Source organism: Lynx canadensis, chromosome C1 (assembly GCF_007474595.2).
Source record: "Lynx canadensis isolate LIC74 chromosome C1, mLynCan4.pri.v2, whole genome shotgun sequence".
NCBI lineage: Eukaryota > Metazoa > Chordata > Mammalia > Carnivora > Felidae > Lynx > Lynx canadensis.
Genome location: NC_044310.1, coordinates 12,053,917 through 12,316,926, shown reverse-complemented (window position 1 = coordinate 12,316,926; position 263,010 = coordinate 12,053,917). Strand labels below are relative to the sequence as shown.

Below are 263,010 nucleotides of genomic sequence, written 5' to 3'. Positions count from 1 at the left end.
CCTGGTCCCACGCCGGCCCCGGGGTCAGGCCCACCGTCACCATCAGGGGAGGGGAGACGGGGGCCGAGGCCCACGGGACACCTGCTCCTAGGACTGTGCCTCCCTCTCTGAAGTCAGCGCGTGGCCGGGACAGCTCCTCCCAGGAGAGCTTCCCAATCGAACCCGCTGCCAAGCTGTGCAAGAGGCGGTTCCCCAAAACCAGTGTGGAAAGAGGTCTGGGGCCAACGCCAGGGTGTGATCACAAGAGGGGTAGGGCAGGGCAGGAGGGAGGACTTGGACTATTTTTAAAAACTCGCTCCCAAAAAGACCACGTTCTTGTTCTGATGAGTCAGAGGCATGTGACCAGGAGAGGGGACAGGACCCCAGGGCGCCAAGGGCCGCCCCCCCCCCCCCCAGCCACTCCGGCAGGCAGGTGGGAGACCCTGGGACGCGTGCGGCTTTCCAAGGAAGGGGCAGGCAGCTTCCAGCGCGGCTGCAGGGGCACAGCCCAGCGCTGCGGCATAGGCTGGCGGGCCGTGGACAGTGGGGGAGGCCTCCCTTTCAAAGCCCACTGGAGTCCGCTCTGGCTCCAGCCCTTTCCCTTCAGGCCCAAGCTCTGCCTCTCTCGGGGAGCGGGCTGTCTGTTTTGTCCCACAAGAGAAGTCTGGGCAGGAAAAAAAAAAAAAAAAAAAAAAAAAACCTTTGCAAACTCAGAGCTAAAAATACTCAGTCCACCCAACCAAGGCAGGGCGAGCTGGCCGGCAGCATCTGAAGCCTCCTGAAACACAAGCCCTACACGAGTCCCAAGGGATCCAGGGGCCTCGGTGACATGGCCCAGGATAGCTCTGGCTGAGCTCTCAAAGCGGCCAGCGCTTAGATCCAAACCACCCCCCCCCACCCCACCCCCGTGACAACATGCCACCTTCCCCAAGCAAGATGCGCATTTCCCAGCGGCTCTCTGTTCTCCCCACCTGGGAGGGCGGGACAGAAATTCAGGTCTTCCTACCAGCCCCACAAGGGGGCAGACCATCCCATGAGTGGGTGGGATCGGCCCCATTTTCCAGACGAGGAAACTGAGGCTGAAGAGAGGAAGAGAGATTTGTCCAAGGTCCAGAAGCTCCAGGATTAGACTGAGGTGTGTCCAGATTTTTCCCCTGGGGCAGGCTGCCTCTCCCTCATCAGGCCAGGGGGTCCATCCCACCCCCTCGCAATTAACTTCACATCCCGAAGAAGGCACTGCCTGGACCTGGGGGAAGGGGAACAGAGAGGCTGGGCTGGAAGGGGGGGGGGGGTGGTGGCAGGGAGACTGGGGGGTGATGTCAACCACAAAACGGCTTTGCCCTGAACCCCGGACCCAGGACACTGACCCACACAGGGAGCTGCTTCCAATCACCCGTCCTCCTTCATGGCCAACTTTAACAAGGTCCTAACTGGTGCTCACCAACCCAGTAATGGGGCTGTCAGGAACAGGTAACTGATGCGGCCCACACCCAGGCCCTACAGAGAAGTCCCCAACTCCCTCCCCTCACTGCTTCTGCCCTTGGCACTGAAAACACACGGGGCGCCCTGAGCGGAGAGCTCACCCCTGCCCCCATCCCGCTCCCAGAGTGGTGGCCACTTGGACCGTGGAAAATGGGGGGCCTGCTGCGCTCAGGGCTGCACCTGTTCTAAAGCGGTCTCTGGCCCCGTGGTGGTGGCCGGGGGTCCTCAGGTGCCCCTTTTTGCCACCATCATACCCCAGGTGTTGTTCTGAGGAGAGTAACCTCTGTGGCCAAACCTGGCTGGGTTTACCCTCTGTGACAGTAACATTTATTCTACTGCTCTGTCCCTGGGCTCCTCTTCCGGAGGAGAACCACAAGAATCCCTACCCCGTAGGTTATTTTAAGGATTAAATGAGAGGGGCGCCTGGGTGGCGCAGTCGGTTAAGCGTCCGACTTCAGCCAGGTCACGATCTCGCGGTGCGTGAGTTCGAGCCCCGCGTCGGGCTCTGGGCTGATGGCTCAGAGCCTGGAGCCTGTTTCTGATTCTGTGTCTCCCTCTCTCTCTGCCCCTCCCCCGTTCATGCTCTGTCTCTCTCTGTCGCAAAAATAAATAAACGTTGAAAAAAAAAAAAATTTAAAAAAAAAAAAAAAGGATTAAATGAGATAATAGCACATAGAGTGCCTCACTGAGAGCCTGGAACACAATAGGAGCTCAAGAAATGTTTGCTGGGTGCCCGGGTGGCTCGGTCGGTCGAGCGTCCGACTCCTGATTTCGGCTCAGGTCGTGATCTCTGTGAGATCGAGCCCCGCGTCGGGCTCTGCGCGGACAGCACGGGGCCTGCTTAGGATCCTCTCTCTCCCACCCTCTCTCTCTGTTCCTCCCCTGCGCGCTATTTCTCTCTCAAAATAAATGAATACAACGATTTTTAAAACGTGTTTGTTGAATGAATTAATGAACAACTAAGTGCCTCCTTCAACGTGGACCGGCGGTGTCCCAGGTCCCGCGGCTACAGGGGTGGGGGGCGGCCTCTCCTAGGGTATCTGACCATGCCACACCCCCCACTGGGTGCCCAGTGCCGTGCTCCGGGGACCGCCGGCAGCTTGCCTGACGCTGAGGCTCACCCTCGGCTATACAAGCTCCCCAAAGCCTCCATCCATCTCGTGCCACTTTCAAAGTGAAGGTTCCAGGAAAGGGGGTCACGGTCAGGAAAGGGGAGGATCCCAAAGCCAGACAGCAATGCTAAGTTCCCTTAGTTGGTGCGAAACACGGAAACGACCGAAGCTCAGCCCGTGGCGTCAGGGAGACATTGCGATTCCCTGAATTCGCGCAGTCAGGCAGAGGCAGGGCTGGGGAGCCGGCTGCGGATGTGGACCCCTCTCCGTAAAGCACCCAGGCTGGAGAATCGGCTCCGGGAAGAGCTGCGAGTATGGGGACGCTCCCATTCGTTTGCTCGATCTCAAATATACTCTGCTGAACTCGGGGACGGAAGTCCCCCCTCCAGGCCACAAAGTTACGGCGACCCCCGGCGTGCCCAGGGCTCTCACTGGACACAGCACCAGGAGTATCCTCAAGTGACCTACAGACTGGAAGGATGGAGTCCGGGGATGGAGTCGCAGTCGGAACTCCAAGCAGGTGCTCCCTGCTGACCAGAGGACGCACGCCCAGACACCTGGCCACTCCTTGCCAAGACCGAGCCTTTGGCCAGGCTCATCCAAGGTCTGTGCTGCGGCCAGGGTGTTGGGCAGAGGACAAGGACCCCACCTCCTTCCAGATCCGGCTGCAAACCAAGAAGCGAGTGATGGAGTTCACACACCTACGCGTATCCCATCTGTGTGAGAACCGAGCTCTCCAGGGCCTATTCCCTCCCTCCGGGAGACCAGACAGATCAAGACAGAAAAGCCAGGCTTCATCTCTCTGGATCCCCCGGCCATCCAAACACACCCCTGAATCATCCTACAGACATTTACTACGCACTCTGTATACCAGGGAAAGTTCCGGAGACTTGCCGATGAGCAAGGCAGCCTTGATGCCTGCCCTCCCGAAGGCCGCGGTCCCGCAGGGAGACGTGTACTTACGGCACACAAATGCGTACATCCCTACGAACCACGGTACGCGCTCTGAGGGCAGGGAGAAGGATCAGTGGACGGCCGCCCACTCTGGCTCTCCCAGGACCGACGCCCGTCCCGTGTACCCCATGGGGTCATTCGATGGCCTGCCCTACGTCATGACCACACAGAGCAGGGCACACAAAAACCTGGCAACGGCCGGGTCACCTCTGCCAGGGGCTCCGCCTCCGGGTGGCCTGGGCCAAGGCACACAGCTGTCCGGCCACCGAGAGCCTTCCCACCTCCCAATGGATGTTTGCGCTTTGTGCCAAACCGGATGGCTTAGGCATCCAAGGAATACAGGATGTTGTGGGCTCTTTTTTCCCTTTGCTTTTTTTTTTTTCTTTTAACGTGTGGGGGATCCAATGATCTCAAAATTCCCATCCCACCTTGAATTAGGCAATTAGTTGGACCGATCCATCTAAGGCAATGGCTCCCAACTGGGGGTGGTTTTGTCCCCCCGCCCCCCACCCAGGGAGTTTGGGCAATGTCCGGAGACATTTTGGCTGTCACAACTTGGCGGGGGAGGGGGGCTGCTACTGACATCTACTGGGTAGAGGCCAGGACCCTGCTGAACACACCCAAGGACGGCCCAGGACGGCCCTTATGAGAGAATGACCCGGCCCGGTGTCAACAGTGCTAAGGTGGAAGTCCCAGGGCATCTGGTCGAGTCCTCTGAGGATCTAGAACAGATACTGGCCTGTCAACGTGCCAGTCATTACTCACGGGGACACAAAGACCAGAGTTGTTGCCACCGGTCTCCATGGTAGATAATGCCAGGCTACGAGCCTAAAAGAAATCGCATTTCGCTGTGTTCACCCGCCTCTGTGGCTCTCCCACACCAGACTGTGCTTCTCTGTGCGTCCCCACCACCTGGTCCGGCCTCTGGAACACAGAAGGCGGGAGGCAGGGAGGGGGCAGACTGTGACCTCTTGGGGCAGAGGCCACACCTCGTGCCTCTCTCAGCACCATTCCGGCCCCGAGCAGCCGTCTTAGGTTAAGGAATAAACAAGCAGACTGTGAGCTCTCTGAGGCCAGGGGTTATGCCCCACTCCCCCGATGTGTCCCCAAGCCTAGCCTAGCGCATGGCTCAACACTAGGACCCATCCAGTCATCGGTCCCTGCTCCTTGGAGCTCACAGTGTGGCAGGAGGAGAACGGAACAGGTACCACGAATAAACACCGACAGGGTTTCTGTGGGGGAGGTCTGGGGGGCTGTAGGAGCTCCTGAAGAGGGGCCTGAACCTAGATGGGGGTGGGGGGGGGCCCTATCCATCAGCTGATGCCCTTTAAACAATGAGCACAAGCACGGGACACACAGCAATGGGCCCAGGAGAGCAAGAGAGAGGGAGGGAAGAAGGTAGGAAGGGGGCGTCCAATGGGAGTCAAGGGCATCGCTTCTCTCTCCCCGACGACCAGGCCCAGGCACTCATTCACTCAGGACAAGCAGGACTGCGCCCCGGCACCGGGCACAGACAAGAGGCAACGGCTCCTTGGGTTGCCCCCCGCCACCGAGGAGTGCCCACATCAGGGTCGTAACACCTCACACTTATTAATTGGCTGCTAAGCGCCCAGGCTGATTCTAGGCCCTTTACTCATGTAATTACTTAATCTTCACAGCAACCCTCCGAGAGAGGAACTATTATCATCCTCGTTTACAGATAAGGAAACAGAGGCACCGAAATGGCAAGAAAACTGCTCGAGGTTACGCACTAGATGGGAGGGGTGGGATTCGAACCCAGACCATCTGGCAATGGGGCTGGGACAGCCAGCCACCGGCCAGCAGGGGGCCCTCCCGAGCTGCTTGGTTAGACACCCTGGTGAGCAGATGGGGCCACAAGGACCCTGGGGAGTGGGTGGCAGAGGGCTCCTGTAGGGCAGCATATCCGGAGGTGCTGGGGGACTAGCACACCGTGCTCTGACCCAGGGCCCCTGGAGACGGTTCTAGCTGCCCTGCGCCCCCTCTCTCCGGGTGCCAGCCCCGGGTCCCCGGAGCAGCTGGATGTGAAGGCATTAAGTCTCACTGGGCATTCTGGTCTGGAACCAGCTGGAGGCTGAGGGCAGGGACATGTTCCGGTGAACAGCCGGGATTCGCCCAAAGACACCCAGACGGGGACAGCCTGTGCCGACCGGTGTGGGCACGGCTACGTGCCCCCCGACCCTGCACTGTGGCTGAGGACGCCCGTGACGTCAGACCACACCTAGAAGGACCCTGAGAACTGGCGGCATCGACTGCCCTCCTAATCTGGGTCCTTAAAAGAGCGCCCACTGGTCCAAGCAGGGGTTACCCTCAGGGACCGACGGCACGAACCCACTATTGTTCCTCCATCGAGATTCTGTATTTTCCCACCCTCCGCACTGTCAGAAGAGGGGTCTTTGGGAGGGTGAAATGCACAAGAATTCCCTCCTGAGGACCCTGCTCTAAAGACTCAGCACGAGCTCTGCAATCAGGCAGCCCAGGGGCACATGGGTGGCTCGGCCGGTTGAGCCTCCGACTCTCGGTTTCAGCTCAGGTCCTGATGTCACATTCATGAGATGCAGCCCCAAGGAGGGCTCTGCGCTGACAGCATGAAAACTGCTTGGGATTCTCTCTCTTTGCCCCACCCCTGCTCATGCGCTCGCGCTCTCTCTCTCTCTCTCTCTCTCTCTGAAAATAAACATTTAAATAAAAAAGAAAAGTAATCAGGCAGTCCAGACTCCAAATCCCGACCCAATGTGAGCAGTTACAGCAGCTGTATGACTTGACCTCTCTACACCTCAGTTTATTCATCTGCAAACTGGGTCTAATGACACTGCTGCTGGGACCCAGCTAAATAATACATGCGTTCATTCATTCAACCCGTATTTCTAGGGCACCTCCGTGAGCCAAGTATTGTTCCAGGTGTTTGGGATACATCAGTGGACAAAAAAGGAAAAGCCCCCCCTCCCCCGGGTCTCGCCCTGATGGGGCTCACAGAGCCTAGTCCTGTGCCTGGCACGGAGCGGGTATTCCATAAGCACCTGTGCCTACCCTCAGCCTGAGTCACTGTCCCACATCACACTCCCCTATTTGGGTCCTCCCTCGCCCCACCCTGGAAGGGTCTAAAACCTGCACTCGGTCTGCCCTCTGGAGTGGTTCAGAAAAAGGCTCCTCCCTCCTACCTAGGACACCCTCCTGTGCCAGCTGTCCCTCCTTCCCCACATCAACCACACCCCCCACTAGGATGTGCTCCCGATGCCACCGCCCCACTTGTTAGTTGAACCAACACCTCTCGGGTGCCTGCCACGTGTCGGGGGCGGGGGGGGGGGGGGGGATGTCGACCGCCCTCGGACACCACCCGGGTTGCGTTTCCTCCTTGCAAAGGTCGGGGCACACATGGGAACGCGGCAGCCTGGGCTGACAGCCGGGCACACTGGCTCACGTCAGCAGCGGACGTAGAAAATCAAATCAACGCTGTGTCTCTAGAAGCAGCCTCCCCGCCTGGCGGCTAGGAAGCGTGAAATCCCACGGCAGTCATTCACCTGAAGTCCCAGCCGGGCCGCTCTCACCATCCTGGCGTAGTTTCCATTCAAAAAAACGGAGCCCTGCGTGGTGGTTCACATGTGACTTGAGGAGACCACCCAAGCGTCCAGGTACAGAGCCAGGCCCCCAGGCAAGTCTCCCACTCAATCCGGAGGCCTCAAGCCCCAGAGTCTGTTCACGGCTCTGCCTGAAACGTCCAGCGTCATACCTGGCATCTAACAGGCCTGAACGAATGCTGGTTGGATTGAATGAAAGAAACACGCTCAGAGAGGCAAAGGGACTTGCTCAAGATCACACAGCTGGAGAGCAGGCCAGCCAGGTCTGCGCGGCTCCAAAGCCTCTATCTGGCCTCCCCTTGAACTTTCCCACATTTGGGCCTTTGCAGCCCGGCAGCTGTGGCCGGAGCTGTGCTGGGACAGCCTTCCCCAGGCAAAGCCACAGCCTCTCCAGGCCTCAAGAGAGCTGAGACAGCCACATGAGACCTTATTAGGGAAAAGTAAAAGAAAGGAAAGCAAAAAGTCTCTTGGCAGAGGAAAGGCCAGTCTTGTGAATTGTGGGACACAGAATATTCTGTTCATAACTGGCCCAGGGGCAGGCCAGGGAGGTCAGGGAGCCCCGCAGCCCCCAGGGACCTACCCCAGCCCGCTGAAAACACAGCATCAGGATCGGGTGGGCCTCGGGCTGAGGGTCAGCCCGGCTCTGTCACCAGCTCCCGCCAACGCTGGGCACGTCACTTCCCCTCCCGGGGTTCGGATTCTCCCTGACTGTGAAAACAGCCAAAGGCCGCGCTAGGGCTGCCTCTGCCTACAGGGCTGGGGGCAGGGAGGGGGAGGTAGGACGTGAAAGCCAACGCGTCCCTCTCTCCCCAGCCGAGCTCAGCCCCACATCCCGCCCACCCCGTGGCGGAGCTGATGCCCCGTTCTGCCCTGTCACCAGCTGCCCACAGAACCACCCATGCTGTTCCCGGCTGCTGGCGTCGTGGGGCAGGCAGCCTCCACTCACCCTGAAGACCTGCTGGTCACTGCCAGCTTAGACGACTAGCACGTGAGGACCTTCCTGAGCACCTACTATGTGCCAGGGGCTCTGCAAATACCATACCGCTTCATCCTCACGATGGCCCGAGGAAGCAGGAGCTGGAATTCCCATCTTCCCGAGGGAGCCACTGACGGAGGCCCTGCCCTGATCCAGGTCCTGAAGTCTCCGATCTGTGTCCTCACTCTTACTGGTGTGACAACTGCAGAAGGGCAGAAACGGTGGCTGGGTCCTGGCTGTCCCCGCAGTGCCTCGTGCATCGTCTTCAAGAGAAGGCTTATTTGGTTGGTAGTGGGGTTACGACTCCCACGCCCCAGCCCAGGCCCCAGGAGAGCTTCGCATGCCGCGAGCGGAGAGAGCGCCCTGTGCTCCTGCCCGCAGCACCACGGCCCTCGGCTGTCCTGGGCTTGGTCCTGCCTGCCGGGGACCCCAAACAGCCTGTCCCCACTTTGCAAAGGGGGAGTCTGAGGCCTGGGTTCAGAGAAGCCAGAGAGCAAACCTACGGGCATGCGTGGTCCTAACGGCAGCAAGGAGGGGAAAACCGGGGGCCGGGGGGGAAGCACGGGCTTTGCAGGCAGACCCCTCCCCAGCTCCCACACCAGGCCCACCCCATTGGCTGTGTAAAGTAGCCTCAGTTTCCCCCTCACTATAAACCAGACATGGCAGCCCCTGACCACTGGACGGTAATGGCAATTGAATGCAGCTACCTCGCTTAGGTCAGGTGCCTTTTCTTCCCCCAGGGGTGCCCACTTATCCCGGCCATCAGCTGGGGCGGGGGACTCAGACCCTGGTAGCCCCCCAGGCAGCCAGCCCAAACGGGTTCACATTCAGATCTAGATTTACCTGCTTGAGACCCAGATCTTCCGGGGCCCCAGCATGACCGACCGAGTCGCTGGGCCCTGGGAATTCAAATCCAGCTAGATCGGGAGGTGGGAGAGCAGGGGTGCTGAGCCCCTGACAGGGATCAGAAACCCCGGTCTCCAGGGTGCCGGGGGCGGGGGGGGGTGGGGGGCCCGGTCGATTAAGCATCCGACTTTGGCTCGCAAAGTTCGAGGTTAGTCGGTTCAAGCCCCGCATCTGGCTCTCTGCTGTCAGCATGGAGCCTACTTGGAATCCTCTGTCTCCCTCTCTCTCTGCCTCTCCCCTGCTCGTGCACTCCCCCAGCCCTCTCTCTCTCTCTCTCTCTCAAAAAGAAATAAAACGTTGAAAAGAAAAAAAGAAAAGAAACCACCCTGGTCTCTCCAGGGCACCCAGATCTAGCCTGGCTGGGGGAAGACAGTCCCTGCCCCCAGCGCCCCTGCGGACCACGTCCAACCCGCTGCCCCGTGTCACCCTCCTCTGAACGCCCAGAGCCCCAGTCACGGAATGATCCATTTCCACAGGATCCCGGAAACCACGGAGGGCATACCAAGAGGAAGGCCACGGCCGAGAGGTGGCACAATAGAGCCAAGACTGACCCCCCAGAGCCTGTGGGCTGGGGAGGCCACTTGTCCACACCACCCTCATCAGGTGGAGCCTTCTCTTCTATCTGCCTAGACCCAGGTTTTCTGACCACAGCAATAGGCCCCATGCAGGAAACGGGCCGTCGGACTCCAGGCTCCTGCCAGCAGCCCCACGGGGCATCAATCCCTAGTTCACAGATGAGAAAAATCCGAGCTCGGAGCCTGAGTCAACTTGGCCAGGATCTCTGCACGTAGTCGGGAGGTAGAGGTGGGATTCGAACCAGATCTTCCGGCTCCTAGAAGAATCCATACGCAGCCACCCAAGCCACCCAGCACAACTGTCTGCAAAGCTCCACCTTTCAGCTAACATTCATTAGCGTGCCAGGCACTGTCCTGAGCGCTTGACATGGGACAATTCTCTGAATGGGCCCAAGGACCAGGTTGGGAAACAACTGAACCGCAGGAAGACACAGGACACACAGAGAATAAGAGGCAGCAGTGGGGATCAAAACCAAAAGCCAAGGCTCCTAGCTGCCATCGCATCTACTTACGTCCCCACCCACCCCAACATTTTGCTGTCTTCTCACCACTACCCCCAACAGAAGCAGAGCCCTTGACCTACGGCAGAGACCCCACTGTTGGAAAGCACTCATGGGCTCGCCAAGATTTCAGGAGCACCACGGCTCTGACTTGCACGAGGAGACAGATGAAGGCTGAGGCCAAGGAAGGGTGGGAGCTGGGGAGGCCCCTCCATCCCCCCTCCCCATTCTCCCCTGCCCAGCAGAGGGAGCCCGCGTGAGGGTGTCACTCCCCTGCCTGCACTCTGTCCAGAGCCCCAGAGCCACAAGCTCCTCAGCGCGCCGCATTCACCAAAGACCAATGTTTGCTGAGCACCTACTATGGACCCAGCCTCATGGGGAAACAAACAGGGAAAACAAAAGACAGCCTGAGCTCCAGGAGCAGAGGCTCCCCCCCAGCTGCCCCAGCCACAGTAACCTGCCTTCCCAAGGGTAAGACCCTTCCTTGGCCCGGAAGCCATGCCCCACCTCATCTGCCTGGGACACTCTCACCTGCATTTTGAGCCTTAACACAAACCGACTTCAGGGAAATCTTCCATGGCGTCCACTGGGAGAGCTGGACACCTAACGCTGGGCTAGAACCATGTGCTTTGTTTTCTGACTCCCCCACCAGACTGTGAGTTCCTTGAGGGCAGAAACAATGCTTTTCATTTGTGTCCCTCCAGTACCCAGCATAGCATTCAGCATATGGTAAGAGATTCAAGAGATGTTGGTTGGATGGATGGGTGGGTGGGTAGGTAAGTGAATGAGTGAATGGATGGGTGGATGAGTGGGTAGATGGGCGGGTTAATGGGTAGATGGGTTAATGGGTGAGTTAATGAGTGGACAGTGGATGATGGATGGATGGGTGGATTATGGATAAATGGGTGGTGGATGGGTTGTGGATGGTGGATGAATGGGTGGGTGGATGGGTGGGTGAATGATAATAAATGGGTGAGTGGATGGATGGGTGAGTGGGTGGATGGGTAGAAGATGGATTGATGGGTGAGTGGATGCATGGGTGGACAAATGATGGATAAACGGGTTGGTGGATGGATGGATAGATGAAAGGATGGATGGGCAGATGGGTAAATAAATAAAATGAGTAAGTGATGAGCAAACGACAGGAGTCCATAGGTAGTGACCAGAGGCCACTGGGCTTAGGGCTTCTACTTCAATCTGGAATTTACTGGAGTTCAGCTACCCAGGGATCCCAGCTTTGCCCCAGGTATTTAGACCAACCCAACCATTTTCTAGACACATGTTTCCCTATCCTGGCCGAACACTCCTACATCATCGCAGTCTAGCTCCTTCACCAGGCTGCAGCATAAGTAACATAACGTCCAAGACCGTGTCTGGCTTAACAATCACGTCCTCGATGCCCTCCCTTGGGCCAGGCCACTGCAAGCCTTGACAGATATTTGTTAAATGAATGACAAACAAATGAACAAAAGACCTAGGGAGCTTTCTAAACATAGAGATCTCTGGGTCTCAGCTGAGATCTAACTTGTGTAGAATCTCCAAGGGTGAGACTCAAGAATTCGTATTTTGTTCAAAGGCTTCCTGGCAACTCCAGTAAGCAGCCAGGCTTGGGGTACACTAGCTGATGGGGAAGAGAGGTCTCACCGGCGACTGAAGGCTGTGACCACGGATGAGGGCATCTCTGAACAGAGCCAGACAGAGGCACCACCAATCCCAGCAGATCATTCTCTGAAGCATGTTTTCATTCAAAGAGAGTCTAACAGCCTTTTTCAAAGTGTGGCCCTTGAGCTACTGACTTCAGAACCACTTGCGAGAGGAGGGTTTTTTTTTTTTATTTTTTAAGTAGGCTTCACATCCAGCGAGGAGCCCAACACGGGGCTCAGACTCACAACCGTGAGATCAAGACCTGAGCCGAGATCAAGAGTCAGACACTTAACCGACAGCCACCCAGGTGCCCTGAGTGAGGAGGCTTTTTAAAAAAGGTCGATTCTAAGGTCCAACCCCAATCCACAAACTTAAGAGCCTCCTGGGGTGAGGCCCAAGAATCTGCATTCTTAGTCTGGGCGAGCCTACAATACACAGATGTACGAGAATTCCTGGCTCGTGGGGTCCCCGGGGCACTGAGACCACCTGATGTGCACCTGCACACACACCTCGCCTCCGGGGAGGGTGACAACTTCAGTGACACCAAGAAACCCCACAAGTGACAGGAAGAGGTCAGAGGTACCGAATGTGCCCATTCCTCAGAACGTCAGCCTTGAAAGGAACCAACAGATCACTGAGCCAGGCCTCTCATCTTACAGATGAGGAAACTGAGGCCCAGAGAGGGCTGCGACTTGCCCCAGGCCAGACAAGAGTGAGGGCCAGAGCCAGGATAGAAGGCAGGTGGCGGGGTCCCAGGCTCACTCCATGGTCCCAGGCTGCCCTGGCTCTGCTCCTCCCTGACATCCGCTCTCAGGTGAGCCAGGCATCCTGGGAAGCACCTTCAGCCGAGCACCCGGGCGGCCAGCCCCGGGCATCTCGGCCCGTCTCGCTGCCCCAGGAAGACATGCCAGCTTCTTGAGTTTAAACGTTTAAAACGGTCCCGAGTAGGGGCACCTGGGTAGTTCAGTCGGTTCAGCGTCAGACTCTCGATTTCGGCTCAGGTCATGATCCCCCAGTTCGCGAGTTTGAGCCCTGTGTTGGGCTTCGCGCTGACAGTGTGGAGCCTGCTTGGGGATTCTCTCTCCCCACCTCTCCCTCTCTGCCCCTCCACCGCTCGCTCACTCGTGCACTCTCTCTCTCTAAATAAATAAACTTTAAAAAAAAAAAAAAAACAGTCCTGAGGAACCACCAACATCAGGGTTTCTCAGGCTGCATATTCAAGGGAACACTGATATTGTCTGGATTTATGCTAATAGGGACTCACGGAAGAAAAGAGGTGTTCAGTGGCCCAAAACTACGGAAGAACCAGAGTAGGACTCTCCCCCCTGGACATCAACAATACTCAACATGTTAAAGGCACTGAAAAGTCCTGCGATTTCAGAATCTGCTTAAATCATGGCACACACGAAGCAAGTTGTCAGTGATGAGGAGGAACGTGCCTTGCCCAAAGTCACAGGGCCCGGAGATGGGGGCAGTGGGACTTGAGCAAGACAGCCAGCCCCGAGTCCTTTCCGGCGACCATTCGCTGAGCATTCAGCGACATGATCCCCTTTGTTGATTACTATAGTGTCTGTGTTTATTCCAATGGGAAGGAGAGGGGGTGGGCAGGACCTGGCAGGAAGTCACGCCCACGAAAAGCAGCCAGGAGTTGAGGCTGGTGATCTAGCTTCCCGAATCTCCTTCTGTTCCGGGGTCTGCCCTCACTGGCTGTGCAACCTGAGGCAAGTCACAGCCTGCCTCCAGACTAAGACGTCTCCGTGCATAAAGTCAGGAGCCCGGACTACGTGATCCCAGAAGGGCCTTCCAGTTCTAAACGAGTCTCTGACTCCATCATCCCACCTTCGCTCCTGTTTCCCATTCCTCTCCCTGGTCCCAAGTCCCCTTCTCTGTAAACAGCCAAGACCACTCTCCGGCCGGGCTGCCAGGCGGGGCTGAGCTCTGCCCAGTGGTGGACGCAGCCCTGTCTTTGCTCTCCCTGCCGCTGTCGTTTCGCTGGGCTTCATGGTGACTCACAGAAGTTTCCCCACGGGCCCCTCATGGCCGTTTCTCAAGCGTGGATGGACGCTTGGGGTGGATTTTCCCACCTGGGGCCCCAAAGAGATGGTTTTGTAGAGAGCTCCGTGGGAGGGGACGTGGCAGAGGAAGCGTCTCGCACACAGGGAACTGTCACTGGACCCTCGGGAAAGTTCACCAGTCTCTGCACCTCACTCCGCACATCCAACGACACCCGGCTCTCTGCTGGGCGCACGGTGGCGCACAACCCACGCTCTATCATCGGCTGCTCTCCGTCGGGCTCGCACAGTTGTTTCTTCACTTTAGTCTCCCCTGGCTCCCCAGGCGACGGAGGCCGGGAAGCAGGGAAAGTGGCAAATGTCTGACTCATGGATTCCTAGGAACCTGGATCTTAGATTCGTGGGTTACCACGACTGGTAGAGACTCCAGATTCTCAACCTGCCCATTTTGCAGAAGAGGACATCAAGGCTCCGAGCAGAGTCGGGGACGGGATGAGTTGGACTAGATCGGGAGCCCCAAAGTGGGGTGGACAGAACGCTGGGGTCCCCACAAGATTCCATCAGGTGATGTGCCAGGGAAGGGCCCGGCTGAACAGTCTGACGGGGACCGGAGGGGTTGCAAAGGAGGGCTCCAGAGTCAGGCGGATCAGGGGTCCAGTTCTGCCATTCGCCAGCTGTGTGGTTTGGGGCAAACTGCTTACCCTCTCTGTTCCTCAGCTGCTCCGTCTAGAACATGGAGATAATCACTACGTACGCCTCGCAAAACTGCCACCAAGAACAGAAAGATGAATACATAGTGCCTGGCGCCCTCTGGGCCCTCAGCAAACACTGGTTATTTTTTCAGTCCTTTGCAATCACATTTCATACTATCCCTGCTTCACAGATGAGGTCACCAAGACTCCAGGGAGGCAAGACACCTACCCGCCCAGAGTGTTAGGGCCCACAAGGGGCAGGGCTCTGCTCCCCATCTCTCCCAACCCTCCCCCCGACCCGAGGATGAGGCCTCTACCCCGCGCATGTGAAATACAGAGGCCCTCCCCAGCGGGGACGCCCTCCCTCGCCGGCCACGCGTGACCTAGCCTAGCCCCAGAGGGTTTTCCACTCACTCACTGGGGAGGAAGCCAGTGCCCAGGAAACTGCTAATACAGCCCATGGGGCTCTGGCTCCGAAGGCCAACTCCCAGTTCCCGGCAAGAGCCCAGCTCCTCCCTCCCACAGGCACCGCCCATTCTCTGCAAGAGAGCCCCGGGTGAGGGGTGAGGGGATGTGGCAAAAGGACAACATCCAGAGGCACTAGGGACGCTAGGGGATGACAACATTCAACTAAAGCCTCCAGTGGGCTCCTCCCAGGGGTTACTCACCACCGGCTTCTACCCTTGAGGCTCTGATTGTTTCCCTCAAGGCACCAGTCCCCCAGCCTGGATGCCCTGTTATGCTGGGTGACCTCAGGCAAGCTGCTCAAACTCTCTGAGCCTCGGGAACCTTTTTAGGAAAGGGAGATGAGCTGAGTTTGGGAAGCACTAAAGAAGCAGCAGGGTCGGGGCACCCGGCTGGCTCAGTCGGCCGTGCGTGTGACACTCGATCTTGGGGTCGTGAGTTCGAGCCCCACGTAGGGCGAAGTTACTTACAAACAAAATCTTTGGGAAAAGAAAAAAAGGCAGCAGCAGGGTTCACAGAATGATCTAGGAATCAGAGAGCCTGTAATCTCTTCCAAAGGTCTCCCTGGTGTCTCCTGTCCCTTCCAACGCAGTCTCCACCCAGAACAAAACGTTCCGGTCATGGCCCTCCCTCGCCCCAAACACTTGAATGGCTCCCTCCAGTGCTCAAGATAAAGGGAGAGCGCCTAGTGAGACATAGAGAGCAACTTAGGGGCATCGGCCAGAGCTCCGTCCCTGGCGGGACAGGCCCTACTATGTGCTCATCCCCAGCCTTGGCACACACCCGGAAGCCTTTTCCCCTCCCTGAACCGCCTCTTGGCTGCTTGGCTCAGACTCTGCCCTGGGAAACCCCTGGGAGCCCCCACGCCTGGGTTGGGCGCTCTCCCATCATTCCATCGGCTACCTGTCCGCCTTCCCCACCAGAAAGAGGGTGAACCATACTTCATCCCACGAGCCCAGTGCCCGGCTCCCGGCAGGTGCTCCATAAACGTGGGACAGGAAGTCAGAAACGCCAAGGACAGACAGACCAGTGAAAACACATTCGCTGATCCGCTTTGGCGGCCTCCTCTGCGGAACGGGAATGTTGTAGGGGGAGCCGCGGGTGGCCTGGGTGTGGACCCGGGCTTGCGGGCAGGCGGCAGGCGTCTCTCTCTCTCCTTCTGTGACGGGAGGGCAACGCGGGAACCTGTGTCGCCCTCGCTGGGGGACTCAATGAGCTCCTCCTCCCGGGTCCCCTCTTCCCTTCAACCGAGACGCCTTTCCCGGCCCCCCCTCACCTACCGAGCATCTCAAAAGCCAGCCACACGTGCTAGCGTCTCGTCTGCCAATGTCACTTGGGACCCCAGCCCCATCACTCCCCCAAAGCTGCTCTTACAGAAGGTCCCAGCTGCCTTCGTGTTGCCAAAGCCAGCGGCCCCTTTCGGTGCCATCTCACGTGGACTGTCGGTGGCCTGCAGCCCCGTTGACCACGAGCTCTTTTCCGAAACGGTCCCCCGCGCTGGCTTTCCAGCCGCCCCGCTCTCCCTTCTCCTCCCAGCTACCCTTCTCAGCCCCTCTCCTGGCTCCCCGCCATCCACAAGGTCCCACCTGCCCCCGATGACACGCTAATGGCACCCCAGTCCGAACCTCAGCCCGGGGGCTCCCCACTAGGACTTCTGAGCAGCCTCTTCACAGAAACGTGACCTGGACCGGACTCTTGATTCTCGAAAATCCATGCTTCCCGCCCTCCCTTCACCACCTTGCTTCATGACACCGCCCACATACTCATAAGAAGATTCCAGGACACATCGGATTCCTCTTCTTTCCCTCACCCGCTGTGAACCATCCACCAGCGAGTCCAGCCGCTGTCTCTCTGACAGATAACCCGAATCCAGCTGTCCAACTGCGCTGCCACAATTCAAATGCGTTCCCTCAGTCGGTGAAGCGTCCGACTTCGGCTCAGGTCGTGATCTCACGGTCCGTGAGTTCGAGCCCCGCGTCAGGCTCTGTGCTGACAGCTCAGAGCCTGGAGCCTGCTTCGGATCCTAGGTCTCCCTCTCTCTCTGCCCCTCCCCCCATTCATGCTCTGTCTCTCTCTGTCTCAAAAATAAACGTGAAAAAAAAAACAAAACAATTCAAACGCGTACCACCCACACCCTTTCTCCGGGCCCGGCCTGCCCCGGCCGGTGCGTCACCGCCACCCTCGCGCGGCCAGCGGAGCCTACAAGGCTCCCGTGGGATGCGGTGGGTCGGAGAGCTGGAACGCAGGCCCCGTGGGCCACCGACAGGCGAGGCCTCACCTTCCGGGTCTTTGTGACTGTCCCTCAGCCCACAGCGCCTACTCGAGTACCACCAGGTAACAGGCACTCAGTAAATCATTTTTGAATAAATTCTCTGGGGGAAGGTAGATTTCCTAACAGAGCTACTGACAGCTGGAATCTTGGGGTTGTATTTCACTAATGAAGGTATGTATGCGAAATGAACTGAACAAACTTCCAAGGGCTTCCAGCTGCATCTAGATTAACCGTCCTAACTGCCCGCCTCGATCTGTTTTGTTGTCCACAGCCACTTCCTGTACTGCCCTCTTCCCCTTGCCCGCTGCAGGCTCTAGACCGTCTGCTGCTTAAACAGGCCAAGATCATTCTGGCCTCAGGGCCTTTGCATTTGCTATACCCCTGCCTAGAATACTTTCCCCTCAGTTTTTTTTTTTTTTTTTGGGGGGGGGGGGCGGAGTGTGGCACTCTTTCTTGTCATTTAGGTCTCCATTTAAATGTCTCTCTTCAGGGGCGCCTGGGTGGCACAGTCGGTTAAGCGTCAGACTTCAGCCAGGTCACGATCTCGCGGTCCGTGAGTTCGAGCCCCGCGTCAGGCTCTGGGCTGATGGCTCAGAGCCTGGAGCCTGTTTCCGATTCTTTGTCTCCCTCTCTCTCTGCCCCTCCCCTGTTCATGCTCTGTCTCTCTCTGTCCCAAAAATAAATAAACGTTGAAAAAAAAAATTAAAAAAAAAAAATAAATGTCTCTCTTCAGAGAGGCCCCCCCTGGACCACCTCCAGCTAACAAACTCTGCACCACCCCCCCCCCCCGGGACATACACCGCCCCCCCCAACTACCAACCTGACCCCCCACTCACCCACATCACATCAGATCTGGTGGTTCCTTTCACAGGACCTATCACATGACACGCAGTTACTTCATCAATTTGTTTGATTTGTTTGGGATTCGTCTCTTCCCCATCACGAAAGGCCCTCAAGGGCAAAGCTACTGCCCGGTCTCGAGCGTGACAGCCACCAGCACGGCTAAGCTCCTCAGGGACCGGGCGCTGTCCCCAGCAGCCCACCTGCACTTTCCCACACCCGGGGACACAGCTGCCAGGTTATCCCCATTTTACAGATGAGGAAGTTGAAATAAAAAGGGACCCAGCGAGTCGCCCAACGTCTGGCATAGAAAGAGGGGCGGCAGGAGGAGCAAATCCGTCTACTCCCCCCCCCCCACACACCCCTGCCGCGCCCAACACTGGCCTGACCCTTCAGAAACAGGGGCCCGCGGAACAAGCAAACCAGTCCCTGGATAAATGCCCCATGTGCCCCACGATGTGGAGAGAGGCCGTCTTCGGGTGATGGAATAAAGGGTGATTTTCATTTCCTTCCCTCTGTGTTTTCCAAGTTTTCTTCAATGGTCATGCAACATGGGCATAATTTAAAGTAAAATAAACCCGTGCTTCAAGAGAAACTCAAAGGTTCTGGGCCATGTCTGGGCTCAGGACTATTTTTCTTCAATATCCAGAGACTTTCAGTCTTCCATTTCATTTAGACCATTGTTTTTCTAGGGAAATTGAATAAAAAGGCCGCATTTTTAAAGCTCCTTCCAAGTCTGCCCACTTCAAACAATGAAGACAGGGAAGGAATGGGAGCTGGTTCCCGCCTTGTGTGCTAATGGCCGGAGTTCAGGGACGCATACCAATCAGGCAGCCGCTGGAAGGGGGGTTCTGCCCAGAGGCCAGGCTCTCCAGGAGGAGGAGGGGGCCAGAGCCAGAAATGTCGCCTCGCCTAGGGTCCCACACACAGTCACCGGTAGGGGCCACCCCCACCACCCGCCCTGCCCTGGACTGGGGGTTGCACCTGCAAACAAGTGCGGGGAGGGGTCTAGGTCAAGACCACCCTCTCGACAGAAAGATCGGTGGGGAGATAAATCCCCTGGTGGCGGGAGCTCAGCACCAGGCTCTAACGAAGAGGCGGGCACAACCTGCGCTTCCGGCCAAGTGGTCAGCTCCGCTCCCGTTTCCCGCAGCGTGTGGGTACCACTTCCAGGGGCCATCAAAGGCACAGCCAGGCCAGGCCCGGACGCTGGGGTGGAGAGCTGGGGCTCCGGGACAAGCAGAATGAGGTTAACTAGTGCTGACCCTCAGGGAGGCGGGGCCCTGGGCCTCCACATCACTGGGAGCAAAAGGGACAGGACGACACAAGCTACCTCGCGGGATGGCCGGGGGCTGAACGAGCTCCGGTGAGCCACATCCTGCCACTCCATAGATACGAGAGCTATCGGTACCAGCTCTCTCCATAAACATAAGCCATTATCATTAGCCCCTTCCCGAGACCAGGCCCAGGGGGCCCATCGGGGCATGTGGTTCTGTTCTCAGCCTTGACCCCAAGCCACAAAGTGAGGAACCCAGCTACGTGGGTTAAAAAAACACACAAGTAACTTCAAACAAAGACTAGTAGAGTGTGTTGAGATTGCCGACCCGTGGGGAGTTCTCTCCCTCCCCTCCTCAAAGGGAAGCAGAAAACAGAAGAGAGGAGGAAATCGAGTGGAGAAGGATCTCAGGGCCTCCCTGGCTTGAATGCTGCCGCTTATAGACACTGTGTCCTTGGGAAAGCCGCACAACCTCTCTAAGACTCCGTTTCCTCATCTGTAAGGTGGGATGGTAATACCTACCTGCAGGGTCAGTATGGGAATTGAACAAACATGCATGAAAAGTGTCGGGCAGGTTTCGACGTAAAGTAAACACGGCTTGTCTTTAAACACATAAGCTCTCAACCGGCTGCCTATCTAAAGGGTAGGTGTAGCAGAGGCAACCAAAAATACTGGGTCACTTAAATACCAGTTACTTTTATCTTTGGCTTTTCTGGTATTAGCGATGGGTGGGGAGAGCCCCGCAGGCTCACCTTCTCCATTCTGTTTTGTTTGGCCTGATATTAAAATGAAAATCTTTCTTTTCCTTTTAATTTTTTTTTTTTTAATGTTTATTTAGCCTTGAGAGAGACACAGTGCGAGCAAGGGAGGAGCAGAGAGAGAGGGAGTCACAGAAACTGAAGCAGGCTCCAGGCTTCCAGCGTCAGCACGGAGTCTGACGCGGGGCTCGAACTCACGGACTGCGAGATCATGACCTGGGCCGAAGTCGGACGCTCAACCGACGGAGCCACCCAGGTGCCCCTGAAAATCTTTCTAAAGACTCCACCGGCCACACAGATAACCGGGTGAGGGGACGACAAGAAGGCGCCAGAAACCTTAAAGCTCTGCAGGGGAGGGGGTGACCCACAGAGCACAGCGCCCGTCATCCGAGCTGGTTCCCAGATGACGCAGAGCCTTCCGCCTTGAGACCTCGGCACTTGCCGCGCTCTGCCTCAAGCCCTGCAGACTTCTGGTTCACCTGACACCTCATCCCCCAACAGCCCGCGCCTCTGAGCCTTTGCAGCTGCTATTCCTTCTATCCGGACCCTTTTCCTCTCCCCACCCCATTCTGCTGCACTCCCCTGCAGGTTAAGTGTGAGCGTGTCCATTTCCCGCCCGGGGCTCTCAGATTATCCAGGGGCCACGCGCAGCCCGTCCACTCAATAGTCTGACTCTGTCTCTCACGCTGTCCCCGAACCCCTAGGGATGGGTCACGCCCGCCGTTGTCTAAGCCAGACCCAGACAGCTCTAGCCACCCGTGTCCTGGATGTCACATCTTCACCAGCCCCGAGCTGTCTGACTTGTCCACAGTCCTCAGGCCCCACCGCCACTTTGCCTCCCAAATGCCTGGGCCACCGTGAGTGGTTATTCAATCAACGGCAAAGCGGGCCCTCGATTAATTGCACCTTCTCATCCCATTTCCCCCTCCCTCAACCCACTGGGATAGAACAACTCCTTTCTGGACCGGAGAGCTCGTGTGAGGGCGACTTATGACCCCTAACGCGGCCGTGGGCCCAGCCCGGCGCCTGCCCCTCTCACTTTGAACCCATGAGGACTCTAAGCCAGGCCTAGGGAAGTGTCACACGAGAGTGCAAGCCTCAGGGAGGGGCAGAGCCCGAGGTGTTCACTGCCAGATCCCCGTGGTGTGCTGGTAAATGTCTAACAACCAGCTCTTGGGGCGGGGGGACCTCTGATCCACAGTACGCTGATTTCTCCCTGTGGCCAATTTCAAGCTAGGGTGGCATCGCCGAACAGAGCGCTGGGAAGGGGAGTGCTGGAGCCCACCCGTGTGCTGGGAAGCAGGACCCCAAAGGAAGGTGGCTTTGTGGGGCCCAGGAGGCACAGCGGGGTGGAAAGAGAACACGGGCCCACCCCGCTCCCCCGTTTATAACTCTGAATCTTGTGTCTGGACTTCAGACCCCTTGAGGGTAAGGACAGTGGCTCCTTCACCACTGTCAAGCCAGGTGACAAGAATTCAAAGGCACCAACGACAAGCTCACAGAAGAAAGCAAGGACTGGGCGGTCAAGGAGACTGAGGCTTGAGTCCTTCACTGACTGTGACCTTAGGCAGTCGCTTAAATGCTACGCTTCACCTGTTCATCTGTAAAATGGGCGTGAACCCGTCCTCCCTGCCTAATTATCAGGGCTGTCTAGAAACAAAGAGATAGTGGATGCGAAAGAACAATACACTATTATCACAATTATATGCAATATGCATATATATTTATATACGAGACACTTATATTATACATTTACGTAAACTCACCTACTTTATTGTTTCAAAGTTGGTCCAAGAAGATTATATTCTTTCCACCCTGCTCTTTTCCGCGGTTTAAGAGATCACATTGGCGAAGAACTAGCCCAACATCTATCTGGCACTTACCAGATACAAATATGTTAACTAATCTATAGTTTATCTAATTAACAATAGGCGTCCCCCTTACACTAACCTGGTACCCGGGCCCTGAGGAGTTCACTGGCTTTCCCTCCTCCCCAGACTCCTCCAAAGTGAAAACTTGAAACAGCAGAACTTCCGAACCATCAGTTACGGGACCCACTCAAGTGACAACTATTTATAGACTACCTACTGTGTGTCAGGCACCGTTCTAGGCTGGCTGATCAAGGACGGACATGGTCCCTGCTCTCAAAGGCTTGCCGTCCTCGGGGGGGAGTAGAAACAAGCCGTCCCCCCCAGAATGAGGGCCCTAAGAGCATCATGGACCAGAATTCTCTCTTTTATTTTTAAAGCAGGCTCCACGCCCAACATAGGGCTTGAACTCATGACCCGGAGATCATGCCCCACCCCATGAATGAGAATTCTTCAGCCGACCTGGCTGACCAAAGAAGAGACTCCTGAACGAGGAATAAAGAAGTGAAGGATGGGGGCCAACTTAGCAGGGAGAGAGAGAAGAGTGAGTGGAAGGCTCTCTGGCAGAAAAGGAGGGGGACAGGGGATGTCAGGAGGGTAAGTGTGATGGGGCAGAGTGAGCACCAAGCCACGAGGAGGGCTCTGAGCTTCACCCTGAGACCTCGACGAAGGAGGAGAGCCCCCAACCCACAGTGACAGGGAGCCCCGAGATCTCCAGACTGTGCCCTCCTTTCTAGACCACGTGCCTGAGGCCTGGACACCGTGGGGGGGCCGCGCCGGGCGGAAGGACGGATGGAGGCTGCACCTGATGGCCATTCGGGCAGGGCCGCAGGGAAAGGGCTGAACATTTTAATGAGGGAGCACAGCCTGTCTTCTCCCCCCCCCTGCCCCCAGCATCTGTGGGGGAACAGATGGGGCTCCAGGCAGGCAGGGCATGTCTTTCCCCGGCTGAATCCCTCGGGAAGGCCAAGGACTTTGAGGTGATGTCTCAGCTCCAGAGCCAGTGGAAGAGTACAGCCCACCCCCCACCCCCTCCCTGCTGTGGCTGGAGACAGGGTCGTCAGGCTACTGAAGCTAAAAGAAGATTCCTGACCCCCGCCCCAGGACCACTCCCCCCCTCCCCCAGGCACCCTAGTAGAGAGAGGAAGAACTGACCCCATACTCTCCCACATCAGGCCTGGGCTCCCCCTAGGAGACCACCCCTGGCTAGCCTTCACCCTCAGCAGGGCGCACCCCGGCCACACTCCCCGGCCTCCAGGAGCGTCCAGGCCTGAGCAGGTTCCCCCTCGGCCATGGCCTTCCGGCCGACCAGGGCATCCTCTCCTCCCACACACACTCCCTCCTTTGTGAGGCTGCCCCTGTTCTGCCTCTGGGCAGGGGTCCAGGGTGGGAGAGGCCAGCCCGCCCTGACTCCCGGCCACCCCAGGACCCCCCAAGGGCAGCACAGGGAGAAGTGGAACCCAGCAGCAGCAGGAGCTGAAGGCCCTGGGAATCCCCCGGAAAATGAGGCACAGGCGCTCGCTCTCGCTCTCGCTCTCTCTCTCTCTCTCTCTCTCTCTCTCACTGATGCACAAAGAGCAGTCAGGAGTCATGCAGAGGGATGGGACACCCAAGGGACACAGAGGCTGGGAAGGTGAGGGGGGGGGTAGGGAGTACACACAGTCACACGCAAGACGTACACACACACACACACTCAAATGACACAAGGAGAGACCCACACACGGAGAGAAGACCCAGGCTCCGGGGCCTCTCACACACCCAGGGACACGGCCGCGCCACGCAGGCTCCCGGACGAACGGACAGAGAAGACGCCGCTCCTGGAGCAGGGGACACCCACTCCCACCAGGGCCACGGGGAAGGCCCAGGCTCCGGGCTCGCACACCCCGAGGCACAGCGGGACGCACTCGCAGCCACGCCCGGTACCCCGGAGCCGCCGGAGCCCCCAGAGACCCCCGCCGGCCAGCGGGGACGCGCGGACGGGCCCGGCCATCGCGGGCGGCGGGGACCGACCCCCCTCCCCCCCCCACTCGGCCCCGCGGCGACGCCCGCTCGGGGCCACACGGCCGGCCCGCCTCGCGCAGTGCGCGGCCCGCGACCCCCGCCCGGTCCCCCGTCCGCCCGACCACCCCCGCCCCGCGGGCCGCACTCACCGGCTCCGGCCGCCCGGCCGCGCCTTTGTTGTCCGCGCCGCTCACAAAGCGCCGGCGGCCTCTCCGCGCGTCAGCTGCCCCGGGGGCCGCGGGCGCCCAGGGCCGGGCGGCCCCAGCCCCGCGCCCCAGCCGCCGCCCGGCCGCCGCCGCCGCCGCCGCCGCGCGCGCCGCCCGCGAGGTCGCGGCCCGGCCGGGAGTGCGCCCCGCCGCCTCCGAGCGGGCCTGGTCCACGCCGCCGCGCACGGCGCGACGCGGCGCCGCCCCCGCCGCCCGGTCCCCGCTCGGCCGCGGCTGAAGTCACCGCTTAACCCCTGGCGGCCGGGCCCGGCGCGGGGCGGCCCCGCCCGCCCGGGCCGCCCGCGGCGCAGGTGGGGAAACCGAGGCCCGCGGGGGGCGGGGCCTCGCCGCGCGCCCCTTCCGCCCGCGGCGGCCGCTCCCGCCTCGCCGGGTCCCGCCCGAGGCCGCCCCTCGCCGTCCCGCTTCCCCGGGGTCTCCCTCCGAAAGGTCGCGCGCGCACGCTGGCCGCTGGCTTCTCCTCTCTCGCTTCCAGGAGTTTTCCAGGGCTTCCCTGGGGAGCGGGGGGCCTGGGGAGGGGGGGGGGTAGGTCCCCGCCCAGTCCCAGCCGGCGCCCGTCGGTGACCTGGCCCCCTGGGCTCTGGTGACCCCAGCAGCTTGGGGCGGGGATAGGAGACGGGGGAGGGGGGAATTTGAGACCATCCCCCCCGAACTGGCTACTAGCCGCCGCCCGCCCTGGAGCCCCACCTTCCTGATGAGACCACTGAGGCTCAGACCCGCAACCCGCCAAAGCTCGCCGAGCAAGGAAGTGGCCCAACGGAGATCCCAGCCCTCCCCTCCCTTCCAGCCCCCCAAGCTGCCAAACACTAGTTGCTCCCTCCCAGAATCCCAGAGAGGGCCTCCGGATGTGATGCAATTAATTATAGTTATCAGGTCATTAATTAAGATTATCCCTGTTGTCATTAAACAGTGCCCTGCAACCTCTCTATTTGCAACGCAACTCACACTCCGGCTTATCAGCAATTACTCCTGGGTTGATAATAATGAGTTCTGCAGCCTCCAAAGGGCACAGGTGTATGTATACGGGCATCTTTGTCAGCCTGTGTTGGTTCATGCAACACAGCCAGAGAAAATGTTTTTCTGAACTACTCTCTCTCTGCCAGGCACCAGCCTTAGGGGCTGGGAATGAAACGAGAGACCCCAGCCCTGCCCCCTTGGCTCTCGCAGGCTAGGAGGAGACACAAATAGACAGGCCTCTACAGTGCCGTGAGACAAACCACACTCAGGCCCCGCTCTCTGAAATCATCTTATTCGTTGATTTGTTTGCTTGTTTATTGTCTGTCTCCACACAAGGACGTACGCTCCATAGAGCCTGTCCTAAGAGTCGTTCATAGAGTCCCACTTAGGCACATTGGTCTTTTTTTAAATTTTTTTTAACATGTATTTATTTTTGAGAGAGAGAGAGAGCATGAGCAGGGGAGGGGCAGAGAGAGAGGGAGACACAGAATCTGAAACAGGCTCCAGGCTCCGAGCTGTCAGCACAGAGCCCGATGCGGGGCTCGAACTCATGAACCCTGAGATCATGACCTGAGCCGAAGTCGGACGCTTAACCCACTGAGCCACCCAGGCGCCCCACCACCAAATTAACTTTTCTCTGTCCTGCCAATTCCTCACAGTCTTTGTTTTTGTTTTGTTTGTCTCTTTACCTGAGAAGTGTAAAAAGTGCCTGCATTAGACATTTTTTAGGTCTCAATTTCATTATTGAGCCTCTGTGTGCACGTAAGAAAACTTAAGGTTTGGGGCACCTGGCTGGTGACCCTTGATGTCGGGGCCAGAAGTTCAAGCCCCGTGTTGAGCAGAAAGACCACTTAAAAAAAAATTTTTTTTTAAACTTTGGGTTTTTTCCTCCTGTTAATCTGTCTCATGTAAATTTAATTCTTAGTCCAGGAGGAAACACAGCAGAAGAATGTTTCCTTCCCTGCACCAGCAAAGCAGCTAGAACGTCTTCAGATGTCCGGTGAGTGACATAACATTAAGCCTTGGGCCAGAATGTAGATGCTTGGGTCCTGCTGGCATATGCAGAGGCAAGTACAACTTCCTGGACCTGCATTCGTAGCTTTTCAGATCCGCTCCAACCTCGCTCCTTGGCTATTTTATTTCCTTCCTGGGCCTCAGCCCCCTGAGTCCTCCAGTCTGGAATGCCTGCCCCGTCTTTGGCTGCACTAAGGTTTACCTTCCCTCCCAGAACCATCAGAAGGCCCAGAATGCCTGGGAAACCTCCCCACGTGGCCCCTGTTCCCTGACCACCCCTCCTCTGAGCTCTACGGCACTTTGGGCTTTGGCTGGTTCCTCTTGTTAGAGCCTTTGCTGGTTTTGTTAGCTCTGGACATGTATACTAATTAGCACTGTCTTCAGCTTGATGGACGCTGTGATCCAGGCTTGAGGGCAGGGGCCATACCCCAGGACCCTTATCAGACCCCCAGAGCCCAGCACAGGGTAGGGGCGCACTCAACATCAGACGATCGTAACAGATTCTGAGTGGACACCCTCAAACGTTCATCACATAGACCCTCTGGGTCCCAGGCGACAAGCCACCAGCTCATAGAACCAGTGGAGTCTACAGAACCATTGTGTTTGGCCCCCAGTGGTGGCTCATGGGTCACCAACATTTAACACTCGGGAGATTTTGCAGTAAAAAAACAGACTGTTGGCTTCTCAGCAAACCCGAAGATCTGGTAATGCCGGGCCCTCCTCTCCCCCTCACCCCCACCCCAGGGCCACATCCTCCTACATTCTTGCTCTCTCCACCATCTTGCATCCCGACGACACACACACACCCCTCGTCTCTCGCCTCCCCGGGGTCACATTCTAAGCTCCACAGCACAATTCAATGTCAAAGGCGCTTTATTGGCCTTTGCCCATTCATTACTGCTCCTTCTGCCTGGAACGCCATTACCACTCCATCCTCCTGCCCAGGCACGTTGGCTAATGCCTCCTGAGGCTCTCAACAGAGAACACCTTCTCAAGGTCAAGGATCCCTTCTCCAGGGCCCCCACACTGGACGCCGGGCCTCCCACAGTGTCCTATGGTCCCCTCAGGCCATCCATCCTACCGAGTTGCGTGGTGTACATTGACCCTTAAAAAACACAGGTTTGGGGGCGCCCAGGTGGCTCAGTCAGTTGAGCGTCCGACTTCGGCTCAGGTCATGACCTCGAGGTTCGTGGGTTCGAGCCCCGCGTCGGGCTCTGTGCTGACAGCTCGGAGCCTGGAGCCTGCTTTGAATTCTGTGTGTGTGTCTTTCTCTCTGCCCCTCCCCTGTCTGCACTCTGTCTCTCTCTCTCCCTTTCTCTCAAAAATAAATAAACATTAAAAAATTTAAAAAAAAAACAGGTTTGAATTGGGCAGGTTTCTACGTGGATTGTTTTCAATAAAAATGTATTTTCTCTTCCTTATGATTTTCTTTTTCTTTTTTTTCAACGTTTTTATTTATTTTTGGGACAGAGAGAGACAGAGCATGAACGGGGGAGGGGCAGAGAGAGAGGGAGACACAGAATCGGAAACAGGCTCCAGGCTCTGAGCCATCAGCCCAGAGCCCGACGCGGGGCTCAAACTCACGGACCGCGAGATCGTGACCTGGCTGCAGTTGGACGCTTAACCAACTGCACCACCCAGACGCCCCACTTCCTTATGATTTTCTTAATAATATCGTCTTTTCTCGAGCTTATGCTATTATAAGAATACATTATATAATACGTATGATATACAGAAGACATTAATTGACTGCTTATGTTATTGGTAAAGGCTTCTTCGTGGTCGACAGTAGACTATCAGCAATTACATTTTGGGGGTGTCAAAAGCTGTACTGCGTAAGGGGTTGGTGCCCCTAGCCCCTGCGGTGTTCAAGGGCCCCCTGCGTTTGCTCACGTCTCCTCCTGGGCTGTGAGCCCTTGCGGGCTGGGCCTCCGCTGTCTCATTCACAGCGCCTCCCCGCCACCTGGGACAGAGCCCGGTAGAGCACAGGCACGAGACAAATATTTGCTAAATAGATGAATGAATGGTTTTCAATGACCACAAAAGGAACACAAAGGATTTCTGGGGATGTTTCCATGTCCCAGAACATTCAATTAACCAGAATTTTCCACCCACTGAACACGCTGGTGAGTGCAGGGTTTACTGTGGATGCATAACCATCAAGGGTACATCTGGATGGGAAAAGGGTTCTGTTCTCCCTGGTCTCCACCGCTGACCTGGAGAAGAGGGAGGCAGGGAGGACAGGGGTGGCATTTTCCCACTGGCCAGTGAGGCGAAGTGACTTGCGCATGTTGCCTAGCAAGCTGGCGGCAAAGTCAGGATGGGAACCCAGGGCTCCTGCCTCTGCCTTCCAGCCCAGTCTCCCTTCCGCCGGCCGAACCACATAGTGGGTCAAAAAGGGAGTGGACTCTGTGGCCCAGATACCACGCTCACACGGGCAGTGTGAACAGAGGGCAAGCAGGAAGCAGTCAGGCCCTGAAATTTACTATACCATTAAACCAACCGTGACCAGGCTATTTATTACCTAAGAGAGGCTGGATCGCATTTTGATTACGAAAGAAGACGATATGACACTCTCTTCCCATAACACTCCTGCCTCTGTTTCGTAGGACAGGCATTTTGAGGGGGGCTGGGATACTTTGAGCAACCACCCCTGCTTCAAGACTTCCAGATGTCCCCCCCCCCGACCCAAGACCTGCATTTGTTGTGGGGAAGCAAGCTGAGCTCAAGGGCACAGCCACAGGCAGAGGGGGTCCTGGGAGCTCAGGTGAAGAAGGAAACTTGACTTCTCTGAGCTATCACTTTATGGGCCTGGGTGTCAGGGACAGACCAGTCTGAGCAGCTCCTTCCTTGTCTTGGGGATGTGGTCTCAAAGTTCACCCAAAACACCCACAAGGGGGGGGGGGGTGGACACTCATGTCCAGTGGGACAAGGACACGACACAGGGCTCTGCTACCCCACGATCTCTGTAGCACCCTGAAAACAGCCCTCAACCTCTTTTACTCTGTCTCACTGCCTGTCAGGTGGGAACAATAATCCTATTGCCCTCTTCTCTCTTCACAGAAGGTCGCAGGATCAAGTTAATGTAGCCTAACAGAGATTTCTCCACTTCCCACTGACAAAATTAGATCAATATGCTACTTGATGCTGTATTATTATAAATATTCTAACTGTTATTAGTGAGAGGCAACCTAGTAAAAGGCGCAAGATTTATACGATCTGAAGAGAAACCAGAGTATTGTGAGAGGCAACCTAGTATAGCAATGGTCAACAGCTTGAACTCTTGGGATTCTCCCTGTTGGAGAAGCGAATTACAGATACGGAAAGGAAGAAAAGTAGAACGATCTCCCAGGGTGTTGGGCTGGAATCAGAAGCGATGGTGTGAGCTCCTAGCTCTGTCCATCGCGAGGGCCTGGGAACAGGGACACCCAATAGCAGTGAGCACACTTAGCAGCCGGATCGTGGTTCCCCAATACCCTTCTCTACTCAAGGGATCCAGAGGTCCCTGGAGAAACGGCTGATTCCAGAGGAAGGACAATTTGAGCCTATAATATAGTGCTGGGCCACAAACTGATAAACTGCTCAAGAAGTGATAAAATTGCCCTGTGTCATAGCAAAAGGACATAGAAACCAGCTCACAGAGGCTCCCACTAATCAAACTGAGGGCAATCTGAGATCAGAATAAATCATGATTGGATTTATATCCCATTGAATACAGTAAGAAACCAGAGTCCGTTCTGATAAGTAAATAAGCAAATGAGTACATTGAAGGCCAGGAAATGACTGTTTACACAGTCTCAAAGCACCGCCCCACAAAATACTTCTTAACCAGAAAGGGGGAGAGAGCAACTTCACAGACAGCTCTCCACCCAAGTGGTCAAACCGGGGACGTGACCAGCAGGGGGACATTTGGACACCCCAAGTATCTCTATGGGATGCTCGGAGAAGGTCCCGGCCATACCTCACCATGTTCCCGCCAAAGATGCACAGCTCCCATGATCCTGAGCAAACATCACACAAACCTGAACTGAGAGTCTTCCAAAACGCCAAGGTCACAAAAGTCAAAGAGAGACCGGGGAACTTTTTCAGATTGAAGGAAACCAGAGACTGGACAACTAAATGCCACGTGTGATCCTCACTTGATCCTTTCCATACAAAGGCCACTACTGGGACATCTGGTAAGACTGAAGGGGGCGGCGACTGAGATGGTGGGAATGCATCACGTGCATTTCCGGCTTTTGATGGTTGTACTATGATTGTGAAGGAACGGGTCCGTGTTTCTCGCAAACACATACTAAACATCCAGAGAAAAGGATCAAGTCAACGGTTTCCTCTCGAAATGCCGCAGAGGGAAATGCTGTGGACTCGCAGCTTTGCTGTCAGTTTAAAGACGTTTCTAGGGGCGCCTGGGTGGCTCCGTCGGTTGAGCATCCGACTCTTGATTTCAGCTCGGGTCACCATGCCAGGGTCATGGAGTTGAGACCCGTGTCAGGCTCTGCACGGAGCATGGAGCCTGCTTGGGATTCTCTCTCTCTCTCTCTCTCTCTCTCTCTCTCTCTGCCTCTGCCCCTCTCTCTCTCAAAAAAAAAAAAAAAAAAAAAATTAATTAAAAAAATAAAGTTGTGTCTAAAGTCAGGTGGCCTGTGCTAATCTCTAGCACATCATGTAATTCGAGCTGTCTGTGTAGTAATTCTTCACCGTCTGTGTAGTAGGGGTGGAAGTGATGATTCCTACCTCACGGTTGTTTAGAGAAATAAATGAGATCATAGTTGTGGATATTTGGCACAAAACTGGGTTCATACACATATTCCAAAATGTTGAATAGCTAGCCAATTCTTCTTTGCGCAATTCCCATTTCCAGGCTGTAGAGTGAGGTGGCGAGGTAGGGGGTGACAGTGGAAGAAGCAGGCTGGATGCGCCCGGACAACGATGACCAAGTTCCAAGACTAGGGACACCACGGGGAAAGGTTGGGGGGTCCCTCAGGGCCTGGAAAGCACACGCCCCCCCCACCCCGTTGGAGCAGATGCTATGCGTCTACGCTCGATATCCCCAGCGCTTTCTTTCTTTTCCCCCAAGAGAAGCCAGAAGTCCAGAGTTCTCTATGAAATCCCCCGATTTTTAAAACTGACAACGATTTCAAATTGCAAATGGGCCAAGTTACTCGTGAGCCAGACAGGCTCCAAGCGTCGGCAGGCAGCCGCAGTTCTGAAAGCTTGTCCTGATCACTTGGAAGCACCCCTGGGAACGCCCCCTGGGGGTTGGCAGAAAAAAAAGCACCAAGCCACTGTGGGCAGTACTTTCCCCATCTGATAGAGCCTCTGAACAGGCTGGGGTTGACATGCCAGGATGTGCCTCCCTACACCCTCCCGCCCGTGGGCGGGGCAGCCCGCTCCTCGCCAGCACAGCTGATTGGGGGAGAGGGTGAACATCTGACGGCAAGCTGGCCAATCAGCTCGTTTCTCCCAGGAATTTGGACCCGGGGAGGTGAGAGACCGAGTCAAGTGACCGTGGACGCCAAGCCAGCCTTCACGCCGCCACACACCCGGCCACGTTCCAGCCGATCCTTCCAGCAACCTTACAAAGCAGGTACTTTCCCTCCCGTTTTCGGGAGGAGGAAACTGAGGCACGAAGACGTTCTGTGCTAGCCTGGAATGTCCGTCGGAGCGGCCTGTTGGGTTCCTCCAGATCCCCCTCACGTGCACGTGCCCGAACAGATTTTTTTATTCCTTGAAAGCCCAGAAGCCTCGGAGGGATTGCTAACCAGGCAGTGCCCGCTGCCCATGGCTGCTGTCTCGCCGCAGGGTGAAGGGATTCTGGGGCCAGTTAGGGCGCAAGGGATCCCCGACATGCTGCTCTGGCCTTCTTGTACCTCCCAAAGTAGAAAAGGTGAGCGGGGAGGGGGAGTCACAGTCTGGGCTGAACGGCCAGGGGCATCCACAGCAGGTGTGACCGCACCCAGGTCTCCTCCCCACGGGCCCTGCCTACGGTAGGACGCCAGCCTCACCCACTCCTGCAGCCCCTACCCGGGATAAACAGACAGAAAGCTTGGGCCTGTCTGCCGAGCCAAGGGGAGGTTGGATTTCTCCGTCTGGGGCCTGGCCAAGGAGTCAGAAAGGACAAGGAGACAAGGTCTCAGCTTCCTGGCATCAGGTTACTGCCCTTACCCAAGGCTCGAGTGCCAGGCAAGGCCTCCAGGCCTGAAGTTGCTAGTCAGCTGACAGTGAACGCAGGGCCCAAGGCCTGTTCTGGAAGGATCTTCATCCATAAGGGTGAAAAAGATACAGCACTGGCTGCCGAGGAAGGGGGAGCAGGGAGGGAACCCCGGGGGACACAGTGAGCCTCCAGCCTTTTGCCAAGCAGACCTGGCCGGGCTGGACAGAGGATCTCCAGGAGGGAAGGTCCCAGGCCTGGGGAAAGGGAGGCCCTGCTGTGCAGCCCCCGCCAGCTACCCTGGCTGTAGCGAGAGGGCCTGGCCGTGGCCGCCGCCTGGCACCAGCCCCAGAAACCTCCAGCGTCCTCCAGTTCCCCCGCCCAGGGCTGGGAGGTCCCATCAGTTCCCTGGTCTCCCAGATGAAAGACGCTTTCTAAGAGTCATAAAACCGTCCCCGCTCAGAACAATGGGCCCTTATCCCACTGTGTCCTTCACATAAACTCCCATTAGCAACGCACCAGAAGCTGCAGGCAGGAGTTTTATAGACTGGATTTTTGGACCAGTCCCAGCGTTCATTAACATCTACTGGGATTTAAATCTGAAGTCCGTGTTCCTTCCCCCTACTGAATAGCCCCCAGTTACGATCACTCAAGCCCCGCCCCCATGGAACTTAAGAGGTTAAGCCAAATGGTTTCTCTGGGTTTTCTCCTGGAAACAAGCACCTTCTGAGACCCACCAACGTGTCAGCAGAGACACAGTGCAGTGGGTCACTTCCAAGGGAAGCCCCGGCGTCTCAGAAGGGGGGACCCCTTCCCTTGGTGAGGATAGCTCCCCTTTCCTGAACATGTATAACATGCCAGGCCCCAAGCTCTTCATGCACAATCCCATTTACTCTCGCAAGAACTCTATAGAACAGCTGCTTTCAAGATCCCCTTTTGGACAGGTGGAACAGAGGAGGCGCAGGGAGGGAGTAGCTTACCTAAGGTCACACAGCAAGTAAGCAATAGATTCCGGGTCTATCTGACTCTATCCCGTCACCCCTCCCCCAAACTTCAAATGTGGGGGTTCAGCAGATACTCTGTCCGCACCAGCCCAATCCCCCAGTCCTGGCTCGAAACTCTGGGTGTCACCCCAGAAACATGGATGATGACAGCAGAGTCGCTTTTTACTGGGTACCTTCGAAGCCCTTCACCATCTCCCATCTACACAACAGCCCTCAGTATCGACCGCAATTCCTATTTTGCAGATGAGGAAACCGAGGCTCAGAAAGGGCAAGTGTCTTATCCACGGTCCCCCAGAGCTGGTAGGTGGTGGGGTCAGGCTATGAACGCTTCTCCCTCTGGTTCCAGAACCACTGTTTCTCCCAGGTGAGCCAGCCTGATAGTTACATCAGACCATCCCAGTGGAGCCTCAGCACCCGTTCAACAAACACTCCCAGATACTCCCCGGAGAAGTGTCTGAGATGTGCCTGGCACTGTTCTAGGAGCTGGAGGCACGGTGGCAAGGGACACGGACATGCCCCCGCCCTGATCAGCCCCAGGGACCAGGGACCCCCTAGCCACTTTTGGCTGCTCCCCAGAGCTCCAGCTCCAGCCGTCTCCCCCGAGCCCCCAGCACAGAGGCTCGTCCCCACCTCTGCTGCCTTCCTTCACTTCTGGCGGCTTCCAGACAGCCTACCCCAGCCCCTGCGAAGGCGGTCTACAGCTCCAGGTGTCATGGCTTATCCTGCCCTGAGAAGATTCACAACCAAATCCTAACTGGCTAAACCAGCCAGGCAGCTGTGTTGGCTCCGGCTCCCCCAAGAAGCCCTCAGACCCTGCCTCCAGATGGCACATCCAGCACACATGCCCCATCCTGAGAAGCTGGCACGGGGCCTGCCCTCACCGTTCCCCTATTACCTTCTGCTGCTGTTGAGAAAGCCTGTCTGCCCACTACAGCTCAGGGACACGTATGGTTGCTTGGTTAGTGCCAGGCGCTGATTTAGATGACCGTAAACTTCATCATCATCTTCATCATGATCATGGTCCTCATTCTCATCATAGCTCAAATTCATTGAGCACTTACTACATGCCAGGGACGGGGCCAACACTTTGCCTGTACTGTCTCATCAAATCTTCACCATAATCCCGTGTAATAGGTACTGCCATCATCCCATGCAACACATAAGAAAACTGATAAACAGAGACGATAAGTCTGGAGCACAAAGTACTGTTTTTCTTACTAAGTTTTCTGTTGCTCCTGCTGTCCTCTAATCTGCCTGAGGGCAGGCTCATGTCTGTTTTGCACAGAGCAAAGGATACAGTGCCTGGCATATAGTGGACACTCAATAAACAGTGTATAGGTAGATGGATAGATATATGGGTGGAAGACTAGATGGACAGACAAATGGATGGATGGATGGATGGACACACGAATAAATGGACAGACACATGGATAGATGAAGGATGGATGGATGGATGGATGGATCACTGGATGATGGATGGATGGATGGATGGACACACGAATAAATGGACAGACACATGGATAGATGAAGGATGGATGGATGGATCATTGGATGATGAGTGGATGGATGATGGATAGATGGATGGATGGATAGACACATGGACAGATGATTGATGGATGGATGGATGAATACAATTGAAAACCAAGCGAAAGGGGACTAGAGGACAATACTTCTCCCACCCAGTGAAGCAGAAGGAAGCTGGATGCAGATTCTCTGCTAAGTGCAAACTCCCCTGGTCAGGATTCCAGGGAAAGCAGGGAACAGTATCTTGATTTTTAGGGGAGGGAATAAAGAAGCACCATGTGGCTGATGAGCTTTGAGGTAACTGAATAAAAGCAACAGCGTGTAGGCTGATCAAGTCTGTTCTCTCTTCCCAGAAATCACCAGTTTGCAGGGAATTTCATGTGCTCTATCCCAAACCACAGGTCTCTGAATTGGGGCCAACCACAGAATATACCCAGGGTGGTAAACTCCCTGACCAGTGGCTCCAGGACTGGGCCTAGGGACACAGCTGTGCCTGAGCCTGGTGTCTGGTCAGAGTCGACCCCAACCTATTCCCTGGGTGCTGTCTCAGAGTTCTGGAGTGCCTGCCAGGAGCCTTGAGCTTTAGGGGTCTTACTCGGCAGTTAACTTGAGAGATCTCATGCTGACCCGCCAAATCCCGTACTTTGTGAATTCTGATCAGCGGCTAGAGCCAGCCAGCTGGATTCTAGGGAAAGATCTGTGGGAAGCAGGCTCCTCTCCTCCCCACTACTCTTCGGCCAGAGCATAGGGTTTCCCATTTCCTGTGAGCTAAGCAAGACTCGGGGATGAAGAACCCAGAAGTCTCAAGAGAGCGGCCACTGAGGCATGTGGCCCAGTTTTGTAATTTCCAGAGAAATTGTGAGAAAGAGGAAAAGGCACTAAAGCATGGTATCATCCCTAGCACACTTGGACACATCTGCTCATCTGCGTTAAGGTTCTGGGCAGCACAATGAGGTGTCCTGCCATCCTGGACCCTTATTTGTTTGCTGGGAATGGGAGGTTGGGATGGCACTGGGGCCAGGGACATGCCCTTCTTTTTACTGAGCACTTACTATGCACCAGGTCAAGCACTCTGCCTGGGATAACACATAACCTGCACAGCACTTCAGCAAGTTCAGTATGATCGTCTGCCATTTCAGATACAGAACCTACAAGTTCACACACGAGAAGGGACAGAGCTGAGCTTTGAACTCAGTGCGACCCTGAAGTCCGTACTTCTTCCCCCCAACAACAAGGTGGAGGGCTCTCCCTGCAGCTGGGCAAACGTGGGCGTCCTGGATATATTCCAGAATTGGCCAGACTGAACAGGAACAGGTTTTTGTGGTGGTCACTCCAGTCCTTGCCAGTCCGCCATGCATCAGAAGCAAACTCAAGCCTCCCCGCATTCCTGTGCTCCCGGGGCCTGGTGGTCACGTGGGAGGAGGGATGGCTGGCGAAGAGCCCAGAGGGCACCTTGGGGCTTTCCCTTTGAGCATTTCAGAGATTTTCAGAGCTTGAAAGGGCCCTTAGGAATGATCCGAGCCAACCCCCTCCATCCACAGAGGGGATAACTGAGGCCCTCAGAGGACAAGGGCTTTGCTTAAGGTCACACAGGGCATGAAGAATGGAACGAGAGCAGAGGCAGCCTCCTGGCTCCGGCCCAAGGTCCCCTCCTCACCCTCTGCCTGTCTGGAACCATGACATTGGAGGCCTTTATATCAGATAGAATGAATGGTCGTCAGATTTAATCACTACAGTGCTCGGAAGAACCAGGGGATAGGGTACGATGGGGAAGAAGGAAGGGGGCAGGGCTGCTCCCCAGCCCCGTTGCCTCCCCTCCCTCTGCTGGGGCATCAGAAGTCTCTGTGCAGTGGCTGAGCTGGGTCTGGCTGGTCTAGCAGGCAGGGTCAGGGGTCAAGGTTACCTACAGAACAGGTCCCAACACCCAGGAGAGCTCCCTATTTTCCTGGTCTCCTTGGAACAAGAGGTGCCTCTGTCCTTGAGACAAGCAATGATGGGGGAGGAGGCTCGCTCTCATTCTGCTGGAAGGCAAAGTGGGAGGAGGCTTGGACAGGGAAGCTACCTACCTCGGACCCACCTGCTAAGCTCCTGGGGACCTGCTCCCATGAGTATCCCCACCGGGAACTCTCTTGCTGCTCTGGGGCTGGAAACCCTGAACCCCCTGCCCCCATCCCCAGGGAGCTGTCTCCCATGAGGGCTGGTGGGGGGGGGGGGGCGCTCACTTCTGGACACACACACAGGCTGGGTTCGAATCCCCGCCTCCCCACCTCCTAGCCCTGTGACCTTGAGCGAGTTGCGAGTTGTGAGTTGCTCCTCTGCTGAGCCCCAGCTTTCTCTGGCTGTGGAGCTCGGCACCAATTCCTTCATCCCCAGTAATTGTGGGGATTAAACGTCAAGGCTGTCCCAGGCACAGAGGGGACCGGAGACGCTGCTTGGGTAATTACTCTCTTCATGCCGGTTCCCTCCCTGCGCACCGTGTCAAGGTTTTACAGGCATCCCCAGCCGTGACTGTAATTCACAGCCCCTGGTTAGATCACAGGGAAGAAATTATCAGCCCCTCCACCCAGATGGGGTGACCCAGGCCCCAGGAGGGTGAGGGGCATGTCCAGAGTCCCATAGTATTTTAGAAGCAGAGCAACCAGAACCCACGGTTCTCGAGTCCCAGGGCCGCCCAGCCCGGCCCAGCGGCGCAGAGAGGGAAGAGCTTAAAAGCCGGAAGCAACCAAGCCAGTCGCCGCTCTTGGCTGCACCAGGAACTCAGCACATGACTTTGGATGGTGACTTTGGGTGATGTGAGCTTTCGACTTTCTGAGTGATGGTTTCAGTGCCACGGGCCAGCCGTGTGACTCTGGGCCAATGACTTCACCCCTCGGTGCCTCAGCTTTCTCATCTGTGACATCTGGACTGGCAGGAGGGTTAGATGAGCTACGGCGTCAGGACACCTGACCTAGAGCTGAGCACGGGGTGAGTGCCCGATAAATGGCACAGTAGTCATGGTGGCAATGCCAGTAGTCAACCTCGCTGTTATTATTATTGTTGTTGTTGTTGTTGTTGTTGATCACTAGGAAGAGAAGGAGGAGGGGACAGAACGGAATCAGCCTGGGGACTTCTCACCCATGAGACTGTTTTTGAGAGGAAGCCCTGGATGAACATATCAGGGATCCTTCTCGCCTTCTAGGTGGTAGGGATGTGAAGGGGCCGGACCAGTCACCCCCCCTGAAGACCCCAAAGTCCCGCTAACGGAGGACGCCCAGCGGGAAAGTCTGCGGCCATTGCTCCCAGAGGAGCTCAGCCCTCAAAGGGACAGAGGAGAGTTGGTGGCCAGTCCCCAGCCAAGCCTCAGGAGACCCGGATTCGTTGGCCAAAAGCCGGGGAGGCAGCCTCGCCTTTAGAAACTTCTGGATCCTCCAGAGGAAAAACTGAGAGGAGAGGCCCGCTTAATGGCAGCACACCCTGTTAGGAGCCAGGAGAGAGAACCTAATGCTCTGCCATCTCTTAGCTGTGTGACCTCAGGCAGGTCACCTCACCTCTCTGAGCCTCTGTCCCTCAATTACAGGGATCTTCATTCCTGCCCTGCCCAGCACCCCAGGCTGGCGTGAGACCCATCGGGGACAACAGACGTGGCCCAGCTTTGTAAACGGTCGAGCACCTTAGGGTGAGGCGCTGCCCTTGTTAACCAGCAAAGGACCCTTCGTGGACAGACCAAGGCAGGTGTAGCATCGTGGAGGCCACTCTGGAAGGTCATTACCATTTGTGCTGGACTCTGCAGCTCGGGCGCCACGTGAGACAGAGCGTGAGCTGCCACGAAGCCCAAGTGGGGGAGGGAGAAAAGCTTCAGCAGTAACACTTGTTTTCCTCGGACGCGGGGAGGCCAGAGAAACGCGCGATCCATCTAAACGCCCCTAACAAGCCCAGCCTGGCCATGCCCCGCCAGCCCCCCACCCTGCTACGCCTCATCGACTCGTGGCAGCAGAAAGGGAGGGGGCGGAGGGCTCCGTCAGGCCCCAGAACCAGACCTGTCTGGCCTCCCATCTCAGCTCCCCTTTTCCAAGCTGCGAAACCTTAAGTAAGTTACTCAACCTCTCTGGGTTCGTTTCCTCGGCTGTGAACGAGAACGGCGACGACACCACTGGCCTCACAGGGGTGTTGGGAGGACTGAAAGAGCTAACGCGCGGGGCGTGCTTCGTTAGCAAGGTGCCGGGCACGAAGTAAGCGCCCCGCAGGCCCTGTGTCCTCACCGCCGGCCACCGGCCACGCAGACGCAAGAGGCTGCCTCCAAAAGCAGCGAGCTCACCGCCACCGGAGAGATTCAAGCTGTGGCTAAACAGCCACCTGTCGGGGACTCACAGCCAGGACCCAGGGTGACCGCAGGGAGGCGGCAGCCGGATCCGGCTTCCAGGCCCGGCTCTGCCGCTAAGTCACCGCGTGACCTTGAGATACTCCCTGTCCTCCCGAGCCTCCGTTTTCCCAGCTCTGAAATGATGCCGTTGACCTAGGTGTCCCGTAAGGGCCATATCAGGCTCCAACCATCAAACTCTGTGACCCCGAGAAGGGAATCAGGGAAAGTTCCCGAGGCACCCACGCCTCTGCCGGGCTCCCTCTGCATTCCTCGCCCCCACGTTGCCCTGACCTGCCCCCACAGGTGGCCACCAGGGTCAGGGCCACGTCCCCCGAGGCTCCCAGCAGAGTCCTCCTTGTAGAGCCTGGCACAAGGCGTCCCCAAGCCCCATCACCGACTGGGAGGGAGCAGGGTGTCCCTGGGCCCGGTGCCCAAGGGTGTCAACGACGGCAGAAAGCCCACACACGCCCCGTGACCTCCAAGGGACCCTCCTCCAACTCGGCGAGGGACAGAGATGTTTACAAGCCCCAAAGCTGACCTGGATTCCGTGCAGTCCAATTCTGGCCCTCAGGGAAACGGGTGCGGGTGGCACAGGGTCAGGCGCCACCGGCGGGGAAGGGTCCTGTCCGTCACAGTCGCTGGCGGGGCAGGCAGGAGCCCAGGGGTCAGGCGCGCTGGCTCCCCACGCTTCGTGTGCAGAGGACCAGGAATGTGAGTCATTCACCCGCCAGACCTGCCAGGCGGGCAGGCAGGAGCGCAGGAGGCGGCCCCTAGCAGCCCACAAGGAAGGGCTAGACCGGGTCAGGCCCATGGGCAGGGCCGGGCCGGGCCGGGCCAGGCAATCTGTCATCAGTCGGCCTGGGAGGACCAGGAAGCAGCCGGAGTGGGGGAAGGGAGGAGCAGCGTGAACGAAGGTGGGGGCCTCTAAGGGGGGGGGGGTGAAGGCAGAAGGTTTAAGCACTGACAGCTGCCCCCCGGCCCAGAAAGAAGCCCAGGACATGGGCACAAGGGAGGGCTCAAGGTTCATCCACAGACCGGGAGTCTTTTAACCAGAGGAGGTGGAAAAGCACAAGCTCTGAAGTTGGAATTTCAAGTTTGAATGCCTGCCCTTTCCGGCTGCGTGACCTCATCTCCCGGAGCCTCGGTTTCCCCCTTGTCCCGCCAGGATAACAACAACCGTCCTGATACGACAGGGTTCTCATGAAGATTAAATGAGACCATAGGGAAAGGGCTCTGGAGTCCAACTCCCGGGGGATAGACAATAATGATGGCTCTGATTACAAGGACACCTTTTTTTCTTTTTTTTTTATTTGGAGAACGACAGAGAGAGAGTGCAAGCTCCAGAATGAAGGAGGGGCAGACAGAGAGAGAGAATCCCAGGCAGTGTCCATGCCCACCGAGGATCCCGACGTGGGGCTCGATCTCATGGCCATGAGATCATGACCTGAGCCGAAATGGTCGCCAGAAAGTCATTTACCCACGAATACTCGCTCTGCCCTCACCATGTGCCCCTGAGAACCCAGGATGGGGTCTCAAAGGTAGATCCTCCCCTGCCCTCAAAACACTCAGATGGTTGTTTGCACGTGGACACTTGCATTTCACATCAAACCTGGCCCAGGCCCTGTTCCGCTTTTTGCTACCGGGCAATGGGAGTCAAGCCTCAGGCCTTAGATCCGGGCCTCAGCAAACCATAGCCCTCAGGCCAAATCGGGCCCATCACCTGTGTTTGTAAATAAAGTTTTATTGAAACACAGCCACACCCATTTGCTTACTGTCCGTGGCCGCTTTGAAGAGACGATAGAATTTAATACCGACAGACTGTAGGGGCTACAAAGCCTAAAAGATTTGCCGTCTGGTCTCATAGCGAAAGTTTGCCGACCCCTGATGATGATGATGATGATGATGATGGAGACGATCCCGGGTTTGGGCTCGCACGTGTTTTATCCACTAAAATCTCTCCCCTTCATCTGAGCGTCACAACAAGGTTTCCCCCCATTTTGCAAAGAGAGAAACAGGTTTCTGAGAAAGAAGTAAGTTGCCCGAGGTCACGCCAAGGGCGTACAAAATTGTGGCTATTTTGAGTTCGGGGCTGAAGGAAACCAAAGCCTCTGGTTCCACTAGTTACCCAAGCGAGCCCAGGGCGCAAAGGGTTCAGCAAGCCCTGGTGGGACCGAAGGTTCTGCACCACCGGAGAGAATCAACATACGCCTGACTCACTGGATTCCCTCCTGGGAGGCTGGCGGCCAAGAGCCAGCTGGGAGGTGCACGGCAGTGCGAGAGAATTAAATGAGATGGAAAGCACCAGAACAGCACCACTGACGCTGGCAGGAAGCCCTTGTCATCGTTAGAGCTTCGTTGGCTTTATTATTTGGGGCTTAAGGTATGAGTGAAGAGGCAGGTGGAGACGTGGCCCCTCCACCTGTGGACGTAGCGACGGGGAGAGCTCTTCCTTTAAGAGGCCCTGGCCAGAGTCAGGAAGGCGGGTTCCTGGTTCTGGGGGCCCTGCGAGGAGAAAAGCTGTCCACTACGGCTGCCCTTGCCTTCCTTCCAGCACCTTCCCTCAGTCCTGGTCAGGGGACAGGCTGCAGTCTCGTTCCCTTTGCCCGACGGCAGAGGGCCACCGTCTTTCCCACCTCACCCACCCAGAAGGCCTGGCCCGGGCTCTCTGCTCCCAGAGAAAGCTGCCCCCCAAGGTCAGGGAAGGAGCACACGAGAGGCCAGAATCTTCCTCCATGTTTCTCTTTGGCAACCTGAACCTGCCCCCACCCCCACCCCCGGCCCCCATCCTCTGAAGGGTATAAAGGCCTCTGGAATTTCCTCTCCTGCTCTCTAGAGTCTTGTCTTTCCTGCCCCCCCTTCCCCCATCCACCCCCAAAGCCCAGGTGGCAGAGGGGGCAAACACTCCCTGAGCAGAATCCACGAGTTCAGAAAAACCTCAATAAACCCGCCTCCACTCCTTTCTCCCCAAACCACCGGTCACTCTGGGAGGCCAGGGTAGCCTGTTTCTCCCCCATCCACTCGATAACCGGCAGCCTGAGCCACACTCTGTTGGGTGAGTTTCTGCCAGCATTCTGGAAGCACCTGTCGGCCAACAGAGGCTGTTGGCCGCATCACACTTTGCCAGCGGAGTCTGCTCGGCCACAAGTAGGGCATGACCACGGCCACGTGCTGGGCTTTCCGCCAGCTGAAGCTACGCTTTGATGTAGAAACGGTATGGAAGTGTCCACCATATGCCAGACCCTCTGCCGTAGGACTGGGTCCTTTCCGCCTTGTGTCCCTACCAACCCCCTGCCGTTCCCCGCAGGTAGCGCTGAACGATGCCCAGGAAAGACACGCAGAAGGAATGATTCTCCCAGGCTGCCCCGGACCAGCCTGTCTCCCCTCGGTGCTACCGACACCCTGGACCAGACCACCCTGGTGGTGGGGGCGTCCTAGGCCCTGCAGCCCATGTGGCGGCATCCCTGGCCCGTGCCCTCTAATGTCAGCAGCACCGACCCTTCCCAGCTGGGTGAACCAAAAATGGCTCCAGACATTGCCACTTGTCCCTCTTTGGTGGGGGGGGCGGGGGGGGCAAGTGGCCCCGGTTGAGAATCCCTGCTCTGCGGTCATCAGCTTCACATGGCCTCCTCGCCAACGTACCAAAGAAAGCACGGTGCGTGTTAGCAGCCATTTTGTCAGTAAGAAACTGAGCCTGGGTAACATCAAGAGACAGAAGTTGGAGAAGAACGAGTGAGGGCGCCGGGGCAGAGGCGGGGCTGGACCGGGCCCCCCGGGTCCCGAGGGCCTGAGGCAGCCTCTGGCTGACTGGCCCCCAGAGCAAACAGGCCCCCTGCACCAGGGCAAGATGGCGGCCTAACCAGGGCCCGACTCGTAGAGGCCCCCCACTTCTACCCGCCACCCTGTAAGCCAGAAGGCACAAAGCACGCAGGTATGTTGAAATTAAAATAGCATCTTTCCGGGGGAAGGGGGTGGGGGGGAAATGGGCCAACTGGGCGAAGGAGGTAGAGGTTTCCAGTCACGGAATGAGTAAGTCACAAGAATAAAGGCACAGCACAGGGGACACAGTCAACGGCACCGTGATAGCGTCGTATGGTGACAGATGGCAGCTACACGCGGTGGGCACAGCACAATGCACAGAGAAGCCAAATCACTGTGTTGTACGCACAAAACTCACATACGAAAACATTTTTTTAAATTTTTTTTAACGTTTTTTATTTATTTTTGAGACAGAGAGAGACAGAGCATGAACGGGGGAGGGGCAGAGAGAGAGGGAGACACAGAATCGGAAACAGGCTCCAGGCTCCGAGCCGTCAGCCCAGAGCCCGACGCGGGGCTCGAACTCACGAACCGCGAGATCGTGACCTGGGCTGAAGTCAGACGCTTGACCGACTGCGCCACCCAGGCGCCCCCTAAAAAAAAAATTAAAAAAAAAAAAAAAAACGAAAATCAGAGAAAGAACGTTCGTGGGTCCTACTTTGTTTTGCAGGCTCTTTCCATCAGTTGGGGGAGGTGCAGACACCCCGAGTTCCTGGAAGAATAGGGTTTGGCTTTATGCTCATCGACCCTCACTATATGATCATCCGGGAACTGGGGGAAACACTGTAATGTATCATCTTATTTATCCTCCAGGATCGGAGAAGCAGATTTGATCACGCCCGTCTGGAACGTGAGGCCACTGAGGCTCAGAGAAGTAAGCAACTTGCCAAAAGTCACACCGCTCGAAGGTGGGAAAGCTGGAATTTGTGTCCAGGTCTTTTAATTTCTAGAGCCCGGGCTCTCACCCACGAGGACACTAGGACTGTGGTACCGGGGCAGGAAGTCCAGATTCTGAGCGCGAGGCTCCCGACCTCCTAGGCCACCTGCCTGCAGCCCTGAAAGTGGGAACAGTCAAGGCCATGAGACATGCTGGCCCTCAGGTGCTACGTGGAGACAGAGGTGGGGACCCCATCCACACCCCATCGCCTTCTTTTAGCTTTGGCATTAGCTCCTCCAGCCCCGGGTCTCCTGGACCCCACCCTCCACCCCCTCTTCCAGCTCAGATGGGGGGGGCCTCATTCCCAGGGGGTCCCCCCCAGCCCTCCAGCCACCGGCTTTAGGAACTCCCTGCCCAGCAGGAGCCCGGCCACGAGGCTCGGACAAGGTCTGTAATTACAGCAGGCAGGGATCAAACAAACCCAAGCTCAAATCTGGCTTCATTAGCGAGCTACGTGACCTCGGGCAAGTCACTTGACCCCCTGACCTCTGTGTGCTCCTCTGTAAGATGGAGATAATGACGCTCAGCCACGCCACGAGGACTTCTGTAAAGAGCGAAAGAGCTCATTTCCATGAGGCGCTCATTGACATATTACAGTCTTAGCAGACCCTTGCCAGTGTCCGGTTATTTTCATTATGGGATCCTAGAAAAACCTCACATTCCACGGGCGTGGCTGAAACTTACCTTTGTATCTCTGAAGCTTTAATAAGCAAATGAGTTTGTTTCCTCCAAAGCATTTAGGCAATTTGTAATTGTGTAATCTCTCCGCGTGTTTACTTGGATTTCGTCTGTGCCCGCAAGTGTGCCTAAACTCCAGCAACGGAGCAACCTGCCTGCCTGATTCACCCGCCTCCTCCGGACCTAACCCAGTGCCCGGCACATAGTACGCTTTTCACTAACGTTTACTGAACAAATAAATAAACGTAAAAAAATTTAAGAAAACAAAAGCGGGGCCCCTGGGTGGCTCAGTAGGTTGAACGTCCGATGCTTGATTTCAGCTCAGGGCATGATCCCAGGGTCGTGGGATCGAGTCCCACATCAGGCTCGGCGCTGAGCACGGCATCTGCCTAGGATTCCCCCTCCCTCTGCCCTTCTCCCCTACTCGTAGGCACGCACTCTCTCTCTCTCTCTCTCTCTCTCTCTCTCTCTCAAATAAAAAATAGGGGCCCCTGGGTGGCTCAGTTGGTTAAGCCTCTGACTTTCGCTCAGGTCATGATCTCATGGCTTCGAGCCCCGCGTCAGGCTCTGTGCTGACAGCTCGGAGCCCGGAGCCTGCTTCCGATTCTGTGTCTCCCTCTCTCTGCCCCTCCCCAGCTCACGCTCTGTCTGTCTCTCAAAAATAAATAAACATTAAAAAAAGAAGAAGAAGAAGGATTTGAGAGGCATGCCTGTGACCACACAGAGGCAGAGCTGGGATTTGGAGCTTCTGTCTTGTTCTAGTGTGGGGCCCATTTGGGCAAATGTCAGCCCATCAGAGGTCCATCCCAGGCTGGGGTGCCAACAGCCGTATCCGGGTGGAGGCGTTAGTCAGTGTTAGGGGCTGGTGGCACTGAGACTTGGGGCCATCTGTCAGCTGCCTGGACCCAGGAAGGAGGATCCAGCCCCTCTCTGCTACAAGAGACGACCAGGGAATCGAGGCCTAGCCCAGAGAAGCTAAGGCAGGCACTCAGGTACACTGAACAGTTAAGGCAAGGGGGGCCTGGAGGTTCCTTCCTCCGGGTCATTGGAAGACAGAGGCTGCCAACCCCTGCACGGGTCAGACCAGCACTGACAGGTCACCAGCTGCGGCTGCCACAGGGCACAACTTAAGGGCCACCCCCCACCTGTAACCTGTCTGCATGGTGCCCCTGGGGTCATGCAGCGCCTGGCCCACGTGCCCAAACGTGGTGGCCCTGACATCAGGCACCCTGGCTGCACCAAAGGCAAGGCTCGCCGGCATCCTGGAAAGCCTAGAGGCTGATTCACCGAAACAGAAGTCCTGCTCCCCGAGGCCCCCACTCTCCCCTCACCCCTGCCCTCTGAACCCTGTGTGTCCCGATGGCCGCGGCAAGCTGTGCCTTCAACAGGTAATGTTGCTTCTCCAAAGACTTCCAATCAGGCCCCAGGATCACAGATCAAGCCTGAGAGGAAAGAATGTTCAAGAAGGAGAAGTGATTTCTATTGCCAAGAAAGTTCCTTGGTCGGGGCCCCGGGACATTCTACCCACCCCCCACCACCCTCTAGACAAATCTCAGCCGGTCATTGAGGCCACCTCCATGTTCCTGGGGGCTGCGCCCACCGTGATGTGGCAGTCAGGAGGCTGAGGCAGGGTGGAAGGAGAGAGGAGGGTGAGAAAGGCTGGCCTGGCGGGGTCCCCGCTGGGGCATGGGGAGGGAAGTGAGGGGGCAAGGCAGGCGTTGTCACAGCTCCTGTGTGGCCAAGCAGTGAGGAGCAGAGAGAGGACAATGGGAAAGGCGGTGTAACCCCAATTTTCCTCCTCGAGACCAGATGGCAGTGCCCCTCCCACATGGACACAATTACGATCCAACATGGCGCCCACACAGCAAACAGGGAGCCTCGGGCAGAGGCCTCAGTCGAGTGGGGCATCTCGTAACGACAAGGGGGGTTTTCAGAAACCTCACGTCGTAGCCACAGGAGGACAGTCCCGGGAGGCCTGTTCTGGGGACTGCATCCAGTAGCTGTGATGGGTTGCCCTCAACCACCCACACTCTCCCCAAGCCCCCAGGAGACCCCAGGGGACAAGCTCCCCGGGCTCAGGGAGCACCCGCAGCAAAGCAAGCGGCTGTGGCTGACCACCTACTAAGGTGCCAGGTGCTTGGCAACGCCCAAAGACGCCCCGGCACAGACACTGTCGGCGTCCCCACTTTCCGGATGAGAGACTGAGGCCCCACGTGGCAAAGTGCCTCGCCCGGAGTCAGGAAGGCACAGCCTGCCCTCAAGGAGCTTGCAGTCAGCCTTGGGAGATGGGGTTTCCACCTGAGAGGAAATTCAGTGGCGTTCTGGAAACTTGGGGATCCTGTGGCCCAGCCCCCTTGCTCTGGTGTCTGGAAAACCCCAAGTCCAGGCGGGGGATTTGCTCGGTCTCACAATCCAGCCGGCCGCAAAACCAGCGCCGGACCCCCTGCCCACAGTGCTCCCCGAGGGGGTGCTGAAGGGCTGGCACAGCTGGTGGAGAGCCGGAAAGCCATCAACAGGGTGTCGCGGAGACTGCGGGGCGGGACCGACGCGGTATGGACACAGCTGGGGCCCCCTCCAGGGCTCCTTGCTGGGCGACTGTGTCCAGAGAGGCTATCGGGGTCGTCCTCCCTAGTCCCCTCCTAACCCACCAAGGACAAGGGCATTGGGCGCCCCCTGCTGGCCACCAGGGGCGTGTTCTCCAGAACGAGGACAGGAAGCTCGCAGGACCACAGGCACCCAGAGTTTGGCCACGAGGTGGTGATGGGACGCTGGGGGCCAGGGCTCATCAGAGCCTCCAGCCCAAGCCCATTGGAGCTCCACGTTCTCTGTCCCAGCTTTTCATGGCCCTCGGGCCGGCCTTGATGGTTTGTAACCACGTCCACAAATTCTGGCTCTCTGGTCATGGAGGGACAGGGTCCAGGCCTGAATCTGGGCAGGCTGGTGGCTGGTTCGAAGCCGACAGGATGCCGTGGCACCAGCGATGCCAGGTCAGAACAGGCCGCCTGACCTCCACCTTGTCGGCTGGGACACTCCCCTGTGGAGCCACGACGTGAGGCACCGCCGACCCCGAGGCCACCAGGGCCACGAGAAGGGGTCGTGTGCCAACGCTCTGGTCGACAGCCCGACCGAGTCTGGCACCCACTGCCAGACAGGGAAGAAGGGAACGGCTGTTGAGTCACCCCCAGCTTTTACTCTTTCAGCCTCTGGGGCCCCGGATATGACAGAGCAGAGACGAGCCGCCCCGTTGTACCCCGTCCGATTCCAGAGTCTATTCTTAGCCCCACAAAATGGTTGTCTCCTGCCATGAAGTTTCGGGGCTGTTCGTTACACAGCAACAGCTGATCGGAACACCACCGTCCACACCGCGTTCTCCCCGAGCCCCCAGGTGTGGAAAGGGCACTGTTCTCGAAACCAGGCGATCAGTCCTACAACCCTGAACGTGTCCCTAGGCTTCAGATCCCACACTTGGAGAGTTGGAGTAGGAAGCCCAAACTGCCCATCTCTCAGGGGGTGGTGTTGGGGTGTGTGTGTGTGTGTGTGTGTGTGCGTGTGTGCACGCACGTGTGTGTTTCGGGGAAGCTCAGACAAGCCCCAGGATGTGAAAGCCCTTTATAGCACAGAGGTTAACAGTGAACACCCGGGCCAGGCTGCCCGGGCTCCAGTCCCAGTTCTTTCACCAGCCGCGTGACCTTGGACGGGACACTGAGCTTCTCTGTGCACCTGTTTCCACTTGTGTAAAAAGGGGATGATGACAGAGGGCTGCGGAGAGGTTTCCATAAGAAATGCTCACACAGCTCTAGGGTAGGTGGGTGCATTCACTCTACTGAGAGTGCAGGCGATGGTGGTGAGGGTTGCAAATGGCTTTGCAGGGGCACCTGGGTGGCTCAGTCGGTTGAGCGACCGACTTCGGCTCAGGCCGTGATCTCACGCTTTATGAGTTCGAGCCCCGCGTCGAAGGCTGGGGCCTCAATGACACATAGTAGGTGCTCAATAAACAGAGCTGCGATTATCCCGTCTATGAGCATGGCTTTCACTCCCCTTTCGGTTTTCCCGGACTTGAAAAGCAGAGAACAACAGCTAAACGCGTACAAATGCTGTTCAGCAATTATTTCCGGCTCTCTCTCCGGGTAGGAAGGCTGGTACCTCCTGACACCCCGGGCGGGTGCGGGCAGTCAGCTGGGAATGGAGGGGCCCTGTTTGTCACCTCCGAGCGGAGCATTCAACTGCCAGAGCGAGACCCTGCCCGGTCCCTCTGGCACACCAGCCCACCGCTCAGGACGGGGAACTTCGCCAGCCTAGGACTCTACCTGACCGCAATGAGCGGAGTCCCCAACCCGAAGCAGTCCTTTGTTGTTTCCGTCATTTAGATTTGGGAGAGGAGCGCCTGGTGGCTCAGTTGGTGGAGCGCGTGACTCTTGATCTTGGGGTTCTGAGTTCGAGCCCCGCATCAGGCTCCCTGCTGACGGCTCAGAGCCCGGAGCCCGCTTCGGGTTCTGTGTCTCCCTCTCTCTCTGCCCCTCGCCCGCTCACACTCTGTCTCTCCCTCAAGAACAAACATTAAAAAAATCTTAATTAAAAAGAAAGGAAATCGAGGCTCAGCGAGGGTGAGCAATTTGACCATGATCATTGAACTATAAATGGCTGTCTCAACAAATGCTTGCCGCATAATAAAAGAAAAAATTTAATGGCTGAAGATGATAAGCCTCTACCGTAGCTCACGGTCAGCCGTGCAGTTCCTCTGGCCGGGACTACACAGAGTTGATCTCAGCTGGACTTGGCTTGCTCACAAGGCTGCCGTCTGCTGGTCTCGGAAGCGCGTGCTCGGGATCCTGTCCTCCACACGGTCCTCATGGGCCACAGGCTCGTGTCACGTGATGGTCACAAGGGTCCGAGAAGGAACGTGCGAGCGGGCAGAACCTCCTGACCCCCTGACTTAGAAGTCACTTGTCCTTCTGTCTACCATGTTCTTTCGGTCGAGGCAAGGAGTAGAAAAACTGACTCCACGACGCCGGGAGAAACGGAGCGTGGTGGGTGTTTTGGTCACTTATACGGTGGTTGGGCCAGGATTTGAATGCAGGCCTGTCGCTTCACTATTACTGCCTCCTACTCTCTCTCCCGCCCCCCCCGCCCCCGAATCATCCACACTTGCTCAGTATTCAACTTGAGCCTCTGTCCTTTCCAGCTCAGGCCTCTAAGATGGAGGCGCCTCACCGAGAACCCTAGAGGCACAGCTTATTTCCGTCGAGTTTCCCGGCCACCCACGGATGTGTTAGATTCCTACTGGCCCTGCCTTCTGCCAAGCTCAGGGTCATCCTGAGAATTAAATTCACAGCCCAAACAGCTGGGGCGCACCCAAGACATGGCAGAAACAGAAAGCAAGTTGGAGGGGGTGCTGAAGCCAACGGCTTGGAGGGGGGCCCGCTTCCCAAGAGGCCAGTGATGAGCATAATTGGTCATTACCAGCCGCAGTGCTGTCCCCACAGAACTGTCCTCACAGAGATCGGTAGTCAGACGCAGCTGCGGCTCCGCTGGGGGCCAGGGAGCAGCGGGAGTGTTCTGCAATGTGCACGGCGCCCCCTGGCATTGTGCACTGAGCAGTACGCCAGGATGGCGGTCAGGGTCAAGGGTGAGACTTGGTTCCTATTCTTGTGCCCCCTCCTCCACCCCAGAGGCAGCTGCCGAACCCCCTGGTCTTACAGATGTGGCTCTTGTGCAAGTCATTCCACCTCCTGGGGCCTCAGTTTTCTTCCCTACAAATGGGCATGATGATGCTACCTCTCAGTGTTGCTATGTGGCATTGCCAAAGTCACAACCGTAAAGGGCCAGTGTTCTGAGCGGCTTCCCCTTCGTCCCGAGGGCAGTAGCCCCACCTCTCGACTCAGAGACAGGAGCACGTGAAGCTTGGGGTCAGGCCCGCAGCTCGTGGCAAGAATCTACACGGGATCCTTGAACAACATGGGTTTGAACTGCACGGATTTGGAACGTCCATGTGGATTTCTTTTCTCAATAGATACAGTACAGCACTATAAATGTATCCTTTCCTCTGTCGAGGAGCAAGAACTCCCGTCCCCCTTCCGGAGTCCTTCCGGCTGGACCAAGAATCAAATTGACTTGAGACAGATTAATGGGAGAAGATAAAATTTAATAGAGTGCGTACGGGGAATCCACACAGACACGGAGATTGCAGAGACAGTCGGGCACGATGAGATACGCACATCGTTCTGAGCTAAAGAGAAGGGGGCAGGGGGCAGGGACTTCGGAGGAAAGAAATGCACCTCACAGGGTGATAAGAGGAGATGTTTGGTAATTAGATGTCTCTCCTGCCATATAGATGGGTCACTCAGATAAAATGTGTCTCTGATAATAGCCCTGCTTCTGGGAAAGACCCCAATTTACATGCTTCTATGTAGTTAAGGGAGGGGCAAAGATTTCTCTCGAGGCCTCAGGGTCTCAATTGCCATCGGCTCAAAATAACCTTCGTGCCAGGGGCGCCTGGGTGGCTCAGTCCGTTAAGTGTCCGACTCTTGATTTCGGCTCAGGTCATGATCTCAACGGTTTGTAGGTTCAAGCCCTGCATCGGGCTCTACAGCACAGAGCCTGCTTAGGATTCTCTCTCTCCCTCTCTGCCCCTCCCCTGCTCGCTCTGTCTCTCAAAATAAATAAACTTAAAAAAATTAAAAAAAGAATCTTCATGCCAAAGTGGACCATCCTGGGGCGGTCTGCCCTCGGCCCTCCACACTCCCATTTGATTTAACGTTTTCTTTCCTCTGGCTTGCTTTATTGTAAGAATACAGCGTATAATACATACAACACACAAAATATGTGTTAATTGATGGCTTGTATTATCAGTAAGGCTTCTGGTTAACAGGAGGCTAGAAAGAGTTAAAGTTTGGGGGCATCAAAAGTTGTACGTAGATTTTCCACCGTGCGGGGTGTCTGCGCCCCTAACCCCCACGTTGTTCAAGGGTCAACTCTAATCTTGTGTTGTTTAGCTGAAGACAACACAGAATCTCGAAAGCAACGGCAAAACACACACCTACAACATGTGTTTCACGTTTTTTACCCTCCCTGCATCACTATGAGGAAACTGAGGTTCAGAGAGGTTCGTTCGCGTGCCCGATATCACACAGCTGGTAGGAAGTAAAGTCAGGGTTCAAAGCCAGACCTTCAGGCTCCAAAATGTGGACTTTTGTCCTTGATGGAGATGTTTCTCTACCAACCTGCCCGGAGAGGGAAAGAGAAGACAAGGATTTTTTATTTATTTATTTATTTTGGTCTCCTTTAGGTAAATGGAGGCAGCATACAGTTCAGCCCGCCCCCATCCCCCAGTTTGGCTGGAAGGCTGACCTCGCCCCCAGCCTCCCTGCTGCCCGCTGCCTCCCCCTCCCAACCCCGGGAGCAGGGTTCATCCGGGGATCAGGGCAGTCTCGTTTCAGGGTGGGGTAGGCATGGGGGCATCCCGGGGGCCCCCCAGTCTCCCGCTCCTGCCGTGAGCTGCAGCCTGACTCAGGGGAGTCGAGTTTCCAGACGCACTGGCACCCCAGCTCAGGCCAAAAGCCTCGACCGACCCTTCCCAGGAGAAGCTGGGACCCAGACCGTGACCCCACCAGGAGCATTGGGTCTGGGGGAGCAGGGAGAGCGTAGGAAGGCAGGGAGGAGCTGCCTTTCCTCTGGAGCCACAATCAGCTGGAATGTGAACCCGGACCTTGAGTATGATCATCGTCACCAGGTAATAATAACAATAAAGGGAAATTATAATATAGCACAACCACATGCCCCACACTGTTCTTGGGTGTTTTACATGTATCGTCTCAATTTTCACAACTGCCCTATGGAAGGGGTGGTTAAAATTATCCCCATACCACAGATGAGAAAACTGAGGCACAGAGAGGTGACGTCACGAGTTCGTGGTCACCAAGCTAGTCGGTGGCGGACTCACGAATCCTGACCCAGGCGGGGCTAAGGGTTTCGCATGATCATTTTGTTAAATACAAAATCCTTAGGGGCGTTATTATAGCCAGTTTGTAGAAGAGAAAAATTGAGGGTCTGAGGGGCAAATCGCCAGACCCAAGATCACACAGTTAGGAATGTATGGGCCGAGTCCTGGGCTCTTAACCACAGGTGACCTGGTTTCCAAACAGCAAGGGAAGCCCCTCACCTTTGTCCAGATGCCTCCTGAGGGCAGGGGCGGAATCGTGGAGCTGAGGCGCCCTCTGCTGGCCTCGGCGAAAAGGACACCAAGAGGACTAGGGATGCTGAGCCCATTAAGGGCATGATCCCTTCCCTGATGGGCACGCAGTCCCCTGACGGGAAATGGATCGTTTAAGAGAGGGGTAAGCACAGGACTCGGGAGCAATACCCGACCAAGACCGGGTGGTCTGGAAAGGCTTCCTGGAGGAGGTGTCCTACATCGAGAGATGGGTAGCCTGATTCAGAAATGCAATTCACTGAGGCCAAAACCGTTTAGGTTCGAGCGGCCAGAGCCACCGGCAAGGGCCACCCTGAAAAGCTGGACTCCTGGTTTCAGCTCAGGTCATGGTCTCAAGGTTCGTGAGTTCCAGCCCTTCATCAGGCTCCTCGAGCCTGAGGACAGAAGAGGAAATCCCGGTCGGGTGGGGGAGGTGGAGGAAGGCGCTGCAGGGGCGGAGCAGGCAGAAAGGGGAACAAGTTGGAGGGAGCCTCAGTCAGCAAAGGCAGAGAGAAGTAGGTGCTGGGCCGCGATCTGGCCGCCTGGGAACCTGTTGGAAATGCAGATGATCGACCCCCAGATGCAGCTCAGAGGACCACCGCTCTGAGCCAGCCCTGAGAGTCCTGCTCCGATCCGGACTCCCCCAAACCAACTCCCTGCTAGTTCCCTTCACAAACCGGGTGAGGGGCGCCTGGGTGACTCAGTCGGTTAAGCGTCCGACTTGATTTCGGCTCGGGCCACGGTCTCACAGTTTGTGAGTTCGAGCCCCGCGTTGGGCTCTGCGCTGACAGTGCAGAGCCTGCTGGGGATTCTCCCTCTCCCTGTGCCCCCTCCCCCCCCCCCACCAAAATAAATAAACTTAAAAAAAAAAAGCAGGTGAGCTTACAAGCACACAGGCTGGCCTGCATTCTGAGAACCGTGTGGCCCTATATCACGATTTTGTGGGTTCCTAGTAACATGCTGACACTCGCTGCAGGGTCACCCCACTGGACCATTCTCCATCCTCCCACAGAGCACCAGCGGGGCGCACCTGCGTTCCAGACCCGGAGACAGGAGGAACTTGGCCCAGGCTCCCAGAGCAAGGACTCAGTCTGGCAGCAGCAGGTTCTGGAACACAGGTGTCCCCACTCCTTCCCACTGCCTGGCCCTGAGCTGGACCCACTGCATGGGGGTGACGAGCTCTTCTCCCCCCCCCACTTGGTTTCCTCGTCCTTGCAACGATGGAGTGCCAAAAAGATCGTAAGCTCCTTTCCCGTTCTAAAGCTAGCGGAATTCCTACTGCCGGGGACCCAGCAGTCACGCCTTCCTTCTGGCCACAACCGTGCAGAGCGGGAGACAGGCTCCTGCGGGTTAGGAGGAAGTACAGAATGTGCCAGTAAGTGCTGGGGAGAGAGAGACAGCAGAGAAGGGGACAGGCGTGGGTGGCACTTTTGTTTCGGCTGCCTGGAGGAGGTGACATCTGAGCGGAGACCGAGGGCGATGAGGGCTTGGAGGAACTCGGATATGTGGGAGCAGCACATTCTAGCCAGATGGGACAGCAAGGGCAACATCTCTGAGGCAGGAGCTTAGCCTGTCCTAGGGGCAGGAGGAGGCCGGGCGGCTGGACCAGAGAGAGCAGGGGTAAAGCGAAGCGGGAAGACGATAAAGAGTGCAGGGAAAAATCATGAAAGACCGAAATGTCATGAGAGTCTCGACTAGCTGCCTGCCTACCCGTTTCTGGCCTCTAAGGTAACTTGGGACTCTACCCGATAGTGACGCACATCTCGTGCATTAAAATGTAAATTGTGTCCCGGGCATGCGATTGATTTAAAGGTTCACCTGCGTGGAGATTGGGTAGGTTGCACTGAACTAGTTGGGGGCAGGAAGGGTTTGCCTGGATAATACCATTGGATGGACGGACAGAAGGAAAGAAGGGAGATGAGAGGGAAGGAGGGAGAGGAGGAAGGAGGGAGGGAGGGAGGGAGGGAGGAGGGAGGGAAGAAAGGAAGGGAAGGAAGGAAGAAGGGAGGGGAGGAAGAAAGGGAGGGAGGGAGGGAAGGAAGGAAGGAAGGAGGAAGGGAGGGAGGGAGGGAGGGAGGGAGGGAGGGAGGGAGGGAAGGAAGGGAGGGAAGGAAGGAAAGAAGGAGGGAGGGAAGGAAGGAAGGAAGGAAGGAGGGAAGGAAGGAAGGAAGGAAGGTGGGAGGGGAGGAAGGAAGGAAGAAGGGAGGGGAGGAAGAAAGGGAGGGAGGGAGGGAAGGAAGGGAGGGAAGGAAGAAAAGAAGGAGGGAGGGAAGGAAGGAAGGAAGGAAAGAAGGAAGGAAGGAGGGAAGGAAGGAAGGAAGGAAGGTGAGAGGGGAGGAAGGAAGGAAGAAGGGAGGGGAGGAAGAAAGGGAGGGAGGGAGGGAAGGAAGGAAGGAGGAAGGGAGGGAGGGAGGGAGGGAAGGAAGGAAAGAAGGAGGGAGGGAAGGAAGGAAGGAAGGAGGGAGGGAAGGAAGGAAGGAAGAAGGGAGGGGAGGAAGAAAGGGAGGGAGGGAAGGAAGGAAGGAAGGAAGGAGGAAGGGAGGGAGGGAGGGAGGGAGGGAAGGGAGGGAAGGAAGGAAAGGAGGGAGGGAAGGAAGGAAGGAAGGAAGGAGGGAGGGGAGGAAGAAAGGGAGGGAGGGAGGGAAGGAAGGAAGGAAGGAGGGAGGGGAGGAAGGAAGGAAGAAGGGAGGGGAGGAAGAAAGGGAGGGAGGGAGGGAAGGAAGGAAGGAAGGAAGGAAGGAAGGAAGGAAGGAAGAGGGGAGGGAGGAGGGAAGGAAGGGTTTGGCTTTTCAGCTCTTCAAATCCAGGAGCTTTCAGAACAAACTAGAACCTTGGGCCCTTTATCAGAACGCAAAGGAGAAGAGGCCTCACACAGACCAGTCCTGGGGGCTAATTATTTGATGTGTCTGGCTCACGTCTCTCAATCCATGCGAGTCAAGTTGCGGTCTAACCTGTTCTCTCTCCGCTGCTTGTTCAAAGCAACGTGCGCTCTTCCTACGGCCACGCCACGGTGCCACCTGCAGACGCCCCCACCCCACCCCCACCCCCGAGAGAGGTGTTTTAGGGGTTTGCGGGGGCCCCGGGGGCACAACGCACTGTAAGTAACGAAGGCAGAATTGAGCAGACGAGCCTCTTCCTTCGCAGCTACCGCGCGTGCGTTCATGCTCGCTCGGGCGCGTGCTTCTTTAATCTTCCCCAGACATTTGCAAGAAAACGTCAAACTTCGGAGGAACACTGGAGCGGGTCCGGCACCAAGCAAGAAGTCAACAGAGGACGTCTCCGGATCCCAGCCCTTTGCTCCTTCCTCCTTCCTGGCTCCCAGTGCTGCCCGCACAGCATAACCACCCGACGTGAATTCGCCCTCACACCTGCGTGGGAGGAACGACCTTGACGTTTGGTTTTGTCTCTGCAGAGTTCAACATCATGAGGCCATTAGGCGGCCAGGCTCGGCATCGCCGTTCGGAGCTAAAACGGAGAGTTAGCCTCTACGGGGCCAGCCGACGACGGGCCACACGCGCGCTGCCTTCTGGGCACCTCCCATCCCTGGGTGCCTCGGAACCTCAGGGCTCAGAGAGGCTAACGGCGAGCTGGAGGTCACACGGCCATCTTCTGCCGGGCCAGGATCAGATGCCAGACTCGCCCTCCTTCCCCTTCCCTGGGGAGATTTGGATCCGTCTTCATCAACCGCGACATCGCTCTCTGGTCGGCCCCTTCAACGGTATAGGGGGAGCCAGGTAAGTCGGGGCCCCCCGTACCCCACTGAGAGTTTATAACAGTGGGGGAAAAAAAAGCTCTCTCTGGAAAAAAAAAAACCCTCTAGATAGGAAACACGTGCCCATAAAGTGGGTTTCAGGGTAGCGATCAAAGCTACACATCTGGTTCTGGTCACCTCCCCCATCGGGGCCTCACTCCAGCCCCCCCTTCCTGCTGCCACAGATGAAAATAATCCCGAACAGTAACTCCGTGGTGCTCAGCTGGGGGGGGGGGGAGGCGATCGTGCTCCCAGGGAACATCTGGCAGGTGTCTGGAGACGTTTGGTGGTCAGGTGGGAGAGGCAGATGTTACCGGCACCTAGCGGGTGGGGGCCAGGGAGGCTGTGCCACGTAGCACGATGGCCCCCACGAAGAAGACCCACCCGGCCCCCAATGTCAGGAGGGCCTGAACACTCTGCACTGCGAAGGCTATTTGCACACCCAGGGGCCATTTTCAGGAGCTAAGTGGGGAGGAAGGATCCTTGGCGAAGAGAACGGTTCCGAGAGAAGACAAGTTTCTCCGGGTTTATCCACAACGAGAGGCAAAGATCCCCACCCTCGCACCCATTTCTTGGCCCTCAGCTCGGAGAAAACCACTGGACGTCTCCTCCTTTACCTCCGGCCTTAGATGTGTCATCCCAAAGTCAAGACTGTGGGGCATGAGATCCGACCGGTCAGGGCCACCCGCCCGCCGCCTTCCAAACCCTCCCGCGTCACTTACGCGTCCCCAGTGCCGGGCTCGGCCTGGCACCGTTGACAGAAATGGCAAAGCATGTGGGTCCCACCCCCAAAGAGGTTACTTCTTCCCTCAAGGAGACGGTCACGGAGAGACATTACCCCCTACAAGGCGGTTTCTCCTGTAAAAGAAAAAAAATTAGTCATGGCACTTGTCAAAGGGCAGCAAGGCAGGCTTGACTCGGGGGCACTACGGCCGTGAACGGAGGGTTCCATTGCAGGGGACTCTGCAGGAGGGGACAGAGACTGGGCTCAAGCAAGGGACCCAGCGAGGGAAGGTGGGCAGGCAAAGACAAGGAGCACGGTGGGTGTGGATGGATGGAGAGTTTCCAAGAGGAAACAATGGGGGGTGGGGGGGGTGGGGCCGGCGGGGGTGGGGGCGGGATTCTGGCTTAAGCAACAATGAAGGAAGAGGGCACACTTGTCTTCCTTCCGAACACTTCTGGGCTCGGGGCACCAAATGTGTGGGAGACACCAGCCACGCGTCCTGCGATGTACCTCGTTCCGACGCTATCTACCTGGATGGCATCAGATCCCAGCTGGGCAGGGCTCCATCCTAAAAGACTGCCCCCGCTTCAGAAGCCAACCGCGGGCCAGGTTGTCACCTGCACCCCCGGCCCGGCTGGCTGCAGGTTGGAGGTTCCCCACCCCCTCCTCGGGTTGGGTTAATTCGCTCACAGAACTCACAGAACGTGACGTACTCGATCGCTGAGTGATCACAGGATGTGGCTTGAGAAGAGCAGGATAGGAGGGAGGGGGCGCGGGGCAGGGTGTACGGGAAGGGGAGGAGCTTCTGAGCCCCCCCCCCCCCCCCCAGGGGCCATCCCCCCCCCCAGCACCTCCACACCCACCAACCCAGAAGCTCTCTGAATCTCGGGACCCTGAGCCCTGTCCTTTGGGGGTTTAATGGAGGCTTCATTACATTGGGATGGATGAAAACATTGGCCATAGGTGATTGAACGCCTTCTCCAGCCCCTCTCCCCACCCCGAGGTCCTGCGGGCAGGGCTGAACGTCGGAAGCTTCCAAGCTTGTTAGTTTCTCCCAGCACCCAGCCCCCATCTCAGGGCCTTTCCAAAACTCACATCAGTAACATAAACTCAGGGGTGGCTGAAAGGCACCTGTCACAGGTAACAGAAGACCAAGCCATTTCAGGAACTGAGGACAGAAGTAAATATCACAACAAAAGATGCCCCTGCCGATGGCTCTTCTATAGGAAATTGCGAGGGTTTCAGGGTCTCTGGGCCAGAACCGGAGGAAGACCAAATGCATTTCTTATTCTAAATCGCCCTATCACACACCCACCTAGTTGGAGTCCCACTGAAGGCAGGCCAGGGTGACCAGACGTCCCCAGGGCGGTGGCGGGGCGTGAGGAACCCCATCAGACATGGGGGGTGATCAGACGTGGCGAATGAGGGCTTCTGGCTGAGCCGGTTCAGCGGGGTTCTTGCAGAGGACGCAGGACAGTGCAGAGACGCTGGAACGTGGAAACCCAGAGGTCAGCACCTCACGGGGAAGGATTCAGAGGAAGCTGAGCAGGATCTGGGCAAGGAGAGGCTCGCCGTCACCGCCAGCTGCTGACCCCTGGGCGATGGGACACAAAGTGGCAAAGACCCAGAGCCCGGAGTCTGGTGACATGGGCAGAAGACAAATGAAGGTCCAGGTGACGCGGGCTTGAGAGAATGGCTTCCTGGAGGAGGCGGCATAGATGGGACTGGGGAGCAAGGAGCAGAAGTCCTAATGCCCTCGACGGCCACGTGGCGGGGGGAGGCCATCCCCGCTCTCTGGCGACCTCATGGTCAGATGGCAAAGGGTTAGAGCCCCGTGAGCCTCACTCATGACAAAAAGGCACTAAGAGGGGCCCCTGAGTGGCTCAGTCGGTTAAGCGTCCTACTCTTGATTTCAGCTCAGGTCACGATCTTGCGGTTCATGGGATCGAGCCCCACCTCGGGGTCCATGCTGACAGTGTGGAGCCTGCTTGGGATTCTCTCTCTCCCGCTCTCTCTGCCCCTCCCCTGCTCTCTCTTTCAAAAATAAGGAAATAGAGGGGCGCCTGGGTGGCACAGTCGGTTAAGCGTCCGACTTCAGCCAGGTCACGATCTCGCGGTCCGTGAGTTCGAGCCCCGCGTCGGGCTCTGGGCTGATGGCTCAGAGCCTGGAGCCTGTTTCCGATTCTGTGTCTCCCTCTCTCTCTGCCCCTCCCCCGTTCATGCTCTGTCTCTCTCTGTCCCAAAAATAAATAAACGTGGAGAAAAAAAAAAAAAATTTAAAAAAAAAAAAATAAGGAAATAGACATTTAAAGGGAAAAAAAAAAGGCACTCAGAAGCTGGATGCAGGAAAGGACGCCGACCTTGGCAACCGGGGAATCAAAGTCTTATTCCTAATTTTGCCATCAGCTGGCTGTGCAACCTCGGACCAGAAACCTCCCCTCTCTGGACCTCACTTTTTCTCCTGTGAAATGTGAGCCCTGAGCTGGCGAAGCTGCGAGCAGCTGTCTAGATACCATCTGAGCCGCTGTTCCCTCGGAGATCCTATGTGGTTTCGAGGCTCTAATGATGCGCCTGCGCTGAAGCGAACGACTCACGTGACTCCGCGTCCAGGCCAGACCTCTTCCCAACTCTGCGCTCGGGGCCAGCGGCCTGCTCCCGTCTCCACGTGGACGTCCCGTGGCATCGCAGGTCAACGTGTCCCAAACTGAGCTCCCCAGGGGTCCCCTCTTCTCATCCGCTGCCCTCCCCCACCACTCCAACCTGCTTCTACCCCGTGGGTCTCCCCTCTCCTCTGATGACAGTGACTCCGTGCTTAGGCTGAAAATTATAGTCACCTTTGTGTTTTGCTCCCGCACCCCGCAATCAATGAATCCAGCGGCCCCACCTTCAGAACACATCTGAAAACAACCATTTCTTGCCATGCTCGTGGCTCACTTGGATTGTCACACGGGAATCCTGATTTCCCTGCTGTGTCTCTTGGCTCCTTCTCGACACAGAGAGAGCAAAGTAGTCCATTTTTAAAAAGAATTGTGTCCCCCATCTACTCAGTGCCCTCAGGTCTCCAGCTGAGACCCTGTATGACCTCCCCTAAACCCCTGACCCCTCCCACCTCATTTCCTCACCTCTCTCCCTCCACTCTGGCCACACCAGCCTCCTTGCCCACAGATCCTGGATACAGTCGGCATTTACCTACCTCAGGGCCTTTGCACCTGCTTTTCTCTCTGCCCAGTGTTTCCCCCGCCCCCTGTCCCCCCGGTAGCCTCCTGTCTCCCAGCTAGCTCCCTCGCCAGAATGCCTCCTTCCCAGTGAAAGCTCCCCTGCCCACCCCATCTGTAAGTGTAAATTTTCCAACTGGCACACTCTCTCCCCTTCCCTGCTCTATGGGACCCTCCTCCTTTAACAGACATCACAATTCACCTCCTTGCCTTGCTGGATGTCTGTCTCCCTTCGATCGAATAGAAGCCCCAGAAGGGCAGGGTCTTTGTCTGCAACCGGTCCCTGCTCTATCCCCAGTGGCAGGAATGGTGACGGTTCAGCCAGTGCTCAGAAAATATTGGGAAAAGGAAAACTTCAAAGGGTAGCTCTTTGGAAGGATGGAATGCTAGGGCAAGCGTCTAAAGGAAAGCAAGATCAAATTAATGCAGAGACAGTCACCTTCACCCTGAATAACAACCTTTGGATTTTGCCCTTCTCCTTGCCCCTCCCCCCCATCGTTGCCTCCCAGCCTTCCCCCCCCAAACTAATTTGCAAATGGGGTCACCCTGTTCCCTAAAAACGTGCTAGGTCTGTCTCCCCGATCTGGGTCTCGGGCAAATACATGCCCTGAGTAAATCAGGGAAGCCTCCCCCTCCTGGCAGGGGCGCTGATAAAGAAACGCTCTTCAGGGGGCACCTGGGTGGCTCAGCCGGTTGAGCATCTGACTTCGGCTCAGGCCATGATCTCATGGTTTGTGAGCTCCAGCCCTGTGTCAGGCTCTATGCTAACAGTTTGGAGCCTACCTGGGATTCTCTCTCCCTCTCTGCCCCTCCTCCACTCACTCTCTCTCTCACAAAAATAAACATTAAAAAAAATGTAAGAGGGGCACCTGAGTGGCTCAGTCAGTTGAGCGTCCGACTTTGGCTCAGGTCATGATCTCACGGTTCGTGAGTTCGAGCCCCGCGTCGGGCTCTGTGCTGACAGCTCGGAGCCTGGAGCCCGCTTCGGATTCTGTGTCTCCCTCTCCCTCTGCCCTCCCCTGCTCATGCTCTGTCTCTCTCTGTCTTAAAAATGAATAAACCGTTAAAAAAATGTTTTTAAACACTGTTCGGGCCCCTCGATCTGCGCAGCTGCCTGTGGGGTATTCAGAGCTCGCTCGCATGTCTCTGTATTATTGTAAGAGTCCCCGACCGCCGTCATCTCAGATCACAAGTGTCCGGTGTTATTTTTGCTTCTTCAGCAGCGCACATTGTCGCAGTTGGGCTTTGCAAACACAGACACACACGGACACACACACTCCTGAAGAGCTAGGCTCGGGTCCTCCTCGACCGCATCTCCCATCGCTGGAAAGGCCCCCCCACTGGCCACTCCCATCTCTCACGGGGTCCCCACCCTGAGAAACGACCTATTCTCTCACTGCTCCGCTCTTACCCAGCTGAGGCTATGGAGGCCAAGAGGGGGTGTCCCTCTTCCCCAGGGTCCCTGGAGACACAGGTGCCTAACTAACCCAAGGGCCAGGCACTGAGCTGCGGGGCTGCTGCGATTTAGCTCAGACTTTCATTGTATGCAAATTATACCTCAATGAAAAGAGGAGTCTTAAGGAAAAACAGATGGGGGGGGGCTCGGGGACAAAGGAAAGATTCCATTTTATTATTATGGTTTTAATGTTTATTTTTGAGAGAGAGAGAGAGCGAGAAGAGGAGGGGCAGAGAGAGAGAGACACACACACACACACACACACACACACACACAGCATCCGAAGCAGGCTCCAGGCTGCGAGCTGTCAGCACAGAGCCCGAGGCGGGGGCTCAGACTCACCAACTGTGAGATCACGCCCTGAGCCGAAGTCGGAGGCTTAACTGACTGAGCCACCCAGGCGCCCCGAAAAGATCCCATTTTAAAAAGAGGGATGCGTAGAGCAAAGGGTTAACTTCACAGCCAGCCTGGAAGGTACAAAAAGCTGTTTCCAAAAAAAAAGGAGCTAAAACTTCTCTTAATGAGAAAGCAGACATAAAATTCGCATATGGGGGCCTGTGTTTTCACCAGTCCCGAGCAGAGATTGTGGCCAAACTTGCAAATGCCTGTGAACTAAACGCACACAGTCTCTCAGATTCTGCCAAAGATAACGTGTCACCCGGGAAGGGGGGGGGAGGGGGGAGGGGCGGGGGCCGGTGCCACTCTCATTTCTCGGGAGAGGTGGCGTGGTCTGCGGGGATAGCAGACAAACCCCACAGGCCCTCTGTCCCAGCCCCTGCCTGCGACCTGATGGGATCATTTCAAACCCCGGCTCCCAAGTCTGCCCGTAAAGCAATTGCTAACGTCGTCCACGGACGCGGTGGCTGCAACTCAGTAAGCCAGTCAGAGGTCAGGGGGCAGGGTGGGCTGAAGGTTAACGATGGGTGGTGTGGAAGACCCCGGTTCGAGTCCTGGCTCCCCCACGGTCTAGGTAGCCTGCTGTGAGAGACTGTTCCTCAGTTTGGTCACCTGAAAGATGGACAGATGATGATAAAAATAGCCACCTCATAGCGCTCTAAGGAGGATTTCATAAAATTATAGACAGAGTACATGAGTCTTTGCCCGCACCTAGTAAGTGCTCAATGCATGCTAGCTATAATAATAGTAACAATAATAGTTATAAATTGGCATTATCTAGGCTCTCCCGCAGATCAACTGTGTGAGCTGAAGCTAATCCACTCACCTCTGAGCTTCCCTCGGCGGGAAGGAACAAGGCCTGCTCCCAAGAAGGAATAAAATAACGTGTGTGAGGGGCGCCTGGGTGACTCAGTCGGTTAAGTGTCCGACCTTGGCTCAGGTCACGATCTCGCGGTCTGTGAGTTCGAGCCCCGAGTCGGGCTCTGTGCTGACCGCTCGGAGCCTGGAACCGGCTTCGAGTTCTGTGTCTCCTTCTCTCTCTGCCCCTCCCCTGCTCAGGCTCTGTCTCTCCTTCTCTCTTGAAAACAAATAAACATTAAAAAAAGTCTTAAAAAAATGAATGTGTGTTAAGTACCCAATTGTCCCTAGAAAAGAACCATGAGCAATGGTAGCTCTAATTATGATGACTTCTCAAAGCTGGTCTTTGTTTGCCAGTTCTCTTTTGGGGCCAAAAAAAAAAAAACAAAAACAAAAAAACCGGCCTGTGATTAGCATTTAGATTCCTTGGGGGCAGGAATTCAATTGTTTCCCAGACCCAGCGCTCTGGTCCCTTAGGTATAGCAGCTGCTCCTTGATCCCTGAAGATATAACCCCCCCTCCCCCCCAAAAAAACCCCCAGAATCCACCAAAATGGTAGCTGGTTGTGTTAAAAATAAATAAATAAAGGCCATCAGAGGAAAAACAAAACTACCTGGCTGATTGCTAGCTGACGAGGCCAGGGAAGGCAGGGCAGAGGAGAAACACGCCCATGGGTTCCTAAGGGCAGAGTCAGAGGCCTTCTGTGCTGGAAAGGGATTTGCCAAGTTGCGCCCACGGCACCTGGAAACCAGGCTCTGGGAGCCGCGCGGGGAGGCCCCAGGTCTGTATTCGGCTGGTTAACACAAGGCCCACTGTTCACTGGTCAGGAAAATGCCTTCACTTAGGTCTAGTTAGCGTCAGGGTCCTGGCCGGCCAGGTTCCTGATGACCTTTTATCAGCTTCTCTCGCTGGAGCCCCTGGGGGTGAAACACAGCAGCTGGCTTGGATGGTTCCCAAAAGCTCTGCTATAAATGGGGAAAAAAAGAAATTTTATTTTATTTTATCTATTTACTTATTTATTTATTTTACAAAGTCGTGGGTCATCGGCTGGCCTTTCCCCTCCTTTCCTGTACTTTCCTACTTTTCCTTCGCCGATGCTCCGTATTGTTTTCATATCTAAAAAAAGACTTTCAAGAAACATCACCACGGGGCGTCTGGGTGGCTCAGTCGGTTGAGCGTCGGACTTCGGCTCAGGTCATGATCTCGTGGTTCGAGAGTTCGAGCGCCGCGTCGGGCTCTGTACTGACAGCTCGGAGCCTGGAGCCTGCTTCAGATTCTGTGTGTGTGTCTCTGTCTCTGCCCCTCCCCTGCTCATGCTCTCTCTCTGTCTTAAAAATAAATAAACATTTAAAAAAAAAACTGGTTTAAGCGGTATATTTTATGTTAGGTGTATTTTCCCACAATTCAAAAATTTTACTTTTTTTTTGTTGTTGTTTATTTAAGCAATCTCTACACCCAACGTGGAGCTCGAACTCGGGGCCCTGAGATCAAGAGGCACATGCTCCTCTGAGCCAGCCAGGTGGCCCTAAGACTTTTCTTAAAGAGTTTATTTACATATTTATTTTTAAAGTTTCATTTGTATTTATTTTGTGAGAAAGAGAGAGAGAGAGAGACATTGAGCAGGGGGGGGGGGCGGAGGAGGGGAAGGGCAGAGAGAGAGGTCGAGAGAGAATGCCAAGCAGGTTCCCAGTATGGGCACAGAGCCCGACACGGGGCTCGAACCCACGAACCATGAGATCGTGACCTGAGCTGAAATCAAGAGTCGGGTGCTTAACAGACAGAGACACCCAGGCACCCTGGCCCTAAAACTTTTAATAAAAAAAAGAAAAGAAAAGAAAAGAAAAGAAAAGAAAAGAAAAGAAAAGAAAAGAAAAGAGAAAAGGGTGTGCCCGGGTGCCTCAGTCGGTTAAGCATCCGACTTCAGCTCAGATCATGATCCCACTGCTCGTGGGTTCGAGCCCCGCATCGGGCTCTGGGCTGACAGTTCACAGCTCAGAGCCCAGAGCCTGCTTCAGATTTTGTCTCCATCCCTCTGGCCCTCCCCCACTCAAGAGTGCGCTCTCTCTCTCTCTGTCTCTCTAAATATAAATTAACATGAAAAACAATTAAAGAAGAAGAAGAAGGAGAAGAAGCATCGGCCAGCAAGGTGGTATAGCTGAGTACCTAGTACGACTGTATAAGCCCCCATCGTGAACAACCTTAAAATTGGACAGAATACCCTAAGCCATGGTTTTCAGACATTGAACCACAAGCAGCAGAAGCCTGTGGTCCCCAAGACCCAGGGAGAGACCGGGACAGGGTGAGTCCGCCCTTTGCCACCCCCCACCTTTTTCCTGGGGACGGCCCCCCAAATGCCAGCAAAGCCCTGAGGTCCTGCTGAGCGGAGGTCAGCCTTCGGGGGCGGCAGAAACGGCTGGAGGCGGTGTGGCAGGGTGTCACAGAGGCACTCCCCCCCCCCCACCCAGCCTCTCCTCGCCCGGGCCTCAGTTTCCTCATCTGTAGAGGGGGATAACCACACTACCCACCTCATAGCATCATTACGGGAGTTCAAGAGGTTAAAACATGCAAAGCATCAAAACCTTTATATGGCGCATGCTGAGAGCCACGTATCTTCCGTTCGGGTCAGTAAAGACGTGCCGAGCGTAGTTAGACGCTGGGTGTTTGGTGTTAGGGGCCCGGAATGCATCTGCCAAAGCCAGGACCTGGGTAGGGTCGTGCTGTGCATGCTCCCGGCAGGGTCCTCGGCGCCTTCACTCTTCCAGTGCGGTGTGCACCCACAGCCTTAAAGCGGTCCTGCCCTTTGCCTCGGTAATTCTGCTAATGGCAAGGTAGCCTGAACAAAATACTCCTAAATGCAAAAAGTTCCTTGATTGGTTTAGTCATTGGTTCAGAAATTTGGGGTTTTTTAAAAATATTTTTAAAATGTTTTATTTATTTTTGAGAGAGAGAGGGAGACAGAGCGTGAACGGGGGAAGGGCAGAGACAGGGGGAGACACAGAATCCGAAGCAGACCCCAGGCTCTGAGCCGTCAGCACAGAGCCCGACGCGGGGCTCGAACTCACGAGCTCCAAGACCACGACCTGAGCCGAAGTCGGAGGCTTAACCGACTGAGCCACCCAGGCGCCCCGGAAACTGTTCTTAACACATGAGTGAAATGGTTTGGAAAGGAGCCATTCTCTTATGCAAAGTGTAGCAAGGATTCAGGGCCAGACTGAAGGAGGTGGGTGCTTCACGTTGTGGTTCGTGTTGCAAGATGAACGCCGGGACAGAGAGATTTTCCAGCCTCTCTGAGCAGAGCGGCTGGCCGGAAGAAGAGCTCTCGTGTCCCCACCCCCTGGTGCACGCCTGTCACTTGCCACGTGAAGGAGCCTGGGAAGCCCGGCTCTCTCGTGCGGGGGTTCTGCCTGAAGCACCCTGCTCGGTCCTTGGCATGGCCAGGCTGGCAGCTGGAAAGCTGGGGCCGCCCACTGAGGGTCACGCCAGGCAAAGCAGGTTTGAACTTGGTGCCTCTCCAAAGGCCCTTCCCTTTGACTCTCAAGCCGTGGCCCACGGCCCGCACAACTCTCAGGGGCCGGCACCCACAGGTCCTGGGCCGAGCTGGGCGGGAGGGAGGGAGGTGGGGCTCCCGGAAAGCTGACCGGCTGCAGAGGACGCGGTAACCCCAGAAGCCACCTTGCGGATGGTGGGGGACTCCAGGAAGCACGTTACACTGGAGGACTCTCCCGGGGAGGTCTGCGGGGTCCCCAGAAGAAGCTGCGACATGAAGCGGCGAGGACACGGGCCTCTGGGATCTTGCAAGTCTGGGTTGACCCGGCTCTGCCGTCTACGTGATGTGTGTGGCATCGGAGAATTTCGCTCCCCTCTCTGAGCACCAAAGACGTTGCGATGGCGACAGTGAAAACACCTGCCCCTCGGATTGCTGTGAGGATTGCGTGACATGTAATTTGTGAAGCGTCTGATAGGGATTTGAAACTTTCAACCACAAGGGCAGGAAAGGACCCATTCTTACTCTGGACGCAGCAGAGTGTGGGGCTGAGATTGCAGACTGTGAAGTCAGGGGCAACCGAGCTCCAATATGGCCTCACTAGCTGTTCAACCTCGGGCTGCTTACCTCGCCTCTCTGGGCTTTAGCTTCCTCATCTGTCAGCTGAGGTCGGTAACAAGAGCCCCTGCTCAAAAGGGCTGTCGTGCGGATTAAATGCAAAGATACATGGCAGAGGGGCGCCCGGGGGGCTCAGTCGTAAGCGTCTGACTCCTGATCTCAGCTTAGGTCTTGATCTCGGGGTCACCCATTTAAGCCCTGCGTCGGGCTCTGTGCTGGGCGGAAAGCCTACTTTAAAAAGAAAAAAAAAAGGGCGCCTGGGTGGCGCAGTCGGTTAAGCGTCCGACTTCAGCCAGGTCACGATCTCGCGGTCCGTGAGTTCGAGCCCCGCGTCGGGCTCTGGGCTGATGGCTCGGAGCCTGGAGCCTGTTTCCGATTCTGTGTCTCCCTCTCTCTCTGCCCCTCCCCCGTTCATGCTCTGTCTCTCTCTGTCCCAAAAAAATAAATAAAAAACCGTTGAAAAAAAAAAAATTAAAAAAAAATAAATAAATAAAAAGAAAAAAAAAGACGTGGAAAACACAGGGTCTGCTTCATCACAGCCTCCACCACCGTCATCATCGGTATACCAGAGAATGCTTTGGGGAAGAGGTGACCTTGGAAAGGGCCTTGAAGGCTGAAGAGGAGTTTGAAGGACTCAGCGTGACGCTGGGCCCAGGGCAGGCACCTAAGGAGTATTTGCGGTTGCAAAACAGAGCAGAGCAAGTTCTGCAGGACGGGGGGGGGGGGGGGGGTGCCTTCTAGAGACCCCTGGGTGTCGGGGAGAGAGGCTGGGCTTGGGTGGTGGTCAGCCCTGGGTGAGAGTCTGTACGAGGTTCTCCGGGGAGACAGGAGCCCGAGGCTATACTGAGATATATGTACCGAGGTACGTCTGTTCATATGAGCAGATACAGAAAGAGATCTATTATGAAGGGCTGGCTCACAGGATCACGGAGGCTGAGAAGCACCATGAGGCACCGTCTGCGTGCTAGAAACGCTGACGGCACGGTGCCAGTCCAAACCTAAAGGCCGAGAACTCCGGGACCAGCCGTGTGAGTCCCGGTCCGGGTCCGAAGCCCGAGAACCAGGAGCGCTGATGCCCCAGGATGCGGGATGCGTGCCCCGGCTCAGACAGAGAACAATCCGCCCTTCCTCTGCCTTTCGCTCCGTGCAGACCCTCTGGGGTCTGGACGATGCCCGCCGAACTGGGGAGGGTCCATCTGGCTCACTCAGCCGCCCTATTCAGATGCTGATCTCGCCCAGAACTCTCTCACTGCACGGCCAGCATTAGCATTAACGTCTTACCGGCTCTCTGGGCATCCCTCGCCCAGGTCACGCTGACGCGTGAAATTAACCATCACAGAGTCCCAGCTCTGCCCCCTACTGGCTGAGAGAACCTCCCCGGCCTCGGGTTTCTTCATAGGAAAGCAGGATGGGAAGGACGCTTGCATTGCCTGTCTGGTGTCCCTGCTAAGCCCCGCCCTCCCGGCGCGTGATGGGTGCTTTGTAAATGGCAGTCACCGTTTTGGGTCTCTGGGAACGTAGCAGCCTCCTCTCGGCCACACCAGCCTCCTCTGCCCGGGGACACAGAGATCTGTCACCCACATCCTTACCGTTTCATCTGGGTGCCCTGTCATCACCCCCAACCCTTGCAGTAGAGCTCAAATTTCCCTCCCTCTAGCAATGGGGTCGGCCAAGCTTCCTCTGTAAAGGCCCAGGCAGCAAATATCTCAGGCCCTGGGAGCCAAGAGGCACCCTAGCAGGTGACCTGGGGCTACTTACATAACAAGGATAAAATGAACATTCCCAAATGCCTCCTTACTTGTGATCAAATCCCAAAATTATAATCCGGGAGAATTTTTTTGTAACACGGGTCGACCAGCGAGCAGAATGAAATTCTTTCGGGGAGAGGAAGACAGTTTGCTTAACTGAGGTTCACGTGGAAAAACTGTTCTTTTTTTTTTTTTTTAAAGTTTATTTATTTTGAGAGAGAGAGAGAGAGAGGGTGTGGAGGAGGGGCAGAGAGAGAGGGAGAGAGAGAGAATCTCGAGCCGGCTCCGTACTGTCAGCACAGAGCCCAGTGCGGGGCTCGAACCCACGAACCGTGAGAACTTGACCTGATTCGAAGTCAAGAGTCGGGGGCTTAACCGACTGAGCCACCCACGCGGCCCCCGTAAGAGCCATTCTTCACTCACGGGCTGGATGTGACCTCTCGGTGCCTCTCACTTTTCGGAAGGTCTCGGACCATTCACCTGTCGTTTGTTGTTATTTGCTGGATCTCGTTGCGAGAACTGACCCACCGGGCCTGTTCGCCTAAGCCCCCCTACAAGTTGCTGCGCTCACGTGCAGAGTATTTACTGGGTCAGGAAGCTATTCGTAGAGCTGGGAGTGAGGCAGTAAACAAGCAAGCCATCCCTCTAAGCTTCCAGCCTAGTGGAGGGAGACGGAAAAGTGAAAAGACAAGCCCCTTGACCTTCCTGAGCCCCAGGCTTCCCTGCTATAATGTGGGCACAATCATCTGTGACCGTGGCTTCAGCAGGTGGTCGGGAGGCCCGAGGAGGCAGACAGCACGCTTCGCTAACCTAAAGCACCCTACTGACGTGAGCCCGGCACCTGAGGCACGCTGCTATTTTTAGCTGGTCTTGTCTCAAACCAGAGATTTTGACAAGCGACCTTCAGGTCTCATTGCAGTTGGGAGGGATGGCAGAGAGAAGAGAGAGACATCGGTTCATCGAGGAGACGGGGCCGTTGCCAGCGCGAGATGAATCCTGGTGCAGGTACGTGTTGGGGGTGGGGGGTGGGAGGCGCGTTCCTCGTGCCCTTGAGCCCTCTGCGGCTCCTCCCAGGGCATCTGGGGGGATTCTCTCCCGGCATCCCATGACGGTGGGTAGAAGCGAGCATCTCAATTTGCATCGTGAAGCAAGTCCTCAGAGCGGGTCTCGCCTGGTGCATTCTTCCCCCCCCCCCTCACCCCCGGCACGTCCACCCCCTCGTCCACATGGCCAGCTCATCATTGCTCCTCACAAGGGGGCTGCCTGCACCTGCCCAGGGGTGTCCTCTGTCCCACTAATGAGCCTCCCATCAAAGGAAGGCTCCTTTCTATGCCGAGAGGCCCCATCTGGGGAGGAGGGCCCAGATGGTAAGAGGGGGCCCAGGAGGGGCCCGCTGCTGAGGCGGGAACCCAGGAGTCCCTTGTCTGGGGGACTTTGAAGCCAGCCGCTGAGCTCCATGCGTCACCCCAGGGCTTGGAGCTAATAAGGTATGAGAGCCAGGAGAACGTCCGCATCATCTCGTTCAACAGTTTTCAAACTATTTTAGCGGCGACATTTTCTTCTTCAAACAAAATCCTGCAGGGAACACGAACTCACAAAGTGTTGAGGTGGCCAGGTGTCCTGGTTACAAGTCCGGGTTTGAAAGAGGAAAAGGATGGGCCTTTTGAACAAATGACGGGGAGCGACTGGATTTCCACAGGCTACAACATGAACTTGACTTCAGCCTCCCGTCTCATATAAAAATGAACTCCAAACGGATCATGGACTTAAAAGTAAAACACACAACTATAAAACATTCCGAAGAAAACATAGAAGAATGTCTTTAGGACCTAGGGCTAGGGTTGATTTCCTCCCCTCCTCCTCCTCCTCCTCTTCCTCTTTTTCCCAGATCATTGGCTGGTGGTAAAAAGATATAACTCAGGAGCAGACAGACGGAAGAGACCCACAAGGCAAGGGTTGGGGGAAGGGCGAGGACCTTCCCTGCCCTCTCTCAGAGCTCCCTTTCCCCCCACATCTCCACTTTTTCACCCACCCAGAAGCTCCAGGCTAGGAACACGATGCCAAAGCACAGTCCATAAGAGAAAAAAAAATTCATAAACTGGACTTCATCAAAATCAGGAAATTTTGCTCTATGGGAAACCCTGTTAAGAGGACGGAAAGCCCAGCTACAAACCGGGAGAAAATACTTTGAACCCACATGTCTGACAAAGGACTCATATTGAAAATATATACGGTCGCCTGGGTGAGGCTGGGTCGCTGAGCAGCCGACTTCAGCTCAGGTTATGATCTCACGGTTTGTGGGTTTGAGACCCTCGTCGGGCTCTGTGCTGACGGCTCGGGGCCTGGAGCCTGTTTCGGATTCTGTGTCTCCCTCTCTCTCTGCTCCTCCCCTGCTCACGCTCTGTCTCTCTCTCTCTCAAAAATGAATAAACATTAAAAACAATTTTTTAAAAAGATACTTAAAAAAAGAAAATATAGAAAGAACCCTCAAAACTCAACAGTAAAAAAAAAAAAAATGCAATTAGAAAAACCAGGAGACATGTCACTGAAGAGGGTTTACAAATACCGATTAGGGGCGTGAAAAGATGTTCAGCGTCACCAGCCAGAAGGGAAATGCAAATCAAGACCCCAGCGAGACATCGCATGTGGAGAAGCCGGCTCTCTCGCACGCGGCCAGTGGGGACGTAAAATGCGACAGCCGCTCTCGAAAATGCTTTGGTGGTTTCTTTAACGAAACGAAATACACACTTAGCCTCTGACCCAGCGATTACACACCCGGGGCGCCGATCCCGGAGAAACAAAAACCCAGGTCGACACCAAAACCGATCTACAAGTGTTCCCAGCAACTTTGTTTGCAACAGCCAAACTCTGGAAACAAACAAGATGTCCTCTCATTGGACAAATGGTTAAGCAGGCCGCGATAGGTCATACCGAGGAACACAACGCGATAAGAGAGAGGAACAAACCGCTGATACACAACAGTTTGCACAGACCTCAAGGGATTGGGCTGAGTGTGAACACTCAGCCTTAGAAGGGTCTGATTCCAGGGGCGCCCGGGTGGCTCAGTGGGTGAAGCATCCGGCTGCCCATCTCGGCTCAGGTCATGATCTCATAGCTCATGAGTTCGAGTCCCACCCTGGGCTCTTTGCTGATGGAGCAGAGCCTGCTTGGGATCGTCTCTCCTTTTCTCTCTCCCCCTCCCCCACTTGTGCATGCACGCACTCTCTCTCTCTCTCTCTCTCAAAATAAGTAAATAAGCTTCAAAAGAAGTGGATGATTCCATTTACAAAACATTCTCGAAAGAACAAAATCACAGAGATGGAGAACAGACTGGTGGTTGCCAAGGTTTAGGGACTCCAGGTGGGAGGGAGGGGGCTGTGACTACGAAGGACAGCCCCAGGGAGATCTCTGCCGTCAAAGAGCAGCTCTGTGTCTTCACTGGGGTGGTGGCCACACAACCCTACACAGGCGACACAAGGTGGCAGAGGAGGATACCTCGCACCAATGTCAATTTCCCGATTTGGGAATTGTACCACAGTTGTGCGAACGCAACTGTTACGGGAAACGGGCAAAGGGTACGTGTAAGGACCTCTCTGTACTATGTATGCGGCTGCCTGTGAATCCATTATTTCAAAATTAAAGGAGAAACAAGTGAATAAATAAAAAAGTTCAGGCTTTGAAGTCACTCAGAATCGGGTTCAAATCCCAGGTCCCCACGGTTGGCTTGCCGTGTGACTTTAGGCAGATTGCATCACCTCTCTGTGCTTCCTGTCCCCTTCTGTTACCCGTGACCACCTCGGGAGTTTGTAAGGGTTGACTGACAGAGTGCACACGTGCCTATAAAGTATCTGGTGGGTGGTAAGGGCCCAACAGATGTGTGTTATCATTTTGAAAATCTGATAGAACTGGGCTGGGGGACCTTGGGCACGGGTACCTCGGAGGAAGCTTCGCCGGAAGGCCACTGATGAGGTTGTGCCTCTTTGTGTGGCCCTGGAAGCTGGAGGGACCCGGCCCAGGGGTCCCATCCAGCACCTGTCGCACGGGGAGACTGAGACCCTGTGCTCCTGGCTCCTCACCCTGGGTCTCTTGCTCCTCAGCTGCCCCCTCCCCACCCACGTGGTCACGGGCATTCATTCCCGTGGGTCGATCCTGGGCGCTCCTTGTACGAGCCCCACAAGATCCCAGTGATACATGGACAGGGGTCTTAGCTAATGCAAGTTCCTCTTTCTCGAGGGCTCCTTCCGGCCCAGGCTCGGGGTTCGTGCCCTTGACTCTTTTTTAACAATCCCAGCAGGTAAGGTCCATCCCCACGCTGACTTTACACATCAGATGACGAAGTCCAGAGGAACGCAGGAAGCGACCCAAGGCTCTGGCGTGAGTCCAGCAGTGGCTGTGGTCTGACCTGGGTCTGTGGGTCCAGGGGCTCCCCTCCCAAGGTCTAGGAGAAGGGCACCCAACTCATACCCCAACTCAACACGCTGAGTACCATTCCGAGACTAGCTCACTTGGGCCACAGAATGAGGCTCTGAAGTAGATTTTATTGTTAAAATTTCCACTTGCAGAGGAGGGAAGCGAGGCACAGAGAGGCTCTTGAACTTGTCCAAGATCACACAGCAAGCGACAGAGCCGGAGGGAGTCTCCATCTCCCTCCCTCACTGTCTCTCACACGGGTCCACCCTTTCCTGCCTTTCCAGAAGGGCCCTGCCTGCATTCCTGGGGCCACCTGTACTCTCCTCGGCCCCGTGAGTCATCTGGAGACCCCCCTCCTTGTCAGACTGGTTGCCCAGAGATCCCCGGCACCCTGTATTGGACACAGAGCATTAGGTCGTGGTGTGGGCGGAGAAGGCTTCACAGTCCAGCCAGATTCCTTCCTTCCCTCCAAGGCAGGGAAGGGGAACCAGCCCAAGACACAAGCGATTTAATGAGGTTTGGTAATAAACAAACTCTTTGGGCGGGAGGGGGGGGGAGGTGTGTATAATGATAGTTATTTAAACCATCCAGAAGATAAAAAGTAATGAGTAGTTTACTTGTCAAGGTGGCTTCTGGCCCAGTGGAAGGGAGTCAACACGTGGCCCTCCTCCTTTTGGCTCAGGGCGGGAGACAGCTGCCCTTCTCTGGCCTTTAGTTTTCGCATCCCTCAAAGGAGGGGACTGGGTTCCGGCTAGAAAATAAGCCTTTCCGGAGCAGCCTAATAGACCCAGAAATGACTATATTTCACACATACACGCTAGATACTTCGGGCCAAGGTCAGGTTCCCACCTGCAAGGCTCAGGTTCTCGGCTGCCAGCTTCCGGCTGCCTGAGCCCCATAATCAGGCCGGTGTTTGATGACGGGTTGCACACACCTGGTCACACAGGCAAAGCCAAGAAGTCTTCCGTGGATCAGGTCCATGTGTACCTTTCAACAGGCTTGCTTTCTCGTTCGCTACCCGACTTCCGTTCGCGGTGGATTTTTTTTTTTTTTTAAGTTTTTATTTCTTTATTTTTGAGGGGGGGCGGCAGAGAGAGAGGGAAAGAGAGACAGAGAATCCCAAGCAGGCTCAAGATGCAGAGCCCGATGCAGGGCTCGAAGCCACGAACCACGAGATCATGACCTGAGCCCCAATCCAGAGTCAGACACTCGATCGACAGCGCCACCTAGGCGCCCCGTGGTGGATTTTTCTAGATCATCAGAGTCCGTGGCTCATCACAGACCAAAGAACATCAGAGCTGGGAGAGCTGTCCGAGAGCCGTGAATCCTGATATCTCAAAACGAAGTCGTTTCTGAACCACTTTCTTTATTTTTGTAAGATCTATGTAACACCTGATGAGTATCTTGCTTTAAATAAACACCTACTTTGGGGAGCCTGGGTGGCTCAGTCGGTGAAGCGTCCGACTTCGGCTCAGGTCATGATCTCGCGGTTCGTGAGTTCAAGCCCCGCGTCAGGCTCCGTGCGGACAGCTTGGAGCCTGGAGCCTGCTTCGGATTCTGTGTCTCCCTCTCTCTCTCTGACCCTCCCCCGTTCATGCTCTGTCTCTCTCTGTCTCAAAAATAAAGAAACGTTAAAAAAAAAATTAAATAAACACCTACTTTAAGTTGAAGTGAATAATTTTTATTTTTTCCTTTTTTAAAGCTTATTTATTTTGAGAGAGAGAGAGAGAGAGTGTGTGTGTGCAAGTGAGGAAGCGGCAGAGACAGAGAGAAAGAGAGACAGAGAACCCCAAGCAGGCTCAGCTCTGTCAGTGTATAGCCAGATCTGGGGCTCGAACTCTACAAACCTCGAGATCATGACCTGGCCCGAAATCGAGAGTCAGTTGCTTAACCGACTGAGCCACCCGGGCACCCCTGAAATGAACAATTTTTAAAAAGACACTCTATATCGTACATTATTGAAAACACGGATTTGGTTGCTAATGACACACACACACACACACACACGTATTTCTAATATGCTCTGAAATGAATTTGCAGCAATTGGAATTAAAAACAATTTTTTTAATGTTTATTCATTTTTGAGAGAGAGAGAGAGAGAGAGAGAGAAACAGAGTGCGAGCCAGGGAGGGGCAGAGAGAGAGGGAGACACAGAATCCGAAGCAGGCTCCAGGCTCCGAGCTGTCAGCACAGAGCCCGCTGTGGGGCTCGAACCCGCGAATCGTGAGATCATGACCTGAGCCGAAGTCGGACGCTTCACCGACTGAGCCCCCCCAGGCGCCCCTCAATTGGAATCTTCTAAATATTCATCCGTGTGCCAGCCTCAACCTCCAGGGGCATAGCTGTGCTGCATTTCCATGGCGCGTGCCCACGAAGCGTGTCTATAACGTATTTCCACCGAGCACACCCACGAAGCGTGCCACTGGTGCGTGTCCACAGTGCCCATCCGTGGTCCCTGTCTAGGGTGCGCGTCCCTGGAGCACGTGCACAGAGCACATCCCTGGAGCATGTCCATGGGGCATGCCCCAGGGGCACATCCGCGGAGCACTGACCTATCCCTTTCATGTTGCAGTGAGGATGCCTGGGGCCCAGGCGGGGTTGCCCACAGCCTACACCTAATATTGCCGAGGCGTATTCTGAGAAGGGGCCCAGGTCTCAGGGTTGAGCAGCAGGGAGGGGTGGCAAAAAGACTGTGAGTTTCCCAATCACAGAGCCCGAATCACCACCTTGGAACGCACCAGTTGAACAACCTCTCTGAGCCTCAGTTTCCCCATTAGAAAATGCACCGCTGTACCCACACAGAACCCACCTCACAGGGCTGGCACCTTACTAGCACTCGGCCTGTAGTCATCGCCTTCCTCCTTCTCCACTTCGCCCAAAACAACAGAACGCATTCTCACCTCGGGGCCTTTGCACATGCTGTTCCTACTGCCTGAACGCCTGAACGAAGAGAGGCAGCTTGTGAACCGCAGGGCTCCGTGCCGACGGTGGTCTAGGAGCCCAACCTAAGGCCGTGATGTGGCCGCTGTGACATGCCTGGCTTTGGGAGGGTTCTGCCCCCGGCAGGGGACTTGCCAGCCCGCGTGGTCCGCTCCCAGAAGAGCACAGACCTGGAGCATCCGGCTCCCAGCCCAGCGTTCCTGTCGCCCACAGCGGACATCGTATTTGAAGATGGTGCCTCTTCTGGGGACACAGCCAGAAGAACCATTTGCACGAATGCTGTAATCCACCCGCTGCTTCCAGCCTCAGAGCGGAGCCGGGACTCCGATAGGCATAGCGAGGTAAGGAATGAAAAGAAGGGGCCCTAGGAAGAGGGGGGATTTCAGAAGGGGAAGGGGGGCACGGGTGGGGGGCGTAGCAAGGAGAGGGCTGACGGGTGACAGTGGAGAAAGTATCGGAACGGCTGGTTGAAATCAGGAACTATACGTTTTAGTCTCTGCCACTAGGCAAGAGTTAGGCAAAGAGCGTATCATTATTCCTTATATTTTATCATCCCGTTGTTATGTCCCATGTTCAACCCTCGTGAGCAGGAAACACTAAAGCCGTCGTCCACTCGCTAACAGGCACTGAGTTGCGGTGTTCTCGCGATCGCACGACAGGGAAACTGAGGCGCGACCAGGAGGGCTCTGCCGGGCTCAGTGGCCCCTGTTGCGTGGACGTCTTTCTGGCCAAGTTTCCCCAGAGGGGGTGGAGGAGGCGACTCAGACAGTGCTACGTTGACCTGAGGCCACGCTGTCCCCTGTCTCCAAGGCTCTCTCTCCGGAACAGCGCTTTCCAGTTTAGGGAGCGCTTTAAGGTGCCAGCCCTGGGAGCAGGCAGGGCAGGAGGTGCTGGCCCCCCGAGAGGTGAGGAGCCCACGCCCTGGAGAGGGCAGCGCAGAGGGGGACAGCATGGACCCCCCTGCACACGTTCCAAATGCCAGGGAGCGTGCTGCCTGGTGGGCCACAGCCTGTCCCCTTCTGCAGGGCGGCTGTCCCTGCCTCCATTTTACCTTTGTGGGGCCTGAGGGGCGCCTGGGGGGCTCAGCCGGTTAAGCGACTGACTTCGGCTCAGGTCATGATCTCACGGTTCGTGGGTTCGAGCCCCGCGTCGGGCTCTGTGCTGATGGGCCTGCTTCCGATTCTGTGTCTCCTCCTCTCTCTGCCCCTCCCATGCTCATGCTCTGTCTCTCTCTTTCTCTAAAATAAATAAACATTTTTTAAAAAAGGGTTTTTTTATTTAAAAAGTAGGAACCGTGGGACCAGTAGGGGGGAAATTGTGAAGGGGCTGCTTGTTTTGTTTTGTTTTATTGATTTATTTTTTAATTTACATCCAAGTCAGTTAGCATATAGTGCAACAACGATTTCAGGACTAGATTACAGTGATTCATCCCCTCTGTATAACACCCAGTGCCCATCCCAACAAGTGTCTTCCTTAATGCCCCCTGCCCGTTTAGCCCATCCCCCCTCCCACAACCCCTCCAGCAACCCTCTGTTTGTTCTCTATATTTGAGAGTCTCTTCTGTTTTGTCCCTCTCCCTGTTTTTATGTTATTTTTGCTTCCCTTCCCTTATGTTCACCTGTTCTGTGTCTTAAAGTCCTCAAATGAGTGAAGTCATAGGATGTTTGTCTTTCTCTGACTCATTTCACTTAGCATAATACCCTCCAGTTCCATCCACGTAGTTGCAAATGGCAAGATTTCATTCTTTTTGACTGCCGAGTAATACTCCATTGTATGTATATCCCACATCTTCTTTATCCATTCATCCATCGATGGACATTTGGGCTCTTTCCATACTTTGGCTATTGTTGATAGTGCTGCTATAAACATTGGGGTGCATGCGAGGGGCTGCTTGTTCTTGAGGTGCAGGTGATGGGGCTACAAACGTAAGCCCCTCAAACCCTCAGGAAGAGAAGCAGGGGCATCGGCTCCAGGGACGTGGCAAAGCAGAGGTTGAGTAAGTGTTTGTTGAATTTCCTTAAATCTTGGTCTTCACTGTCCAGCACGTGAGGCTGGGTGTCCAGCATCTCATAGCTTCTCTCACTGGACTTAGGCAGAGACTAAGTCCCACAGGGCATAGAGAGTAAGGCTTCCCTTGAGAAATGGGGTATGACTTTCCACACTTTGAGTTACATAGAAATCTGTGGGATCTTGATAAAAATGCAGATTCAGATTCAACAGATCTGGGGCCGAGCCTGAGATTCTGCTTTTTTTTTTTTAATGTTTATTTATTTTTGAGAGAGAGAGAGAGAGAGAGACTGAGCATCAGTGGGGGAGGGGCAGAGAGCGAGGGGGACACAGAATCTCAAGCAGGCACCAGGCTCCGAGCTGTCAGCACAGAGCCTGACACGGGGCTCGAACCCACGAACCCGGAGATCACGACCTAAACCAAAGTCGGACACTTAACCGACTGAGCCACCCAGGCGCCCCTGAAATTCCGTGTTTCTAACAAACACCAAAATGATGCAGCTGCGGCTGGTCCGGGGACCACGCCAAGGGTTTCCTGAAGTGGCTTGCTTACCGGCCACTGTGTGGCCGATTCTGTGGCCTCAGGTGGTTTCAGAGCTTCTCTGGGCTTCCCTTCTTCCTCTGGGAAGCACACAGGTCAACAAAGCTACACTGAAAGCATGCTCCTGTCAGGCTGCCCTGGGTGCTTGCTGGAAAAACAAAGGTGAATAAAACCACAGGCCTGGGAGGGTCTTGCAGACAGGGCGGCTTAAAAGTCCAATGATAATATTTAAAGATCCTTTCGGATTCTAAAATGTCATGGCAGAAATAGAGCTGGAGGGGTTTCCTCTCCCAGAAAAACACCTTTCCAAACATTAGGACAAGGATCCCCATCACCTACTGTTCTCAGGACCAGGGAATATTCCTCCACAAGTAACCCTAAAAGACATTTAGTGCAAGCTCCAGCTTGCCATTTAACAGATGGGAAAACTCGGGAGAGTGTTGGGTCCAGAGCAAGTTACTGGCTTTCCAGCTGTGCTTTCAAAGGTAGTGTCGTCCAATAGAAATAAAGCGTGAACCACACAGCATTTTAACTAAGCAATTTTAAATTTTGTGGTCGCCACATCGGAAAGAGTAAAACAGAACAGGTGATGTTAATTTTAATACTCCATTAACCTAATGCCAAAAAGATGATCATTTCAGCGTGTGATCAAGAGAATAAAATTAGTAATGGGGTATTTTACATTCTTTGTTTTTATTGGACGAAGACTGAAGTTCAGTGTCGGTTCGCCTACAGCATGGCTTAATTTGCATTAGCCACATTTCCAGGGCTCAGTAGCCCGTGTGTAGCCAATGGCTACCATGTTGGACGGTGAATATCCAAATGATGGCACCCTCCCCTAACCCAACTGTACAAACACAGCCCATCGGGACCAATTTTCCATTGGTCACTAGCATCTTTCTCACGATCAGTGGTCATTTTTTGTAGACACTGGCATTGTAGCTTTCCGGGGTCAAGTCGAATAGCATTCCATTTCTGGGAGGGACCTTCAGCGCAGCCTAATCTTTTTTTTTTTTTTTTTTTTAATGTTTATTTTTGAGAGACTGGGAGAGCTCTAGCGGCGGGGTGGGGCGGAGAGAGAGGGAGACACGGAATCTGTCAGCACAGAGACCTATACGGGGCTCGAACTCACGAACCGTGAGATCATGACCTGAGCCGAAGTCGGACACTTAACCGACTGAGCCACCCAGGCGCCCCCAGCACAGCCCAATCTAACTTGACATACGCCTTTATCGAACACCAGAAGGGGCCAAACAGCCTGCTGTGGGGCCCCGCGATGGCAGGCTGGCAGTCGGAACCCACGCCTCCACAGCTCCTTGAGTGTCCTGCTTGTAACCCGGTGCCGGCCACCTAGGAGGCGCCCGGAGAACCTTCTTCGTTCCTCCTCTTCGAGTTTTGCACCAAACCGGCCTGTCCCCAGAGCACCGGCTCCATTAAAGTGAGATACGATGCAGAGCACGTCTGGGAGGAGGAAGTGTCACTTCCAGCTCGCCTGGCGGGTGCAACCTCCCCGGGTCACAATCATTACATAAGCGGTGGGTCCAGCCCCGAAAGCCACGCCGGCTTTCCCCAGGAGAGTGGTGTGGAACCGAGGCATGCGCGTGCAGAAATGGCTTTTGCCATCCGACGAGTCGGGCCAGTTCTCGGGTGTTATCCCCAAAGTGCTTTTCTAGCGCAGCTCGACCTCAAGAAAAACCAGTTTCACCCACACCACACCTAGGATCACATGATGCAACCCGATCTCCGCGTCTGGTTGCATCAGTGTTTTCTGACGCCTCTGTCTTCTGCGCTGGCAGAAAGCTTTATAATGGGGAAGGAGAAAAAAAAGAAAAAAAGAAAAAAGAAAAAGGCTCGCGGGCTGAAATCTAAAAGTACTATGAGTATTTCTCCTAATTGGCCACACAGGGTGCTTGGAGAATAAACACCCAACCGACCACGGAGGCCTGGCAAGCATCAGCACGCCATTTCCTGAAGGGGACTTGATGGCATATTTAGGCAAAATGCTTTTCTGGTTCGTTCTACTCCTGTTTTATATGAAAGCATCAAGGTGGAATCTCCGAAATCTTTTCTTAATGCGGGTCTATTAAGAAGAGGCTTTCAAAGGGTGTTTGTGTTCCCTGTCTTGACCTATCTGAAAAATCTCTGGAAAGTACCAGTTGGTTTCTCATTCCTAAAGTCGCTCCTGGCTCCCCGGACATGGAGACTTTTGACGGATCAAACCCCTTAGATTTGGGCCCCTTGGTTTCTCTGCTTTGCTTTAGACATTTGTTGCCTCCTGACTCCTGCTTCTTGCTCTGAGGATTAAAGAAGGAATTAATTGCAAAAATCCTAGAACTCTTATCCATCTTTGGGAAGTTGTCTAAAGATGAAACTTCCCGGTAACAGTCTCTGCCTAAGACAAAAGGAAGCACAGTTGAAAATCCTCGGTAGGAGACCCTGTGCTATTCAGATCATATCATAGGAGGGGAGACTAGGACATCATCCCCCTCCCAGGATGAGCAAACAGAGCTTCTAAGAAAAATCAACCCTTAGTATGGCTCACCAGGTGCTACAGGATCTAGCTCTTGCCTACTTCCTCCACTCTGGCCACACTGCTTTTCTCGTCCAGCCCCACTCTCCCTCCACATGGTCTCTCAAGGTCCCCGGACTTTTGTCTACACTGTTCCTCCTCGTGCCCTGGTCTTCGCATCACTGTTCGTCTGGCGAATCTTACCCACCCTCAAAGTCACTCGGCTTAACCTTCTAAAGGAGGCTTTCCCTGAACTCAGAAGAGGATGAATTTCCTTGCCATAAAGTTCCCACACGGGTGTTACTCTGCAATGCTTACGTTGGAGAGGAGAGAGCTTTCCTCGACCTTCTTTAGGGTTCTAGGCTGGGTCCGAAAATCATGCCGACAAAGGCAGCTTCACGGGAGAAAAGCATACGAGTTTATTTTTGCTTTGAGTTTATTGAAGTCATCTCTACACCTAATGTGGGGCTCGAACCCACCATCCCAAGATGAAGAGTCGCACGCTCTACCGACTGAGCCAGTCGGGTGCCCCGTGAGTTTAAGTTTTATGTGACATGAGAGCCTTCATGAGGATATGAAGACCGAGAGAAACAGACCCGTGCATTTCCCGTCATGTTTGATGGCGAGTGGACAGTGTTGGAGGACCAGCGGAGGTCAAAGAGTATGACGCACGTGTAGGTGACTGGGGACACTAAGCAAAGGTCACTTATTGGGACTCTCCCTGGCGTTCTTTTGTCTTCAGAGAGGCTGTTCCTTTCCTTCTGGGATGTGGAGGGCACTTCTCACCTGAGGGCTTTCTGACCTGTTTTAGGCAAGAGGGGTTTGGGAGGGAGGGGGTTGGTGGGGGGTAGGGGGGTTCTCAGTGACTTTCTGGCTTCTGCAGGTTTTCTTAAAACTCCTTTAGCTGACAATATTCAACACACCGAGGTACCATGTTTCAGGGTAGCGTGTCCTGAACGCCATCACTTATCACACATGTGATTACTTGTTTAATGGTCTATGTGTCCCGTTAGACACCGTGTTTCGCTAGGACAGGACTCTTGTCTTCTAGCTTTATATCCCCAGCACCTAGCACCGTGTGCCTTACGTGTCCCGGGGACTTAGCAAATATTTATGAAAAATTTCCATCAACACTAGCGTCCTTGGCCTGCATACCAATCACTGGCTAATTCACTCATAGGGCAAGTCTTCACGTAACTCTACCAGGTAACGGCAGCTTGCTACATACTGGGGACGCATCCGTAGGCAACCAAAGCGCAGCTTCTCTCTGCACAAGAGATTATTCAAATTGTATTCATCCTTCATTCCAATCACTCAATTAGGGCACGTCCCTTGTTGGCTGATGCGTGAGCAAAGTAACTATTTTCCAGCGAGTGTCCTCAGGTGACCCGTCTAGACGTGCTCGGGGAAAAACAATCCAACATGTTCCTAAACCCCAAGGAAACCTCTGGCGCGCAGAGGACGCGCCGCGGAGAGGGCCCGGGGCCCGCGGCGCGGCCTGCGGAAGGCGCAGGACCCGAGCGGGTGAAGGGTGGCCGCGTGGCGCCCGGCGCAGGCTCGGGTGGGCCGGCAGTCCCCCGGGCGCGGGCGCGGGCGCGGGCGGGGGCGGAACCGGGCCGCCGCGGGGTCCGCCGGCCGGCAGGGGGCGCGCGCGCCCCGGGCCCCGCGCCGCCCGCTCGGTCGCGCGCTCGCTTGCCGCCCGGCAGCACATGTGTTTCTGTTTTGTGTTGTAGCATTTGTTCTGGAAGCTCGTATTTACATTTTAAGTGTATCTGGTGAGTGGGCTGGAGCCCTGATCTGGGCCGGGGGGGAAAAAAAAGCCCTCCGGTACGTCTTTTAGTTGCTCCTCTTCCGTTTTCTCTCCGGTTTCTCATCACTCCAACCAGGTAGGGACTGAAAATCAAAATCGACAACGTTCAGTTTGCGGGATCTGGGAAAGTTTTCCCCCCTCCCTCCCCCCCCCTCTTTTTTTTTAAAGGAGAAAAGGTAAAAAAAAAAAAAAAAAACCTGAGAAGGGGGGTTGGGGGATTGAATGAATAAAAAGGGGAAGGAAGGCGGATCCACGTGGTTTAATCGGAGACAGACAGAGATCCCATTGTTCAAAATCAATAAAAAAAAAAAAAAAAAAAGCAGACAGGGCGAAAGCGCAGGGACGCTGGGGGAAAGTAGCGGCGGAGCGGGGCACTTTGCAGCCGGGATCGGAGGGACCGGCTGGGCCGCACGGCCGGGGAGGGGCCGGGAGAGTTGAGCACCATTAAAGTTTTTATTTTTCGTGTCTGTGCGAGCAGGTGTTTGGGGCTGGGGCCGGCTTTATTCGCCCCCCTCTCGCCGGGGGCAGCCCACCCCGAGGGATTAGGCTAATTAGAGCCAGAGGTCGGAACCCCCGGGCTGGCGCGGAATTGGGGGCTCGGGCGGGGGAGGGGGACGGCAGAGAGAATTGCATTTAATTGAGTGGGCTTGGGGAGGGGGGCGCGGAGACAAAAGCAGCAGGTGGGGCGGCCAGGGAGGGGGGGGAGCGCTTTCAAAGGAGGATCTTTGAAGTATCCCGGAGCCTTCTCTAATTAGAACGTAGAGGATCGGAGGCTGCTTTTTCTTTCCCTTTACTTTTTCGGGGACCAGGCTGCAATTGTGATGCGTTGTAGGCAAACCTAACTTGAGGATGGGCCGGGGCGGGGGGGGTCTCCATTTTTTTCCTTTCCCTACGCGGATTGCAGTCGGAGACCTGGGCTCCCGTGCGGGATTCCCCGGAGGAGGCGCGCCGGGGCCCGGGAGGGGCGCGATTTCCTCCCGGCTCGCCCCCTCTCCGCCCACCCCGCGGCCGCCACTTTGGGGAGGGCAGGGGAGGAAGTGGAGGCCGGTGGCTCGGCTGCGCTCCCCTCCCCCCGCGCAGTTTATAACCCGTCCATTGTGCGCCGCTGCCCCGTGTCTCCTCCAGCGCGACCATGCCCAGGAAGAAGGCGGCGGCGGCGGCGGCCTGGGAGGAGCCGAGCTCGGGCAACGGCACGGCCCGCGCCGGGCCCAGGAAGCGCGGCGGCCCGGCCGGCAGGAAGCGCGAGCGGCCCGAGCGCTGCAGCAGCAGCAGCGGCGGCGGCAGCAGCGGCGACGAGGACGGCCTGGAGCTCGACGGGGCCCCCGGCGGGGGCAAGCGCGCGGCGCGGCCGGCGGCGGCCAAGGCGGGCGGCGCGGCCGTGATCATCACCGAGCCCGAGCACACCAAGGAGCGCGTCGTGAGTGTGGGGCCGGGGGGTCCGGGGGGCCGCGGCGCGTCACTGCGCGTCCTGGCCGGGGGCGGCGGGGCCGGCGCAGGCCGCGGGCTGAATCATCGCCGCCGCCGCCGCCGCACAACAAAAGGGCGCGGGCCGGGGGCGGGCGCGGGCCGCGGCCTAGCCGACCCCGCCGCCCCCGCCCGCGCGGCAGTTGGCCGTTGGGGCGCGCGCCCCCGGGCCCCCGCCGGGGGAGGGGCGGCCGGAGCCCGCGCCCGCCCGCCCGCCCGCGCGAGGGGGTCATGGCCCCGCCCCCGGCGCCGCGCGAGCCGACTCCCTCCGCCTCCCCTCCCCCTCCCGCCCCGGGAAGGGAGACTTTTGCAAGTTGTCTCGGGCCGGAGGAGGGGACGCGCGCGCGCGCCGGGTGCGGCCCGCGACGCCGCGGGCCCTCGCCGCTCCCAGCCCCCTCTCCCCCCACCGCGGCTGCCGCTCGGCCGGGGCGCCGCCGCGGGAGGGGGCCGCCGGGGCGCTGCGGGGAGCGGCGGTTTGCGCCGGGGCTTTGAGGTTCCCGCCGCCTCGGCTCCGGCGCTCCGGGGGGGCGGGGCCTGGCGGCCGCCGCGCATGCCTCATGCGGCCCTGCGCCGTCTCGCGCCGCCGGGGAGGCGGGGGCGGTCGGCGCCGGGGCGGGGTGCGAGGGCGCATGCTCGGGAGAGCCCCCCCCAACCCCCGCCGTTGGGGTCGGGAAGCCCCCGGGGCTGAGAGGTGTTTGGGCTTTGTTCGCCGCTTGCAGTCCGAGGGCGCGGGGGCTCCGGGTGGCGCTCCCCCTTACCCCGGGAAGAAGCATCTCCAGTGCCCTGAGCGGGGCTGAATTCGCTGGTTAGCGTGGGGCCTGTAAGATCTTAGTTGAGGTCGTGACCAACTCAACTCCTGCGCCTGCAAGACCCTGCGGAGCCGGAGATCTCAGCCCGGGGCCTGCGATCCTCGAAACCCACAGGCTTCTTGTGGGACGTGTGTTTGGGAGAGTATCAGAGCTGACACCGGATTTCGGATAACCTCCAAAGAGTCAGAACTTCCGCTTAGGGTGTAGACGCTCTGGAGAGGCCTTTCGATGTCCCCAAAGGGCGTGTAAGGGTTAACAGTACCGGAGTGCTTTCCCCCAAAGGCGCTCAGTGTTTAAACGGCTAAAAATGATGCATTTCTTCATCCACTTAACTGATGAGGAAACTGGGGCGCAGAGTTTCAAAGAGCCTCTCCCAGCATCACACGGAGGTGGATTTCCACATGGGCTCAGGTGTTTTCTGATGGCATCCTTAACCCCTGTGCAAAGGGGTCCCGTGAAAATGTTTTATGACTGCCCTCTCGTTGAAAGGGTCAGCCCATCAGATGGTAGGGGAGAGCCCATGTCAGTGGAATGTCTCACCTGGCGTCTGGGACCGGGACCGGGACCGGGACCGGGACGGTGCCAGGAACTAGCCACAGCATTGAGAAACTGGGGCGCAGGAACGGCTTTCCCTTGACAGATCTCATTCTCTGTGTGGGACTGTAGCCATTGGCCGCTCCAGTCCTGGTGTATTAGGAAGAGACTGAACAAAAAGGCCAGCTGAGCTCTGCCTCTGCTGCGTTCTCTGTGCGTGAGTTCCTTCAGCTGCAGGGCTCCACTCCGCCTGACTGAGCGTGAGCTTTCTGGTCCTGAAGGAAGAGATTCTGACCCCAACACCAAGGTTCACCCAAGAGTGTGGTCCCAGAGGCTCAGTCCTCAGAGGACCTGGCTCAGTCGGTCAAGGGTCTGACTTCCCCTCAGGTTGTGATCTCTCAGTTCATGAGTTTGAGCCCCGTGTGGGGCTCCGGCTGGGCTGACAGCTCGGAGCCTGGAGCCTGCTTCGTATTCTGTGTCTCCCTCTCTGTCTCTCTTTTTCTCAAAAATCAATAAACATTAAACAAACAGAAAAAGAGTGTAGTTCCAGGCAGAGTGTGTGCAAGGCACACATGACTCTCCACCAGCACTGTGCGTGGCTGGCTTGTCTGGTGGGAACGGCACTTTCTCAGTCTCATTGAGCGACTCCTTTGATCCTTGGGGGTAGACAGACCGGGCAGTCCCCCGCAGCTTGCATTTGCTTTGTATTTACATCTCTAGGATCTTTCAAATTCTTGGTTCTTCTGTACAGATCTACGCGTACCTTCCCCCATCCCCTTAAAAAACAAGGGGCCTGTTAAGCATTAGAGCAGTTTCCTTTGGGCCAGTCCGCACCCTCCTAGGCTCAGCGCATCTAGGATACTGAGGGTTCAGATGCCTCATGGAAAGTGAGTACGCCGAGGTTTAAGTTCTTGTTAGCATCTTTTGGGTTGGGTCCGGAGTCCAGGCCAGGCCCTGGTGGGTCTCCTGCTTGGCCCCAGGTTCCTGGGTTCCAGGGGAAGCATAAGGTCGCCTTCTGCTAAGCTGTCCCGCCCCAGGCTGCCAGCAGCCCCTAGCTTGTTTCAGAGAAGGTTTTCAACCGCTGTTGAGGGCTTCCTGAAGGAGGTGTGTGTGAGAGCGGCTGCCAGGAGTGGTCTGGAACCGTAAGCTGCATAAGTTGGACTCCTGAAAGGTGAACCCAGATGCTTGTGTGGTCGAGGGGCAAGGTTGCCGTGAGTAAGTAAAGGTGTTGTGTTTTTGTAAAACATCTCATAGGATTTCAGTGTCAGGAAATGCTCTCTTCGGGGTTTATGTGCAGTGCTGTGAGGTGAGCGTTTTATGATGGTCTAGGGTCGATGGCTTGTGAGCTCCATAAGCCCATAGGTGACTCAAACAGCCTTGGCAGAATCCTGGAAGACAAGTGAGTGTCCCAAGCCGTCCGGGTCTTTGTAGTTCCTTCAGTGTTGGTTTGCTAAGGTTTTGTAGACCCTGAGATAGGTCTGCTCCGTCTGAAAGGGCCTGATAAATACGACTGAAAAGCGAGCTTGAAGTCTGTTTCAGTTGATAGCCCGTTAGGAAATTTGTCATTGCTGCCATTTCTCTGAACCATCTTCTCTCTGCCAAGGGTAGCGCTTTTTTAGAAGGATGTATGTGAAAAGGTTGACTCTCAGCCTCATGAACATGCTCCTTGCACTTGGGCAGTAATTCAAAAATCGCTTTGAACCGGAAACCCCATTTTGTTGATCGGAGAAACTCTGTGCGTTTTGCTGCCATGGCCATTCATCTCGGCCCAGCTTACGGGAGGCAGCAAGGTGAAGTGAAATTCACTCATCCTGTTGGGGAGACTGTTTGACCGGCTTCATAGCCACCCGGCCTTTAGACGCAAAAGCAATCTCTTGGCCCATCAGGGAAGGTTGGATCATACCTTGCAGGGTCACCTAGCCTCCGGCTCGCAGCCCTGACAGCCATGGGGGGTCCTCTGGCTGGGAGCCAGCAGGCTTTGGGGTCTTTCCTACCTGATGGCCTGGCTCAGGTCTGTGACCAGGAGGGACATGGGCTGTGATCTAAAGGGCGTTAGGAGTTGTCATTTTAATTTTTTATTTCATAGAAGGTAAAGGGGAGAATTAAATTATGGACAAAGTCGGCGACGGATGGCAAACAACTGTGTGGATAATAGCAGTGAAATCAAGTCTGTTACTTTGACCTCACGTGTGAGGACGTAAGGCCCGTGATGTAAAAACCTGAGTAAGATGACAGTCTCTCTGTAGGAATCAGACCACAGAGACTGGAGTAGACTCCACTGACCGAGGCTTTGCACACACCCCATATCGGGAAGGGTGGGAGTTTTGTGTGAGCACGTAGCTGGCTCGGTGAGTCAGAATCCATGGGCACCTGCTCATCCGTGCAGTTGCTGGCAGGTGCGGGTCACAGAGGAAACCCGTCCCTTCCCCGGGCCAGGGCAGAAGGTCCGGCCATCTGATGGAGTGGCAGAGGTCCGCAGGGGCCACCTGCGAGCTATTGCTCTAGCAAATGCCTCTCGATGCCACGGGTTGATGGTCACATTGCCTCCCCCCCCCCCCCCCGGGGCTCCTCTGCCCGCCTGGCCCAGCAGCTCGTCCCACCGAGCTTTAGTGCCCTCCTTGGTCTCTGTTCCCCTCTCCACGCACACCTGAGAAGTGGTGGGGAGCTGGCCGGTGACCTGGGCAGAGACCCAGGACCTCCCCTTCCTTGGGGAGCCTGGCTGCTGCTCATCCTCTGCTGTTGTAGAATGTTCCAGCCAGGCCCGCCAGCTAAACAAAGAAGGGGAGATAACCAAGGGAAACTAGGCTCCCGTTCAAGTAATCCGAGTCTGTGGGTGCCGTGGGGTGGGACTGCCCTGCGATTAAGGTCGTTCTCTAAATAATTTAAGCCTGGTGAAGCCCTTCTCCATTCATGGCTGTTTGGCTCCCCTGCGCGTGCTGCTCTCTCTGCCCGCAGGACATGTCCTGTAGGCGGACTGGCTTTCTCCAGCCCCATAAACGTGGGTGAGCATGGCGGGGTCTGTTCTGTGGCGTGTCCGAGAACACTCGGGTTTGGGTCACGCTGAGTCCCCGCAAAGGTGCGTTCCTCTTAAAAACGCATGCATCGTGTGGCCAAATGTCCCGCCAGGGCCACCACCGCCTAGACGTTATGATGACTGGAACCGGGTGGCTTTTTTTCATCAGGCCTTCCAAGAACAGCTCTGTAAATAGGAAGAAACTGTTCTCTTCAGTGTTCTGGGCTTGGTGCGGTAGGGGATGAGAGGGACGTCCCCTTCCCCGGCCCGTAAGGAACCGACCGGCGCGTGGTTCAGAAGTGAGTCTTTACCTGACTGCTGTTTGAAAACGTGCAGCAGACTGCTGAGGATATTCTAACGAGGGCCACCCCAAACTGGATAGTGGCCTTTTAAAGCAGTGCGTATTCCCATCGACGGCCCAAGGGCCGCACACGCTCTGTGTTGGGCAGCTGAGGGTCTGGACCGGAGTACCAGGGTCTGGAACCCTCCCTGTCCCACTCGCTGCCGCTCCCCAGGCTCCCAGGCCAGCAGTGGGGACAAACCCAGCCCCATCGAAGCCAGGTTCTCCCATGTCACACGGTGCTCTGATGATTTCCCCACAGAAAGGCGCCTGGCACCGCGGGGCAGCACCCGGAGGGAGGGTCCGACATCACCGGTGACTCGGGGCTCCCAAGGCTTGGAGTCACGTGCAACAACACCGTGTTGGCCGTGGGCAAAGCAGACCTAGCCCCAAGGTCATCCGTTGTAATTCTCCCTGTGTGCCACCGTAGGCCTCCCGCGAATACCCATATAGGCAGTTGGCAGGGTGGAGGGGAATGCCATTTGGTTGTTTTTTTTTTTTTAATGTTTTTTTTATGTTTTTTTGCGAAAGATCGTTCTCAAGAGAAATCAAAGGGTAACAGTGAGCCTGGGCATAAGGAACGAGCTGCCGTGGGCAGGTTTGGGGTTATGCACACTGATGAGGCAGTGACCACCTCAAGCCTCCGTTCGCTGTGCGAGCTGCGGGGGTGGGGGGCGGCGGGGGGGGGGCATGCGAATAACGAATTCCTATTTTTTTCTTTTGTTTCTGGCTGTCGTTGGACAGACTTAGAAAGCTAGAAGCCACGTTGCAAGCTAATACTTTTTCTCTCTCCCTGTCTCTGTAGAAACTCGAAGGGTCTAAGTGCAAAGGGCAGCTTTTGATTTTTGGGGCAACCAACTGGGACTTGATTGGTCGAAAAGAAGTGCCTAAGCAACAAGGTAGGAGGCGTGGTTTCCGAGTTCTCGCGCGTGATTCTGTGATTCTGGGTGATTCTGGCGGGCGTCCGCCAGGTGGGTCTCCTCTTCATGTACAGAAGCGATCAGAGAGGCCAAGCAACCTGCCCGAGGCCACAGAACCCCCCTGGGGGCTCCCAGAGAACCCTGGTCTCCCGCTTCGCAATTCTGTGCTAACAAACCCGATTGCATTTAGGATTAAACGGGAAGATTATAAATAGCCACCAATAACATCGACCCCTTCTTTCCATTCTCCTTCTCGCGTCAGTTATTTTCATGAAAACAGAGAGGCTGGTCAGACATCCAAGACATTTGTCACGTACCGCATGTCAGACTCCTTAGATGTTACAGAACTGAGTTCAGTTCTTTGTTAGCCGTCAAATTATTGCAGGAACTGGTCGGACAGAGCAAGTGACAGTGTGTGGAGTGGAGGGAGCAGAGGAGTCCCAAGAAAGCAGCTTTTGGTCCCCAGTGGCTTTTAGTGAGTTGGTATCTTTCCTCAGGCAGCTACTGGCCCGTCGTGAAGCTGGCACATCGCCACATTTTATGGCTTCTTGATTTCATTTGGAAAGATTCCCAAAGTGCTTCCCAGCATCGCCCAGTGAACAAATATTTGCACACTGACACTCCCTGGTGCCTCAGGACGGGCAGAGAAGGTCGTCTTATTCCGTGAAAACGTCAGGGGTTCCCGACGGGCAGGGCCCGCTTCCACCCCGCGGCTGGGGGGCCAGGAAGCCCCTCCTGAGGGGTAGCTGATGCCTCTGCAGCCCTGCCAGTGGGCCACGTCCCTTCGCAGTGCTCTTCCGGCCGGTGGCCCGCTCACGGTTCCACATCAGGCCCAGGGAGGGGAAGTAGCCGCCGGAGGAGAGCAGAGCTTGGGCTGTCGTGTGGGGCGGGATTGCCGGGCCCGGCTCGACTCCCCGCACCCCTGTGAGGCAGAGAAGGTAGGGAAACCAGCCTGTGGTTGGAGATCCACTTTCACGGCCTGGTTCAAGGCACTCTGGGCCTGTTTTTAGGCGTGCCTTTGTGTCTTTTCCCTTTCCGGCTTTTGCTTCCCTGGTCGGTCTCCCTTTAAATGGAGTTTTATGTAATTAGATTGACCAGTGTCAGACCTTTGTAAGTATCTTAAAATACCTCTTGGCCCTCCGTGACCTTGCCGGGGCACTAAATGCAAGGGCAGGGGGTTTGTTTTACCACTGGTGCAAAAGCCGGAGGAAGGAGGGCCTCCCTTCTGTGTCTCCTGGCCTCCTCGGAAGGCGAGCTTGCCAACCCCCGTGTGCAGGCTGCCCCAGATCCCGTTGGATCGGCACGACGCCCACTTCATTTACAGATTGACACAGCGACTTGTGCTCCCTCTCCTGACCGCCAGCCTGGCCGAAGAGCCGGGACTGCCGCGGGGCACTGACTGTGGCTTGGATCGCCCTCCCAGGCTTCCCCGGAGGCTGGGCCCCCGGCGTCTTGGGCACGGGTTGCCCCACAGCTGCCGTAGGGAAGATGCTTTGGCGAACCCGAGCCATCTGGCCGCCTGTGAGGCAGGTCCACTCAGCGACACCGGGGCAGCTGCTGCACCGCTCACCTCCGCGGTGTCCCCGCGCGCTGTGTCTTGTTCCCAGAGGTGACACACGTCAGTCGTGCCCCCAATTCATTTTGCCTTCACGATAGACAGACTTGAACATAACCCGCGAAGGCTGTCATTTTCGGTCTGCTCTGTCGCAGGGAATTGTTGGGTTTTCTTCCCCCTTTGAGTAGCAGGAGTGTCTCAAGGCGGAGAAGCTCAGGGACTTTGCTGTGTGCCTTTATGACCCCAGGGCCCGCTGCCTGGTGGGGGAGGGACTTCAGAGTCCCTTTGCCTGGGCGGCCTTTGCAACTCATGAGGATATGCTTGGCGCCCTCTGCTGGTGGGGCACGGGCAGCATAGGTTCGCAGATGCTTTTCCTCTGGTGCCTGATAACCGATCAGCCTCCTAATCAGCTCGGACATCGAGAGGAGTGTGACGGTTGACGTGGCAGCGGCTAGCATTTCATAATGGCCCCCACGGGCCTAGAAACGTGTTCATGTCTCTGTCCTTGAGAACCCCAAATTAAAAATACTAAGCACAAAATTGGCCACACCCTGTCTGTCAAAAGGGAAAAGAGAGGGTTTTGAAGGAGGCAGCTGTTTTCTCCTGCCCACACACCCTCCAGTGTTCCTGGGTGCTCCCTGGGTGCCAGGCACTGGTGAGGCCCTCAGGTTGCTAGGACCGTGGAAGGCACGTGAGTTCAGGAGGCTGAGTGCTGCGATCAGCCTCACGGTTCTCGGGGAACCACAAACTGTAGGGGGATGTGGTCAGGGAGGGCTTCCCAGAGGAGAGGGTGCTTGATACGAGGTTTTAAAGAACAAGTGGGGCGGGGAGGGCGCCTGGGTGGCTCAGTTGGTGAACGTCCGACTTTGGCTCAAGTCATGATCTCGTGATTTGTGAGTTCGAGCCCCGCATCGGGCTCTGTGCTGGCAGCTTGGAGCCCGCTTCAGATTCTGTGTCTCCCTCTCTCTGCCCCTCCCCCACTCACACTCTGTCTCTCTCAAAAATAAATAAGCATTAAAAAAATTTTTTATTTTATTTTTTTTTTTTAATTTTTTTTTCAACGTTTTTTTATTTATTTTTTTTGGGACAGAGAGAGACAGAGCATGAACGGGGGAGGGGCAGAGAGAGAGGGAGACACAGAATCGGAAACAGGCTCCAGGCTCTGAGCCATCAGCCCAGAGCCCGACGCGGGGCTCGAACTCACGGACCGCGAGATCGTGACCTGGCTGAAGTCGGACGCTTAACCGACTGCGCCACCCAGGCGCCCCGAAAAAAATTTTTTATTTTAAATAAAAAAAAATAATAAAGAACAAGCAGGGGACAGGGAAGGGCATTCTGTGGGAGGGAGTACACGGCAAAGGCAGGGGGCCGTGACCTGGCCGCTGCGGTGGGACCCCTGAGGCAGGAAGCCGCGTAGGGGGAGGGGTGTCAGCCGTTCCCCCTGCACAGAGCCTGGTAGGTGTGCGAGGAGGGCAGGTTGTTCTGGGGAGGATGCGGACACTCAGACCCCAAAAGGAGCCTCTGGCTGCAGGGGGGGAGGCCGAGGTGGAGAGCAGACGAGGGAGGGTGACGTTGGGCATAGGGGGGAGGAGACCGGGGGTCCACCGCCAGCTTTCCTGGGTTGGGCTCCCAACAGGAGGGAGAGCACCGGGCCTTTCTGGCCAGCTGCACGTGGACGTGCTCGGTAGCCGGTGCGCGAGGGTCTGAGGTCCCTGTGGTTTGGGGGCCCAGACGCAGGCGGAGCAGCACCAGTTCTGGCGCCGGTTGGAGTTGCAAACTTTCTCCTTGAGCGGCCTCCCGGCGCCGGGGGGATGCCGCGCCCCCAGGGTTCTGTGTCCCGGGAGACCGAGCCCTCGGTGGCTGGCGACGTGTCTCGGGGTGCTTTCCGCCAGCCAGTCCCCGCGGGCGTCTGATTTGCCTTCCTCCCTTTGCAGCTGCCTACCGCAATCTCGGTCAGAATTTGTGGGGGCCCCATAGATACGGCTGCCTGTCGGGGGTCCGGGTGCGGACTGTGGTGTCGGGTTCGTGTGCTGCCCATAGTCTCCTCATCACCACGGAAGGGACGCTGTGGAGCTGGGGTAAGTCCGGGCGGGGGCGGGTCGGGGTGGCTCATGGAGGCGGCCCCCCACGGGGCTGACTTCCTCCCCCTCCGTCTGGTCTGCCTGGAAGGGTGGCCTTCTTGCAGCCGCATTTGCTCCGTCTGATTTCCAGCCGGTCCCTCCTGTTTCCCGCCAGTGCAGCCCCTTCCTCCACTGCCCTGTCATGCGCTTGTACACGGCCACCTAATTCTCTGAATCCTCTTCCCTAAGCAACCTTTTCCTGAACGTTCTGGCTGAATCTGGATCTTTCTGATGTTGAGGCACCTAGAATTGAATTCCTATTTTAGGCACGTCGTCCCCTGGGCAGACAGCCCCCCCCTCCCCCCCCTTGCTTTGTGGCTCAGTGTTGACGTAAGACCTGTGTTCTTGCCACTTGAAATGCCATGGGCCGCGTCACGGCATCGGCCACTGTGTCCCTGCAGTCCTGTGCCTCTGATTCCGGGGATCACAGGCCCACAGGCTGGGTTGCTCGGTGCCTGATTCTTACTGGATTTCCCGACAGCTGAGAGCGCTTTCTCTCAGCCGGGCCGATTTCCGGCTGCTGGACCCCCTCGTGTGCGCCCCTCGGCGGTGGTGTCCTTGCCGTCCTCCGGTGTCCCCTCGGGAAGGCTTCCACGCGCTGCCGCCCCTTTCCTCTTCCAGATTGTTGATCCAGGTACTGACTAAGGCTCAGTTTAGCCCCACGCCCTGTGGTAGTTCCTGGAGTCTTCTTCCAGCTGGGTGTGTTGGCAGTGGTCCCCACCCTTTGTTTCTGGTCCTTTGGCTAGCTTTTAGTCCATATGACTCCTTTTTTATTTCGGTCTGTTTGAACGATTTTTTGCAATTTCATGAGCTGCTGTACCAAAGTCCAAATATATTAACATCTGTTGTCTTCGCTGCACTCTGCTAATTTTGTGATTCTGTTGGGGAAAAAAAAAAAAAAAACCAGCTAACAAGGGTGTCTGGCCCAAATTTAAACTTTAGTCTCTGGATGCCGTGCTGACACGGCCGAGGTTTTCATTTTCTCCGACTGGCACAGCGGCGTGTCCTCCCCCCCCCCCCCCCCCCCCCCGAGGACCCTTCCTGCCTGGTGTTCTGACACCGAAACACAGCAGTCTGTCAGAGTTCCGAACTTGAAATAGCGGATTTCTGATCTCTTCACCGAATTTCACTTACGTGGTGCTTCTAAAACTGTCGCCTGTGCTGACCCTGCGGGCAGGGCATGATGCTGGAGGCTGGCCACTTAACTTGGCCCCAGAGCAAAGACCCGTGTCCTGGTGAGCGGACTTGGTTGCCGCCGAGGGTGGGGGCGGGGGGGGGGGCACCCGGTTCCGCAGTCAGCCACAGCCAAAGGCACGGGGCGTTGTCCGGTGTCTGTAAGCATCAGGGCTCAGCCCGTCGCGCTCGAGGGGTCCACGCCTGTCAGCCCCCCAAGCGTCTCGGGTGGCCGAGAAGCCGCACCCAGCACCCGTGCTAGGTAGAGTGCCCTTCCCGGTGAACTTGGACCGCTCCCGGTAGAAGCGGGGTTCTGCCGCTCCTGCTGGGGGGGGGGGGTGGGGGTGCTGGGATCTGTGCGGGTTTGAGGGTGGAGTTTCTCATAGCCGGCCATTAACTTCCTTCTCAGGCCCTTAGGAGGCTTGGGCCTCACCTTCGTGGCTCTGCTCTCCGTGTTTCCTGTGACAGAGGTCACGGTCATCGTCAGGGAGGGTGTGAACTGCTCCTCCCTCCCAGTGCCCTGACTCTGGCCCCGTAAAATCTCCCCGATATGTGGCTCCCACCGTATGGCTCTCTTGGCCAGGGGGACGACCCGTGAGGGGCCCGCAGAGTTGTTTGATTTGGAAGCTGTCGTAGCCCCTGTTGGAAACGAGGGCAGGTGTAGGGGCCGGAGCCGAAGAGCTTTGGAGCCGAAGAGCCTTGCCAGGGGCTGGTGTCTCGTGGAAGGTTCTGGCAGGGTCCGGCCCCCTCGGCCCTGCCTCCCCGCTGGTTCATAGCCTGCGGGGCTCCAGAGGCAGAGGCAGCCCCGTTGGCAGGAGGGGCTTGTGGTCCGCACAGTCCTGTCCTTTGTCCGAAACCGAGTTCCCGCGGCTCCGCGGCTAAGGGCCCTGTGGAGGGCGGTCCGTAGGAGGTGGGCTTGGCGCTGTTCGGTGGCCCTCATTTCCAGGGCAGATAAAAGGAAAGAAACTACGGGCAGAAATGCTCCAAATGGCCCATGGAAGATGCCCAGGGCACTGAGGTAATTAAACTCTTGTGAGGCAGGTGTCGAAAATGGTTCCTCTTAAAATCCATCTCGGAGAGCAGGGGACGAGGGAATTGTTGTCTGGCAGGTGGAGCGAGGACTGAGTTTCCGTGAGCTCATCTGCTTGTGTTGGACGCCCAGGGCGAACCGAGCAGCAGAGCCTCAGAAAGTGCTTGGGGGGGCGGGGGCAGCTGCCGTCACAGAAAAGGGGGTCAGAGAAGGTGAAGTAGATGGCAGCGGCCCGAGGAGAGGTCCCTGGGGAAGGCACCGTGGCTCTTCCCCTGGTCACCCGACCCCATCCGAGCGGGTCTCGAAAGGCTGGCCGTTGACGGAGGAGCCGGACCCGGACCTTTCCTCCGCTTCGATTTCCGCCACTGAGTGGAGGGCACCTTCTGGGGGACCCACACGTGCCTGCCCCTTCCGTGACGCTGCTCTGGCCACCCTCTCTTCCCTCTGCGTCTCGCTCTTGATCTGCAGGTCGAAACGAGAAGGGGCAGCTGGGCCACGGTGACACCAAGAGGGTTGAGGCCCCCAAACTCATTGAGGGTCTCAGCCACGAAGTGATTGTGTCTGCGGCATGTGGGCGGAACCACACCCTGGCGTTGACGGGTAAGGAGCGGCGGGTTCCTTCTACATTTGGCACGAGGCCACAGGATCCACCTTGGGCACGGGGACAGAGCTGCCTCTGTGGCTCTCGGTCGGGATCAGAAAAGCGCCCAGAGTGCCCCAGGGGTGGGCCTCTTGAAGCCGCTGGCAGCCTCAGCTGCCTGCCTGCCTGCCGGTGTAGGAAGCCCGTCCGGGAGGCGGAGGCCGGGGCCGTGCCCTGTGTGCCTCTGCACTCTCATCCCCGGCTGTGCAGGGGTTTTGCTCCGAGCTCGTCCGCTCCACCCGCTCAGGACACCGTCTCAGTTGTGCGTTCTTCCTGGCAAAGGAGCTCTTTTTATTGTTTTGGAGCCCTTGATTCCAAATCCAGTTCAAAACCTTCAGTGTTCTTTGTCCCTTTTGTGATACTGTTCTCTCCTTCCAGAAACAGGCTCCGTGTTTGCATTTGGAGAGAATAAGATGGGGCAGCTAGGCCTCGGCAACCAGACAGATGCTGTTCCAAGCCCGGCACAGGTACCCGCTCCGGTCTTGCGGCCTTTCTCTTTGCTGTTGTGCAGAAATTTCTGGGGTGGGACCAAATACCTCTCCCTGCAGTGTAACTGATGTCTCGTAGAAACCGAGCCTAGAGTCTTTGAGTGGAATGCACACGTTACAGGCTTTAAAGCAGATTTACTATATGCTCACGGTTGAAACACACACCGAGAACGATTTTTCTCTCTCACGGAGAGAATTTGTTACAGAGGCCTTGTTCTTCAGCCTGTACTATTCCAAAGAAGGTGAGAGATGTTCTAGGGATGGGATTTGTCAGTATCTGCAAAGACTTGTTGAGTTTTGACCTTGTGTGAAGTCCCCTGCCAGGTGACTAGAACACAGACCGGAGTCCGTCTTTTCTTCCTCAGGAACGGAGGGTTAAGTTGGGGAGGGAGGAATCGCACCTAAAACGTGACTATGAACATAAAACAGCCAAGTGCTAGTGAGTGTCTGGTTTAATGATGAAGGCAGGGACTCAGATCGCTCGTCTCTTAAAAAGAGACCGTGGGCAAACTTAACCTGTGGTTTGAACGATTTGTGGAACGTCTCCGTTTCATCTGCCACCCGCTCCGAGGAGGAACAGTTTCTAAAGGAAGCCAGGACCGACGGGCAGGGCCCAGGGCTCACGCTTCTTGGCGAGGGCTCTCCCTGACTGATGAGTGCAGTAACACAGTTTCCAAGTACTGTCTTAGATGTGTTTCCCGAGCCCACGCTAAGTTCCTCGGGCCTTGGCTGTCTTCGTATTGGCTGTCTTTGAGCCATTTTATGTCTCCTCCACACGGTGGAGACCAGTCAGGCCATTATCTCTGCGGAGGGTGAGGGAAGTGTGAGAAAGTTCCTCTCGAAAGTTGAGGCTGAGCTGCTAGTGAGTAGGTGAGGTCTGGGGGTCACGTGTGGGTAAGTTTCTGTCGCTTTCACCCTCCTGCCCGTGCTGGCCGGCTGAGGAGTGAGTGCGTTGACTGGGCACAGTGTTGGGCATCTGGAGGGATACAGGGATCGGGGCACCATCAACCCTGTCTTGGGATTCAACTCTGCTGGGAAGGTGGGGGTCACAAGGGTGTTTCTTAACCTGCATCCTAAGCTTTCGCCTTCAGAATTGCTGAGTCCATTAAATTTCCTTTGTAATCTAGTAATTGTTTCACACTGACCTACGAGAGGTGGAGGCTTTTTATCAGTCTTTTAAAAAATGTCTGAGAGTCTCCTGTCTTGTCTTTTCAGATAATGTACAACGGCCAGCCAATTACCAAAATGGCCTGTGGGGCTGAATTCAGTATGATAATGGACTGCAAAGGGAACCTCTATTCCTTTGGGTGCCCTGAATATGGCCAGCTGGGTATGGAGACATTTTTTTAAAAGCTCTGTAATCTAACTGCGTATCTGGAGCCAGAAGTCGGTGTGGGCCTGCACACACATGTTGGAAATGTGGGTAATTGATCGCAGATAATAGCCTTGATCCATTAAGTGGATCTCCCATTTACTGGGACAGCATGTCCTACCTAACTCAGGGTTGTGGAGCATCACAGTGGCTTGGCCTTAATGAGTAAGTCAGGCTCAGTCTGACAAAGGATTCTTTTTTCTGATAATGGGAATTCATTTATATGTAAAAGGATTTCAGAGTTGTAAAAAAAAAAAAAAAAAGCGCCTTCATTCGGTTTCATATTTTAAAGATTTGCCTTTATTGAAAGTGAGAAAATTACACAAGATTAAGTCTGCTCTGCAAACCCTGGTCTGGGCGATTCTTTCAGGTACACACATGAGCCCCATTCCGTGTAAAGTGCCTGGGATCCCTCCTGTTTTCGTCCCTAAACAGAACGTACTCCTCCAGAAACACATTCACTTCTATCTCATTGAGTAGAAAGGGAGAACTCAGAAAGCGGTTCTCAGTAAGTGGAAAATGTCTCTCGATCCTGATTTTACAAGGTCTCCATTTTCTTTTCCCATCTGACACCAAAGTGTTTTTTTCCTTCTGGCGCCTTCCCACACCCCAGCCCTTTGCGAGTAGGAGGTGAGGAGTGGGCGCCCTCTGCTGGCTCCCTAGCTGCATGCCACCCCGGATCCGCCGCGGCCCCCGGATCTGGGTTGCTGGGTCCCCACGTCATTAAAAGCAGGCAGATGGAAGAAGGTATAAATAGAACAAGGAGCATCTCGCTGGCCTTAGACTTTAGGGAACAGTGACTTTGTGAAACTAAATATACCTCAAGTCAGAAGTGAATAAGAAAGAACAGCCCCTTACGCACATTCAGTGTTGGTTGCCAGGGAGTTGCCAGAGGCTGTTGGAGAAACCGTTTCCATGGCCACGGGCCCCGGTGCCATCCCCAACCCCGGGCAAAACACCGGAAGTGTGGTTCCGTTCGGCTTCCGGAAATGTGTCTGCTCCCCTGCTGCCTCTGACTGCCCCAGATCTGCAAGCAAGCAAGCAGGTGGATTTTCCTTCAGGGAGAGCCACACGATCTCGGTGACCATGATAATGGCTGATCGCTGAGCAGTTGCTGTGGGCAGGCCGCTCTTGGAGCACTTTGTACGGACTCCCCTTTCCCTGGGACATCCTTCTTCAAAAGTAGTTTGAGATACTGGCTTTATGTGTATCTGTGGAATCCGCTATACCTCTCTCAGCTTTCTTTGAAGCCCGCTTTGAATCTCCTTGTCCAAATCCAGAGAGATCCCTTTTAGAATTAGAACATACGAATGTAACCTTGGAGAAGTGCATCCCGGCACATCCGCTCCCCCCCCCCCCCACCCCCCCTCATGACGCGTTTACTGGGTCAGGCAAGGCGAAGACGAGAACGTGCCATTAACTACGTTGTAACATCGTAGTGCTGGATCTAGGTTACTAGTAAGTCATTGAACCTCAAGTCTCAGGTTGTGTGTTGAACTTTTTCTGTCCGTCCCCCCCGTCCCCCCTCCCCCCACCCACCCCGGGGCCAAGTGGGGCACAGACCATACTCAGTAGACCATTCCTTCGAATCGGGAGCTTCTGACTTTGACCACAGCTGACATTAAGGTCTGTGTTACAGCCCTTTCACGTTAGAGCACGAACAAAGAACTTTTACAAAACAACGTCCTTGTGTGGACAGTGTCCTTGGGTGTTCCCTATTCTGTCCTACTCTTTTTTTTTTTCATTTTTTTTTTTAACATTTATTTTTGACACAGAGAGCATGAACGGGGGAGGGCCAGAGAGAGAGGGAGACACAGAATCCGAAACAGGCTCCAGGCTCTGAGCTGTCAGCACAGAGCCTGATGTGTGGCTTGAACCCACGGACTGGGAGATCATGACCTGGGCTGAAATCGGATGCTTAACCGACTGAGCCACCCAGGCGCCCCTCTGTCCTATTCATTTTTAAAAAATAATTGGTTTCAACCCCTTAGAATCGATTTCATGATACTGAGTGGGTTGTGCCCCAGATGGAAAAGCATTACCTTGGTGGGCAGACTTGTCCGGTGAGGCCCCAGTGCCGGGTTGGCGCGGGGTGCCGTCAACTGCTGCTTGACCCCTGGCTCTGGTCGCCCCAGGACACAACTCGGACGGGAAGTTCATCGCCAGGGCGCAGCGGATAGAGTATGACTGCGAGCTGGTGCCCCGGCGGGTGGCCATCTTCATCGAGAAGACGAAAGATGGGCAGATTCTGCCAGTCCCAAACGTGGTTGTACGAGATGTGGCCTGTGGCGCTAACCACACGGTAAGACTTGGGGGTTTCTGGCTTTTCCTCTGCTCCCCGAGCCTCACCTCCGTGGGGAGGCTGTGTGTGTGCTGCGGTGTCCCAGCGCTTGGCTTCGGCTGGGACTTCCTTCACCCTGGGAGTCCGAGACCTCCCGCCCTTCTCCCCGGGCTTTGTACCACTCAGGTGGCTCTGGGGTGGATTTTCCTTTTTTCTCTTTTCTCTTTTTTAAATTTGTTTTGAGAGAGAGAGCATGAGCAGGGAAGGGTCTGAGACGGGGAGGGAGGGAGGGAGTGAGGGGGAGAGAGAGAGAGAGAGAGAGAGAGAGAGAGAATCCCAAGCAGACTCCGCACTGTCAGCACAGTGGGGCTCGAAGTCAACGAACCCTGAGATCACGACCTGAGCCGAAATTGATTCAGACGCCCAGCCGACTGAGCCACCCAGGCTCCCCCCCCCCCCCCCCCCACGCCACGGGGTGTAGCTCTTCTGTTCATAGTCTCTCCGTAACTTCTGTAGACGTAAAGGACAGACTTTTTGGTTGGACTCATGGTGTCTTTCTGGTTTTGGCCTTTGTCCGACAGCTTCACAGACTTCTTTTTCTGATCCCCCGTATGGAGGGTGTTGAATGGTTTTTAACTGTGAGGGTTGTGTCCTTGCAGATCACTTGGGATAGACGGCGATACAGTTTTTGGATATGCGTCTTTCTGTCTGTATTGCCTTCTCGCGGTGGTTTTGCCCAAGGATGCCTGCGAGTCAAAAGTTGGCTCTCTCCTCTGTTGAGAGAGCACTGGGCTGGGAGTCCAGAGACCAAGCTGGTCTCCTGCTGTGTGCGGCTGACTGGCGAGTGACCCTCGGGCACGGCCTCTGGGATGCTTTGTCTGCTGCTCAGTGATGTGGACCGGGAGATTTCGGTCCCCTGGAGTCGGAAATCCGTGGTTCTCTTCTGCCCAGTGTCATCTGGGGAAGCAAAGGTGGATCCCGTGTTGGCCTCTTCCGTCAAATGGTTTTGATGGGCTGTCCGTTTTGAACGTTGAAGGTGCCGCGAAGGAAAGAAGTTCAGCCTTAAGTCGTTTCAATGAAATTAAGTCCATGTGGTCCCGGCACCAGTGACCAGATGGAGACCACCTGCGAACGGGGCGTCCGAACCAGAGTCCCTGCAGGCAGGCAGGCCTTGCCTCTCAGTTTTGTGCGGTTCTGTCTCCACCGTGGAAGGAAACAAGCCTGCTCTCTGGAGACCCACCCACCCTTTTGCTTTTGATGAGGCGTGAAGGGGACTTGAGACTTAAAGTAGTAATAATTACGGACGAGAAAAAGAGCAAATGCCCTGTTGCCTCCGCCCCTCTCCGCCCCCACCGTGGGGGCAGCTTCAGATTATCCTGCCTTTTATACCACCAGCCGCGGCAACAGGCTCTCTGGAACGGAGTGATGGCCCCCTCGTCCCCTCGGGTGGTTAGGAGGCCCGCTCCAAGCCTGCGTTTTCTCTCCGCCTGCAGCTGGTCCTGGACTCTCAGAAGCGCGTCTTCTCCTGGGGCTTCGGTGGCTACGGCCGGCTGGGCCACGCGGAACAGAAGGACGAGATGGTGCCGCGCCTGGTGAAGCTGTTCGACTTCCCCGGGCGCGGGGCGGCCCAGATCTACGCCGGCTACACCTGCTCCTTTGCCGTCAGCGAAGTGGGTGAGTGACTCTCCCCCCCCCCCCCAACCCCCCTTCCCTGTTCCCCCATCGGGGCCTCGGGAGGAGAGTGTGGAACCAAGTCACGGCTTTCCGTGGCATGGCGGGTGGGCAGCCCCCGTAGTCCTTGGCACGTTCCCGGGCCGAAACCCCCGCGTTCTTCCGGCCAGAACGCCCCTCTGTTGCCAGCGGCGTGCAATGTTCTTGCCTTGCTGATGTTGCTGGAGAGGGGAGTTCAGTTCTTGGTATGTGTGCCTCTCCCCAGGCGGTCTGTTCTTCTGGGGGGCCACCAACACGTCCCGTGAATCCACCATGTACCCGAAGGCCGTGCAGGACCTGTGCGGCTGGAGAATCCGGAGCCTGGCTTGTGGGTACGTGGCAGTGTCTCCTGGTGAGCGGGACGTGTGTCCCCTTCCTGTCCCCTTCCTGGGCCCGGAGGACACAGTGGGGAGGGCGCCTCTTCCTTTGAGCCCCCCCGTCCCCCAATCAGGGCATCAGACGCACCAGGGTTCGGGGCGGGAGGGGCTGTTTCAGGCTCCGGGGGTTGGTAGGTCCTAGAACAGAGGCTTTGTCTTGCTGCACCCACAGAAAGTTCCCTTGTAGGGTTTTACTCCTCAGAGGCTTGGTGTGCTTCGCTCGTCTGTGCAGGTTAATGGGATTTTAGCCGGACATAGTGGTAGGATTTTGGTTACCCCGACGCACGGAGAAGAAACCATCTTTTAAGCCCGTGCTTTTCGGTTTATTTTGAGGACCCCTCAGACGCCGTTGAGTGAGGCAGCGCTTCTCGGTGAGGAGTCCGATTATGTTAATCAGCTGCCGTGTCGTTGGAGGGGAGCCGTGTCTCTCGGGGCAGGGGCTATAGCTTTAATCTGCCCGGATGTCTAGCCCCGCCCACGTCAGTTTTTGTGGCGTTCTACCCGCTTTAGAGTCAGCTCTCTGCCCTGATCTGATGACCTCTTTTCCCGGTGTGTTTTCCCCACCCCAGCCCTCGAACCAGGCCGAGGTGAGGGTGGGGGGAAGGCCTGGGGCCCCGGTTCCTGGCACCCTCTCGGGGCTCTGCTCTGGGGCCCGCACGGGACGCTGTGGAGGGCCTAGAAGCCCGTTGGCCCGGCGCGTGTTGCCGGGAAATGAGTACCTCTCGGTGTTTAATGGGGGGACTGGACTCTGACGCTCACGAGCCACACCCTGCCGTTGAGCGGGCAGCCTGCAGGGAGGGTCGTGGCGGCTGGGGCTGCCGGCCGCGCTGGCGACATCCTCTGCCTTTTCGCAGGAAGAGCAGCATCATCGTGGCCGCCGACGAGAGCACCATCAGCTGGGGCCCATCGCCGACCTTCGGGGAGCTGGTAAGTGGGGGGATCCGGTCTGGGCTCTCTGGGGCTGCCTCCCGCAAACACGCAAGAGGAAAACGGGCATCTGCGTGAAAGGCCGAGACGCTCCCTAGTCTTTGGTCACCTCGGCTTTCAGAGACCCTTCGGTGCCTCTCAGATAATTGTGACAGTCTCTCACATCCCCGTCGTAAATCTGGAAATAGGGAAGTTTCGGGTCCCATTTCCCCCTCGGTTTTGCAAGCCGTGGTTGCCTATGCCGGTGATGGGGGAGAGGGGTGGTTTCTCTCGTTCCCTCCGAGAGGGTTTAAGTCAGCAGGCTCAGCGGGTCGTTGGGCCCCACGCGGGCGGTGGTGAGCAGGCGTCCTGTCTTCCTGGTTTTCTCCTGCAGCCACGGGGCCAGCCTCGCAGGTCATTTGGGGACGTTCTTCTCTCGTTTTTCCTAAAAAAGTCAAAGTCTGTGTTGCCTGCTTTTAATCTCCGTTGCCTGCCTGATGAGAACTGATAGCCCTCGGTTTCTCACACGTACTTGGCCTTCCCCAACCAACTGTCTGATTCTTAGGTTCTGGTGCCTGATGAGTCTTTAACTTTTAATTTCTTCATCAGGAACAGCTTGGCTGTGGAGCTCGGCTGGCGGTCTGCCCGTTCTAGCTGCGATTTGATCCTCAGCCTGACTCTTTGTTATTTCCTGCGGGGAAGGCGGTCTGTTTCCCTTCCCGCCTCGCTGGTGGGAGGGAGAGGAGGGAAGGCAGGGCTCCTTGGTCCCTAAAGCCGTCTCCGGGGCTCGGTGGCCTGGTCCTCGGTGTTCTGCACCTACTTTGGGTCTGGGGCTCCCTGGGGGCCCATGTGCAGCTGCCCCTCAGAGTCAGCCCCGGGCGGAGCCTCGAAATCAGGACACTGAACCTGGCCCAGGTTTCACGGCTCATTCTTAGAACAGGACAGATGTCTCCAGGGTCTGTCAGAGATGGAACCCGTATACCGATTCAGCCACCAGAGGGGACTGAGGGGGACTTTGGGGCAGCTTCTCGGGGTTGAGGAGGTGGCCTGGCATCTCGGAGGCAAGCCTTCACTGTACGGGAAGGTGTGAGAGGGAGTCTGGTGGCAGAGATGCCGCCGGGAAGGGAGGCCCCTTAAAGGCCCCCGTGTCCACGCTCTCTGCGTGACGCCCTCTGCGTGGTCCTCAGGCAGAGCCTTCTGTCTCTGGTGTCCTGGAGTCTGGCGGCGAGTGGGGGTGATTCAGTCTCCAGTCTGCGGGGCGAGGGTGGGGACGGCCAGTGTTGTTGTGACCTCATAGCCTGAGGGCCACAGCAGCCGACTCTTGCTGTGCTCGTGACGGTGCTGTCTCCTCAGCGACAACCCCCCAGAAGGTGCTCACGATAGCATAAACCCCCAGAGGTTGTCAGGGTCCTCAAGTGGGGAATCAGCCCCCTGTGCGCAGCACTCTTGCGGGTAGCTGTCCTCCCCTCGTGTCACGCGTGGCGGGGCTCTGGTGCGGGGTCCCCAGCAAGGTCGCCGTCGTCCCCTTTGTGGACCGTGCCGCAGCGAGCCCAGTCCTGTGTCTCTGTCCGCTTTGCCAGGGCTACGGGGACCACAAGCCTAAGTCCTCCACCGCGGCTCAGGAGGTGAAGACGCTGGACGGCATTTTCACAGAGCAGGTGAGCACGCACTCCCGGGCCAGGGGGACGCGAAAGGCGCCCGTGGAGAAAGTGCCGCCAGCTGGCACCCGACTTTCCTGCTCCCGGTCTCGTTAGCCTGGCCGAGGCTTGTCTGATGGCTCCTCGAGCGGCTTTTCTGCTGCTTTGTGCTAGAGGCCAGCAGTAGGAGGCAGGGGGGCGTGCCAGCCAGGCTCAGTGGCTGTTCTCGCCCTGAATGACTCTGGCCACAGGCCAGCCCCGGCAGACTTGTTCTGGGGACGAGGGCATCGCTCACGTCTGCTTTGTACCTTCGGCGGAGCCTGCGCCCCATCGGGCCTTAGGGCAGATGGCGGGGCAAGACCCCTGCTGTTCCGTCCACCGGCCTGCCCGCCCTTGTCCGCCGATACACAGATGGGGCGGGTGCCCTCACACAAGGCGGGATTGTGGTCCAGAGAGGCCCGGGAGCAGGATCCCCGTGTCCCCGCCAGTCTCTGCTGACCGCGTTGAATCCCTGCCTGGTGGCAGGCTGGAAGGCTTTGGTTTTGGCCAGGGCTCTTCAGCAAAGGGCTTTTGTGTGGCCCAGGGTGGCCGGCCCAGCTTACGGACGGCCTGTCGTCCGCTCCCCCCTCCACGAGCCGGCGGGCTCCGCTTACACCCCAGCCCCGATCTCTTCCCCCAGGTGGCCATGGGCTACGCCCACTCCCTGGTGATAGCACGAGACGAAAGCGAGGCCGAGAAAGAGAAGATCAAGAAGCTGCCAGAGTACAACCCCCGGACCCTCTGATCGTCCCGGAGCCTTCTGCAGCCCCACACCTCTCGCGGCAGCTGTCGGTTCCACGTGCGCTGGGACGGACGTCGAACAAGGAATTTTCAGAAAGCAAAAGTTGACCGAAGGTGCATTTTTGTTAGACTCCCTGCGGTTCCGTTTTATAAGCGATTCAACGTCAACTACCTTTTCTGTATGCTTTCCAAAGTGGTTTTTTTTTTTTTTTTTTCCTTTTCATGTTGAATTAAAATATCTGCTCATAGTTGACTTACCATTCCTACAAAAGAGGCAGAAACTTTGAGCAATCTAGGGGTTTTGTTTTTGTTTTTGTTTGTCTTCCTCCCCTGAATCCACTTCTCAGAACACCCCTTTCCAGCTGTAACTAGCGTTGCGATCCGGGCGGGTGTTCCCTGAGAGGAGTCCCCGTGGACTCAAAGAAACGTCCCTTCTGGGAACCGGCGGCCGCAGCTGGGCATAGACAGTCCTGGTGGCGGATCTCCATCCGGAATCACGGCCGCCCGCTTCGGGAGCATCGGGTCACTATTCCTGCTTCTTGTAGACCGGCTGAGGCTGGCGTTCTGTTTCTGTCCTTGGCTGCTTGTAAGCCCCATCGCCTTTTGGCTGCGACATTAGTAGAATCTGCCGTTTCCCCCCTGGAGGGGGCTTTGGGGTCTGTGTTTAGCCATTTTTATCTACTTTAGCTGTAAAAGAAGTCCAAATGAAAATCAGGTGATTGTGGACCCAGTGGGGACTTGGGGGTGGGAGGGGGGGTGTGGGTGGGCAGACGCGGGGACAACGTATCTGGTTCAAGGGCGGCTTCCAGGCTCCTTAGACGAGCCGGGGCCGCCTCGCCAGCACTCGCCATTAGAGATTGATCAGCCAGCAGTGAAAAGTGCATTCTGGAGTCCTTGCAAGGAAGGCTCAGCCCTTTATGTGCCAGCCTTTACCACCTTCGTGCTTCTGTCTTTCTCCCCTGCCGGATCCTGCCGGAACGGGCCCCGTTTCTGAGACTCGGGCACCTGTTCCACTAACCCAGCTCTCTGGTCGCATTGCTTGGCCGTGGTACCAAATAGTTGGGATTCCTGAAGAAGTCCCCCTTCCCCGCGTGTCTGCGCAGATCTGTGACTGCCACCCCCGTTCCCGCCAAGTGCCCTCTGCCCGAGCTCGTCACCGGTGTTGCGCTGCTCTGCGTGAGTTACGAGGTGCCTTTCCCGGAACCCCTCCTCTCTCACTTGGACCCAGGAGAGGCGACAGCTCTGGCTGGGGCTCTTGTTTTCGAGAGGGTCTGGACTGGTTTGGGTGCTTTAAAATAGATTTTTTAGTTCCGTGGTGCTTCTGGGGGGAGATGGGGGTAGAACTTCAGTGTGAGACTTGGGTGGATGGGGAAAGTTACATATTGGTCTTTTTTTATTCTTTGCTTTGCCGTTGTTACCACTTGTCGGTGTCTCGATGTTAAAATGCCAAAAATGATCTAGTCGTCGTTGCTTTTTTTCCCCTGCCCGTCCCCCGTCACGCCTTACGGCGGCCTCTGCCTTTTCCAGGGCGTGTGACAGGCTCTGTCCCGGCCGGTCCCACCGCCTCGCGCGAAGAGACCAGCCTGCATCCTCCTTAGTCTGACTTCACGCTCATCTCTGACGTCCCGTGTCCGTAGTCCAGGGGAGAAGCTTCTGCACCCTTAGAGCTTTTGCCACACTGACCTGATTTGTCCAAATCACCCCAAAAGTACCATCTCTCTCGCTTCCGTGCGTAGAACCCGTCCGTTTTCCTAAACACCAGTCTCCTTCCTGGAGTGGGGCTTAGGCGCCTCGCCCCTGGTACCCGCATACCTGCCCCCCCCCCCCCCCCGGGTCGGGTCGTGTGGTCCCTTTGCAGGAGCTGCCCTTGGCAAGGCAGGGCTCCGATCTTCCAGGGGACTAGTCTGAAACCTGCCACCAGCCTGTTTAGGGCCCCCGGCCAGGGACAGAGCAGCCTACACATACCTTCAAGTGGAGACGGCCCCATTCTCTGCCACAATCACTCCTTTGGGCTTAGAATTTTAAAATGAACTTCCTACTGGCGGAAAAAATCATGACAAGTGCAAGGGGGTGGTCCTGCACCCCAAGAGAAAGAGGGGCCCGGTCTGGGCACGGACTCTGCACCAACCCCTCGGGCATCTGACCTGTCTTCCAGCTCAGGAAGGAGCCTTTGGGAGAAGGGGTTTAGGGCGAAGGGGGAGAACCTGAGAAGAGGTTGTGATTTGGTCGAAGGTGCCTGGTTTAGTGCTGTAATTGTCTTATTTTTTTTTTATATATATTTCTTGGAGTAAACATTTTAAATAAACGACATCATTGTTTACTCTGTTTTGGCTTTCGTGCTTCTTTTTCGGACACAGCAGCTCCGTTTTTCTCTGCTCCCTGCAGGTGCAGCCCCAAGGCTGAGGCGTGCACGAGAAAGATGGGCTTCAGGGGAGGTCGGGGTCGAAGGGGAGCAGAGCTCCCCACTCTCCCTGGAAACCCGTGCCCTTCAGGGAGGGGTCCGCCCTGCACTTGCCCGACTCAACAATGGCATTTGTATCGGCCCCGCTCGAGCGTTGGGGAGGAGAGACCGGGCATGGAAAGCACCGGAACAGTGGTAGGTTTCATAGACCAAGAAACACGTGTTCTCCTTTCCCACCACCCGTGGGAGCCTGAGCCCTAGTGTCCCACAAGCCCTGGTTGAAAACGTGCCCCTCCGGGCCCCACGTGGGCCCCTGGCTGGCAGCCAAGTGTCCACCAGGGGGCACTGAGGAGCCAGGCAGGTCTGCAGAAGCCCCAGGCACCTCCTGGTGTGCCCAGGCTGATCCCCTGTGTCCTGAGAGCAGCACCCCCAACACGCACACACACACGCACACACATACAGGCATTGCCCCCTTTCCAGGGGAGCTTCCCCTCAGCACGAGGAGGGGCAGAGTGGGAGCAGCAGTGGTTGGTAAAGTAAACGCTCCTCTGAGGCTTAATAGCCTCTTTGTGCCATCAACCCAGGGGGCTTTGGAGGCCAGCGTAGGCATTTTCTGTCTCCCGGACACTTCAGGCGTCATGAGAGGTCCCCCAGGCCTGCTCCTGCTGTAGCCTGTCCCTCAGGCCCCAGCGATCCCCGCTGAAGCCAGCTGCCCACAAGGCCCAATCCCTCCCCACACCCCACAGCTCCCCCTGCCAGACCTCCCCGAGCCAAGAGACGCTCACGGCTCAAGCAGGTAGATGAGCTGGTCTGAGAAAACTCCCAATAGTTTGCGTCCGGCCCTGGCCCACTGCAAAGACAGGGATGGGGGAGAAGAGGCGGGGAGGAGGGAGAGGGCAGCCTTGTCCCTGCCCCCCCCCCCCCCGCCCCCCAGGTGGGAGAGCCTGCCCCAGGAGTCCCTTCGCTGTTACCCCTTCCTCAAAACAAGGCAGCTGCTGCCAAAATGCATTCAGAACAGCTCGAACTTTAATGGGTTCTCAGCTAAAGACCGTTTTCTGAGGGCTTCAGGCTAGCAGTGTTGGCCATCGCTCTGGATACTGAGGGACAGGGTGAACAGGTAAGGAAGGGGTGCAGTACCTCCCAAAGAGGCAGGTGATCCTAACGCTGGTGAACGGTAATGGCCTGTTCCTGCTGGGGCAGGGCTGGCACGCTAGGCCTGGGGCTCCGGTACCATCCTCCACCATTTGAAGGCAAAGGGCACCCGGCGGATGTTGGCACAGGCACAGAAGTCCCCGACTTCCGTCAGGTAGCAGTCAAAGTCATCAATGAAGGTGCACTTGAAGCCCAGGGGCTCTAGCAACTGGCAGATCTTTTTTTCCAGGCAGCAGGTACCCTTGATCTGGGGCCCAAAAGGCTTGGGGATGCCCAGATTTTTGCCCATCACCATCATCTGCAGCTGTCAGGATGGACAAGGCCTGGGTAGGGTGTCAGAGCCATGGAAGAAAGCCCCCCCCCCCCCCCATGCAGGGGGACACGCAGCTGCCTCTGTGGTCAGGGCTAGACCTCCAGCAGCCCACACAGGGCACCTTGCTGTAGGCGCTGCCCCCTGCAGACATCACCAATCACCCTCCGCAAAATCCAACTCCCCTTTGCCTAACCCTCCTACGGCCCAGCCATGTTTCGGCGAAACCGAAATCCTGGCTAGCCAAGGCCTGCCTCTGCAGACCTCCCCGGTTCCCTCCTCTGCTGTATTTCTCTTACACCGGGCGTGAGGTCTCCTTCACACCGTAGTCTTGGTGCCTCTCCTGGAATGCCCTCCCCGACCAGCTCTGGCGGTTGACTTCTGTCCACTTCTCATTTCCTCAATCGCAGCCTCTTTTCCCCAAAGGCACTCCCCCCACCTTCACCCCTGCCTGCTCCCAGGAGCCTGTGTCATGCCCAGAGGGCCACACTGGTGTGAAATTAAAAGCTACCCGTGTGTGGCTGATGAATGCAGGGCCCGTGTCCCTGAGACTTGAGGGGGGGGGGGTGGGACACAACTCCCTTCTTCCAAGTTTGGGGATGAGCCCAGGGCCTGGCCTATAGTCACTGCTTAGCCAGTCGCCCGGTCTGGGACCTGCGCACGTCAGGGGCGTTCCCTACCTGAGGAGGGAGAGAGAGGAGCTCCCACCTCCCTTCCTCTCAGGCGCCACTGTCTGCCGTGCCCGTGCCTCTGGTCCAGCACCACATACGTCAGGAGACCAGCCAGAGCGAGCGGAACGGTCCCCCCTCCCCAGCCCACCCCTGACGCTCCTCACCAGGTCAGGGAAGTACGGCCTCGCGAAGAACTTCCCCGTCTGCTGGTCGGAGGGGACGTTCGTCAGCTGTTCCAGGCAGAAGAGCTGTGGGATGTCGATGATGTCCCTCTCGGCCAGGCCCAGCTCCTTCTTCACGATGTCACGGTTCAGGTTAATGCACTTCTGCGGGTCGGCAGAGGGCAGTTCGTGGGGAATTGAGGAGCCCGGGGTATTGGCCTGACTGCCGCCATCTTGTCTTCATCGCTCACCCTGTGCTGGGAGCCTTTCGTGGCCTGCCCGCCCTCTGATAACCGTGCACACGGTTCCCTTTCTGAGGGGTGGTGGGGCTCAGAGGAAAGGCCAGGATCCCACAGCTGGGCTGGGCTGGGCTGGGCTGGGCTGGGCGGGACAGCCACTGGTCCTAATTCTGTACCATGAAGGCCAAAGGGCCCACGGTCCTGGCCAGAGCGGAGGCTCCGGGCAAGGTCAGGCGAAGAGGAAGCCCTGCCTTGGCAGGAACCCTGCTTCTTCCTTAAGGGATGTGAGCAGTTGCGCTGCCCCTGTCCTTGGGGGCACTTCCTCTCTCTGACCACCTGTTTCCCAGGTCTAGGCATAGGGTTCGTGACCTCCACCCCCAGGATAGGAGTCCCCAGGGCTGAGATGCGGTTCCCACCCTGCTGTACCAAGAGGCCTACCCTGTTTAGCAAAGGTCGGCCCCCGTCGCACGGAGGCTCAGAACCCCCCCCCCCCCCCACTAGGAGCCGTGAGGAGCCAGTGGGCAACGCTGTTTGGGCTGATCCTGTGACCTTGGGCAAGCCCGTGGCCTCCCCCAGGCCTCTGCTTCCCCCCCAGACAGTTGGATGATCTCTTCTGGGAAACTCTTCTCCCCACAGCCAAGGGTTCACACCTTGAGACCCGAGGTGCTGAGTGACCCAGAACAGCGCTCACGGGCCACTTGAAGCATGGAGATGGCCCTCAGTCCAAATCTCTTGAATGTGGAGCTAAGTTCTTAGGGGATTCGGGGATGGGGTCTCCTTCATTTTCTGGTCAGACACGGGGCAACTTGAGCGGCAGAGAGGACAGGCCGTGGGATCAAATCCAGTCCCCCAACTCATGGCTTAGGTTTGCACCTGGCCTCTTACGCCTCGCTCTCCTCAGTTGCTCGGTGATCTCTAGGATCATAGTGTCTTTCTTGATGCTTGGGCTATAGTAGCTGCTCAGTTAGGACCTGGTCTACCTCCCCCCGCTTTTTGGAGAGGGGCCTTCACACCCTTGGCCCGTACCTCCACATATTCGTTCTGCTTTCTCATGTTTTCATCAGCTAGAAGTTGATGGATGGTATTGGCCTCCCTCCCTGTAGGAAAAAGGAGCGGGTGGGCAGGCTGCAGGCCAGGGAACGATGCCTTCAGGGACAGGCCGACCCCCCAGGCCCAGCTAACTGGGTATATCGTTGCCCCGGGGACCATGACAGATGGCCTGGCCAGTCTCCGAAGACCAATCTAAGGCCACATGTCCCATCTGGGGACTGACATCAGGTCCGCGGAAGCCCAGGGAGGGCTTTCACTGCCACCAGCCCCTCGGGCCCTGGGGAGGCAGCCGGAGCAGGTGAGCAGGTGACTTGAGCCCCCACTCACCCCTTACCCGGGCAGCTCCATGCATCACTTGGCCTGAACAACCCATGACCTTGACCAGATTATTTACTCTGCTCCCCCACGGCTTTGTCTTTAGGAAAGGGATGCCCAGTTCCAGTCCCCAGCTGAGGGAACACAAAGTCATTGCATGTGGTGTGTGATTCGTGGTTCACACTTCCTGGATGTCACCTTCTAGAAGTGCTTCTAGGACCGTGTGATTCCTGGGCCCCACCCCAAAGGTTGATTCACCAGATCTGGGCAGGGGAGGGCGGAGCTGAAATTCTGCATTTCTAGAACGAGTTCCCCCCGTGACACTGAAGCTGCACTTAGGGTAGCAAAGGTCTAGAGAACCTCCCAGCAACCCCCTCTCTGGGTTCCTTCAGCATTTAGAACAGAAATGCTGTGCACCAGTGACGCCATCTCTGTCCACTGAGGTTTTCCACGGGGGTGACCAGGGGACCCCCGAACTCCCAACGCCCAGGCACCTAACTCCACATTCCCTGAGTGGATCCAGACAGGAGCGTTGGTAGCGCCTGGTTTTGCCTCCCCCCCGTCCCCCAGAGCCCTCTTTGCATATACTCCAGCCACCCCTCAGCCACCTTAGGACTTCTGCCTGCCTGGTCTGTATGCCCCGAGACAGAACCAGATGTCCCGTGGTACAGGTTAGGCTTTGACGCTTTCCTGAGGCTCTTTCAAGCAGGAGGAACAGAGGAAAACCGGCCCTCTGGGAAGGACCCCTGGGAGAGAAGGAGCAAGGGGCTCTCCTTACCGTTGGAGAGGAGCTGATCCTCTCTGACCTCCTCAAACAGAGTCACGTCTCCATAGCCCTCTCTCTGTTTCTCCTCAAACAGCCTATAGCAGGAGCTGGGGCTGGCCAGGAGCAGCCGGAAGCCCTGGAAAGAGAACTAGGGCCAGATGCGAGCGAGCTTCCTCTCCAGAAGCTTCCAAGGGGCTTTAAAAGGTGGGAGGCCCCCCTGTCCACCCCTGCCCCCACCCCCTCCAGACCTTTTCGCCCTCACTCTTGTCCTGTGTGGGGATAAAGCACATGAACTCGTCTATGTGGCCGACCATCAGCCAATCCGAGAAGAGCTCCACCGGGGCCTGGACTCGTTGGGCGTAGAGGAAGTCCCGGAGGGCCTTACTCATGTCTCGGCCCTCCTTGCTGAGGGGAAGACGGAAGGAACGGCCCCTGAGCCAACCTGGTGTGGTTTAGGCCACCACCTACTCCCCTTGGGCTATGGTAGTTGCTCAGTTAGGACCTACATCCCCCCCACCCCACTTTTGGGGGAGGGGCCTTCACACCCTTGGCCCATGCCTCTACGTGGTCATTCTGCTTTCTCAGGTTCTCATCAGCCATCAGGCTCCCCTTCTGCTAACTGGCTGCTCTAACCATTGGGCTCAAGTGACCGGTCCATAAACAATGGGCTAAGAATCTCTTACTCCGGCCCAACTCAGGACCGACACCAGAGGATTCAAGCTCGAGAAATTCTGACCCCTGGGACACAAGCATCTCCTGGATGTCAATTAACGGCCACCAAGAAGTCCATACATCTTGTGGGAGGAAGCTCCTAGAGCTCACTAGGCCAACCAAATTCAGCATCCTGCTAATTTAAACCCTGAAATCAAAAGGATGAAGTTTGTCTGCTTTTTCTACCCGGGGTCTCCTAGGACAACCAAAGGCTCAAAAATCCTTTCTGGGCAGTGTTAAGAATGTCCCCGAGCAGACGATCTGCCGAGTCGTGTGGAAGTTCCCTTCCAAGAGGCCACCACCTGGCCTCGTGCCTCACCTGGGGTAAAAGCAGCCGCCAATGAGGATCCTGCCTAGGGGGTATTCTTTCCCTCCCACCTTGACCGGTGGGGACACCATCAGGTTCCCAATGGAATCCATGCTGGCCACCCTGTGGTCCTGGGTGCACTGGATCACGTAACCGACCCCTGGGCTCTGGAAGGAGACCCAGTGGGGCAGGGGTGTTAGGAAGGACGGGCTTTCGGGTAGATTCCCACCTCCCCGCCCCTTCCCCAGGAGGCCACTTGGGACCTCCCCCTCGGCACCCCATCACTTCCCGGCAGCCGCCAGGTCCGACATGTTGGACCGAGTTCAGATCAGCCAAACCGAGCCCCACACCAGTGAGTATTTCATGGGGAAATCTTCCAGCGTGAGGGCCCGAGGGGTGTCGAGGACAAAGGAGAGCGTCTTGTGGGGAGCCTGGGTGTAACAGAAGGCCATCTCGTCCTGGAGGAGACGGGAAAAGGAGTTGAGTTCTCCCTGCTCCCTCGGCCAGTTTTCCTGCCTGTGTTATTGGCCCGCCAGTCACAATGCTTCCCGCACCCAGGCCACCTCTAAGAAGGGGCACAACGGGAATCCCTTCCACCCACTCCCGCTTGGCCCTCGACACCCAGCTCAGGCATCCCCTTCTCTGGGGCTGGCCCAGACCCGTTCTCCTACTCGTCACGTTTAAAGCCAGAGTCACCTCAGATCCCTCCTCCCACCTTCCGCACCCCGTCCACGAACAAGCCTCATTTCATGTCGTGGGGACGGGGCGGGCGGGGGTAGGGGGAGCTCCTATCTGGCACCGGTCAGGGGAAACCGCCACGTTCTCATCCCCAAGTTACTGCAGTTGCCCTACAGCCAGTTCTCTTTGATTCTTGCCCCTTCCTAAGACCAGTTCTGTATTTCTCAGCCAGAAGGGACTTTTCAAAACCTAAATCAGAACACTTCACTCTCGATGCCCTCCCATCTCATTGTGAACTTGTTTCTACCCCTTAACCTTGGCTTTAAAAAAAGGTCCCTAATATAGGATCTGGCTCTTCCCTACCTCGGACCTTGTCGCTTTGATCCAGCCCCCACCCCCGCCACCCCAGCCCTTCTGTTCTCCAAACCCTCCAAGTACGTGTCCACGTTCGGACCTTCACATCAGCTGTGCCTCTGCCCAAAGAGCCCTGATGTCTAATCTAGCACCTACCCCCAATCTTTGTCTGGCCAGCTCAGTTTCCTGAATTTGAAGATTTTCCCGACTGTCTAGAGACTCCCTATGGCATCATCTTCACAAGACTCAGAGAGTCCTGTGTCCTTGCTAGAGCCGGGCACGATCTGGCCCATTCCGCTTTATCTCCAGCACTCGGATCGATGCCCAGCCTAGGGTCATCACTCAGCTGCTCGTGGGGAGCAGAGCGCCGGACCTCGGGGTCCTGCCAGGTCGAGCTGGACACTGAAACGGGGAGCCCCGCTCTAACCGCCAACATGTGAACGTGCCAGACCCGTTAGCACCTGGGTGTTCTGTGGTCTCGAACGGGAAGAGAGTGGGTTGTCCCGGGGGGGCGGGGTTTACCTGGAGCCACCTGCCCAGGCGATTGGGGTCCTCGTAGACAGATGCCACTTGGCTGTTACTCTTCTCGCTCAGCTCCATCACTGTGTTCACAAAACCTTGGACCTGCAGCTCTCTGCCACGGGAGAGAAGCCAACCCTGCGGGAAGCCTTCAAGACTCCGGTCACGTCACGGCCTCGCTGCCCCAGGGCTGGGGGTGGGGCACCTCTTTCTGGTCAGGAGAGAGGACGCCTCCGGCCACAAGGTGAGCAGAGCGGCCCTCTCCTGCCTCCTGGAGCACCAGCCAGTGCTTACAGCGCGTCTCGCTTAGCAGCACTCGGCGCATGGCGGAGTCGGGTCAGGAACTGCCAGTGTTGGTCCCTGCTCTGGTTCCCTAGGACCCTGCTTTGTCCCTGCCCTGCAGTCACACCCCGCGCGTGCCTTCGACCCCTGCCCCAGGCTCTCTCACCTCAGTCTACCCAGAGGAGGCTGGATTTTTCTCCCGAGAAGCCAAGCAGCTCAGCGCCCCCTTGGGAGGGCCAACGAGGTGGTCACATTTGTATGGCGGGTGGGGGTGGGGGTGGGGGTTGACCCTGGGGTCTTAGCGCTGTCGTGCACAGCAGCAGGCTTACGGGACCATGATGTTCCTCGTTGGAGATGCCCAGTGACGTCTGAGGCACGCATTAAGACCGTGCATTTTACAGACAGATCCTCAGGAGTTGAACGCCAGCAAGGTCATACTGTTGGAACTGGACCAGAGTCTCAATTCTGACACTTCCCAAGCCCAAGACTTGCTTTGTTCTTCCATGCTCCCCAAGAACCGATTTCTTAGGTCAACACAGACAAGGCTGCAGGGAGCTCAGAAACCCGACGGGCGCCCCTGGCAAGGCCCGGAACAGTCTGCGGATGCGTGCTGGGGGAAGGAGGGGTAATCGCAGGCCGGCGGCTAAGCTGGATCAAGCTGTGCCTGCATACCTCCTCTGTGGGAGAGTCCTAGGAGACCAGGCTTTCAGCAGATGCCTCTTATGTAGTGAACGTCAATCTCCAAAGACAAAGTAGAAGGATCTGGGGTCTGGAGTCTGGGGATCTGTCGTCAGCAAAATCCCTTAAGCTCTTCCTTTTTTATTCTGAAGGGCATTCCTCTGGAGAGCCCCACTCCGTGGAAGCACCCCCACCCCCACAGAAGGGCTATCTGCTGTCCCCCCCTGGGCGCAGAGGAGGTAGAGATCCCCCTCGCCATGAGGTATCGCACTGGGGCACGTGTACCACCTCCAAGATCTCACTCCGGCATCCGCCAGGTTTTGCCGCCTCCATTTCCGGCTCACCCTCGCCGGGACCTCTGGTCCTCAGCTGCTGTCTGAGGTTCTTGACCTTTCTCCTCGGTTGGCTTGGAGTCTAGGATCGTCGTCATTAAACCCTCGCCCCTGTGCTTGGGGCTGACTCATGCAGCCGAACCCCCCCCCACCCCCAGGTAGCCCAGTTCTGTATTTCTTCTTCCCTAGAACTCCAGTCACTGAAGACAGCTGGAGCAAAGCCCCTGGCGACAACCTAACCTGGTCCTTAGCACCGGACGGCCGTCCTAGGACATCCCCAGTCCCTTTGCTCTGTTCTCCCTCCTGGAGCTGCGGGCGAGCGGTCCTTGTACCAGACCTGTGGACACGTCCTGCCGGCTTGGTTCCTGGAGCTGCTCCTGGTAGATTCTTCTCTGTTGGATCGTTCCATCCGTATTGTTCTTGCTTTCCCACCTTAAAAGAAATGGCCTTCCCTTGCCCCTCCCCCCACCCCCCTTCTTGCTTTCCCCGTTCAGACCATTTCCTTCGAGTTTTGCTAAGTCCTCCCTTCCCGGTGTCCTTCAGTCCTTCCGCACCCATCGTTCAGGGTTTCTTGCTGCACAGCAGGTGCCCTGCCTCTTGCCAAACCCGATGGCGTCTCCTCTCTTCCTCTTGGGGTTTCACCCGGTATCCCCGCCTCCCTTAACGCCTGGGTCTCCACCCTCCTGGTTTTTAATCGAGCTTCTCTTCCTTCACGGTTGCCTTTGCTAGATTCTTGTCCAGAGCGAAGTGTTCGATCCCTCCAGAGCTCACTGCTCAGCCAGCTCTCCTGTGCGCACTTGCTCCTCAGCTGGGCGTGGCCAGGCCCGTGGCCTTGAACATCCTCCACCTGCCAGGCCCGCCCGGACTGGTCTCGAGCTTCCAAGACGGTCCCTTGAGCTCCAGAAGCTTAGAAACCCAACAGGTGCCTCCAGGTTCAAGTCACCAGAACCAAAGCACCCATTCCACCCCATGTCACAGCAAGGACGCCACCATTCACCTTACTGCAGACCCCAAACTCAGGGCACAGTCTCCTTTCTCTGTAGCCTGTGCATCAGCTAACCTGGTCGGGGCAGGGATGCGGTGGGGTGGGGTGGTCTACCTTCAGTACACCCCTGAGTCAACTGCTGTGATCCCACCCGCTGGCCTGAGCCACTGCTGTGTCCTATGTCCGGCCTGTGCCATTGCAGTGGCTGTACTCGTCCCTGCCTTCTGCTGGGACCCCTGGTTTTCCATATGGCCGGAGCGATTGTACACACAGGACCGTTGATGGTTTCCCATCCGTTTTACCAGCCGGGGTCCTTGGCCCCCTTCTCCCTGTCCCGGCTTCCCCGTGGTCAGGCGCGGCCTTCTGCAGGCCAATGAGCACACGAGAAGCGGGTCAGGAGACTTCCAGGCCTCAGCAGCGACAAGTGACAGCTTTGCCTGGGCTTTGTCTCTTCTGCTTTCCTAGAGGATGGAGCTCGGAAGTGCCCGGCAGGCAGGGGAAGGTGTCACCGCAAGACTGAATGGAGCTGGCGCCCCTGAGAAACCGCGAGAACGATGTTGCCCTCCTACCCGTGGGCATCCAGGTGGGAGAAAGTGGACTTTAAACCACCGCATTTGGGGTCTGTCACAGCCCATGAGTTCCTGCTGCCGTGGCCGGGTCCTCTCCTACCTGCTCTCTCCCGGCCCTCCAGGTCCCCTGGCTGTCCCCGGAGCACACGCCTGTCCTTACCTCTCTACGTCCTTCACCCTGCTTGCCAACCCAGGACACCACCTGAAGTCGTGCCGCTGTCTCCCCAGGACGGGGGAGGGACTGTCACATCCACTGCTCTAGCATCATGCGCATTTAAACGGGACTTTTGGTAGGACCGTCCTGGGGAGAGGACTGGACAGTTCAGGCAGAAGGATCTCACTTGGCCGGGGAGAAGTCTCTAGTCCGTTTTACCCCCGTCACCACGCAGACACAGATTATGGAAAGGACAGGACACAGGCACCCAAGGGCCTCTTACCTGCACAGGTAGACCTCTAGAGGCATCTGCGTGCTGGGAATGAAGACGCAAGGGGCCACCCGGAATACCACGGTGTCTTTGTATACCAGGGTCTCTGGAATGGACTGAAACATCAGACACGGTCCCGTCAGTGACCTTGTTCGGAATTCACCCTCCCCCAGCACCCCTGCAGGCCGCCCGCCCCCCAGCTCAACCCGCCTCCGGCCCTCGCCCGTCCCCCGCTGCTTTCTCCCGAAGGCGGCAGGAAACCCGCGCTCTCCCTTGCCGAGCCTGGCCTTCCCCTGTCCCTGCCCACCTTGAGGGAGGTCTACCTTCCCCCATAGTCCCCGGTGTGGGGGCTGCTGGTCTACACCAGGGGGACGTACCGGGTCTGGAGATTCTTGCACCAGGGAGACGGAGTAGGAAATCAGGCCCGAGAAGTCGGCAGACGGGAATTCCGCAGCTTCGACGTAGAAGGTTTCCTTCAGGTGGTTCTCGAGGGGGGCAAAGGTGTAGGTGTGCTGGCCAGGCCCCAGCAGTACCTCAAAGGTGCTCGAGCTGTCTTCTGAGGAGGAGAGAAGGGACAGGCCAGCTGCTGACGTGGCCTAGTGCCGGTCTCCACATCCGACGGTCAGGGTACCGGCTCGTTCCTCTGGTCGGAGGGACAAGGCGCTCCCAGCCCCAGGAGAACGGGAGGCGAGCCGGCTTTTCTGTGCCTGCAGTTCAGGAGGTCGCAAACGAGCATTTGTTCGCGAACAAGGGCCCCCCAGACGCTGCTCTCAAAGCCCTGTCACACCTCGAGGGCTGGGGCTCAGAGGAGGACGGCTGTCTTCAAGGTGCTCAGTCCAGGGTAAAGGCTCACGGGAGGTGGTTCTCCCCTTTGACCCCCTTCGGGGAAGATATCCTAAAAAAGCCTTAAAGGGGCAAAGGTGAGCCTGGCAGCCTCGTCTGCAAAGTCGGACGCTGCTTAAGTGAGCGCTAGGAAGGTGTCCGTGAGGACGGCCTGTTGGCTGGCCTCCGAGGGTTTCCTGAGAAGCCAAGGAAAGTTCCCATCAGCTGTGTGGAGCCCACCTCCTCCCGGCTTCTCAGGTTGTGAAACAAAAAGCCACGCACGGAAGAGAGAGAGAGAGAAGTTGACCGCACCCTGTGGTTGTCTCTGGTTAATTCGATCCCCGATCTGTACGGCAGGTGCCGGCTGCCTTGGCCTCCGGTTCCAACGTGCCAGCAGAGGGCCGCTGTGGCCACTGCCATCCCCCGGGGCACAGGCACGGCTCCGGCTCACTGGCCTCTCGCTCTGGGTCACGGCACTGCCGTGGCCTGCGTAGGGGCCGTGCTCCTCCAGACGCGGCCCAGCTACTGGTAGGTCTGCAAGAAAACCTTACGGGCACTGACCGCAGCCGCCGGCCCCGGGTGCTCTGGCTTCTCCTGCCGCCGGCCACTTACGGGCTGTGCCGGCCGGACAGCTCGGCTGGGAACGCTCCCGGGGACCCCTGCCTCTCTGGTCCGCCCGAAGGCTCCTTCGCTGGCCCGGACCCAGGCCTGGAGGCGGCCAGCCTAGACAGGGTGGGAGGGAGCCCCGAAGCTGCCCAGCACAGCCCTTTTGACTGGATGCAGAGGTTCACAGCTGGTGCGCTCGAGCCCCACGGGGTTCCCAACCGCACACACCGGATTGTTCCGGCCACCACGTGGCACCCGACAGCCGCCTCTGCGGGCCCGGCACCTCCCGCTGCACCAGGGCCCTGGGCTCCCCATGGCCGCTGCACCCAAAGGGGACTCCCCACGGAGTGCTGGAGCGAGAGGGTCCACCCTAGGTGCCCGTGGACGCCCACGCACCCTCCTACCCTTTGAGGCAGGTGCTGTGACCGCCACCCTCGTGAGCCGGGTGAGGAGGGAGAAAAAGGTGCCTCACGACCCAGACAGGTGCCTTCCTGCCCTGTTCCCACTCCGTTCTCCGCTCCACTACCCTTGACCTCAAGCCACCCCCCCCAGCCCCTGCTTGGCCTCTGGCTGTCTACCCCCAGCAGGCTTCGAGAGCAGGGAGCGAACGCGTCCTTCCAGAGCAAGCGCCCCAGCACGCAGAGTCAACGCTGATCTGAGCTGTGCTTGCTCCGTCTTCCATGTACCACGGGGTCTGTTCTTCGAACCTTCCAGCCCATTTCTTCATCCCGCAAGAATCCTCATCCCGTGGAAGGACACGCTCGCAGATGAGGCCACCGGCTCCTTCCTTTCCACGCCCGACTGCCCCCCTCAGCCTCCTCCATGGACTATTTTAAGCACAGACTTGTCGCCACCACTATAGTGGCCATTGCTGGTCACACCCTAGACCAGCCCATCCAGCCAGTCTGCTCTCTCCTTTGACCTCACTGGCAAGGAGCCAAGGCTCTGTGCCGCCCCAGATGCCAATCTCCACGCTCACGGCCCGGACATCACCTCCACACAGCTCGTTGGCACCTTCCTGTCTTTTTAGCTCACCTAGACCCCGACCTCTGCAATCCTTCAACCCAGCCCCCACCCTGCCTACTGCCGATTCCTCTTTTCATCCCCCCACACACACATTCCGGGAACCATGGCTAAACCCACTCCCTTGCACACGCCATCCACTCCCACACCAAGACCTCAACTCTGGTTAAGCCAGATCCATCAAGCTCTCTTGGGGGCGCCTGGGTGACTCTGTCGGTTAAGCATCTGACTCTTGATTCCTGTGTCTCCCTCTCTCTCTGCCCCTCCCTCTGCTTGCACTCTTCTCGTGCTCAAAAATAAAGAGAAAAATAAAGCTCTCTTGCATCCACGTAGCCAGAGGAGCCACCATGCTGAAAAGACCCCCCCACTGGGAGAGGACCAAACCTCCGAGTCACCCTGGACACTACCCACTAGACACTGGTGTCACCCTCCCGTCCAGGAGGGCTCCCGATTCTCATAGTCTCATCCTTAGACGCGCTCCCTCCCCTCCGCTGGGTCAGTGCTACCCGCACGGCTGTGCCGCGTTCTACTGTCTTCAGACATCCCCCAACCCCAGCCTCCCAGTCACTACCTCCACAAGGTCCCCTTTATGGCAGAGTCCTCGGCCATAGACCCACGGCCTGCCCACTTTGCTGTGGCTCCTGGCCCCACGGCTCTTAGCAGATCGCGAATGACGGCCGTTTTAAATACAGATTTTTTTGTACCATTGATTTGATCAGCGACACCATCAGCCATGATGGATCATGGCCCCCACGCGAGGCTTCCTTCCTTGGTTTCTAGAACTTCAGCTCTGGCTGTTGATTTACTCCAGAAGTTCCTCCTCCGACTCCTTTGCTCTAGCGTATAGAGAGAGAGCCGTGGTTCTCCCATTGGAGCCTGCTGCAGAATCCCCTAAGGGTTTGTGAAAACGCCGCATGCTGGGTACCCCTGCCCGGTAGGTTTTAAATGCATTTTTTAAAAACTGAGCTCCGCTCCCAGGGTGGGGCTCAGACTCGCAACCCCGCAGTCACGAGTCACACACTCCACTGACTGAGGCAGCCTTGCGCCCGGTTCCCCTGGATTCGTGAATGCTTTAAAAACAAAACAAAACGCCTTCATCTCTCCCCCCGACCTGGGGCTCCAACGCCTGACCACAAGATCGAGGGTCCTATGCTCTACCAACCTGGCCAGCCAGGCGTCCTTCGACAACCAAACAGAAACTTCAGTAAGACCCTGACGGCCTGACACAGGGGATGGAGTCCATCTCCTCGGGCTAGACAGATCACTGCCTCCGTCATCCACACGCGGCGGGCAGCCCCGGGCAGAGCAGTCCTCACGGCCCAAACCAGGCTTACACCCACGGGTCTACGGCTCACTCCCAGCCCACGTGGGGAAGGACCGCGTACAACCGACGGGGGCGGCCTTTCCTGGCCAGTCCCACGCCACTTCCAAGTTCAGCTGCGGTCTACAGAAGAGACGGAGCAGAAGACCGAGCCAGGGCCCCTGCGTGCAGGGGAGGAAGCAGCCGAGACCTGCTCTCCAGAGCCGGACGCCGAGGGATGGACGTGGTACAGAGAGCAGAGCCCTGCCCGGTCGCCCAGCCGAGCGAAACTTGGCTTTAAGAGAAGGAAACACACCAGTACAGGCCTCCAGAAGCAGCGTTAAACCTCAGCTTGAGGAAGCTGGAGGCATGGAATGCCAAACCGGTGTAGGTAGACCAGAAGACTGGTTTGTTCTAGGAGGTCCTGCTGGAGGTGGACGCGTCCCCTTTCTAAGCGACAGCCTGTGTGCCTTTACCTATAGGACAGGGATGTGCCACCCGCCTTCCAGGCTGCAAGGGCTCCCGCTGGGCGGGGTGGGGCGTGGTGCCTGGGGCGAACATGCTAGCACATGCTACTCTGCTCCTTGGGCTCTGAGTTCTGGAAACTTCATACGGTGGGCTCTTGGAAGAGGAGGGAAGACAGACTCTTCTGGAAGAGGCAGCTGGCAGAAGAGCTTATCTGATCTGAGGACGTGGGGCCAGTATGCATTGCTCCCCTGTGGAAACCCCATGGGGTGGGCACTATCGTCACCCCTACTGGGGGAAGGTGGCTTGGGGGCCATGTGGGTGACTCACCCACGTGTACAGACTTAGTCTTCGGAAGTGGCAGCCAGAGAGTCCCCGGGACACACGTGTGGCCACACCAGGCCCCGACCAGCAGCCCTAGGTCCCAGCAGCCCTAGGTCCCAGCAGGCCTGCTGGGAGCGACGTGGCTGCGGCTGCCCCTGGCACGATGGAAACATGGGCGAAGCCAGAGCTGGTACCAGAACACTCACTTTGGGGCCGGTAGACTCTTGCCTTCTCTGCCTCTTCCTTGGAGGTGTGGAGAACCAGCCGGTATTTCTTTAAAGTGCAGCTGGGCCCTTGAACATTCAGGGTCATCTGGGACAGACTCTTGATCTCTGGGCAAAAGACAAGGTAAAAGGTGGAGGGGCCTCTGCAGGCCAGCGCTCCAGAGGTGGAGGGAGGCGTGGTAAGGCCCACGGTTGGGGCTTGTGGATCGGAGCGCTGGGGACCTCGGGGCTCCCGCTCCGGCCCGGCCCGGCCCTGCCGTAGGTCTCGGCTACTTGCTCCCCGCGTGGCCACAGGCAACCGGCCAGCCTTGGGGTCCGCTTTGAGTTAGGACAGCACGCGCCCCACGCGGTTGGGGGGAGTGCACGGCCCCCGCAAACACCAAGAATAGGGCCTGGCACGGCCAGTTCCGTGTGGGTTCCCCTCCAGCCTTGGTGAGAACCAGGGCACCCCTTTATACCGCCAAGACCTAGAACGTTGGCCCCGACCTCAGGGGAGGACCAGATCCAAGACTGCTTTTGCCTAAGGCAGAAGGGATCCTGCCCCAGGTCACGAGAGGGTTTTTAGGGAGATGCTCGCATACCCCTCGTGTGTGTTCACTTAGACTCAACTACTTCGTGAAGCCAGCTGTATCATCCCCATTTTACAGATAGGGAGAATGAGACCAGGGAAGCTAACACACTCAAGTCTGTGGCCAGGAAATGGCAGTTTGTTATCCAGTATCAGGACCCACGGGGCCAGGTGGCCTCTTTCTTCCTCGCTACAAACTTCAAGCCTCTGATAAGAGACTTTAGGCGCAGGGCGTCTGGGTGGCTCAGTTAAGCATCCTGATGGGCTCAGGTCACGATCTCCTGGTTCGTGAGTTCAAGCCCCGTGTCGGGCTCTACGTGGATATCTCAGGGCCTGGAGCCTGTTACAGATTCTGTGTCTCTCTCTCTCTCTCTCCACCCCTTCCCTGATTGTGCCCTCGCTCTCAAGAATAAACATTAAAAGAGACAGACAGACACGGTTTAGGCTCAGAGGGGGACCTCAACCTAGAATCTGCGTTTGCTGAGGGCTGTGGCAATGAAACCCCAGGGAAAGCTGGGTGCCACGAAGCAAAGGTGGCAGGGGTCCCAGGACAGCGAGAGGCCCGTTCTTACCCTCGGGAAAGAACACCTTCGTGGTCTTCTTGTCCATGCTCTGGCCCTTGTCGGTAGGGCTGCAGTTCACAAGCAGGATGGCGCCCCAGCCACTGGGTCCCCAGACCCAGTTTTTCTGCAAATGTGACAGGAATGCTGATTCAGGAGGAAGCCGGGTAAATCCTGCTTCCCAGACACGCCCCCACACATCAGAAGCAGAGCCAAGACTTTCTCCAGGGGGACAGGGACCTCTTTGCCAATGCAAGTGCCTAATAGGAGAGGGTGAGGTCAGGGGAGCGAGTCAAGAGGGAGGGAGGAAGCTGGATGTGGGTCACAGCTCCCTGCCTGGTCTCAGTGCCGGGGGAGCAGGGATACAGGCAAACGAGAGGAGACCCGTCCCGTGCAGAGGGGCCGGTCCCAGGTAACCGCACAACCAGGCTAGGGTGGGGGGCCAGCGTCCCCAGACGTTTTCGTTTTGGGGGCAGAGCTAGAAATGGACGGGATCAGCTCTGACTGTATTGCAGGAACGGGACTTCAGAGGCGTTAGGAAATCCAGAGCGACTCTGTGGGCCCACGCCCTTCCCCGGGCAGCCTCACCTTAGCCTGCTTGTCACTGGCCACCTCGACTTGCCCGCTGCGGTAGATGTCCACGTCTAGGGAGACCACTGAAACGAGAGGGAAATTCACCACCACCCCCCAGACCTGCCGGACGGAGCCTCGAGGCGGTAGGTGATCCCAGCGCTGCCCGAAGCTGGGGCTAGGGGTCAGGGATGCCCCACCTCCCGGGCATGCCACCAGCTTCGAAGAAGAAAGCTCCTCAGAGGCCGGCCGCCTCCCGTGAGCAAGCCTGGAGGGGACCGGTACCTGGGCGTCTCCCCCAACCTCCCGGCAACCCCCAGAACGATTCCACCGTGGTCCTGATGCGATCTCGCACCACTTGGCCCCTACCCAGGTGACACCTACCTAGAGGGCCCGCTCTCCAGCCTTCTGGAAAGCTCTTGGCACTCTCAGACTTAGGAAAGGCTCCATAGGTGGCGATTCCAAGCCTCTCAGAACTTCAAGATCCAGGCTCTGCCCAAAGATCACCACCGAGGCTCCTCGTACAGTTTCTACGTTCTCCACCTTCTACGCCTCCCACCACACGCTGGCCACCGTGTGCCTTTACCCTGGCTGTTTTTATTCATAGCTCCCATCTGATGTGCTAGGTCCCGACCGGAACGTCAGGGCCACGAAAACAGACCACGATGGCCGCATACATTTAGCGATGCTCAGGGACCAGACACTATGAACCTTGTCATCTTCAGTCTTAGGGAAGAGCGTGTGAGCGTGTGCATACACAACTCCCCCCCCCCCCCCGGCAAGGGGTGAAGACGGAAGTAAAATGCACATCCTGCCCCATGGTAGAAATGCCATAGGAAACAGGGGAGCAGGTGGAGGGATAGGTTTTAGTTTTAGGTCATCCGAGGAGTCTCCCAAATTGAAACGTGAACAGAGGCCTGAAGGAGGCATAAAAGTGATCAGTGTCCATATTTAGGGGAAAGCAGTTAGAAGAGGAAGTGCCAAGCGGCAAGGTCAAAAGTCAAGCGGCCAGGGTGCTCTGGGCACCCACAAGACCTGGGTGGCAGGGAGGCCAGCTCTGACCCGGGTACACAGAAGCAACAGAAGGCTTTGATCCACGGAGACCTTATCAGATAGCCTTCTGGAGACGCACCGCTCTGGGGGCCAGGTCAGGAGTGGACCTGTAGAATGGCAAGGATGAGGCAGGGAACCCACGCAGGGACCCAAGCAAGAAGAGGGTGGCTTGGACCAGCCAACAACATCCAAGTGGCCTGTGGCCGCATTCCAGCCAGCTTTGAGGAAACGGCAGCAAGGTACGGGGATTGACGTGGGCAGAGGGGAGAAGGAAGGGGGACATCCAGGGTTGGGGCCTGACCAGCTAGAAGCACGGACCATGGTCCACAGTGATGGGAAGACCGTCAGCAAGGTAGGCACTGGAGGGAGAGAGAACGAGTTCAGTTGGGGTCCTCCTACTCCGCCATCTTCCCCGGAAGTAGAACCAGTTCCATTTGGGATAGATTAAGTTGGAGACCTTGGTTAGACACTCAGGAAGGAACACTGGGTCAGCAGATACAGGGGTCAAGTTGGCGGGAGATGCCTGGCCGGAAGAGTTTGGGGGGGGGCGGGTCCTGACTGCAGAGCCACGTGACCCGCTGCCTGAGTCACTCCCACCAGGCTGGGGTGGGCGGCTGGGTGATAAAGGATCCAGCAAACGGGACCCGAGAAGGAACAGCCGGCTGGGTAGGAAGGAAACAGAGGGCAGGGTCCCCGAAAAGGTTTCAAGTAGAAAGTGTCAAAGGGTAACCGGTTGTATTAAGGCTGCTGTCAGGTCAAGGCAGGGGAAGACAGAGCAGACTATTGGGCTTAGTGAGCAGAGGTCGTTCAGGTCCTTCCTAAGGGCAGTGGGGGGTCGGACTTGACAAAGACAGACAGGGGGTGCAGAGTTAGGGGAGTGGAGCTCGAAGAGGACACAGAATCAGATCTCAGAGAGCACAGGTTAGTTACATCTTGTTCCTTAAGGAGAATAGGCATCACAGCCTGCTCCCATTAAATGAATGGATGGGATGGGCGGGGCGCCTGGGTGGCTCAGTCGGTTAAGCATCCGACTTCAGCTCAGGTCATGACCTTGAGGTTCAGGAGTTCGAGCCCCACGTCAGGCTCTGTGCCGACAGCTCAGAGCCTGGAGCCTGCTTTGGATTCTGGGTCTCCCTCTTTCTTTGCCCCTCCCCTGCTGGTGCTCAGTCTCTCCCTCTCTCTCAAAAATAGATATTTAAAAAAAAGGGGGGGGTAGCATAGCTTGTTCTGGAATGATCCAGAAGAGTGGAGAAAGGGGAGTGGCTTCCTATGGCAGCAAGTTGCTGAAGGAGGGTTCTGAATGAGAGGGGGAAGGATTGAATGTGAGCATTAACCAATCACCAGACCTACCACCAGTGGTACTCGGGGAGGCGGGAGGCGGGAGGCGGGAGGCGGGAGGCGGGAGGCGGGAGGCGGGAGGCGGGAGGCGGGAGGCGGGAGGCGGGAGGCGGGAGGCGGGAGGCGGGAGGCGGGAGGCGGGAGGCGGGAGGCGGGAGGCGGGAGGCGGGAGGCGGCCACAAGTAGGTATGGAAAACGAGGAAGCCCAGGGAAACTCCCAGGTCTGCTCTCCAAGAACGAGGTCAGCAGTGACTGAGCTCTGAGGGACCGTGCGAACAGGCATGTCGAGTGAACCCCTCCAGGACCCACGGGAGACACCTTGTTGCCGGGAGAGCCCCTCTGCTCCCTGTCTGGGGTGGGAACATACTCACCAATGCCAGTGAGGCAGAGCACAGCCGTGGCCACTGGGACTTCCTCATCAGGCAGATAGTAGGAGACCAGAACCTGTGGAGACAGCAGCCAGAACCCACGGGAGGGGAGGGGACAGGAACAGGACTTCGGCTAAGTACCCAAGTCCAGCCACTCGACTTTGGTCTCCTCTTACAGCTTCTGACATCTGGGAGCTGGGGCAGGGTCACAGTCCCGTCTAAAACCTGCCACGACCCCACCAGGCACTTCCACACGGCGGCCCCACCACACCCCATGCAGGTGGGCTCTACCCCAAGGTCAGAGAGACCAAGGCACTCGGCCCTACATCGCTCCACTAGGAAGGGGCAGCACAAGGTTGAAGTTCCAGGCCGCCTGGCCCCAGAGGTCAAGATTTAGAGGATACTCCCTGTCCTCCCCACTTTCCACCCACATGCCTAGTAGCAGTGGGCCAGCATCCCCCAACCGTCAAACTACTCACTCAAAAGGAAGCAGGACACCCAAGGTGGGGACTGGAATCGGAACTCGGTCTTTCCCACGTCCTGCACCAGACTGTTTCCGGGGGGGCCTTTCTACTTTAGACAAAGACCTGCCCTTTGGCCACCGGTGGCCTGGGCCACAGAGCTTCGTGACAAACCAGAGAACGAACCAGTAGCTGGGGCCCTGCTTTCGTGCCTGTGACCCATCACCTGTTCCCAAATGGAAATTTAGGTCCTCCAAGGTCTAGCGTCTCCCCAGCGGGCCACTCCTGATGGTTCTGGAGGCTGAGCCCCGGGCAGAGAACGCTGCTCAGGTCCTCCGGGCTCAGCCAGGATAGATCGCGGCCCTGAAGGTCACCTGTGAGCCACGCTGCGCTCGAGCCTGCCACCTGCTTCCTAGGGAGTCGCCAGCCCTGGGCACAGAGCATGGAAGCCGGTGTGTACCACCCTTCTGTCATCTGTCAATTACCAGCGGACCACTCCAGCAGGTTCTGCTGGCCGAGCGCCCTAGTCCTGAGCGGGCCTCACCTGTGTTCTCACCCTCACCTCACATTGGAGTCACCTGGAGGGAACTGTGACCCACAGAGGCCAGGGGCTCGCCCCCAGAGGCTGACTTAATTGGCAGGGGGTGTGGTCTGGGTGGGGTTTCCAATCACCCTGCAGTGCCATCAACTGATGTCCCAGACCCACGGCCAGTGCCAAATCCGTGAGGAGCCTGCCCTACAAGGAACTGATCCCCCCCCCCCAACACCACCGGGGCATTAGGGAGACAGCACGCCCAGGAGAAAGAGCACGGTCTTGGGCTCACATTCTAGATCTGCCCCACTCGGGTTCTGTCATGTAGGTCGAGAGCAGTGCTTCTGTGCCTCAGTTTCCTCGTGTGGAAGAGGGGGGGCAGGCCGACCTCTCGAAACGTGATTCAAGATACCCATTACACATTATGCACTTAACACACATTAGCTCTTGCGTTCCACTAAGATCTGCACACCCAAAAGAGCAGCCTTAGCCAGAAAGCCCATCTGAGTTTTGCTGCTAGAACCTTTGAGCCGGACTTTAAAAGCAGCTAGCTGGGAAGCTAGCCGGGTGTCTGGTCAGGAGCACACAGGGTGGAGACAGACGTGCTTGAGCTTGAATCCCGGTTCTGCGGGTCACTGGCTTGGGCAGGGTGCTTCCTCACACCCAGTGAGTCTGTTTGCCTGTCTGTATAATGGGGTCACCGAGGGCCCACCTCGCAGGTTTGGCACAGGCGTCGAATGTCATGCCGAACACCTGCACTGCGTTTATCACAGACTCCGGACCCAGGAAACACCAGCTTTCAGGAGGGAGACCCCCGGGGGGGGGGGGTGCTGTGTCAGCTCCCTCCCCTGGGAGATGAGATTCCCCTCCCCCACCTCCCACCCCCAGACTTACCTTGTCACCATCGGGGGCAGAGCTGGGGGAGATCATATTCACCAGGACATCCATGGGATCAGACAGAGGCCACCGGGTCGTGGCTATCTCCTCTCTGGTCAGTAACGGGGACGTGTTGTGGATGTCAACCAAGACCCCCGGAGAGCCACTGATGGTAAATGACTTGCATTTCTCCGGGGCACACCTGCTGGGCCCGACCAGGAGACAGACTCTAGGGCATAAGAACCTCAGGGGACGGCCCCTCACCCTCTCTCTCCTTAGGGCACTTTTGTGGTCCTCACACAACTTCAGCCCCACTCCCACTGCCCCCCACTGCAAGGACCCCTGTTCTCCCTCCCACCGAGGCTCCAGAAGTTACCAAAGCTGCATCTTATTTATAAACCCATGGAGGGAGGAGCGGCTTAAGCTGGAAGGGATCCCTACAGGGGAAGAAACATGACCTAGTCCTGGGGGTGGTGGGGGGGAGGCCACCCCTAACTAAGTCACCCCCCCCAACTAAGGCTCCAGTTTACAGGAGCCCCCCTCACTCAATCCTTATGGCCTCCTGGAGAGCCAGCCCCACCCCTATTTCACGGGCAAGAGGACAGAAGAGGCAAGGTGCTTGTTTCGCTAAGGTCCCACAGCCCACACGGGGCAGACGCAGGAATGGGGTCAGAACCCCGCAGCGTCAGGACCGGGGGGCCCTTCGACACCCACACCTGGCTCCCTGAGATGAGGCAGGACCCGAAGACGCAGGGAAAGGAGGTGACCCCCGGCCCCCACGCAGCCTAGGGCCAACCCCAGTGCGGGGCAGGGAGGTGGGGGGGGGCAGGCACCAGCCTCCCTGCTCAGACCCACCCACTGAGATCCAAGCAGATGTCCACACCCAGCACGCAGAGGGCATGGACGGGGCCGTCCAGGGACAGGTGGACGAGGCTCTGGAAGGACATGCCAAAGGCCTCCAAGGTGGCCGCCCGTTCGACAACCCTCCCTCAGCACAGCGGCCTCCGATAACCCCGGGGTCTCCCCCCACCCCCTGCCCTCCCCTCTTAAGGGCTCAGGGCCTCTCCGGCCCACCCCCCCCACCCCTGCCTTGTTAAGGCTTCAGCAGCTGCCCAGGTGTGACTGATTTGCTCCACTGGGACTTGCCGATGGGGGGTGGAGGGGGGGTGGGGCCTGAGCCCCGTCGTCACTAATCCATCAGGCAGCCAGTTCCCACAGATCCAGGACATCTGCGGCTGGCTGCTCAGGTCTCTGGCCTTCAGCTGGGAGCAAGGGGGGCCCTGGGAGGCTGGCGTGGGGTGTGGGGGGGGGGTGGGCAGGCTGGCAGCGCGTGGCAACATCACCCGGCTCTGGGGCCTCTCGGGCGTGCGTGTGTCCTGGCAAACGAGGAGCAGAGCCCGGCCAAGCGCTGGACCAGCGTTTCCCAGGCCACACGCTGGTTGCAAAAATGATCGGGAGGCTCGTTAATGTTCTAGATGCCTGGGCTCGGCAGGTCTGGGGTGCGGCCCATCCCCAGGTGGTGAGGGGGCGGCGGCGGCAGGGTGGGGGGCGGCGCTCCTTGTCCACAGCGGTGTCAGCCGCTCCCGGAGGGAACACAGCGAGGGCCCGGATGGCACGCGCGAGTGGAGGGGCCCCTGCGGAGCTCAGGTCGCCAGCCGCTCCCCGTCTTCCCTGAGCTCACTGGGCAAAGAGCTCCTCCCCCGGCCCAAGGGACTCACCAGCTGACTTGAAAGCCGTGTGTTCGTTCCACATTTGACGTTTCATGTTACGGGTTATTCTTTTTTTTTTTTTTAACATTTATTTTTGAGACAGAGAGAGACAGAGCATGAACAGGGGAGGGTCAGAGAGAGGGAGACACAGAATCTGAAACAGGCTCCGGGCTGTCAGCACAGAGCCCGACGCGGGGCTCGAACTCACGGACTGCGAGATCGTGACCTGAGCCGAAGTCGGCTGCTTAACCGACTGAGCCACCCAGGTGCCCCTGTTACGGGTTATTCTTAAACAGCTACCTCGTTCACATGGGCCCGAGTTCAAAGAGGCTTGCAACAGAGGGCGCCTCCTGCACAGGACCAAGCACACACGTGTCCGTATCCTCCCCCCACTCTTATTTTTATGTAAACGGCAGTGGGTGCTCCGCAGGGTCCGTATCCCGCTGTTTGCACTGGATGTTGTAACTCGGAGGGAAGCACTTCCTAGCAGCACGTGAAAAGCATCCTTACCCTTGCTCGTGGCTCCGTAGTACTCCGAGCAGGGCCACACCGTTCTCTGCAGACGTATTTGGGTTCGGGCTTTTGCCCTGACGCACAACGCTGTGATGCGTGACCCGTGTGTCACAGCCCAGGGGTCGCAGGCTGGGTCCTGGGTGGAGACTGCTCGGTCAGCCAGGCTTGTTAGATTCAGGACTGAGAAGGAGAAACCTCCCTCTTTGGAAGCCGGAAGCTTGCAGCGTAGCTCTCAGGGGTGGCTTTGTTTAGGGGGCTCTCGGAGGCAGCGGGTTGGCCAGGAAGACCCCCCAAGGCCCTTCTGGTTGGGCTGAAAGCGGCAAAGTTAAACAGGCAGGGTGTGCGCGGCCCGTGTATGCACTCACCCGCACCCACGCACCTCCCCGCCCGTCTGCTCACACACACGCTGGCCGGGAGGGGGGCTGGAGGGAGGGGATGGTCGGACGAGGGAGGGGTCGCTGAGGGCTGGGCTCTGGGTTCTGGAGCCAGACAGCCTGGGAGCTCTGCCCTCCTCGCTGCCCTGGGGTAGCCCAGCCTTGTGCGGGGGTTCTGAGCACCGTGAGGACGAGTGCTCCCGGCCTGGAGGATGGAGACCCCTCTGGGCATGGAAGGGACTCGGAGAGATCTAGAGTGGACCCTGCTTCCTCTCCAGGGGCTCCCTGTTCACCACTGAATCTCCAGCACCCGCAGAAGCGTCCTGGACATAGTAGGTGCTCAATAAATTCTTGCGACGTGCACGACTGCATGACCCCTGCGGCCCTCGAGAAGGTAACCGAGTGGGCTTCTGACCAAACCGAGCCTAGTTTACCTGGACTCCCATGGCTCCCTACACGCTTGCTCAGTGTAGACGGTCCCCCTCGGCTTCTCAGTGAGGCTGCCTCATCACTCAGGTATCCGGGTCCCGTGGTCACTTTAGGTCACTGTGACGGATGCCATGATACCACGTGACCCCTTCAGGACGCAGGCGCTCATTCCCCCGGCTGCTCTAGGTGTCGGCTGCCAGCTGCTCACAGCAGCCCCCACCCCCGAAATCGTCCACGCCAGGTCCCAAGGCCGTGTCCCCTCTCTGGGGGGAGCTTCCTCCAATGGGAGGGGGGACAAAGGGCAGGCTGCTTGTCTTAATTCAGGCCAACCCCGAGGGCCTATCCCAGCCCCAGAGCATCTCGTGTTTTACCCCCAATCTTTGTGGCCACCACATCCCTGTGCATTGGCTCCTGCTGCCCCCGCCCCCTCCCTCCCCTGTCCCCTGTGGTTCCTGAGGGCACCCCCTCCCGCTCCCCATCCGCCACCTGCGGGCACATCTCCCTCTCCGAATCCGTTTCCGGAAACCAGACGTAAAACGGGCCCCGGACAATTTCAACGCAGAAGTTCAAAAGCCGAACCCCACACAAAAGGAAGCCCTCCGCCGTGGCTTTACAAGATGAAATCTGCCCCCACAAAGAAGAAATGATAATCACGTGCCGTGATGGAGGCCCTGGCTGACACCACGGTGGTGATCGTTCTGCTGTATATATCAAATCAACACGTTGCACACCTTAGACTTACACAAAGTTACGTGTCGGTTAGCTCTCAATTTTTCCAAAGCTAAGTCTTGTCCCTTTCCCGTCAGGGTTTAACGCAGGCGCAGATCCACCTCCGCATCCGGAAACAGCGGTTCCTAACCTGCGGGAGGTTAACACGGCCCCCAAAAGACGTCGGGTCCTAATCCCCGGAGTCTGTGACCACGAGACTTTGGGATGGGGAGATTGTTCCTGGCTCTTCTGGGAGGACCCCAAATGCAATGACAAGTGTGTATGTAAGAGAGAGGCAGGGGGAGATTCGACGCGCGCAGAAAAGAAGGCAGGCTGACCACGGGCAGGGACCGGAAGCATGCCAGAGGCCAGCGGGAGCCAGACAAGGAACTGACTCCTCCCAGAGCCCCCGGAGGGGACACGGCCCTGCCCACCCCTTGATTTCAGCCCGGTGAAACCGATTTTCGACCCCGGGCCTCCAGAACCGTGAGGATAAATTTCTGTGGTCTTAAGATGCCCAGTTTGTGGTAATCGGTTACAGCAGCCGCAGGAAAGTAGCTGGGGGAGGGAGGGGAGACGGCCCGAAAGTTCTGGCTTCCCGGGTACTGTCCTAGGACGGCTCCGTGCTCTGTGGGGCCGGCAGGACTCCCAGCCGGTGCCTTCTCTCGCATGGGCTTCCCTGGTCCTTCGCAGAGGTTCTCACCCCCCAAGGGTGGCCGGGGGACGCTCCCCTGCACCTGTCTTGGTGCCAAGGCCTGCTTCAGCCACCTGCTTGTCCCTCGGTCCTTCTGCAGCCCCAGCAATGCAGCCAAACATTTCCCTCCCGTCTGCTGAGGTGGGTGGCAGTTCCAGGCTGCTCTAAGGTTTGGGGACAACCTCATACGGGACTCCCCCTTGTGCACGGTCCTCTTTCTGGTCCACAGAAAACACGTGCATTTTTGCCCCAGCCATTCTGGAGGGGAAGCAGCTGACTCTTGTCAGAGGAGCACATTTTGACCCGGGTGTTTTTGGGGTCCCTTTCCGCATAGTCTGAGGGAAGAGGCTTTGGACGCCCTCCTCTTCCACCGTCACACGTCCGCCACGAGCACATGAAAACTCTGGCGTTTTCTTAGTATCTCGGACGCTAAGGAGCCAAGATCTGGCCTTAATTTTTATTTATTTTATTATTATTTTTAAGCTCATTCATTTATTTTTGAGAGACAGAGAGTTGGGGAAGGGCAGAGCGAAAGGGAGAGAGAATCCCAAACAGACCCTGTGCTGTCAGCTCAGAGCCCGATGCGAGGCTCGAACTCCTGAACCGCGAGACGACGGCCCCGCAGGGCACAGCGGAAGGAAGCAAGCCGCTGCCTTGGAAGGCGGCCACGCCCAGGGGGCCAAAACGTCCCTAAGAGCTCTCGCGATGCCACACTGCAGGGGATCAGAGTGTCTGGCCGGGAGCTTCGGAAGGAAAGGATGGGGTGGGGGGATGGGCTCAGGGCACAGGATGGGGTGGGGGGATGGGCTCAGGGCACCATGTGCCACCACTTGAAGGAGAAAGGCCGCCGGCGCACGTTGGTGCCGCAGTGCACCTCCCCGTGCCGCAGGTGGTACGCGTAGAAGTCGTCGATGAAGGTGCAGTGGAGGCCCAGCGGCTCCAGCAGGGACCGCACCTTCTCCTCCAGGCAGCAGCGGTCGTCGATGATAGGCCCGAAGGGCTTGGGGATGCCCAGGTGCTTCCCCAGCACCAGCATGTTCACCTGCAAAGACGCGGGGTCCCCGGGTCAGGGGGGCCGGCGTGCAGCCCGCATCACCCTCCGAGGGGCCCCCTTTTCTTCTGACCTTCAGCAACAGCAGCCCCACTTCGCAGAGGGGGAAACTGAGGCCCAGGCAGGTCAAGCGGGCTGCCTGGTCCAGGCCTCATACCCAAGTCTGGCAGACTCCAGGACCCATGCTCTCGCCCATCTGCCACCTTCTGGAAAACTCTCTGCGACTCAAGGGCCAGCTCAAAGGCCACCCGCTTTGGGAAGCCGCCCGCGAGTCCCTGAACTGCGGCACTCGGTGCTCCCCCCTCTGTGCTCCCACAGCGGCCGGCATGGCGCCTGGCATAACGAAGGCACTTGGGAAATACCTGTTGAACGGACGCATAAATGACCACCTTTTTGGTAGCGCTCTCTGTATATTGCAGTTTATGGAAATGACTATTTCCTCCACTATCTTGGGAGGTGAGAAAGGACAAAGGTGTTGACTCCAGGCCAACAGAGGTTCGACTCCCAGCCCTGTTACTCAATAGCTGTGTGACCTTAGGCAAGTCACTCTCCCTCTCTGAGATGCAGCGGCAAAAGGAGCCCAAACACACTGCCGCTGCTGTGACAATCAGACGTCAGGCTCACGGGGCACCGTGCTGGCACGGAGCAGGTGCAGAGTCGGTCTCCAGGGCTCAGGAGTCGTGGAAAGGCATCTCACTCCCTGGCAGCACTCAGACACAGCCCGTGCTGGGGGTCTCGCACTCTGAGTTTCTCTGCCTGTTCCACACCCACGCCCTCCCCGTTCCCACCGTGGGCTCCCGGGGGGGGGGCGGGGGGAATCACGACTCTCGCTCGGGGCCTCGAACAGCGAAGGCACCCACGGTCGCCGGTCTCACTTCATTTGCGATGCCTCATCCCCCGGCTGGTGGCATCCACCCTCTTTCCTGCCTGGGGAACCTGGCTGGACGGACAGGCAGAAACAAATGCTCGGGGCCAAGGGCTTTTATTCAAGGTGTCCCTTCCTGCCTTGTTGGTTTAGCCACAGAACCTCTTCTTCTAAATAGAATCTTCTGTAGTACCTCAATGCCTAAGATGGAAAAAAATCCCAACCGCTGCCTTGGAACCCCAGGGACCTGGGGAAACCAGTCTGACGTCCACTGTGCCGGGACTGGCCCAGCCCCAGCAGGACAGGGTAGCTGAGGGCCCCAGCTGGGATTTCTGCCCGGCCCTCGGGTATCCTTTGGAGAGACAGAGGAAGGGCACGGGGATTGTAGAAATACCGTGGATGGCTTTAAGACGGTCTTGGGGTGGGCGAGGAGGGGGTCACAGTTAAAAGTTCCTGACCAGGGTGGGATCCCCCCACCCCGAGTTCACCCGTCAGAGGAGTGAATCCACCCAGCCCAGCCAGTGCTAGCCTCACGGCCTGCCCGGACCACCCAGTCTGAAATGGTGCCCCCGACTTTTCCCCTTCCCAATGGGACTTGAAACGGAGAGCAGCTTGTAAGTTGCCTGCTCAAGGGCACACCTACACCGGCCCCCCGCCCCCCTGCCCCCGCCGGGAAATCCGTAGCGGGCAGTGCCTCGGGGGTCCGGGTGTGGGCTCTGCAGCCAGACCCCTGGTTCGAATTCCAGCTGTGTGTCCTTGTGCCGGAGGCCCGACCTCTCTGTGCCTCATCTGTGAGGAGGGAGCCCCACACCGTCATGGCTGCGAGACGCCCAGAGCCGCCCTGGGAGCGGCACACGGCCACGCCAGCTCCGAGCAGACAGCCAAGCCCCCTGGACCCACACCCGGGGGTCCTGACTTGAGGCCACTGGCAAAGGCGAGCCCAACCAAAGCCCCCCTCCTCACCATGTTTGGGAAATAGGCTTCGGCCTTGAGTCTCCCTTGGAGGTCATCCTGGAGCTTGAAGAGCTGGGGGATGTCCACGATGTCCCGCTCGGTCAGGCCCAGCTCCCGCTTTAACACCTCCCGGTTCCAGTCGATGCATTTCTAGGGGGGCGGGGGGGCCGACTCAGGCAGGGGTGGGGCGGGCAACGAGGGGGTGGGGGGTGGTGAGGGGGCGGTGGGCACGGTGGGGTGGGGAGTGAAGGAGGGGTGGGGACTGCCGCGGAGGAGGACAGTCTGGGGCTGAGGCCCGGCCAAGGGAAGGACTAGGGACGAGGTCGGGGAGGCAGTGACTGGCCCCTCCTTTTCTTCCCTCCGTTCCTGCTCTGCTCTGCTCAGTCCCTCTGCCTCCTGCTTCTGCTGGTGCGTCCCTGTCTTTCCGGTCACTCTAGCACTTGGCCTCTCTCCTGCCTCTGTCCCTGTTTCTGAGAGCTCCCCCCCACCCCCCGTCTTTCTCTGGTTCCAGCTTTCCCGATTTCGCTTCCCCTCTTTTCCATGCATCACTCGTGTGTGTTCCTGCAGTGGTGACTGAAGTCTCTCTCTCTGTCCCCCACACATTTACCCGAATCCCGGAGCCACCTGCCACCAAGCCTACGGGCAGCTGGTGGAAGGCTCCGCCCTTGTGCCTCTGAGGGTAGGGAAGGTGGTGGGGGCGGGTGGTTAGGTCTGCCCGGACTGTGGCGTCTCCGGCACCCAGGCTGGTACCTGCACGTACGAATTATCTTCTCTCAATTTCTCGTTGGACAGAACGTCCTTTATTTTCTGTTTTTTTTCTGGCATGGAGAAAAAGAAAAAACAAAAGCAGGTGAACTCGGAGGTCAATTTCCGTCCTCCTGGTGGGCACGGTGGGGACTCAGTTTTCCCATCTATAAAATGGGGGCGGCTAGAATTCCTAACAGGTAGGTTTGTTGTGCCCAGCCGGAAGGCACGCCCCTTAACGAACCTATTTTCTCAGCGCGAGTTCTCCTTAAAGGTGTGGCTCTCACCCCCTTAAATTATCTCCAAAAAATTCCCATCCAGCGAACGGCAAACAGAGGTCTAACCGTTGCCTGATGCAACACGACATACTACGGCCACGACGTAAAAACTCTCAGCCGTGACTTACTGACCTCTGACACCAGCCCCTATCTGTGGACTTTCATGCGGGTCCTCAAACACATTTCACTTTCTCCTGCCTCTGAGCCTTCGCATTGACGGTTCCCTCTGTCTGAGCTACCTCTCTTCCTCTCATCCCGCCACCCCACTGGGTGAACTCCTGCTCATTCGTCATGCTCCTGCCTGCTCTTTGCCTCCTCCAGGAAGCCTCCCTCGGACTCCTCCCAGATACCCTCCAGCCCCCGTGCTGCGGCTGTTTTCCTGACTCGCTTCCTCAGGACTGCGGGCCGTTGCAGCAGCAGCAGGGAGCTCGTCTGCCCTGTTCACACAGCACCCCTGGCCCGGAGCACAATGTCTGGCGCACAGCGGGTGCTCAGAGGACAGGTGTTCTAGGTGCCCCCACCTGGCAACAGGAGGCCACGCGAAGGCAGAGAAAGGACCCCGGGTGGAAACGCAAGGCCCAGCCAACTTACTCTTGACCCCTTCAAATAGCAGAGCCTCGCCGTGGCCCTCCTTCAGCTGCTCCTGGAACAGCCTGTAGCAGGACCTGGGGCTGGCGAGGAGTAGCCGGAAGCCCTGGAGGCATGAAACGCTGGGGTCAGAGGTCAGCTTTGCCCCTGGGGCTCCCAGAAGGGCGGGCTTGGACCCAGGCTGGCCCCCTCCTGGGGTTGAGGGAAAGCTAGTCCGGCACGTGAGGCCAGGCCCCCCCCCCCCATCCCAGGCAGAGCGCGGAGCAAAACCTGGGAGCCCAGGGCGGAGGTGTGCGCCTTCCTCCAGGCAGCCCCCCACATTGCACCTTGTGCACCGGGACGAAGCTCAGGAACTCGTCCACGTGGCCCACAAACAGCCAGTCGGAGTAGAGCTTCACGGGCGCCTGCACCTGCTGGGCACTGAGGAAGTCCTGCAAGGCCTGGTGCATCTCCTGGCTCTCGTTGCTGCCGACACAGGATGAAGGGGGCGTTATGGGGGGCGGGGGGCAACAGAGAGATCTCCGAGGGCCTGGAGGCTGGGCAAAGGGGTCAGGGGTCTTCTTCAGCTAGGGAAGGGATTCAGAAGCCTGGACGCCTTTAATTGTCTCCTCAAACACTGGGGGACTTTACAAATCGCTATCCCGGTTGTGTTGGGGGAAACTGAGGCACCGAGTCAGTACGGCAGTAAGACTAGAGCTTAGCCTCGGGAAGCAAAACCCACTGGCTCAGCCCAGATGCTGGCGTTGTGGGTAAACATGGCTCACAGCTCCGTGGAGAGCCGGTCCCGTCTGAGCGGATGATCTCTGATTAGCGGTGTGGCCTTGGGGACATTCCTTCACCTCTCTGGGCTTCAGTTTCCTCCTCGCTCTGGCCTCCATGGTCCTTCCTGATGTAGCCCTTTGCTCTCTCTCAATCTGCTCTAGCCCCTCTGGCCTTCTTGAACACACCCAGTTCAGTCCTGCCTCAGGGCCTTGGCACATGCTCTTTCGGCTGCCAGGAGCCCTCTGTCCCAGATCTCCCCGCAGCCATGTCCTTACTGTCGTCAGGCCTTCGCTCAAGAGCTGCCTTCTCAGCGAGGCCTTCCCCGACGACCCCCACAGTTCCCAAGTCCCTGGAGTCTGTCGAGGTCCTGGGGTCGGAAGCAAGTAGGGAGGGCTTCCACTGTGGCCCTGGGGCCACCCCTCGCCGCCCCTCCTCTCCTCACCTGGGGTAGCAGCTGCTCCCAATGAGGATCCTGCCCAGAGGGTATTTCTTCCTCCCAACCTTGACCGGGGGGCTCACTTCCAGATTTCCAAAGGAGTCGAGGTCAGAAACCTCTCCTGTTTGGGGCCCTCGAGTCACGTAGCCAAAATCTGGACCCTGGGATGGGAGAAGCATGTACCAAGCGTTAGAGAACACGGTCCCCGCGTGAGGAGAGGGCGGGAGCCGAGTCACGGGAAGGATTCGGGGACGGTCAGCGGCCGGTACAGCCCAGGCACCGCTGTCGCTTGTAGGAGATGCGGAAGGGGTTCAAACCAGCTGGTTAAGAAAAGGGACCGGCGTTTGTCGAGTGCCTCATACGCGCCCGCTGCTTTTGCAAACCTTAACTCGGCCGTAACAACGGATCTGCAAAGTATCATTTTTGCCCTCATTCTGCAGAGAAGAAACGCAACGTGTGGCTTCATCAGGTGCCACGGCCCGTCGGTGGAGGGACGCAGATTCGAGCTGTCTCTACAGCAAGCCCTCTTGCCACACTGCATCCTGACCTCGGGCTGGAGCGGGCCTCGCCGAATGGCCACGACGTCCCCACGTGGGTCTCTGCGGGAACAATCTCCTGCCCTGTGCGAGTTCGCTGTGGCTGCTGTAACATATCTAGTGGCTTAAAACAACACGCGTTTATCCTGTCGGCTCTGGGGGTCAGAGGTCTGAAACCGGTCTCACCAGGCTAGTATCAAGGTGTGGCAGGGCCAGTTCCTTCCAGAGGCTCTGAGGGGAGAACCTGTCTCCTTGCCCCTTTCGGCCTCCAGTAGCCGCCGTGGCTGGTGGGCTCTCCCCCCAGCTTCAAGGCGCATTGCTACATCCTCCGCTCCATCATCAAGGGCCTTCTCCCACTCCGTCCTCCCTCTTCCAAGGAGCACCACGATGGCACAGAGCCCGCCAGATAACTCAGGGGCACCTCCCCCATCCCAGAGTCCCTAACTTCATCACATCTGCAAAGTGCCTTTTGCCACAAGATAGCATCAGGTCCTGGGGATTCGCACGGGGCCGTGTTCGAGGGCCGCCATTCTGTCTACTGCACTAGCCCTAGCTTTTTACAAATTCACGGGGGCCACCGACTCCCTGCAGGTAGATTCCAAATTGTGAGCTTCCGTGCATTTCTCTGGGAAGAGGAGTCCTCTCAAGGAGGTCTATGACGCTCCCAGTTTAAAAGCCGTCATTCCTGGGGCGTCTGGGTGGCTCAGTTGGTCAAGTGCCTGACTCTTAATTTCTAGCTCAGGTCACAATCTCCTGGTTCGGGAGCTCGAGCCCCATGTCAGGCTCTGCACTGACAGCACGGAGCCTGCTTGACATTCTCTCTTTCCCTCTCTTTCTGCTCCTCCCCCGCGCACATGCACCCTCTCCCTCTCTCTCCCCCTCTCTCCCAAAAATAAACAAACATAAAAAAAGGAGCCTGCAACAACTCCCGTTTCCCAGAGTTTAAACAAACAGCCCCCGCGTCATCCCCATCACCTCCCTGACAGCCAGCCTCTCCTTCCTCACTCACTTCTTCCCCGCGCCCCCACCCGCCCAAATCAATACGCCTTTTATTGCATCTTTAAAATATGCCAAGTAGGTCTGAAAAATTATCTGGCATCTTGCAGTTTCTGTAGCTGGACAACTTAGTCCTTATTCATCAGCCTGCCGAACCGTTCCTTTTTTCAGAAACCTCGCCACCATCCCCAGATTTCCTGACGTCCTTATTTTTAACGCTTGTGGCCTGCTGAATCAAAAGCAGCTGAGTTTCGATACAAGTTCAATGTCATTTCCTTCAAGAATGAACTCATCTTTCTGGGCCTGAGATACCGAACAAGCAAATGCCTGGCCTCATCCGAACCCTGCGGGGTGTGTGTTTTTTCACCCGAGAGATTTTGGATCTCGACGAGAGCGCCATTCTCCCGAACGATGACGTCGGTGGAGGAGCGAGCGGGCACGGGCCTCATCTTGTAACGGAAGCCCAGCGTGACGCCCTTGACCATGTTCTGCACACAACTACAGATGGTGCGAACGGTAGCCAGCTCTCCGGTTTTCCACCATGCGTCAACTCAGGGCTCTTCGTTTTCCTTCCAGGGAGACTGAGCTCTACACTGATGTGGTTGAAGTCCCTCCGCAGGGTTCCTCTGGGGCCCTTCGCAAATAACAGTGCCTCTCTTCAGAGTGATGGCGACATCTTCCAGAATGTGGACGGTCTCATTGCTGAGAAAGGCCTTCGTTCTCCTGCCAGATGGGGCCAAGAGCTCCCACCCTTCCTCTTGCCCACTCTGCTTCACCCCTTCTGGCCTCTTCACTCTTCCCTGAACATGCCAGGCATGCTCGTGCCTCAGGACCTTTGCACTGGCTGTTTCTTCTGCCTAGAACACTCTTCACCCAGACACCCACATAGCCGATTCTTTTACCTCTTTTGAGTTTTTGTGCGTGTGTCTGCTTCTCAGAGGCCCTACCTGACCATCCTGTTTAAAATTGCAGTGTAATCTTCCCACTACTCTGGTGCCTGGGAGCCTCTCGATTCTGGTTTTTTTTTTTTTTCCACCTATAGCACTAGGTCCCACCTCCCAACATACAATATAATTTATTTATTGTTGTACTTAGCTTATCGTCTGTCTTTCCGGGCCAGAATGTCACCTCCATGAGGGTGGGGGCCTCTGCAGCGCTCACTGATATACTCCAAGAGCCCAGAACAAGGCTGGGCACGGAGAATGGGCTCAAAGAATGTCTGATGAATGAATGATAAATTCATACAAGTCATTGCCTTGGCCGTTGCCATGAGAGGGGCTCAGTGTCACAGGCTGCAGGTTTGGATTCCTTTCTTCTTTATTGATTTTAGAGAGAGAGCAAGGGTAAGCGGGGGAGAGGCAGAGAGAGAGGGCGCGAGAGAGAATCCCAAGCAGGCTCCCACTGCCAGCACACAGCCTGATTGATGTGGGACTCGAACTCATGAATCACAAGATCATGACCCGAGCTGAAATCAGAGTCTGACGCTTAACAGACTGAGCCGCCCCGGTGCCCCGTGGGTCAAGGCTTGGATTTCTGAAGGCCAGTGAGGGCGTGCCCAAGGTCTGCAGAAGTACCCCCCCCACCCCCACCCCCAGGGAGTGGGATGGGCAGGGGAAGCTCACACGTGTGACCCCAGCTGATCCAGCTTCTAGCACAGACTTAGAAACATGTCGCCCGCCTAACTCTCCTCTAGTCTTTCTGGTTCATCAAAGACCCGGAGTGTGCAAATCTATCCTCAAAACCAGCCGATCTCCCCCTTCAACAGCCAGAGAGCCCATCTGGGCTTCCCGCTTGCACTGGTTCATACCGAGCTGCCTTTAGTAACATTATTTGCTTTAATCCTATTTACTTTCACGGTTGCCTTTCTATTTACAGTAAGTGCTGCTGGTTTCCCACGGATGGGTGTCCAAAATTTACTGGCGTCGTCTTTTGGGAAGAACACCCACCACATGTGGAGATGTGTGCTAACTGGCCTGTGCACAGTGATGGGCACCCCGGCCTCAGGCTCCGCCCCCCTGCTGCTGCCGGTCTAGCAGGGAAACAGACAATAAAACGGAAGTAACAGACAATAAAACGGAAGTAACGAGTCAGTGATTTGTAACAAAACACTCCGGAAGAAACCAACAAGGTGAAACCAACAAGAATGCGAGGGGCTGGGGCGGGAGTCCTGCAGGGTCAGGGATGGCCTCACTGAGGAGGGCACTGAAGCGAGACCCAGCCAGACGTGTGAAGCGGGAAGAGCATTATAGGCAGAGGGAACAGCATATGCAAACGAGGTGAGTACAAGTTGGGTGCACTGGAAGAACAGGAAGGAGGCCGGTGAGGTTGGAGCTGGCTGGGGGACAGGGAGAGTGGCTCGTGATGAGTCTGGAAAAGCAGATGGGGTTGTTGCCTGGTGACAAGTTTGACTTTTATCCCAATTCTTTTCCTGAGTGATGGGAGTCGGAATACCGCAGATGTGCTTGCCTAAGAAAACATCGCAGCCCCTCGTCCAAGGCCGGGTGTGGGAAAGGATGAGGTCACCCGTGCTGAGGCGTCTGTCTGCCCAACAGGACTCTGGAGATTTCGCTTGTGGCATCAGAGAATCTGACCTTTGTCACACTCAGATTACCAAAGTGAGAGAGGCCCCTGAGCAGAGCAGAGCAGGGCTGAAAACAGACGGAGGGACGAAGGTCCCAGTGGCAGCTGGCTCGTCTGTCCCCAGGCTCCTGAAACAGGATTAGCCTGATGCCACACGGACAGACACCGTGGACCCACAAAATCTCTGCATCAGCCCCACTCAGCCCAGGAGAGCGAGAGGGACTCAGACAAGGTGCTGAGTTGAACTCAGATTCCCTTTCAGAGCTTCCTGTGTGGGCAGAGCCGCTTCCCCTTCCCTGGGGCTCAGGGTGCTCCCCGGAAAGCCATTCATCAGAGCGAACCTTACACCCCACACTCCTTCCTCCATCCCTGGACACCTGGAATCAGCCTGGAATGCTCCCGGAGCCGGACCCACCAGCCTCTCCTCTCTCCTTGTGTGACCTTGGAAAAGCTGCTTCACCTCTCTGAGCCTCAATTTCTCCATCTATATAATGGGCCTAGTGACAGCATCTAGATTAAAGGTTGTCGGACAAATGAAATGAGTCAGCGCCCGTAAAGAATCTGGCACCTTGACCGACACAGAATATGGGCTTGATAAATGTAACTATTATTATCATTATAAGTCTCTGCTGAGTTTACACAAACCTGCCAGGCTAGTCCGGCATGATTCACCAATATGTCACCCCCACCCCCACCCCCAAACACACACACGGTCACATCTAGGAAATGACCACCCTGATCCCCAAACCCACCCCACACCCCAGATGGAACGCCCCCCAAGGCCAGACCCCACCCAAAAGACAGATCCTCCAGCCGGACACCGGGGAAGGTTCCAGTCCTGGCTCCACCCCCCCCCCAACCTTGCCACAAGAGCATCTTCAGAGGAGCAAGGATGCCCAAGCCTGACCTACGTCCTTGGCAGGGTTATTCTGAGGACAGGCTGAGCTCACGGCTGGAAAGAGCTTTGGGAAAGGAAGGGCCAGATCTCGTCTCGGCAATGACAAAAATAACACGGTCCACCTGCGTGATGGCGGCTCAAGCGGGAGCTGCATCTACGGAGCGGGTGTGCTCAGCCACGGGGGCTGGCGGGGGAGGGGAGGGGGGACGGGCAGTGACGAGGGAGACCTGGGGCAAGGGGGTCTCAGCACTGCCGGCCCCCCAGCACGTACCAGCATGCACTTGATGGGGAATTCCTTCAAGCCTCTGTTCCTTGGAGAGTCAAAGACCACGGGCAGTGTCTTGTGCGGGGCTTGGATGTAGCCGATCTCTATCTCGTCCTGTGTGTGGAGCGAGTGGAAGGAAGGCTGAAACGCCTGCTCTCTGGGTTGTGACACCCAGTGCAGGGATCGGGGGGTGGGGGTGGGCGCAGAACCATCCGTCCCCCTCCCACGCCGTGGTCAAGGGCAAATTCCACCCCAGAGAAGGGGCTCTGAGGAAGCGGAGTTTATTATCCTGTGTTTGCCCCAACAAGTTCACCCCCACTCCTGGTGAGTGCTGGGACCGAGTGCTGCAGGTGCCGGGGACCCGGTGAGCGAGCCTCAGACCCTGCCCTCAGGAAGCCGGGCACCTCGCACCCAGTGTGAGGTGCTGGGCGGGGAGGTGAGGGTCTGTGGGGACACCCAGGAGGGGCTCCTGATGCTCTGCTAAGCTGAGGCCTGAGGTGGGAGCACGAGATCCCGCCCCCCAAAAGGGGGCAGGTCGGACCCAGCCCCGCCCGTGGGGCAGAAGCAGAAAGGGCTTGGCAATGAACCCAAGTCCTGCCCGCGTTCTGGCGGACGGATGAGACTACTTTTAGGCTGAACCCCCCGGAATTACCACTCCTGTAGGTCAAAAATGTGCCGTCAGCAATTTCGTGCCGTTCGATCCGACTCGACACGGAACGACGCAAGAGGAAGGGAGGGTTTATGCGTGGGGTTGGGAGAGGGATGGGGAAATTGGGGGAGGGGAAGCTTTCAAGCCGGGATGGTGTGAGCGTGACCCGGACGCGGGGGATGGGGACGGGGAGGACAGTGGTGAGGGGCCGCGGCAAGAGCAAAGGCACTGAGGCCAGAGCAGGGCGACCGACCGGCATGGCAGGGCAAGGAGCCTGAGAAAGCAAGGGAGGGGCAAGGAGGTTCGGTCCAGCCCGCCGGCTGCCCACAGCCACTGCCCCGTGCCACGCGCTGGGTGCTGAGCTGAGTGAGACTCAGTCCCTGAGCTCGGGGAGCTCACGGCATGAGCGGGGAGCCTGGCACAGAAGCGGAATGGAGATACGGTGCGGCCGGCAGGCTGGCACCAGGTAAGGGGCGGCCAGGCTGGGAGGCCAGGCTGGCGACTGCGTCCAGAAACCTGGCTTGGAGGGAGGGCCACTGGAGGGACCCGCTGAGCTCCAGCCCCCTGAGCTTCGCGTCATTTCCAGACGCCATCTGAGTTTTCGGGCAGGCAGGTGGTTTTCATCTTGGTGAGCACGGCAGTTTAATCGCTGGCCTGGGCCCCCATACGCGGGGACCCTCAGGGGCTCCTCACTTCCTGCCCCTCCGAGGGACGGTGGCCAGTGAGCCGCCGGGCCCAGCCCCAGGAGCCTGGGTCCCCCAGTGTCGCTTGACCCTCAGGAGCACCCACCCCGCGTGTCCCAGCCCCCCTGGCCCACAGGGCTGCACACCTGCATCCACCGGTCCCCCACACTCTGCTCCCTGGTGCACACGGTCAGCTGGCACTTGGCTTCCTGGGTCAGCGCCGTCACGGACTTCAGGAAGTCCTCATTTTCAAGCATCCTAGAAGGAGCAGAAAAGAAGCCCCTCAGGGCTCTGGATGCCCCCGGAGGGTCCCCAGGGGTGGAGCAGGAGCTCGGGCCCGGATGGAGTTGGGGACGGGCACAGTGGCTGCTGGGGAGATGCCTGGGGCCTGGACGGACATGCCCGGCTCGCCGGGTCTCCCTGCTCCTAGCAAACATCTCACTGAACTCTTGCAACAATCCCTGAGAGGAGCCAACAGGTACCCCCTTCCCTTGAGGAGACGCCAGAATGAGGAGGTCAAGGCCCAAGGTCATGCCATCCGGGGGCGAGCACCCAGTCTGAACCCAGTGGAAGCCTCGCTGGCTTCCAGCCCGCGTCCTGCCCACGAGGTTACTCCCTCACCCCTTCTGCCTGGAAACGACTGGAAGAGGAGAGGGGAGGGTCCCCTGAGACCCCAGGATGCTTAACAGGTGCGCTCAGATGGCAGGGTGGATGCTGGGGCGGGGGGGGGGGGGACACCCAGAGCAGCTTGTTAAAAGGCAGATGGGCCCCATCCCCAGACCCAAGACCCCGCGGTTCTGGGGTTGGCCCGGAACATGCATTTGAAACGGTTTCTGGTTCGGCAGAAGGTCCGCAGGCCGCACTCTCAGCAGCCCGGGAAGCCTGGCTCACCGACTGAGGGTTTTCATCTGCCGGGCCTAGCGAATTCTACAGTCCTTCAGGAGAGAAAGCCGCCCTCGGCGTGCATTAGGGCAGGACAGCGAGGACAAAACAGTAGCCACGGTAATTCCCAACCGGCCGGGAGCCCTCAGCACGCTGCGATAAGGGTCATTTCCCCCCATTGGCACAGCAGAGATGCGGGGGGGCGGGGGGGCCTGCGGCCAGAACCCAGGGCCCCTCCTGGCGTACCTGTGCCCCGCCCGCTGGCACCCCAGAGCCCTCACCTGCACACGTACACCTCCTCAGGGGGCTGAGTGTTGGGGGTCATGATCCAGGGGGCCACACGGAAGACCACACTGTCTTGGAAAACCAGGGTCTTGGGGAGCTCCTGCGAGGTGTGGGTGGGGGAAGGGCTATTGCAGCAGCCAGTGCCTCCTTCCTCCCAGAGGCTGTGTGAGCCTCCTCCCCGGCTGGGCTCCGCACCCCCACCCCCCGCCTGGTGACTCAGCTTCCCCCTTGGGCTGCCATCTTGGCCTACCGGGTTGGATGTGTCCAGTAGGGAGACGGCGAGGGAAATGAGCCCCGGGAAGTTGGCGTCTGGGAAAGCGAGGCCCTCCACATAGAAGTCTGTGCTGTGCTGGCCCCCCGGGAGTTCCAGGGGGTGACAGGGCTGCTTTGGCCCCAGGACCTCCCTGTACCTGGAGATCTGATTGCCTCCTAGAAGAGAGAAGGGAGGCCCGGGTCTGCTTCTCCCCGGTGCTGCGATGCCTTCTCGGGGCCACCGCTGCCATGAAGACATGTCACAGCCACTCAGAGAAAGCAACCTAAAGTGTCAGCTGGGACATCGCCCCCTGGCTGGGGCTCCAGGGATGGAGTGACCGGGGCGGGGGTCCCTGAGCCATTCCCGAACATATACATACAGGTCCACTATACATTATGGTTCGTTCATTCATTCATTCATTCATTCGTTCATTCATTCCTGAGCCCCAGCTCTCGGCTGACACTGGGGGAGACCAGGGAGGTGGTCACAGTCTCCGGGGTGAGTGAGGAGGAGCAGAGACGGTCAAAATCACAGATGGTAGTAAGTGCTGTGACGGGGGGGGGGGGGAACCCAGAGGGCCAGGGAAGGCTTCCTGGAGGAGGTGACGCCTCAGCAGAGGCAAAGAATTGGTTTGTCACCAAGTCAACGTCAGTCTGATCACCTTGATCTAGAATGGAAGCAAGTCAGATCAGGCTGTGCCTCTGCCGAGAGCCCTCAGATGGCCTCGGCCGCCTCCCTCAGACTAGAAGGCAGAGTCATTCCCCGCCTGCCTGAGCCGGCCCTTCCCCTTCCTTCTCCACCCTCCTCTGCCACGTTAACCCCGAGTCCTGCACTCCAGCCTCACCGGCCTCCCTGCCTTCCTCAAGCCCACAGGCACCATCCGGCCTCACCCGGGGCCTTTGCTGCTGCGGTTGCCTCTGCCTGGAGTGCCCTTCCCCTGAGTGTCTGTGTGGCTGTTCCCGCCCCTGCTGCTCGAGTGACACCTTACGGAGGAACCGTTCCCTAACCTCCACTCCTCACACCCCCAGACCCTACCCCTCATCTACACCCCCTTCCTGGTGGCGTTCTTCTGCACAGCCCTCAGACACTAGCCGCTTCACTTACTTATTTTATACGTTGTCTCTCAACCCACCAAGAGGAAAGCGACCTGGGGGCAGAGGCGTTTTTATGTGCTTTGCTCCAGGCCCCATGCCTCAAACAAGCCCGGCGCTCAGGAGCAGGTGCGAGCTGCTGCGAAGCTAATGCTGTCTTTGGTCAGGAGGATGCTGGAGGACAAAGTTTGATGCCGTCAGCTTGGGCTCGACAGTCCCCGTAAACCAGAGTCCTCTGTGTGCGTGCGTGTGTGCACGCGTGTGTGCACGCGGCGGAGGGGAGGAGACAGACACAAACACAGCAGGCCTCGGAAGGGGGGGGGGTTATTTCCTCAGGGCTCGCCAGCACCAGACATCATGTTAGTGTTTGTCTGCACATCATCTGTGTGTCCTTTCTAGAAGGTAGCGGCATGGACGTCCACCTTGCTCACTGCTGCATCCTTGGCCCTAAGAACGTGCTACCTAATAGGGGCTCAGGAATTAGTCGTCAAAGGGGGGTCCCGGGGCGGGGAGGGGACACCAAAGTGACAGCCAAGGGTGACTCACGGCTGGCTTGGAACACCCTGACTTTGTCCATCTCCGACTTGGCCACATGAAGCAGCAGCTGGTGCCTGGCGAAGAAGTCCCTGGGGGTGTTCGTGTTCAGGGTCACCAGGGACATGTCCTGTAGGTCTGGACCGAGAAGGGAGGGGCCTGAGACGCAGGCCCCTGAGACCCTCTCCTCCCCCGCTGCTCCCCTCAGGCCCCCCTCTACCTGGTCGCCTGGTTTCCTTTTCCTTACGCTCTTTCCAGAATTTAAAAGATGATTTCATTTTGGAATGAAAGCTAATTAAGTTTTTGGTCTTCTCCCATGACAGTAAGCTTAGCGTATAAGCTCTGTGAAGCAGGGGCCACAGCTATCTTGTTTAAAAATTTTTTTTTAATGCTGGGGCGCCTGGGTGGCTCAGTCGGTTAAGCGTCCGACTTCGGCTCAGGTCACGATCTCGCGGTTCGTGGGTTCGAGCCCCACGTCGGGCTCTGTGCTGACAGCTCGGAGCCTGGAGCCTGCTTCGGATTCTGGGTCTCCTCCTGTCTCTGCCCCTCCCCTGCTCATGCTCTGTGTCTCTCTGTCTCTCAATAATAAAGAAACGTGAAGATGCGTCTGTTTCTGTGCTCTCCTAGCCGCTCCCTCGGAAGGCCACCCCCTTAGCGCCCTCCTCCCACCCCAGCCACCTCAGAGGGGTGCCAGCAGAGACCCCGTGCCCACCTCCATGCTTGTGCCCTGGTGCTGGGATGTCTGGGTTCAGATCCTGAACCTGTGACTCACTGGCTGTGTGACCTTAAGCAAACTGCTTAACTTCCCCATCTGTAAAATGGGGTGAGGACTGCATATACCTCCAAGCCTCAAACTGAAGGATGAAACGAGTTAATGATTCTGAAGTGGTCACAGTGGTGTCCAGCGGGCGGCAGGGGCTCGGGGCTGCTCTGACGTGAGTTTGGGGGCGGTAGGCTTTCATTCTGAATAATTTCAGGTCCCGGGTTTGACCCAAGAGCAGAAATTTGGGTTGGGCAGCGGACCCGAGCATGGGGCCCGGAGGAGGCACGGGGAGACGCAGCACTGGTCCCAGGTGTTATCTGGCTGCTGTGTGACCGTGGGTGCGTGGCCTGCCCTCTCAGGACCCCTGTCCGCTCCTTTTATACAATGGACAAGCTAACAAGAACGTGCTTCCAATAACCCATTTCTGAGGGCCGTTCCAAAGCTTAGGCTGCGTAGACAGAAGGGCTTGACACACAGACAAAGCTCTATTTCCATTAGCTCTCTGGGCAGGGGGGAGGCTGGGGGGTGGGGGTCCTTACCTTGGCTGTCAAGCACCCTATCATCCTTGCAGTCTATGTTGGAAGATTTGGGGTTGTCCTTGTCGCAGTTCACCAGCAGGATGGCGCCTTGCCCGCGGGGGCCCCAGGTCCAGGCCCTCTGTGGACGCCCAGCAGAGATGGGGCACGTTTAGAAAACCTGTGTGTGTCCCTCCACCTCTTGGGGGGAAGCAGAGCCACCTTTCCCCAGCACCCCGATAGGCTTGTGCAGTTTCCACATCTCACTCCCACATCAGGTCAATTCTTTAGTCCCAAGAGGGGATTTTTCCTGCTCCAAAAATCCTAAACAAATTTCCCCCAAATGCAATGCATCCACCTATGGAAAGGAGCCCAAGAGGGGTGCCTGGGTGGCTCAGTCGGTTAAGCGTCTGACTCTTGACTTTGGCTCAGGTCATGATCTCACGGTTCGTGGGTTCAAGCCCTGCATGGGGCTCTGCGCTGACAGCGTGGGAGCCTGCTTGGGATTCTCTCTCTCCCTCTCTCTCTGCCCCTCCCCTGCTCTCTCTCTCTCTCTCTCTCAAAATAAATAAACTTTAAAAAAGGAGCCCAAGACAGTAAAATTGATTTCAATGGCTCTAAGAAACTGTCTGATTGGCAAACCAAACTGAGCTAAATATTTGTGTCAAGATTCGAATGTAAATGGTTACTCTTATGTGAACTCTTTTTTTTTTAAATATGAAATGTGTTGTCCAGTTGCTTTCCATACAACACCCAGTGCTCACCCCAACAGGTGCCCTCCTCGATGCCCATCGTGAACTCCCATGGTCAACTCCTTCACCAAAGTGTGGGTACTATTCTTAGCAGCTCGTTGCTGCCTGTCCGAAGATGAAAGCCAATTAAGCAGCCCCTCCTGGGAGGGATCTATTGGCGATGACGTCTTCTGTTTGCAGGTCCCACCCCCAGGGAGTGACTGGGTTGGGATGGGACGGAAGCACGAGTCCACTGCTCAGATGGTAATTTTTCCCTCTGCCTTTGGCTGACCCCACAGAGGGATCTTCATCTTTGGACAGGTCCTATCCTTCTAAAGGGCCCACCAGCATTAAATCGGGCAGGCAGCTTTGGGATTTCAGTTGCTCCCTGAGGTTTATCCTCTGCAGACCCCAGTTAGGACAGCCTGTGTGCCTCGCTGGGGCTTTCAGCATCACACTTTCCCCACCCCCACTTGGCTCCTTCCCTCTCCTCCCCCCTGCCAGTCCTTCCTTTCTCTATTCATCACTCCCCACCAGCAGCACCATGGGAATCTCTCCCACCAGCCCAGAAAGCCCCCAGTGGGAGGGTTTTGTTTTGTTTGTTTTGTTTTGTTTTGTTTTCGCCAGAGTTAAGAACTGCCTGCATTAACTGGATGACTCTGTCGTTTCCAATTTGTAGGACAACACATGCTCTGAACGCACAACGGGTGAACATCTAGCTTTGCAAAAGAGACGGGGAACATATGCATCAAAATGGACATGGGGATTGTCGTTTTCTTCTCTCCCTGGTTCTTGCTGAAGGGACAGGCGGCCATTCGTGCCATCACCAGCAGGGGGCGCCAGAGGAGAACCCAACGGAGTCAGGGCGCAGCTGGAGCGTCCAGAGGCTTGAGCCTACCTGGCCTTTCTGGGCTCCGGCAGGCTTCACTTTGCCAGTGCGGGTGATGTCCGCGCTCAACGAGATTTCTGCAATCCCACCAAGAGGAGAGGGTTGGCGAAGGGACAAGGTCAAGGCACTCAGCCTGGCCCGGGGTGGGGGGAGGGGGGATAATCCTTTCCCCGGGAGATTGTCTGCACTGCACAGCTTCAGAGGAGACACACGTTCAAAGATGCCCCCATGTCCCCCAGGAAGACGTGTGACTGCAATTCAGACAGCAAAGCTGGAGCTTCTGACCGCAGGCACTTTCCTTTGCAGGGGAACTTGTCACAGCTGCGATGCTACCCAGACCCTACACGTCTAGCCACCTTCAGGGGTTCAGAAAGAATTCCCAGCCACCCCCAATGGGATGCTTGGTGCAAAGACACCTCGCCGGGCTCCCAGAGACCTCTGGCCTCAACTCCAGTCCCCAGTGACCTTGGGGTGGGGGACCCAGCCTCACCAGGCTCTTCTTTATGTGCATTATGACCGTGCTGGGGACAAATCATGGCCCCAGACATACCCCTCTCTATGCAAATGCCAAGTCCGAGAAAGCATACACCTGTTTCTAAATCCCTCCCACCCTCTCATCAGCACGTGTGGTCACATCTGCAAGGTGTTCCATAGGGTATATGTAATGACCTTGTGAGCTCACAGTGTGAAGTTGACCTGGATGAGCTTTTAAACACATCCACGGTCATGTGGTAGTCGGGTCAGAGCAGCATAGAGTTGAATGCTCTGCATTTCCCGGCTCCTTCACTAACCGGCTGCAGGAACTTAGGCAGCTCTGTCGGCCTCTTGTGCCTCAGTTTCCTCATCTGTCAAATGGGCTGTAACAGTACCAATTTCACTGGGTTGTTATATGGTTTAAATGTAAAGTCTCAGCACAGCGCCCGGTATAGAATCAGTGCTATATCGTTCATATTATTAAAATGCATACTCATGAAATAAGCGTATATCAATGCATGAAATTGATTTGTTAATGAATGAAACCCATTAATGAAATGAAACGTGACGTTTTCACATGCCTTTCATATATTTAATGCGCGTTTAAATGGCAACAACAATCTTATAAAATTATCGTCTATGATGAGGTCAAGTTAGAAAATATACTTTATTTAAAGAAGAATATTAAATAAATATGAGTCTAGGCAGATCATCGGTACGGCAGAATGGCAAAGACGGGAGGTTAAGTCGTGGCATTTGGGGAACATTGGTCTATCTATTATTGTATAAGACTGTCATCATCTGCTTTTCTTATAAATATTTGAAGTATCAAAAGGTATAGAGGCTCATATATGGAAAGTATATGTAGCACTTCCTAAGTTGAGAAAATATTAACGTGTCATTGCACACTCTGTAAATGCCTTCCCTCCCCTACCCCTCGGGGAATTTCTTTATGGTTCACTGATGGGGGAGGGGATATTTATGAACCACCAGATGCACGACTAGCCAGAAATTGTCCCTTTTTTCTGCTCAGTCTAAAGTAAGATCCAGTGTGTAGTTTCTCCCGGAGAGATGCCTTGCAAGGGTGGTGTGTGTGTGTGTGTGTGTGTGTGTGTGTGTGTGTGTGTGTAGGGGGGCAGTGGGACCCCAAGATCCTGGTGTTCACTTACCGACACCAGTGACATAGAGCAGGGCTTGGATCGGGCTGGTCTTCGATCCATAGTATGAAATCTGGACCTAAAAGGCAGAGCAAACCATGAATGTCTTCTCTTAGTCATTCAACAAACACTAACTAGACCCCTGCTCTGTGCCAGCTCAGGGTGGGATGTTGCAGAGACCAGGATGAACAAGAAGGGATCCCAGCCTGTAAGGAGCACCCCAACTGATGGGAGCAGAGGGGGCAGCAAAGTAGTCAGATGACCACAATGCTTAGAAGTGGGCCCTATGGGGGGGGTGGCGCCTGGGGGGCTCAGTCGGTCAAGCGACCGACTTCAGCGCAGGTCATGATTTTGCAGTTGGTGGCTTCCAGCCCGGGCGTTGGGCTCTGTGCTAATGGCTCAGAGCCGGAGCCTGCTTCAGATTCGGTGTCTCCCTCTCTCTCTGCCCCTCCCCTGCTCTCGCTCTCGCTCTCCACTCTGAAAAATGGATAAACCTTAAAAAAAAAATTGTTTTTAAAAGAAGTGGGACCTATGGGATCCCAGAAATGGAAGGGCTGAGCCTGCGGAGGCCATATGGGGGGGGGGGGTACCCTGTAAGGTGGACCCTGGAAGAGGAGTAGGGGCTCCGCAGCTGGAGACGTGGTGGAGACGGCATCGGAGAGAGCGCTGGCTGTAAGCCACTCAGGGACGCAAAGAGCCAGACCTTGGAAAGGCTGGAGCCCGACCCTTGGAGGATCTGAGAGGGGGGAGTTTTAGATGGGAGCCGGTCTCTTCCATCCACCCTGCACCCCCCCACAACGTACCCAGGGTTCAAAAATCCAGGAAGAGTGGATCTGATTGGCTCACCCTGGTCATGGGGGGGGGCGGGGCGGAGCGTCAAGATTGACACTTTTGAGCAAAATGGCAGAGGGTTTGCTCCCCAAAGCAAACGCGCAGAGCTGTGACCCCAAGAAGCGATGCTCTGAGGGGATGGACTGAGGTGTTTGGGTCTGTCCTGTAGATAGTGGGGATCCAGGGAGGGGTTACAGCCGCCATCACCTCGCGTCTAGACCGGGGCATCAGCCTCCAGTCTACTGCCTGGATCCAATCTACTCTGGACGCGGCAGCCAGTGGGGACTTTCTAAGACAAATGCAGACTTGTTACTCCCTGGATGACAGGTTGTCACTGGCTTCCTGTTGCCCTCAGAAAATGAGGTGCCTGATGCCAAGCCCTCTGACGCTGGCTCCCTCTCTCCCCCGCTCTCCTCCTCACCCTCTTTTCTTGCCATGCATATCTTCCTCAGTTTCCCCAACACACGCCTGACCATCTCCTCATCTAGAGGGTGCACACAGGCCGCGTATCCCATGTAGAGTTCCCACTCCGCTTTCCCTCTCTTAGGCGGGTCATTTCTACCATCCGTCAGCTTGCCACTTCTTCCAGGAAGTTTTCCCTGATTGCACCCTCACCGACCTACTTTAGGGCCCAGACTCTCTGCTCCGATGGCAGGCAACAACGCTCCATCCCAAGGGGACGACCGCTTGGCCTGTCCTTCTGGAAACAAGTGCTCATTGGCCCCGATCTCTTGGGGAACCCCGGAGGCTCCTCCTGAGCTCATCTACGGTTAAAGGGACGTGCAATGGGTTGAACAGCCGTCCCCACAAAGATACGTCTTGGAACTTGCGAACGTGACCTTATTTGGAGAAAAGGTCTTTGCAGAGGTAATTAAGTGAAGGGTCTTGTTAAATCCAGTGACAAGCGTCCTTCTTAAGAGTGAGGAAGAGGGAGATTTGACAGCCTGAGGAGGGGGGGACGAGACCACGGAGGCAGGCACTGGAGTGACAGGGCCACAGGTCTAGGAAGCCGGAGGAAGCAAAGAACGGGGTCTCCCCTAGAGCCTCCGGCGGGAGGGCAGCTGTACGGACACCTTGATTTTGGACTTCTGTCCTCCAGAGGGAATAGATTTCCGTTGACTTGAGCTGATATAGTGCGCGGTCATTGGTTCAGCAGCCACAGGAAACGAGTGGGCTGCCTGGCCGTGGCCTCCCAGCACACGCTACCGTTCCCAATTGCTTACCTGTGTTTGATCTGGCTTGTAAGCCCCGTGCGGTCTGCAGCCTCGCCTATCTTAATCCCTTCTGTGTCTCCAGTGCCCGGCAGTGCCTGGCATGTAGTAGGTGAACAGTAAACATTTGCTGAACGGACGGATCGAATAAAAACCCTGGCCTCCGCAACCCCCTGGCACCCGTACGTTGTGAGGCTGCCGTGGCCGCGACGGTCGTCATAGATACCCGGGGAGGAGGAGGATAGAGACCCCTGCCGGGGCGGGGGCTGGGGGTCAATGCGGGACAGCCTGTGAGTAGCAGACCTGATGCCACTGGCTGGCCTCCTCCCACACGTCCCACCCCCGCCCCTGCCACACTCACCTTTTGGTCTCCTGTGCTGCTGCTGGCATCTCTCACCCTCAGGCTCACCTCCAGCCTCGGGTCCAGGGACCACTTGGAGGAGCCCTTGGATTTCTTCTTGGCTGGAGGGCCATGGGCAACGTCCACGATCACTCCTGGGGAGGCACTGATGCTGAAGGACGTGCAGCCCATGGGGGCAGAGCTGTGGAAGAGACCGTTGGGGAGGACAGGGGGGTACAGTGAGGCGGGCCTGGGTCACCACTGATGCCCCAGCGTTCTCCCTTTCCCCCAACAGGCGTAAACGCCAGGTGGCAGCCAGTCGGCCCTGACCACGGGGCAGGGCGGTGGCGGGGGGCGTGGGGTGGGCACCGTGAGCTTGCCGGGAGGTGGTGAGAAACAGAAAAGCCCCTGAGCCGAAGGGCTTACGCTTGAACTAGGAGAATCGCAGAGGGACGTGCCCACCAAAGGCACACACACGGATGTGTGCGCACAGGGGTTTACACCACGCAAGCGCTTACACGTGGGCTTGTGCGTAGATAAACGATCACACGGACTCCTGCTTCTGGAATACGGCCGACCGGTACTCTGAAGGACCTTCCTCTTACGAAACAACCGGATCACGATTGAGATATGCTTTGTAGAGGGGCGCCTGGGTGGCTCAGTCGGTTAAGCGCCCGTCTTCGGCTCAGGTCATGATCTCGCGGTCCGTGAGTTCGAGCCCTGCATCGGGCTCTGTGCTGACCACTCAGAGCCTGGAGCCTGTTTCAGATTCTGTGTCTCCCTCTCTCTCTGACCCTCCCCCGTTCATGCTCTGTCTCTCTCTGTCTCAAATAAATGTTAAAAAAAAATTAAAAAAAAAGATATGCTTCGCAGAGCATCGCTGAGACCCTGAGACATAAGGGAGATCTCCAAGGACTCCCTTCTCTGTGTGCACGTGCACACACACACACATCACGTGCTTAAATTGAGGAACACCCAAACCAAGGAGAAGATGTAAAAGGTATCCAGAAAGAAAAGTCAGATCATCTACAAAGGAATAATCATTAGATTGAAAGCCGGCTTCCCGGTCGCAACAATAAAGTCTGGAGGACAGTTGAATAACAGCTTCAAAGTACTTTGAAGAAATAACCGTTAACGTAGAATTGTGTGCCCCACAAAACTATATTTGATTTATTATTTTTTTACATTTCTTTAATGTTTATTTCTGAGAGACAGAGAGAAACAGGGTGCGAGCTGGGGAGGGGCAGAGAGAGAGGGAGACACAGAATCCGAAGCAGGCTCCGGGCTCTGAGCTGTCAGCACAGAGCCTGACACGGGGTTCAAACGCGTGAACCATGAGATCGTGACCTGAGCCAAAGTCAGATGCTTAACTGACTGAGCCACCCAGGCACCCCAAAATTATATTTTAATAAAGACATTTGCAGATTAAGAAAACAATTGTTTAAAAATACTTTCACCAACGCCGCTTCTAAAGATGTACTTTAAGAAAAATAGGTCTGATCCCAGAAAACTGGTCTGAGATGCAAGAAACAATGGTAAGCAAATAAAATGGTAACTACTTTGGTAAATTGAAACAAATATTGTCTGTATTTTTTTTAATATTTTTTTCAAATAATAATATTTTTTGGGACAGAGAGAGACAGAGCATGAACGGGGGAGGGGCAGAGAGAGAGGGAGACACAGAATCGGAAACAGGCTCCAGGCTCTGGGCCGTCAGCCCAGAGCCTGACGCGGGGCTCGAACTCACGGACTGCGAGATCGTGACCTGGCTGAAGTCGGACGCTTAACTGACTGCGCCACCCAGGCACCCTATTGTCTGTATTTTAAAAAGGTTATGAAAACATACAAGTTGTGGGATTAAAAAAAAGCAGGATGTAAATTGGGAGGGTTGATGGGAGTTTAAGCATTCTGAGGTACTTGATTAAAGATGGAATTAAGAGAGTGTTCAATTCTAGATTTTATAGAGTTAAAACTTTGTGATTAAAATGTAAAGGTATTCACCAAAATAAGAGAAATGGAGTTCATAAATTTCTACACGTGCAGAAAAAGCATTACTAAAAAATGAACAGAAAAATTCCATTCAAAAAGGAAACGAAAGAGCAAAAAGGCAACAGAAAAAAATCGTACAAATAAAAATGCAAAAAAAGGCAAAAATAAATCCAGATATATAAATAATCAAAAGAAATGTCAAGGTATCAATGCTACTAGTTAAAAGAGAGTTGAGTTAAAGAAACAAAACTCAGTTATGTTATATTTGTAAGAGATACACCTAAAATATAAGGATCCAGAAAAGATGAAATTTAAAGAAAAGGAAAAAACATACATTAAGCCAATACTGACCAAAAGAGAACCTGGGGTGAGTATATTAGTATCAGGCTAAATTAATTTTTATTTATTTATTTGTTTATTTTATTGTTTTTATTTTTATTTATATATTTACTTGCTTTTTTAATGTTTATTTATTTTTGAGAGAGAGAGAGACAGAGTGTGAGCGGAGAAGGGGCAGAGAGAGAGGGAGACACAGAATCTGAAGCAGGCTCCAGGCTTTGAGCTGTCAGCACAGAGCCTGATATGGGGCTCAAACCCATGAACCTTGAGATCGTGACCTGAGCCGAAGTTAACTGACTGAGCCGCCCAAGCATCCCTATTTGTTTATTTGAGAGAGAGAGAGCATGAGCAGGGGAGAGGGGCAGAGGGGGGGGGAGAGAGAATCTCAAGCAGGCTCCAGGCTCAGTACAGAGCCTGAGGCAGGGTTTGATCCCACAACCTTGGGATCATACCTGAGCTGAAATCAAGAGTCAAATGCTCAACCCAGTGAGCCACCCAGGCACCCCCTAGATGAAAAACACACTATTAGCAATAGAGAGGATCACAGCCTATTAATTTAAGGTTCAACTCACTTAGAACATATTCTAAAGTTATATGCACCTAACAACATAGCCCCAATATACATATAAGGCAAAATTTGATAGAAATACAGGGAGAAGCTGACAAACCCATCATCATAGTTAAAAACTTCAAGTCTTTCTCAGTTAACAATGGATTAAGCAGACAAACAATTAGTAACATGATTAACAAGCTTGATTTGGTAGACATACCTAGAATTCTTTGCTCCACAACTAGTGAATATACATTTTCTCAAACAAAGCACACATGGAACACCAAAAAAACATTAATCACATCATTGGCCATCAAAATAAGGGCAACAAATGTTAAAGGATAGGTCACATACAGGGTAGGTAGCATATTCTTCGATCAGAACGTAACTAGGTTAGGAGTCACTAACATAAAGTCCATTGCTAAGAGTCCCACACATTTGAGGGGTGCCTGGGTGGCTCACTCAGTTAAGCTTCCTACTCTGACTCAGGTCATGATCTCACAGTTTGTGGGATCAAGCCCCACATCGGGCTCTGTACTGGCAGCTCAGAGCCTGGAGCCTGCTTCAGATTCTGTGTCTCCCTCTCTCTCTGCCCCGCCCCTGTTCATACTCTGTCTCTCTCGCTCTCAAAAATAAATAAAATATTTAAAAACTTACCAAAAAAGTCCCATACATATGAAAACTTAAAAACCAGACTTCTAGATAACTTACAAGTCAAAGGACAATTAACAGAAATTCAATAATAATACTTACAGCAACAGTTAACATACTATATTTGAAAACTTTTGGGGGAACTGAAGGTGTTGCTTTGTGCCTTACAGGCCTATATCTCCAAAAAGAAGAGAAAAGCTAATAAGTAAGTATTTAGAAAAAAAATAGACAAATAAAGTAGAATGTAATTTCCCAAAATAAAGAAAATAAAGATGGTGGAAATCTGAAATATAAAACAAGTAAATCAACAAAGCCAAAATAGACTAAAACAACTGATAAACCTCTGGCAAGATTGATCAAGGAGAAAAAAAATTTTGAAAACTAAGAAAGAAACATCACGACAGGAAAAACAGATTATTTTGTAGATAGTTAATAAAAGGTAACAAAAACTTCATGGCATGATTATCTGAAGCCTCCCCCAAACATTTTAAAATTTAAATTCAAAAGAAATACAAAGAATGTAATAAGATAGTGAGGCAGAGAGGCAAAATTCAGTTGCATTTCTGGACACCAGCAATAAATAGTTAGAAAAAAATAATTTTAAAAAATAATTTTAAATAATTTTATGGAGAAAAACAAGCCTATTGAAAGCTTTAGAGAAGACCCAAATTAATAGAAAGAAGTACCACAAACATGGTTAGGAAGGCCTAATATCATTACGATTTGAATTTGCTCCAAATGAATTTATATATTCAATGGAATTGTAGGGCTTTTCATAGAACTTGACAAGTTGATTCCAAGATTTATGCAGAAAACCAAGGGGTTAAGGTAATCAAAGTATTCCTCATAGACAAGAAGCAAAATGTGAGGAACTTTCTCTACCAGATATGAATTTACCAGAAAGCCAAGGATGGCACTATAACGGCTCAGGCAGGGACAAATGACAGTTGTAACTTAAGAGAGATTCTACTTGACCTGTGACACAGTGGTCTTGCAGACAAGTGGGCAAGGTAAGATTTTGTAAGATTATGTAAGGTTGTGCAAATGGTGCTGGGACAACTGAATGCCCATATGGAAAATAGTTAAATGGGATGAATAATTCAGTCGATCCCATCCTCACAGCATATACAAAAACAAGCTGCAGGGGGATTTAAGACTTACATATGAAAGGCAAAAATTTGAATTTTTTTTCAATAGATTTTGTTTTTTAGAGAAGTTTTAGGTTCACAGCAAAATTGAGAGGAAGGTACAGAGATTTCCCATATAGCTCCTGCTCCCTACCCCTACATACAGTCTCCCCCATTATCAACATCATCCACTGGAGTGGTACATTCATTAAAATTGATAGACCTCCATTGATATATCATAATCACCCAAAGTCTACAGTTTACATTACATTTCACTCTTGGTGTTGTACATTCCATGGTCTTAAACAAACGTATGCACAATGACATGTATCCACCATGATGGTATCATACAGAGTAGTGTCGTTGCCCTAAAAATCCTCTGTGCTCTGACCATTCCTCCTTCCTCCCAACCCCTGGCAACCACTGAGTTTTTACTGCTGCCATAGTTTTCTCTTTTCCAGAATGTTACATAGTCGGGATCGTATAGTAGGCTTCTTTTAGATTGGCTTCTTTCTTAGTAACATGAATTTAAGTTTCCTCCATGTCTTTTCATGATTTGAGAGCTCACCTCTTTTTAGCACTGGATAATATTCCATTGTCTGGATGTACCATTGGTTTATCCATTCACCTACTGAAAGACTTCTTGGTTGCTTCCGAGTTCGGGCAATTATGAATAAATCTCCTATAAACGTCTGTGTGCAAATTTTGTGTGGACGTAAGTTTTCAACCCCTTTGGGTAAATACCAAGGAGCGCAGTTACTGGTCTGTATGGTTAAGAGTATGTTTAGTTTTGCAGGAAACCACCAAACTGTCTTCCAAAGTGGCTGTACCATTTTGCATTATCACCAGCAATGAAATGAGAGTTCCCGTCCTTCCACATCCTCTCCAGCATTTGGTGTTCTCCGTGTTCTGGATTTTGGCCATTCTAATGGAATGGCATTAGTGGAGTGGCATCTCATGATTGCTTTATTTTTCATTTCCCCGATGACATATCACGTGGAGCATCTTTTCACACACTTACCTGCCATCTGTGTATCTTTTTTTTTGGCCAGGTGTCTGTTAAGAGCTTTAGCCCATTTTCAACCAGGTTGTTTGTTATTAAGAGTTCTTTGTATGTTTCGGATAACAATCCTTTACCAGATATATCTTTTGTAAATATTTTCTCCCAGCCTGTGGTTTGTCTTTCTATCCACTTGACAGTCTTTTTTAGAGCAGAACTTTTCCATTTTAATGAAGTCCAACGTGTCAATTCTTTCTTTCCTGGATTACGCCCTTGGGGTTGTATCTAAAAAGCCATTGCCAAACCCAAATTCATCTAGATTTTCTCTTATGTTACCTTCTGAGAATTTTATAGTTCTCTGTTTTACATTTAGGTCTATGGCCTGTTCTGAGTTAATTTTTGTGAATGATATAAGGTCTGTATCTAGATTCCTTTTTTGGAGGTGGATGTCCAGTCGTTGTACCATTTGTTGAAAAAACTACTTTTTTTCCCCTGTTGTGTTGCCTTTGCTTTTTTGCCAAAGGTCAGTTGATGTATTTATGTGGGTCCATTTCTGGGCTCTCTATTCTGTTCCATTTATTTATTTCTCTGTTCCTTTGCCAATACCACACTGACTTGATCACTGTAGCTTTATAAGAAGTCTTTATAATATAGTGTCAGTCCTCCAACTTTATTCTTCTCCTTTAATACTCTGTTGGCTATTCTGATCTTTTTTACCTCTTCATATCAACTTTAGAATCAGTTTGTTGATACCCACAAAATGGGATTGCATTGAATCTATAGATCAAGTTGGGAAGGACTCACATCTTGCCAATATTGAATCTTCCTATCCATGAACATGGACTATCTCTCCATTTATTTACTTCTTTGATTTCTTTCATCAGAGTTTTGTAGTTTCCTCATATAGGTTTTAGTAGATTTATAGCTAAGTATTAAATTTGGGGGGGGAGTGCAAATATAGATGGTATCATGTTTTTAAACTTCAAATTTCACTTGTTTGTTGGCAGTATGTAGGAACATGATGGACTTTTCCACATTAACACTGTATCCTACAGCCTTGTCATAGTTTTAGAAGGTTTGTTTTTTGTTGTTATTGTTAATGTGTTTGGATTTTCTACAAAGACGATCATGTGACCTGCAAATGAAGAGAGGCTTATTTCTTTCTTTCCAATTTGTATCTCTCTTCTTTCCCATTCTAGTCTCATTGCACTTATTAGGAATTTTAGTATGATGTTGAAAAGCGGTGGTAAGAGGGGACATCTTCGCCTTGCTCCTGATTTTAGTGGGAAAGCTGCAAATTTCTCACCATTAGGTGTGATGTTAGCTGTAGGTTTTTTGTAAATAGTCTTTATCAAGCTGAGGAAATTCCCCTCTAGGTTTACTGAAAGTCTTGTCATAAACAGGTGTTTGATCTTTTAAAAAAAGATGTTGCAGCATTTTTATACCATTTCTCAAACAAAACACAAAACTAATAAATATTAAAGATTGTAAGTTCAACTAAATGAGAATAACTGTCTTCTGTTTACCAAAAGACACCATGAAGTGAAAAGACTAGCATAATCTAAGGAGAAGATATTCATGACATAAAACCAAAAAGGCTTAGCACCCACAATATGTAAAGAACTCGGGCTAATCAATATGAAAAAGACAGGTAACGCAATAGAAAAAAATGGCCAAAGACATAAACAGGCATTCACAGAGGTTGAAACAGAAAAGGATGATAAACATGTGAAGACTCACTCCATCTCACTAATAAGTAAGGAAACAAAAATATCCAGACCATAGTAACACAGGAGTATACGCCAACCTGACTGGTGAAAAATAATGCCATAGACAATATGGTTCAACGTCAACTCTAACACACTGCTTATGGGGGTGTGAAGTTAACCACTCTGTAAAACAACTGGGTGTTCTCCTATGAAGTCAGACATTGGCCCCTCAAACCCAACGATTCCACCTCTAGACAGACACCCCAGGGCATCCCTGGAGCATGTACCCCAGGAGATATGTCTGAGAGTGTACTTTCTGTACCAGTGAGTGACCCATAGACCGTGGAAGGACTAGTAATGGCAGCAGATCCAAACTATGGAAGGCTCCCTGGGGAGCCTGGGGACGGAAAGCTGACTCCACAAGGTCACAAGAATATGAGTGTTATGATTGCATTTTCCATTTTTATTTTTGTCGTAAAATTCTCCTTCTTTGTATCAAAAGCTGCATGTATTCCTTATAGAGAATTAGGAAAAGTACGTGATAGGCAGTCTTTGAACATGGCCCCCAATAATTCCACCTCTGGTGCTCATGCCCTCCTGTAAATCCCTCCTCCTGAGGGTGGGAAGGGCCTAGTGACGGCCTTCTAACCAATGGAAAATGGCAAAAGCAATGGGTTGTCACTTCTGTGGTTGAGGTTACAAAAGACTTTCTCTCTGCCTCTCTCCCTCACCCCTCTCTCCTTGGCTTCCTCACCTTGAGAAGTCAGCTGCCAGGTTGTGAGCTATGGAGAGGCCCAGATGGCAAACAACCGAGGGAGGCGTCCAGCCCACGGGGAACCGAGTCCTGCCAACATCTATGTGAACAGGCTTGCTAACATGACTATGGCTCCACTGACACCTGGACAGTGTCTCCGTGTCCCCCACTGGTGCCCCAAAGCGGAGGACCCAGGAAGCCACACAGGAGTCCTGCCCCACAGACAAGGCGAGAGAATAGCCGATATTGTTTCAAGCCACTGGGTTTGGGGCAATTTGTCCCACAGTGATAAATCATTAATATGAGGCTAACAAGGAAGAAAGTAGGGGAGAGACAGACAGAGGAAGGAAAGGAGGAAGGGAGGAAGGGAGGAAGGAAGGGAGGAAGGAAGGAAGGAAGGGAGGAAGGAAGGAAAGAAGGGAGAAAGGAAGGAAGGAAGGAAGGAAGGAAGGAAGGAAGGAAGGAAGGAAGGAAAGGAAGGGAGGGAAGGAGGAAGGAAGGAAAGAAGGAAAGAAGGGAGGAAGGAAGGAAAGAAGGAAGGAAGGAAGGAAGGAAGGAAGGAAGGAAAGGAAGGGAGGGAAGGAGGAAGGAAGGAAAGAAGGAAGGAAGGAAGGAAGGAAGGAAAGAAGGAAGGAAGGAAGGGAGGGAGGAAGGGAGGGAGGAAGGGAGGGAGGAAGGGAGGGAGGAAGGGAGGGAGGAAGGGAGGGAGGAAGGGAGGGAGGGAGGAGTTGCCTAGAAGAGAATGGAATCTTACCAACTTAGAGACAATCATTGACATTTTGATATTTTCTTTCAGGAGATTTTTTTTTTTTAATGTTTGTTTATGTGTGCATGTAGTTTGAGAGACAGTGCACGTGCACGCAAGCAGGGGAAGGGCCGCGAGACAGGGAGGGAGAGAGAATCCCAAGCAGGCTCCACGCTGTCAGCACAGAGCCCAACACAGGGCTGGATCCCACAAACAGTGAGATCACGACCTGAGCCGAAACCAAGAGTCGGACCCCTAACTGACTGAACCACCCAGGCGCCCCAGGAGGAGATCAATTTTTGAAGTAAGTTTTGCAGGACCGAGAAGCAGCAGATGAAAAAGAAACTCATCTTTCTCCCGACGTTCCCCTGGTCTCTGTTCCCCAGTTTCCTTCTGTGGGCTGTTCACCCTGCACGGGCCCTTATGCCACCCCCGCAAAGTCAACCTCAAGTTCTTAGCCTCCAAGGACGGCGAGCTGGTCATCTCAGCCGCAGGACAGGAGAGGGGCACGCTGGGCGTTCGGAACAGCAGGAACACGAACAAGGGACTCAAACGACAACGGGCAGGCCGAGCCGGGGGGCCAAGCGGGGGGCGCACGCAGCCCCCGGCCCGCGGCGGGTTCCCCTCGGCTCGCTCTGCCCCACGTGGCTTCCTCGCCAGGGGCAGGAAGACGGGCGCAGACAGGCAGGTCTGTGGCCTCACAGCTACGCTCTGTGCCAGATGGGGAAACGGAGGCTCAGGGCAGTGAGGCCCGGCTGGGAAGTGGCACCACTGGGATTGGACCTGGGATGTACGTCCTTTCCTTCGGCTGTGTTTCAGACCCTCTCGGGTCCCTGACCAAGGGGCTTCCATAAGCACAGAGGGGTTTTCACTGTGAGTGGGGGGGGGGGGAGCTGCCGTGTGTGTTGCTTTAAGACAACCCAGAGCTGATCTCCGTGCGCTTTCTACCAGCCTCTGCGGAGACAGCGCAGACATCCGGCATTTGCCTCCCAACGACCCCCGGCCGCACAGCACCCAGTGTCTGCAAGTCTTGAATTCGGGAGATCACGCAGTCTTTGTGGGAAGGGGGACCAGATTACTTGTGTCATTTGTAATCCTCGCCACACGCCGGCAGGGTGGATGTTAACGTTCCCATTTGACAGACGGGTACACCGAGGCTCAGACAGAGACTCGCCCGTGTTCCCCGCTGTCACACTGAGTGGTCACCTGTTGAGAAGGAGACGCTGGGGGGACAGTGGAATTTTGTTGGAATACCATCAGTGTATTTCCCATGACAGGAAAAGAGCTTTTCCAAATGCAGAGCGGAAATCGCAAACAGCGTTTGTTAAGAGCAGCTCTGGAATATGGGGCCTACGGCCCCGGGTCTGCTCCTGCCTCTACAACGCTGTCTTTTTTTTTTAATTTTTGTAAGTATTTATTTTGAGAGAGATAGACAGAACAAGCCAGGGAGGGCCAGAGAGAGAGAGAGGGATGGAGAGAACCCCAAGCAGGCTCCCCACTGTCGGCACAGAGCCCACCGTGGGGCTCGAACTCATGAGCCGTGAGATCGTGACCTGAGCCGAAACCAAGAGTCGGATGCTTAGCCCGCTGAGCCACCCAGGCGCCCCCCCCCCCAGCCCTGTTTTTCTCACCCCGGGGGCTCTGAGCCCAGTGGCAGAGGGCTCGGCTTGAGCTAAGGGGTGGAGGCATGCACGCGGCAGGGGGAGGACCAGGGGGCTGGGCTGGGGAGGAGGGCGTGTCTCAAGAAGAGAATTCACCTCCTCTTTCCCCTCCCCCCCAACCCCCATCAACCCCCAGTTTGTTCTCAGGGGGAGGCGGGGGGTGGGCATCGAGGAGGGCGCACCTGTTGGAATGAGCCCTGGGTGTTGTATGGAAACCAATTTGACAATAAATTATATATCTATTTATACACATATGAAGAGAATTCAGACTGCAGTCGGTGGGGCGGCTGCACAGGAGATGGGAAGAAGGTCCTCGTGAGGCGGGGCTAGGCGGGGGTGGGGGGGCTGCGGTCAAGGGCAGGTAAGAAGGGAGAGGGAGGAGTCCCCAAGCCAGGCTGCCTGGGTCTGAATCCCAACTCCCTCACCTCTGGGCTGTGTGGCTTCAGGGGGGTTACTTAACCCCTCAGAGCCTCAGCTTCCTCTTCTGTAAAATGGGAATAGCAGCACCGCCTGCCTTCCTAAGGCCGTTGAGTGAGTTGTGTGTGGGCAGTGGGAGGGAAATCTGGGGCATCACTGTGTGAGACGTCCGGTGGGGGGGGGGGGTTGGTGAATGACAGGGCTCTGTGTCTCAGAAGGAGCTCACTCTCAGAGGGGGCAGGTGGCCTCAGGTGACACCAGCCTCTCTTTTCCCTTTATCCCTCGGCCTCTCGGTCTCCTGCTTCCCCTCCACGTCTCCGGGAGGCTCCCCCTTTGGTGCTGCTCTACCGCGGTCCAGGTTGAGGCAGCAGTGCCACTTTGAAGGAAATGTCCCAGACAGTCCCGTGGGCACCATCGAGGACCACAGATGTCCGGCCTGGGAGGGAGGAAGCCGGGGGAGGCCGCTACCTCTACTGACAACGACACCGACCACGCGCACCCGCTGAGCGTCCCTAGACCGTATCTTGTTTAACCAGAGCCTGGGGCCGGCTTGGCACATAGTAGGTGTTCAGTTGGTATTTGTTGGATGGATGGATGGATGAAAACCACTAACAGTATGTCCAGCTCTATGCTGAGTTCTTACACACTTTCATCTTTAATCCCTCTACCCCCCATGTGAAGTGGATATCATCCCCATTTCACAGATGAGGAACCTGAGGCTCAGTTGGCCTTGGCCTCAGCCTCTCCCACGCCACAGCCTGTCCCATCGCGGATGCGTTATTACGCACACCTGGAGGGAGGCTCGGCTGAGAGGTGGGGGCTGCCAAACGGCCCCTTGAACCAGGTGTGGGTCGTGAAGTCCAGGGCCTAGCCTTCCTTCCGGGGCCGTGGGCCTGCTGTGTGCCGTGAGGCAAGTCACAGACCCTCTCTGAGCTCCGTTGCCTCAACGGCGAAAGGAGAGGGTCCTGTTGGCCCTGTGGTCATTCATTTGCGGTGAGGCCCTAGGGAACCCTCGCCTCGAGTCCAGGCACATCCCGGGGCCACGCAGCCTTTCCCCTCTGGCTTCTCCCTTGGCGGCAGCTACGGAGGCTGCGGCCGGAAGCCCCAGCCAACTACACATCCTGTGTCGGCAGAACCTGCTCATCCAGCATCACTGGGCCCGTCCCCGCCCCCGGCCCCGAATGTCCCCGCTCACCTGTAGACATCCAGCTGACTTTCGGTGCCCAGGACACACACGGCATAGGTGGGCTCCTCCGGGGCCACATGGATCACCGTGCCCTGGGCCATAGTCCCTCCCGCCAGCCTGTCCCTCCAGCTGCAGGGAGCCCCTCGGCTGGTTCCTTTATAAGGCCCGGCCGGGGGCCGAGCCATGAGTCAGCACCTGTGGTTTGCGGCCAGCGGCTTAGCCCTCCCCACGCAGGCCCCGGGGCGTGTCCTCCCCACCCTCCCCAGCCCAGGAGCTGCCCCTCGGGCCTGTATGAGTGACGATGCCAGAATCAGGGCACTGACACCCGCAGGCTCCTGGGAAGGGCCAGGGGCTCAGGAAGCCCGGGGGTGGGGAGCGTAGGTCTGAATCTTCACATAACAGCCCCGTGCGCACCTGGGGCCCTCCCACCTTGCCTCGCCGTGCCCAACACCTGTATCAGGAAGAGGTGAGAAACGCAGGGGGCTCAGGAGATCGTCGCCAGGAGGTCACGGCTGGCTCGGGACGGGTCTCCCCGGGCTGGTCACCCACGTGATGGCCCACTTGCTATGTTCCGTGCGTCTGGCAGCCGTCTCTGCCCCTCGCATGGAATGACCCGCTGAGGCAGGCCCGTGGGGGGAAACACAATCGTGATTCCCTCGCTTTGTTCTCACGGCACCTCTCGGAGGTCAGTGTCGTTATTATTCCCATTTTACAGAAGAAACTGAGGCACAGGGAAGCTAAATAATACTCCCGGGGCTCCGCCAGCCATAAGGAGGAGACTTCTTGGGGGCTCAAAGCCCATTTCCTGAGCCAAAAGCCGATGCGGCCGGACCTGATGCTCTGACCCGTCCACACTGCTACTTGCACACAGCAGGTCTTAATAAACCCAATTTCCCTGGCTGGTCATAGGGTTAGGACTAGTTTGAGTTTTGGAGGGAAGCCGAGGGAGGGGGCTGTCAACTGTCAGACTCGAGAAGGCCCTCGTCACCAGACCCGGTCATCCTGTGGACGGGAGACTAGGCACGGAGAGGGCTATGACATGCCCACTCTCACACAGCAAGTCGGTGGCAGGGTTGGGCTCTACCCCCGAGCCTTAGGTCTCCTGGCGTAGTTTTCTTCTTTATCCTTCTCCCCTTTTTTGCTTCAGGATTTTAGGGTTTACATTTCCTATGAATAAGCTACAGAGAGAACAAGCCCAGAGCACTTGTGTTAATTCAACAAACATTTATTGATTGCTTCCTGTTTGCCAGGCCCTGCTCTGGGCACTGAGGATACAAAGAGAACAAAACAGACAAAAGTCTTGGTTTCATGGAACTTTCTTGTAATAGAAAGAGAGAGCCAGTAGGCAATAAATATAATAAGTGAATTATATAACATGTGAGTGTTATGGAGAAATGAAACAATAGGGCAGGGCAAGGGGGAGATTGCAGTTTCCAAAAGGGTGATCGGAGGAGGTGACATCTCAGCCGACTGGAGGAAGGTGACAATGAGAATACCTGGGGGGAGAACATTCCAGGTTGAGGGACCGGCCAGTGCAACTAGTGCAAAGGCCCTGAGGCAGGGACGTGCCTGGAGGGTTCAAGAAAGGGCAAGGAGACCCGTGCGGCTGGAAGGCAGCAAAATGGGTGGGGGGCTGGAGGGCAGTGATAAGAGGCCGGTGTGGAGCACAGAGAGCCTTGCGGGCGTTGTGAGGACTTTGGCTTCTACCCCAAGTGACTTGGGGAGACAGGGGGACATTTTGAGCAGGGCAGGCCCATGGTCTCATCTCTCTGGCTGCTGGGGGGAGTCAACCACAGGGAGAGCAGCGAGGAGGCTGCTGCTGTCCGGGAGGTGGTGGATGATGGGTGCTGGCAGTGGAGGAGGTGAGAAGCAGTCAGATTCTGGACATAGCCTGAGAGTACAGCCAATAGGATTTGCAGATGGGCCAGAAGGGGGGCAGCAAGAAAAGTGAGGAGTCTAGAAATCCAAGGTCCGGGAGGTGGGGGGGTGGGGATGAGCCCCTGGAGGGATAGACCTGGCACCCACTGTGGGGGGAGGGCTGGGGAGGGGCAGCTGTAGGCGGCGTGGCCGTTGGGAGTTTGGTCCCGGCCATGCCGAGCGGGAGCTGTCTATCCGAGTCTGTGTGGGGACGTCCCGTGGGCCGTGGGACACATGATCCCGGAGTTTGAGAGGATCGGGCTTAGAAATGACAAGTCTGCCAACGTCTAGAGCGTCCCTAGGGAATGAGTGTGGACGGAGAAGGGAGAAGCCTCAGGACCCTGCACCAGAGACTGAGAGGGGCTACCAGCAGGATGGGAAACAAAAGAGGGTGTGTTTTGCTATTTCACAGGGTTGCGGTGAGCAACCAGCCTTGTGACACACACACACGCGTTTCCACACGCTCACACGGGGAAAGCAGCCGTACTTGGGCATGATGCCCTTTTGCAGGCTCCCGTGCCCTCGTGTGGCAGAGTAGGGATGAAAGGCTCTGCGGTGGGCAGGTGGCCCGAGGGCAGACAGACCTGGGGGTCATTGGGGCACCACCCGCCCCAGCTGCGCCATTGCCCGGCCGCTCCCTGTCTTAGCTTGGCTGCCGTAACAAAAATACCCTGGGCCGAGGGCCTTAAACAACAGAGATTTATTTTCTCACAGTTCTGGAGACTGTAAGTCCCGGATCATGGCATCAGTTCAGGTGTGGACCCTCCTCCTGGCTCGCACACAGCCGTCTTCTTGCTGTGCATGTGGCTCAGAGAGAGAGAAGGAGGGAGAGACAGAGAGAGACCCAGACCGTTAGTTCTCTGATGTCTCTACCCTCATGATTCATCTAACCCCGATTACCTACCAAAAGCCGCCTGTGCAAATACCACACTGGGGGTGAGGCCTTCAACTTACGGATTTGGGGGGAGCCACGATTTAGTCGACAGCCATGCAGGACGTGAAGGCTGTTTGCGGATTTCTGGCATAAAAACCATGTTATGATACACAATTGCATCCAGGTCTGTGGCTACTTGCAGGGATTTTGTGGATTGATCTTTCCTTCTCTTCATTCTCCTACAGGGCATTTTGGTTTTTTCCTGAAATTTGTTACAGCTTATTATTAGGTGTGTGTGTTCAAATGCCTATCCCCCAATCAGCCACGAGGCCTCTATAGGTCTTGGCTGCACCACCAGCACCTAGAATAGCTTCCGATTCATCGTAGGTGCTCACTAAACCCTGTGGCTGAAGACTGCAGTGTTCTCCAGCACCCAGCCCGGCACTGGACCCTGGGGTGGGGCCGCTGAGGACAGCTTCCTATGAGGATCCTTCAGAACCCGGCCTGTTATCTCCAAAATGGCATTGACCTTGGGAAGTTTGGGAAGCAAACGGTCTGGCACAAGAGAGCAGCTGACTCAAAGCCCAGACCAGAACCGCTACAGGAAGGGGCCCCTCTCCCCACTGAAAGGCAGAATCACCAGCGGGGCTGCTCACAGCTTACAGGAAGTAAGGCGACGTTCAGAGTTGCCCGACGCCCCCCGGCACCTGAGCTGATGCCCCAGCAACTGGCCTGGATATATGCCCTTTCTCCAGGTAGTTGTGATGATGTTGTTTGGGGAAGAGGCCCTGGCGTCAGGGACTCTCCGAGACGCAGGGACGGGTGTAGGGCAACGTTATGTTCGGGGTGGACGGCCGAGCCATTTCTCCAGGGTCGTTCGTTCACAGAGTTCAGATTCACTTACTCGGCTCTTGACTCGATAAATACTTATCAGATGCTTCCTAAGTGCCCGGCACTCTCTTAGAGGCTGTTAGGCTTTATTGAAAATAGATTTACAAGGACCCAGGGTGATAACAGAGACTGCAGTCTATTACACGTGCACTATGTTCCACACTTGCCTCCAGGTCCTTGGCTGTATTATTTCCAACTTTCACCCTAACCCAGCGGGCAGGACTTAGGATCTCGTTTCTACAGAGGAGTGAAGCCCCGTGCTCAAGGTCACTGGGCCCCTGCATGGGTTTCAAACCCCACTTTGCCCAACATGCTCTGCTCCCTGGTACGGCCCCTGCCCGGGCCAGGCCACTGACATGACCTCATCTTAGATCCCCACATCAACCTTAATGTCTGAGTTATGCTCTCCCCACTTTCCAGATGAGGAAACTGAGTCTTGGAAGGCTTAGGTAACTCACCCAAGGTTATGCAGACAGCAAGTGGGGACACTTGGGCTTACCTTCGCTCCTTGTCCCACTCTGCCCGCCGCACAGCTGCCTCCTGGTCAGGTCCCTCAGCCGATGAGCTCTGAAGCCCAGGTGTGTGTCCAGATCTTCCAGATTGGCCTGACGAAGGGAAGACCCCTACTAGTCACTGATGGGTGAGCATTACGTCTGGGCAGAGCTGGGAGATGGGACACAGGTCCACCTGCATCGAAAGCCTGTGACCTTCCACTATTCCATCTTTGAAGAAAGAGGGGGATGCAGCCGGGTGCAAGTCTTTTCTGGAGCCGCCTTCTATCCTGTCTTCGACCCCAGGTGCCCACATCCCTTCTCCAACACCCAGAATTTCTCTTGGGGACCGTGACCACGAGAATGTCAACACCCCCAAAGCAGGGGCTTGCCTTTGTGATCACTGCTGTACCCTTAGTGCTGGTACCGAGCAGGTGCACAAGAAATTCTGTATTTTGTTGAACTGAAAACTGTTTAAGATACATCCTTGCTCCATCAACCGTTTGTTGAAATGACGATCCTTCCTCCGTCGAATCACCTTTGCAATGTTGCCCCAAAATCAGTTGGCCATCCTTGTGTGGGCTGTTTCTGGGTTCTCTGTTCTGTTCGGTCGATCGACGCGGCTATCCCCCAACCCCCAAGCACAGTCTTGATTACTACAGCCGTATCTTGAAATTGGGTAGACTAAAGGCTCCCGCTCGATTCTTTTCCAAAAATGTTTTAGTTATTCCAGTTCCTTTGTCTTTCCATGTAATTTTAGAAGAACCTTGCTTATCTCTACAATCTTGCACTACATTAAAACCCGGGCATCAGTTTGCTGAGGACTAACACTTCACTATGCCAAGCTTTCCGACCCACGAACACAGCATCTCTCCACTTATTTAGAGCTTCTTTCGCCAGCCTTTTGGAGCTTCTAGAATACAAGTCTTGCGCACGTTTGTTAGACTTCTATCTAGGGATTTCATTTTGGTGGGGTGGTCGTAGATAGATGGTCTTGTACTTTTAATTCCAGTATCCACGTGTTCATTGCTAGTATATTAAAACACAAGTGAGTTTTATGTGTTGCTCTCGTATTCTGTGACCTCACTGAACTCACTTATTAGTTCTAGGAGGGCTTTTTTTTTTTTTTTTTTGGTAGATTCCTCGGCATTTTCTACATAGATAATTATGGCATTTGCAAACAGAGGTAGGAGGTAGTTTTATTTCTTCCTTCCTCGTTTGTACATCTTTCTTTTCTTGCTTTGTCACCCACTGGCTAGAACTTTCAGTGCTAGGTTGGATAACAGTGGTGAGACTGGTCATCCTTATCTTTCTCTCAATCTTGTGGGGGGAAGCGTTCAGTCTTTCACCATGAAGTATGTTGATAACTGTAGATGTGGTTTTGTGTTTTTTTTTTTGTACATGCTCTTTCTAGTTGAGGAAGTGCCTCTCTACTTCCTTTTTTTTTTAATGTTTATTTATTTTTGAGAGAGAGGGAGAGAGAGACAGAGTAAGAGTGGGGCGGGGCAGAGAGAGAGGGAGACCCAGAATCCGAAGCAGGCTCCGGGCTCCGAGCTGTGAGCCCAGATCTCGACGCGGGGCTCGAACCCACGAACCATGAGATCACGACCTGAGCCGAAGTCGGAGGCTCAACCGACTGAGCCCTCCGGGCACCCCAGTGCCTCTCTCTAATTTGTGGAGAGTTTGAATCATGAATGTCTATTGGATTTTTTTCAAATGCTCTTTTGCCACCCATTGAATACGACAGTATGAGTTTTCTTCTTTAGCCTGTTACATGGCGGATTCCGTTGGGTTTTGTCCAGAACACCAGGCACCGATAACCAACGCCGGGGGAGGACACCCACTAGACGGAGGACAGCAAGATCATCGCAACGCCAGTCTCCGCGAATACAAGTCCAAACGCTTCTGCCCAAGACGGCTGACCTCGCTCGCCTGCCCCACACTTTCGGGCCGGGCGGAGGGGTGCGGGGCACTTCTGCTATTTTGACGGTGGTATTTTGTGTTTCTTTCGTGCCTAATGAGGTGGCTACACGTGCCAGATGTCTGCCATCCAGGTGCCGACGTTGTCGATGAGCGATACCGTTCAGGAGAGACCTTAGGAGCCAGGGGCTGGAGCCCCGCAGGCGCCTTGTGTCCTCACAAACCCCTCACCTTGCGCTTTCTGGTTAGACAGCGATTGCTTCTCTCCAGCAGTGACTTGGAGGTTGCACCTGGAGCTACGTTAAAATAACACGGCCGTAAAAACTTGAACCCAAGCGCTGGTTTAAAATAACACTGACACCTCACATTCTTCTCAGCCAGGCTTGGGTGATGATCTTCTGCGGAATTTGTTTGCTCAGTGGACTCACACCCAACGGGGCAGCCAAAAGGCAGGGCCGGGTGACTCTGTCACAGAGGTCTTGGCCAGGCCAGCCAAGACCTCTTCCTCCTGGTGCTCTAGACCCCTTATGCGTCCCTCCTAAGGACCGTCCAGGCATCTTCAGCTGCCACTCGGGGGCCTTGTGGGTTTAGCCTGAACGTGCCTCTCGGTCCTATAAACGGAGCCGTAATGGAGCCCAGGATGACTCCACCGGGAAGGCATTTTGCAGGCAAGGAAGTTGAGGCTCAAAGAACTTGACCGACCGGCACAAGAGCACCTGGTGGTAAAAGAAGTTAGGATTTGAATCCAGGTCGAGCGGATGGCAAAGCCGTAAGCACAAGGCTTCACTGGCCACTTGGGGGGAGAAAAAAGCCCCCAGACTCTTGGGTCTTCTGATTTCTGTTTATTTTTCTTTAAAAAAATGTTTCTTTTAATCTTTATTTATTTTTGAGACAGAGAGAGAGAGAGAGACAGAGTGAGAGCGGGGGAGGAACAGAGAGAGAGAGACACAGAATCGAAAGCAGGCTCCAGGCTCTGAGCTGTCCGCACGGAGCCCGACGCGGGGCTCGAACCCACGAACCGCGAGATCGTGACCCGAGCCGAAGTCGGACGCTTAACAGAGCCACCCAGGCGCCCTCTGATTTATGTTTATTCAACAGACATCTGCTGAGCCCCCCTCTGCACTAGGGCCGTGTGCCAGGTATTAGTGACACAGAAGCTCGAAGGGTCCCTGCCCTCAAGGAACACAAAACAAAAGTCCAAGAAACAGGGGCGCCTGGGTGGCTCGGTTGGTCAAGCATCCGACTTCGGCTCAGGTCACGATCCCGCGGTTCGTGGGTTCGAGCCCCACGTCAGGCTCTGTGCTGACAGCTCAGATTGTGGAGCCTGCTTCAGATTCTGTGTCTCCCTCTCTCTCTGCCCCTCCCCTGCTCACACTCTGTCTCTCTCTCAAAAAAAGCACTGGGGCGCCTGGGTGGCTCAGTAGGTTAAGCATCTTGACTTCAGCTCAGGTCACAATCTCGCGGTCCGTGAGTTCGAGCCCCGCGTCAGGCTCTGGGCTGACGGCTCAGAGCCTGGAGCCTGTTTCCGATTCTGTGTCTCCCTCTCTCTCGGCCCCTCCCCTGTTCATGCTCTGTCTCTCTCTGTCTCAAAAATAAATAAACGTTAAAAAAATTTTTTTTAAATAAAAAAAAAATAAATAAGCATTAAAAAAAAAAAAGTCCAAGAAACAGGACTAAGAAGATGTCTCTCTGTCTCTGTCTGTCTCTGTCTCGCTCTCGCTCTCTCTGTACGTTCTGGGACAGGAACTTGAGTGCAAGCGGTTTATCTGGGAGGTGCAGGAGGCCAGGACGAGGTGGGAAAGTGAGACAGGGAACGGGCCAGTGAAGGTGTGTGAGTCAGCTGGTCACCGTGGTGACTACTTGAGGGCTTCAGGGCCACCCCCCGGGGGCGCTGGAAAGTGTGGAGCCCCTACCCCACGGCCAGCCCACCCCAGAGGCAGGGGAGCCGGGCCATTTACAGCCCATCCCCCTCAGCCGTAGTAGGTCGAGGGCTGCTCCTGAGGGCCTCGCGTCCCTGGCATCTGGTGAGCAGGCTCTCGTAGACAAAGAGCGCTCGTGCTGGTACTTGGAGGCCAGGTGTCCGTGACCTGAAGACAGAGGGGACGGCAGGCGGGGCACTGGCAGCCACGGCCAGGGGCCACCCTCCGGGGCTGGCAGATCCCCTGCTGTCTGCCTGCTGGAGTCGGGGATCTCGTTCCAGCCAGCGTGAGCCGCGTTGATGAACGAGATCTGCTCACGCGCACGTTCCACGGCCGCCTGTCTGCACGCGTGAGCCCAAATCGTGTGTAACACCTCAGGCATACGGAGGAGCGCGAGAACTCGCGCTCGTTTTAAGGAACAGTAATAAAGTGGACACAGCGTGCAAACACCACTTAGGCTAAAAAACAGAAAGGGGGCGCCTGGGTGGCTCCGTCGGGTGAGCGTGCAACTCTTGATTTCAGCTCGGGTCCTGATCCCAGGGTCGTGGGATCAAGTCCTAGGTCGTGCTGAGCATGGAGACTGCTTAAGATATTTTCTCTCTCTCTCTTTCCCCCTCTCCCTCACTCAGGCTCTCTCTCTCTCTCTCTCTAAAATAAAATTAAAAAAAAAATTAGAAAGTCTTCAGTATCTTTGAAGCAATTTAGGGACACCTCTCTCACTACATCCCCGTCCCAGCCCTGAACCAACAATTCGGCAAATTTTTCCGTCATCATTCCTTTGCTTTTCTTTACAGCTTTTACCGTATTGGTTAGTTTTGTCCGGTTTTGGAATCGACGTAAATGGAAGCACACTTCAGTCCTTTGTGACTTGCCTCCTTCGGTCAAGGTTGTATTTTTGAAATGCGCCCCGGTTGCCGGGGGAGTCGTATACGGTGCATCTCCGTTGCCTCCCAATATCCCGTCACATGGAAGTCCAACAATTTAGCGATCCGTCCCGCGGGCGATGGGCATCGTTTCCAGTCCGGGGATGATAGAAGTACCACTGTCGTGAATAGTCACGTCTCTCGGGGACTGTGCAAGCGTTCCCGCAGGTATATACCTAGGAGTCGAATTCCTGGCACAGGGTGGGGCATTTTTAATTCACTGGGTCGTAGCAAACTATTTTTCATAGTGGTTGCACCAGTCTCATCCCCATCAGCGATTTCTGAGCCTTCCCTTTGTTCCACATCCTGGCTGAGAGTTCTCCCTTATGCATTTATTTTCGCCTCTCCGCCAAGCCTGGAAATAACGTATCATTGTGGTTTGCCTCTGAGTTTCCCTCGTTACAAACGAGGCTGAGTATCTTTCCATCCCTTTATTGGAGATCTGTGTTTTCTGTTTTGTGACGGGCCTATTTATAGTTTTATCCTTCCCCCCCCCCCATGGGATTGTTTCTCTTTTTCTTATTTTTATTGAGCGGTAGGACTTATCTATCTATTCTGGATAGTGATAAAGGAATGATTAACTGTACTAAAATGAGGAACTTCCGGAAGCCTGGGTGGCTCAGTCAGTTGAGCATCTGACTTCGGTTCAAGTCGTGATCCCGCAGTTCGTGGGATCGAGCCCCACATCGGGCTCTGTGCGCTGGCAGCTCAGAGCCTGGAGCCTGCTTCACATCCTGTGTCTCCCTCTCTCTCTGCCCCTCCCCCCTCACACTCTGTCTCTCTCTCAAAAATAAATAAACATTAAAATTTTTTTTTAAATAAAAGGAGGAACTTCCACTTATTAAAAGATTAAGTGAATAAAAAATAAACCACAAACCCGGAGAAAATCTGTCTGTGATACATGCCAAGGGTGACAGGTAGGGTTGATCAGCAACTCCTACCAGGTAATAATAAAACGTCTGACCCTCCGATCTGGGTAATCGGACTGTTTGTCTACCTCTGCATGAATTCCACGTTGCCTTCATCATTACAGCTTTATAATAAGTCTTAATACCTGGTAGGGCCCATTCTCCCATCCTGTCATCTTAACAGTCACTTAGCTATTCTCGGCTCTTTGCAGTTCTAGATACATTTTAGTTTTTTTTAATGTTTATTTTTGAGAGAGAGAGAGAGAGAGAGAGACAGAGCATGAGTCAGGGAGGGGCAGAGAGAGAAGGAGACACAGGATCGGAAGCAGGCTCCAGGCTCCGAGCTGTCAGCACAGAGCCGGACGTGGGGCTTGAACCCACGAACCGTGAGATCGTGACCTGAGCCGAAGTCGTACGCTCAACCGACGGAGCCACCCAGGTGCCCCTAAACCTTCTTATTCTTATAGCGTGCAGATTCTTTTGGATTTTTCTATGTCTGTAATCATTCCTTTCTGGTCCTTAAAACCTGCACCTGTACTGCATGAACTTTCTGCTCAATGCTGAATAGACGTGATGACCATAGTGCTCTGGTCTCGCCCTGATCCTCTGATCCTAGGAGGGTGGTTTCAACATTCCCTCATTAAGTGTAATTGTTGACGTGGGTTTCTTGTAGACCGGTGGTTCTTGAAGTCCAGCCACACTAGAGTTACCCGAAGGGCCCATGCAGACACAGCCCACTGCCCCTGTCCACACCCTGACCCCAGAGTTTCTGACTCAGTAGGTCCGGGGAGGCCCGAGGGCTTCGTTTGGGAGGAGTTCCCTCTCAGTGCTGCTGCTGCTGGTCTGGGGACCACGCCATGAGAACATCTGCTGTCGATATTCCTCATCAGGTTAAAGCAGCTCCTTCCTGGGGACCCTGGGTGGCTCAGATAAGCGTCCGACTTCGGCTCGGGTCATGATCTCACGGTTCGTGAGTTCGAGCCCCACGTCGGGCTCTGTGCTGTTGGCTGGGAGCCTGGAGCCTGCTTCGGATTCTGTGTCTCCCTCTCTCTCTGCCCCTCCCCCACTCATGCTCTGTCTCTCTCTCCCTCCCTCTCTCTCAAAAAATAAACATTTTTTTAAAAAAGCAGCTCCTTTCTATGCTTAGCTTAAGTTTTATTTTAAGCTAAAATAAATATTAAAATAAAACTTTCCATTTTAATGGAAGTTTTATCAACTGTCTTTTTCTGATTTATTGAGATCACTGTGTAAATTGTCTTTGATTTATGAGGCCATCGGACTGATTTTCTTTTTTTTTTTTTTTTTTTTTTTTTTTTTTTTCAACATTTATTTATTTTTGGGACAGAGAGAGACAGAGCATGAACGGGGGAGGGGCAGAGAGAGAGGGAGACACAGAATCGGAAACAGGCTCCAGGCTCTGAGCCATCAGCCCAGAGCCTGACGCGGGGCTCGAACTCCCGGACCGCGAGATCGTGACCTGGCTGAAGTCGGACGCTTAACCGACTGCGCCACCCAGGCGCCCCCATCGGACTGATTTTCTAAGGCGATCTGGGATCGGCCTAATTTGATCCGATATTGTATCCTCTTTGCATTTAGTTTGCCGAAGTTTTGCTTACAATTTTTGTATTTATGAATTCACTGCTGTGCCTACAGGCTTCCTTTTCCATGCTGCTCTCGTCGAAGCCGGGACCTAGCTCAGATTCAGTGCTAACAAACGGACGTTCCCATTACGCCCTGATCGTTGTATATATCCTGCCATGCCGCCGTTGCCCAGTGGCCTTGCTTCGCTCCTCACCTGTGAGCTTCGTAAAGGCGGGGTCCACATCTGCGCATTCGCTTCCCCGGAATCTACCACGAGGCTGGACACGCCGCAGGGATGATTGCGCCCGTATAAAACAGGGGTGAGGATCAAGCGGCTGCTACGGAGAGGATGAATGAGGCACTGGTCCTGCAGGGTTGGAGAACGGAAAGTCAAGAAACGCACATTTGCGGGCTGCTCCCAGTCTGCCAGGCCTGGGTCTAGTCCTCCTCGAACGATCCGGGAAGACAAGCATCGTCCACACTTTACAGATGAGAAACGGAGGCTCAGACGTAGGAGATCTCTCGTCACATTTGCCGCCACAGAGGGTTGAAGGCAGCGACCTCTCCACGTCCTTTTATAAGGGCCCACGTGTGGCGGGGATCACCTGGCGCGTTGCCTTCCTTCCGATAATGGGAACAAGATGGCTGATTCTGCTTCCTGTTTTTGCACGGTCTGCCGGGAAGCTCAGATCCCAAATCTGAGCTTAACCACACTTTCATATCTTTGTTTGTCCTTTCTTCCTGTGGCCTCTATTTCTTAAAATTTTCCTGCTTTGGTGTCCTTCCCTTCCTCTATTTTTTAATCATCGATTTGCTGACTGTTTCCTTACGATAAATGGTCTCAAATCCCTTGAAAAATCATTCCCGTCAAGGGAATTAAAAAAAAACAAAAACAAAATATGTAACTATAAGGGCTGAGTGGCCCCGTACCTTCCTGGGTAGTGTTACTCACATAAAAACTCATCTCTGAGTCATGCCCTGCCCAGCCCTGCTCAGGCCCCTGCTTGCCGGAGCCTTGGGAATTACCCGGGGCGGCCGTCATTTCTGTGATTGAGATGTTTCCGATTAAGATAATTACCGCTGAGATGCAGCTTCGCAGGATGCCGAGGCACTTAAAGACCCAGGGAGAGTTCAAAGAAGCAAGTGCGGAATGAACTTTAATGCTGGCCTCAAACTCTTCAAAGACAGCATTGCTTCAGGAGTCGGCTTAACGGCCGCTTCTTTTCATCTGCTGGGTGAGGACACCCACACGTCTGCGGGCACTCACACCAGCACCGCGCACCCTGTGTTTTCGAGAGCGCGGTCCTTTCTAGGAACTCCGAGGGGGACTCCTGCCCCCCCTCCCCCGCCCCGGCATCCCACCAAAAGCCGTCTCAAATCCTCGCCACTGACATAACGAGAAAACGCTCGGAACCAGGAGGCCCCAGTCTTGGTGCCCCGACGGAGGAACGGGGCGCCAGCCCCTCGGGACCCTGGCCTTGTGACAACTTGCCCACTACTTACTGACTTCAGCTTCAAGTCAGAGGGGAGTGGCCGCGGGCACATCGTCGTGGGCACAGGAGACCCTCCACAGCCCGCCCCCCGGTGGGCGGAGGGTGTTTGCATCCACTCTGCTCATCAAAGCGTTGGCCGTAGCCAGACTTCTTAAGCGTAAAAAAAAAAAAAAAAAGCTTATTATCAGGAGAAAGCGGGTAAGGGACTCCTTGGGTGGCAGTGCAGACAAATCGGGGCTTCTGAGCCAAACCACACCTGTCTTTCCGATGACCTCAAGTTACCGCTCCCGTTTACCGAGCACCGGGCGCCATGCCAAGCACCTTAGACCATCTCTTACTCTGCTCACAGCACCAGCCCGAGATGGGGACTGTTACCATCCCCGCCTTACCAATGAGGAAAGTCAGGCGCAGAGAGGTTAAGCGACCTGCCCAAGGTCACAGAGCTGGCGACGGCCAAGCCAGGAAGCCCACCCTGGCGGCCTGGCTCCCGATGGGCTCCTCGCTGGGCTACGGCCATTGCCGCGTATTGCCTGGGCACATAGCACTGCTCAGGAAACATCTAACAGGCGAGACGGAAGTGTCTCTCTCTCTCCGTCGGCGGAGCTCTCGCCCAGGAGCAACGGGCAGGTACAGGTGGGCGGATGAGCCTCAGTCCGCTCCCGTGTTGGCACACCAGTCGCTCCAGCGCCACAAACAGGGAGGCAGGAAACACGGAGGCACTGCACGCCTCCATCGGTCACCGGGTCCTCAACGCGGGACTTTGGCCTGCTTGCACTGAAGGCACCCTTGACCCCTTCATCTCTGTCCAGGAAGCTATCAGGAGGGCCCGGTGTCCCAAGGCGGGGGGAGGGAGGGAGGTGTAGGAAGGAACAGGTTGAAAGCTCAGCGCTGGGACCTGGGATGTCCCTTCCGTGAGGGATCTTTCTCCCGGACCACTCTCTTTCTCCTCTGCGCTCGGGAAGGCTAGTGAGCAGCCTCTTCCCTCATCTGTAATGTGGATGTGACTCGGCAGGCCGCCTGCCCTGGCGAGGACCACGTTCCCAGAGTCCCTTGCACCCACACGCGGGCACTGAGTTCCCACGGTGATGTGTGTCCCCTCCGGCCTGATGTCGTTTCTCCTCTCTCCTCTTTTCTGCCGGCTGGAGGCCAACGCCCAGGGGGACCTTGGACATCACGATGGCAGGGCCTCCGCCAGCCGGGGCCCCCGAGCGACTGTGTGGAGCAGAACTCTCTAGTCCACCCGGCGCACCACACATGGGGCACACAACGCCCACCTCAGACTGTGGGCACGAGCAGGAAACAAACACGCGCTGCGTCTGAGCCGCGACCCGTGTTACCGTCTATTCGCTGGAACCGCGAGCCTCCCCGAAACGAACGCTTCCCCACGTCCCCCAAAGCACCCATCTCCCTTTCTTTCTCCTCCACCGCATCACCATTTCCCCAGTCAAGGAGGCTAGAGACCTTCTAGATGCTTCGTCTAGAGAGACTCGTGAATGTGCACATCCGGGAACATTCTGACAATAACCCCGTTGTTCGTCACAGCAAAAAATTTTTTTAAAAAATGGAAAGAACCCAAGACCCCTTGACAGAAAGACATAACCAAATCCCATTCACGAAACGGAATACTACGTAGCCGTGCAAAGGAAAGGTGGCGATAGGCAGCGGGATAGGCCGACCGAATCTCACCAACACGGTGTTGCATGAAAAGGGCAAGACACGGAGTAACGGGAACGAATGTGGTTGGAAGCATCTAAACTCTAAAAACGGGCAGCGCTGAACAGCAGGTGGTTCCCAGATGCCGCCACGAGTGGTGAAATCGTAACGAGGGGCGGAGTGATGACAAACACAACATTCAGGGTAGCGAGAGGCCCCGGGTGTGGGAGGCGGGCGGGAAGGGTCACCCGCAGGACCGCGGAGGGGTTTGCAATGTTCTCTTTTGCAAAGAAAACAGGGCCGCGTAGACCCGGGTCCTGTCGTAATGAATCCCTTAAATCCTCCAGGAACATTATAAAGACTTTTTTGTAGCTGCGATCGGCTGCGTAGTAAATCGGTGAGTTAATAAGCCTGGAAAGCTGGCAGTTGCCCCTGACCCGCCTTGTTGCCTCGGTTCTCACACAAACGGGGAGTTGAACGCAGTCCTGCTCTCCGGCTGACGGCGGCGACCCTTTGACCCCGTCTTCGCGCCCGCCTCAGTTCTTACCGCCAAGCCGGTTCCCCGTCTAGAACGTTCTGTTAAAAAATCTAGACCAAACCACATCGCACCCTGCTCAGAGGGCTCCCCCTGCTTCAGAGCCACAGCGAAGCTCGTCCCTGTGAGAGCGATGGGGACCCGCCTTCTCTCCCAGGACATTCCCTTGCACCAGCTCCCTCCATTCGACACCGGGAGGCCTTTGGCCAGGTTCTAGAACACACAGAGTCAGCCCCCCATTCGGGGCTCTGGCCCCCGCTGCGCTCTCCACTGTGGCTCCTTCCCACTCTTTCTGTCCAGTCTGAGATACCACCTCCTGGAAGGCCTCCCTGACCACTTGTCTGAGGTAGGTCCCCTGGGGCTCCCAGCCGCACGCCCCCGTTTGTTTCCTTCGTGCCCCGAGCGTTATTTGGGGCTGGGTTACCGCATTGTCTGCTTGGGACATCAGACTATGAGCTCCGTGGAGGAGGAACCTCCATTGCGGTCTCAGTGGTGGGGGGCGCCATTTTCCCCCGTCCACTCTCCGGAAACTTCAACTTGTACTTTGACTCCCCAGCGTGGCCACAGTCTTTGGCCCAAAGCACAGCTCATTTTCACTAAAAAAAGAAAAAAAAGAAAAAGAGTTTGAATATACACACACGATGTGTAATTCTAATACATAAATCACGCAGGTAGTCGAATCATACCCACCTCGTAGCGTATTTTTTTTTTAATGGGCTCATTTTTTTTAAGGGCTTGTTGGTTTATTTATTTCTAGAGAGAGACAGAGGGAGAGAGAAATCCCAAGCAGCCTCCATGCTGACAGAAGACGCAGAGCCTGATGTGGGGCTTGAACCCACACGCCGTAAGATCATGACCTGAGCTGAGACCGAGAGTTGGCCGCTCGGCCGACCGAGCCACCCAGGTGCCCCCGCGTGGTGTCTTTTTTATCCCTTATGTATCTGCTTGCCTCCTTCCTCCTCCCTGCCACCATGGTAGTCAGTCTGTGCTTTCTCCATGGTTGTATAATCATAAAGCAATGCACACGCACGCACGCACAGCGGGGGCACTTTTGAGGGCACCGTGCCCCTGCTGACCACAGCGTGTGCACGCCATTTTGGGCTTCGGGTTTCTCACTCGCTGCCTTGTGGAAACCCCTCCACGTCAGTTGGGATCATTCCCATTCATTCTTATTAAATGACATACAACAGTCCCAGGTATGGACGACCCCAGAATTCAAAGACACCTTCTTGGCGCCTGGGTGGCTCAGTCGGTTGAGCACCTGACTCTGGATTGGGGCTCAGGTCATGATCCCAGGGTCATGGAATCGAGCCCCGCATCGGGCTCCATGCTGAGTGCGGAGCGTGCTTAAGATTCTCTCTCTCCCTCTGCCCCTCTCCCCCACTCACTCTGTCTCTGTCTCTCTCTCTTTCTCAAAATTAAAAAAATAATAATAATAACATCCAAAGACCCCTCTTGATAAACGTCCACACTATGTCCAGATGTTTTGTCATGATGAACAGGAAATCATTGGAATTTTTAACCCAGAACGATCAGAACCATCTGGGAAGTTTACAACATCCTGATAGCCAGGCCCAGGCGATTTGGCTCAGGGGGCCTGGCCTGACGGGTGAGGGTGGCCAGAAATCTGTATTTTTAATGACTCTTCCGGGAAATCCTGTGTGCACGCTAAGAGCCACAGGCCCTACAAGAAAATCTCAAAGTAGCAGGAGCTGTCTGGTTGTTGGAGGTGCCACCACAGCCTGGGTGATGTGGGGTCCCACAGCCCCCTGAACTTGCCGATTCTAGGTGGCGGAGATGGCGACCAGGCAGGGGCAGGGGCGGGCAGGCTTGGGAAGGCGGTATGGCCTGGGCCACTGATGCTCTGCTCTGGCTGCCCGTCAGAATCACCGGGCAGCTTCGTGCAACATCCCAAGGTCCAGACCGACCTTCCAAGGGCGGAGACTTTGCCCGGCTAGTTTCCAGCCTCCCCGGGTGACTCTTAACGGGCGGATGGGGTGAGGATCTGTACCGTGGCTGTGTAAGAACCCAGGCTACGGAGGTCCCCCGTCTGGACTCAAACCTGTCCTCTCCACCTAAGGGCTCTGTGACCCGGGCAAGTTCCTGCATGTCTCTGTGCCTCGGTTTCCTTGCCTATAAAGTGAGGGTGATAATAGTAACCACCTGCCAGCCTGCTGTGCAGAGCAAACGAGATGGTTATGTGGCAGGTGCACGGCACCCGCTGGCACACGGGTCACACTCGCCGACCTTAGGCCGTGGGAGACGTGCCATGACACCCAGTCGACCAGAATTCTTTCCGGGCCATCCCGGAGCCCCAGCCGCCCCAGCCTGACGCTCCGTCCTCCGGGGCTGCCGGCCGAGGCATAGGAGACCACGGAGTTGGGCAACCTCCTGCCAAGGCCCTGCAGTTACCGATTCATAATTCTGAAGAAAGCACGAGTCAGGCAGGTCCAGTGCCACGGAGCGTTGCCAGTTCCCACAGGAAAGACAGGCCCTCGCTTCCCGTCTGGGCCGGAGCCTGGTCAATCCCACGCAGCTGGGACCAGCGGGCTATCATGTAAAAGTTGCTGGGCCAGCCCTCCCGTCCCTTCCTCCCAAATCTGACCTTGGGGCCTCGAAGGGTCTCCATCCCCAAGATGAAGGCAGGAGTTAGGAGCTCTATACCCAGCGGTGGCCTGAGGAGGGTCTGTTGTACCACAGCAGGCATTATTTATTGAGCACTTACTATGTGCCAGGAGGTGTGCTGCCGAGCGTCTTACTGAAACCACGTGTGAACTCTCTGAGGCGGGCACAATCATTACGCCCATTTTACAGAGAAGAAAACACTCTGAGAGGTTCGGAGCCGAGAAGCGCCAAGTTCAGCGTCGGATCGTCCGACTCCGAGGCACTTGGCCTTTCCGCTGCCCCACGCTGCTTCGCCCGAGGCCTGGGGTGCGTGGGCAGAGCGTCTGGACACACTCTTCCCCCATCCTGTCTACACCCAGGTCTAGACCCTGGGGTGGGGGGAGGGGCAGTGTGCTTTGAGATGGGCGCCGTAGGGCTCTGGGAAAACGGGCCTCGTCCCCACTCACCCCACTCCATACCCTTACCCCGTCCTGGTCTTCTTTTGGTCCTGCTATGCCACGGACGCTCCCCTCCCTTCCCTACCTCCGGGCTTCGTCCTGTCCCCACGCCCGGAAGCTTGTTCCCTCGCTGACTGGTCCGTGACATTCTTCAGCCTCAGCCCAAATAGCTCCTCTGCTGGGAGGAGTCTGTCACCTTGCAAAAGCAGCCCCCGCCTCGCTTCTCTGCTCCTCATGCTCCGCTGCATGGCACTCGCCATCATTTCTAGTGATCTCTGTCTCTTTACTTGCTGCCTCCCTAGATGTGAACTCCCGAGGTTGGAGATTTTGCCTGGCAAACAGTAGATCCTCCCTGAATAGATTTTGAGTGAAGGGATGAGGGATACAGAAGGGTGCTGGGAAGATTTTTGCTGGGGCATAAATAACTGGCCCAGCCTAGCAGACTTTAGCCTGCCTTAGAGCACCCAACCTGACCTTCCCAGGGTCAAGGCTAACCTCTATGTCGGAGAAAACATAGCATGTTCTGGGGGAAATGGCCCGGGGGCCCCATCCTCCTGGGGGTTTCCAGGCCCTGGAAGGGAACACGCAGTGCAGCACAGGCAGCTGTCTGGGGCGGGAGGCGGGGGCTGGTCCTCAGGCTGGATGAAGCAACCCCTGGTGCTCTTAGGATCCACCAGCCTGAACTCAGGGGATCCCGGGTCTCAGCCTAGTGCCCCCAATGGTCCAGGACTGAGCACCAGCCCTGAAGGGAGGGTCCACAGGTAACATCTTTCTCCTGCTGACCCCGTGATTCTCATGAGGCAGCCGAGCTGGATTTCAGAGGGGACATGTGTGGCCCAGCTCACGGAGTCCAGAAAGCCCAGTCGGGGAGGGGGGTGGTGGCTAGCTGGCCGTGGTAGGCAGAATCATGCCTCCACCCCCCAAAGATGTCCACATCCAGGACTTTGTCTTGTGTCCAACCTGAGGGCATCCGGCAATGGGGGGCGGGGGCCGGAGTGGTGAGAAAAGCCTGCTTGCAAACTCACCCCAGTTCTCCCAATTCTAAGCACTTGCCTTCTAGAAAAGCCACATTCCCCACCTTTCACAAAACAGGATTTTCTCAGCAGAATCTGTGCCAGCTTCCCTTGGAGGTGGGCTTATTCTGATAAAAATCTGGCCACACAGGGGCACTGGAAGTCTGTTCAAGAGATTCTAAGTAAATCGTGGCGAGGAGGGGGCTTGGAGGGGGAGGCTGAGCACCTTCTCTAACCACCCAGAAGCAACCCAGCCCTGGGGCCAGCCTGAGTGTTTCTGTTCTGCACCTTGGTGGGGGGGGTTGGAAGGGTGCTGAGCAGAGGGAGTGATCTCCTGGGGCTCCAGAACAAGTCCACCTGGCCTTTTGTGGGGCAGGAAGGATGCTGGTAAGGGCACACACCTCAGCTTCCCCCATTGCCACACTCACAATGCAACCTTCCGGCCACAGCCCAGACCCTTGCCCTGCCGCACTGGCTTGGCCCCGACAGCCTAGCACTTGACCCCTGGACTTGCATGTATGTGGCTGGATCACTGCCCGTGGCAGCCCTAACTCATCCTGTGGCCAAGACGGAGCAAACTCACCGCCTTACCAAACTTTGGGCCTGGCAGCCCCAAGTTCTGCAGGGGCCAGGCAAGCAAACGCTTCGGCTGCAAGCAACTTCTCTGTTCTTACCGACAGGCTCTAATCCCGAAGAAGGACCCAAATGGGACTCAAACCATTCGTGTTGCTGCAGATTTATTAGCCAGTGGTAGAAACCCAGCTGGGCCCATATGGGACACATGTGTAACTGGCACACATCTGGAGAAAACCTCCCACCCCTCGCCCCTCCCCTCACGCTCAGAGCCGTTCATTCCCAGAGTGTCCCGCTGTGAGCTATGTTGGTGGATCTGCCCCTTTGGGCTCCCTCTCCTGAAGCACAGCAGGACATGGAAACGTTGACCAGAGGGCAACAGAAAGCCTAGGACCTATTCTACCAGGGGTCTCCCCTCCTGCAGAACAAGGTGCAAGGCCAAGGAAGCAGCCTATGCATCGTGGAGGACATCTCACCCTTGCACGTGCAGGCTTCCCAATCTCCGGGAATTCCCAACATACTTTCTCTTTTAAAATTTATTTCTAAGTAATCTTTACACCCTATGTGGGGCTCAAACCCACAACCCCGGCACACTCCACCGACTGAGCCAGCCAAGTGCCCCCAACTCACACTATCACCTCCAAGAAATTCCAGGAGGTCTTTGGACAAAGCCAGATTTCTGGATTCAGATGATGGGGCAATGATAAGGCTAAGGGCCAACAATCATTCCTTCAAGACACATCTGGAAACGACCAACTATGTGAAAGCTCATGCCGGGCACTGCGTGGGGTGTAGAGTTCAACATCTGGTCAGAAGCTTGGCAGGTAGACGGATGATCCCACCTTGATCCAAATGGGCCCCACCTCCTTCCCTCTGGGGGAAGCTATGGGTAGACTCTCTCCTGCGTGGAGGGATCTAACGTTAGGGCTGCTCCCCTGCAGGGTGAGAGGCAATCACACCAAAGCAGAAGTGTGGGTCCTTCCTCCATTAGGACCCGCAGGCCAAGATGGCAGATGAGATGCATGGATGTTTCTAGACCCCAAAGTGCATGAGATCTCAAACAGAGGATTTGGGGGTGAGAAGGGGTAAGTTTGAAGGAGTCCCCATGGGTCTTGTCCACATGAGAGGCTTTCAAGAAATGAGAACTTTCTTCTTGAGAGGCCAACAAGAATCAAGCCTGAAAACCAAATGGGTTGCAACACTACTAGGGAAAAGGCTTCTGAGAGAGACAGTCACCCTCGGCGTGCTATCTGGAACCTTGGGGTCTCTTGACGCTTATTGTTCAGGGCCCCCCGATGTCCCACCCCAGGGGGAGATGACAATGGGGGGGGATGGGCTCAGGGCACCATGTTCCACCACTTGAAGGAGAAGGGCTGCCGGCGCACGTTGGTGCCGCAGTGCACCTCCCCGTGCAGCATGTGGTACGGGGTGAAGTCGTCGATGAAGGTGCAGTGGAGGCCCAACGGCTCCAGCAGGGACCGCACCTTCTCCTCCAGGCAGCAGCGGCCGTCGATGATGGGCCCGAAGGGCTTGGGGATGCCCAGGTGCTTCCCCAGCACCAGCATGTTCACCTGCAAAGACGCGGGGTCCCGGGTCAGGGGCGACACTTCCTCATCAGCTCCACATCAACACCTGCACCATACCTGGCCGGACCTGCGTCTGTCTTCCAGGCGACCCTGAAAACAGCTCCTCACTCTTGCACGCAGGGGAGAGGCACCGCGGTGGGGGAGAACTCTGGCCAGCTGTGCATTGCCAAGGGAGCAACCGCTGAGCTCCCAGGGACAGCTTATTTCCCCAGCGACTGCCCTCCTCACTGGTGGATCGTGGCCGCGGCCATGTTTGTGCCGCAGAAGCCCAGCTTCCTACGTTGGAGCTGATTGGACCAGGGCAGACATCTGATCCACGCTGGACCAATCAGATTCTCTCTCTCTTGTGTTTGAAGATGACCCGAGGGGGCCGGCCCGGTAGATCTCTGCCTACCCCTGTATCCGTGTGTATGTTTATATTCCTCCCCAGGAACAGAGAAGCAAAGGAAGCCAAGCTGGGGCAAGGGAAGGGGGAGGGAGTGGATGATGGAGACGCAGAGATGAGAGATGGTCCCGGGCCCTCCTGAAGCCGCCACTGCAGCCATCCCTGCCCTCGGCTTTCATGGCATCCTTGCATTAGACCTCCTGCTCTGGCCGAAGCCGGCTCCCGTGGCCCCGTGTCTTGCAAGCACCAGAGGCACTTGCATAATTGCAAGCCTGCCTTAAACATGAGAGGAGGGGAAACTGAGTTTTGCAAATGGGGAAATCGAGGAGGGCGAAAGGTCAGCCAGAAAGGGGAAGGGAGATTGGGGAGATGTAGCAAGGGTGGTGTGGACAGGCCCCCTGTGAGGCCCTGATGATGGGCGAGCTGAGTTCCTCTGTTGGGGGGGGGGGTGGAGGTGGATGGGGGCTGGAGGAGGGGAGTGACAGGAGGGGAGGGGAGGGGAGGGGAGCTGGGTCATCTACAGCCATGCTACTCAAAGTGTGGTCCCCGGAGAGCAGCCTGAGCGCCACCTGGGTGCTGGTTAGAGGAGCAGCAGTGTCTCAGGCCCTGCCTCGGACCTGCTCAATCAGGACACATGGGGTGGGGCCCCAGCAGTCTACCTAGTCCAGAGGCAAAGCCCTCAGGACTCAACGGAAGACCACTGCTCCCACGAAGCCTTCTTGGATTGCCAGTCCTACCTCTCAGGCTGGAAGTGCTTTGTCCCACCTCTCAACTGCCACTTGGTTTTATTATACAAAAGCATCATTGGGATATGCCCTAAGAGAGGTGGAGAGAGTTTCTCTCTCACTAGATCAGACTCCCTCCTTGAAAGCAGCAAGCAGCCTTAATCATTTCTGTGTCTCTAACAGTGTACCCTAAATATATGGGGAATGGGGGTACAGCTGCAGGCTCAGAGAGAGAACACAAGGGACATCTGAGCTTTCAGCTGACCTGCACTGTGGGGCACACACGACCTCATGCGATCATTGGTTCACTCCACAAATATCATGTAGGTCCCTGGGGGAAGTGAAGGGCCCTTCCCTGATGGCCCCTGAACAAAGGGCTTCGCCAATGAACATTCCATAGTGGCCAGGACAGTCAGCCAACTAGAGCCCTTCTGGGGCCCATCATGGGACCCTGATTCTCTCTGCCACCCCCATCAGTCACCGTAATCCCAAACACGGCAGCAACCAAATGTCTTGCCCCTCTGGGGAGCAGAAGCGTGGAGCCTAATCTGATGAAACAGATTTAAGTCATGAACAGGGGCCTCACCAAGTCAGGGAAGAAGGCCACTGCCTTTCTCCTCTCAATCTTGAAGAGCTGAGGGATGTCGATGATGTCCTGCTCGGTCAGGCCCAGCTCCCGCTTGAGTACCTCCCGGTTCCAGTCGATGCAGCTCTAAGGGGGGTGGGTAGAGTTGGAGAGACCTTGCCAGCGTGCATCGGGGGGAACCCAAGAGGTCATGTCTGGTTAAGGAGACAGGCTTCCCAGTTGCCCGTAGACCAGCTCTCCACACAAAACGTACCTGTCCTTGGGTCCCACCCTTCACAGGCCCAGCCGACTCGCTGGGTCAGCTCCAGAGTTTTCCAGAGCGTTCCATCTTTGGCCCTCTTCCCTTCTCTAGATCTTTCACGCTTTAGGGGCTCTCCTTCAGCCTCATGCTTGAAAATACCATCTAGACACAGACAACTCCCAAATGTCTGTGTCCCAGCCACTCTCTAGAGCTCTCTAGAGTTCTCTTTCCGGAACTCAGATTTACACATACAACCACCACTTGGCATCTTCGCCTGGATGTCTAATTGGCACATCAGATAGAACGTGTCCAAAGACAAAGTCTTCATTTCCACTCCCCCCTCCAGGCGCCGCCACCCCCCCCCCCGGGGTCCTTCAGCTCTGTCATTGCAGTCAGCTGCTTGTGCCAGAAGCCTTGCCTTCGTGCCAGTGACTCCATTCCCCTCCCTTCACACCCATCTTCAACAGGTGCCACGGGCTCCACCTCTAGAATCTGTCCCCAATGTGACCTCTTCACGTCCCCTCCACCACATCCACCTGGTGACAGCCACCCTAACCACTGCCTGGTTGACAACAAGGGCTTCCTAATTGGTCTCCTTGCTGCATCTGCTTTGGGGCCACGTGGCAACCATCATAATGACCTCCAGCTGCGTTAGTAGACTTGACCAAGGGCCTTGCTGCCCCTCTGAAACCCTTCCTTTGTTCCCGCCCGAGGCCACACCTCCCTCCAGTTGCTAACAGCCAATGGTGAGTACAACAAGGACACTAAGGCAAACCTATTTCTGGGAGACAGGGGACTCCTCTGCTGGCCAACAGCGGCTTGGGGAAACCTCCACGGCTTTGCTAAACTTGTCTGAGACTGCATGGCAGGGATGCCCCCCTCGGCCTTCCTCCCCTCCGCACCCCCCCCCCATCAGGGTCTGCTCTCCCAGGTCCCTCCAGCTCCCTTCCTCTTTCTCGGGGACAGGCACTGTCCCTAATAGGATCTCTGCGTGTTGAACCCCGTCTTGGCATTTGCTTCTTAGAAGAGAGTGCGTTGGTATTCTGTTTGTCCTTCCAGAACCCCTACGTACCCTTCTCCCCTGCTCTGTGCCTTCAGAGGCTGGTCCTTGCCAGTCAGGGGCTCCCATGCCCTCTGGCTTCTGGTCGGATTTGGCCAATGGGGCACTGACAGGAGGTGGGGGTGATAGAGTGCAGTTGGGATATTTGCTCCTGCACCTACCTCACTGCCAGGTCACTGCAGGCTGGCCAGGACGGTCACAGCTCCTATCTCACAGCCCTCTTTTCATGGTGACCCATCCCATCCCAGTTCCAGTACCCCCCCCCAACTAATTCCTTCAGGTCTAGGTGTCACCATAGCTCCCCTCCCCTTAGCCTGGGGACACTGCACAGTCCCCTACTGACTTCCTCCAATCCTGCCTGTGCCTTTGTAAATATTCCCTTGGTAAAGCTGTTCCACCGTTATCCAGCTTGAAGCATTTCCTGCCGGGATCTGATGTCACCCCACCCACCCCTGCTATGAAATATTGCTATATTGTCAACACAGCAGCAGAGAGATCCTTTCAAAGCATAAATCAGATCGGGTCCCTCCTCTGCCCAAATCCCCTGGCGGCCTCATATCTCTGAGCCATAGCCAAAGTCCTTGTGGTCCCCTCCATCACTTGATGACCCAGCCTCCCCTCACTCCACAACCCCCTGGCTTGTCCCCAGACAGTCCATGCCCCTGCATTCTACCTCAAGGTCATCGTGTGGGCTGTTCCCTCTGCCTGAATGCACGTCCTTCCCACATGCACACAGCTTACCCTTCATTTCTCCAGGGGCAGAGGAGGGATTGGAGCCCCTCTGTCTGGGCCAGTTCCAGCCTGGGCTTTCACAGACCCCGAGCCTCAGACTCTGTCCCCGTTGCTGTCCCCAGCCACGCCCACCTTGCGCTCACAGCCCTTGGCCCTGTACCTGCACAAACTTGTTGTAGCTGATGAGGTTTGCATTGGAGAGGACCTGGTTGATGGAGACGGTGCTGATCTGCTTGTCACCTGTGAGGGAGAGACCGACACTAGACGAGGGGCAGGAACAGTGCCAGCGGTGAGGGTCACCTGCTCTGGGAGGCAGCCAGGCAGAGGCCAAGTTCACAGCTACTGGTCTTGTGAGACCAGCTCTCTGGTCTTTCTGGACACTGGGTAGGCACCACCCAGCAGAGCTCAGCCTGGCCACTGTGCGAGCCTGGATGTGGGAGGGGTGGGAGGGACAGGTGACCACAGCACCGTGCACTTTAGACCTTCCTTTGAGTGCACGGGAAGTGGTGATGACTTTTACTGGAAATGCCCACCCGTTCCAGGGCACTGGGTGGCGACTCCTTTCGCCGAGGGGTGGTAGTGGGGCCGGTCACCCACCTGCCCATCAGTGCCAGCCCCGATGGACACCACTGGACCCTGTCCCTGCCCTCCACAAGGCGACCGCCTGGCAAAGGGGCTTCCCGGAGGCCCAGCTTGGGGTCAGCCAGCTGGGGTCCAGTCCCAGCTCCGTCGCGTTCTTGCTGAGCCCCCTGGGCCAGTAACTTCCCCGACTTCCCCATGTTCTTGGGTATGGAGCGGGAGGGGGCAGTAATCTGTGAGGTCAGCAGGGGAAAGGGCATGGAGCATGGCCTGGGGCGTGGCACACGGGGGGGGTGACTGGCGAGCCGTGCTGGGCCTCCACGGCCACTGCTCCACAGGATGGGGCAGCACGGTGGCTGCGGGTGGCCTGACGGCTGTGAACGGCCGCCGTCTCCTTCCTAGCTGGGCGGCTGGGGTAACCGCTTGGCCTGTTCCTGGGTCTCGTTCACGGTCAGTGTGGTCCTTCCAGGAAAGATAAACATGGTCTTGCCTCCACCTGGTACATAACACCTGGATCTGAGGCTTTTTAAGGTTTGGGCTCAGAGGCATTAACCATGGTCCCTATGGGAACAACGGGGCGGGGAAGACTATTCCTTTCGTCTTACAGCTGGGGCTCCAGGGTGGTGGCGGGAAGGGGATGAGGATCTTAAAATGCAAAGAAAGGGACTGGAAAGTTCTACCTGAGCGCTTCTGAGTTCTGCAGAAGCTTTTCTCTTGGAGGTAGGTTTGGCCCAGGATATCATTTACCACCTACGAGGCCAAGAAAATCTATGATCCACCCCTGCCCCCCAGCCAAAGGTTTTTGCCCCGAGACCCCCAGGGACCCTGTCAGAGAGGAAGGCCCCTCTAGGAGCCATGTGGTCTTGGTGGGGAAAGGAATTTGAGCCAACAAGCTTGCCCATCCACTGTGGCCCACGCCAGCAAGCTCTCTCAGAGCTCCTTCTAAGCAAAATGAAAATGCGGGGCCCTTTGCTCAAAGAGCAGAGGAAAAAAAGTATCACCAAAAGTATTAAAATATAACTTTGGCTTTCCTCCGCGGTCTCCCTCCTGCCCTAGCAGGTGGGGTGTTTTGTTTTTTTTTTTTATTTTTTGTATCTTTATTTACTTTTGAGAGAGAGACAGAATATGAGCAGGGGAGGAGCAGAGAGGGAGACACAGAATCCGAAGCGGGCTCCAGGCTCCAAGCTGTCAGCACAGAGCCCGACGCGGGGCTCGAACCCACGAACCGCGAGATCGTGACCCGAGCCGAAGTCAGACGCTCCACCGACGGAGCCACCCAGGCGCCCTGCGTGTTGGTTTTTCACTTGCTATCGGATGTGGCGCTCCCCCGGCTACGGGACGCCTGCGTGGTGGGCACGGACCCTCGCGGCAGCACCGGGACCCCCACCTGGAACTTCACACGTGCTGCCACACATCCCAGCCCGTGAGCCACAGAACCCACATGGAGCCAGCCAGCTTCCCTTCCCACAGGCCCACCATCCCGAGCCATGGCCAACAGGTGCTCTCCAAGGGCCAGGGCAGCCTCTGCGCGGTGGACAGGAGGCTCACCCTTCCAAGCTGCCCACCACAGTTAATGCCAGCACCCCCCTCCCAGATGCCAAGGGGCGTGTGCATCCAGGCCTGCCCACTCCCGGGCTCCTCCTGCAGCCATCAGTGGGCAGGGGCGGGGAGGGGGAGGCCCGGTAGGCTGGGGCTCCGGGGAGCGAGGGGGGTACAGAGGGATCTCATCCCTGGGAGGCAGCAGGAGGATTCACACACAAGCCACAGATTATTAAGAGTTTCAAGAGAGTGAGAGCAGAGCATTAAACCTTCTGCGGGGAGGGCCCTGTCCGGTGACACTGGTGACGCACCCACGAAGCTGGCCACATCTCCGTCCCAGCCCCAGGCAGTGGGGGCTGGGGGGGCAAGGCGCGCGGTGGCAGTGAGGCTCTTGAGTTTTAGGGGACGGCCCCGCTCTAGAATTTTCCATCCCTCTCTCAAGCCCGATGACGTGTCCTGCTTTAGGTGAGGGGGCAGGAAGGCTGGGCTGAGGGACACGGCCCTGGTGCTTACCGACAACCCCTTTGAACAGGAGGGCCCTGCCGTGGCCCCACTTTTGCTTTTCCTGGAAGAGCTTGAAGCAGGCGCCAGGACTGGCCAGGAGCATCCGAAAGCCCTGTGTGGAGAGGGCAGACCCGCCTGAGCTCCCCTGGCCTCCTGGAGCTCATCCTTTGACTCAGACACCCGGGGACAGGCCGGCAACCCCGCTCCTTACCTTCCCGTCGGGGGCAGGGACAAAGCTCAGAAACTCATCCACGTGGCCCACGGCCAACCAGTCCACAAAGAGCTCCACTGGGGGCTGCACCCTCTGCGCGTGGAGGAAGTCCCGCACCACCTGCGTGACCCGGCGGCCGCTGGACCTGCGGCCCGAGGGGTTAAAAAGAGTCGTTTCACTTTAAAAAGTCTATGCAGAAATGGAATGAAAGAGTTCAAGGTTTCTGCAACATCTGAGCTTTTAAAATTGTATTTATTTTGAGAGAGAGAGAGAGAGAGAGAGTGAGTGCAGGGGAGGGGCGGGGAGAGAGAGAGAGAGAGAGAGAGAGAGAGACCCAAGCAAACCACGCTGCCAACGCAGAGCCCAACGTGGGGGCTCGAACTCATGAACCGTATGATCATGACCTGAGCCGGAGCCAAGAGCCGGACGTTTAGCCAACTGAGCCACCCAGGTGGCCCGCAAGGTCTGATTGTTGTTTTAAACAAAAAGACACGCACCGTTCTGTAAGCAGGAGAGACAACAAGCACGTACTCTTTCAATTCTGCTCGGGGTGAGCTCTTGTGCAGGGGCGGGACAGCTCGGTCCCAGTCACCCGGCGGGTGACCCACCAGGTCGTGCCATCCAGGCACATGCTCCGAGCCGCCCTCAGACCCACGCTCACGTTCTCCAAGAGCCTGATACTCAACCCTACCCCGCGCCCCGTGGCCAGGCGGCTCTTCTTTGAGTTTAACTTGGGTCTCTCTTGCTGGGGCCTCACCTTCCTGCACATCAGTGGGAAGAGAGGTGGACAAGGTCACCCCAAGAGGCCTCGCAGCCCCGGCCTCTTATGCTCGCGAACATAAACCCCGTTCTTCGTTTGCCCTTCTGCAGAGGCAGCTACTGGCATGGCCCAAACTTCCTCTTTCCGTGGGATCCCGTGCTGGGGACAGTTAGTCCCCTCCAAAGCCTCTTGCTTCACCTGTTATTTGACCTCAAGTCTGTCCTAACTGCTTTGTTGAATTTGGTTGGCCCGATGTCTTGGTCAATGCCGCAGCCAATAACCATTACCACATGATTCCTTTTCTTTCGCATCCGTATCTCTGTCACATGTGGAACAACAAATAATCTGTTATTCTGTGTGTGTGTGTGTGTGTGTGTGTGTGTGTGTGTGTGTGGTATGACATCTCATTTTCTTTTCTTTTCTTGCTTTTTTTTTTTTTTTGGACATCTCATTTTCCATGTCCTATTCCTTCCTTCTCCTGTTCTCAGGAAAATATCTGATAGTAGTCATTTACATCATAGTATGAACAAGCTCTTAAAATAGAATTTCTCCAGGACTGTTGAGACTTGAGGCTTCTTCTTCCATAACTATTAATTAATAGATTGTATTAGCAGTATCGTTTATTTTCAGAATCAGAAGACCTAAGTTATATATTAACTGTGCATTCTGTGTGGCCTGTACCAGGTCATTCACCCTCTCTGGGCTCACTTATGAAATGAAAAGGCTGGACTGAATGATCTCTTCGGTCTATGCCCCGTTTGGCCTTTTCAAACTCCCCAGGGTGAAGTACAGTGTCTGGTGAACAGCCCGCTGTACCACCATCCCCACATCTAGAACTAGAATTTTATCTTTCCATTCCTTTCTCTCCCAGGAACAGAATGGTCCCTCACCACCCCAGCCACCGTCGCCGCCCTCCACCCCAGGAACACCTCTCCCTGCTCCTCTCTCACCCAGGCAGGTTGCCCCCGATGAGGATCCGCCCCAGGGGGTACTCTTTCCCATTGGCCACCACTGGGGGGCTGACCTCCAGGTTCCCGAAGGAGTCCAGGCCACTCACAGAGCTGTCTTGTGGTTCCCGCGTCACATAGCCGAAATCTGGACCCTGGCGAGGGGAACGGAGTCAGGCTAGCGGTGGGGGTCACCAGAAAGAGCTTGAACCACCTTGCTGGGCTCTGAGCTCCTTGAGGATGGGGCAGGAAGTGGCTGCCCATTCTTCAGATGGAAATACTGAGTCTAAGACTCAGTCTGACCTATTCAATATATTTTTTTAATGTTTTTATTTATTTTTGAGAGCTAGAGAGACAGAGCATGAGCTGGGGAGGGACAGAGGGAGAGGGAGACACAGAGTCTGAAGGAGGCTCCAGGCTCTGAGCTGTCAGCACGGAGCCCGACGCGGGGCTCGAACTCACGAACTGCGAGATCATGACCTGGGCCGAAGTTGGACGCTCAACCGACGGAGCCACCCAGGCGCCCCCTGACCTGTCCAATATTTCACACGTGCACAGGGTCCTATGTTGGGAAACCTGTGAGGCCAGGGCTATAAGATCATTTTTGCTGATGAAGAAACTGAGGCTCGGCGCGGGGAGGTGACTCATGAAAAGTCACATGCATATGAGTAACTGAGCCTGGTTGTTCTGATTGCAGAGCCTGTGTTCTTAACAGCGGCACTGCCCGCCCCCGCCCCCTTACCTAGGGCCACCGGATTTAGGAAATAAAAATACGGGATGCCCAGTTACATTTGAATTTCCGATAAACAAATACACTTTTAGTATAACTAGGTCCCGTGCGATGCTTGGTACATGCCTATACCAAAAGATTACTCGTTGCTTATCTGAAATTCAAATGTAACTGGGCATCTCTCGTATTTTTTTCTGGTCACTCCTGTCCCTAAAGAACGTGGTTCCCAGTGCAGCCCCCTAGACCCTACGCCCTACACCCCAGTGTGGCTCTCGGGTAATGTCCCTCAGCCCTCAGAGCCGGGCAGCAGCCTGCAGTCTGGACACTCACCAGGATCCTTTTGTAAGGGAAGTCCTGTAGCTCTCCGTTCCTGGGGGAGTCAAAGACCACCGGGAAGGTCTTGTGTGGCGCCTGAACATAGCCCAGTTCCATCTCGTCCTGCGAACGAGAGAGACGCTGTGTGGACAATCCGCACTCGTTTGGCACTGAGAACCTTGGAGAAGACTGTTCGTGCGGGTCCTTCGTCTCAGGCCTGCCTTGCCCTTCGGGGTGAGGAGGGTAGGGGTGTATGATGCCTGCTGGCTGGAGGAGGGGCTGGAGGCTCAGAGAGGGCACGCTTTTGCTCCAGTCACACAGCAAGACAGGAGGGAATGAATGAGAAGGTGGATGTAACCCTGGGGGTGTCCCTGTGCCAGATCGGGGCAGAGTGGACTCAGAGAGGGGCTCAGGGTGGCCCGACTTGGACAAATAAGTCACTGGACATCAGCCAGCACCTCTGGCCTCCACATGTGGTCGTGAAGGAAGGGCTGGCAGCTGGACAGGGCTGAGGGGACCCAAGGAGGTAGAGATCTGCCTCCTTCTCAGATCGCTCAACATTCAACTCAGTTCAATCCTAAGCCCTCTGGTCCTGGAGGCAGAGGTGGCTCAGCACCGATGAACTCTATCTCTGATGAGAAGCTCACTGATACGTGCCTGACCCTGCTCTAAGCTCCTTATAAATATTAATTCTAGGAATCCTCATCATACACCTGCACAGAGGCACTATTGTTACCCATGTGACAGATGAGGAAAGCGAGGACCAGAGAGGTCTAATTTTTGTCCAAGGGCACACAGCTAGTCAGTGGCACAGCCGGGCTCCAAACCCAGCCCATCTTGCTCCAGACTCCTGCCCCGAGCTTCCACCTCACTGGAGGACCCTCCAGCCACGAAAGCTTCTGAGCTTGGCATTCAGGGTCTCCCACTTCAGCGCCTCCCTTCACAGAACCTTGGCCCTGGCCCACAAGAGTGCCAGACATTCTTTCTCGTGCCTCCCCTCTCTGGGCCCTTGTCCTCGCAGAGGACCAGCATCGCGGGACCCCGGCACGGCCCTTACCAGCTCTGTGGCTCTGGGCATTTGCCCCCCGAGGGCTCCTCAGGTGGGTGACAGCAGGGAGGTGTCGAGAAGGTGAAAAGGATACCACGCATGACTCCCCCATAAGCACTTGATAAACAGCAGCACTCATTGCCCATCCGGTCCTGCCCAGGTGTCCCTCCTCCGGGAGGTCTTTACCCATCCCCCAGACAGAGGTGATGCCACCACCCCCCAAACCCTCTGGCACTTTGCCGACCCTGCCCCGCCCCCCCCACCCCACCCCCATCCCCGCTGCACCTTCAGCTACGGGAGCGGGGGCTTTGTCGCAATAATTCACCACATCAGGGCTTCTCAGCCGCGGCACAATTGACACTCGAGGCCGGATCATTCCTTCTTGTGTATTCCCTGCAGGATGCTTAGCAGCCTCTCTGAGCTCCACCCACTAGAAGCCAGTAGCACCTCCACCCTGGGTGTGACGGCCCCACATTTGCTGCCAAATGTCCCTAGGGGGACAGAGCTGCCTCCCGTGGGGAACCACAGGCCCAGGCTGCTGAGGGCAGGGAGTGTGTCCCACACCCCCGCCATCCCCTTCAGCGCCAGCCCCGTGTGGGCGAATGGGAGTTCAATCTAGTGTCAGGGTGTGCCTGGGTCTCCGGAAAGATCTGGAGAGAAGGAGAGAGCTCTAGGTCTAGCAGGAGAAAAAGGAGCGCCCCGGGGAGGACACTCACAGCCCCCAGGTCCTTCTAAGAATTCGTAAGTGACCTCCTCCCACCCCCGCTTGGGATGCGCCAGCCTCTCCCTCCAAGACGCTGTCCATGGTACCTGGATCCAGCGGTCATTGCGGTTCTCGTTCTGCGGGCAGATGGTCAGCTTGCAGCCAGCCTTCCTGGCCAGCTCCGCCACGGCGTCCACAAAACACGTGTTGTTCCTCACGCTGCAGACAAGCCCAGGGAGAGGGGCTGAGGACACAGCCACGTCTGGAGACCAGAGGGGCCTCCGGGGTCAGAAGGACACCTGCTGCCCCCCCCACCCCCCCCCACACTCACCGGCACACGTAAACCTCCAGGGGCGGCAGGGTGCTGGGCGTCATAATCCAGGGCGCCACACGGAACACCACGGTGTCAGTGAAGATCGGGGACTCGGAGAAATCCTACGGGGGGGGGGGGAGCAGAAGGGGAAGAGCGCCGGCCTTGGAATCCAGAGGCCCGGCTGAGTCAAGGACCACGTGGACCCTGGGCAAGCCGCTGGCACCTCTTAGTTTCTAGAGAGGCACCGCGGGGTGGTGGAGAGGTCTGGGACCCTTCATGCCAGCAGAGCCCCTCCCCCCCAGCACGGAGCTCCCCACTCCTGTCCTCCCCCCTCCTTGGCCACCCCTACCTCGTTGGAGTCGTCCAGCAGGGTGACGTGGAAGGACACAAGCCCCGTGAAGCTGGCGTCAGGGAAGGAGAGCCCCTCCACGAAGAAGCGCTCCTCGTCACCGTGGAAGTGGGGCACCTCGTACGACACCTTGTTCTGGCCCAGCACGTGCCTGTAGGCCTCGCACGAGTCCTCGGGACCTGGGCGGGGACGGAAGCGATGGCCGTGACTCCCAGGTGGGCCCGCAGAGCACGGGGGCGCAAGAAGAAGCCGCCACGCCAACCTCCCCAAAGAGCCTCAAGCCAGACCGCAGCCCCCACCTCTGCCCTCCCGCCGGCAAAGGAGCGACAGGGGCTCGATACCCAGTGTGGGCACGGCCCGGGAAGAGGCCGTTCCTCTCTGAGATGGCTGTTCAGACCTTCCGCAGGACGATCTGGCAACATCTCACAAAGTCCTAAGTCTACTCCTAAGCGAGCAACCCCGTGGCCAGGAGTTGATGGAAATCTGTACGTACAAGTACACGTACAAGGGGGTCCGCTGGTTCTTTATCCAGTCATTGAACAAATATTTACAGGGCACCTCCTCGGCACCGACAGGGCACGGTTCTAGACTCAGGAGCAAACTGGGAGCAAGGCCCGTGCCCTCAAGGCGCCTGTACTGTTGCAAAATCAGAACACTGCCAACAACGGGATGTGCAGGGCACTGGATGTGTTATGGCACAGCTGGATAAATACAGAAAGGGGTGTCGGGTATATGATTCCGTGGGAGAAACCGCTGGGAAAGCAGAAGACGTACACGCCACGCACAGAGACAAGTGACGAAGAACACAGAGCACATCGTTAACGATGAACACGTGTTAAGAGTCAGGTTTAGGGGTGAGGATAGGGAACTCTCATTTTTATTTTAAAAAATTTTAATATTTATTTTTGAGAGAGAGAGAGAGAGAGAGAGAGAGAGAGCGAGCGGGGGAGGGGCAGAGAGAGAGGGAGACACAGAATCCGAAGCAGGATCCAGGCTCCGAGCCGTCCGCACAGAGCCCGCCGCGGGGCTCGAATTCACAAACCGTGAGATCATAACCTGAGTCGGACGGGAGCTCAACCTACTGAGTCACCCAGGCGCCCCAGGGAACTCTCATTTTTTTAGCCACATATACTTCTATAGTGTTTGATCTTGTTAACAATGAGCATTTTATTACTTTTATGCGTGTGTATCTTTAAAAGATATTTTATGTCCTTGCTTGTACGGGTGATAAGAGCATCGTGGCTGTGTGAAGAAAGTCATTTTTTTTTTGGAGGGGGGGAGATGCATGCTGAATTATGCAGGGGCACTAGCCATAGTGTCTAGGAGTGGCTTTAAAATACTTCAGCAGGGGCACCTGGGTGGCTCAGTCAGTTGAGCGTCTGACTTCGGCTCAGGTCATGATCTCGCGGTCCTTGAGTTCAAGCCCCGCATCGGGCTCTGTGCTGACAGCTCAGAGCCTGGAGCCTGTTTCAGATTCTGTGTCTCCCTCTCTCTCTCTCTCTCTCTGCTCCTCCCCCGCTCACACTCTGTCTCTCTCTCTCTCTCCCCCTCTGCCCCTCTCCCCTGCTCATGCTCGCTCTCTCTCTCTCTCTCTCAAATAAACAAATAGGGATGCTTGGGCGGCTCAGTCAGTTAACTTCGGCTCAGGTCACTATCTCACGGTTCATGGGTTCGAGCCCCGCCTCAAGCTCCATGCTGACAGCTCAGAGCCTGAAGCCTGCTTTGGATTCTGCGTCTCCCTCTCTCTCCGCCCCTCCCCTGCTCGCTCTCTCTCTCTCTCTTTCTCTCAAAAATAAAACAAACATTGGGGCACCTGGGTGGCTCAGTCGGTTAAGCATCCGACTTCAGCTCAGGTCATGATCTCACAGTTCGTGGGTTCGAGCCCTGCACCGGGCTCTGTGCTAACAACTCGGAGCCTGGAGCTTGCTTCCGATTCTGTGTCTCCCTCTCTCTCTGCCCCTCCCCGTTCACATTCTGTCTCTATCTCTCAAAAAATGAATAAACATGAAAAATAATAAAATAAAACAAAACAAAACACTTGAGCAAACAGGATCAACGGAGCGAGAGAGGCAAGACAGCGGTAATTGTCGAATCTGAGTGGTTGGCCTGTGGGGGTCCATTACTATTCTCTCTACTTTTGTGTATGTTTGAAAGTTGGGGTAATAAAAATTTCTGAACGTGCTTGAAATACATTTTTAAAATTGATCCATCCAATCAAATGGCCTTGGGCCACAGCTGCCTGGGGGCCCCAGCGGACCTGCTTTGAAGTTCCCACACCTGACTGTGCTTCCTCTGACCCCCAGGGCAGGCTGGAAGCCAGAGCAGGGGCTGCCCTCCGGCCCAAGGCGGGGAAACCGAGGCCCCTCTCCCCAGCAGTGGGGGTGTGGGGGATGGGCATGAACTCACCGCAGGTGTGGAAGACCCGGGCCCACTTGGCGTCATAGCTGGAGGTGTGGAGGATAAGTCTGTGGTCGTCGAAGAGGGCAGCGGGGCCTTGGGTCCGCAGGACCATGACTGACATGTCTTCCAGGTCTGTGGAGCCAGACAGGGGCGGCAGCTCAGGGGGCCTGTGACCCTCTGTCTTCTCCTCCTGCCCACCGCGCCCCCTAAGGGCAGAGGGTGCCAGGACCCGGGTGTCCGAGCCCCAGCTCCGCCCACCCTGCGAAAACACTGGAAACCATGAAGACGCCTCCGTTTCCTCACCCGCCCAGAACTCTAGAAAGGGTAGAGGGGCCAGCCCAGTGCCTGGCACGTGACAGGTGAGAAGGTGTGGGGCGGGCAGGCCACCTGGCCGCGTGCAGGGGAGGGTTCTGGTCTCAGTGCCCCAGCCCGTCACTCCCTGCTGGCACAGACAGGCCCCTCCCTCCCTGAGTCTCAGCGCTCCCCTCTCTGAAACGAGGGACAGATGCGTCCACTTTCAGAGATGCTGTGTGCACCCATGTGTAAGGCCGCCTGGCCCGCACCCCAGACAATCGCCGAGGCCTTCCTCACGGGGCGGTGGCACGCGGCGTGGGACAGACTTGGAACTCGGGACATCCTAAAATGCAGGCCAGGGATAGACGTCCAGCAGGGAGGCCGGCCTTGGGGTCGGGAAGCTTCGGACCTGCCACAGGCGGGAATCCCGGCGGGGAGGCGGAGCGGTGACCCTGGGCTCCCCCTCACCTTGCAGGCAGTGCACGTGCTGGTCACAGTTGTCCTGGTCGTAACAGTTCGCATCGTCCTTGTCACAGTTCACCAGCAAGATGGCTCCATAGCCACTGGGCCCCCAGACCCACTGCCGCTGTCCATAGCAAAGCATAGCTGGTGATGGGGCTCAGACCGGACCTGAGCCCCCGCCCCGCAACTCCTAACCCCACCTCTTCCTCTTCACCCTCCCTGTGAGGGTAGGTCCACTCTCACTGAAGCGCTTCCTGCACCTGATGTGGCAATGGCTCCCTACTGTCCACAGCCCCAAGTCCAAACCACGCAGTGGTCTTTCATGGCCAACTGTGATGTGTCCCCAGCCAACGTCCCCTTCCTCAGCAGGCAACCTCCTGATTACAGATCCATTCCTGGCTCCAGGCCTTGGCTCCCACTATTCCCTCCACCTGGAATGCCCTCCCTCTTGCATTGCTTTAGAGCCTAGCTCACATGGGCTTCCTTGCTGATACGGCCCACCTGGACCTCCTGCTTTGACCTCCCAAGGCATTGAGTGCCACCACAGTCCAGCCCCAAGTCCTTGAACAGTTTCATTCTTGGCAGAGTTCCCTTCTCACCTAGATCAGAAGGCTGGCACGCCATGGCCTGTGGGTCCCAGCTGGCCCACTGCCTGTTTTTGTAAATAAAGCTTTATTGGAACAGTCACATCCGTTTGTTCGATGTTAACCATAGCTCTTTGACACTACAATGACAGAATCGAATAGTTGCAACAGAGACCCTTTGCAATGCCTAAAATAGTTAGTATCTCATGTTGCAGAAAAAGTTTGCTGACCCCTGACCTGGATTGAAATTCCCAAAGGACTTTTTGCCACAAAGCGAGGCCCAGCCCAGGCCTGGGCATCTGTATAACTTGATAATTCTCGGTAACGTTTTTGTTCTCCTGGTAAAAGAAAATCCCCAGTCATGCCTGGCTCCCATTTGGTTCCCGTGACCTCAGCAGCAGCAGGGAGGCAAGGGGGATACTTATCATGACCTCGCCCCTCTTAACCCAACCTAGGTCAACTCCAAACTCCAGGCCCCTTTCTGGGCCCAGATCGAGATGCCCTACCTTGTCCACGAAGCTCCTGTTCTGTCTGCCCTCGCAGTTCAGGTCACAATCCAGAGCGATGTCTGCAAGGGGAGGGCGGAGATTAAGTTACTAAGGGGTGCCCAGGAGTCCAGCACAGGTCTGTGGCCTCTGTTTCTCAGCTTCAATCTCAGGACCCATCTGGAACTGGGCAAAGAAAGTCATTTCTAAGAAGACAGTGTCCAGAGGTAGAAGCATCTGAAGCCCCTTTCCTTGAGCTGGGGAATGAGGCCTTGGGAAAGAAGGAGGGTAAGAGGAAAGGGCCAGGTCAAAGGCTGCCCCCCTCCAGGAAGCCTTCCCCAACTCCTCCCTCTTCTGCATCCATACAGCCCTCACGGTCTGGGGCCCACCCTATACTGAGCCCAGGTTCTCCTGGACATTCTTGGTCTCTGTGAAGCTGGGGATGGGGCAGTGAGCCTGGTCGTTGGTGTTAGACGATGAAGATGTGAATCCGGGCTCTGGCACCTACTGGCTCTGTGGCCTCTCTGAACCTCAGCTTTATCCTATACTCCCCAGTCCCAGCCCCCATCCCACATTCTCAATGTTTCTCCCTAGAAAGCAGGGAGATCTTACAGCACAAATGGAGCATTCGAAGGAGAGAAAGAGAGAGAAGGAAAACTCGAAACGATTTTTAAATATGCAAAAAGATACCCACTCACCATGCAACAGGTGGGTGAATCTCATAAACATAGTGGAGGCGAAAGAAGCCCAACCCCAAAGAATATGTTCAATATGGTTCCATCCACGGAAAACTCAAAGACGCAAAAATAGACTATATTCCTTATATATGCATATCCAAGTGAGAAAACCATAAAGAAAAACATGGAAATACTTATCACAAGATAGTGGTTAGCTCCAGGGGAAGGAGGGAGTTATAATCAGATTTGGGGACTTTGGGGTGCCGGTCATGTTCTAGTTCTTGACCAGGGTGATGGTTGTTCAAGTGTTTGCTCTGTAATTATTCGCCAGCTACACGCGTGCACATGCATCCACCCCCCCACCCACACACACACAGAGCTTTATGCACTTTTGTGTGTGTATATTTTCCAGGGGATAAGGGTGTGGGTTTGGGGAGGGAGAGGCAGGGAGATACCCAACCTCAGTCCTAACTAAAGGAAGGCAAACTAAAGCCAAACAGGGTAACTAACTTCTCAGCCCGGGCAAAATGGAAAAGGCTGACAATGCAGTGTTGGCGAAGGCAATCTCACATGCTGTTGGCAGCTGTGTGAGGTGAGATGGTCTGTTTGGAGAGCAGCTTGGCAGCCTCTACCAAAATTGACAAGCCCTAGTCCCAGCGTAAACCCCCCAAATTTACAAGGCACATTCTGCTTCTAACAGCACCTCCTGCAGACAGAGCATTTTCAACTTTCCTGCAAAGTGCTCTGCAGGGACTTGGACCCACGCCAACTCCCACCCACCGTCAAGGAGCTCCCTGGTTCCATATCCTTGGCAACACTGAGTTAAGCATCTTTCCATCTGGGTTCTGGTCACTGAGGCTTTCTCTTCTGCGAATTGCTTGTTCATATTTTTTTTGCCTGTTTCCATTAGGTTGTCTTTCTTTTTCTTAGGGATTGGAGTTCTCCGTAATCTATATGCACTGAATCAGCCATATGCTTTGCAAATTTCTTCTCTTGGTCCAGAGTTTGATTTCTTTTTCTTTTTTTCTTTTTTTTTTTTAAGTAAGTTTAAGCCCAATGTGGGGCTTGAACTCATGACCCCAAGATCAAGAGTCTCATTCTCTACGGACTGAGCCAGCCAGGCGCCACCATAGTTTGACTTTTTACTTGTCCTCTGTTATATACAAGTTTTCGATTTTAATAGAGTCTAATGTATCAGTCTTTTCCCTTATGGTCTGTGCCTTTGTTTTGTCTTGCTAAAAAAACACCTTGCCTACCCTGAGGTTGGAAAGATACTCTCTTCTTTTTTTTTTTTTTAATTTTTTTTCAACGTTTTTATTTATTTTTGGGACAGAGAGAGACAGAGCATGAACGGGGGAGGGGCAGAGAGAGAGGGAGACACAGAATCGGAAACAGGCTCCAGGCTCTGAGCCATCAGCCCAGAGCCCGACGCGGGGCTCGAACCCACGGACCGCGAGATCGTGGCCTGGCTGAAGTCGGACGCTTAACCGACTGCGCCACCCAGGCGCCCCAAGATACTCTCTTCTAAAAGCTTTACAATTTTGATTTTCATTTTAGGATTTTCATTCCATCTGAAATTTATTTTTGAGTATGGTGTGAAGTAGGGCTTCATGTCCATTTTATTCACATGTGATCACCATCTGAACACGGCTCTGTGTCCAAGTGCTCCTCTGTCCCACTGGTTTCCATTTAACCCCGCATCAATTTCATACCGCCTCAAGTACTATGGCTTGAACAAAGTCCTGATATCTGGTACCATGAATACCTCCACCTTGTTCTTTCTCAAAAACGTCTTGGCCACTCTTGCCCTTTGCTCGTTCCTATGCCTTTTAGGATCAGCTCTATGAAGATCTATAAAAAAGTCATGTTGGAATTTGGGGCCACCTGGTTGGCTCAGTTGGTTAAGCGTCCAACTTTGGCTCAGGTCATGATCTCAGGGTTCGTGGGTTTGAGCCCCACGTCGGGCTCTGTGCTGACAGCTCAGAGCCTGGAGCCTGCTTCCGATTCTGTGTCTCCCCCTCTCTCTGCCCTTTCCCTGCTCATTCTCTCTCTCTCTCTCTCTCTCTCTCTCTCAGAAATAAACATTAAAAAAAAAGTCATGTTGGAATTTTAATGGGCACCTAATTGAGTTTAGATTGTTTGATACTGTTCCAGAGCTCTTACATCTGTTCTAATGTTTTGTTTGTTACACTCTTCTTTCCCCTCTCTTTTTGTTTCAGTTTAAGTAATTTTTGTCGCCCTATCTTCAAGTTCACTGATTCTCTCTTCAGCTGTGTCAGGTCTACCAACGAACTCACCAAAAACAATTTTTTAATCTCTGTTACCATGATTTTTAGTTCTAGCATTTCCATTTGACTCCTTTTTATAGTTTTTCTCTCTCTGTTGAAATTCCCCATCTATTCATTCGTGTTACTCATCTTTGCCTCTAGAGCCTTTAATGCATTCATCAAAATGAGTTCTCTTGTATGGAATTTATATATATCAATCTGTGGATAATCAGCACAAAAAAATTTAAGGTGGAAAAAGCAAAGTCCAGTTCCATATCCACAGTACGCCTCCCTTTGCTTACAAAAGGGGGAATATACAAATATGTGTGCGTCCACTTGTATGAGCACAGCAGATCTCTGGAAGGATGCTAGGCTTGGGAATTAGAAGCCTTAGGTTGGAGGGAAGGAGGTTTACTTTTCAATATATACTCTTTTGTACCATTTGAGTTTTCTAAATGTAACTGTCGTATTTTAATTTTTATTTATTTTTTTAACGTTTTTATTTATTTTTTGAGACAGAGAGAGACAGAGCATGAACGGGGAAGGGTCAGAGAGAGGGAGACATAGAATCTGAAACAGCCTCCAGGCGCTGAGCCGTCAACACAGAGCCCGACGCGGGGCTCGAACTCACGGACCGCGAGATCATGACCTGAGCTGAAGTCGGCCGCTCAACCGACTGAGCCACCCAGGCGCCCCTTAATTTTTAAAAGAAAATGAGTTCATTTTTATAAAAAGACTCTCGCTCAATGTCATTCCCAACCATTCTCACTCTTGGCCGAGGCCCCAGCATGGCCCCCAACTTACCAACACAGGTGAGGTAGAGCACCGCATAGGCCAGGGGAAGGGGTTCGTGGCTGGAGTGGTAGGAAATCTGAACCTGTAGAGAAATGGGCCTGGAGTCAAGCCAGCTGAAGCCAACAGCCCCACCCCAAAGGACAGGTCTTGGGGAACCTAGCAAAGAAGAGAGGGAGTCTCAGGAACCTCTGTGCCCTGAAGTTGCGTTCACCAACCCAGCTCTTCCTTTAGCCTTCTCTGTGCCATTTATTCTTCCATGCCTTGGTTGGCCCATCTGTAAAATGGGAACCATCTGTGAGGGAGTCCCTGGAGACCTGGGTCCCGGTGCTACCAATGACTACCGTGTGATTTTCGGCAGGCCCCTCCTCCCCTTTGGATCTATGTCCTGCCATGTGCAAAATGAGGAGGTCTGACTGGGCAGGGTTTATGGATCCTCTCTTATCTGTGGGATTCAGACAGCCTTGGACTTGAGCCCAGCCCCTCTGGGTTCTGTGACCTTGGCCAAGGCCTTTCACCTTCCTGAGCTGTCTCGTTTCTTCATCTGCAGAACAGCGGCCATACGGGTCCCTACCACAGATGATCGTAGTGCCGCTTAGAAACAATACACGTACAAGACTCGCCCCGTAGGTAGTGCCCAAGAAATGCCAGCTATTGTTAATAGCGGGCAGGCGGCATTGTGTGAGATGGTGCGGGGCTCTGGGCTCAGATTCTGAAGCACCACTTGTGAGTATCCCTGGAAGAGTCACTTGTCCTCGGGCCTCAATGTCCCCTGCTGTCAAGTGGGGATAATGATAGTTCCCACCCCAGAGGGTTGATTGCAGGGTGTGACCATCAAGGAAGGAAGGCGTGTGATGTGCTCAGCAGCAGCCTTGCCTGCAGCAAGGGCCCAGTAGCTAAAAGGCCAGGCTGACAATGGCTGACGATAACACAATTCAAGGCCCATGGATCAAAGCCCCTTCCACCCACAGCCCTCCACTTGCACGTTCCCTCCTGATGTGGGTCCCTCAGCTCAGCCAGAAGGCTCAGCATCTTATAGAAGCCATTCACTCCTCAGTGCTGGGAGCCCCTAAATCCTGCAATTGCTGACCCCATGTGTCAAGCCAGAGCAACGATGCTGGCCTCAGCCATACAATTACCCGGCTCCAGGCCAAAGGTGAGAGAAGGGGAAGGACAGGACGCTCCGACCCTCCTCGATCCCTCTTGTCCTTTGCATCTACACAGCCCCCCAGCTCAGCCCCTCTTAGGTGCCCTCTCAGGCTGGCTGGTCCTCTGGCCCTGCCCCAGGGCCTCTGTCCTGACCCTCACCAACTCTGCTCCTCACTAGATCAGGCGCCTTCAGGTAAGCCGCGCCTCGTTCTCAGTTTCCTCGTCTGCAAAATGAGTTCCTTGAGTCTTGCCCACCTGCGTCACAGTGCTCAGCGGAGAGGCTTGTCTCCGATACACAAATGGGAAAAGACGTGGGGGTGATGAAGGGAAATTTCTGGCAGGTCTGTGTCGAATACTCGCTCTCTCACTGATGGGCTATGTGGCCCGGACAGAGGTACTCTGAACCTTGGAGGCCCCACCTGTGAAACGGGGATCAGACCCCGCCTCTCCGAGCTGTCGTGAGGGCTGGATGAGGTCATGGTGCCCAGTATGTGGCGTATGGTCAATGGTCTTAAAAGGATCCTTTCCTGAAACACTGCTCCTGACGTGGGGTGGGAACCTGCCACTCCCACGCCACAAGACCTGTCTCTCGTCACCCCTTTATGGGGGCATCAGCTGTGCCAAGCTCAAGGGCCACCCCATTTCTCCCATCTCTTATTCATTTTTTTTAAGTTTATTTATTTTAGAGAGAGAGTGAGAGCGAGGGGAGGAGGGACACAGAGAGAGAGAATCCTAAGCAGGCTCCCCACTGCTAGTCGGGAGCCCGAAGTAGGGCTCGGACTCACAAATCGGGAGATCGTGACCTGAGCCGAAATCAAGAGTCAGACGCTTAACCAACTGAGCCTCCCAGGCGTTCCTCTCCCATTTTGTAAATGCCCCCTGCCCCAGCCATAGCACTGCCTACAGTCAGGGCTTGTTGAACTCGCCGTTGGTGGCTAAGAGCCGAGAGGAGTCGAAGGGAGGTTACGTGTCTCTGAGAAAGGGAACAGAGTCAGGAAAAGAATGGATTAGGAAAGATGAGGCACCCTGGAGAAGGGGGTCTCCCCAGGTGCCAGCATCCTCCTCCCATCTCTGCTCTCTCTCCTTCATCCAGAGTGACAGAGATCACCTACTCAGCCCTCAGCCTGCAGGTAGGGAAACTGAGGCCTGACCCAGAAAAGCTGGGACATCTACCTTCACAGGGGTCTCGGGAAACAAGAAAGGAAACCAACGTTGGCTCGTGTTCTGCCCCAGACCAACACCAGGAGGAAGGTGCAGTGATCATTCCCATTTTACAGATGGGGAAACCGAGGCCCAGAGGGCTGATGTGACTTGCCAGGAGACACATAGCTTATGTCTGTAAGTCGCAGAGCTGCCTGGTTCCAGGGCCGGGTGCTTACCCATCGTGCTACCCCGGCATCTGGGTAAGCAGAAGGTGCTGGCCCTTGTGGAGCTAGCTCAGCGCCCCACCCCCATCCCAGACCAGGGGACCTGCTCACATGACTGTCATTGAGGTCATTGCTGGGCGAGTTCATGACCACGATGATCTCCAACCCCGTATCAAAGTGCCACCGTCTGGCGTCTGCACGCTCCCGGCCCCTCTCCACACTAGGAGAGATGTAGACGTCCACACCGGGGGTCCCGTAGACCTCGAACATCTCTGTGCCCTCAGGTACCGACCTGGGAAAGACAAGAAGCCATGGGAAAGGCCAGAGGAGGCAATACTCGCTCAGATGCTTGAGCTTTGGAGCAAACTCTTGCTTCCTCCGGGAAGCCTTCCCTGACCACCCCAGGCCTCACATCCCCATAGCAAGTTCCTGGGAGTGAAGCCTGGACCCCACACAAGTGCATACACATTCCCACATTCTGTGTTTATGAACACTTCTCTCGGGAGCTTCTTTGCCTCCCAACAAAACTGCAAGCTCTTTGCAAGTTAGGACCAGTTGAATGCTCTATAATTCCCCGGTGTGGAGCTGGGCACAGGGAGCTCAGCGGACACCAGCCTGCAAACGGACCCCCTGCAATTCTGAGACCGTGGCTTTTAAGAAGATTAGCCTCCCTCCCCTCAGTCCCATTGCAGCCCTCTTTAGCAGGCGGGAAGATGCCCCTGGGCTCTTCTCCAGGGAAGGGCATCCAATTTTGTGCAGTGCCCGCTGCGTGCAGAACCTTGTTTCCTAGCTCCTTGTATTCTTACAAGTCCGCCAAGTGAGCGGGTGGTATCATCTCTACTGGAAAGGTGAGAAAGCGAGGCTCAGAGAGATCAAGCCCAAGGTCGCACAGCAGCAAACGGCACGGGCAGCTTTGCACTCAGGGCTCCGACACAGAGCCCGAGTTCTTCCACGGCTCGGCAGGGTCACCGGGAAAACTTGGCCAGATCCGGTCAAGCAGGAGGGTCAAAAAGCCTATGTCGTCCGGCCCTGGGACGTGTTTCCCCCACTCCAGCTAGTCTGGCGGTCCTGTTCGAAATCATCCGTTCACCTTCTTACTGTCTATGGGGGGGTCTGGGGGCGCCCACTGTGCTCCGAAGCATTGCCAGTCTGTGGCGGGTACATTCACTACCCTCCCCACCGTCCCGGAACCTTCGATCCCGCCAAGGAGTTAAGGACAGCACTGCCCAGGGCAGCCAGAGGGGGCTCAGGCTCATGAAGTCATTGGTCAGTAGGATCCCAGGTAGGGAGAGGCCACTGTGAGCCAGAGGGAACAGAGTGCTTCCTGGAGGAAGCAGCACATGGGGGCACTGGGGGATAGCAGTAGCTGACCCTTGTTGAGCTCTTGCTATACAGCCGGCCCTGCGGAAGGTTCTTACGTGCATGACATCACGCAATCCTCTCAATAAACCCAGGAGACTGAGTACTATCACTGTCTCCCATTTGACAGATGGGGAAACTGAGGCTAAGTAACCTGTCCCAGGTCATGGAGCTAGTAAATGGCCGGACTGGGGTCCCAGCCCAGGCCTTCCGGCTCCTGAGCACATATCCTCACCTACCACCTCCCCAGGAGTAACGTCAATAATCGTAGCCCCAGAGGCTGCACGGTTGCCAAGGCAGGTCTGGGCTAGGCTTTTCCAAACAGGATTTGAATCGCCACCGTGGCCCTGGGAGGAGGGGATGATTACTCTCACGTACATGTGAGGGAACGGAGGCTCAGGATGGGCAAGAGACTTCCCCAAGGTTGCACAGCTGGCCGTTCAACTCCAGGCCCTTTCCTTGCCCTACTCCGCTTGGAGGAGAGCAGACCTGCCTCAAGGCGCCCTCTTTGCTCCTCTACCGGCAGGAGCCGGCTACTTCCCAAGGTGGCTTTTTGAGAAAAAGAGAAACAAGGCGAGCCCAAGCTCTTCTTCATCAGGCGGGTCCAGTGCATGACCCTGCCAGGCGTCCTCACCAGCCGACACACCCGCTTCTCCTCCCAGGCAGGGCAGCTACGTTGAGCAAATAAAAATAGAGAACACCCAGGTGGACTGGAATTTCAGATGAGCAACAAATAATTGTTTTAGTATGAGGATGGCCCGTGCGATATTTGGGACATGCTAAAAAAAATATATTAACTGCTTATCTGGGTTTCAAACTTAACTAGGCATCCTGGGTTTTATCTGACAACCATAGTTCCAAAGCCTGTAATTTCTGGGGCTGGTGGTGCCCTCTGCCCTGTGATGCCCCCGGGTGTGTGGGCCAGCCCATCATGGGACATAGAGAAGCTGGACAGAGAGGCACAGGGACACAGAGACAGAGAGAGACAAAGAGATATGGAAAAACCCAGAAAAACGGAGAGCCACCAGGAGACACATGGAGACAGACCGGGTGTGAAGGGACTCGGCCACCCCAGGATGTACCCTGAGCCCCACAGCTCGCGGCACCTCGCCTCCAGCTCCCCGGGAGGCCCGTAAACTCTTTATGGAAATTCTCCTACCCGTCAGCTGCTGTTTGGACCCCAGGGGCCCACGAGCTGGAGCTGAGCACCTTTGATGGTCCTTCTGGTGTGGAACCCCACCCAGCTCCCCGGCCCCAGGCCCTGGGCTTGGGGTGTCTCAGCCCAGCCCCCTTGCACCTCCCTGGGTGGGGCACCAGGGGATCCCTGATGAAGATCCCTTCTGGCCCAGGGGGAAGAAGCTGGGAGCTCAGCGGTGCCAGGACCAGAGTCAAGAGTCAGGTCCTAGACCGGGCTGGGTCGCGTGTAAGCCTAATGACTCTGAACAAATCACCTCGCCTCCCTATAAAGTGGGATAATGACACCGACTTGGTTGACCTTATGGGCAATTGCAAAGCTCAGACACGATAATGGGAAGGGCTTGGAAAACCGCCCACCCAGGATGGGGGAAGGGGTTCTTAAAGTAAATTAGGAAGCAGGAAATGGGCAAATGGAGGCAGTTTGAGAGGGTGGGCTGGGGGTGGGGGGTGGTTCTGGGGACAGCTTCCTAGAGGGAGGCAGGGGAACCAAAGACAAGGAGGAGACGTGTCTGAGGGGAAGGCATGTTCCCAGTGGAGACTTAGGAGGTCAAGGGTAAGTGCGGGCTGTGAAGAGCTCCTTTCATTTCATTCCTTTGTAACGAGGATCCAGCGAAGGTTCTTGGTCAGGAGAGACTAAGCCTGCAGTTGCTGAACGTTCAAATCCCAGCCCCACTACTCGCCAGGTGTGTGACCACGAGGGAGAGGCTCGGCCTCCCCCTGCCTCAGCGTCTCCATCTATAAAGCGGAGAAGATGAAAGGAGTCAGTGTGCATCCAAGATCAGCGAAAGTTGGGGGCGCCTGACCAATGCCTCACTTCACTCCAGAGAAACTGAGGCCCAAGAGAGAAGGGACTAGAAGGTAGGGCTCCAGACTCCCGGTCCAGTGCTCAGGCCCCATCAGGGAAGCTGTTAGGACGATCAAGGGGTGGCTGCTGGGAGAAGAGCCTGCATCAGACATGGGAGGGAAGCCAGAGGCTCACCCGGACGGAGTTCTTCCTCCGGTCGGGCCCCCTGCGCTGCCAGCACGCTGCTCTAGACAGTGCCCCAGCCCAGCCCTGGGGGCTTCGGGCTCCCCCCGCCGAGGCCGTCCATGCCCAGAACATTCCAAGGCCTTTCCTCGCACACGGCGGTCCCGGCCAGCCCGAGGGCCCAACGACTGTGCCCGCACTGCCAGCCTGGGAGGTGGCGAATGGTGGGTAAAACGTTGTAGGGTGACCCGGGACCGGGGTGCTTCCTGGGGCGCGGGACTTCCAGTGCTAAAATCTAGAAGGTTTGGGGCAAACCGGGACAGTTGGTCAGCCTCACGGTGGCCAACCTCAGACCCACCCGTTGGAAATGCAGATTCTAGAACCAGATATGCTGTAGGCAGAGCCCTGGAACCTGAGCTTTAAGCCATGCCAATGCCCAGTGACGTCTGAGAACCACGGCTAAGGGTGGGCTGTGTCCCCACGCGTCGTGGGAATCACAGCGCGAGCCCACCCCCTCCTGGAAGTCAAGTCAGGTCTCCCTTGAGGCTCTGTGTCACCCCTTCAATGCTGAGGACACGGATGGTGACAGAGGCAGTCCCCACAGGCACACAACATCGGTACTATTATCCCCACTTTACAGATGAGGAAACAGGCTCAGAGATGACAGGTGATCTGCCCAACGTCACACAGCTGGCAGGTGACAGAGCCAGGACTCACATCCGACTCTGCCACCCCCCCCCTCCACCGCTCCCCTGCAAACCCAAGCCCATCCTCTCCTTTCATGGGCCCAGGAGCCTTGGCCTCTGCAAAAACAAAACCAGACATTGCAGAGCCGAGAAACGGATGGGAGAGGTCTTTGGGGCTGGAAACAGGTGGACAAGATGACCGCCACGGTCCCCACCGACACGGCCCATGGGGGCAGAGGAGACCAAGGCTCGGACGGCTCAGACTCTGGTGGCGGCACCAGCTGCCTCGCCCTGCTCAGCGGGGTCTCCAGATCCCACCTCCGTCGGCCTCGCCACCACCAGGGTCAAGAAGACCACCTCCCCTCCTTAATCCCAAGTCCATGCCGCCCCTGGGGAATGGCGGCCACATGAACCCTCTTCCCGAAGCCCAGATGGTTAAGAGAGTCGATGATGCACCAGCCTCCCGGGACCCAGCTCTTCCCCGGGCAGGTCGGCGCGCTCACCTAACACGAGCCAGTCGAAGGAGGAGAGCCGCTTTGTCAAACCAGGGTGGGGGGGGCGCTCAGATGCCTCCACGAGGAGAGCTCGAAACCCACTGATCTGTGCCAGTCTCTTCGGGGCACATGTGGGGAAACTGAGGCCCAGGAAGGAGCAGAAAGTTGCTCAAGGTGACTTTGCAAAGAGCGGCAGAGCTGGGACGAAAACTCGGGGTACCTGGCCCCCGGGTGCCCTTTGCCTTTTCACTCCATTGAACTGCCTCTGCTGAGCCAGAGGTGACACGAGTTGTTGGCTGGTCCAACCAGGGCAGCAGTTTGCCACCCTGGCTGCACATTTATCCCTGGGGCACGACTCACCACACCCATGTGTCAGTCTTCCTTCCCTTTCCCCACCGCCCTCCCCCCGCCCCTGTGCCATGAAACCCTGCTCGGGAAAGCAAAGCCCCTTTATCAAGTCTGGGCCACCTCCAACTCAATGGAAGGCAAGAAGACAGAGTTTTGTCTGTCAGAGTGCCCCAATGAGTCTTGCCTGTGTTCATCCTTCAAGGCTCTGGTTGGGACCCTTCCTCCGGGAAGCCTGCCCTGACCACTCAGTTTATGTTCATTCCTCTTGTCTCATCTCCCAGTTTGGTTCAGAGGTGGCTCCCTTGTCTATGGCAGGTCTGGGGACACTTGAGGCGGTCCAAAGGGCCAGGACAGAGCCTCAAAATGATGATGGTGATAGCGGTGGCAGTGACCATGAATGAGGGTCCCCCACATGCCAGGCATCCCCAACATGCTCTACACACACGATCTCATCCCATCTCCCCACTCCCTTGAAGTGAAAGCCTAAGTGTTTGGGTTGCATCCTGGCTCGGCCGCTCCTCACAGGCTGTGTGACACGGGGCAAGTTACTTGACCTCTCTGTGCCTCCGTTTCCTCATCTCTGAAATGGGGATGATGATAGAGCATCCACCTGGCAGAATCGTGAGAATGTTACTATATATAAAGCACTTGGGGCAGTGGCTGCTATGGAACAGTTTGTAAGGATCATCACCGATAACATTGTCTCCGTCCTCCGGAGGAGGATACAGAGAGGTTAAGTGATGCTCCCCAAGTCAGACAGCTGCTAGGTCCCAGAGCCAGGGCTGAGCCAGCACACCCACCGCCCCTTCCCTGGTTGGCCCACAGTGCGGGCACCCAGGAGGGCTGAGTCACAACATCTCCAAGCCGGAAGGGACGTAGAGCTAAGCTGGTCCTGCTCCCCCTGCGAGACAGCAATCCATCTGGGAGCAGTCCAGCCTCTGCAAGAACTCTGAAGGGACAGATTCTCAGACAGCGGGGACCGTGCCTCCTTGCTCAGTATTGTGTCCCCGTGCCCGGCCCACACCAGACGCCAAAGGAGTACTCGATGAATGTGTGAGCGAGTGAACTGACAGCTCTCCGCCTGTCCCCCAAGGTGGCCCAGGCATAGAGGCCCAAGAATCCTTCCTTTGAGGGTGCCCGAGGCTCTGCCTCGCACCCTGGGGCCATCCCCCCCCCCACAGCCTCCTCTCCGAACCCCAACACGGCCCGTCCATTCACAGAACCCCAAGACACTGCTGCCTTTGCCTCCTGGCCCTGATTCGTCCCCCCTCCTCGAAGGAGGCCCTGCAGGGGAGGAGCCAGCCCTGGCCTTCCCGGAGCAGGTCAAACCGGGGGCACATCTGCCCGATGGGCATGAGGCTGCCAACACAGGTGAGTCACCCCCATGGGCACACGGCGCTGGAGGAGGGGGTGGCGCCAGGCAGCGTGGACGCCCATCCTCCCATGTCACTCCTGACACGGCCCCTGTGGCTGTCCCTCCTCCAAATCCCCTTCCTAATTCTCACCCTCCACCCACACTCAACCAGGCTTCAGCTCCCGGTACCTAGCTGTGCTGGGCCTGCTCCGGACTTGGTTCCCTCCCCTAATCAGCCCCTCACCCCTTTACATCTAATGTCCTGGGACCGCCCCCGTCTCTGCTTTCAACTAAGTCCGCTCCAATTCATACAGTCTTGTTCTGGGATACTGGTCCTCAACTGGGATCGGTTCCCCCACACACACACACACACACCGGGCATGTTTGGCAACGCCTGGAGACATTTTTGGCCATCGCAAGTCAAGGTGTGCTTCGGCTCGACGGCTCACAGGGCAGGGTGGGAGACCTGAGACAAGGGAACAGTGACACGCTTCTGCCTCCTCCCCTCCCAGCCCCCTGACTACCTGTGTCCCCAGCTCAGCCTTGGAGCTGGGACCCCTGGAGACTCCCCAAAAGGCTAAGTAGCCAGCTCCCTGGGGGTTCCCAGAACCCAGCTCCTGAAACCCTGCCCAAACTCTCCTTTTCTGCCTGAGAGAGAGAGAGAGAGAAGGTGGGGCCTCACCTCCAGCCACTGGCTCTAAGGACACGGCCATGGCACACAGTAGGAGCCTAACGTGTGGGCTCTGAATGGCTGGAGGAAACCAGATCCTTCCTCTCCAAGTGGCAGACAGCTAAAAGCATAAGACACTTGACCATGAAGGAGGGAGGGGAGGGGGTGTTAAATCCTGGCGTTGACGCTTAGTAACTGTTTGACTTGAGCAAATGGCTCGCCCTCCCTGTGTCATAGTTTCCCCATCTGTCAAATGAGAAGCTAGTAACAAACGTAGCTCATGGGGTGTCATGAAGGCTAGATTCGAGCGTTAAAGTTCGAGAAGATTGCCAAGCTTAAAACAGTGCTCGGCACATAGGAAATGCTACGTAAGCATAAATGATTTCTTAAAAAATGACACTCGCTGTTTGCAGAGCTCCTAGGCTGGGGACCAGGACAAGGGGAACACACCTCTTCCTATTTGTATGTATCCAGCCTGCAGGGTCCTCCAACATGCCCAGCACCCTCAAAGGCCCTTGGACCAGAGCTCAAACACTGCAAACCTCTCTGTCCCCCATGCAGTCTCCCACACTCAACTCCCCTGGCTTGGGGGAGGGAAGCCGAGCCAGGCCTGAGCCCCGAGGAAACCCTGCACAGCGCACCAGACGAGCCCAAGGGGCTCAGCACCAAGGGCCTGCAGACCCCCAGGCCTCTGGCTCTTACCCATAAATGTCCACGAGGGTCTCCACGCCAGCCACACACACGGCGCTGGTGGGATGCTCCAGGGACACACGCACAATCCTCTTCATTGACATGCTGGCCTTGGACCTGCACTTGAGCCACCAAAGCCAACACTGCCTCCCAGAGCCCTTGGCGTGTGGTTTAAAAGACCTTGGCCCCGCCTCTCCAGCCCGGGGTGCTAGCTCATTGGCTCCAGTCCTGGAAGCCCAGCCCCTTCCCAGAGCTAGGAGCACAGGATTGGCCAGGAGGAAGCCATCGTTTGCATATGAACCTGTTGCTCCGCCCCCAGCACGGAGGCAGTTAGTTTCTCTAAGGGAGCCTGTCCCAACAGGCACCTGGCCGGGGCACCGTGGCACTGGGGGGGTGGGGAAGGCAGAGAGGTGGAGTATTGACCTGGGCCTCTTTCTCGACTTTCCACGCTCTTCCTCCTCACCCCCTTTCCTGCCTTTTCCGAGATGATACGGTTTAGAGGGGAGCTTCTCTACCCTGCTGGAGGAGCTGGTGCAAACGCAGATTCCCAGGCCCCGCCTCCAGGTCTGACGCCGCAGGTTAGGGGTGCGGCCTGACAACTGGATTTTTTGTATAAACACCCCAGAGCATTTTGAGAAACTGAGAAACACCGGCTTTTTTCTTACGAGCACGGAGTGTATTAGCAGGACTGGATTTCAGCCCTACGTCAACCACACATCCTTGCAGTGTGGCTGCGGACAAGTCACTTCATTGCTCTGTGCCTCACTTGTTGCTTCTGAAAATGGTTCCTGCGAGGCTTAAATGGACGACGTGGGTAGAGGTCTAGAGTGGAGCTTGGCGTTATTCTATTACCGGCGTTGTCATTATTTTCACATGCCAAACACTTGTGGAAGGGGTGGGTGGTGAGGGTTAAATCCCTCTCTGGCCAGGAAGAGCTTAGAATGTGGGCGTAGGAAGGCTCATTTGTCAGGTGGGGAAACTGAGGCCAGAAGGGGGCATTCGGCCACCTGAAACAGCCGGAGCAAGGGCTCTGGGGAGAGGAGCCTTGGGTTCGGATCCAGACTCCGCCATGCACCCGCTCTGTGGCCTGGGGGGTGGGGGGAGGGTTACGTTCCCTCTTAAGCCTTGGTTTCCTCATCTGTAGAGAATGAGGCTGATCACTAGCCTGCTAGAGATAATGGCGGGGACACACCCTGCCCGGCCAGGCTCCAAAGGTGCTGAATAGAAACTTCCTCCCTTCTCTCTGGACATGCTGCCAGTCTGAGACAGGGCGGGGACCAGGACCTGCTCCCCAGGGTCCCCAGTGGGTGCAGTCCTAGCAGTTCATGGATCTCAGCGGGACTCTAAGCCTGGTACTCTTTTACCCAAGAGTCTGGGAAGGACGTTCTCAAGGAAAGCTGTTGGGCTGCTGGCTTCAGTCACCGCTTTACTTTTTCGGCTACAAAATGGCTTGCTGGCCAACTCACCTCTGGGTAAGAGTCAGGGCTCAGGAGGAAGCCCCAGTCTTCCTACCTGCTTATGAACCTAGTTGGGAAATAGATCCAGAAAGTGGAGGCTTCCCCCTGGCCACTGGACCACTGTGCTGGGGGCCGGACCAGCCTCTGGCTCGGGGCCCTGTCTCTCCCTTTGGAAATAGACCCGTGCCTTCACCTCCCCCCAGTTAATACCAGCGCTTAGAAACACATCTGGCATTCATTCAGACTAAAGTGTCAGTGGCTGATAGGCAGCATCTTTTTGCCTGAGTCCACAACAAAAGGTAAAAGAAAGTGACTGAGTGAGTGAGTGAGCGACTGGCAAAGGGTGCAATCGAGGCAGGAGCCAGCATGTAGGATGCGAGGGATAATACTTTCAGGCCCCTGAGATCAGACCGCCGGGTAGCTTGGTAACTTTGGAGGCAGGAATGAAAGGCAATCATAGTGGCCTTTGGCCCTGGACACAGGTCCCGCTGGAGAATCTCCCACCTCTGCCAGTAGGGCCCAGCACACCTGTCCTCTGAGGGCTGGAAGAGATAGCCCAAGGAAGGGAGAAGAGGTGATGAGGTAGGACCCGCCCCTCGCCTGATGCCCATCTCAGCGGGGCAGTTGGCCTCAGAGCCACGGGCCTGTGCCAGCCATCCTGCTGAATCAGCCCTCCTGGCCGGCACTGGCCCCGGGGGTTGTCCGAGCCAGCAGAAGCTAAGCCAAGGAGCTGGTGGGTTGGTTGGGGGGGGGGGGTAGAACTAGGATAGGGCTCAGCCACTTGAAGAAACGCACGTTGACATTTTTATTAATCAGGTAGGAGGCGATCCATCACCCGGAACATTCTCAGAGGGGACATCGGGCTCTCCGACAGCTCCAGAAGCAATTCCAGGGCTTCCCACGCTCAGCGCAGGTCCAGAAGGCTTGCTCCCCACCCTCCCCATCTCTCTGCAACCTCCCTCCACCCACAGCCTTTCCCTGGGGAACCTCAACCCTGGCCGCACGCCCGTGGGCCCCGAAGGGCCTCCTTGCCGTCTTGGCTCGGGCTGGGCTGTGGGTCATGGTTACGAGCAGAAGGTGCAAAGGTTAGACCAGGAGTTGGCACGTGGGGTCCCACAGAGTCTTCCGGAAGGGGAAGAACCCGGGTATACCCCCCGCCCCCCGCCAGCCACCTGAAACCAGAGCAGCTCTGTCTTATCCATCTCACGCATCGGGTGTCCACGGCAGCCATGCCAAGTGTTCCGTGGCTAACAGAGTTTGACCGTGGCGGGCTGGTTCAGTCTCGGCCTTCCCAGGGGCCACTGAAAATCTAGAAGGCGGAGGCCCAGGGCTGATAGCCACCGCGATGGCCCCAGGGGCAATGGCGGGGAGAGGGCAGGCTGGCCACCTCGCGCCCCTGTGTGCCTGGGACAGGGGTCACCTCTCACCCGGCACTGGCCAAGCCCGTGCACGTCCCCGTGACCCCACCTGGGGCCAGGCTATTAACGTCCCCTCACCCCCATGGCAGCTCTGTGCCCTGTATGGGAGGGGAGACGGGCCTGCTGTGGGGGTTTCCTCACAGGCGAAACCCAGGCTACGGGCAGGGTCCCTGGGTTGCTGAGAGCGACTGGGCGAGCCTTCCCTCCCACGGCCTGCAGGGCGAAGGGGAATAATTAAAGACTATTAAAGAAAATTAAACCCCACCCTCCGAGATAACCTAATGGCTTCCCCCCCCCCCCACCCTCTTCTAACATCGGGGCTCCTATCCCCTGTGACATCTGGAACGGCCAGCCCCCTTCACATCCAGAGTCCAGAATCGGAAGCGGGGAGACCTAAGACACAGAGGCCAGGCCCCGCCGTTTGTCCTCATGCCTCGGCCCCCTTTACCATCCTGGCCTCCCGCCTGCCAGCCTTCCTCGCGTGTGCCCTCCTGAGGCCTCTCTCTGGCCTCTCAGCGTTTCGGGGCGGAAGCAGCCAGCACTCGTAATTAAAGGCCTTCTCAACAGGTAACAAGCACCCTTCTGAGGACGGAGTCAGGTATTAAAGGGTTTTTGTTGCCTTTTCTTTTTAAAGCAGGCCCCCAGATGCTAGGTTTTCCCGTCCTTATTTGCCTCTATAAATATGGCTGAGGGGTGCTGGGAGGTCACATCTTGAGGGTCCCCTGCAGGAGAGGACAGCTGGTCGGGAAAAGAGGCTGCCTTGCCTCCCTGCGCCTGCCCTTACAAGAACCACAGACGGCCTGGACCCAGGCCCCTGCCTCTGAGCCCAGGCCCCATGGATGCCGTTCCGGTGCAGACCCGCGAGCGGAATATGAGAACAGAGGGAGAGCGACTCAAAGTCGGGCACAGCCGCGGCCACACGCAGCTGCCCTTGAACGTGCTGAGGCCGTTGCTCTTTTCCAGAACCTCTGGGAGTGGCGGATCGGGAAGAGGGAGGGAGGAATGAGGACGGTCCCTCTCGGGCTGTGCAGGCCACTCCAGAGGTGAGGGTGTGGGCGTCCGTCGCTGCGTCCCGGGGCCTGCGGTGGCCAGCACGTTCGCAGGCACTCGAGGAGAAGCGCCCGAGGCTCCCCCATGAGGACGGGGGCCGGGTGGAAGTTCCTCGCCCCCTTCCCTGGTGGGGCTCCCTGGCAGGTGGGCAGAGAGGACGGCGGGTGGAGGGGGGGCTCAGGGCACCATGTGCCACCACTTGAAGGAGAAGGGCTGCCGGCGCACGTTGGTGCCACAGTGGATCTCCCCCAGCAGCTCGTGGTAGGACAAATAGTCGTCGATGAAGATGCAGCGAAGGCCCAGAGGCTCCAGCAGGGACCGCACCTTCTCCTCCAGGCAGCAGCGGCCGTCGATGATGGGCCCGAAGGGCTTGGGGATGCCCAGGTGCTTGCCTAAGACCACCATGTTGACCTGTAGACGAGAGAAGGCAAGAGGGAGACAAGAGGGGACCCATCCCCAGGTCCGACCCACCCTCCCCAGCATGCCCGGGCCACCAGGACTGGCGCTGCCTCAAAACTAGGGTCCATGTAGAGAAGAAATGGATTCACGGTTGGAAGAGAGGATTCATACCAGGTAGGGCTGCCAGTAACATGCATGGTAACTCTGTACGAATGAAAGTCACCCCTTCCTCCCACGCTGTCTTCCATCCATCAGAAAGTTGTCGGGACAATCAGGGCAAGATTTTACCTTCCTCTGCCAGAAACCTTGTACAACAGCTATCTACAAGGTCGATGGTGTGAATGTCTTTCTAGGTTTGGTGCACTTGTACAGTGCACAGCCTGCTTCACTCTCCCCGGAAGCCCTGATCATCGTTACGGTTTACCGAACATCTCCTGTGCGCCAGATACGTCATCACTATGCCTCACAGCCTCCCTGCGAGTCGGTGGCAGGGAAAGGTTAAGTGACATAATCCAGGCCACACAATCAGAGAATGGGGAGACTGAACTTTGACGTGGGGCCAACTCACGCCCAAACCCATGCTCTTCATATGCTGCCAGAGTGTGGCACGGTGGCTGCCTGGGGAGCTGAGGAGTTGGGACAAGGGGCTGGGAGCCCTTGGGGGCGCCTGTGTCTCCAGTGGCACGTCTGCTTCCCCGGCTGGGGGGCCCTAACACTGGGGAAGGGACGTCTCCCTGGGGCAGGGTATGGAAGTGTCTTAGAGAAAACCTCGGCCCCAGATGGGTGGCCAGAGGAGCTGTCCTTGGTGTTCAAAGGGGATACGCTGAACCTGCTGTCTGGAGGGGAGGGCTGGGTCATCTCAGCATGGGGTGGCCTGCCCTGGGCTCTGTGCCCTCATGCTCTCCATGCTCTGGCCCCTCGCCCTCCAGACTGCCCTGCAGGGCCATCCACAGCTGGGATCAACATGACCCTGGAGGGTCCTCTGGGGTCAGTCCCATGGCCTCTGCCCTGAGCTACCCAGTTGCCCCTAAGGGGCCAGAACGTGCTGGGTAGTAGTGGGACAAAGGGCAGGGAGGGGAGCCAGGTCTGTTTCTTCCCACATGAGGACTCAGGAGCCTGGAGGCCACTCACTTGCTGGATGACCTCAGGGGAGTTAACCACTCTCCTCTGAGGGCCCGTTCCTTCATCTGACAAACGGATTAACTGAGTTCCCTGTGGGCTCTTCCAGTGAGGACATACCGGGCTCCTTCAGCAGGGTCTGGGTGGGAGCTGAGAGATTCCCACAGAGGGGGGCTTCCAGCCGGTGTGGGCAAGGCCACCGCCCAGAGAGGGCCGGCCAAGGTCATGGGCTCTGGCCAGAACAAGAGCCAGGCCGCCCCCTCAGCGCCCCCCTGTCCAATGGGGCAGCCACTGGCCACACGTGGCTGTCGAAATTTAAATTAAACAGAAGTATAAAGTTCATCCTTCGGCCACACTAGCCACATGTGAAGACCCTCATCGCCACATGTGGCTTGGTGGCTCCCCTGTCCCATCGTGCAGACGGAGAACGTCTCCATCGTCCGAGAAAGTTCTCACAGGCAGCACCGCCTTGGAGGGTCAGTTCTCAACCAGGGCGATCCGGGCCCCAGGGCATTTCGGTTGTCACAGTGAGAGGAGAGCGGCTGACACCCAGCGGGTAGTGGACAGGGATGCCACCGTCATCCTGCGATGCACAGGACGGGGCCCCCACGACAAAGGAGTCAGAGCCCAGACATCAGTAGAGCCGAGGTCCTGCCTCTGCCAAGACCCCGCAGCGAGGAGTCAGGAGTGCGGGGTCCCGGCAGGGAAACCCTGCCCTGTCACCGTGCCTCCAATCAGGACCTCGGGACCCACTCCCAACCCTTCGCTTGGCCGGTGTCGGTGCCGGGGGTGGGGGTGGTGGGGGGACTCCAGTTACAGGCCCCAGGCTGAAGAGGGAGGGTCTCCCATCCTGGGGAACCAAGCCACGAGGGGCCAACAGCCTGACATCCCTTCCCAAAGGCGTTAATGGTCGTGCAGCCGATAGCATCACCAGGCCCCTCCCAGAGGCCACACGGGTGACATCACAGCTGTGCATCGGCTGTCAGCTGCCTGACTTAATGACAGCCAGGGAGGCAGCCACCGTGGGCCCGCCTGCCCGCCTCAGGAGCCGCACCGGGGAGCAGCTGGTGGGGTGCGGAGCAGAGCAGGCGGCTGCCCCCCCCCCCCCCGGAGTGAGAGCTGGAAACACTGAAACCAAAACAGGCTTCCTGTCTCGACTTGGGAGGGAAACAAAAAGCCCTCAGTGGTGGGGGCCGCCCTGGGCACTGACCCATGTTCAACAGCATCCCCGGCCTCCACCCACTGATGCCAGTAGCCACCTCCCTCCTTGTGGCAAGAAAAACAAAACAAGCAAGAAAACCTGGAAGGCAAAATCGCCCCAGTGGAGACCCCACCCCCGGCGGAGATGTCCTGTACCTTCACAAAAAGCAAACACACACCGGGGCGCCTGGGTGGCTCAGTTAAGCATCCAAGTCTCGATTTCGACCCAGGTCGTGATCTCACGGTTCGTGAGCTTGAGCCCTGCGTCGTGCCCTGTGCTGTGTCAGCAAGAAGCCTGCTTGGAATTCTCCCTCTCTCTCTCTCTCTCTCTCTCTCTCTGCCCGTCCCCTGCTTGTGCTTGCTCTCCCGATCTCCCTCTCAAACTAAATAAACTTAAAAAAAAAGGAAACACACACCTAGAGATCCGCCAGGCCCGCCCCGGTCTCTGTGCTTGTCTCTGCCCTCGGACAGGAAGCGCTTCTCCTCTGGAACCCCAAGGGACACCCCTGCGGACCCTGCCAGGGGGCCCCGGGGACAGGAAGTGCCCCGTCCTGCTTCTGCGCTCTCACCATGTCAGGGAAGAAGGCTTCCGCATGGGAGCCCTTCAGGAAGAAGAGCTGGGGGATGTCCACGATGTCCCGCTCGGTCAGGCCCAGCTCCCGCTTCAGCACCTCCCGGTTCCAGTCGATGCATTTCTGGGGGGGCAGGAGGAGAGGCAGCGGGCGCGCCCAGTGAGCCAGGGAGGCTCTCACGCTCGCTGAACGCCGGCTGCGTGCTGGGCCCCGTGCAGAGCCCTCTCGCCCTCGTGCTCCTCAGGTCCTCCAACAGCTGGGTGCCACTGCCCACCCGCAGATGGGGAAACTGAGGCTCCGGTGACCTGCCCGAGGTCACAGAGCTAGGAAGCTGCACAGCTGGGACTTGGACCCAGGCAGCTTCCAGTTCCAAAAGTGTTTGTGGCCGCCGCCCACCCCCCCAGCCACAGCGCGGCTCACACGTCTGTCCATCTCAGCCGTCTTGGAGAAGGTGCCAGGCTCCACGCAGGAGACGTGAGGGGCCTCTGTGCCGGGCCCTGCACCCCGCCCGTGGCGGGCGTCAGCCCTGCCCCTTCCGGAGACCTCCTCCCACCCAGTCTCCTCCTTGCCGGATCCCCTTGACTCCCACCCACCCCACCCCTCACCCCCACAGGGCCCCAATTTCTCATCTCACTCAGCTTCTCCGGAAACTCATCATTTCCCCCGGACCAGAGCTGGATCTCCCTTCATCAGACCGGGAGCTCCCTGGGGGCTCCTTTGTGCCTCCTCCATCAGACTGTGCGTTCACGGCCGAGGCCTGGGGCTGAGCCCCGTACTCCCACTCCACCCCAGCGAGTCCTGGGGCTGCTTCCCCTGGGAGGACGGGGACCCCCCCCCAAGAGCAAGCAGCATGGCCATATATCCTCACCTGTGTGTAGAGGCTGTCCCTCCTGAGGCGACTGTCGGCCAGCATCTCATTAATGCTTCTGTTCACTTGGTGTCTTAACCCTGCGAGAGAAGAAAGACAGTATGAGGGCTCAGGAAGGACCGCCCAGGGCCGCCTCAGGGCCAGGGGGCTGAAGGATAGAGAAAGCTGGAGACCCAAGACCCTGCTGGGCCCAGGGTCTGGCTGCCGGTACGGCCAGGAATTCCTGGTGATGGAGCCCAGACTCTTCGGGAAGGGACTCCCGACTCGGGGCCTAATGACCACGGTACAGCTGCCATTACTGAGCACCCACCATGCTCTGGGCACCCTCCTAAATTATCGTTCATCTTTAAAACAACGCCAGGTGGGGTAATTATCACCCCCCCCCCATTCAGAGAAGAGGAAACTGAGGCACTGAGAGGTTTAGAACGCGACCTTGATCTCCAAGCCATGAGTAGCGAGATCAAGATTTGAATGCAGGTCTTGAAGCTCTGCCACGTCCCTTCCAGTGCTCCAGTTCTCAGATGAGAACACTGAGGTCCGTGGTGGGGAAGGCGGAGGTGCTCAGGGGGGCCAGCCAGGTCCTGGGAAGGTCTGGCAAGCCCCAGAGGCAGGTCCCCAGAGGGGCCCCGACCACCCACCTGGCTTCTCACCCCTGCCACTCTCGAGCCCCCGGCCCTGCCGCATCCTGGTGACAGCCCTGGGCACGCCACCCCTCTCTGAGCCTCTGGGGAAAGGGGTTAGGGGGCGGGGGCGAGATCCCTCAGGGTGTGCACTGTTTCCAGTTGTCTTCCTCTCCTGGGGTGTGGCCAGGAGCCGCCCGCTCTTCCTGAGAATGTCACCTTCTGTGGGCGCCTGGGGCCATCCACCGGCCTCTTGGCCTCCCGGCCTTGGCCCAGTAAAGGGACAGCGCTCAACCTTAGCTCCCAGGTGAGGGTGTTGGGAGAATTAGTGATGGCCGGTTCTGAGCTGAGGGATCCAAGCGAGGCGAAGGGCCCGTAAACAGAGCGCAGCCACGAAAGGCATGAGAGGTGCTCAGGGCTGGCTGTCAGAGGGCAGAGGCCCCACGCACGGGGTGACTGGGTCATTGGCACTCACCGTCAAACTGGGCCGCCTCCCCGTACCCCTCCTCTTTCTTCTGTTGGAACAGTTTGAGGCAAGCGATGGGGCTCGCCAGAAGCAGCCGGAAGCCCTGGCACAGAGGAAGGGAGAATGGCTCGGTGGACGGGTTCTGCCCGAGATGCAGGAGACCCCAAACTCGGGAGGAGGCCAGACCACGCAGGCGGCTCCCCTCTCCCGCTCAGTCCCACCCGCCAGCCACAAAGCACCCCCGGGCAGCATCCCCTAATCCCCCAAGCTGGTTCACACTCCTGGGGCCTTTGTCCAAGATAATCTCTTTGCCTGGATGCCCTTGCTCACTTGCCTTCCGGGGAACTCGGTCACTGGTCACTGGGAGGCCGCCCCTCCCGGGCTGCGTGCTCTCTGAGGGCTGGGCCCCTCTCTGTTAAGTGGCGGCAGCCGAGGGGTCCCAAGCCCTCTGTCTGGGTCCGGGTCTTACCCTACCAGTAGCTGCCCTTCCGAGCCTCAGTTTTCCCATCTATAAAATGGGGTCAGCGAGAAGCGTACCCGCCTCACGGAAGTGTCGGGAGATCAAATGAGTTAAAACACACGCACGTCATAGATGCCGAATGTTACCAATTACTATCCGTGTCATTCCTGGGTCTAGGCTGAGAGGTTTGGATCAGAGCAAACGCCCAGCAAGTGTGAGGATGGGTGTATGACCAGGGGGGCCGACGAGTACCCTCCCGAGCTGAGCTCTGACCTCCTCCAGGAAGCCCCCTCTGATTAATACCGCCTGGTTCCCCGGGTGCCCGGACTCTGAGCTGACCACGGACACGGGCGGGGAGCTGATTTCAGGTGGCTTTGCCCTATCCCATCCCATCAGGTCGGGGAGGAGCAGAGGGGGCCCAGAGAGAAGGGACGCACCTTTTGGTCAGAGGTGGGCACAAAGCTCAGGAATTCGTCCACGTGGCCCACGGAGAGCCAATCGGAATAGAGCTCCACGGGCGCCTGCACCTGCTGGGCCTGGAGGAAGTCCCGCACCACCTTGGCCATTCGCCTCCCACCGGACCTGGCCCAGGAGGGAGACAGCAGGGTCACCAGTGCCTGCTGACTGCTGGCTCCCTGCAGGCCCCTCCTGAGCATCCCACCTCTGTGCAAGCCTCACGACAACCCTCTGAACGGGTCATCTTTGGGCCCCGGCCCCCAGGTGCTCCCAGGAACTCACTGTCCCTCCGGACCATCATTCCAGAGAGTTCATTCCCTCCTTACACCAAGGCTGGGAAGGCCCTGCCCGCTCCTGCCCACTAAAATGAGTCAAATGAGAGAGCTCCGCTTGTCAAAGACCCTCACCTCCCATCCCGGGACTCAGAGACATTGACTCTTTACCCAGGATGCCCAGTCTCTGGGTCAAAACATGACCAGCACCTGGTGAACCCCTCCCTTAGCCCAGCGTTTCCCAAAGTGTGGGGCCTGGACCACTCGGGGGGCAGACTCTGGGGGGGGCGGTGCTTGTTTACAAGGAGGGGTCTTGTAGCGTCTGAGGGGCTCAGTCAGTTAAGCGTCAACTCGGTTTTGGCTCAGGTCATAATCTCACTGTTCCGTGAGTTCGAGCCCCACATCGGCTTCCTCACAGATGGTGCAGAGCCTGCTTGCGATTCTCTCTCTGGCTCGCTCTCTCTAAATAAATAAACTTTATTTTTTTTTTATTTTTTAAATGTGTATTTATTTTTGGTGGAGAGAATAGACAGAGTGTGAGCAGGCGAGGGGCAGAGAAAGGGAGACAGGATCGGAAGCGGGATCCAGGCTCTGGGCTGTCTGCACAGGGCCCGCCGTGGGGCTCGAACGCACCAACTGTGAGATCACGCCCTGAGCCGAAGTCGGACGCTTGACCGACTGAGCCACCCAGGCGCCCCTACATAAATAAACTTAAAAAAATAATAATGACTCATGCGCAAGAGAAGCCCTGTTGCCATCATTTTGTGTTCAACACGGTCTGTCTCGTCCCCAGCAGTTCCCGAAATGAGCTCTGGGCATTGGCAAACCACCCTTTACTAGCAGAAGGAGGGGCTGGGGTGGCCTAGGACAGGGAGCAGGTCTCGGGAGCCGGGGTCCCAGAGCTGTGGGAGGAGTCGTTACCCAAAGCTGCCTGTGCCTGTGTGGAGCTCGACCCCGCCTCAGGCAAGGCCATGTCCCCATTTCGCAGATGAGGCAGCTGAGGCCCCGGAAGTTCAAGGGGGTGACTTTTCCAAAGTCAGAACAATGCGTTATATACTCTGGGCACTTGCCACCTGCCCCTGGCACAGGTAGCCATGAGGAAACACGCATACGTATGTATAGAGATTTCTTCTTTCAATATGTTTTACCAAAAAGGGCATCACATTCCTTGACCTTGCCTGCCTGTCATGGACAAGCTCCCCAGGCTGCATCGAATCTGGTGCCTTCTACCGTAAACAGAACACCATCCAGCCCCTCCCTCCTCCCCTTCTGCCACCGTCTGGCCCAGACACCCCCCTCCTCTAAATAATCTTAGCGGCTTGCCCCTTTCTCTGGTCTCTCTGCCTTCACCCTTTTGCTCCCCCGCAGTCTAAACAGATGGAGAGTTTTTAAATATGTCAGATCGTCTCCCTCCTCCGGACAAAACCCTCCTACCACTCCCCTCTCCCTCACTGTAAAAGCAAATTCCTCACGACAACCCGCACAGCCCCTACCCATCCCTACCACCTCCCTCGGTCCACCCTCCTCTTCATCTGCTTCGTGCTGGCCATGCTGGCCTCCCGCTGCCCCTTGCACATACCAGGTACATTCCTGCCTCAGGGCCTTTGCACATGCCGTTCTCTGCACCAGGAATTGTCGCCCACTCCCCATCTGTCATGGCTCACTTCCACCTTTCCTCAGGTTTAACTCAAATGTCACCTTCTTTCTCTACGAGCCCTTTGAAAATGACAACCGTCCCTCAACCCCCTTCCCAGATTTACTTTTCTTCTTGGTATCAGCTGGCATATTTGATATCTCATTTATTGTCTGGCATCCCACCAGAACGTAAGCTCCGGGTGGGCTGGGATGTTGTCTACGTTCCCTGCTGTATCCCCGGCACCTCTTACATAATAGAGGCTCAGCGAATGATTGTGAATGATGTGCTTCTGAACAGCTTTTTTCAAAATGTTTTTTAAAAAAAAAGTTGTTTTTTTTTTTTTTTTGAACAGCTGTGTAATAATCCCTGGTCTCTATCACTCAAATATGTCATAGACAAAGATTAGAAGGGAGACCTGACAAACAGTGACAAATGACAACACTGATTTGACTTGGGGGATAAGAGTGTGTTAACTATTTTTCTTGTATTTCTGTTATGTTGGTAGAGGGCCGGCAATTTAAAGAGTTCTTAAACACGGTGAGATGGTGGAGAAGCGCTGGACTCCAGAAACTTCTCATGGGCGCAGAGTGGCAGGCATCAGAAACACATACGGTTGGGGAAGGGGCAGAGCCCCGCGTTGTGCTGCCCTCTGCCTGGAGGCTGGTGGGGGCGGGGGTGATGGGACAGACCCGCTCTTCAAGTCACATCAAAGCCACCACTAGGGGGCAGAATTGCTCAAAGATGGTTTTAACCATGGGGAGCGGACTGTGGAGAACCCAAGCAGGCAGAGAACAGACCTAGGCGCTCAGCGAATGATTGTGACACTCACTGAGCACCTAGTGTGTGCCTGCCTGAGGCTCCTCCCACTAAGTATCTTGCTTAATCTCCATGATTCCTCTCTGATGTCCGTACAAATAACAGGCCCAGGTCACGATCTGAACTCTGCCCTCCTAAGCTCATCTCCCATCAAGCCCCTCCTTGCTCATGCTCACTCTGTTCCAAACCCCAGGCCTCCTTGCTGCTCCTCTAATGTCTCCGCCACACTCCTGCCTCAGGGCCTTTGCACTGGCCATTGCCAGTCCTTGGCACGCTTTCCCCCCCAAATACCCCCATCTTTGACTCCCTCATTTCCTTCAGGACTTTATTTAAATGGCAGTTTCTCACCAGGGCTTCCTTGATCTAACACACTATATTATCTACTTACTTGTTGAGTTTGCTTACTGTCCGTTTCTCCCTGTTAGAATGAATGCAGGCTGTCTGTTTGTTCACTGCCGAGGTCAGAAAGAAGCCAAGACAGGAACACAGGACAGAGGGTTACATTTGTTTGGAGTCCAGGGAGGAGACCTGGATCCCGACTATTCGTGCGGTCCTAGCCGGTCGCTGTCCCTCTCTGAGCCTCAGGACCCCTCTGTTTACCAAGGACCTTGTTCCTGGTTTTCAATACAATGGTCAATGGACTGGCTCACAGCTGCACTGGAGGCCCCCACTGTCCCATCCCTAGTCCTTGCTCTGACCCTGGGAGCTTCTAGATTGTTTCTTTTATCTAGGCCTGTGGGAAGTCTCAGTAAATGTTCACTGAATTGGCAAACGAATGCGTGAATGAGTGCACTCACTTCGCTTTTCTGAGCCTCAGCTTCCTCATCTGTCAAATGGGAATAACAATCGTCCCAGCCCCATAGGACGGCTCTAAGAATTAAATCATAGTAGGTGATCGATAACTTCTGTCCGAGAAGTTCCAACCTGCTTCAAAGCAGACCCACTGCTAGGGGCCCGGCTAAACAATACCTAAACTAGTGGGGGATTCTTTATCCCCACTGGTGCTGATTCTATAGCCAGCCCAGAGATTCTTAATGGACCCATTTCACAGACAAGGAAACTGAGGCATGGACTATAAACTAATGTGTTCATTTGCTAAAGTATCTGCCTCACACTGATGTATATCCCTAGTATCTTCAACAGTGCCTGGCACATAGTAGGCATGAAATAAATGGCTTCGAATGAATTAACTGAGCACCTACTGTGTGCCGGGTATACCCAAAACCACATGGCTAGTATATACAGCAGGGTCAGGACTCGAACCCGAGTCCAACTGTGCTCCTTCCTCCTGGGTCCATCCCCGAAGTCCAGGATTCTACCCAGAGGCCCCGGCGTCCTCCCGCCTCCAGGGCTATGGGCAGGATCAGATCGCAGAGTGGTGTCTGAGCCTGAGTCACCGCCAAGGCGAGCACTCCTCTTGCTCTAGCCGGCCTTAGCCCCGGGCCCCCGGCTACGTGCCTGCGGTTGGTGCCAGGAAACCTCGCCTCATCTGACCCAGAGCCCTGGGGCCACCAGGGTCAGCACTAGGGGCTGGGTGACCTTCCTATGACTGCCTGGCTGCTCTAAATAGTCAGTCAGGGCTTGGGGACTTGGGGGAGGGGCAAACTGGGCTCACCTGGTTTCCATGCCAACCCCACACAGACGAGAAGGGGGCTCCGGTGCCTGGGACCCCACCAGGATCCCCGCACAGCTCACCCCATTCTGTGGTGGCCCGCAGCAAGGTGGGGACCCATTCAGCAGGATACTGTCACCTGTCTGAGCACTAAATCCTGGGCACCTTGTTTCCTGCCTGATGACAGCTGTCGGGGGTGGGGCGGGAGGGGGCGGGCACCCACCAAGTCACCTCTGTCACCCGGGTCTCCTGACCAGCCCCTCATTCACCGGTAGCCACAGGGTGACCCCGGGGCTTTTTAAGCTATGGCTAGGACAACAGCTATTTTGACGTCAAGCTGGGAGAGGTCAACCCGTCCCTCTCACATCACCTCCCCAGAACCCCAGTGTTTCTAAAGAAGCTGAAAATCTGGGATTTTATGGAAGGCCTCCCCGCACATACGGAGTCGGTGACTAATTACACTCACGAAATACTAGGCAGGCCAAGAGACCGTGGGTCACTCGTTTCTGAGTTTCCCCCCAAGATTCTATGACCTTTTAAATCTAACATTCCAGGACTCTGGGTCTTTGACTCCAGGACTGAGCGTGGGAGTTAAGACCACCTCTGAGCCTGGAGACCCGTACTGGTGGTGAGGGAGCTACAGGTGGGCGCCACGGCGGTCCCCGCGCCCTCCCACCCCCCGCCAGGGCCTCTCACTTGGGGAAGCTGCTGCCGATGAGGATCCGGCCCAGCGGGTACTCCTTGCCGCCCACCGTGACGGGCGGGCTGACGTCCAGGTTGCCGAAAGAGTCAAGGCTAGAGGCACCAGCGAATAGGATCTCCCGGGTTACATATCCAAAGTCGGGACCCTAGGGGAGGACCAACAAGCCCCCCACCCCAGAAGGAGGGGTCAGTTAGGACAGGAAGCGACAGCTCTTGGCAGGGGTTGGGGCGGGGGGCCGATTAACGTCCAAGTCCACAACAGAATAACTAGAAAATCCCCAAACGCTGAGAGATCAGGCACCGCGCTTCGAAAGAACGCACGGGCCAAAGAAGGAAGCCAGGTGGAAACGAGGCAAGACTTTGAAGCGAGAGATGATAAAAGATACAGCACACTAGAACTTGCAGGATGCTGGTGAAGGTGCACCTGCTGGGGAGCCACCCGTAGGTCCGTACGCATAGGTACGGAAGAGGAGAGGTCGGAAAAATCTTCCCTTCCATTTGCAGCTGGGAAAAGAACAGCAAATGAGACCCAGAGAAAGTGGAAGGGGGGACAGGGTAAAGACGAGGGCAGGGTGCCTGGGTGGCTCAGTGGGTTAAGCGTCTGACTTCAGCTCAGGTCGTGATCTCAAGGTTCGTGAGTTCGAGCCCCGCGTCGTGCTCTGTGCTGACAGCTCAGAGCCCGGAGCCTGTTTCAGATTCTGTGTCTCCCTCTCTCTCTGCCCCTCCCTGGCTTGCTCTCTCTGTCTCTCTCTCAAAACTAAATAAACATTTTTTTAAATTGTATTTAAAAAAAAGATGAGGGCAGGGATCAGTGGAGGAAGCCCTGGCCAGGTGAAGCCTGGGGTTGGGGTCAAGCCCTTGGTCGATTCAGAGTCACCCCACAGGGCTCATTGTCACCTGCGCTGGGACCGGTCTCTTGGCCCCTCTAGGCTGAGGTAAATGCCCCTGCTGTGTGTGCCCACAAGTTCCCGGGCATCTCCCTCCCAGCCCCCACCCTAACACGGGCATTGTCCTGGCGGTGGGGGTATGGGAGTTGGTAAACAGGCTACAGGCCTTGGGCCCACCTCAAAAGGCAGTTCAGCCTGGAAGTAGGGGTATGGAGACAGCCCCTCTGGTTTTGCACCTTGGTGCCATGGCTGGGTGGCATGGGGTCCGTTACCTAACCTCTCTGAGCCTCAGGAAAGAGGGGATAAAGACAGCAGCTAGCCACAGGACTGTGGATTGGATGAGTGACCGTGTAAAGTCAGGGCCGCACGGTTGCCGGGGCTGCTCTTGTCCCCAGCCTGCGCAGAAGAGGCCGCATGGGGCCTGGCACGCAGTAGGTGTTCAGAAAAAATGTGTTACCCCCAAAAAGGCCTCACCTCGTAAAAGCAAGAGTCATGAGGGCTCACTACTGGTGCATTTCCCCCATGAGGCGGTCTCCCCAGGACTGACCCCTCTGTCGACTCCCCAGTGGGGGAGAAGGGTTCCCCAGGACGACTTTGCTGGCCTGCCCCACCCAGAAGGGGGAGGAGGATTTGCATGTTGTTTGCATGCTATTTGCATGTTCTGTCCCAATCCCCCCACTGACTCCCCGTTTCCCCACCACTTGTGTCCTTTTGGCCCCCGCTAAAGGACCAGGACCAGGGAAGACTGATTACAGGGTCCTATGACAGAGCCACCCAAGGGACCTCCCCTCTGCCCTTTGCCACATACCAGGATCCGCTTGTAGGGGAAATGCTTCAGGCCTCTGTTTCGGGGAGAGTCAAAGACCACTGGGAAGGCCTTGTGAGGGGCCTCAGTGTAGCCAAACTCCATCTCGTCCTAGGAGGGGAGAGGAAGAGATCACAGTGGTATCCCCGGCGTGGTTTTCCTGACACGGTGAGCCCCGCCCCTAGACCTCGCTCAGGGCGGTGCCACAGATTTCCCCCAAGACCTGGGGGCACGGGGGCCAGGGACGGAGGTGACTCCTCTTGGGACCCCAACTGGGAGAGGACTCTGTCTGGGACCCGAGCATTCGAGGGAACAGGAGAGACTGGAGTGACACAGGCAGCGGGGAAGCGTTTCCGGAAGCTGCCTGCGCCTCGCCCCGCCCCCCACCCCCCTGCCCTGACCGAGTCCTGGCTTCTCTAGGGAGACCAAAGCTGTGCAGGCTCCATTTCCCAAAGTCGGGGTGAAGGACAGGGGCTCAGGCCTCCCAGGCCACCCACCTGGATCCAGCGGTCATTTCGATTTTCAATCTGAGGGCAGATGATCAGCTTGCAGTTGGCTTTCAACGCTAGGTCAGACATGTCTTCCAGAAATTTCTTATTTGAGCCATGGGAGTCTACCACACTGCAAAACCCAGGGAGAGGGGAACGTAATAGTGACCTCTGGCGGTGGCCTGGGTCCAGTCGGCGCTGGGCCCCATGTGGCCCCTGGGTTTCGGGGCTCGAACACAGCCCCCGCCCTAGAGAAGGCAGGTGATGTCCCCAGATCATATCCGGTGGTAGGCGCAAGGGGCGGGGCAAGCCCAGGTGGGTGGAGTGCAAAGGCGCCCAGGTGGGTGGAGCCCAAAGGCGGGCCACCAAAACCAGGTGACAGCCACGGAGGAGGTGGCCCCGGGGACTGGGTTAAGGTGGCAGCCAGGGGGCAGGGAGCCCCCTCTACTCCTGCCCCTTTGGCCTACGCAAAGGAACCAGGGTGGGGTTCGTGAGCAAATGGAAAAAAAGAATTCCCCTCCAAACACCCACAGAGCAAACCTGTTTCTCTACGCCATCCCGGCCTTGTGACTTATGTTCCAAGTCAGCTGCGGCCCTTCCCACTAGTCTGACCTCTGACGCAGGGGCCTTGAGTGGCCTCGCCCATCAAGGCCCACCTGTCCATGAGGGGACTGACGAGGATTCTGGGCCACACAGGACTAGGATCCCAGGTTGGGCCGGGGCTCACGGCAGACACCAGCAGCTGGGTCCCGTGTTCTCCTCAGCCCCGCAGCACCCCACGCCAGAGCGAGGCTAGGACTCCCACAACCCCCGGCTGCCCGAACAGGGCCTGGTCTCACCGCCCGGACTAAGTCTGAGCTGTTCCAGGGCTGCTACAGGCAGGACAGGGTAGAGGCAGGGGTGCTGAAGCTTGAGCCGGTGACCTCAGCTGGGGGCCTTAACCGACAGGCCCAAGCCAGCCTGCTGCTATCCCGTACCCAGCCTGCGCCCGTGGGTGCCCTCGGTGAATCCATCCAGTGAGTGAGGGCCCAGCCCTGGACACGGCATTCTGTTCCTGTCTCTACCGGTCCAGAGATGGTGGGATTGCGCAGGAGGGTGAGGCCTCACCTGCACGCGTACAGCTCCAGGGGGGGCTGGGTGTTGGGGGTCATGATCCAGGGGGCCACGCGGAAGGCCACGGTGTCTGTGAAGAGGGGCACCTCAGGCAGAGTCTGGGGGGCGAAATGAGGACTAAGTGGGCCCTGCGGGGAGCCCCATCAGGCCTCAAGATCCCCCAGCCCCCAGCCAGCCCGGCCCCGGAGACTCCAGACTGGTCCCCCGAACCCTCAGCCCCCATCCCAGCCACCGGCACGGTTCCTACCCCCGTGTCCACCAGGCTGACACTGAGGGAGACCAGCCCCAAGAAATCAACGTCGGGGAAGGCGAGTCCCTCCACAAAGAAGCTGATCTTCCGCTCCCCCGGCTGCCGCTCAACTTCGTAGGACAGACGCTGAGGTCCCAGTACCTGCTTGTAGTCCTCGAGGGAAGTCCCACCTAGGGGGAGCCAGAGTCAGGGGCCAGTGCTGGGACAAAGGATGGGAGGAAGGACACCAGAGGCCCGGAATCCACGGCCGAGCCGACTACGCCTTCGTGTTAGATCTACTTGGCCACTCCTCTCTAGCTCGGCCACGCGCAAGCTGTGTGACCTTGGCTCAGTGACTCAACCTCTCTGAGCCTCCGTTCCTCGCCTATAAAACGGCTGGCAGCATCTCTTGGGATCAGCATAAGCTTTAAGTCAGATACGGGGATAAAAGCAGGCGCCACGACAGGTGCAAAATACCCAAATGCCCATCAACGGAGGAATGGGTGAACAAAATATAGTATGTCCACACAATGGTATGTTTTTCACCCATAAAAAGGAATGAGGCGCTGACACCTGCTACGATGCGGGCGAACCTTGAAAATATTATGCTGAGTGAAAAGCCAGACGCAAAAGGCCACATACTGGATGACTCCGTCGACAGGAAATGTCCAACATCGGTAGATCCGTAGGGACAGAGAGTGGCTAGATCAATGGCTGCCTAGGACTGGGGGCAGGGGAGGGGGAGTGACAGCTGGGAAGTATGAGGTTTTCCCTGGGGGGTGATGACACTGTCTAGGAACTGGACGGGGGTGGTGTTCGCACAGCCGTGAGGACGTGTCAAGGGACGCTGAATTATCCACTTTCAAATGGTTAATTTTGTACGACGTGAATTTCACCTTCATTTATTTATGTATTTTTACTTTTTTTTAATGTTTATTCATTTGTGAGAGAGAGAGAGAGAGAGAGACAGAGAGACAGAGCGCGAGCAGGGGAGGGACAGAGAGAGAGAGAGAGGAGGACACAGAATCCGAAGCAGGCTCCAGGCTCTGAGCCGTCAGCACTGAGCCCGACGCGGGGCTCAAACTCACAAACCGCGAGATCGTGACCTGAGCCGAAGTTGGACGCTCAACCGACTGGGCCAGCCAGGCGCCCCCCCCCGCCCCCCCCAGCCCCCACCTTCATTTATTTTTAAAAGTGCCTGGCCCACAGTACTTCTGTCCTGCGCCCCTCTGTCCCCCCCGAAGGTGTCTGGGAAATGTCACCCTGGCATGCTCTCACTCACAGCAGGAAAGGCTATCGGTTGACTGACTGAGACTTTGCTCATGTTCCGGTATCACGGTGTTTCCGAGCGGGGCGTCTGCCTAAACTTCCACCAGGGGGACACAAGGAGGAACGTTCGGGCTCCCGCCAGGCTCATTCAGCCACAATAACAAGTTCTGGGTCAGTCTGAACAGAGGACGGTAAGGAGGAAGAGGGAAGGGAAGAGGAGAGACCTCTTGCCATTTATAAAAAGGAGTAAAGGCAGCTCAGGGTTAAGTTCACCCAGCCTGGACGGAGCTCACCCCGTGCTGACCGACCGGAGGAGGGGCTCTGGAGACCTGGGTTTGAAGCCTGTTCCACCCCAGTCGGCTGGGTGACCTGGAGACGGTGGATGCGCGCGCCTGGGCCTCAGTTGGCCCCCTCTGTAAAACGGGACTCGTTTTGGACCCTCCTTCTTAGGTAACATGCGGCGAACCGCTGGAAGATGCCGGAAGATGCCGGTTATGGAAGAGGCCGGAAGGGAGCGGGGATAGGGGCCAGAGAAGAAAAGAGCTTGGGAAGCAGAGAACGAGTGGAGCAGGGGGGAAAGCAGCCCCACCAGGCCACTCACCCCTAGCGCAGAAGACCCCCACTCTTCTGGAATCAGAAAACGGCACATCCAAGACCAGCTTGTGGGTGTCGAAGAGGCTGTCTGGGCCGTCGCAGCTCAGCACCATGGGGGACATGTCCTGCAGGTCTGGAGAGAGTGGCACCTGGAGACCACTCTCCCTGCACCCCACCCACAGGCTCCCCCCTCCACCCCGCAAGCCTCCACCACCCCACGCCACTACCCTGGACACCCCCCCCCCCCACGCACACACACACCCAGTCACACACCATCCAGTGTTGCCAGCTGGCTGTTGGTGAGGTCGGGCCCCGCGGACACGACACTGTCCCGGTCACAGTTCACCAGCAGGACAGCCCCATAGCCCTCAGGGCCCCAGCGCCAGGTTTTCTGTGGCAAAACAAGAGACTGGGGGGTCAGTGGGACCCGGATGGCCTGGGAAGGGGCTCTGGAGCTGGCTAGAGCTGGCTGCTTCTTTAAAATGGAGACTGCTGTACTCTGGGTTTGCTTAAAGATTTAAAGAGGCATCGTAGATGTGGGGACTGGAGTTTCAGGTGTCTAGACCCAGATCCACCCCACTCTTGTATAGTGAACAACCTGGGCAACCATACCCAGGGGCCTCACCCGGCCATCACACTGGAGGAGGAAGGGTGGTGTCGCCATATCCAGAAACAACCTTCACCAACCTGCTGAGCTTTGGCCCTGCCTGGGGGACAGAGGCTACCTCACCCCGACCTTGATGGGGCTGGACAATCCCAGGGAAACTTTCTCCGTCTCAGCACTGTCCTGGGCCCTGTCGCATAGACATCTCTGGCACCTACCCTCAGTCCTGCAGGCCCTGCAAAGAGGTCCAAGCTGAGGTGGGAAAGATAGCTGGAGCCCCGCCTCTGGTCGCAGCTCTCCCTGACACACCTCCACTTAATGCCCACCAGACCCCACAAGGCACGGCTCACTTGCCCCATTTCACAGAGAAGGAAAGAAACGCTCTGGGAAATGAGCCTTAAGTCCCATAGGTCAGATTCAAACTCCTATGGGCGACTTCAGAGGGCCATTGCTAACCCATATGGCACTCTTGTCCACCTTTCTGGATAAATGTTGCCCTGTGCTTGGGCACTAGACATGACTTGTATCATAGCCCCACTCACCCGCTTAGCCAAGCAACCTTGTGCAGTGAACAACCTGCGCAGCCATCCATGGCTACCCTTCCCCATCTTGTCCTCAAAGCCTGTCCCTGTGGCCCAGGCTTTCTCTCTAGGGTCTTTCCCTATAAACTATACCTTCTACCCTTCCAGGATGGCTTCCAGATACTTGCCCTGCGGTAATGTCTCGAACTCACGCCACCCTCCTCCTCACTCTCTGGGGTCTAACTGAGGCTGTCGCCCCAGCCTCCTCTGTCAGAAGCCTTCAGTCAGTCACTCAGCGACCTTTTATGAAGCACCTACCACGTTTGGGGGTCCAAATACAGCCAAGGAAATAGAAGGCGCATCAAGCAAAAGACCCAATCCCAACTCCAAAGTGGCACAAGAGAGGCTCAGAGAGGGTCTCACGGGAGTCACGCAGCATGTCGATCGCACGGTGGAAGTGATGCCCACCCGCGCCCGTTTGGCAGGTCCCCACCTGGGTTCCCTACACTCTCGGCTACCACAGACCCTAGGACCCACCACCCCAGGTTTGCCTGTCGACCGCGCCATCTGGGGGAGCCAGGAGACTGTCACCTTGTCGTCGTGGTTCCTCTTCACCTTGCCCGTGCGACCCGTGTCGACGTCCAGGGACACGTCTGAAAAGGGATGGAGTGGGGCTGCCAGGGGCTCACCCGGTCCCGTCGTCAGACCCAGGACATCCCGGCCGAGGCAAGCTTTGCTCATGAGACCCAGGAAGCCCTGTTCTGGGGACCATACCCAACGCCTGGGAGGCCGGGGGGCCGTGTGGCCGCGCCCCCTGGTTCTGGATATTGGAGGGACCCAGTCTCGGGCTCTTGAAGTGCATGCTCCGGGCGGCCCTGACTCTGGCAGTCGGGACGAGGCCCGGCTTCTAGGTGCTGGCTCTGCGGTCCTCGGAGCCTGCTGCCCGGGCTCTGGCCGAGGGCGGCTCGTGGCTCAGGGAATCTTGGGGTTCCGACAGCGTGACATGTGGGAGAAAGGCCTCCAGAGAAAGGAGCCCTATGGTGGGTCTAGCTGGTGACCTGTGGGCAGTGCAGTTTCTAGATTCTGGTGGCCCTAAGTCTTGCTGGGTCTCCGTCCCTGAGGTTCTAGAACGAATGGAAGGCCTCTGAAGAAGCTCCTTGCTGGTGGAGGAAGATGGTCACGGGCCTTGCACTGAGGGGTTCCCCTAAGGCCCTCAGGGGGGCAACAAGGAGGGGGGAGGGGATATAGGGGAGCCAGGGGGGGCAGTACTTACCGGCAGCGGTAAGGTAAAGCATGCTGTGGCCCAGGGCGCCAGCCTCCTGCCGCCCGAAGTAGGAGACCTTCACCTGTGGGGACATCGTCAGCCCTGAGCCAGCACGGCCACCCCTTCAGAGGTGGCAGTGGCAGAGGGAGTAGGAGGGACTGTCCTGCTGAGAGGTGGGGACCCCTGGGCACCCCAAGACGCTCCCCGCCGCAGAAGGTCCAAGATTCACAGTCTCCCGGCTTGGACTCAGGGCTGCCTTCCCGGCTAGAGAGGCTGTGCCTGGCTCCCCGGTCCAGGGCCGGGCTGAAGAAGCAAGCAGGGCCCGGCCGTGCGGGGCGCATCCCAGAGGGAGCAACGAGACCCTCGGGAATCCGTGGAGACGTCAAAGAGGACGAGGGAGGGAAGGGGCCGCCGACGCCATTGACGGAGGCAAGTTACTCGGCCTGTCTAGCCTTCTGTGTCTTCATCTGGAAAATGGGACATCCCCCCAATAAAAGCCCATGGTCACGGCTTCTCCCACGGCCCGGAACGCACGCCAAGGGCTCCACCCAGGGAGTCCAGGCCCCCAACATGGCCCCAGGAGTCCAGGCCCATCCACAGTGGGGCCACTCCGGCCCCCTCCCCCCCACTGCGGGCATGCAGCTAGGAAGCAGAGGAGGTAGGATTTGAACCCTTGGCAGGCTCCAGGGCCCCTGCTCTGGAGGGGGAGAACAGCCGCACAGCCTCTGCCTCTTGCCTGTCGGGGGAGAAGGGGCCAAGTCAGTGACCCAGTGGGTCGCCGTGCGTGCCGTGGGTGCCCAGGGGTGAGTGACGAGGGCGTGACGCGTGAAGGAGAGAAGCCTTCCTTCTCCCTTCGCTATGGGGACACACACACATCCAGGAAGGCACCTGCGTCTGCGTGCACGCGCGCATGCGTGGGCCCGCGGTGTTGCTGCGGGGTCCCGCCCGCTACGGGGGCTTGTTTCCGGGTCTGTGTGTAGGCCGGGCACGGGGCTTAGTGGGGAGGTGCCTGTGAACTTGAGGGGACGCACAGGCGGGCTGTTTTTATGGGCGTATCCATCCGCTCGTGTACGTGTGACGTTGCGTGTGCGGGGTGTCTGTGGAGCTGGATCGGGACGTGTTACGTGGACGGAGGTGTCAGAGGGTGATACGTGGGTGGGGTTGAGCTTGGGTGGGGTTGAGCTTGGGTGGGGGTTGGGAGATGCAGCCTCTGACTGTGGAGACAGGGCGGGCGGGGGTGGGGGTTGCTTACCTTGAGATCATGTAAGGCCTTACTGGCCGCGTCCGCGGATACGATCACGTCCACGTTGGCGTCCAGGGGCCAGCGGGTCTTGCCTGTGGGCACTGTCACCCGTGCTGGGTCGTAGATCACGAACACCTCCACTCCAGGGCTCCCGGAGACCCCGAAGGTCTCGGCACCCTTGGGCACATCACTGATAGAAAGGAGAGAGGGCGGTTTCCGGGGGACTCAGGACGGAGGCCGCAGCAGGGTAGTGGGGGCTGGGGCAGCCAAGCGACACAAGCCTCAGCACCCCCTAACCTGCCACTGGCCAGGAGACCAGCCCAGCTGTGCATCAGACAGCCTGGACTCCATCCCAGCTCCCCACTGATTCCCCAGGACCCCACCCTGGGCACCTTGTCCTCTGGCCTCAGTCTCCCCGACTGTAACCTGAGGGGTTGGAGCAGAGCATTGGCTCTAGTGACAGGGCCCCTTCAGCGGACCCCGAGTGGAATCCAAGAGGCAGCGGGGCATGGAGCTGAGCCACGGTTTTAACCCCCGCACGCTGACAGTGGTCCCTGAGGCTCCAGAGAGCGGAGACCCCACCCCCCACCCCAAGGCTTCCCGTTCTGATACTTGCAAATTCTCCAACCCAATAGGGAACCCACTTGGCCATCCACCTCTCACCACCTGACGGCCGGGCAGCCTCCTCACTGGTCTCCCTGGCCCCACCCGTGCCCCCTCTGTTCCACACACAGCACACTTGAGCAGATTGTGCTGTTCCTTCGCTCAAAAGCCGTGGCTCCTGTCCCACAGTAGCTTACCAGGCCCCCTGTGATGTGCCCCCTGCCACCTCCCTGACCTTCTCCTCCCCCACTCTGCTCCCCCTCATCCTCTCTGCTCCAGCCACATTGACCTCCCTGCTGGTCCATGAAGCTGCCAGTCTGTCCTGCCTCAGGGCCTTTGCACTGACTGTTTCCTCTGCATAGGATGCTCTTCCCCCAGATATCCACAGGGCTCATTCCCTTAACCTCTTCAGGGTTCTGCTTAAAGGTCGCCTTCTCAGTGAGCCCCCCATCACTCCATTTAATGCTGCACCTTGCCCCCACCTTCTCCCCCTCCACCCTATCCCTCTCACTCCGCTCTGATAGCTAGGCCCCAGGGTTCCATGAGGCTCTTGGCCGTGTGGAGCCCATACCCTAGAGGGGAAGTTGAACAACAGAACTATGCGTCAGTGTTTCTCCGTCCCCCTACATGTCAGGGCTCTTCCCTGCCGTTCCCCAGGACAGAGCCATCAGCCTCAAGGCTCAAGGTCAAGTCCACTTGCAGACGTCCACCTGTCTGCAAAGATGCTGGCCCAGAGGGGTCCTGCCTCTATCCTTTCCTGGGCTGCTGAGAACCCAGCCAGATATTAAACCCTCTGGAGAAACCAGACACCCCTCCGAAACCGCCACCACGGTCACCTGAGCCCATCAAACTGCCTCCATTGACAATGTTGATGGGGTTGTGGTTATAAGAACCCCAAGTCCCACTCAGTGCCTGGCTCCCTGATGCTCAGCACGGCCCTGCAAGGCAGTTATCACTCTCCTCATTTCTCAGAGGCAGCCGGGACAGAGAAGAGACTGGAGCCCTGCAGGCCGCTGACCAGACCCGCCCCCGCCACCCCCACTCGTCCCCATGAGCCATGGTACCTTCGGGAACCCCCATCTTGCACGCCCTTCGTCCTCGTTTAAACAGTTAGCACGGGAACCCAAGTACCCCCTGATCTTCACCCTCTGATCTGACCCCGCCTCCCATCGGCCCCCACTCCCAGACCATCCCATGTGCCACCAGGTGTGCGGGGGGGTGGGGGGGCTCATCTCATCTCCGAGTGTTTCCTTGACCTTCCTGCAGCCTCAGAAACCTGCTCCCCACAGTGGGCAGCGTCCCCTTGCAGCCCTCTCAACGGTGGCCAGTTCCCCCTCACTCCCCCACCGACCGGGCCCAGAGGTGGGTGGGGGTCCTGCGTGCTCTTTCTTCCCTGTCACTTCCAGATCGTTGTCACTCTGCCCTCATTCCTGGAGGGGGCCAACGTCTGCCACTACCTACAATTTCAGAAGCCAGGTGGGTGATGGGCCGGCATCGGGCGTCCCAGTGCCTGACCTCCTTCCCCAGCGACCCTGTTCTCCACCCTCTCCCAGGGCAGACCCTAGACTTTGTCATCACTGAGAACTGCGCCCACCACAGACTCCCCTACCAGCAGCCCGGGGATTCCTCCTGCCCACCTGCCAGCTCCCTCCCCTAACACACCAACCCCATGAAGCCCCCGGCTCCGCAGCCACTGAAGGGGGAGCCCTCACCATCCCCCCTGGGCAGCCCAGGGCTGCCTGTTCTCCCTCCCCTTCGCAGGCTTAGAGTCCCTAGCCTGTGTCACAGTCACTCCCCGGCACCGCTTGACTCTCTGTGCGCCTTGCTCTCCATCCGACTGCCTAAGCACCGCCCCCGCCCCCGTCAAACTGCCTCCCTCCCCACTGTGCACCTGCACCCACACAGTTGACCGCAGCCCACCCAGATTCGCCATCACTGTCCTCAAGGGACCCTTGTCACTGCCCAGCAGCCTTACAACATTTCTGGGGGCTGGACAGCCTGGGAGGGAGGGGCTAGGGTGTCAGGCCGATTTGGGGGTTCCATCTCCAGAGTTCCGGCTCTGAGCCCTGGGGCCAGGCTTTGGGGCCTGGGCTCTGCGTTCTGACGTCCGAGTGGAACCTGGGTGTGGCCCTAGAATGGCCTGGTGCTCAAGATGGGGACAGGACTGGGCCGCCCCAAATTTCTCCCCCCGTTTCTTGCCTACGACCCATCTGCCTGAGGTGGAGGGGCCTTCGTCTCTTCAGCTCCCTTCCTTTACAGGAAAACGCCTCAGAAGTTGAGTGTGCTTGCTGTCCGACTCTGTCTCCCTGTGGTCCCTGTGACCTGCCACTAATCAGGGACATAAATGTGGATTGATGTTTTCATTTGTGTCCAAGAAGAAAATGGAAGGAGGGGCGCCTGGGTGGCTCGGTCGGTTGAGCATCCGACTTTGGCTCGGGTCACGATCTCACGGTTCACGGGATCGAGCCCCGCATCGGGCTCTGTGCTGACGGCTCGGAGCCCGGAGCCTGCTTCGGATTCTGCATCTCCCTCTCTCTCTGCCCCTCCCCGGCTCATGCTCTGTCTCTCTCTGTCTCAAAAACAAATAAACATTAAAAAAAGAAGAAGAAGAAAATGGAAGGGAAGCAGTGAAGACTTTCACTCCGTCGGTGCCTCGGGCAACCTCTTTGCTGAGTCAGCTAATGCTTGACTAACAGCTCCCCCCCCCTTTTGTGCTAATCTCAACCTAACACACCTTTAAAGTTAATCTGCATTAATCTCCTTTCCTTCATCAATAAAGCAACAAATGTGAGTCCTGGTTTGTAGCCTTTGCCAATTTCTGTGGTACAGAGGCTTCCAGCAACAGCCACATTCAAGTTGCCAATGTAACATCAACGAATTCAGAGTTGCAAAGAAATACACGATCACACCTGATGTGTAACTAGTTCTACCAGACGGACGGATGGAGGTGAATGATGTCGGAGCATAGATCGCAGTAGAGTCCAGTAACATCGTAAGGAAGCGGTGGGTTTTGAGTTGTTACCGTTGTTTTAAATATAATTTACTTGATTGCAAACATGTAGAGTTTCATTTTAAATACTGTCATGGCTGTGTTTAGCAGCAGGCTGGTAAACTTCCTAAAAATGGGCAATGAGGTGCTCTTAGGGAAGGACCCTGCCATACTGCTACAAATAGGCCCTGTTCACCTCTCTCCTAGCCTTCTCCAAAGGAACTCACAGCCCTTACCAGGTGACGTGCCCTGGGGAAAAGGAAATAATCAGACTTTTCTGGTTTTAGTAGACACTGGCTCTGAACTGAGGCTAATTCCAAGAGACCCACATGTCACGGCCACCTGCCAGTCAGAGCAGAGGCTTTTAGCAGTCAGGTGATCAATGGGGTTTGCTCAGGTCCAGCTCCCAGTGGGTCTAGTGGGTCTCCAAACCCATTCTATTGGGGGGTGGGGGTTATCCCCAAACCCATTCTATTGGCTGGGGGTTATCCCCCAGATCCGGAACACATAATTGGAGTAGACACCCAACGACAGGCAGGGCCACCTTACAGACATTCCTATGAGTGTGTCCCAGGGGGCTCCAGCCCACCTGGCCCCAGGGCTTGGTGCTCAGTCCTCTCTGGTGACACTCATCCCCTTGATGATCTCCACCTGCCACACGGAGATGCTTAGAAACCCCACTTTCCATCTCCAGACCCTTATAGCGAACTGTTTTTTGAACATCTCCCTTAGGTGAGTAACAGACATTTTAAATATTTATGCCCCCAACATGAGAGCACCCAAATACATGCAGCAGCTAATAACCAACATAAAGAAGGTAATTGATAGTAACACAATAATAGTAGGGGACTTTCACACCCCTCTTACACCAATGGACACATCATCCAAATAGAAAATCAACAAGGCAACAGTGGCTTTGGATGACCCATTGGACCAGATGGATCTAACAGATATATTTGGAACATTCCATCTTAAAGGAGCAGAATACACATTCTTCTCAAGTACACATGGAACGTTCCCCAGAATAAATCACATATTAGGCCACAAAACAAGCCTCAACAAATTCAGAAAGACTGTACTCATACCATACATCTTTTCTGATCACAACACTATGAAACTAAAAATCAACCACTAGAAAAAATCTGGAAAGAACACAAACACTTGGAGGTTACATAACATGCTTCTAAACAAAGAATGTTTTAATGAATGAAACAAGAAATCAAAGAGGAAATTAAAAAGAAATACCTAGAGACAAATGAAAATGAAAACACAACTGTCCAAAATCTTCAGAATGCAGCAAGAGTGGTTGTAAGAGGGAAGTTTATGGCAGTACAAGCCTCACTCAAGAAGCAAGAAAAATCTCAACTAAACAATGTAACCTTACACCTAAAGGACCTAGAAACTAAAAAACAAACAAAACTCAAAACCAGTAGAAGGAAGGTAATGATAAAGATCGGAGCCAAAACAAACGAAGTAGAAACTAAAATGACAATGGAACACATCAATGAAACCAGGAGCTGGCTCTTTGGAAAGATCAACAAAATTGATAAACCTTTAGCCAGACCTAAAAGAGAGAGAGAGAGAAAACTCAAATAAACAAAATCAGAAACAAAGAGGAGAAATAACAAGGGACACAACAGAAATACAAAGGATTATAAGAGAATATGATGAAAAATTATGTGCCAACAGACTGGACAACCTAGAAGAAACGGATGAATTCCTAGAGATATACAACCTACCAAAAATGAAACAGGAAGAGACAGAAAAATCGAACAGAACAATAGCCAGCAATGAAATTGAATCAGTAATAATAAAATAAAATAAAGCTCCCAACAAACAAAAGTCCAGGATCAGATGGCTTCACAAGTGAATTCTACCAAACATTCAAAGAAAAGCCAATACCTGTTCTACACAAGAGAAAGGGAAAAGACCATATTATCATTTCAAGAGAAGCAGAAAAGGCATCTGACAAAGTTCAACATCCATTTGTGACAAAACCCCTCAACATGTAGGTTTAGAGTTAACATACGCCAACATAATAAAGGTCTTAAATAGAAACCCACAGCTCTGATCATACCCTATGGGGAAAAACTGAGAGCCTTTTCCCTAAGGTCAGAAACGAGACGAGGACGTCACTCTCCCCACTTTTATTCAACATAGCACTGGAAGTCCTAACCACAGCAACCAAGCAACAAAAAGAAAAAAGCATCCATATTGGTAAAGAAGAAGTAAAATTGTCACAATCCTCAGACGACATGATACCATATATTTAAAACCCTAAAGGCTCCACCAAAAAACTACCAGAGCTGATAAATGCATTCAGTAAGGTTGCAGGATACGAAATCAATATACAGAAATAGGTTGCATTTTTAGACGCTAATAATGAAGCAGCAGAAAGAGAAATTAAGAAAACAATTCCATTGACAATTGCACCAAAAATAATAAAATACCTAGGAATAAACTTAACCAGGGAGGTGAAAGACCTGTAGTCTGTTAACTATAAAACACTGATGAAAGACATTAAAGATGACACAACCAAATGAAAAGATATTCCGTGCAGCTGAATTGGAAGAACAAATCTTGTTTAAATGTCCATACTTTCCAAAGCAACCTACGGATTTAATACAATCCAAAATACCAACAGCATTTTTCACACAATAGAACAAATAATCCTAAAATCTGTATGGAACCACAGAAGACCCTGAATAGCCAAAACAATCCTGAAAAAGAAGAACAGAATTAGAAGTATCAAAATTCCAGATATCAAGATATACTACCAAGCTATAGTAATCAAAACGGTGTGGAACTGGCACAAAAAGAGACACGTTGATCAATGCAACAGAATAGAGAATCCAGAGGGGCGCCTGGGTGGCTCAGTTGGTTGGGCGTCCGACTTTGGCTCAGGTCATGATCTCGCGGTTTGTGGGTTCGAGCCCCGCGTCGGGCTCTGTGCTGACAGCTCAGAGCCTGGAGCCTGCTTCGGATTCTGTGTCTCCCTCTTTCTCTGTTCCTCCCCTGCTCTCACTCTGTCTCTCTCTGTCTCTCAGAAATAAAATAAATGTTAAAAAAAAATAAAAAAAAGAATAGAGAATCCAGAAAAAAAAACAACCCACAATTATATAGTCAATTAAACCTCAACAAAGGAGGCAAAAATATGCACTGGGGGAAAAGACAGCCTCTTCAACAAATCATGTTGGGAAAACTGGACAGCAACATGCAAAAGAATGAAACTGGACCACTTTCTTACACCATCCACAAAAATAAAATCAAAATGGCTAAGGACCTAAATGTGAGACCTGAAACAATAAAATTCCTAGAAGAGAACATAGGCAGTCATTTCTCTGACATCGGCCATAGCTGCATTTTTCTAGATATGTCTCACGAGGCAAGGGAAACAAAAGCAAAAATCGGCTCTTTGACCACAGCAACATAAAATACTTCTGCACAGCAAAGGAAGCAATCAACAAAACTAAGAGACAACCTACTGAATGGGAGAAGATGGTTGCAAATGGCATATCTGATAAAGGGTTAGTATCCAAAATATGTAAAGAACTTATACAACTCAACCCCCCCCCCAAAAAAAAACAAATAATCCAATCAAAAATGGGCGGGAGACATGAACAGGCATTTCTCCAAGAAAGACATCCAGATGGCCAGCAGACAGGTGAAAAGATGCTCCACATCACTCATCATCGGGGAAATGCAAATCAAAACTACAGTGAGAGAAGCTCCTGGGTGGCTCAGTCAGTGGATGTCCAACTCTTGATTGTGGCTCAGGGCATGATCTCAGGGTTGTGGGATCGAGCCCTGCATTGGGCCCTGAACTGAGCACGGAGCCTGCTTAAGATTCTCTCTCTCCCTCTCTCTCTTCCCCTCGCCTTCTCACTCTCTCTCTAAGAGAAAGAAAGAAAGAAAGAAAGAAAGAAAGAAAGAAAGAAAGAGAAAGAAAGAAAGAAAGAGTAAGATATCACCTCACACCTATCAAAATGGCTAACATCAAAAACACAAGAAATAACAAGCTCTGGCAAGGATGTGAATGTGAACTTTTTGCATTTTGGTGGGAACACAAACTGGGGCAGCCACTCTGGAAAACGGTACAGAGGTGAGTCAAAAAAACTAAAAATAGAATTACCATAGGATCCCATCATCCCCCTATTGAGTGTTTACCCAAGCAACACGAAAACACGAATTTGAAAAGATACACACGCTGTCGCAGCGTTATTTACCAATCGCCAGATTATGGAAGGAGCCCAAGTGTCTTATCACTAGATGAACAGTAAAGAAGAGGTGCTATCGACACGTATCATATATGCATGTGCACAGTGGAATATTAGTGAGCCATAAGAAAGGACAAATCTTGCCGTACGCGAACGTGGCTGGATCTAGAGAGTACAACGCCACGTGACATAAGGGCGGATACCAAACGATTTCAGTCATAGGTGGAATTTAAGAAACAAAACAGAGGAACAAAGAAAAAAAAGAGAAAGAGAGCGAAAAAACAGACTCTGAACAAAAAACCTGATGGTTACCAGAGGGGAGGTTACCCGTGGGGGGATGGGGGAAATAGCGGATGGGACGGAGAACATACTTATCGCACGGAGCACTGACGGGCGTACAGAATTGCTGGGTCGCTGTATCGTGCACCTGGAACTAGCCAACACTGCATGTTAACTATACTGGAATAATTCAAAAGAAGGGGAAAAAAAAGACTCCTACTCTAGAAAACGATAATAATAGAAATAAATAAAAAAATGTAAAGCGTCCAAAACCGAACTCCTACTTCCCCACCCCCGCCCCGTCCAAACGTGCCCAACACCTTGCACTGCCTCTCCGTCCTCAAGTGCATCCTGGGGTGCCCCCCCTCCCCCCTTCCCTCCCACTCACACCCAGCACCCCAGCAGACCCTAACGCCTCCGCCGTCCACATCATCTCCAGAGCTGACACTCTCACCTCCTCCACAGCTAACGCCCTGGTGCGGACCACCAATTGCTTTCACGCGGATTTTGTAAAATGGCTGATCTCCTGCCGCCCTCCGTCTGTTCTCGACACGCTTTTTTTTTTTTTTTTTAAGTGCCACGGTGTCCCTCCTGCTCATAAGCCTTCCACAGAGCCTCTGTGGTCTGCCCCCAACTGGCTTCCTGACCATGTGACTCCTCTCCCCCTCCCACAAACCCACCTTCTTGCTCCCCCTCCTGCACGCTCGGCGCACTCCCACCCCAGGCCCTTTGCACGTGCAGTTCTCGTTAATCACAATGTTCGGCTCGCAGATATCCACCGGGGCCTCGCTCCCTCAGCTCCTTCTCCGAGACGTCATCTCTGCCCAATTTAGGACAGTGCAATAGAGAGGACACCACGAACCCCATGCTCCCTAGCCCCGTGACCCAACGTCATTGCCCCCGACATCTGCTCATTTTGACATATTTGCTTCTGGCCTGCCCCTCCCGTTTCTCCCTCTAGAATGCAGCCATTTCCCCCCCCCCCCCAACTTGACTCTCTCTAATGCTGCTGTCACCTGAGCACCCAGCTCAGCGCCTGGCCTGCAGCGGGAGCACAATGAGCCCTTGTGTTCGGGATAAACGCCGGAACCCAAGACTGCCCTGGATTTGAATCCAAACCTCCTGGCCCCAGAGCCTGGGCCCGCTCATCCCGAGAGCGAGTAGGCGTGAGCCCCGGGCCCCCAGCTGGCGGCAGAAAGGTTCCCGGCTCGTGGGAGCCTCTCAAGGGGAGCGGGGTTCCGGGGGGCCAGTCCCCGGCTTTGGGCAAAAGTTGACATTTCCAGGGGCGCCTGGGTGGCGCAGTCGGTTAAGCGTCCGACTTCAGCCAGGTCACGATCTCGCGGTCCGTGAGTTCGAGCCCCGCGCTGGGCTCTGGGCTGATGGCTCAGAGCCTGGAGCCTGTTTCCGATTCTGTGTCTCCCTCTCTCTCTGCCCCTCCCCCGTTCATGCTCTGTCTCTCTCTGTCCCAAAAATAAATAAATGTTGAAAAAAAAATTAAAAAAAAAAAAAAAAAAGTTGACATTTCCAAGTCACGGCCCTGGCGCAAAGCTCCCTTATTTGGAATAAGAAATAATAGAAACAGCGAGGACAACAACGGGGACAAAAGAAGAGGGGCGAAGAGCGGACCTTCCAAGCCCAGCCTGCTCCTCGCCCCCCACCTTGCTCAGTCACTGCGTCTCAGCTCGCAATCTCCGGGGTGCCGGGAGTCCGGGCTCGGTTTCTCTCCTCCCTGCAGGTGGCAGATGAGTCCCTCAACGGCCGCCTCTGCAGGTCTCCCCTGCCCTGTGCCCACCCACCCGCCTTCCAGGTTCTGTCACTCACATCCAGGCACCTTCCCGTGCCTGGGCTGCCTCTCGGGATGGAAAAGGTGTAAAAGAGCCAAGGCTATCCCACCAGGAGCTTCGCAGACTGGGAGGGAGAGGGAGAGGAAGGGAACCCCCGGAGGGGCTGCTGTTTCTCCCTGGTGCCCACACTGGGCAGGTGACGCCAGGCAGGCACTTGCCGCCTCAGATTCTCATTCGATGCCATCCGCCACCCACGAACCCGAGCCCCGGGCCTCGATGAGAGGGTTCGCAGCGCCCTTTCCTCATCGCTCAGGCTCCCGGATCTGCGGGCGGGGCCGTGGATGCAGGGCAGCTCTTGGGGGTGTCGCCAGCGGGCGTGGGAGGTTGTGGCGAGCTCCAGGCCCACCCGCGGCGGCGGCAGGAGCCTCTCAGGTCACACCTACCCGCCTGCTTGCCTCCAGGGGAGTCTCACCCCGCAGCCCCCAGATCCAGCCCGAACTCACCGTCAGGTGAGGTAATGGGTTTGAAAGCACCCCTTAGATCAGAGGGTCTGAGTCATTACCATACATGTAACCACTGTTGTCTTTATCATCATTTCCGGGGCCCTGCCCTTGCCCTCTGCTTCCCCAGCGCCCTCCTCCTGTCTCTGCAGGGGCGGGGGATGAGGACGGGGAAGGGGGAGGAGAAACCTTCTGCGTGTTCGAAGACCCGTTTCAAATGCCACCTCTTCGGTGGAGGGAATTGTGGGCCCTGTGCGGAGCGTGGTGGGCGCCCTCAAACTTGGTCACTCCACTGCCCTGGGCCTCTATTTTCCCCCTCTGTAAAATGGGCTTGATCCAAAGAGCTACTCCCTAGGGCTGTTGGAGGGATTCCATGAGATGATGCATTTAGAGCGCTTGGCACACCGTGGGTGCCTAAGAGGCATGAGGTTGCCCTTGTCACCGTTACCTTTGCTCCCCCCAGAGCCCCCTACCAGCCCAGGCCACTCGGGCCAGATCCCGGTGTCCTCTCCTTCGTGTTCCCACGGCACTGGTTCACACCTGCCCTGGGGTCCGTTCACGGTTCGTCGGTGTCGCCCAGAGCAGCGTCCTGCCTGACTCACCCTGCACGTCCCCGCTCCCCATGCCCCAGTCCGGGCCCGGAGGACCAGGTTAATAAAGAGGCCGCAAGGAGAACAGAGTAGATTCCTAGAGAATCTCGCAGAAGGAGGCGCAGAGGGTGGGACGAGGAATTTCAAGTCAACGGGCAATTCCCCGCCAGGCCCACCTGCTCTGGCAAGGCGTGTGCCCACCCCCCTGGTAGGGCATAAGGGTGGCATGTGCCACAGGTAATACTGAGGTGGGGTGGATCGGGGGTGGCATTTTCAAGCACCTACCATGGGCCAGGCACGTGCTCAGTGTTTGATGCTCATGATCTCATCCTTCCTCGCAACAACCCTCCCCTGTATGTGCTGCTGTCCTCATTTAGCAGATGAAGAAACCTCAGAGAGGTTAAGTAACTTTCCCAGGGTCACACAGCTGGCAAAGGGAGGAGGGAGCAGCAGGTTTGTCTTCTCTCTTGTGCTGTCCTGGCTGACGTTAAAAGGAACGGCGGGTGCCCTGAGCACGTCCCCAGCGGGGACCGGAAGGATGAGATCGCTGGGGAAGATACGGGAAGGGAAAAGGAAAATGTTGAAACTTTGCAACATGAGCTCCTCGGTATGGTTCCTCGGCAGTGGACAGGCGAGGCCTAGGGCAGCCTGTGGGGCACTGAGTCAGGAAAGTCATGTCCCCTCCTCCCACACACGCACCTGAACTTTACAGGGGTGAGGTCAGGGAAGGCCAAGAGGGCAGCACCCGGGAACTCCTGGCTCCTGCCTGCCCTAAAACAACGAGCCTGTGAAGTATCTGCATAAGGCTCGGGTCAGAAAGGGATCTCGGAGATCATCTTGGCCCGCCTCCTGCCCGTGGTAGGGCTCTATGCTTGAACACTTCTTATGACAGACAACTCACTCTCTCACACCCCTTTGTGTTTTGACAGCTCAGGTAATTAGAAAGCTTTTCCTTTTGCCTAGCTGCACCCTGCCTCCCAGAAGCTTCCTCCCACTGGGGTTCAGCAGGCCACACCTTCTCTCAGCTACTCAGAAACTGACTGCCTGACCTCTAAGGACAGGAGAAACACGGCAATCCTGGACGAGTCTCTCCCGTGCCCTCCGTCATACCTGCCACTTGGACTTCACCAGCCCCCGGGGATAGAGTTCGGAGGTCTGGGGCCCCTCTTCCCAGCCTAGGGCCCGGGCGGGAGGGCAGAGTGGTGCTGACCCGGTCTCCGGGGATGGGAGCATCGTGGCAAAGGACCAGTGCGCCCTGGAGGGTGGCCCCAGGGCCCGGTGCTGGGGAGAGGCGAGGGCAAGAGGGGAGAATAATGCAGAATTGGAGGGAAAGGCTGAAAAGCAAGGCAGCGGGCAGCTCTCGAGCAGACCAGGCCAGGCAAGCCTCACGCCCGGCCAGCCACCTGCCTACTGGATGCCCCCAAGGTGCCACCTTCCAGACACCCTAGACTTGAAGTTTTCTAGACTGAAGCCACAAGAGATGCCATAGGGCCAGCCAGCAGGACCCAGCAAGTCCCTTCTGATGCGGCCAGCTCTGTGAGTGCTTCTGCTGGGAGCCAAGAGTCCCACAGAGCTGGCCGGCCCCTACGGGCTCCAGTCCTAAAGGACGGCAGCTCGCCAGGGGCGCACGGAGCTTCCTGCAAGTGCTGCGGCTGCTCGGCCTCAACACGCATTCCCTGAGCGCCTGCTGGCCACGGGGAGGGCGGAGATGGGTCACCCCGGCCCTGCCCTAGGGGGTGTCCACACAGCACAGGTGATCCACAGTCTGCACCACACTTTGACCCCGTTCTAATTCCATCCCCACGGCCCCCCGCCTCCTGAGCTCCTCTCTTCATTTGACAGAAGACGTCTTGAAATTCAAAGGGACCCAGTGCATGAGCTGAGATTGGACCCCACTCGGGGCCTGACTCCAAAGCTCAGCCTCCGCCTCGACCGCCACTCCGCCCCTCGAACTGACCCAGCAACCCAGCTGACGAAGCCTTTGGGGGTCGAACTCAGAGAATCTAGGGTCTGGCACACCTGGATTCAAATCCCAGCTCCAGCACGGGAGGGCCGGGTGACTTTGGGCAAGTCTCCCGACCTCTCTGTACCGCGGTTTCTTTGTCTGCAAAGTGGGGATCGTAGTTGCCCGCGTCTCACAGGCTTGCTGTGACATTTCACTGACTATAGTCCTGCCCACGGCCGTTACCGCCACAAAGAGCGTGGGGAACGGGCGGATCCTGGAGGGAGGGCTGGTGGCTAAGAGGATCCTGGTACCTCCCTTCACTCGCCCACTTGACCGAAACTGTGGATTGTTAACATCCACGTCCTAAAGTCCTTTTTGCCCTCAGACTAGTTTGGGGAGCCCCTCACCGGCGGGTACGGGCTGGATCGCCTCCAGAGTCAAGGTCGGCGTGGAGCTGTTCAGTAACATCTGTTAAATGACCGCTGTGCGCCGTGGGGTAAAAGGCCACAGAGGGTCCTTCAACTTCCCGACCCTGGTGCGGCTTTCTCCTTGGACCTCCCGGGGTGCTGGCAGTGGCTGACAGAGGTCGGGGAGGGCAATGACTGGCACCTTACAGACCCCACGTCACGGGCAGGCATTTTCTCCTAAATCTAGGGTGCGGCCGTATCCTCTCCCTCTTTTCTTCCTTCCCAGAGATAATGATTATGGGTAAATTCTGCTCTGTCGTTGGTCAGGGAGGACGCACCCAGGGCCTGGAAGGAGGCCCCAGGCTGGGTAGGCCTTCTTTCAAGCGGACCCCTGCCTTCCTGGGAGTGGGGGCTAGAGGCGGGGAGGGGTGGACAGCTGTCACCCACAGGCCTCCCAGCAGAGGCAAACCAGGGGCAAACCTCCCCGCGAGAGAGCCTTAAATGGGGAGTCAGCCGTGAGTTACTGCTTCCCTGTCCCCCGCAGGCCCCCCGTGTACGGAAGGAAAAGCAAGTGTGGCTGTGCTTATGCGTGTTGTGGACTGTGGAATCCCTCATCTGTAAAACGGGGCCCAAATTCGCAGGTCACAGCAACAAAAAACGTTACCCCCACCTAGCATGGGCGAAACAGGCGCGGCGCTCCCCGGGGGGCCGCCGTCCTAGGCTGGGTGGCGATTTGCCAGTTCCTTCGAGCCCCACATCCTACCCACCACACCTTCGAGCATCAGGGCCACCTGACAGAGCTGAACAGCTGCTTAGCAGCCCCAAGAGAAGGGAGTGGATGCTTCTCTGGACGGAGCAAAGCTGAGGACATGTCGCAAGGAGACCATTTTGTGGGGGGTCAAGAGGAATCGACCTCACACGTGAGCAACACCCCCATTCCTTGTGTCTCAAGTGTCCTCTCGGGGTCCCCGGCTGGTCCGCCCACCAAGAAAGGAAGGGCAGGGACTGGGAGAAGGGACAGCGGGGGGTCGGAGGTGATGGGAGCTGGAAGGGCAAGAAAAGGTGAAGAATGAGAATGGAATTCCAGGGCCAAAAATGATGGGAGGGGCGGGGAGGGGAGGGCAGAGTGGCTGATAGGGAGGTCCCGAAGTCTCAAACGGCAGGTGGCCAGGGGGACCAGGGAGGCAGGGGCACCTGTAGGGTTAAGGAGTGGCTGACCTCAGAGGTCCACCCAGATGCCAGCATTTTCTGTTCCAAGAACCCACCCCCCACCCATGTCCGGACAGCACGACACACCGGCCCGTCACCCCTCCGTGGAACACAGGGAGGACCCTGGCCTCACATTCTCCAGACACCTCACACTTAAACTGTAAGATTACTTCTAATAAAGGAATGCCGTGTGGCACAGGATGCAGCCAGGAGGAGAGAAGGTCCTCACCCGGCTTTTAAAGCCAGGTCCCAACCTGGCTCTCGGAGCCTGTCAGTCATGACGAATCAGTGTCTGCATCAATCCTGTAATTATCCCATGAGCAGCACAATTATGCTTCATTGTACTTCTGTGCAAGTTAAAAGCATCAATTTACTCCATGTAAACATTAAGAATATATATATATATATGTGTATATATATATATATATTCCACCACAAGTTTCAGAACTTTGTTCTGGCGCTTTCCTCCTTTGAAATACACAGAACCGCAGGAAAAAGCAGCCAGCAGCCTGGGGCCTCACGCTGGCTCATCAGAGAGGCCCTACAGAGTGCCCCCTCCCTGCACACCTCCAATCCTACCCGTCCGATAGGAAGCGTCTGTTTTGCTTCGATGCTTTTGTGCAGGGCTCGGGGAGGCTCGGGGAGGCTTGGGAGAGATCCAGGAGAATGTCTCTGTCCCCCCGCCAGCCAGCCTTCTCCTCCATTCCAGAAAATAAACATTCATTATGGCCTCTGGGCAGACAAAGAGACCAGACCGCACCGGGCATGGATTCCCCACACTGCCCACCCCCTCTTGTTTGGCCTGAGTCCTCCAGGGGCCACCTCTGAGCAAGGACAAGGACCACCAGGGCAGTCTGACCAGATCTGGAGGGTCAGGGTGGTGAGCTAGCCCGCTGGGGGGGGTTGGGTCAGGGCAGTGAGCTAGTCAATTGGAGGGAAGGGAAGGGGACAGAATCTGTAGCACATGCTAAGGCAGGGTGTTCTTTTCTTTAACGTTTGATTTCTTTTTGAGACAGCAAATCCGAACAAAGTGGGCACTGCTCTGAGAGCACCAAGCCCGACGTAGGGCTCGAGCTCACGAACCAACTGCGAGATCACGACCTGAGACGAAGCCGGACTCTCGGTCCGCCGAACCACCCAGGCGCCCCTGAGTCACGGGATTTCTAAAGCTTCCTTGGGCCGGGGCGCACAATTACCTCGAACACAAATATTTCTCCAAATAACCAGTCCACGCAGCACCGGGGGGAATTAATCACTTCCCGTGATGTCACCCCACATGCCCATCGCCACCGGCTCTGCCAGAGGGCTTAGCTCCTGGGCTGCCCTGGCGACTGAAACACCCCCTCTTCGGGAGGGCTTTCCCCCTTCGACCAGTAAGGCCAAGTAGAAACCCCTTGCTTTTGGCCTCAGCCAGAGCCAGACAACTGGCAATGGGGCAGAGGAGCCCCAAGTTCATCATGGGGTGGAGTCCCCTCCTCCTGGTCAGCCCAGGCCCTGGGGGACCTTCAGGCTTCTTCTTCAAACCTTCCCAGGCTGGCAGTCCCATGGCCCTTCTCCGTCTATCACAGACCCCATGGGCAGGAAGCCCTGCCTTCAGTCTACTTGCTGCAGAATAAACTTTTGTTTTCTAGTTTCGAGACTCTCGGTGGCTATGTCCCTGGTCGCCACCCGTGCCCCGGTGAAGGCTCCTGAAAGGCTCTTTGGTGGGGGGGGGGGCTCTCAAAACGCTCACTCAGGACCCCAAAGTAGCACCCCCTCCCAGAGTCAACCAGAGGCACAGCAGCGCGGGCCAGGCTGGGCAGCTTCCTCCTGCCCCATGGCTGGGCCAGCGCCCAAATCTGAGGGTGCCAAGATGCTTGGTGATCCCGAAGGGGGTCCCCAGACAGCACTGCCCTCCGCTCCCACCACACATGCCCCGATCTGTCCTCTGCTCTTCCCGCCCTCTGAGACGTGATGGCAGCGGGAACCCAAGTCCGTCCAGCCCCTCAATCTGCGCACTCGACCTCCACGCTGAACACAAGAGGGGCTCAGCTCACCTTGTCGGGGCTCGGATGAGGAAATGAGGCCCAGCGAGGGCCAGTGACTTGGCCCCCTGCCAGACAGCACGTGAGCATCAGAGCCAGGACCAGAACCCGTGTCTCCTGGCTCCCAGTAAAATGCCTCTGGCCTTAGTCAGCAGCACTACGTGCGGCCCAAGTCTCTGAAATGACCTTCCATCTCCTCCAGCAGGGATGGAGACCATAGACAGTGTCAGAGCTGGAAAAGCCCCACCCCCGAGGTCCCCAAGTCCAGCTCCCTCAGTGACCAGGTTCTTGTCCTCTATTAACTCCTTGAATCATCCCTCTGACACTCCCCTCCTGATCCCAATCACCTGGGCTGGCCTCCAAGGATCGAGATGCCACACACCCCACACCTCCATTCAGACATACGGGTCGTGGGCAAGAAACAGAGGGCGGAATTCGGGACGATCTGGTCTTGAGCCCCAGGTCATTCCGCCATTGCACACGAGTTCCGCTTGGACGTCAGAACGCACCACCCGGGGCCCAGAGCTGGAACCCTTAACCACGGGCTTGAGGCCAGAGACCTGACCCAGGTGCCCAGGAGACAGAGCCCCAGGATGGGCCTGATACCCCAGCTCCTCCCTCCCAGACTCTCCATCCCACTCCCCCTACTCTGCCGTCAGAGCAACCTCCTATGAGCACCCTCCAGCATGTTCGATCTGTCCACCGGGCACCCACCCCCCCTTGCCTTGGGGTCCTCCGGGGTGGCCCGGCCCAATGCAGCCAGGTGGCTGCCTCTATGTTCTCACCTGTGAACGTCCACGTACGTCTCGACTCCCACCACACACACGGCATAGGTGGGCTTCTTCAGGGACAGCTGCACCGCTCTCTGCGGGGCCATCCTGCGCCCCTGGCTCCCGGCCTCGGCGCGCCCTGTCTCCCCAGCTCCTCTCCTGGGCACCAAGTCACCAGGAAGGAGCGCACATTCTGATGGGTCGGTGATTTCCTCCTCCCTTTTAATTTCACCCTGTGACCTGATTAGCTGCCTAAGCCGAGTCCCCACCTCCTGGCTCCGCGCCCAGCCCTCCTCACTCAGGCTACCAATCCAGGAGGCCGGGAGAGGAGGCACCGAGGTCCCTCAGAGAGATGGGGGGGAAATGGAGGGACCCCGAGGGAGGAGGGCTCAGCGGTCAGCGGGAGCTCCCCATCAGCCCAGCTTTGCTTCTGTTCTGAGACTCCTGGCTCTGAGGGCCGACCAAGTACCGGGTGGAGATCTTATCTCACGTGCTAAGAGATCAGGTAGCATATACAAAGCACAGTGCAGTCAGACCTCCGGGGCTCGAGTCTCCTTACAACCTAGAGCCCCTTACAACCTATGCTCTCAGGCAGTTACCCCACCTCTCAAGACTTTGTTTCCCAGTGCCGAAGACGGTAGTTATACCCGTTCCCTTCGGCTGGTGCGGATTCTCCAGAGATGGCAGAAGCCTCCCCCTCCCCCTGCCCCCCGCCGGCGAGCACCCCTGGCCAGCTGTGGGGAGGGCCCCTCAGAGGGAGCTCAGGGCAGTGGGCTGATTCGTTTCTCAAAATCCCTTCTTTGCAGCTCTAGCAGGTGCCCATTCTGCCTGTTGTCAGGGTGTTTGTGGAATCTCAGTAGGCAAGCATTCACTGAGCACCTACTCCGTGTTGGGCCCCCCTTTAGGCGATGGGGACGCAGCTAAGAGTGAAACAGACCGCAGACCCTGCCCTGACAGCGTTTGTATTCTGGAAGACACGATTAAGAGTTGAGACGCCGGTGGCTTGGTCCTAGGGGCGGGGGAGGGTGGCTGGCGGACTGGACCCGGGCGTGAGAGAAAGAGGGGAGTCTGGGATGACAGGAGTGCTTCAGGCCGCAG

The 263,010-nt window shown here is 56.2% G+C and overlaps 5 protein-coding genes and 5 long non-coding RNA genes across 16 annotated transcripts; 4 read left to right on the top strand and 6 right to left on the bottom strand.

The window, feature by feature from the left end:
* Positions 1 to 83,125: 83,125 nt before the first annotated feature.
* Positions 83,126 to 108,681, top strand: RCC2 (regulator of chromosome condensation 2). 2 transcript variants are annotated; one of them, XM_030324461.1, is made up of 13 exons: positions 83,126 to 83,283; positions 84,333 to 84,624; positions 90,173 to 90,266; positions 93,777 to 93,920; positions 96,634 to 96,765; positions 97,184 to 97,272; positions 98,509 to 98,623; positions 100,801 to 100,967; positions 102,440 to 102,620; positions 102,883 to 102,988; positions 103,888 to 103,960; positions 105,520 to 105,597; positions 106,256 to 106,360. In XM_030324461.1, exons 2-13 carry the CDS (start codon positions 84,340 to 84,342, stop codon positions 106,358 to 106,360), a joined length of 1,569 nt encoding a protein of 522 aa, XP_030180321.1. In that variant the 5' UTR covers positions 83,126 to 83,283; positions 84,333 to 84,339. The 2 variants fall into 2 exon arrangements, with proteins under 2 accessions (XP_030180321.1, XP_030180323.1); XM_030324463.1 differs by lacking the exon at positions 83,126 to 83,283 and having other exon boundaries at positions 84,340 to 84,624; positions 106,256 to 108,681.
* A 1,080-nt stretch (positions 108,682 to 109,761) lies between these two features.
* PADI6 (peptidyl arginine deiminase 6) lies at positions 109,762 to 131,375 on the bottom strand. The gene is made up of 16 exons (XM_030326213.1): positions 131,207 to 131,375; positions 130,370 to 130,553; positions 128,486 to 128,558; positions 125,742 to 125,809; positions 125,166 to 125,280; positions 124,008 to 124,133; positions 119,639 to 119,817; positions 119,274 to 119,377; positions 115,994 to 116,105; positions 114,790 to 114,897; positions 114,452 to 114,606; positions 113,670 to 113,826; positions 113,434 to 113,557; positions 112,317 to 112,387; positions 111,055 to 111,216; positions 109,762 to 110,213 (listed from the first exon to the last, which is right to left on the bottom strand). Exons 1-16 carry the CDS (start codon positions 131,296 to 131,298, stop codon positions 109,968 to 109,970), a joined length of 2,076 nt encoding a protein of 691 aa, XP_030182073.1. The 5' UTR covers positions 131,299 to 131,375; the 3' UTR covers positions 109,762 to 109,967.
* A 4,057-nt stretch (positions 131,376 to 135,432) lies between these two features.
* Positions 135,433 to 169,287, bottom strand: PADI4 (peptidyl arginine deiminase 4). Of its 5 annotated transcripts, none has more exons than XM_030325592.2 (17): positions 169,157 to 169,285; positions 157,041 to 157,221; positions 154,650 to 154,716; positions 153,016 to 153,083; positions 151,411 to 151,528; positions 150,121 to 150,246; positions 148,481 to 148,659; positions 148,227 to 148,330; positions 147,210 to 147,321; positions 145,738 to 145,845; positions 140,463 to 140,617; positions 139,585 to 139,723; positions 139,262 to 139,364; positions 138,399 to 138,466; positions 137,658 to 137,798; positions 135,574 to 135,820; positions 135,433 to 135,541 (listed from the first exon to the last, which is right to left on the bottom strand). In XM_030325592.2, the coding sequence occupies exons 1-16, from the start codon at positions 169,246 to 169,248 to the stop codon at positions 135,587 to 135,589; spliced, it is 1,995 nt and encodes a 664-aa protein (XP_030181452.1). In that variant the 5' UTR covers positions 169,249 to 169,285; the 3' UTR covers positions 135,433 to 135,541; positions 135,574 to 135,586. The 5 variants fall into 5 exon arrangements, with proteins under 5 accessions (XP_030181452.1, XP_030181449.1, XP_030181451.1 ...); XM_030325589.2 differs by having other exon boundaries at positions 135,433 to 135,564; positions 135,596 to 135,820; XM_030325591.2 differs by having other exon boundaries at positions 135,433 to 135,820.
* On the top strand, positions 147,361 to 149,842 carry LOC115520859. Its single transcript, XR_003970878.1, has 2 exons — positions 147,361 to 147,752; positions 147,909 to 149,842. It is a non-coding gene; the product is annotated as an uncharacterized LOC115520859 (long non-coding RNA).
* Positions 169,288 to 170,451: 1,164 nt separating the features above from the next.
* LOC116738249 lies at positions 170,452 to 173,351 on the bottom strand. The gene is made up of 3 exons (XR_004343952.1): positions 173,329 to 173,351; positions 171,777 to 172,200; positions 170,452 to 170,643 (listed from the first exon to the last, which is right to left on the bottom strand). It is a non-coding gene; the product is annotated as an uncharacterized LOC116738249 (long non-coding RNA).
* Positions 173,352 to 178,023: 4,672 nt separating this feature from the next.
* On the bottom strand, positions 178,024 to 180,870 carry LOC116738248. Its single transcript, XR_004343951.1, has 2 exons — positions 180,786 to 180,870; positions 178,024 to 178,437 (listed from the first exon to the last, which is right to left on the bottom strand). It is a non-coding gene; the product is annotated as an uncharacterized LOC116738248 (long non-coding RNA).
* On the top strand, positions 178,179 to 184,935 carry LOC115520860. Its single transcript, XR_003970879.1, has 2 exons — positions 178,179 to 178,250; positions 180,644 to 184,935. It is a non-coding gene; the product is annotated as an uncharacterized LOC115520860 (long non-coding RNA).
* A 4,112-nt stretch (positions 184,936 to 189,047) lies between these two features.
* On the bottom strand, positions 189,048 to 220,601 carry PADI3 (peptidyl arginine deiminase 3). 2 transcript variants are annotated; one of them, XM_030325594.2, is made up of 16 exons: positions 220,468 to 220,601; positions 212,802 to 212,982; positions 210,187 to 210,259; positions 206,460 to 206,521; positions 205,376 to 205,493; positions 204,620 to 204,745; positions 202,214 to 202,392; positions 201,883 to 201,986; positions 201,659 to 201,770; positions 199,816 to 199,923; positions 198,759 to 198,910; positions 197,049 to 197,193; positions 196,847 to 196,949; positions 194,376 to 194,455; positions 192,183 to 192,308; positions 189,048 to 190,471 (listed from the first exon to the last, which is right to left on the bottom strand). In XM_030325594.2, exons 1-16 carry the CDS (start codon positions 220,557 to 220,559, stop codon positions 190,238 to 190,240), a joined length of 1,995 nt encoding a protein of 664 aa, XP_030181454.1. In that variant the 5' UTR covers positions 220,560 to 220,601; the 3' UTR covers positions 189,048 to 190,237. The 2 variants fall into 2 exon arrangements, with proteins under 2 accessions (XP_030181454.1, XP_030181455.1); XM_030325595.1 differs by lacking the exon at positions 220,468 to 220,601 and adding an exon at positions 214,428 to 215,276.
* A 2,094-nt stretch (positions 220,602 to 222,695) lies between these two features.
* On the bottom strand, positions 222,696 to 262,054 carry PADI1 (peptidyl arginine deiminase 1). Its single transcript, XM_030327184.2, has 16 exons — positions 261,928 to 262,054; positions 244,605 to 244,785; positions 243,362 to 243,434; positions 242,680 to 242,741; positions 241,237 to 241,354; positions 240,971 to 241,096; positions 239,119 to 239,291; positions 238,866 to 238,969; positions 237,768 to 237,891; positions 237,274 to 237,381; positions 235,573 to 235,724; positions 230,522 to 230,666; positions 229,634 to 229,727; positions 228,539 to 228,618; positions 227,668 to 227,793; positions 222,696 to 224,791 (listed from the first exon to the last, which is right to left on the bottom strand). Exons 1-16 carry the CDS (start codon positions 262,017 to 262,019, stop codon positions 224,558 to 224,560), a joined length of 1,992 nt encoding a protein of 663 aa, XP_030183044.1. The 5' UTR covers positions 262,020 to 262,054; the 3' UTR covers positions 222,696 to 224,557.
* Positions 227,713 to 242,746, top strand: LOC115521751. The gene is made up of 3 exons (XR_003971155.1): positions 227,713 to 227,775; positions 234,626 to 234,639; positions 242,734 to 242,746. It is a non-coding gene; the product is annotated as an uncharacterized LOC115521751 (long non-coding RNA).
* Positions 262,055 to 263,010: the final 956 nt, after the last annotated feature.

Bases quoted from the DNA above. Each gene is read 5' to 3' on its own strand.
- RCC2 (XM_030324463.1), top strand. From the start codon at position 84,340: ATGCCCAGGAAGAAGGCGGCGGCGGCGGCGGCCTGGGAGGAGCCGAGC. The intron at 90,267-93,776 runs GTAGGAGGCGTG...CTCCCTTTGCAG, and splicing joins AGAAGTGCCTAAGCAACAAG to CTGCCTACCGCAATCTCGGT. The intron at 105,598-106,255 runs GTGAGCACGCAC...CTCTTCCCCCAG, and splicing joins ACGGCATTTTCACAGAGCAG to GTGGCCATGGGCTACGCCCA.
- PADI6 (XM_030326213.1), bottom strand. From the start codon at position 131,298: ATGTCCTTCCAGAGCCTCGTCCACCTGTCCCTGGACGGCCCCGTCCAT. The intron at 124,134-125,165 runs GTAAGAACGGGC...TCTTTTGCCCAG, and splicing joins GAAGGTGTTCTTTCCCGAGG to AGATCAAGAGTCTGTCCCAG. The intron at 119,378-119,638 runs GTACGTCCCCCT...CTGATGTTTCAG, and splicing joins TGCAAGAATCTCCAGACCCG to TCCATTCCAGAGACCCTGGT.
- PADI4 (XM_030325591.2), bottom strand. From the start codon at position 169,248: ATGGCCCAGGGCACGGTGATCCATGTGGCCCCGGAGGAGCCCACCTAT. The intron at 157,222-169,156 runs GTGAGCGGGGAC...TCTCTTCCACAG, and splicing joins AGTCAGCTGGATGTCTACAG to CTCTGCCCCCATGGGCTGCA. The intron at 151,529-153,015 runs GTAGGCTCAAGC...GGGCGTCCACAG, and splicing joins CCGGAGCCCAGAAAGGCCAG to AGGGCCTGGACCTGGGGCCC.
- PADI3 (XM_030325594.2), bottom strand. From the start codon at position 220,559: ATGTCAATGAAGAGGATTGTGCGTGTGTCCCTGGAGCATCCCACCAGC. The intron at 212,983-220,467 runs GTAAGAGCCAGA...TGTCTTTCCCAG, and splicing joins ACCCTCGTGGACATTTATGG to GTCGGTACCTGAGGGCACAG. The intron at 192,309-194,375 runs GTACAGGGCCAA...CACCCCCCTTAG, and splicing joins GCTACAACAAGTTTGTGCAG to AGCTGCATCGACTGGAACCG.
- PADI1 (XM_030327184.2), bottom strand. From the start codon at position 262,019: ATGGCCCCGCAGAGAGCGGTGCAGCTGTCCCTGAAGAAGCCCACCTAT. The intron at 244,786-261,927 runs GTGAGAACATAG...CCTTTCTATCAG, and splicing joins ACGTACGTGGACGTTCACAG to TGATGTGCCCAAGGGTGCCG. The intron at 237,382-237,767 runs GTGGGTGGCCTG...CTCCCCTCCTAG, and splicing joins GAAATGACCGCTGGATCCAG to GACGAGATGGAGTTTGGCTA.